This window comes from Dermochelys coriacea, chromosome 4 (assembly GCF_009764565.3).
Source record: "Dermochelys coriacea isolate rDerCor1 chromosome 4, rDerCor1.pri.v4, whole genome shotgun sequence".
NCBI lineage: Eukaryota > Metazoa > Chordata > Testudines > Dermochelyidae > Dermochelys > Dermochelys coriacea.
The window spans coordinates 125,731,355-125,975,147 of record NC_050071.1 but is presented as its reverse complement, the minus strand read 5'-3'; the positions used below and the strand labels follow the sequence as shown (position 1 = coordinate 125,975,147).

General features: G+C 41.8%; 2 protein-coding genes and 2 long non-coding RNA genes across 22 annotated transcripts; all 4 read left to right on the top strand.

The window, feature by feature from the left end:
* The first annotated feature begins 6,772 nt into the window (after nucleotides 1-6,772).
* RNF4 (ring finger protein 4) lies at nucleotides 6,773-51,729 on the top strand. Of its 15 annotated transcripts, none has more exons than XM_038399638.2 (10): nucleotides 6,835-6,903; nucleotides 7,965-8,121; nucleotides 15,365-15,433; nucleotides 16,521-16,538; nucleotides 27,205-27,373; nucleotides 27,915-28,035; nucleotides 30,836-30,915; nucleotides 32,605-32,614; nucleotides 38,642-38,801; nucleotides 49,151-51,729. In XM_038399638.2, the coding sequence occupies exons 5-10, from the start codon at nucleotides 27,314-27,316 to the stop codon at nucleotides 49,362-49,364; spliced, it is 645 nt and encodes a 214-aa protein (XP_038255566.1). In that variant the 5' UTR covers nucleotides 6,835-6,903; nucleotides 7,965-8,121; nucleotides 15,365-15,433; nucleotides 16,521-16,538; nucleotides 27,205-27,313; the 3' UTR covers nucleotides 49,365-51,729. The 15 variants fall into 15 exon arrangements, with proteins under 15 accessions (XP_043368507.1, XP_038255570.1, XP_038255575.1 ...); XM_043512580.1 differs by lacking the exon at nucleotides 6,835-6,903 and adding an exon at nucleotides 48,449-48,497 and having other exon boundaries at nucleotides 7,727-8,121; XM_043512572.1 differs by lacking the exons at nucleotides 6,835-6,903; nucleotides 7,965-8,121 and adding an exon at nucleotides 6,773-6,808.
* A 457-nt stretch (nucleotides 51,730-52,186) lies between these two features.
* Nucleotides 52,187-60,163, top strand: LOC119855096. The gene is made up of 4 exons (XR_006280585.1): nucleotides 52,187-52,678; nucleotides 53,398-53,489; nucleotides 55,518-56,082; nucleotides 59,751-60,163. It is a non-coding gene; the product is annotated as an uncharacterized LOC119855096 (long non-coding RNA).
* A 14,574-nt stretch (nucleotides 60,164-74,737) lies between these two features.
* FAM193A (family with sequence similarity 193 member A) lies at nucleotides 74,738-171,672 on the top strand. 3 transcript variants are annotated; one of them, XM_038399439.2, is made up of 22 exons: nucleotides 74,738-75,244; nucleotides 108,706-108,771; nucleotides 113,763-114,008; nucleotides 123,593-123,759; nucleotides 124,008-124,175; nucleotides 126,669-126,903; nucleotides 130,539-130,663; nucleotides 134,938-135,082; nucleotides 140,237-140,314; nucleotides 140,983-141,095; nucleotides 141,272-141,514; nucleotides 146,886-147,039; nucleotides 147,132-147,311; nucleotides 148,475-148,726; nucleotides 152,117-152,315; nucleotides 154,110-154,172; nucleotides 154,875-155,157; nucleotides 157,404-157,590; nucleotides 159,095-159,325; nucleotides 161,901-162,747; nucleotides 168,708-168,789; nucleotides 170,792-171,672. In XM_038399439.2, exons 1-22 carry the CDS (start codon nucleotides 74,963-74,965, stop codon nucleotides 170,883-170,885), a joined length of 4,440 nt encoding a protein of 1,479 aa, XP_038255367.1. In that variant the 5' UTR covers nucleotides 74,738-74,962; the 3' UTR covers nucleotides 170,886-171,672. The 3 variants fall into 3 exon arrangements, with proteins under 3 accessions (XP_038255367.1, XP_038255366.1, XP_038255369.1); XM_038399438.2 differs by having other exon boundaries at nucleotides 153,900-154,172; XM_038399441.2 differs by lacking the exon at nucleotides 113,763-114,008 and having other exon boundaries at nucleotides 153,900-154,172.
* Nucleotides 171,673-178,290: 6,618 nt separating this feature from the next.
* Nucleotides 178,291-187,212, top strand: LOC122459723. Of its 3 annotated transcripts, XR_006280583.1 has the most exons (4): nucleotides 178,291-180,102; nucleotides 181,209-181,352; nucleotides 181,813-181,911; nucleotides 185,302-187,212. It is a non-coding gene; the product is annotated as an uncharacterized LOC122459723 (long non-coding RNA). The 3 variants fall into 3 exon arrangements; XR_006280584.1 differs by lacking the exon at nucleotides 181,209-181,352; XR_006280582.1 differs by having other exon boundaries at nucleotides 181,209-181,911.
* Nucleotides 187,213-243,793: the final 56,581 nt, after the last annotated feature.

Genomic DNA, 243,793 nt, shown 5'->3' with positions numbered 1-243,793 from the left:
TCCAACACCCAACACACTGGGCCCAGTCTTGACTTGGACCGCTTAGTGCTACCATGATACAAATAGTAATGCTAACAGTCAGAACCCTGAGATGTTATGGAATTGAATAGCACCCTTTAAATATGCAGCTGTTCCTAGCATTTTGAGAGTGAAAGAAAGTTAAAGACACAGAACTGATCAGGAAGGCTATATGGATGTTGCTACAGGCCATCACACTGTGGCTCACTTCCTCTGAGATACTTTTCCTGATATTCAAAGCCCAAGAGTCAGGATTAAGCTATCTCAGTGACCATCTCTCCTTCTGTGCCCCATGCCCCTGGCAGCAGCAAGCAAGGATGACAATGTGGTAGGTGTCCTCCAGATGAAATTCAAAGAAGGCTGAAGGAAGAGTGCTCTCATTGGAGAACCCTAAGCTGTGGAATTCCCTCCCAGAAGTCGTGATCAGCCTGGTTCTTGCTACCTTAGGACACAATGCACATAACTTACTTGGATAACCCAATAAGTCAAGGGAGGAATAGAGAATTTAGGGGACGAATCAATGTGATTCTCACTTTTTTATATAGACTCATGATTTTACAGTGATGGGTGAATTATAGCAGAGCACAATGATAAAACCAAGGTTAACCACCTTGATTGTGACAATCTCAGATATCTAAGTGTCAAATTTACATTGTATGTTTAGGTCCACACACTGCATTGGCACATTGCAACATATGACTATGCATGTATCCTCATCATATTGAACTGAAGCTAAAGCTGGGTAGATAATTCATAATGAATCATTTGTTCTACAAATTTTGCTTCTTTTTTCTGTTCACATATTGTCTGTATACAAAAAGAAAAGGAGTACTTGTGGCACCTTAGAGACTAACAAATTTATTAGAGCATAAGCTTTCGTGAGCTACAGCTCACTTCATCAGATGCATTTGGTGGAAAAAACAGAGGAGAGATTTATATACACACACAGAGAACATGAAACAATGGGTTTATCATACACACTGTAAGGAGAGTGCTCACTTAAGATAAGCCATCACCAGCAGCAGGGGGGGGAAAGAAGGAAAACCTTTCATGGTGACAAGCAAGGTAGGCTAATTCCAGCGGTTAACAAGAATATCAGAGGAACAGTGCGGGGTGGGGTGGGGGGGAGAAATACCATGGGGAAATAGTTTTACTTTGTGTAATGACTCATCCATTCCCAGTCTCTATTCAAGCCTAAGTTAATTGTATCCAGTTTGCAAATTAATTCCAATTCAGCAGTCTCCCGTTGGAGTCTGTTTTTCAAGCTTTTTTGTTGAAGGATAGCCACTCTTAGGTCTGTGATTGAGTGACCAGAGAGATTGAAGTGTTCTCCAACTGGTTTTTGAATGTTATCATTCTTGACGTCTGATTTGTGCCCATTCATTCTTTTACGTAGAGACTGTCCAGTTTGGCCAATGTACATGGCAGAGGGGCATTGCTGGCACATGATGGCATATATCACATTGGTAGATGCGCAGGTGAACGAGCCTCTGATAGTGTGGCTGATGTGATTAGGCCCTATGATGGTATCCCCTGAATAGATATGTGGACAGAGTTGGCAACGGGCTTTGTTGCAAGGATAGGTTCCTGGGTTAGTGGTTCTGTTGTGTGGTGTGTGGTTGCTGGTGAGTATTTGCTTCAGATTGGGGGGCTGTCTGTAAGCAAGGACTGGCCTGTCTCCCAAGATCTGTGAGAGTAATGGGTCGTCCTTCAGGATAGGTTGTAGATCCTTGATGATGCGTTGGAGAGGTTTTAGTTGGGGGCTGAAGGTGATGGCTAGTGGCGTTGTGTTATTTTCTTTGTCACCACAGAACTGTATCATGTTCGTGGGGGTGGAGGGACAAAAGGAGAGGCCCCGAGATAGGATAGATTCTTCTGCTGGGCTAAGAGTATAGTTGGATAGATTAACAATATTGCTGGGTGGGTTACGGGAACCATTGTTGTGGCCCCTTGTGGCATATAGTAGTTTAGATAGCTTAGTGTCCTTTTTCTTTTGTAGAGAAGCAAAGTGTGTGTTGTAAATGGCTTGTCTAGTTTTTGTAAAGTCCAGCCACGAGGAAGTTTGTGTGGAAGGTTGTTTCTTTATGAGAGTATCCAGTTTTGAGAGCTCATTCTTAATCTTTCCCTGTTTGCTATAGAGGATGTTGATCAGGTGGTTCCGCAGTTTCTTTGAGAGTGTGTGGCACAAGCTGTCAGCATAGTCTGTGTGGTATGTAGATTGTAATGGATTTTTTACCTTCAGTCCTTTCGATATGATGGACTCCTCCTGAACGTCGAAACAGCAGCCTGGATTTCTACATAGAGTGCTTCCGCCGACATGCACGAGCTGAAATTGTGGAAAAGCAGCATTGCTTACCCCATAACCTCAGCCATGCAGAACACAGTGCCATCCACAGCCTCAGAAACAACTCTGACATCATAATCAAAAAGGCTGACAAAGGAGGTGCTGACGTCATCATGAATAGGTCGGAGTATGAACAAGAGGCTACCAGGCAGCTCTCCAACACCACTTTCTACAAGCCATTACCCTCTGATCCCACTGAGAGTTACCAAAAGAAACTACAGCATTTGCTCAAGAAACTCCCTGAAAAAGCACAAGAACAAATCCGCACAGACACACCCCTAGAACTCCGACCTGGGGTATTCTATCTGCTACCCAAGATCCATAAACCTGGAAATCCTGGACGCCCCATCATCTCAGGCATTGGCACCCTGACAGCAGGATTGTCTGGCTATGTAGACTCCCTCCTCAGGCCCTTCGTCACCAGCACTCCCAGCTATCTTCAAGACACCACTGACTTCCTGAGGAAACTACAGTCCATTAGTGATCTTCCTAAAAACACCATCCTAGCCACTATGGATGTAGAAGCCCTCTACACCAACATTCCACACAAAGATGGCCTACAAGCCGTCAGGAACAGTATCCCCGATACTGTCACGGCTAACCTGGTGGCTGAACTTTGTGACTTTGTCCTCACCCATAACTATTTCACATTTGGTGACAATGTATACCTTCAAATCAGCGGCACTGCGATGGGTACCCGCATGGCCCCACAGTATGCCAACATTTTTATGGCTGACTTAGAACAACGCTTCCTCAGTTCTCGTCCCCTAATGCCCCTACTCTACTTGCGCTACATTGATGACATCTTCATCATCTGGACCCATGGAAAAGAAGCTCTTGAGGAATTCCACCATGATTTCAACAATTTCCATCCCACCATCAACCTCAGCCTGGACCAGTCCACACAAGAGATCCACTTCCTGGACACTACGGTGCTAATAAGCAATGGTCACATAAACACCACCCTATATCGGAAACCTACTGACCGCTATTCCTACTTACATGCCTCTAGCTTTCATCCAGATCATACCACTCGATCCATTGTCTACAGCCAAGCTCTACGATATAATCGCATTTGCTCCAACCCCTCAGACAGAGACAAACACCTACAATATCTCTATCATGCATTCTTACAACTACAATACCCACCTGCTGAAGTGAAGAAACAGATTGACAGAGCCAGAAGAGTACCCAGAAGTCACCTACTACAGGACAGGCCCAACAAAGAAAATAACAGAACGCCACTAGCCATCACCTTCAGCCCCCAACTAAAACCTCTCCAACGCATCATCAAGGATCTACAACCTATCCTGAAGGACGACCCATTACTCTCACAGATCTTGGGAGACAGGCCAGTCCTTGCTTACAGACAGCCCCCCAATCTGAAGCAAATATGCACCAGCAACCACACACCACACAACAGAACCACTAACCCAGGAACCTATCCTTGCAACAAAGCCCGTTGCCAACTCTGTCCACATATCTATTCAGGGGATACCATCATAGGGCCTAATCACATCAGCCACACTATCAGAGGCTTGTTCACCTGCGCATCTACCAATGTGATATATGCCATCATGTGCCAGCAATGCCCCTCTGCCATGTACATTGGCCAAACTGGACAGTCTCTACGTAAAAGAATGAATGGGCACAAATCAGACGTCAAGAATTATAACATTCAAAAACCAGTTGGAGAACACTTCAATCTCTCTGGTCACTCGATTACAGACCTAAGAGTGGCTATCCTTCAACAAAAAAGCTTCAAAAACAGACTCCAACGAGAGACTGCTGAATTGGAATTAATTTGCAAACTGGATACAATTAACTTAGGCTTGAATAGAGACTGGGAATGGATGAGTCATTACACAAAGTAAAACTATTTCCTCATGGTATTTCTCCCTCCCACCCACCCCCGCCCCCCACTGTTCCTTTTGTTAACTGCTGGAATTAGCCTACCTTGCTTGTCACCATGAAAGGTTTTCCTCCTTTCCCCCCCCTGCTGCTGGTGATGGCTTATCTTAAGTGATCACTCTCCTTACAGTGTGTATGATAAACCCATTGTTTCATGTTCTCTGTGTGTGTATATAAATCTCTCCTCTGTTTTTTCCACCAAATACATCCGATGAAGTGAGCTGTAGCTCACGAAAGCTTATGCTCTAATAAATTTGTTAGTCTCTAAGGTGCCACAAGTACTCCTTTTCTTTTTGCGAATACAGACTAACACGGCTGCTACTCTGAAACCTGTCTGTATACAGATTGTGATTTTCCAAAATGTATTAATTGTTCAAAATTATTCACTATGTAATTTCTGTGAATAATTCTTGATATATGGGATGTTCACAACTAACTCATTACAAATATTTAATATTCAAAATTTGAGCTGTTTTGATTGGACAGACAAGGAACATGATATTTTCCTGGATGTCAAATAACTTCTTAAACTAGACTGCCTCCTCTCAACCCCAGAATCCAGGATCAAGGAGTTGGCAATTCTACATCCACTCCCTCTGTTCAAAAATCATGATCCAGGCCCCCCAAAAACATGAGATTGGTTTAAAAGTCATGAGATTAATAAAAAATAATAATACATTTTGGTTTCTTTATATTTACCTTCTGGTTTCCAAGCTGTGAGGGGATGCACTTGCTTTACATTTTCAAGCTTTTCTCTATAAACATGAAGGCTAGCCTAGAAATTTACTTTTTTCAAGTAAAAACTACAAGCCTCATGCAACCTCTGCCATGAGCAGTTGGGGCTTTACGAAATACACCAACTAATCACAAGAATTGGCTGTAGTGTCTCACTAACACTTCTGTGCCTTAGAGAACTCTGCCTAGGCAACTCTCCATGAGTAAGTTTTGGATTGTGGCAGAATCCAAGATATACATCATGGTGGTGGTTTCTTCTTGCCTTTCTACTGAGGGAATTCTTATTTCCATCTCAAGGAGGAAGTGGTCCACCTGAAGCTGGTCAGAAATTTTCCAATTAAATTTTTTGTCAGAAAATGCTGGTTCATCTAACCTGAATTTTCTTGCAAAAGGACGTCGAGTTCAATGCACTTGCAGCCAGGGTTCCGTTGGAAACCTGCCTAGTTCCCTGACAGCATGTCTGCTGGGGAGCCCCAGCACAGTCAACCCTGTGGCCTGGAACAACAGGCCTCCCATATCCACGGCTCCAGGCCAGATGTGTCATGCTAGGACTACCAGGCTCCTTGCTGTGGAGCCAGGAGCTTGGCAGGCCTGGAAACCCAGCTCTAACTGTGGCTGGTCTCTTGGCTCCATAGCATGGAGTCTGCAAGCCCTAAGAACTGACTCAACTCAGGGCTGTCAGAGCTTCCAGGCTCATTTCCGTGGAGCCAAGTGCCTGGAAGCCCAAGGAGACCCAGCTCTGGCCAGGTCTCTCAATCTTAGTCTCAGAATGATACCAAATTTCAAACGCTGAAACTTCTCACAAACCAGAAATTCCACATTTGGGCCAGATCGAGGTCCACGCCCAACCCAAGCATCCAGTGCAGGGTATAGTTAGCTCTGATGTGTATGTGGTGGTGGTGGGGCTCTGGAGGTTACCTGTGAGACAGCTAAGAAGGACAGTGTGTATGGGAGGCTTGGGGCTGTTGTAGCCAAGGTGGACGGTGATAGATGTCTCTGCGGGACAGCATCTCTCTCGGTAAACCTCGGGAGCCTTTGGCATCTAGATGAGTCATTACACAAAGTAAAACTATTTCCCCATGTTATTTCTCCCCCCCCCCCACCGTTCCTCAGATATTCTTATTAACTGCTGGAAATAGCCTACCTTGCTTGTCACCATGAAAGGTTTTCCTCTTCCCCCCCCCCCCCCCCCCCCCCGCTGCTGGTGATGGCTTATCTTAAGTGATCACTCTCCTTACAGTGTGTATGATAAACCCATTGTTTCATGTTCTCTGTGTGTGTATATCCATCTCCCCTCTGTATTTTCCACCAAATGCATCCGATGAAGTGAGCTGTAGCTCACGAAAGCTTATGGTCTAATAAATTTGTTAGTCTCTAAGGTGCCACAAGTCCTGCTTTTCTTTTTGGCATCTGAGAGTTTCTAGTTCAGCTGGTTGCCCGGGCTGGTCTGGGGGGCTCACATATTATATGGCCGCACTGCCGACTGCCCCAGGGCTAGCCAGGCACCCAGAGAGCCCCATTCAAACCCTCTGTCCAGCTGACACCTGTCACCAAAGTTCTTCCCTAGACCGGAACTGCGGGACTTACGCTGAGGCCTGAGCATCAGCCCCTGAGAACTACAACTCCCACCGCGCACCGGGGCCGGACGGAAGGTGAGGGCGAAGTCAAACGGCCTGCTAATTGATATTCACGCCGTCCAATCAGCGAGCCGGAAGGGCTGTGGCCTCGCCAATGATTGGGCGGCAGGGGGGGTGGCCGCGCCGGCTCAGTCTGGAGTTTCTAGATCGGCCGCTAAGGAGGGTGAGTATGGTGGGCAGGGGCTGCTGGGACCGGGACCCAGGGGCGCCCGCTCTGCGCTGAGCCCCCAGGAACGTGCCGCGGAGCCGGGGCGGCAGGTGACAAGGGACCTGAACCCTGGGAAGCCGGCTCCCTGCGGGGCGCGGGGGCCTGGGCCGGAGCTCCCCTGAGAGCCGGGCCCGGCCCCCCAACATCGCAGAGCCCACACGGGAGCCTGGCCCGCCCCCACCCACCCCTGCCACACGGGAAACAGGGTCCGGCCCCCCCAATATCCTGGGCCCCCCTTCCCTTCTCCCTCGCTTCGCCCCCCACCCCCGGGAGACGGGCCTGTGGCCCCCCCCTTCCCTTCTCCCTCGCTTCGCCCCCCACCCCCGGGAGACGGGCCTGTGGCCCCCCCCTTCCCTTCTCCCTCGCTTCGCCCCCCACCCCCGGGAGACGGGCCTGTGGCCCCCCCCTTCCCTTCGCCCTCGCTTCGCCCCCCACCCCCGGGAGACGGGCCTGTGGCCCCCCCCTTCCCTTCTCCCTCGCTTCGCCCCCCACCCCCGGGAGACGGGCCTGTGGCCCCCCCCTTCCCTTCTCCCTCGCTTCGCCCCCCCCCCCCGGGAGACGGGCCTGTGGCCCCCCCCTTCCCTTCTCCCTCGCTTCGCCCCCCACCCCCGGGAGACGGGCCTGTGGCCCCCCTTCCCTTCTCCCTCGTTTCCCCCCCCCCCGCCCAGAGACAGGCCTATGGCCTCCCTTCCCTTCTCCCTCGTCCCCCCCCCTGCCACCCCCGAGATGGGCCTGTGGCCTCCCTTCCCTTCCCACTAGCTTCCCCCCTCTGGGAGACGAGCCTCAGCCCTAGCCGCCCTCCAATCCCACTGTCCCTGCCACCCCCACCTCCCCCCCGTCCATCCCTGTCTCCAGATGTTCGTCTCCCCCGCCCCATCCCTGTCTCCAGATGTACATGCTGTTACCTCAACTCCTTTTCTGCTCATTTTAGAAGGAGGCAGGCCTTTGAGATCTGCTGTTCCCATAGTGTCCTTTCTCCAGGCAAGAACGACCTCTGAATGCTGCTCCCCTCCCCTAAAGTCTCGCTGATCATCCCACTGTCATAGAGGGAGAGGGGTCTGTCAGGCCATGGCCCCCATTAACGTTATCTTGCTTTCTCCCTCCCTGACAGCCCCGAGGGAATTGGGCCTGTAGGGATCACTGCCCCTCCCCTTCAATCCTGGTTCTGCTCCTTCACATTCCATACAGAAAGAGGGTGTGGTTATTGCTCCTTCCTGATCAACTCTGGAACTGACTGTGTATCATATCAGAGTGACAAGGAGGGTGAGGTAATATCTTTTATTGGACCAACTTCTATTGGTGAGAGAAACAAGCTTTCGAGCTTACGCAGAGCTCATTTTCAGGTTTGGGAAATGCAGCAGAGAAGGGGGAGCCAGTGGAGGGATTCAGAGAGAGGGGTGACATGGTTATAGCAATGAGCTAGGAAAATTATCTTTGCAGCAGCATTCTGAATGGGTATGAGTGGGGGAAGATTGCATTTTTCAAAGCTGGTGAGAAGAGTGTTGCAGTATCGAGATGAGACTGGATGAGAGTTTTAGCTGTGTGGATGGATAGGAAAGGCCATATTTTAGAGATGTTAGAGAAAGAAATGGCAATATTTAGATATATCTTGGATATGTGGACTTAGAGAGAGATTCAAGTCAGACTATGGGCCTGAGTGATAGGCAGGTTGGTGGTGGTCAAAGTGATCAAGAAAGGAAGTGGTGAAATCTCCAAGGCTGAGGCATTAGCATTTCATGTTTTCCTGATTGTGTCAGGTATGTTGTTTCTGTGCATTGTTTTACTAAACCCTGTACAGATTGAACATTCAACTGAACATTGAAACCCAACCAGCTAACATGTTAAAATATGCCTAGTCTACTTTGGGTTTCAATGCTTGTGTTAATACACCTTTATTCCTAGTGTAGACAAGTCCCTAGCATAGATGAGCCATAAGCATTTTAAGCAATGTCACCTAACCACTCAGAGCAAGGCTGATTGACAAGGTGCCTAAAATGATAGTAGTATGCTTCCCGTTGTTGTAAATGTTGGTGGAACTGAACTAGTGGTGTTAATAGAAGAAATAGTCTGTAAAACCTTCTCTAGTGTAAGCAAGGCCTACTGTCAGGGAAATAGCACTTGGCTAGCAGGAATTGTGCTCTGTGTCAGTCAGAATAGTGTTTTAATTGTATCCTATTCATGATGCAACTGTGGCAAAGTCCCTGCAGAAGGATTGTAAGACAACAATAGTAGCAATGTGTGGCGAACTCTTGAATTTGAGGGAGGAATGGGGTGTGGCTTTCCTTGTCCTGCCTCATCCTACAATTTAATACAGATTTTGCTATGAGATGCAATGAAAGGTTAAAGATATTCAGTAGTCTATTTAACAGCTGCTTTTCTTTCTAGGTCAAGGTTTATCAAAAACTCAGAATCATTTAAGATTCATAAATTAGAAACTGAGTGTTGTCTACATGTCACTTTTTTACTGAGACTAATAGTATGTTTCTGTGCCAAAATCGAAAGTATTCAATTATATTCATATCCCTATAGAAAGTTCTCCCAAATGGAAAAAAAAATAAAACAATCCACCACTGAAACTTCAGCTTCCCCAAGTCCTCTTTAAAGCCAATTTTAGGCACTTACAACTACTAAGGCTGTATCAGAAACAGCCAGGCATTTTATGTAACTAGACATTCCTTTCATGCACCAACTATTTGTTTAATTTGAGACAACTTTTTTGTTTTGGGTTCCAGACCAATATTCTATTATGCATCTGGTTATTAGATGACCTGAAAAAGGAATGCTTCACGTGTTCACATATAAAAAAGGTTTCATGTCTTTTTTTTAAGATTCTACCCCCCCCCCGCCCTACCCCGCCAGTTCTTTTAACCAGGGCTCCTTGTGAAACTAGAGAACTGAAGTACAAGGTGATTTTAGTATTTTATTCAACGTGGGCAGAGGTGGACTGCTCAAATGTTTAGAGCCCTGCACAGATAGAAATTTATATCAGTCAATATTAATCGGTATGAGCGGAACCACAGGGCATTTCGGGGAACTGCAGCTGTGAAAGGAGCAGAACATGGGGGCCGCCACTCCCAGGAGCCAGCGCCCCATGCTGACAGCTCCTCCAGCACAGCAGTTCTGCCCCCTGCCCCACCCACTGAGGTGGGCCCCAGGTTCACCAGAAGTTGTCCCTGGTCTTGCTCTTGTGTTCATGCGGCGTGCACGCCCCCAGAACGGAGATGCAGATAGCTGCGTGGAAGGGCTCGGGTCGGGGCTGCGGGTGGTACAGCTGCACTGGAGGAGCTGCAGGCGCAGGGCGCTGGCTCCTGGAGCAGCAGCCCTACATTTGGCTCCTTTCACTGCTGCCCTGTGGTTCCATGGATTCCGATTTATATCTGCCGATATCCGCATCTGTGGATATAACTTTGTATCTGCTCAGGGCTCTGAATTTTGTTTAAAACTTCTCTTAAGTGTTTGTCGGTCTTTGAGTTGATAGACATGTCATGGATCCACAGGATCAGTGCTATGGCCCAGCTTTTAAACGGTCTCTTGGAGGAACCAAGAGGTGTCACTCTTCCTTCAAGGTATGCCCCACAGCCTCCCTGCCTCTGAGGCTGAACCTCTGGGCTCAAGCACTCTTGCTTCATACCATGAGCTCTGCCCAGCTTCTTCATTTCAGATAGACTCCTGGCTAGAGACTGTGCTCTTCAGGCACTAATGCACCACAGCAAGTATTTTCAGTGACACCAGGCAACGTTTTCAAAACAGTAGGGTTTAATAGTCAGCTAAAACACAGCATTTTAAGTCCTTAGGTTAGCATAGAGAAGTGAAGTAAAAGATGCGTTACTCTGGCTTGGCTAGATGGACTCCACCAGCCAAGCTGTAGTAGATTCCACCTTAGAGCCTGTCTCTCTCTCTCTCACTCTTTGGAGAGTGCCAGGTGAGAACAGCCAGCCTCTCCCAGAAGCCCACTCTTCATCCCTTGCTGGTCAGCTCCCCCTTTTTTTGTCTCCAGGCGGGGCCATGCTGAGTTCGCCCCACTTGCTGGAGCTTCCTGCTTTTGTGTGTAGATCCATTCAGTCCTTGGGGCTTCCATTGTCTCAGGAGCCTCTGTTGATCTGTGTCAGTTTCAACCAGTCCTTTAATAATCTGTTTCCTGCACTGTTCCAGGCTCCGCTTTCTCCCTTTTGTACCCACTGGGTAGCAATTGAAAGCATAGAAGTCTTAAAAATATTACAGAAAATTCCTACTTATTCACAAGGAATTTCAAAAAAAAATTAAAACATTCTAAAAATCCCTTCTCCCCGCAGCTGAAATGTCTTCACTATTGACACTTATGAAATAACTACTAGACACCAGACAGCCACGTTCTCCAATTGAAAACAGGGTACAAGAGAATTGTTGCTAATGTAAAAACAAAAAGGCACCGCACTTCATAACTTCAAATAAAAATAGCCTTTGGGGGCTTTATACCTCAGAGAACTAAAGTCACAGTTTCTTTCATGTGTGTTCATTAGGTCTACAAACGTAGAGCATGGCAAACACAGCAAAATCAGTCAAGAGAAGGGACTCCTTGTTTGTAAAACAGGGGTTCTCAAACTTCACTGCACTGCAACCCCATTCTGATAACAAAAATTACTATGCAACCCTAGGAGGGGGGACCAAAGCCTGAGCCGGGGGCAGGAGGGGGAAGAGGCTAAAGCCGAAGCCCAAGGGCTTCAGCCCCAGGCAGGGGGCCTTAACCTGAGCCCCGAGACCCAGGCCTGAATCCCTCAGGCTTCTGCTGTGGGCCACGGGCTTCGACTTTGACCTCAAGCTTCGGTTTTGGCCTTGGGCCCCAGCAAGTCTAACAGCAGCCCTGTCGACCCCATTAAAACGGCATTGTGATTCACTTTGGGGTCCCAACCCACAGATTAAGAACTTATATAAAGGATATTGTCAGGTTTTTAATTCCAAGTAAAACACTTGCGTCTTACCAATACGTTAAACTGAATCACAGGTTTCAGAGTAGCAGCCGTGTTAGTCTGTATTTGCAAAAAGAAAAGGAGTACTTGTGGCACCTTAGAGACTAACAAATTTATTAGAGCATAAGCTTTCGTGAGCTACAGCTCACTTCATCGGATGCATTTGGTGGAAAAAACAGAGGGGAGATTTATATACACACACACACAGAGAACATGAAACAATGGGTTTATCATCCACACTGTAAGGAGAGTGATCACTTAAGATAAGCCATCACCAGCAGCAGGGGGGGGAAAGGAGGAAAACCTTTCATGGTGACAAGCAAGGTAGGCTAATTCCAGCAGTTAACAAGAATATCAGAGGAACAGTGGGGGGGTGGGGTGGGAGGGAGAAATACCATGGGGAAATAGTTTTACTTTGTGTAATGACTCATCCATTCCCAGTCTCTATTCAAGCCTAAGTTAATTGTATCCAGTTTGCAAATTAATTCCAGTTCAGCAGTCTCTCGTTGGAGTCTGTTTTTGAAGCTTTTTTGTTGAAGGATAGCCACTCTTAGGTCTGTGATCGAGTGACCAGAGAGATTGAAGTGTTCTCCAACTGGTTTTTGAATGTTATAATTCTTGACGTCTGATTTGTGCCCATTCATTCTTTTACGTAGAGACTGTCCAGTTTGGCTAATGTACATGGCAGAGGGGCATTGCTGGCACATGATGGCATATATCACATTGGTAGATGCGCAGGTGAACGAGCCTCTGATAGTGTGGCTGATGTGATTAGGCCCTATGATGGTATCCCCTGAATAGATATGTGGGCAGAGTTGGCAATGGGCTTTGTTGCAAGGATAGGTTCCTGGGTTAGTGGTTCTGTTGTGTGGTGTGTGGTTGCTGGTGCGTATTTGCTTCAGATTGGGGGGCTGTCTGTAAGCAAGGACTGGCCTGTCTCCCAAGATCTGTGAGAGTGATGGGTCGTCCTTCAGGATAGGTTGTAGATCCTTGATGATGCGTTGGAGAGGTTTTAGTTGGGGGCTGAAGGTGATGGCTAGTGGCGTTCTGTTGTTTTCTTTGTTGGGCCTGTCCTGTAGTAGGTGACTTCTGGGTACTCTTCTGGCTCTGTCAATCTGTTTCTTCACTTCAGCAGGTGGGTATTGTAGTTGTAGGAATGCATGATAGAGATCTTGTAGGTGTTTGTCTCTGTCTGAGGGGTTGGAGCAAATACGGTTATATCGTAGCGCTTGGCTGTAGACAATGGATCGAGTGGTATGGTCTGGATGAAAGCTAGAGGCATGTAGGTAGGAATAGCGGTCAGTAGGTTTCCGATATAGGGTGGTGTTTATGTGACCATCACTTATTAGCACCGTAGTGTCCAGGAAGTGGATGAACAGTATCCCCAATACTGTCACGGCTAACCTGGTGGCTGAACTTTGTGACTTTGTCCTGACCCATAACTATTTCACATTTGGTGACAATGTATACCTTCAAATCAGCGGCACTGCGATGGGTACCCGCATGGCCCCACAGTATGCCAACATTTTTATGGCTGACTTAGAACAACGCTTCCTCAGCTCTCGTCCCCTAATGCCCCTACTCTACTTGCGCTACATTGATGACATCTTCATCATCTGGACCCATGGAAAAGAAGCCCTTGAGGAATTCCACCAGGATTTCAACAATTTCCATCCCACCATCAACCTCAGCCTGGACCAGTCCACACAAGAGATCCACTTCCTGGACACTACGGTGCTAATAAGCGATGGTCACATAAATACCACCCTATATCGGAAACCTACTGACCGCTATTCCTACCTACATGCCTCTAGCTTTCATCCAGATCATACCACTCGATCCATTGTCTACAGCCAAGCGCTACGATATAACCGCATTTGCTCCAACCCCTCAGACAGAGACAAACACCTACAAGATCTCTATCATGCATTCCTACAACTACAATACCCACCTGCTGAAGTGAAGAAACAGATTGACAGAGCCAGAAGAGTACCCAGAAGTCACCTACTACAGGACAGGCCCAACAAAGAAAACAACAGAACGCCACTAGCCATCACCTTCAGCCCCCAACTAAAACCTCTCCAACGCATCATCAAGGATCTACAACCTATCCTGAAGGACGACCCATCACTCTCACAGATCTTGGGAGACAGGCCAGTCCTTACTTACAGACAGCCCCCCAATCTGAAGCAAATACTCACCAGCAACCACACACCACACAACAGAACCACTAACCCAGGAACCTATCCTTGCAACAAAGCCCGTTGCCAACTCTGTCCACATATCTATTCAGGGGATACCATCATAGGGCCTAATCACATCAGCCACACTATCAGAGGCTCGTTCACCTGCGCATCTACCAATGTGATATATGCCATCATGTGCCAGCAATGCCCCTCTGCCATGTACATTGGCCAAACTGGACAGTCTCTACGTAAAAGAATGAATGGACACAAATCAGACGTCAAGAATTATAACATTCAAAAACCAGTTGGAGAACACTTCAATCTCTCTGGTCACTCGATCACAGACCTAAGAGTGGCTATCCTTCAACAAAAAAGCTTCAAAAACAGACTCCAAGGAGAGACTGCTGAATTGGAATTAATTTGCAAACTGGATACAATTAACTTAGGCTTGAATAGAGACTGGGAATGGATGAGTCATTACACAAAGTAAAACTATTTCCCCATGGTATTTCTCCCTCCCACCCCACCCCCCACTGTTCCTCTGATATTCTTGTTAACTGCTGGAATTAGCCTACCTTGCTTGTCACCATGAAAGGTTTTCCTCCTCCCCCCTCCCCCCCCGCTGCTGGTGATGGCTTATCTTAAGTGAAAAGGAGTACTTGTGGCACCTTAGAGGCTAACAAATTTATTAGAGCATAAGCTTTCGTGAGCTACAGCTCGCATCCGATGAAGTGAGCTGTAGCTCACGAAAACTTATGCTCTAATAAATTTGTTAGTCTCTAAGGTGCCACAAGTATTCCTTGTCTTTTTGCGAATACAGACTAACACGGCTGCTACTCTGAAACTTATCTTAAGTGATCACTCTCCTTACAGTGTGTACGATAAACCCATTGTTTCATGTTCTCTGTGTGTGTGTCTATAAATCTCTCCTCTGTTTTTTCCACCAAATGCATCCGATGAAGTGAGCTGTAGCTCACGCAAGCTTATGCTCTAATAAATTTGTTAGTCTCTGAGGTGCCACAAGTACTCCTTTTCTTTTTGTTAAACTGAATGTTAATTATATAACTTACCTATCTCAATGCTCTTCTTCTGCATTTTGGACAGTGACAATAGATGATTCAATTCTTATTTCTAGTCTGTTCCACTATTTCCATATTGTCCAAATGCAGCACTGTTAGTATTGCAAGCTGGAAGAGGTGGGGGGGAAATGCTAAATTGAAACACACTTTGCCCAATATTTTTAAGTATTATGGAAAAAATACTTCAGGGGGTCTTGTGGGTTTTCTGCATAAGTTAATTTCTGTAACTCTGACCTGGGACAAAGCTAATATTCAGTGTCTTTTTTTTTTTCTTTTCTTTTCTTTTTTTTTTTTTTTTAGGTCTGCATTTTTATTTGAAGTGCTGTAGCTTTGTAAAGGGGGCTAGTGTCCTGAATCCTTTTGTGACAGGTATGTTGCTGGAGACTGCATGTAATCTTCCTCCTCTACCTGGGTGTGTACACACACTCATGCTTCCCCTCCAGAGTATTTTCCCCAACTGGAGGCACAGGGATCTCAATTGACTTTCACTAAAACGTTGCTTCATGAAGCTACTGTATTGTGTGAACAGTAGTCCCTGCCCTTTGTGAAACTACAAAGACATAATGCAACCTACACCCTGCCTTCCCAAATACTTCTAAGGAAAATTTATTTAGCCCCATCAGTGTATATGTAGAGTAGCTTCAACCGCAGAATAAAACATACACATTATTCAATGGACCCAATAATACAATGTAGCCACCAAGTGACCTTAAACTGCAGTTCCAACTATGTTTCAATGCAAACCATTTCACCCTAAAACTGATGCCTAACATACTTCAAAAGCATTACCTTCAGTTACAAACTAGTGTTTTTAGCTGTAGCCTGCTTTTATCTGCTTACTTTAACCTAATCCTGGCCCTGATGCAATAGCTTTTTGAGTGGACCCCAAGAAAACACTGCTGGTAGAAAAGAACGGAGAACAACTGTACAGTATTAAAATATCTAGGAAAGCAGTTCCCACAGAGTAGTAATAATGAAATCCTTAGGGCCTCCACAAGTTATAAACCAGACCACTAGAAAATTCTGGTAAAACTCTACTTGAAGATGTTCTCTTCTTAGTTATTAACCTAGGCACCAATCCTTCAAAAGTTATGCATGTGCGTAAATCTTACATACCAAGTAATCCCACACTATGAGCAGTTCCCTATTAGGGGGTGCGTATGTCTTTGCAGGGTTGGGGTCATAATTTTTCACATTTAACTTCCCCTCTACCTCTCTCTCCCTTGTTGTGAAAGGAAGAAACTGAGTTTAAAGTTGTCATTGAAAATGCTCATGAAGGCAGTACAATTGAGAATGAAGTAGTTGGCTGTTGACCAATGGTCCATCTCTTCTGCTGGACAGTTGCAGATGCTTCAGTGGGAAGCTCTTTGTTTTTAAGAGAATAACTATGCTTGGCAGAATTTTATTTTTTATATTTGTTTTTAAGCATTTTTTTATTTTTATTTTATTTTCACAGGTGCAGAAAATACTAAGGGTCAGACAATATTTAATAACTTCCATTGTTGTATGCGGTGGTGTTGTATCTGTGTTGGTCCCAGGATATGAGAGACAAGCTGGGTGAGGTAATAACTTTTATTGGACCAACTTCTGTTGGTGAGAGTTGAGCTTACACAGAGCTCTTCTTCAGGTCAGGAAAACATATTCAAAGTGTCACAACTAAGTAAAAGACACAACAGATTCGCAAAAAGAAAAGGAGTACTTGTGGCACCTTAGAGACTAACAAATTTATTAGAGCATAAGCTTTCGTGAGCTACAGCTCACTTCATCGGATGCAGTGAGCTGTAGCTCACGAAAGCTTATGCTCAAATAAATTTGTTAGTCTCTAAGGTGCCACAAGTACTCCTTTTCTTCTAGCTGCTACTCTGAAACAAAACAGATTGTTTAGCATAACTAGCTGATGCATATGTAAGGTATCATCTGAGGTGAAGTGGCCCATTAACACCTATCTAGTCATAAGGTGTGGCCTGTTAACACCTGTCTAATCATCATGGTTCACAGTTGTTATCAGGGCAATTAATGCACTGGATGAGGTACACCGCATGTGATATGCATGTGTAGGACCCATGAATCTTGAAAAAGTATGTTGTGGGAGGTGTTGATCATTGTAGCAGTAGAGATGTGTCTGCAGGTTTTGAATCTGTTCTGGCAAGATCTGATGCCGCTTGGAGTTTGTGTGTCCTGGTTTGTGAGGAGTTTGCTTCTGATGATGAGCTTGGAGAGGCTGAAGGGTTTTTGAAGGCCAGCAGAGGTGGTTCAGGAAAGATTTATTTCAGGATGGGGTCCCCATTGAGTATGGATTGTAGCTATTTGGGTTCTAGTGTGGGGTGTTAGGTGACAACCATGGGTCAGAGGAGTTTTTATTTCTGTATTAAGCAGGTTTTCTCTGTGTATTTGGGTGGTCTGTTCTATGATGCAATCTACTTCTCTAGTGGATAAAGACATTGGGTTTATGGCTTATTACAACAAGCTATAACTCACTAACAATCCAACCCAACCCAACCCTCCCCACAGCTAGTTCCCCGTCTTCCTTTCCCTCCCTATGACTGGAGGGGTGTTAATGGGCCACTTCACTTTAAATATTCCCTTGAATTGTGTGTTAACTAGTAATGCTAAACAATCTCTTCTACCTTGTATTTAGGTGAGATGCTGTGTACCTTTCCTAGATCTAAGGAAGAGAGAGATCTGTTACCTCACCTACCTTGTCTCTCTAATATTTAATAATAGTTGACGTTGAGACTCAAAGTTAAAACTTTATAATCTTTAAAACACAAATTGTCTACATATGTCAAAATATACAAAGTAAATAGCCTTAAATAAAACTTCAGTAAGTTCTCAAGCAGCATTTTTCTTACTTTGCCTATTTATAAATTTCAGTTATTCGTAGAAGTATTTTTTCCATCAGTTTGTGTGTGTACAATGAATTTAACACTTATGGATAAAAGAAATCCTTCTGGATGTAAAATAATAGAGCATAATGGTCAGTTTGGCAATAACAGACCTATGGGGAAAACTGATAGTCTGTCATGCACCGTGAGCATTAATATCCATTTTCATTCTATCTCGTATTGGATATTAGAATTAATGTCTGATCTTGCTTTTTAAGTTCTTTGCTATGACATCTCTTGACAATTAAATCTGTGGGTTACATATGCAGTCTCTTAAACTTTAGTTTTCTCAGCTTTCCCTTAGGCCAAAAGTCAGAAGTTGGGAAATGGGCAACAGGGGATAGATCACTTGATGATTACCTGTTCTGTTCATTCCCTCTGGGGCACCTGGCATTGGCCACTGTCAGAAGACAGAATACTGGGCTAGATGGACCTTTGGTGTGACCCAGTATGGCCGTTCTTATGTTCAAAACTTAATAACAGCAGCTTAAAAGTGTAGGCTTTTTTAAAAAAAATAAATAAATAAAAAAATCAATTTTTAGTCACTTGCCTGACTTTAAAAAGCGCTGAGTACCTAGCAAGTCCCATTGAAGTTATTGAAAATCCAGCTACTTTTTCAAGACCTTAACTTCAGCGACCCGCTGCTTTAAATCTTGGCCTTGGTTTTCCTACAATAGGTGCACCCAATCAATCTTCCCAGTGCCATATATTATTTTATAAAATCATGTTACTGCTTATTCTTTTCACTATCTTGATCCTTTTGAGGTTGTTTGCTTTAAGGAATAGAGTGAGTTCATGCAACCATCTAATGCTTAGAGATAGATGGCTTTCTGCATATCTGGATAAACTGGGCAGCTAAGAATCTTATACATGATTCAGAGACTGTTTGCAGAAGATAGATATTTTTAAACAAGAAGTTAGAATTTGCTGAATGGAGCAAAGATTTCCAAGATCATAAAATCTCCAGTCTGAACTTGTTTATACCCACAATTTTACCTTGTTCTGATGCTGAAGATGACCCACAAAAGAGAATATGGGGTTGTACGCTTGTTTCTTTCTGATATATAAATAGACAAAAAGTGGGGTTTTAAAGGTATTTTTCTGCTTATTTAACCTTAGAGAGAGCAGTTGTCTGGTCTTGCTGGAATTTTGACATGGAGGACTCTATGCATATGGACTATTACTTTCTTGGCCCTTAGTTGAAGGCATGCTGTTCAGTTTTTCTTTCAACTGCTTGTTTTAGGTGTTTGTGTAAAAATATTTTTTAAATAAAACAGACTTAAATAGAATTTTAAAAACTGCCACTCTCTTCAGTTAATTAGGTTTAATTTTCATGGATTTTCTGGTGTCATGAATTTATTCTCTGGTAATCCATTAGTCTTCCAGGGCAGACAAGGCCTGAATTTCTAATATTCAGCATCAAGGGGCAAAACTGTACAAACCAGCTCTTGTTTTTGGGGTAAAAACCAAGCAAGAAAAGTTATAGCCCCCAAAGAACAATTTTCTTTACAACATTATGAGAGAAAATGGGCTTGTAGTCACATGAGATTCCATATGTAACCTTAACTGTAGGGTTTGCTTCTGTAAATGGAAAAGCTGTATACTGTTAATCTGTGTTCAGAGAACTTTATAAAATAAGACACTTGCCAAAAAATTAACCTTTGGCTGTTGTAGCAATGCTTCTCCACTTCGTAGTTATGAAAACTTGCGTAGCACTGGTGAAGTACTAAAGATGAATCATAATGCTGCATTTTTACTCTTGGTTTGTAAGGCTCTGGTACTTTGCTGTTTGAGTGAAGGTTGTATAGAGGGAGGGGAAAAAGATCTTACCCAATGTGAAGAAGCTACCATTAAACGTAACGGGAAACTATAACCTTATGCAACTGAATTTTTATTTATCATTCTGTTAACCACAAATTTGCAGAGGGAAACATATTACTACTAAGAGTGCTATTGTATGAGTTAGTAGGTAGATATTTTTTTCTAGTTTTCCTGAAGAATGTTTCAAAATAAATTGTATTTAAATTGCTTTTGAGTGCATATTTGGAAGTCTTTTTTCTAATGTCAGTGTATCTACTCAAGTAGTTATTTTCAAACAATTAGTCCTAAATTGAAAGACACTTAAGTCCAAATAATTGCAAAGAGTAGACTTCAGAAGACAGTGAGCAACTGGACTTCAATCTGAACTTTGCAGATGTAACAGAAACAAAAGAAGGTTCTTTAAATTATGTTTGAGCTTCATCTTTAAATGTCTCCTAATTAAGCTTGCCTACAGTTTTACAGATGCAAGCTTTACAATTCTGCTGGCATGAATAGGTATCTTGTGCATGTCAGTTTAAAAGTTGGTGTAATGTGAACTTTAAAAATATAGGCAGGATAGAGTTTTGCAACTTGTTTCCTTTTGAGTTCAACTATCTTGAACTGGCTTGTGTTGGTGCTGACCCACTGTGATATGGTGACAGTTTCTCAATAGTTGTCCAAATATAGCCATCTCCATAGATACAGATTGTCAACTCTGCTTCCATTGAGAGATCTGGCAGGAATTCCCAAAGGTAATCAGATTTGATTCTATGGCAACTGCAGACGTGCCTCAGGTACACCACTCTCCAATACTTATTCTTCTTTGTGTGCTTGCTCATGTCCATTCTGTATTAGGTGTGTGTGCTCACCCAATGCACCACTGCCGGAAATTTTTCCCTTCGCAGTTTCCATAGGGGATCGGCTCTGGTGCCCTCTGGAGTGGCACCCACATGGTACAGTATAAGGGGCACCACCGGCTCCCCCACTCTCAGTTCCTTCTTCCCACCAGTCAGAGTGCTGGAATGTCCTCTGCTTTGTCTAACGTTAATTGTTCTCCATTCTTGTGAACTTTGCAGAACTTGTAATTTAGCTGTATATCATTAGTAGTTGAATTAGTTACCCTTAGTAGTAGTAGTTAAAGCCTTTGTTAATCCCGAATGGCACTCAGCCTGGGGATGAGGCATGCTTTAAGCCCTGCGATTGCTGCAAACAGCCCATGCCTGTCAGCAATCCCCATAATAGCTGTCTTAGGTACTTGGGCAAAGGGCATATAAGCGACAAGTGTCATATTTGCAAGTCCTTCAAACCCAGGACTAAAAAGGAGTATGACAACCACCTTAGAGCGCTTCTCATGGAGTTGGCACTCACTCGGCACCGCATCACAAGGGATGTCCCGCCACCGCCCGCCCGCCCAAAGTCGTCATGCCTCAGTGCCAGAGAGCAGGCTCAGCAGAACCCTTTTCGGTCCCCGGGCCTTGGGCACTGACAGCGGGATTCAAGGCGTACCTCGCTGGTAGCCTGGCACAGGCCCACCAATGCACCAGCCCCTCTGGCAGGAACACCTAGACCAACCCTTCACGTCGCCAAGAGCTCAGTACAGATCCTGGGAATGATCGGGGGACTGAAGCCACCAGTCACCAGTCTTCCATCATCGGACTCCAAGATGGGGATTGCCATATTCGGGACGATCCTCCCGGCAACCAGCCTGTGATAGCTCCCAGTCCCTCTTGATTGAAATCAGGGTGTTTTTTTTGTTTGGTTGGTTGGTTGATTTGTTTTTTCCACCTTGATCTGCTTTTGGTTTGGTGCTCAGCTACTATAGTTATGGGAGCCAATAAAGACTCTAGATAGCTTTTGCTGTTCACCTCTCTGATGTCATCCCAGTTGCTTTGCTTATCCCTTATCTTTAAGGAGTGTAGAAGATGCTTTTTCAGTACATAAGTTGCACTCATCTCAACTAGATGTAGAAGTATGGCCATGACACGCTGGGTTCCTCGGAACTACTCTTAGGAATTTTGCATTGAAATTGCATCTTGTCTAATGAACATTCTGGTCTGGAGAGGTTGTGTGAGTCTTTCTTGATGGATCATTGATGCTGCAAGCATGTGTTTGTTTTTGTTGGTTTGTTTTTTTCCCTTTTCTCCTCCCCTGCCACTTTTTTTTGGTCATTTGCAGGTCTGATGAAAGATAAGCTAGTGGCCTGAAGAAGTAGTCAGTCTGTAGCTGGATGATACCCTATAATTATATATAGTTGAATTACATAGGATGTGCCATCTGGTCCAGATGCAACTCATCATCATGTCCTGCAGCATGCCTAAAAGCACTCCTGAGCTCCTCTATGCTCATTATATAGCCTTCAAGGCAGTCTGACTCAATTAGGGCCTTGAAGGACCAGAATCAAGGTCGCTGGGCTTAATCTGGTGCAGATTAGTGTCAGTTTAGTTCATTTCATTTGACGGTAATGCAGTAGATTCACTTATTACTACAAGAACAATAGCTAAACTGCTGCCAAGCTATAAGGACGTTTTGGGGCAGAACAACTTTGGCGGCTAAATTCAGACCCCTTAATGCCGGAGACAGGCAGAGCAGCCATGTCGTTATCTTTATGGACAAACCGTTGCTTTTCTCTGACATCAAGACACACATCTAAATTCAGATAATTTTAAGGGAATAGATTCTGTTATGGAATCTATCTAGGGTTGCCCAAATGTCTTAGCCAGCAGTCTATTAAACATCTCTGTCCACTTTTTTTTTTTTTTAACCAGGAGGTTTAGCCATTCTGCTTACTACTTGGGTGGTATTTTTAAAACATGGGAAGAAGTATCTTATCCTTCCCACTAAAAAAGAAATGCTACTGTTTTCATGTTTGAGGGAAGGCTATTCGTTCTCTTTCCTTCTGTAAGCTGCAACTTCTGGGTTCCATTTGTTTTATTTTGGAGACACCCACATGTAGCTATTCAGTTACCCATCTCCAGATTCAAATAGATGGAATCTCCTGGAGAAAAGAAAATTACTTGTCTGTAATTCTTGCTTGCTGAAGATGGTCTGTTTTGGATTAACAGTCCCCCAATCCTGATTCCTCCCTCAAGTTTGGTGGTTCTGTAATTTGTATGCACACATAATTGGCTCCTTCTAAGGGTACGTCTACAGTACAAAATTATTTCGAAATAAATTATTCTATTTGAATTTTCAGAAGCAATTTTATACATTTGGTCTTCTCTGTTCCCACTAAAGCACGTGAATTCAGCGGCGTGCATCCACAGTACCAAGGCTAGCATTGAATGTCGGAGTGGTGCACGGGTAGCTATCGCACCGTTCCTGCAGTCCCTGCTGCCCATTGGGATTCTTGGTTAAGCTCCCAGTGTATGATGGGGCAAAAACATTCTCACGGGTGTTTCTGGGTATGTGTGTCAGCAGTCGCTCCTCCCTTCATGAAAGCTATGGCAGACAATCCTTTCGTGTCTTTTTGGCGTGCAGATGCCATACTGCTTTCAGCAGATGGTGCACTGCTGCTCTCCTGCTACTATGAATCTTTCTAGCATTTCCTCTCATCTTCCTATGTAATCTCTAGTATCTGCTTTCTCTTCCTTATTGAACGCTTCCGCTGCCAACTCTGCTTTCCCACTCTTCCTACGCTACCGAGCTTCTCCATGTTGTCTGTCCTGGGCTCCCGCCTCCGTGAAAGCTACAGAAGACAACCATTTCTTGCCTTTTTTCGGCTATCATGAACCGAACAACACCTCTTCCGCTGCCACTCTGCTCTCCTACGTTTCACGCCCTTTTTCCAGGATTACCCATGCAGGCACCATAGCCATGGAGCCAGCTCAGATCTCCGCTGCAGTTTTGACCATTGTAAATACCTCGTGCATTATCCGGCAGCATGTGCAGTACCTGCAAAACTGGGCGAGGAAGCGACGACAGCGCAATTACGATAGTGATGAGGACATGGACACGCACGTTCCTAGAGCCCGATATGTGGCGATTAGGAGATCATGGTGGTATTGGGCCAGGCTCATGCTGTGCAACGCTGATTCTGGGCTCGGGAAACAAGCACAGATTGGTGGGACTGCATAGTGTTGCAGGTCTGGGATGATTCCCAGTGGCTGAGAAACTTTCATATGCGTAGGGCCACTTTCATGGAACTTTGACTTGCTGTCCCCTGCCTGGAAGTGCAAAGACACTAAAATGAGAGCAGCCCTCAGTTGAGAAGTGAGTGGCTATAGCTCTGTGGAAGTTGGCAACGCCCAACAGCTACCGGTCAGTCGGGAATCGGTTTGGAGTGGGGAAATCGACTGTCGGGGCTGCTGTGCTGCAAGTAGCCAACTCAGTCATTGACCGGCTGCTATGAAGGGTAGTGACTTTGGGAAATATGCAGACCGTTGTGGATTACTTTAATGCGCTGGGGTTCCCTAACTGCGGTGGGGCGATAGATGGAACGCATATTCCTACCTTTGCCCCGGAACACCAGGGCTGCCAGTACATAAACTGCAAGGGGTACTTTTCCATGGTGCTGCAAGCACTGGTGGATCTCAAGGCACGTTTCACCGACATCAACGTGAGATGGCTGGGAAAGGTGCATGACATTCACATCTTCAGGAACTCTGGTCTGTTTGAACAGTTGCAGGAAGGGACTTACTTCCCAGACCAGAAAATTACTGTTGGGGATGTTGAAATGCCTATAGTTATCCTTGGGGACCCAGCCTACCCCTTAATGCCATGGCTCATGAAGCCGTACACAGGCACCCTGGACAGTAGTAAGGAGCAGTTCAACCCTAGGCTGAGCAAGTGCAGAATGGTGGTAGAATGTGCTTTTGGACATTTGAAAGTGCGCTGGCGCAGTTTACTGACTCGGTTAGATCTCAGCACGACGAGTATTCCAGTTGTATTTGCTGCTTATTGTGTGCTTCACAATATCTGTGAGAGTAAGGGGGAGACATTTATGGCGGGGTGGGAGGTTGAAGCAACTCGCCTGGCAGCCAGTTTCGCACAGCCAGACAACAGGGCGATTAGAAGAGCGCAGCAGGGCTTTCAGAAGCTTTGAAAACCAGTTTCATGACTGGCCAGGGTATGGTGTGACAGTTGTGTGTTTTTCTTAAAATTACCCACTCCCTATATATATGAAAGGAAATAAAGTCACAGTTGTTTAAAAAACTTTTTTATTATTTGTTGCACAAAACATTGAGAGAAATCAGAAGCTAGATGGGGGGAGCGGGTATTGGGTTGGGAGGTGGAGGAGGAGGAGGAGGGAAGGACGAGTCCAGAAACCAAATAAAAATTTAGGATATTCCAGCTTTCTGCTGTTTGTGCAATCATCTGGGGTTGACTGTGTGGGTCCCCGTAGCCCTTCCCCCTCCTCCACCATGTTCTTGGGCATCTGGGTGAGGAGGCTATGGAACTTGGGAGGAGAGAGGGCAGTTATATAGGGGCTGCAGCGCCAGTCTGCGGTCTTGCTGCCTTTCCCACATTAGATCCACCATACAGTGGAGCATGTCAGTTTGCTTCCCCCATGAGCTTGACCATAGCATCCTGTGTGCTCTCATCACGCACGTCCCTCCTCTCTTTGTATTCATGTAACACTTTACGTAACTCCGCAATTGTATGCCTCCATGCATCCAGCTGGGCCCTATCAGTGCGGGAGGACTGCATGAGCTCGGCAAATATGTCGTCCCGAGTTCATTTTTTCCGCCTTCTAATCTAGGCCAGCCTCTGGGACGGAGTAGATAGGGACCACGTTGAAACATTTGCACCTGCTGCGGGAGGAGAAAAAGGGAGGGTAGTATTTTAAATGATACATTTGTAGAGAACAAAGGGAACACTGTTTCTCAGTGAAACAGGTAATTCATAGTACACAGCACATGTTCTTTCTGTACAAGGTCACATTTTGCCTCTTCTACTGAAGTGCCTGCCACTTTGGTGTGAGTAAGCCATCACATGTGGCCGGGCAACAGAATTCAGCTTGCAGGCAGCCATGGTAACCCTAGGGGCATGTGGGATTCTGCTTCTTTCACATTGATTTAAATACTTTCAAACGGCCGGGCCCCTTTCCCATAGCAAGCAATGCCTGGTGGATTTGCCATATAAAAGGTGGGCCTGTGGGCTCTCTAGGATAGCTTCACACAACACTCCCCCCCGCCCCCACTGTGTGGCTCTGATGAGGCTCTGAGCAGGGATGAGCCCTTTAAACTAAACACGAATAACCCAGTGCAGCTGGGTTTCCCCCCCACTACGTGGCTCTGATCAAGCTCTCACTCACCAGAAGTGCCTTCTCCAGGGTCATGGTCCGGGAGCCCGCCTTGGGAGTGGGGGGAAGTTATTGGCTCCAGCGTTAAGAATAGTTCCTGGCTAGGGGGAAAACTGATTCCCCACTTGCCGCTTGTGCACTGTCGTCCTCTTCATCCTCCTCACTCTGTGCTACTCTTCCCCCCCCCCCCCCCCCCTTGCAGGTGTCCGTGGACAGCGGTGGGGTAGTGGTGGCGTCATCCCTCATAATTGCATGCAGCTCACGGTAGAAGCGGCATTTATGGGGCTGTGACCCAGAGCGCCTGTTCGCCTCCTTGGCTTTTTTGTACGCTTGCCTGAGCTCCTTGATTTTTGTATGACACTGCTCTGTGTCCCTGGAGTAGCCTCTTTCTGTCATGGCCCTGGAGACTTTAGCGTACGTATTTGCGTTCCTTTTTTTGGAATATAGTTCTGCCATAACAGATTCGTCTCCCCAACATGCGATGAGATTCAGTACCTTTCGTTCGGACCATGCTGGAGCTTGTCTGCAAATCCTGGACTGCATGATCTCTTGAGATGGGGGACTCTGCATGGTCACCTGTGATGGTGAACTGTGCTGATAGTGACCAAACAGGAAATTCAAAAATCCCTGGGGCTTTTACTGCCTACTTGGCTAGTGTTTCGGAATTGAGTGTTGTTCAGAGCGGTCACAAGGGAGCATTCTGGGATAGTCCCGGAGGCCAATAACGTCAAATTGCATCCACAGTACCTGTAACCCGGAACTGCAATCTCAATTTTAACGCTACTCCACTTGCTGAGCTGGAGTACAGAAATCGGATTAAAGAGCCCATTAAATTGAAAAAACTGGTTTGGTCGTGTGGACGGAATCAGTTTTATTTCAAAGTAACTTGGCTAATTCCGAAATAATCGCGTACTGTAGACCAGGCCTTAGAGTTACCACTTCTTGTTTCAAAGGAAACCTCTTTTGGGCTTTTAGGTACTTTCCCAATACAATAATAAACTGACATTGGCTTGTAGGTGTTGGGAATAGGCGAGCATAGCAAGTATTTGAGACATACCTTTGGATGCCTCAGAGGCTCAAATCTTAAACTATGGGAGTTCCTGACTGGTCTCGTGCAGGAAGCGTTGACTCAAAAATGGGAATCAGTAGAGATGGCTGTATTTAGGAGAGCAAGAATTACAGGTAGGTAATCTTCTCTTTCCTTTTCTTTATAGGTTTGGAAGAGCTACATTCTAAGATACTGAAAAATCTGGACTTTTAATTATATACTTCCTAAAGAAATATTAAAGCGTTGAAAATTGTAGCCTCCTTGCAGTTTATTTTATGGTATCTGTACCTCTTACTTTTTTCTGTATTTTGTATTCAAGAAACAGCATGAGCACAGTAAGTATTTTCTTAACGAAGTAAATGCATAACTGATTATCTAGTTCTTTATCATTTTTAGACTTGTAGCCACTTGTGCCATTTCAAAACATAATGTGTGGTCTGAACAACCTGAAGAAAACAGATTGTAATAAAAGTAAATTAAGATGCCATGTAATCCCATATTCTGTTCTGATTTAAATTTAATATCTCTAGCTATTGTTAGTATTACTCAAATAAATAAACACCCTTAATGTTGGGAAATAGTCCTGTTTTTGTCCAAACTAACTGAGGTGGTCAGTTTGAATCTAACAGTAGATGTAATCATGAAATAGCCCTCTTGATCACCAGTGATCTCAGAAAGCACCTTTCATGCCTGGCCCAACTGGTAAGAAGCATTGTGGTGATGCCTTTACTTTGGCATTTCCAATTCAAATATTGGAATGAATCTGTACAAAAACATGTATGCAGTTAGCAGCAATTAAAAACATTCTATCTATAAAGATCAGGTGTGCATTAATACTAGCTTTAAAAAACAAACAAATATTCTTTTCTGTCTTAGACTCAAAGAAAACGTCGTGGAGGAGCCATCAATTCTAGGCAAACTCGAAAACGAAACAGATTGGTAACTTCAGCGACAGAAATGGCTTCAGAAGCAGAGCCAATAGAACTTGAAGAAAGCGGTAAGCCTTATTTTTTCCATTTAAAAAAAAAAAAAAATTTTTTTTTTTTGCTTCTGGAGTGTTGGGAGCCCAATTCACATGCAGAGGCAGATTATGGGTTTGGGGGTGGTCCCTCCCCACCTCTTCTGCCTGCAGTCCCCCGTGTCTCACCACCGCCTCCCCCCCCCCCCCCCGGCTCCTGCCTCCCACTGTTCAGATTACTATTATCAAAGTAAAGCTTCAGAATCCAATTCTTAAAGAGGGGCAGGGAGGGAAATGCTCATTGAAGGATAGCCAGTACAGAACATTGGTGTCCATCTAATTTCCTAATCCTAAACAGTTTAGAGGATGGGTAGAAATTTGGTGTACTATTATTCAGGCTCGGACTCTTCAAGATACAGGCCTTCAGACAACTTGTTTCTCAAAAAAGTAGCACAACAGGGTTAAAAATGTAAAGGCTTTTTCTTAGCCTTCTGAATGTATCCACGACATAGGGAAGGATAGCAGAGAGAGGTCCTGGTGGCCAAATTTAGGCTGCTAGGTAGGAGATTGAAGTTTAGGGTCTCCTTGGTAACGTGCTCTAAGATGCTTCAAGTTCCATGCACAGGGCCAGTTAGACAGGCAGAATTGCAGGCACTCAATGCGTAGGTGAGACAATAGTATAGGGAGGAGGGGTTTAGACTTATTAGGAACTGGGGACACTTTTGGGAAAGGGGGAGCCTATACAGGAAAGATGAGCTCCACCTAAACCAAAATGGAACCAGATCACTGGTACTTAAAATTCTAAAAGTCATAGAGCAGTTTTTAAACTAAGGGTTGGCGGAAAGCCAACATGTGCGGAGGAGCACATGGTTCAGACAGAGACATCCCTAAGGGGAGGATCTATTAATGGAGATTCTCTATGTCCTAGTAAGGAGGAGAGGATGGAAAATGATAAAATACAGGTAGATCAATGAGAAACAGTCCAAATAAAATAAAGTCCTATTCAATTACATCATGTTATGGCAGACAGCTAAAAGGTGACAAGTTTTTAAAGTGCTTATATAGCAATGCTAGAAGTCCAAATAATAAGATGGGTGAACTAGAGTGCCTCATATTAAATGAGGATATTGATATAATAGGCATCACAGAAAAAAAAAAAAAAGAAACTTGGTAAAAAGAAACTTGGTAGTATGAGGATAATCACTGGAACACAGTAATACCAGGGTACAAAATATATCGGAAGGACGGAACAAGTCGTGCTGATGGGGGAGTGGCACTAGATGTGAAAGAAAGGGTAGAATCAAATGAACCGCAAATCTTAAATGAACCAAACTGTACCATAGAATCTCTATGGATAGTAATTCTATGCTCTAATAATAAGAATATAGCAGTAGGGACATATTACTGGCCAATTGACCAGGATGGTGATATGGAGATTAGAGAGGTTATTAAAATAAAAAACTCAGTAATAATGGGGGATTTCAACTATCCCCGCATTGATTGATTGAGTACATGTCACCACAAGACAGGATGCAGAGATAAAGTTTCTTGACACCTTAAATAACTGCTTTTTGGAGCAGCTGGTCCTGGAACCCACAAGAAGAGAGGCAATTCTTGATTTAGTCCTAAGTGGAGCACAGGATCTGGTCAAAGAGGTGAATACTGCTGGACCGCTTGATATTATTGACCATAATATAATTAAATTTAACATCCCTGTGGCAGGAAAAACACCACAGCACCCCAACACTGTAGCATTTCATTTAAAAAAAGAGAACTACACAAAAATGAGGAGGTTAGTTAAACAGAAATTAAAAGGTATAGTGCCAGAAGTGAAATCTCTGCAAGCTGTGTGGAAACTTTTTAGACACCATAATAGAGGCTCAACTTAAACTTAGTCTCTAAGGTGCCACAAGTACTCCTTTTCTCTTTCAACTTAAATATATACCCACAAATAAAAAAGCATAATAAGAGAACCAAAAAAGAGCCACTACAGCTAAACAAGAAAGTAAGAGAAGCAGTGAGAGGCAAAAAGGCATCCTTTAAAAAGTGGAAGTTAAAATCTAGTGAGGAAAATAGAAAGGAGCATAAACTCTGGCAAATGAAGTGTAAAAATATAATTAAGAAGGCCAAAAAAGAATCTGAGGAACAGCTAGCCAAAGACTCAAAAAGTAATAGCAAAAAAATGTTTAAGTACATCAAAGCAGGAATCCTGCTAACCAATCAATAGGGCCACTGGAGGACAATCGAGATGTTGGGGGAAGAGATTATTGTTAGATTTTTTGAGATAGAGTAAGCAGCAGTGTCTAGAAAGTGATAGACTTGTATCTTTTCTCTTATTTGACAGTGCATTTGAAGGTTCATCCAGGCCTTCGTAAAAGGGAATACCTGAAGTCAGAACATTTAAAGCATGATGATGGGGAAATTCCTGGGTATTACCAAATTCTGTAGAAACAGTGTTCCTCTCTTCACAGTATTAAAGTAATATATCCAGTTTTATTGATACTTGCCTCACACAAGTTATCACACACAAAAAGTTTAAGAAAATGAAGTATGTGCATGGCATGGGAGGCGGGGGAGAACAACCACTGCAGTTTCACTGTTGCTGCAAATCAAGACAAGCAAAAATAGTATTAACTCTCCTAGTGTTTTAATGAGGTCGAGAGCCTGAGAGAAGTGTTCAATGTCTGCCTTAAAGGAGAAGGGTGGGGAGGGAACACAAACTATCAGCATTTAGTAAATGGTAGCATTCTATAGGTTCATGCCTGAATCTTGTTTTGGAGTGGCAGGTGCTACACAGCTCTACATGCATGATCTTGACTCTTACCATTGTATTTTTAAGCTGGTGAAGAAGTAGTAGATCTAACATGTGAATCTTCTGAACCTGTAGTAGTTGATCTAACTCACAGTGATTCTGTTGTGGTAAGTAACTATCGGTGCACTTACTGAAATACTCTGGTCAAATTAGATTAATGCTGTGCTTCTTAGAGGTTAGAACTTGGAAGGCAACTAAAGCCACAATTAGATATCCCAAACTATGTTATCAAAATGGTCTGATAAAGGCAATGCTTTGATGGTGTAGGTAAACCCAGCAGCCATTATTTGTATAATGCATCTCCCACAACCTTGGACCCTAGAACATCTTACAGGGATTATACCAGTGCACTCTTTGAAAAGTATCTTGGTGAAATGTCATATAAAAATGCAAATTAGAGTCAGTAATGTCACTATTTAAGCACAAATTTCATCTGTGTTTAAATGATAGCATATCAGGCTTTTTATTAAAAAATAAAAGTTCTAAGTAACTGAAAACTGCCCATTTCTTGTTCTTGAACACATAGTTCTGAATAGTGTACATGATGACAACCCTCAGTGTATGTTCCTAAACGATAATGGAGTACTGTCAGTGTTACTTTAAATCTAACACTTAGAGGAAACTTGCTTCACTACTGTGTCAGGCACTTGTGGAGGATAGTCAGGACTTTCTGAAAAGGCCATATTGATAACCTGCTTGAAGTAAAGAAATGTGGAAGATCATGGGTTTAAGATGTTGAATAATATTTTATTGAAATGGATTTTCTATCATCATTGTTTTAAGCTATGTGCATCAAACAAAATGGATATATTGAATGTCAGTCTGACAAGAATTGGGGACATAATGAAAAGAGATGGTAGACCTCTTTAAAATGGACTCCTAAAGTTCATTGGTCATTGGTCCTTAGTTTGACATCTTCCTAAGTGTCCTGACTTGTGAACATGCATTAACTAGGTGCTCATCACTTTTGAAAATATGCGATTTTTGAGTGTCAGAATATGGACTAATGAGCTGAACTTTCGGGGGTTTTTTGGTTTTGTTTTGTTTTTTAAATTGACCATATTTTTTGTAGTATGATGCAACAGACAAAAGCTCACCTATATAGATATGGAAAAAGAGTTTACTACAACAAAAGTCTTAGCCCAAAATTCAGTATCAATTGCACAGAAACCATGTTGCATGATAAAGCGCTCAGGTTTAATTGAATACTGAGAAACTTGTTATAGTACACTGTAGATGCAGCCAAACTGCACAGAAAAAAATGCTATCAGATGAACGAGGTACAAGGGTGGGATTTTCAAAAGTACTCAGGCCTATTTCTGCTCCTGTTGATGAAAGTGGTAAAGTTAGGTCAATGAAGTAGTTCTGAAAATCCCACACAAGTTGTCAGAGGAAAATTAATCCCTTTTTGAAGGGGTTCTAAATTTGTTAACCTTTTTATCCTGATATTGACTGAGAATTGCAATTTAAAACAAACTACAGTACTGATTGCTTGCATCTGTTACTGTAGTACCGTGATGAACTGTTAAGTCACAACAAGATTTTACATCATCTTCCATGAGGGTGCATGGCCAACGCCATTAGCTTGACTTCCAGAGTTGGTGACATGTTTCCAGCAATACACATTATTATTGCTCTGCCTCATGCCTCCTGGCTCTGCTTGTACAGCTACAAACAAATAAGAATGAACATAGCTATGGTCTTCTGAGATGTTTGTCTATAATGTATATATGTGCACAACAAAGTCTAATTGTGTGGTTTTTTTTATTCTCTTCTCTCCCTCTTGTTAATACAAGATTGTTGAAGGTGAGTAGTCTTGTTTCATGTATTCCTAACTGATAACACAATTGTGACCATTTTGTAATGCTGTATGGTATATGCACTCCTTGCTACCAAGAATATGCTTTCCACCAGCCTCCCTTTAAAATTGTCTCACTTGTTTTTCTTCAGGCATATATTGCTTATATTGTCAAACTAAACTAGTCAGTGAAACCAAATCAAATGTATTGTTTTTAATTACTAATAATCAACATACTCATGCTAAGGAAACACTCCCGGGGTTTATATTACTAGTTTAATACAACGCCTGAAGATTTAATGTGCTGTATCAGCACTTATCTCATGAAATAATCCCAATGTTGTTGTTGTCCCTTGATACAATTCTCAACACTTTTCCCGCACATGGTAGTGGATATAGTTTGGGAAAGTAGAATAAACTTGAAGATATAAAGTCTAATTTGTTGGTTTGCAATAACTTGGCCAAAATCTCAAATGCTCCCTCCAATTGGACTTCACAGTCCCCTGGCGTATGTACATGTGGTGGGACACTACTACGGCTTTCTACTAAAGTCTTTATAGAGAAATGCTCATTCCAAGACTCCATATATTACACACACAAAACTTAAAAGAACATTAAGTTTGCGAAGTCAGGAAATGCCAAAATTACAGTTGTCCATGCAATCTTACTTCACTCCCCTTGTTCATAGGTATGATAGTTTTCGGTTACCTGATCAGATTATATATTTTCCACAGAACCTCTGTCTCATTCAGTGCACTGAATGATGGTGCACAGGAATGAATCAAGGTTGCGCGGTAAATTATGCTGTTGTCTGTTGGACCTTTGCCTCTTGCCTTTCAGAAATTGAAAGGTATGTAGTGAATGAGGCAGAAGACTTCAGGGAGAGAGGATAATCTCGTGATCTATGGCACTGAATGCTGCCCTGGAGAATTTGATTCTATTCTATCTTTACCTGATCGTGTGGAATTTACTTAAGCCAAATTTTACAAAGATGGCCATTAATAGTGTGCTCATTTTCTAAGTGCCCAACCTGTGATAGTTGAGGCCTGACTCCTGGATGTGCTGAACACTCTCAGCTGCAACTGAAGTCAGTGGAACCTCTATTCTGAATACACCCAGTGCTATAAAATGCTGAATAGTGTGAAAAATCAGGTTATTGTGTCTCAAGTTGGGCATTCAACCAATGAGATTAGTGAAACAGAAATTAAAAGGTACAGCACCAAAAGTAATGTCCCTGCAAGCTGCATGGAAACTTTTTAAAGACACCATAATAGAGGCTCCACTTAAATGTATGCCCCAAATTTAAAAATATAGTAAGAGAACCAAAAAAGAGCCACCATTGCTAAACAACAAAGTAAGAGAAGCCGTGAGAGGCAAAAAGACATCCTTTTAAAAAGTGGAAGTTAAAATCTAGTTAGGAAAATAGTGCAAACTCTGGCAAATGAAGTGTAAAAATATAATTAGGAAGGCTAAAAAACAGAAGAATAGATAGCCAAAGACTCAAAAAGTAATAGCAAAAAAAAATTAAGTACATAAGAACAGGAAGCCTGCTAAACAGCCAGTGAGGCCACTGGACTATCCACATACTAAAGGATCACTCAAGGATGATAGGGCCATTGTGGAGAAACTAAATGAATTCTTTGCATTGGTCTTCACAGCTGAGGAGGTGAGGGAGATTTCCAAACCAGAGCCATTCTTTTTAGGTGACAAATCTGAGGAACTGTCCCAGATTGAGGGGTCATTAGAGAAGGTTTTAGAACAAATTGATAAATTAAACAGTAATAAGTCACTGGGACCAGATGGTATTTACCATAGGGTTCTGAAGGAACTCAAATGTGAAATTGCAGGACTCCTAACTATAGTCTGTAGCATGTCATTTAAATCAGCTTCTGTACCAAATGACTGGAGGATAGCTAATTTAAAAAAAAAAATAAATAAATTTTTAAAAAGGGCTCCAGAGGTGATCCCAGCAATTACAGGATGGTAAACCTGACTTCAGTACCAGGTAAACTGGTTGAAACTATAGTAAAGAACAATATTGTTAGATGAACATAATTTGTTGGGGAAGAGTCAACATGGTTTTTGTAAAGGGAAATCATGCCTCACCAATTTACTAGAATTCTTTGAGGGGGTCAACAAGATGGACAAGGGGGATCCAGTGGATATAATGTAGTTGGATTTTCAGAAAGCCTGGGACAAGATCCCTTTCCAAGGGTCTGAAGCAAAGTAAGCTGTCATGGGATAAGAGGGAAAGTCCTTTCATGGATTGGTAACTTGTTAAAAGATAAGAAACAAAGGGTAGGAATAAATGGTCAGTTTTCAGACTGGAGAGAGGTAAATAGTGGTGTCCCCCAGGGGTTTGTACTGGGTCCAGTCCTATTCAACATATTCCTAAATGATCTGGAAAAAGGGGTAAACAGTGAGGTGGAAAAATTTGCAGATGATACAAAACTACTCAAGATAGTTAAGTTCCAGGCAGACTGCGAAGAGCTTCAAAGGAATCTCTCAAAACTGGGCGACTGGGCAACCAAATGACAGATGAAATTCAGCTGACTGGTTTGAACATTGGCCTGCTAAACCCAGGGTTGTGAGTTCAATCCTTGAGGGTGCCATTTAGGGATCTGTGGCAAAAATTGCGGACTGGCCCTGCTTTGGACAGGGGGTTGGACTAGATGATCTCCTGAGGTCCCTTCAACCCTTATATTCTATGAAAGTAATGCACATTGGAAAACATAATCCCAACTATACATATAAAATAATAGGATCTAAATTAGCTGTGACCACTCAAGAAAGAGATCTTGTCATTGTGTATAGTTCTCTGAAAACATCCACTCAAAGTGCATTGGCAGTCAAAAAACTGAACAGAATGTTGGGAATCATTAAGAAAGAGATAGATAATAAGACAGAAAGTATCATATTCTCTCTCTATAAATCCATGGTACACCCACATCTTGAATACTCCGTGCCAGTGTGATCGCCGCATCTCAAAAAAGATAAATTGGAAAAGGTTCAGAGACGGGCAACAAAAATGATTAGGGGTATGGAACTGCTGCCATATGAGGGAGAGATTAATAAGACTGGGATTTTTCAGCTTGGAAAAGAGACGACTAAGGGGGGATATGATAGAGATCTATAAAATCATGACTGGTGTAGAGAAAGTAAATAAGGAAGTGTTATTTACTCCTTCTCCTAACACAAGAACTGGGGGTCACCACATGAAATTAATAGGCAGCAGGTTAAAACAAACAAAAGGAAGTATTTTTTCACACAGTGCACAGTCAACCTGTGGATCTCCTTGCCAGAGGACATTGTTAAAGCCAAGACTAGAACAGGGTTCAAAAAAGAACTAGATACATTCATGGAGGATAGATCCATCAATAGCTATTAGCCAGGGTGGACAGGGATAATTTCCCTAGCCTTGTTTGCCAGAAGCTGAGAATGGGCAACAGGGGATGGATCACTTGATTACCTGTTCTGTTCATTCTTTCTGGGGCACTTGGCATTGGCCACTGTTGGAAGACAGGGTACTGGGCTAGATGGACCTTTTGTCTGACACACTGTGGCTGTTCTTATCCAAAATTAGTGGATGCTCTTGACGTTAATTTCTGTTTGCCTTGGTTCCTGGTAAATAGGGCCAATAATACCATCTTATCTCAAAAGGGTTTGGTGAAGACAAATTCATTAACATTTGTGACATACACCAATACTACCATGATGAGCATCATGGAAAAAGACCATGATAAAACTTAGCATTTTGTATGTAGGGCAAGATATAAAGGGGGTGTCATAAATAAGATGTTATGATGCATGTAAAAATAAATATTGAATAGCTGCTTATTTAGTGAGCACAGTCTTTCCTATGCACTGATTGAGGCAGACATCCTATGGAAAAAGCATACAATCATAATAAAGACTGTATCCTAATGTGTGTACAGAAGGGGACAGAATTAAGGTTATACCTTTATTCTGGCATTTCCGAACTATTGAGCACTTGACTTTGTAACATTGTCATTCCTTTGACATGTTTTTATGTCATTTTCTACATTTTAAAAAAAGGCAAACGAGAAAATTCCATTTTTTGGAACTATTATGGTCCCTAACTGCATCATTAACAGGATAGGACCCTTTAGATCCACAATACAGAATTCTGCAACTTGAGATAACTGCCAATGGCTTATGGGAAGTTCAGTCAGCACATTGGAGCTGTGTGGTCATGAAGAAGGCTATGTTTTAGTAAAAGTCATGGAGAGGTCATGGGCAGTGAACAAAAATTCACGGCCCGTGACCTGTCCATGACTTGTACTATATACCCCTGACTAAATATTGGGGGAAGAGGGGCAGTCTAGGGTGTTGCATGAGTGCTCGGGGTGGGGAGACCCAGGGAGTGCTGCGGGTGTTTATTGGGGAGTGGGCAGGGCCCCCTGTTTGGGGTTTGTGGGGGTTGATGGGGCTGGCAGACTCCCTACATGGCTCTTCACGGCTCCCCAGCAACAGGTCCCTCCCTCAGCTCCGCGCACTGCCCCTTCCCCAAGTGCCGGCTCTGCAGCTCCCATTGGCCGGGAACCACGGGGGCAGTGCCTGTGGGTTGAGGCAGCATGCGGAGCTAGGAGCTGAGGGAGCGACATGTCACTGCTTCCGGGGAGCCGTCCAAGGTAAGTGCTGCCCAGAGCCCTCACCCTTCCCATGCCCCAACACCCACTCCTGAGCCCCCTCACACATCCAAACTCCTGCTGCTGCTGCGGGTGGAGGGTGTGGTAGCCTGAGACTGCCCCAGTAGCAGCTGGTGTAGCTGGCTCAGGGGCTGCCTGAGCTGCTCAGGTGGCCCCTGGGCGAACTGCTCAGATGGCCCCTGGGCCAGCTACACCTGCCGCTGCAGAAGTCACAGAGGTCATGGAATTCGTGACAAACTCATAGCCTTAGTCATGAAGTATGGTCAGTTTAAATGGAATCTTCTGAGAGTTCCGGTACCAACTCTTAACAAGCAGACTTTTTTTTTTTTTTCAGAAGTCTATAAATTGGACAAACTTGGGTGTATTTTTCATTGAGCTGGCAAAAGCCAAACTGGTGATACCAGTGATCGCTACCCCCCGCCCCCCCCCCAGTGAAATGTCAATACTCTACTCCAAAGCATGAAGGCAATAGAGTTTTTCAATGAAGCTGTGTACAGTTGTGGTTTTTTTTAATCTTCAAGGTTGTGTTCCGTAACCTGTTCAGAAATATTCACACTGTTTTGCTGAAATTTTCTAAAATATTCATCCAGAATCAGACGCATGGAAAGGGAAAATTCAGCCCAAATGGTTAGTTTGGCAATATAAACAACTGAAAATAAGATCTATAAAGCAAAGCATTAGGTAGCAGTACTACCAGCAAAATCTGTAATGTATCTTAAAAACTCTGTAACGTGAATAAGGCTCTGTGGTGCATATGGATAATCCTTAAGAGCTGCAATTTAATACTGGAGCCAATAGCCTAGATTTAGGCAGTTTATATAATCCGCAAGGTTATCATCCACTCCTAATTTGTTATGCTGCATGCTGCTATCGAAGCTCTTTTATTGCTTATCCCTTACTTTGCTGTGCTAGTTGTAAAGTTAGCCCCTGCCTCTTCCCCAAGAAGACTTTAATTTATTTACAATAACTGATTAATGGAGCCTCCTCACATGTGTGACAGGATGCCAAATCTAAGGACTTGTCTATATGGGGAAATTTAGCTGCATAATACATTGATATAACTACAGTGGTACTGGCATAATTGTAAAGGTAAAGCTACCCATGTAGAAAAGGCCTAAAATCCACATCTGTTCTTCTGGGAATTAGAGCAAATTAGCAGGCTAAATTCTGTTTTAATATACAATTCTGTATTTTTTTGGGATAACTGGAAGTATTAAGTTTCACAAGTAAACTTGTTTTTAAATAGTTAAACTAAATACAGATTTGTCCATTTAAATAGTCCTATAACAGTGCACATTTAATGCATTGCAGAAATAACGATATAAATCCTGGAAATGCACCTAATTTAACAAAATTAAATTGTAGAGAATCAACGGAGAAATCTAGGGTTAAGAAGCCAACGGCAATCTGACAGCTGTGTATTAAGTAGTGATGATGAAGATGAATCAAGAGATAATGATGTATACGTAACAAACAAGGTGTCTGAAGATTTAGAAACACTGGAGGATGAAACTGCAAGTTCAAGGTATGTACCCATGCAACTTCCTGTCGACATATAAAATGTAATATGTAAAAAAATCAAAAACCTTGTCATACTGAAAAAGAGTAGTGTGGTGGCATCCTGTATGTGGCTTAGTCTCCTTTTTGATACTGTTAACCTATTCTAAAGTTTCATATCTTCTCATTTATGAGAGAACAGGAATATTAAAGCTGCTATTGAAATAAGGAAAAAATGGAACAATATATTTAAATATTGAGACAATGATACCTGGCTTATTTTTTTTGGATTACAAGTCAAATGAAGACACAATTTAGAGAAGTGGCAAGAGGAAATGCTAATCAAAAGCCACAAATTTTAACTTACAGCATTGTTCTTTTATGCAAAGCTCAAGGACCACAGTGAGGTAGGTAACTATTTTCACTGGTGTCCTACAGGAAGTAAGAATACCCACCAAGATTTTTCTTCTAAACCTTTTATTCCTTTTACAACTCTCCTCTGAACTCTCTCCAATTTCTGTTCATCTTTGTCAAGTGTAGCAGCCAAAACTAGATACAGTACTCCCATTTTAGGCCTCAGCTGTGCTGAGTAGAGTGGAACAGTTGCCTCCCATGCCTTACATAAAACAGTTCTGTTAATACAACCCAGAATATTAGCCTTTTTTCAACTGCATCACATTGTTGGCTCATTCAATTAGTAATCCACTGTAATCCCCAGATCTCTTCTGCAGTACTGCTGTGTAGCCAGTTATTCTCCATTTTGTAGCTGTGCATTTGATTTCTCCTTCTTAATTGTAGTATTTGGTACTTATCTTTATTGAATTTCATTATGTTGATTTCAGACTAATTGTCCAATTTGTCATGGTCACTTTTCCTGCTAATCCTATTCTCCAAGTGTTTGCAACCCCTCCCAGCTTGGCATCATCCACAAATGTTATAAGTATACTCTGCACTCCATTATCCAAGTCATTAATGAAAATATTGAATAGTACTGGACTCGGGACTGACCCTTCCAGAACCCCAGTAGAACACTCCTAGTCTGACAGCAAACCATTGATAACTACTCTGAGTATGGTCTTTCAACCAGTTATGGTACCCGCCATAATTTCATCTAGGTCACATTTCTCTAGTTTGATTATGAGTGTCATGTGGGACTGTATCAAAAGCCTTACTAAACTCCAGATGTATCACTTAAACTGCTTCTTCATATCCACTAGACCTGTCAAAGAAGGAAAATAGGTTGGTTTGGCATGATTTGTTCTTAACAAATCCATGCTGGCTATTCCTTATAACCCTGTTATCTGCCAGGTGTTTATAAATTGATTGATTGTTTAATTTGTTCCAGTATCTTTCCAGATATCGAGGTTAGGGTGACTGGGCTATAACTCTGCAGGTCCTCTTATAGTATCTATCTTTAAATAAATAAATAATGTATTTCTTTCTGTCTTTTTCTTCCCTCCCTACCCCACCCCACCTTCTGGGACCTCACCCATCCTCCATGAGATTGCTTCAGCTAGTTCTTTAAGTACCCAGGTACAAGCATAATTCATACGATTAGCTATACATTTACCTTGGGGTAAAACAAGGAATATGTGCCCAAAGGGTACACACAGAGTTTATCACTAGAATCATTTAATGTCATTAAGCCATGAGACTGAATCTAGTCATCTGTCTACCATCAGAATCCCAATTTGAATTGCTGAATTAAGCTAATGTGCAATAATTAATAAAATACAATTAGCTGTTCTCATTTTCCTCCTTTCTTTGATTAGAATATGCCAAGATTATAATAAAAACTTCAGTGTATCATAGAAATATAATTACAGTATCACAGGCTTTCCATATTATTTGAAAATAAATCTTTCTTTCAGTGTCCACAAATGCAAAAAGGATCCTTCATCCTGCAGAGCTTTTTAATTTGTGGGCCCTTCAAGAACTAATGCCCACTGATACCCAAAAGAAGGGGATGAGAGGAGAATGAGGGTGCCGATGACTTCAAGATTAAGCAGCCCTCTCTTGTCTTCCCCTGATAGTTCTAAATTTAAAACCTACAGAGACACATTTAATATTTGGTTTGTTTTTGTTTTTTTTAATAAGTGAGCCAGCTAGCTATCTCCATGTGACCTCTCTTTTTAGGGATCCCTTATTAGTGCTCTGACTTTGAAAACTACTTTTTTGGGAAAACATTTCAACTTTTTTTCTCTGAGAGCACCCTTCACTAAACCTGCCAGGTAGGATGGTGCAGTCTTTTAATTCTGTATTACACATTTCTTTCTTTCCCCTCACCTATATAAATCTGCATATTACTGCTTTTAACATTTCTACTCTGGCACAGAGATCGGCAGGTGGAAGCTGGAGGTCAAGGGCTGAAAAGCGGCATAAAATATCTTGAAGTCTAAAAACTCTTAGTTTGAAGGCAACAGATCAGGCAACACATAATGGGTCTGAGCTCCTGAAGTGGTACAGTTTTTAGGCAGGAAGCTGATTGGGCAGCCCCCTCAAATTAATGCTGAAGGAATGATAGTGTTAGATATGTCTGAACACTGCCAATGAAGTGATTCAGACTTTGAGGATCAGCATGTAGCTTTGCGTGTGATGTGAATTCAGTGCTCACTAAATTATGGGGGAAACTACACTGGCTGCAAGTAACCATTGTGCAAACTTATAAAAAAATGCCAAAATATCACTTCTGACCTACAAATCTGGCTCTCCCAACTACTGGAATCCGTTGGTCACCAGACAACTGCACGAGTTTACCTTATTTGGGATAGTAGATAGCTTGAGCATTGCTTAATGGAATAAGATCATGAAACTACCTTTGTCTTGAGTCAGAGTTTAAATGCTAATGTACAAATCCGCTATTCTACCTACCTCTCAAGTAGTTTATAGCTATATTCACTTTGGTGGCTGAGGACTTCCATATATAAAGCGAGATGAATTGTGATGAGAATAACTCACAAAAGGTGCAGCATACTTCTTTTGCCCTGGGAACTCCATCACCCCATCCCGGCCATTCCTCCTCCTGCCCCTGCCATAGCTCCTTTTCTAGGACTTGCTGGGAGGCTGAATAGGGCTGCCTGTGGTGGTTGTAGGTAGTGCCTGTGCCTGGACAATTCCCTCCCATCCCAAGACAGTTATGGCACTTTTAAACCCCTATGCACTGCTGTAGCAATGTACAGGGGTCAGTAGCATAGTGGGGAATCCTTTCCTAGGACAGAATGTTAGTGTTAATCAGAAATTGTCCATCTTTTATTTTAACTTATTTTCCCAGTTTATTTTGGATCACTTTTTAAAAATCTCCTATGCAAGACAATAATATGGCTTACTTGAGAACTGACCATCTTGTGTCTAAGGGTATGTCTACACTACGAAATTAGGTCAATATTATAGAAGTCGATTTTTAGAAATCGACTTTATACACTCAATTGCATATGTCTACACTAAGCGCATTAAGTTGGTGGAGTGCATCCTCACTACAGTGGCTAGCATCGACTTATGGAGCAGTGCACTGTGGGTAGCTATCCCACAGTTCCCGCAGTCTCCGCCGCCCATTGGAATTCTGGATTAAGCTCCCAATGCCTGATGGGGCAAAAACATTGTCACGGATGGTTTTGGGTACATATCGTCAGTCGCCCCTCCCTCCATGAAAGCAACAGCAGACAATCATTTTGCGCCTTTTTTCCATGCAGACTGCTTTCAGCAGACGGTAGGATTGCTAACCGTCATCATCCACCACTTCTGCTGCAACTGTGCTCTGCTGCTATTGTCTCAGTAGCGAATTTCTCCATGTTGTCTGTTATGGGCTCCCGGGTATGTGTGTTCTTCCTCAGGAAATGTGCGCGGTGCTACCGTCCGTCATCCACTGCTTCCACTGCAACTCTGCTCTCATGAATCCACCTCTGAGGTACTCTCGTCGTTCTCTATAAATATCTATTCTCGTGGCATGTGTCGTCAGCCACCCCTTCCGCTGCAACTCTGCTCTCCTGCAGATGCCATACTATGGCAGGCTTAGAGCCCGCTCGGATCACCGCAGCAGTTAGGAGCACTGTAAACACCTCATGCATTATCCTGCAGTATGTGCAGAACCTGCAAAAGCAGTTGAGGAGGCGACAGCAGCGTGGTGACGAGAGTAATGAGGACATGGACACAGACATCTCTCAAAGTATGGGCCCCGGCAATTTGGACATCCTGGTGGCAATGGGGCAGGTTCATGCCATGGAACGCTGATTCTGAGCCCGGGAAACAAGGACAGTCTGGTGGGATCACATAGTGTTGCAGGTCTGGGATGATTCCCAGTGGCTGCGAAACTTTCGCATGCATAAGGGCACTTCCATGGAACTTTGTGACTTGCTTTCCCCTGCCCTGAAGCACAAGAATACCAAGATGAGAGCAACCCTCACAGCTCACAAGTGAGTGGCGATAGCCCTCTGGAAGCTTGCAACGCCAGACAGCTACCGGTTAATTGGGAATCAGTTTGGAGTGGGCAAATCTACTGTGGGGGCTGTTGTGATCCAAGTAGCCAACACAGTCACTGAGCTGCTGCTATCAAGGGTAGTGACTCTGGGAAATGTGCAGGTCATAGTGGATGGCTTTGCTGCGATGAGATTCCCTAACTGTGGTGGAGTGATAGACGGAATGTATATTCGTATCTTGGGACCGGACCACCTTGGCAGCCAGTACGTAAACTGCAAGGGGTACTTTTCAATGGTGCTACAAGCACAGTGGATCACAAGGGACGTTTCACCGACATCAACATGGAATGGCCAGGAAAGGGACATGGTGCTCGCATCTTCAGGAACTCTGGTCTGTTTGAACAGCTGCAGGAAGGGACTTTCTTCCCAGACCAGAAAATAACCGTTGGGGATGTTGAAATGCCTATAGTTATCCTTGGGGACCCAGCCTACCCCTTAATGCCATGGCTCATGAAGCCATACACAGGCACCCTGGAGAGTAGTAAGGAGCTGTTCAACTCTAGGCTGAACAAGTGCAGAACGGAGGTAGATATGCATTTGGACATTTAAAAGCACGCTGGCGCAGTTTACTGACTCAGACCTCAGCGAAACCAATATTCCCATTGTTATTGCTGCTTGCTGTGTGCTTAACAATATCTGTGAGAGTAAGGGGGAGATGTTTATGGCAGGGTGGGAGGTTGAGACAAATCGCCTGGCTGCTGGTTACGCATAGCCAGACACCAGGGCGGTTAGAAGAGCACAGGAGGGTGCGGTGCGCATCAGAGAAGCTTTGAAAACCGGTTTCATGACTGGCCAGGCTACGGTGTGACAGTTCTGTTTTGTTTCTCCTTGATGAAAACCCGCGCCCTTGATTCACTCTACTTCCCTGTAAGCCAATCACCCTCTCCCCTTCGATCACCGCTTGCAGAGGCAATAAAGACATTGTTGCTTCACATTCATGCATTCTCTATTAATTCATCACACAAATAGGGGGATAACTGCCAAGGTAACCTGGGAGGGGTAGGGGAAGAGGGAAGCACCGGGTGGGGTGGTGAATGAGGGGAGGAGGAAAGGACAAGGCCGCACTGCACTTCAAAACTTATTGAATGCCAGCCTTCTGTTGCTTGGGCAGTCCTTTGGGATGGAGTGATTGGGTGCTCGGAGACGCGCACACACCCCAGTGCGTTCGTGGGCGTCTGGGTGAGGAGGTTATGGAATTTGGGGAGGAGGACAGGCAGTTACACTGGGGCTGCAGCAGTGGTCTGTGCTCCTGCTGCCTTTCCTGCAGCTCCACCAGATGCCGGAGCATATCAGTTTGATCCCCCAGTAGTCTCAGCATTGCACCCTGCCTCTTCTCGTCACGCTGCCGCCACCTCTACTCTTGCTCCCGCAACCTCTCATCTTGCTTGTCCCTCCTGTCCTCGTGTTCATTTTCTGCTTTCCTGGACTCTGCCATTGTTTGCCTCCACGCATTCTGCTGAGCTCTTTCAGTGCAGGAGGACAGCATGAGTTCAGAGAACATTTCATCGTTAGTGCGTTTTTTTTTTTTCACCTTCTGATCTGCGCTAGCCTCTGGGACAGAGATAATAGGGGGAGAGTTGAAACATTTGCAGCTGCAGGAGGGAAAAAAAGAGAATTTTAGAGAACAATGGATAGACTCTTCCACGGTGAACCAAGCTGTTAACATTATACATCACGTGCTTTCAGTACAAGGTCGCATCTTTCCTCTTATATTGAGGGCCTGCCGGTTTGGTGTGAGAGATCACATATGCAGGGCCAGGCAACAGAATTTGGCTTACAGGCAGCCATGGTAAGCCACAGTCTTTCGGCTTTTTCAGCCTTCATAACATGTGGGAATGGTTTCAAACAGCAGCGCCCTCCTTTCCCATACCAAGCACTCAGTGGGTTAGCCATTTAAAAGGAGAGGCTGCGGTTTTTGGGTTAACGTGCAGCACAAACCCAACTAATCCGTCCCCCCAATTCTCTGAGATGATCCGTTCACCTCTCCTCCCACCGCGTGACTAGTATCAGAGAAGATCCCTGCCAGCCAAACGCAAACAGCTTAGCGTGAACGGGCCCCGCCCCAACCACGTGGCTAAAAGTGTGGATGATTTCTTTTCAGACACAGGCAAACAGCCCAGCAGGAACAGCCACCTCTGTCCCCTTAGTAATGTCCTTGGAGGATTTCCACTCCATCCCCAGACACATTAACAGACTTTTCCAGTAGCTGTACTGTACTGGCCACGAATGCATCCCAAGTCTTCAGGGCAAATTAATAATTAAACACGCTTGCTTTTAAACAATTATATTTACAAAGGTACACTCACCAGAGGTGCCTTCTCCAGCTTCATGGTCCGGGAGCCCGCCATGGGAGTATATTGGCTCCAAGGTGATAAACAGTTCCTGGCGGTTGGGGAGAACGGTTTCTTTTCTTGCTTGTGGTGCGCTCTCCTCATCTTCCTCATCCCCAAATCCTCATCCCTGTTGTGTGAGACTTCCCCTCTGTAGGTGTCCATGGACAGGGGTGGGGTAGTGGTAGGGGCACTCCCTAGAACTGCATGCAGCTCATCATAGAAGTGGCATGTCTGGGGCTCTGACCCGGAGCGGCCGTTTGCCTCTTTTGTGTTTTGGTAGGCTTGCCTGAGCTTCTTAATTTTCATGCAGCATTGCTGCGGGTCCCTCTTATAGTTTCTATCCATCATGCCCTTGGAGACTTTTTTCAAATATTTTGGCATTTCATCTTTTGGAACGGAGTTCTGATAGCAAGGATTCTTCTCTCCATACAGCGATCAGATCCAGTACCTCCCATTCGGTCTATGCTGGAGCTCTCGTGATTCTGGGACTGCATGGTCACCTGTGCTGATGAGCTCGCCATGCTGGCCAAACAGGAAATGAAATTCAAAAGTTCCCAGGGCTTTTCCTGTGTACCTGGCCAGTGCATCTGAGTTGAAAGCACTGTCCAGAGCGGCCACAATGGTGCACTCTGGGATAGTTCCCGGAGATCAATACCGCCGAATTGCCTCCACACTACCCCAAATTCGACCCGGCGATGTCGATTTCAGTGCAAATCCCCTCGTAGGGGAGGAGTACAGAAATCAATTTTAAGAACCCTTTAAGTCGACAGAAATGGCTTTGTCGTATGGTCGGGTACAGGGTTAAATCAATCTAACAGTACTAAATTCAACCTTAATTTTCATAGTGTAGACCAGGGCTAAGTGTAGAGCTGAAATTGCTAAATATAATGGACAAGAAGAGCACACATGTAAATGCTTCTGTGTTCTGCCATCCCTAGAGCTATCAACCTTCTATGAAGCTGGGTACTAATGACATAACTAGTCCTGGTCAGGATGAATTGATATAAATCACTGATTTTAATCATGATTCATATCGGCAAGTAGGAAGATTTGAATTTAAATCTATTGTAATTGTGTTTTGCACTTATACTTTATGCTTGTTGTTCTCATTAGTTAGTAACCATTAAATAGCCTTGACACTAAATTTGGTGTTTCCTTTTGCTTACCCAGAGGAAATACTCTATGCATGTTTATTTAAGTAATTTATAGCTTAACTCTACTTTTATACAGATTCTCTATTTTTATATTTTTTTTATTGTTAGAAAATGGTGAATGATGTCTTATTTACTAGGTGTTTGGTTTTTTTTAAAACTTGTGATTTGTGTCCATTTCTGGATGGAAATTCAAACTCAATTCAGACTGCATAAAAACAGCATTTTAAATGTTTATTAAATTACCTTACATAAGAGAAAAGCTTATCCAGCATATTTATCAACTTGTTTTGCATTTAAAATTTAACTGATATATTAAAGGGGAAGTATGTGTCTGTAGTTGATGAAGTGAACTGATTGATTGTTTCTGGTCACCATTTCCTGGAAGATTTTTTTAGAACTAGTAGATGCCTCCTCTCATACCTACTTTTTATTCGAAGATTGGAAGAAGAAAACAAGATTTCCTGCTTTTACCACTCCTGATTGGTTTCTTAACTTTGAAAGAACTAGTCACTAAAGTGAGCTAGTTGAATAAACTGAAATGACAAAAACAACCTCTTCTGCAAGTGCAGAGAGACTAAGTGCTGTCAAGAGCTGGCTTACCACTTCAACAAACATTAATTTCAGATGTTTTGCCAGTGGCTTCTACTAGTTGAGTGGTTAATTTCCTTTAAAATTTGGCAGGAAACGTACTGCTTAATATTAATTTTGCATTTAATATAAATGATTCTAAGAAGTTTAGGTCTTAACATAGGTTGTATTAATTTCAAATTGATTTTAAATAAGTTTGTTTTTAAAAATACACCAGTGTTTAAATTTAAAAAAATATCTATTTTTATCCACCCTGATTGGTGTTACACTCCAATATGTGCATACTCTAACATGTTATCACTAGTCATAATAAAGTCTAACCTGCCATCAATTTCAGCAGTCCAGCCACTGATGAAAATATCTACAGTGGAGAATGTTAAAGGGAAACTCAACAGATATTAAAATAAACAATAAATAAAAATGTCAAGCAGGCTTCATTGTGCTCTCCATGATAACTCAATTCATACTCAGTAAGTTCATGAGCACCCTCCCTCCCCCTTCTCTTTTTTTGCTTGTTTACTTCTTCTTTAATAATAGTTTGTGGTTTTGTTGCTTGGTATATGAGATGATGTGGTGAGCCTCAGCCAGCAGAGGGATTTGGAGTTGAAATGTTTGCATGCTGTTCTACAGTGAAAGAACTTGGAGTAATTCAGTTAACCTGTTACAATGTGCTCCTGGAAGGAACTTAGAGTTCTTAGAATGTGAACTCTGTTCCGAAAAGCTTCTGGAGACTGCCGTACCCTTCTATATGCTAGATGTATCCTGTACAGTGCTGTAAGTTACCACTATTTTCAAAAGTTGCTTTTGTTGTTAGGACTATTACAGTGGGGATGAGGGAGAAGAAATGGTAAACATGAAGAGGATGAATGAAAATAAGGGCCTTCTCCTGTGAGGTGTAAGAGAGCCTAATCTCATTAATGTAACAAATTGAGAGCCTAACATGAGCACACCCCATGTGAGCCTTCGATTTGGTATAATAGAAGTTGGCCTAAAGCCTAGTTTCTTGAGTGTGAGGAAAAGAAGAGGTTCTTGCCTGAGGCAAACACTAGGACACAAAATAACCAGATATTATTGTCTGAAGTTTCCAGTGCATAATGGAACTAACATATTGTTTTGGGGGTTTTTTAGGCCTTCAGGTACCGTTAGTTGTCCAATTTGCATGGATGGATACTCAGAGGTAAGAATCTACACCTTGTCTACAATATTTTTTGTTCCACTGAAAGAAGAATTAAAATGAGAGGTACAGAATCACTACACTTGTTAGCTAGTTGTATTTGGAGAGTCAAACTATTGTACACATTAGAGAAAATCTTAGTTTTTAAGTCAGTGCATAAGGGTGATAACCTCTCCAGGAGCTTCTGTAGGATATTCAGTTTCCTTAATAGAAGACTAATGTAATTATGATGATGTAGCGTATTTCAATTTCTAATATTCCTTTACTACCTGCGTTAGGAGACCCTTCCATTCTCAAGTTGCGACAAACATGCTACTAAACAACAGTATCTCACTGACTGACTGCTCCTAGTGACTAAGACTCTGAATTACTAAATTTTGCAAGTATTTAAATGGTAATTGAAATCTGATATGTTGAGCCATATGTCATAAAAACATATCTGGCAGTATATTTGTTAAGGTTAGCTTGCTCTTGAGAGTCAGCTGATAATACATGTTTCCATGTTAAGTCTTCAATAAATAGCGCTAAAGTCACTGAAATTTTATCAATTGCAAAGATTTGCGCTTACACAGTTGTGTTATGTAATCAATATTGCTCTTGTGCAAAGCTGAGTTTCTTTCCCATAGACTTCAGCTTTATAGTTTCTTCTCTTTCAGATTGTACAAAGTGGACGACTTATCGTGTCAACCAAATGTGGCCATGTCTTCTGTAGTCAGTGCCTCCGTGACTCCCTTAGAAATGCTAACTCTTGCCCAACTTGTAGGAAAAAACTCAATCACAAACAGTACCATCCAATTTATATATAAGCACTTTGAATTCTTCTCAGGACAGCCTCAACTGGATCTTGGTGAAAATGTAATGCATTTGTGATGCCTTGAAGATTAAAGGAGCAACAGATTGTATGCCCACCCAATTGTAGTAAAACGGATTTTTTGAGAATTGTGCACATCTAAAACAGCTTTCATATGGTCCAGTCATTCTGTCAAAAATAGCTTCTTGTCTTGTCATTTGTTCGTGTTAAAAGTTCTTGAAGGTCTGAAAACACAGGTCGGTATGTGTCACCAATGAAGCAACTGATGATCTGTTTCCCTCTACTTTTTTTGAAGTGCTTGAAATTGAGTTCTGGATATATATTTTTTTTTCTATTTCTTAAATGCTTTTAATTACTCCCCCTCACCTGCCCCCTTCCTCCCAGATAAAGAAGTTACATTGCCCACAGTATGAATAAATGCTTTCATTTGAATCTTATCATGATGCAGGTGGCAGGCAGCAAGCACCCTGGAGAGCACCCTGTGCTAAAGCATATAGTCTTACCTGAACTGCAGTTTGTTCAAATAGAATGAGTTCTGTGACAGGCAAAAACTTAATAAAATATTAAATTGTATACCAGAGTAATGCATTGAACTAATATGCCATTAGCCAGCAACTAACCTTTCTGTAACTAGAAGTCTTGAATATGCAGACCTATATTTATGGGCTCCATGATGTTTAGAGTACATAGCCAAATTATAACTTTCATAATATGAATGTGAAAATATTTCATTTCTGGTGTATCTTAATTGCCCAAGAATTACTTGATTTGAATCGCAGTATTGAAATGTTTCCTAGTCTGTGGTGAGATGATTTCTTGCTATAATACTGTTCAGTAAATGCTATAAAATAGAATTTTTATTTCAGCACAAAATTACAAGGAGATATGGTGCCTCAGTGAGTTGATGCATTTAACTGTAATAGTTCTATATGTAGGCAAGACGTTAACATCAGTTTTCTATGATCTCTGTACATACCTGACACTGGGGCCAATGTTTTGTTCCACAATATAATATTATAACAATATCTACCAAGGCATCTTTAAAACTGGAGGTTAGTCTGTATGAAACATGAACAAAAATAAACTGCCAGCTACTTTGAAGACTGTTAGAATACATTTTTCAGACTTGCTTTTTACCCCTTCTTCCACCACCCCCGACTTTCGAAAACAGATTTTCAAGAGGCATGTAATTAACACAGATAATTAGTATTCTTCTTAATCCATCATTGGGATAATGGATTGTTTTAAATGAAAGAAGCTGCTCTAATTAGCCAATTAAACTTCAAAGAGGTGTCTAGCCAAGACTACACAATGTTTTGTAGAATCTTCAATGTGCAGAATATGGCCTATATGTAGCAGTATGGTTACTGACCCTGGAGAAATGTAATACTTGCGCTCCTCTGATCCTTATATAATTCAGAGTTTTTTACATGGAAAAGCCTGCTGTACTGTAACCTATGCACCCTGGCAATACTCTCTACATATTAAAAGGATATAATCGCCAGTAATTGCTTTCACTTGCACTGAATTATTTAAACATAATGCTGAATGAAGACTTTCCTAAAACATTTTCAGGACAGTGCAATTAATTTCTTTATCTTTTGTTTATAGAAAAACCTGTGGGATTTTTTTTTCTTCCATGTCTTGGAAGACAAACTGAGCAAGAGCTTTATTCTCTTCAAATTGTTCAGAAGCATCTGTCACATGCAGAAAAGCAGTCCCCCATGACGCTATCTAGTAATTTAGGGCCACATACACTCTACTATTAAAACCTCCCAATAGTTTTCTAAATAAATTAAGGTAAATGGCTCTCAGATATTAGCCATCATACCTAAACTACTGTGTACAGGGAAGGCAATAAGAGCATATAAATGTAAGGGATTAACTCTGGGGTCGTGGTTGAGTAGCATGTTCCTAGATCTTTAATTTGAGTACTAGCCCTAGCTTGAATTGTGTGTTTGCACAGTTTCCGCCATGTAAATATCTCTTTACAGCTTGCATATCGATATATAAACCTACTTGGACTTTAGATACCACAAACTGTAGAATATTCAACAACAAAAGTTTTTAACTTTTGTGATCCCTATTAAGTGCCACGTTTTGTGTACTTGAAAACAAATTTTAAACTTTCAATATCAAAATGGCAAATGTTAAAGTTGCATTATAATTTTAAAAAACTTGAAATAGATATATTTTAATTTCCAGTAAAGGCAGTGGCTCAGTATAGCTCATGACATTTGCAAGAACTGATAGATAATATAAAGATTTTTTTGATTATGTAAACATATGTTTTTCACTTGTCATTGTATATAATTCAAAATTTCCTGTATTTAATTGTATTCATGTCTGTATGTCAGATCTACTTTGGACTCTACTGGTAGACAAATAATTCTTTAACGGATGGAAATAAAACTATTAATTTGACCAATCAGAAGTAGTCCATTTATTTTAGTCATCTTGTATTCCAATTCAGTTTGGGTGGGGAAAAAAACAAATTGATTGCATATACCTAAATCCCAAAGATTTAAATTTTTTACTTTTTGGTCAACATTTGTCGCTAGATATGGGGACAGAGAAGGCAACATACTCCATTTAGGAAATTCAGAGAAGAGGAACAAAAATGATTAAAGGTCTAGTAAACATGACTTATGAGTGAAGATTGAAAAATTTGGGTTTGTTTAGTCTAGAGAAGAGAAGATTGAGGTGGGACATAAGTTTTCAAGAGCATAAAAGGCTGTTACAAGGAGGAGGGAAAAAACTGTTCTCCTTAACCTCTGAGGATAGGACAAGAAGCAATGGGTTTAAATTGCAGCAAGGGAGATTTAGGTTGGACATTAGGGAAAACATCCTAACTGTCAGAGTGGTTAAACACTGTAACAAATTGTCCAGGGTGGTTGTGGAATCTCCATCATTGGAGATTTTAAAGAACAGGTTAGACAAACACCTGTCAAGGATGGTCTAGACAATATTTAGTCCTGCCTTCAGTGCAGGGGACTGGACTACGTGACCTCTTGAGGCTCCTTCCAGTCTTACGATTCTATGATTCCTGGGGCAGGGCTGTAGATAGGTGAGATATGCAGAGGTGAATGATTTAAGGGCAAGGTCAAGAGGGAGGAGTAGAGAATGGAGGTAAGAAAAAACAAAAATGTTAATGACAATCATTACCCCATTGCTCTCATTGATCTGTTTCTGTATCTTGTTCTGCTCCCTGTAGATCTTGCCTGAAGTTGACTGAGATATTGTCCCTTCTGTGGCAATAGTAATATCACAGTGTGGTCAATAGCCATTGCTCCAATGCACAGTGTACATAAATATTCAGGGAAGGAACTGATAACAGTATCTCTTGCATCTTCACTGAAACAAATGTACTCCAGTGAGTAACATTTCTTACTCTGACTCTTAAATCCTTTCCTACCCCACCAGCATGTCTTGTAACAAATTTGCAGCAATCTAAAAATTTCAGGGTTACCATTATTATGGGACAGATTTTCAAGTGCTCAATACCCATAATAGGGGCCAGTTTTTAAGTAGAATTCAGCACTCCCAACATGCACCTAATGAGCTGTGGTGAAAATTTGTCCCTGAATGTGGGTGATAACATCTTTGGAAAATTCTGAGCTGTCTGGTATATCTTGGAAGCCTAGGAACTACTCCTCAGACAGTGAAGGAGAACTTTGATCCCCCAGCTCCAAAAATTCATGCCTCTCCCATTCAAACTATTAATTTGACACATAATGGCCAGCTTTAATTCCATCCAGTTGAGGGCAGTGGTTCCCATGCAATGAGCCAGTTGGTAACAATACATCGTTAGACGTTACCATAAATGAAAATGGAATATTGTCCCATATTCATGTCCCATAGTGGTGGTTGCTGCTGTGCCTTGTTTTTAGCCAGTTTTACTTTCTCCTTTTAACAGACCCACCACTGCTCAAACAGCATCCCAATACTCAGAGTTTTTTAAATCACCTACTGCCTTACTAATCTTCTTGCCAAACTCTTTCACCAAAAGTAACAAACATTCCCTTTTTAATATGTATGATTTGTCTCCAAATGTTCTGACATCTTAGAATTAATTCATCAATATTTCTCTAGCCTTCCAAACTGATTACCACCTAATTTCCTGGCATGAAGAGTTCGTAGCATAACCACCACAAGAACAACACAGAGAGAGATTGCTCCATGAGGTAAAATTAATTAATGTGGTCAGATAGGATTAGGCTTCACAGAAATCAATTTTTTGGTTCTAATTTTGGCAGATATCAATGTTAAGCTTTTTTTTAGATTATTTGTTTTAAATTTTCTTGGTTGTGTGTGTCGTTTTTTCTGTTTATTTAAATTTCCGTTTGCAGGAAATGTTTGGGGAGGGGAGAGGGCGTCAGACAATTAATGACAGCAGACATTGAGATTCAAAAAGCTAAAGCTTTATAAACCATAAACACAAACTGTCAACATCACATGTCAAAATATACAAAGTAAATATCCTTAACCATCTCCTCTAATGCAGGCATTGTACCACGTTTTATATAAATTAAGGTGGAATACTAATATGTTCTCAAGCAGCATTTTTTTTTCTTTGCCTATGTGTAAATTTTGATTACTAGTGATGGAAATATGTTTGTTTGTGTGTACGGTGAAATTTACTGATTAAAAATCTAATCCTTCCAAGCCTAAATATGAGAGCCATTGTGTGTGAGACGTACCCTTTCACCAGTATGTATGTATAACTCAGCTTGACACTGAGGCAAGTTAGGGTTGTACCAGAAGGAGAAGAGATTTAGTAATAACAATGGAAAAAAACTTTGATCTTACAGACCTACAGGGACTCTACAGATTTGTCTCCCTTTCCTTTCCCTACCCCAGAACTCTCAAGGGCATTCTCCCTAACAACACCACGTATATTTTTAACTGCATGCCAACTAATTGCTTACACTTGTGTTTAATTGTTCTACAATAAAAACACAAGTGAAGTACACAGAGTTCAACAGGAGAAAATAATTTGCCATCCCAGGAGAGCAGTGCAGTGACAAAGCCTATAATGTGGAGCCTATATGCCCAACAGCAGCAGCAGCAGCAGCAACAAACTAAAATATCAGTATGTTGAGAGAATTGGATGGATCAAGGGATTGATTGGGAGGTCACTGGTTCAAATCCAGCCTGGGCTGGCCATGGCCAAAAGTCATTACAGTCTGACAGCTGTTTGGAGTCTAAATCTGGTTCCTAGTGGAATGGTGTCCACATCACAAAACTCACTATAAAAACTGGTAGCCTCAGCAGAAGCACCACTAACTGAATGGGTGTAGAGACATAACTTCCCTTTCACTCTTAGAAAGTCTCTATGTAGCAGCTGGGAGGGTGCTTTCCAGTGCAGGTGGACAGATGTTTCCTAGCTTTGCCCAAGCAGTGTGGCTGCGGTGGCTCAGGCTAGCTGCCCAAATGCATGCTAGGAGGGTGAAGCAGGTTTGTATTCAGTGGCTAGCCTGAGTTGCCACTATGGCCACATTGCTATTTTCAGGGAGCTAGCTCAAGCAGAGATAGCATGTGTCTGTATACCCAGCTTGGAAACATGCTCCCGCCTGCAGCGCAGACGTGCCCTAAGCTGGTATCTTCAGGCAAGGACTGTAGCCTTGTGGTGTGCCCTCTGACTGGCTGTGCTGTACCTTTCCTGTGGATAAACCCTGGACTTCAATTGCTTTCACCATTATCCACCTGATACTTTTCATTAGCTCTGAATTACCTTAGAAAAATTATAAACAAATACATATGAATGTGTGGTATGAGTTCAGTCTGCGAGGGGCATATTAAAAGATTTCAAGAGCAGATATAAGCATCCAAAGAGATTTATTGCAAAAGAGTTTCTGTTTTGAGCTCTCTGCAATACTTGAACTAATGAATAAGAAAAAATAATATAGTCTGGTGATTATTCCGTAAGCAACATGTTGCAGAAATAACTGGTACCATTATTGAGATATTTATGATGTGCTCTGGACTGAATAGTACTCTTTGGAGCCATCTATGTCAAACCAATAAACGCAGCATCTTCATATGGCCAGATAACTAAAATGCTCACTTATTACTACGGCTGCTGGAAATGTATACTGTGTAAATTCCATGCTTTAATGTACATTTAGAGTCTTCAAATGGGTTTCATTGTTTTCCACAGAATGTACATTTTCATTAAATATTACTTTTATTCCTAACCTCTCTGGTTGCAGATAACTTGCTGAATGTGACCTAAGGTAGTGCTGTCTTGCTGAGTCTGCAGACAGAAAGCTCACAATCATGTTATTAACATTTGTCCCTAGTGCCATAATATCTTGTGTGTTCTGCAAATCCAAGGTGGTGAAATTATGCCCTGGAATCCACTCCTTGCTGCAGAACTGTGCTTCAGAATCTTACATGGAAAAACATCAAATCTCTGTGGCCCTTTTGGTAGCAAAGACAACTCTACAAATAAGAGCTGAGTGTAAATGTTTGCAGTGCTGTCTTCTAATCCTGAGGCTACGTTCTAAACTAGTGGTGCTCAGACATGTGAGCTACCCCATTCAGCCAACGGTGACAATGTAAATGTCATCTCAACAATTGTACTTTAATAGTCAAAATAAATAGCAGGAGCTACAACATGGCAAAGAGCTGTGGAAGCTGAGCTGAAAAATCTGGGGCACAGCTGGGGACCCATTGAAAGATTGCCAGAAACAGACAGGAGTGGAGGAACTTTACCACTGCCCTAAATGCCAGAGGTATAATAGGAACATGACAACGATGACGACTGTGGAAAATGTAATATTCGTTTTCATATTCAAATAACTAAACCCTACCATTTTTAATTATATAAATTAGCCACAGAAGGTTGACTACTAAATCAGAGTGCCACAGAATCCCAGGAATCTTTCAGTCAAACTTACACTCGGCTTGCCATGAATCATACAGGGCCTTGGAGTACATCTGAGAGGCTTTTCATTCATTTCAATAGGATGTGAACTCTGAAGCCTAATGACAACTCAAATGTCAATATTAACTCACCACTTTTTATGTTTCAAGGCTTAAACCAAATTCTAACTATATGGCCCATGAGGGAACTTCCCTGGTAGCAGGTTATCTCCTAACTGCCTAGTGAAGATGTAACTCTTGCATCTTCCTCAGAAGCATCTGGTATTGGGCTCTATCAGAGAAGGACTACTGGACTAGAAGCACCACTGGTTTGATCTCATCTGACAATTCCTAAGGTCCTATTATTTTAGTAGTAACACCCACCTAATGTGCTTTACTCAGTGGAGTTAGTCATTCTAAATGAAATTCCACAGGGATGGATCTTAACATTTTAAAGAGAGAACAACATTTTAAGTATGTGTAATAGAGGACTCTAAAAGGGAAAGGTAGAGAGATGCTCATGCTAGAATGATTGGAAGATCTCAGGGGGAAGAAAAGCCTTGGAGAAATAGGGAGGAATTTTTTTGAGAGATGACATTTAGTGAAATGTATTTTTTTTTAAATCCAAACTGACACAATTTATGGAACAATATATTAATATTGAAGATCAAATCCAAAGCCCATGGAAGTCAATGGAAAGACTCCCCAAGACTCCAAGGGGCTTGGAATCAGGCTGTAAATAAACCTGCTTAAAAATCTGCAGAATCTGAGAGGATGAAATCCCACAAAATGTTAAAAGTTTGGTAACATTTCTTACAGATTTCTAGTGGCTCTAATTGCACCCTAAAGCCCCAGTTCTAGGCCAATGTGAGGTCCCATTGGGGCCTATGTATATATATTGTCAAACTAATTCAGAAAATAAAATATTGAGTGTGATTTGTGGAGTGAAATACCTTTAAGCCCCCATTCTCTACATGTAACCAAAATGCACCTAAGCATGACAAACGCTTGTAAATTATAAACAACAATTTAATCATTGAATGCTCATGTAACACTTTCTTCCTAGGTATTCGTTACAGCACTTACCTCCAGCAGCCATATCTTTACCTGCATTCATTCTCTCATGAAATAAATACACTAATTTATCTTATTCTCACCAGTCTTTTAATCTCTTTTTTAAAACAAATTGATCTTGCTCACTCCCTTTGCCATTTCCTTTGCAACAGAACCAGATGACGAGCCAAGGGCATCTCACAACTATATTTGCTTCTAGGCACAACAGAAAGTTTAAACTACAAATATCACTGTAGAAATGGCATAGCTGCTTTTATTAAGTTATTTATATAGCACCCCAGGGTGTGCTACATGCTTTGCTGACAAATGAAAAAAATCCAATCCCTCCCCCAAACAGGTCAGTCTAACACCCAGATCCTGCAAACAGCTCTATGCAGGCAGACCATCAGGGTTCTGTGCAGCAGGGTTTCCTTTCACACACAACTAGCTGCAGGAGCAGGGCCTAATTTTAATCATGACTCAACTGACAGCAATAAACCAATAGGAAAGGAGGAAGGACTAAGGAAAGGGATTCAAAAAATTACTAAGGTAATGGGGCTTCTTAGGTTTGTTAAATGCTTGTCTTGATAGTTCCATGATGTCTACAGTAAACATATACATATGGGTGTGGACAGTGTCTGTGTGTGTTCAACCTTGATTGTATAGTTGCAGGCCTGTCAGTTTAAGGCAGATTGGTAGGAATGTGAGAAGCTTTATTTGTACACACTATCACAGCATCTGGGGTAATTTCTCAGCATACTGCTTGGATGAGCTGGTTCAAAGCTCCTGTTAACAACAGTGAATGATGTCTGTGTAATACCCTGTGTACAATACATAATCCTTTAGTGAGCCTTTTTTATTAAGAGGAAGAGGCTCAGTAATGATGTTATGCATCATGTAAAGTGTCCTTCACTGTTGTAATGCCACTCATACTTGTAAGGCAGGCAGAATTTCATCAAGGTAAAGTAAACTATGTCATACTGTCACTGGTGGAAATGCAAATGGAATTGTTTCTTTGCCTGAAAATCTAAATCTATTAGGGTATGTTTACATTGCAATGAAACATCTGTTGGGCTTGTGGGGCTCGGGCTACGGGGCTGTTGAATTGTAGTGTAGACATTCAGGCTTGGACTGGAGCCTGGCCTCTGGGATCATGTGAGGGAGACTGATCTCTGAGAATGGGCTCCAGCCTAAGCCCAAATGTCTACACTGCAATTAAACAGCCCTGGTGCCAGAGCTCTGTGAGCCTGAGTCAGCTGACATGGGCCAGCTGCAGGCGTTTAATTGCAATGGTAGACATAGTCTTAATGAACAAGTCAGCAATGCATAATCTCAGCTTTTTATGCAATAGATTTACTTGTCAATTGCTAAGGCAGGGAGAAAGCATTAGTCTCTGGAGATTTACAGAATGGTGGAATAAAATTAGGATGATCTTCTTTCCATCTTTTCATTTTAATTACATGTTTCTCCAAGCAGGCCCCGTCTTACTGTCCATCCCCTTCTCATGTGCAACACCCTATCTGCCTGTTTTGGTAACTCTGCAGCTTTATGGCCATCCATGGGTCATTTAAGATGGCAGTCGAGGGAAAATGGGGATGGGAAAGCAATGGAGGTTGTAGTTGTACTTGTATGTACATCTTGCTACAAAACCAAGGGATCATGGTTATTTTACCTGGTCCCTAGGATGTTCTACAGGAGCTGTCCTACTACTTTGACAAGAGTGTAAAATTGAAGGTACAACTGAGGGGACAAGTTGCTGTACTGAAAGCGGTTGGGAAGTGCTGATGCATATATCAGCATGACAGCTGAGTGTGCCTCTTACTATGACAGTCCTGGAGGTCTGAGGTGTGCAGCATTTCTGGGTGAAACTTCAACGTGTTGCTGATACTGTGTCCCTTTTTTTTTAGGCTGTTTTGACCTCACTCATGCTGGTGTTAGACCATTTAATTCCACTGACTTCAAAGGTGTTGTTTTTTATCTCCCTCAGGGATAGGTGATGGTTGACTTCAGCTGAAGCAGTTTTGCTGGCATACCTATCTAGCTTCATTTCTGTAGTGTCTGAGTGACTCGTAATCTGTAATATATTTATTCTGACAACACCCTTGTGAGTTAGGGAAGTGGCATTATCACAGTTACAGGGGAAACCGAGGCACAGAGAGGCAAAGGGCATGACTACACTTGCGAGTTAAAGCGCATTAAAGCAGCCCAGTGTGCTCTAACTCTCAACGCATCCACACTGGCAAGGCATGTAGAGTGCACTGATTCCGTGGCTAGAGCGCTCCTGGTACTCCACCTGTTGAGTGGAATTACATTTGATGCACACCTGCTGGAGTGCCGCGATGCCAGCGTGGACGCCCTGGTCTGTTAGTGCGCTCTGATTGGCCTCCAGAAGTATCCCACAATGCCTGTTCTAGCCACTCTGGTCATCACTTTGAACTCTATTGCCCTACCCTCAGGTGACCAACCATCAGACCCACCTTTTAAATTCTTTGGGAATTTTGAAAATCCCCTTCCTGTTTGCTCAGCCAGGGGTGGAGTACTCTCAGCGAATCCTTCCAGGTGACCATTCCTTCACGCGCCAGGCGAGCCCCAGTATGGAGCAATGGCAAGGTGCTGGACCTCATCAGTGTTTGTGGGGAGGAAGCTGTCCAGTCCCAACTGCACTCCAGCTTCAGGAATTACGATACCTTCGAGCAGATATCAAGGGCCATGTTGGAAAGGGGCCATGACCGGGATGCTCTGCAGTGCAGAGTTAAAGTGAAGGCGCTGCAGAATGCCTACTGCAAAGCCTGCAAGGCAAACTGCCACTCCGGTGCTGGCCCCGCGACCTGCTGTTTCTACAAAGAGCTGGACGCGATACTTGGGGGGCGACCCCACCTCCACTCTGGGGACCACCATGGACACCACAGAGCCCAGTCCAACAAGGCAGGAGGAGGAGCAAAGCAGGAGCGAGGGTGCTGAGGCGGAGAAAGACACCCCGGCATCCCTAGATGCATGCAGCCAGGAGCTGTTCTCAAGCCAGGAGGAAAGTAGCCAGTTGCGGCGGCCAGTGCTTGGGGAAGGAGAAACGCCAGAGGAGGTTCCCAGTAAGCGACTTCTATTTTGGGAAGGAAGTTATTCAGTGTGGGCTCTTGGGGCGAGGAGGGTTAGGGCTGCATGCATGCCTAGATGTGGAATAGGGCGTTGATGTGCTCTCTCACATCATGGTAATCAGCCTCAGTGATCCCTTCAAAGGTCTCAGCCAGAATTTGGGCAATGTGCTTGCGCAGGTTTCTCAGGAGAGCCACTGTGCTCCTTGTCCCAGTCAGGCTACCATGTCCGCACCATTGTGCTGTGAGGGGCCGGGGGGACCATTGCTGCACACAGGCAAGCTGCATATGGGCCAGGGCAGAAGCCACATTGCAGTAGAAGATCCTCCCTTGCTTCCCAGGTCACACTCAGCAGCGAGATATCTTCCAGGACGAACTCCTGTGGAATATGTGGGGACAGTGTTCAATATAGGGGCCCCCTGCAGCTGTTGGCTCTCTCCAGGTCACAGAAACCCAGAGGACAGTACAGCCATGAAAGAATCAGTCACGCTTGACCCAGTGCTTCCTCACCATTTTGGGGCTCCCATGGTATATATGCGCTCGCTTTGGGACGGGCAAATTATGCTGTTGTGTAGACTCTGCTTGTCCTTAAGTACAGGGGAATCATTGCTCTCTTTGGTGTGAACAATGCTGCCTCGGTTAAGTATTGCATTTTGCCTTTACAGATGCAGCCTTGAGATCTCAGACATCCGTGTTCTCACCGGCGGAGAGGCTGTAAAGAATCAGGAAGAGGCCACAAAGAAGCAAAGAGGATATGCTGTATGAAGTCATGCAGCACTCCCTTAATGAAAATCAAAAAGTGCAGGAGTGGTGGAAGAGTGAAAGGAGGGTCTGCCAGCAGAATGCCGATTGCCAGCACCAAAGTACAGAGCAGCTGATAAGCATCATGGAGTGCCAAGCGGACTTGATCCAGGTGCTCGTAGCCGTGCAAGTGGAGCACTATCGCGCCCGCCCGCCCCTGCAGCCCTTGTCCCAAAACTTTCCCTTGTGCTCCCATGTCACCTCCAACTCACTTTCCCCAACATCTGGCTTCTTATCACCACCAGCTGTCTCCAACACCTGTAGTTTCACCACCCAGCCCTGAAAACTACGACCTTTACCCACTGCACTCAGCCCCCATCACCATGCAGTATAGCCATCCTGAAGTGCAGCACTCATTGCACAGCAGTCCAAACTGGAAGGCTAAGTATGGTAACAGGACATACGCAAACCTGTGATTGTACCATACCATTCCCCACCCCACCCCCTTGCCCTTTGTGTTTCCCCAGCAGTTGTTTCTTTTCAATAAATGCATTTTCTTTTCATTAAATGGATATTTTTTGCTTTGAAAACGTTCTTTATTATTGCATAACGTAAAAGATACCTTAGCCTAGGAAAGCAACAGGCACTGCAAGTCAGTGTATCATACGTAGCAAACACAGATTCCTACTAACATTAGAACCACTGCACTTCACTCCCATGCAGGGCACCAGACATTACTGGTGGCTTTCAGCCTCAAATTGCTCCCTCAAGGCATCCCTAATCTTTGCAGCCCCGCGCTGGGCTCCTCTAATAGCCCTGCTCTCTGGCTGTTCAAATTTAGCCTCCAGCTGTTGAACCTCCAAGTTCCATGCCTGAGTGAATTTTTCAACCTTCCCTTCACAAATATTATGGAGGGTACAGTATGTGGATATGACCGCGGGGATGCTGTTATCGGCCAGGTCCAGCTTCCCATACAGAGAATGCCAGCGGCCCTTTAAATGGCCCAAAGCACACTCCACAGTCATTCTGCACCGGCTCAGTCTGTTGTTGAACCGCTCCTTGTTGCTGTCAAGGCTCCCTGTGTAGGGTTTCATGAGCCACCGCATTAAAGGGTAAGCGGGATCCCCAAGGATCACAATGGGCATTACGGTGATTTTGGGGTTTGGGAAAAAAGTCCCGGCTTGCAGCTTCCTGAACAGGCCAGTGTTCCAAAAGATGCATGCGTCATGCACCTTTCCGGGCCAGCCTGCGTTAATGTCAATGAAACGCCTACGGTGATCCACAAGCTCCTGCAGAACCATAGAGAATACCCCTTCCAATTAACGTACTCGGAGGCTAGGTGGGCTGGTGCCAGAGTTGGAATATGCATTCCATCTATCACCTTTCCGCAGTTAAGGAACCCATTTGTGCAAAGCCAGCCACAGTGTCATACACGTTACCCAGAGTCACGGTTCTTCTGAGCAGGATGCAATTAATGGCCCTGCAAACTTGCATCAACACAATTCCAACGGTCAACTTCCCCCCTCCAAACTGGTTAGCGACCAATCGGTAGCTGTTTGGAGTTGCCAGCTTCCAGATTGCAATAGCTACCCACTTCTCCACCCTCAGGGCAGCTCTTAATCTCTTACACCGCAGGGTGGGGGTGAGCTCCTCACACAGTCCCATGAAAGTGGCTTTTCTCATCCGAAAGTTCTGCAGCCACTGCTCGTCATCCCAGACTTGCATGACGATGTGATCCCACCACTCAGTACTTGTTTCCCAAGCTCAGAAGCACCGTTCCACGGTGGTGAGCAGGTCTGTGAATACCACAAGCAATCTTGTGTTGTATGTGTTACTCGCGTCGATATCGTGAGAGTCCTCACTGTCACTTTGGATCTTAAGGAGTAACTCGACTGCCAAACGTGATGTGCTGATGAGACTCGTCAGCATATTCTTCAGCAGTTCGAGCTCCATTCCCGCAGACCCAAAGGAAAGACAGAGTGCGCAGTACAAAAAACATTGAAAGATGGCACCAATTGTGGATGGAAGCAGAGGGATTGCTGGGATGTGAACCGATGTGTCACGGGGCATTGGAACAGGACCCAGAATGTCCCATTCCCCCACACCCTCCCCACAAGCCACAGCACCAGAATGGGAAGAGGTGCTCTGTGGAATAGCTGCCCACAATGCACCGCTCCCAATGCCGCTGCAAGTGCTGCAAATGTGGACATGCCAGTGCGCTTGCAGCTGTCTGTGTGGACAGACTGCAGTGCTTTCCCTACTGCGCTCTACGAAGGCTGGTTTAACTCAAAGCGCTCTACATTCGCAAGTGGAGCCATGCCCTAAGCAAGTGACTTGTCCAAAATCACACAGGAAGACTGTGGCAAAGCAGGGACTTCAAACCAGGTCTAACAAATCCTTGGCTAGCATGCCAACAACTGGAGCATCCTTCCTCTCTATTCTAGGTTTCCTCTGTTAGGGAATGGAATTCTCAGTGGAGGAACAGAATGAGTTTCCTGCATAAGATCAGCCACCAGGCTTAATAGCTTTCCTAGCACAGTGTGCATTAACTGACGTCCATCTAGCATCCACTTCTTGATTTCTGAGTTGTACACTATTGTTTTTATCAGTGGTGCACCCAACTGACCAAGCGATAATGTAGATTATTAAAAGTGCCCCTCTTTTCTAAATGAGATTGGTTGGTTTGTGCACTTGGAGCCATTGATTCCCACTTTGAAAAGAAAAGTGTGGCATTTTCATGTAAATGTTCAATGTACTGTATTTCTCATAGTAGCAAGTTACATTATTGAAGCGCATTTTATGGTATACATTGCAAACTGTATGTACACCTGCAGTGATTTAATGACATGCCATTTTTTAAAAATGAGGTGGGAACAATTCTTTGCCGTAGAATAAACGAATGTTGGAAATAACACATTTTCTTTTCTGGTAAATCTGCACTGCAGACTTAAGTTTTGAAGGAGAACACAAAAATCACTTCAATAGATACAAAGGTAACATGGTTATAATTCAGTGTGAAGAACTGTAATGTGATACAGTATTATTCTTAGAAAGAGAAATGAAAAGAGTCCATTAACTTACTGGGCCAAATCCATCCAGCCTTTGGTTCTGTTGACTTCAGCAGGGCTGCATTTGCCACAACAGTGTCATTGCTGTTTTTTGTTGTTGTTTTTTTGCAGGGGATGGGAGGTGGTGATGTTTATTGTTAGGGGCTTATTCCTTCACCCACTTATTTCCCTGGTCCTTCTGGCATGAACAGAGAGCAACAATACCCGAAGTCCAAAGGTGCAAACAATTCAATGTTTTTATTGGGGTGAACTTCCAGCAAGCATGATTCCAGTTTCCTTCCTTAGTGTACCTCTTCCCAGCTCTGACACCACAGAGCCTTACACCTGTGTCCCTGTTCCCATTCCTGCCCTTAGCCAAACATGATTCCATGTTCCCCAACCCCATTCCCTGTTCCCATTTCTCCCACCCACTTCCTGATTGACTGCAGACTATATATAGTAAAACTTGAGTTCTGCTTAGCTATACCTTAACCCATCATTTTACTGAAATTTAACTAACCAATCCTAACATATTGTAACACGATTATGTAACCAATTATATCCCACCACCTTAATTAGTTTACACCCAGCAACATTAATTATACAGCAGACAGAAACAATCACAGACCCAGACAGAGATTATACAGACAAACAATGGCAAAGTGGGAACTATAATGACTTAACAAAACAATACAGAAGTGAGGATTTTGCATCCCAGCTATGGATAAGTGAGTTCTTGCCAGACAGGATGCTATCAAACTAAGTTTCCTTTTACATCTTCTAGGCACTTCCCTTTCTCTGGAGGCGATAGGCATTATCAGGACAGGACTGTATTCCTAACGGCCCAATAGCACCTGCTTTCAATGTGACTAGTTTGGAATGTGAGGAGGTGACCAGTCGCTTCCCAGCTTATGGCTGCCTCTGCTGTTTAGTCAAAGGCTTAGCCTAAGAACAGGGTCTCAGACTGTCACAGTAAGAGAAGAAGAAGTTCTTACGCTGGCAGACAGTGATTTTGATTCTCTCTTTTATACCTCTATAACTAGCCAAGTGATAAGAATACACCTAAATTCTTAGCGTGTAGGCCTTTACAGACAGGCCTGAATATCTATATCCTAACATTTATTTCAGAGAATTATTAGAACAGCTTTTTAAAATCAAGTAAATGATCTTCCCTTTTTTTCAATTAGCCTTGACAAACTGCTGGGCTTCAAGTCATGCTGTGAAATCTCTTCATTGAAGTAGGAAACACAATTTGGGATTATTTCTTAAATTTCCACAGTGCCTGACTGCTGTCCAAAGGTGCTCAGATACCATGATGGTATGTACAGTGTGAAGTCTAAGATATGAGAACAGAGAAAGTCAGGTGTCCTTGTCCTAAGGAGCTTACAATCTGACGGCCAGATCCTTCAAACGCTTAAACAGGTGAGCAGTTACTCGATGGGTAGACCACTCAAATCAATGGAGCTATTTACATAAGTAGAGTGACTCGTAAGTACGTACAGGATCATGTCCTAGGTGCTCAAATATTATTTTTGTTAACATATTGTACAAATTTTGCCACGTGTTGCATTTTTCTCTCTCTCTCTCACACACACACACACCCACCATCCTTGCCAATCAAAGAGCTACTCAGCTGGATGGGTATGTTGGCTCTATGATATTCTGATTTTTAAAAACAAACTATACCCCACAACGGTGCCCTGTTTTCTCTGTGGGGTTTTGCCAATGGTATATTTAACTGTGGTATATATGACCAGACGGATTAAGTTCCTTTTTATCTATACAAGCAAACAGTGCAGTGCACACGGTGTTTTGCTACTTTAAAAAAAATATAATCAAAAGCAGCCCTCTACACAGGAACTGCCTGGATTAATTAGCCTGCCTCGGCCAATGCTCTTGATACAGCTGTTGCAAACAAAGATTCAGACACTGAAGCTGCTCAGGAAATGTCTCTGCCTGCTTCATTAATGCACAAACTACCTTCTTGCCATTCTATAACTGCCTCTTAAAAGCACACAGTGTGCAAGCATGTCGGTGTTTGTTCAGCCTGCACCTGAGGTGCTAAGCAACCTCAACTCATGTGTAAGCCAGTGAGGTTGATGCTCAGCACCATGCAGGGTCAAGCCTCTTACTTGTAAATAATGCTACATTTTCCTCCTTCATAAGACAAATCACACATAAAAAAGGGAGTCTCACATTCTTGGATTTGTGCCAGTCTCTGCCAAATGTGACCTGGCCTAAGGGGGATTCCCTTGAATGTTTTCTACCATGGGAATGAGAGAAGCCCTAAGCTATGCTCCCCTGTATCAATACACTGAAACTCAGAGTTGGCTATAATGTAACTTTTAACTGACTATAAATATGACAAAAAAGTCCCACTTCACAACTGACATTAAGCAAGCAGGACTCTGAGCGTCTTTTAAAGTATTTTGGGCATGATCAGGAGAGTTCTTAAGTCCTACCACCCCTATTATGAAATTTGGGATGCACCATGTCTTCCGGAGTGTATCATTACAAACTAAACCACCGCAAAGTTCTCTGAGAATTATCCAAATAAAGTTAAAATATGCTCTGGATTTTAGGAGACGTTATCAAAATGGTTCTACACTCTAGTCCATTCAATATCAATAATCTCATCAAATAAGATAAATATTTAACTAGATGCAAAAAGACTTATCTAGTGGGGAGTTTCAATCTGGGTCTGAAATTCACAGCTGTCTCATTGTTCTGGCTTGGGCCTGGACCAAAATCCAGCTCCAAACAACCTAAAATGTTGGGAAAGTTCACATCATAGTCCAGTTTTGGCCCATCTCTACAAAGCAAAGTCAATATCATTGGTTTATAGGAATAAGCTTCTCTCACTCCAACTGGCAGTTTCTTTGTAATGCAGTATGAGGTCCTAATCCAAGGTGTGTCCAAGAACTTCAGTCCACTTGTTGGGACCTGCATCTGGCCTGGTTATATTTATAAACAATTTAGAAGGTGAATTGAAAGGGGCTACTTCCCAACCTCTGCTTTTCTCCCTCTTTATCTTCCCCCTGCCCAGAAGATTCCAGAAAAATCAGAGAAGAGGAAGAATATTAAAATACCCAGGGTTAAATCCTGGCTCTGTTAATGTCCAGAACAAAATTCTCATTGACTTTAATGGAGCCAGGATGTCCCCAAAGTAAAGGATTGTTACTGCCATGTCATTCAGAACTTCCTTGCAGAACATATGACTCCAGAGGAAGTCACCAACTCACAGGTCTCTAGTTGCATCTCATCCAGCTAGGGAGCTAGTTGTTGAAATTTGAAATGCAGGAAGAACACATACTGGCCAGATGTGAAATGGGCACTGAGGCCCAGATCCTCAGAGGTATTTTAGACACCTAACTCCCACAAACCAAGAATGTTAGGTATTCAGCTGCCCAAGTGGCATGCTGGGACCCAGGCCGTAGATGGTCTTTGAACACATCTACTGCATCCGGCCCCTCAGGCAAGTTCGCACAAAACAGCCAGTGGTGAGGAGCATATCCTCCCTCATAATATTTATCCTAGTCGTTAGGGAACTCACTTGGGATGTGAAAGAACCCTCAAGTCCCTTCTCCTCCTGATATTAACATTAGTGAGACCTCACAGTGAAAACATGAGACTAAGGCTATGTTTAAACTAGAGTTAAGTTGACTTTAGTTACACCGCCGTTCATCTGCTGCTGTAATTAAACCACATTTGCATGTCCACACAACATGCCTTGTGATGGCAGAGTGCATCCACATTTGGTGCTCATGCATTGACAGAGAGAGCAGTGCACTATGGATAGCTATCCCCCCTGCGCAACTCTCCCCCCATCTGCCAGTGGTGTTGTGGGAAGGGATCGCAGTCCCTCACTGGGGTGGGCTCAGTGTCCCAGTTTTCTCCATCGGATCATTCCATGGGCTTCCAACTACATTTCATGCCGCTTTTCAACAGCCCCTATAACCTGTTCACCCGCCATCTCTGTCTGAAAGCATGGATCCTGCACCGCTCTCCAGTCTTGTGATAAGCATTATGAACACAACGAGGCTGATCTTGTAGTATTTCATGAGCTGACACTCTGATAATGACATCATGGTGTCTGCCCTGCTGTATGCGGACAGAAACAATTCAAGATTGCTGTTGACATTAACGGACCAGCTGCACATGCTGGACTGTCGCTCTTGGGCTCGGGAAACAAGCTCTGTGTGGTGGGATCATGATGCAGGTATAGGATGATGAGCAGTGGCTGCAGAACTTTTCTGGGACTGTGTGAGGAGCTTGCCCTTGCACTCCAGCTCAAGAACACCAAAATGAGAGCTGCCATAACAGTAGAAAAGCAAGTGGCAAATGCTGTATGGAAGCTGGCAATTCCAGACCGCTACCGATTGGTCCTGCAGTGGAGCGATAGATGGCATGCATATCCCCATTTTGGCCCCAGGCCACCTTGCGTTGGACTACATCAACAGAAAGGACTACTTTTCTATGGTATTGCAAGCTCTGGTGGAGCACCAGGGTTGTTTCACTGACATCAACACACGGTGGTCTGGGAAGGTACATGATGCATGCATCTTCAGGAACACTGCCCTATACAGAAAGTTGCAAGCAGGGACTTTCTCTCCAGACCAGAAGATTCCAATTGGGGAAGTGGAAATGCCATAGGGATCCTTGGAAACCCAGCCTACCCCTTGCTCCCAAGGCTCATGAAGCCTTACACAGGCAACTTTGACCGCAGCAAGGAGCACTTCAACAACAGGCTGAGCTGGTGCAGAACGACTTTTAAATGTGCCTTTGGATGCTTAAAGGGTTGCTGGCACTGCCTTTTTGCCAGGTTAGATCTCAATGAGGAAAATATTCCCATGGTCATAGCAGCCTGCTGTGCTCTGCATAACATTTGTGAAGCTGAGGGGGGAGAAGTTTCCACAGGGGTGAACAATTGAGGTGGATCAGCTGGCTGCTGCCTTTGAGCAGCCAGATACCAGGGCTGTTAGAGGGGCTCAGCGGGTTGTTATTCAAATCAGGGAGACTTTAAAGGAGTATTTTGACAATGAGCCCCAGTAATATGGGTTTATGTAATTAATTGAGCCCGGCATTGTTTTCTTGCACTGTAGTATAAATCTTGTAATGATTGCTGTGCGTGCTTTAATTTTACAATGTAAATGTCCCCTTTGCCATTGTGTATGTATTTCAGCAGCAACCACTGTATATAGGGGACAAATAAAGATTCCTTCTCTTTCTATAAGTACATTTTTATTCAATATTGCTGCAAACATTTCTGTGTTCTGCAAGAAACATTTAAACTATGAGCAGATTTTCAAATGAGGCTCTCACAGCTGGGTGTATGTCCAGCTGTCGTGAAATATATCCCTCAGGGTGGAGTGCATGGGCTACTATTACACAAGGCTCCCACCACCTGCTGCTCCCTGCATCCCTCCTCTCCAAATCCCCCATTGCTCACCCTCTCAGCATCCCTTCTCTCTTCTATCCCCCTCCATGCGGGGGCATAGAGGTGAGGAGTGATGCAGCAAGTAATGGGTGAGGGGTCTCACAGGATTGGGGGGAGTGAAGAGGGATGCAGCGAATGGAGGGTGGCCTTGCAGGGGGGAAGGGACACGGCGGGCAGGCAGGGTCTTGTGGGGATGGGGGTGGAGGAGAAGAGGGACGCAGCAAGTGGTGGGGACCTCCACAGGCGGGGGCTGGAGTGGAGGAGAGGAGGGACTCACCTGGCAGCAGCGGGCTATGCGGGCCTTGGGAAGGGGCAGAGCAGGGAGGGGAAGAGGCAGAGCGCAGATGGGGCCACTACAGCCCAAGTAGTGCGGTGGCAGTGGCTGCGCCAGGGCAGGCTTAGCCTTCCCTGCCCTATTATAGTTGCCACCCATGGGAAAAGACCCCATATTTTTAATGAGACCCTTAAACCTATCTGGTACTCAAGGGGAAAAGAAAAACAGAGCCCAGAAATAATTTGGGAAATATAAATAAAGCCATTACATAATGTACAAAACAGTGGAGAAAAAATTACAGCTTTAAAATCCCATCAAGATGCCTCTATTGCTCTAAACAGCAGTGAACTCTGGGACATCTGAGTAGTCCCATTGACTTCAATAGAAATACTTCTGCCTGTGTTTGCGGGACTGGGCTGAAGGGCCTGATCCAAAGCCCACTGCATTGAAAGGAGCCCTTCCGTTGTAATCTCACTGGGGCAGACACTGTACTGTAACAGACTAACACAGCTGCTACTCTGAAATCTGTAACTTCTATATATCTGTACAGCACCTAGCACACTTTGGGTTGCTATGAACCAATTATTTATTATTAATTATGTAGATAGTAAGATCTTTGGGGGCAGAAATTGTCTTTTTGTTCAGTATTTGATTGATGCCTAGCCCAACTGGATCTTGATCTATGGCTAGGGCACCTAAGAGCTACAATAATACATGATAACAAATGATTAATAACAATAAGCAGTAGGAGACCTCTCTTTACGTTTTGTGATGGAATCATTGAGTGGTACAATTCTATAGATCGTTGTCAGGTGCATGATAGGACACTGCCACAAACCTTCCAATTAAACTGTAAAAGCTACATCGTGCTTTCCTATGCTCATGTGAATTTTGAAGACGGAATCTGACCCTAATAGAGCCCTGTGGAACTCTGCACACAGCTGTTCAGGTGGCAAAACATTGGAATGCACGACAATAGTCTTACAATCATTCGGTCCATCAGTCCTACTGTTTGTGATGTTTTGGGTGCCAGTCTGAGCAATTTTGAAATTATTAGCAGTCTAAATAATATAATTTTGCACACGAATTCAAAGTGTGAGGCTCTGGCGAAAGAGTGAGGCAAATTAAGTTAATTCTCTCAAATGTTTTAGCGGAATGGTTTTATTTTCTTAGTGATGACGAGGAGCACTACAATTGAGCTGATTCAAGTAAGGGCAAGAAACGAAGGTGTAGGTCTTTTGAACAGTCACAGCCACGTGAGTTTGGTCACATCATCTCCCCATCCCCTTCCATGCTATACGTATTTCAAATTCGCCATTAAACTGGCAAAGTGATTTCTAAAGCAACCCAGGCCTGCAGCAGCTAAGATTGGACTGCAAGTTAAAAATGAGGTATAGCCTCAGAGCTGTGTAGGAAACCACCCAAGTCTCTCATTTTCATGGGCAGTAAATTCACTCACAGATTTAAAAAAAAACCCAAACCACAGCTCTGCTGTTCACGGTTTAATAATAGTCACAACCCCACTCAGGCATGGGAACTGTTTTTAATTTTGAAAACTGAATTAAAAAAAACATGACTTGCTGGCCCTTTATGGTCTGAAGAGTAAAAACAACATGGTGATGCTTCTGTAACAAGGGAATTAAACATGATGAGAACAGAGTATTATTACTCTTACTGCTGCAGTGTTGACTGCTTTTTATTATAATAGTTCCCAGATTAACTGCAACACATGGGGAATATACAAACTGGCAGAGCTGTAATAATTTCTTTTGGAAGCCCAGGGTTGGATGAATGGGCACAAGTGTAAATAAAATAACTCGGAAAAGATAAAGCTGGCTCTGGATCAGACTTAAATAAGAGCATGCCAAAACATCAAATGAAAGATAGGAGCTCTCTACATTAAAAATAATACCCTACGTAAAAATGATGCTTTATGAAGTAAAATCAGAATTTCTGCTACTATGCATATTTTTTGCTTGAAATAAAAAGCTGTTTGTGAAGGTAGGACAAGGTGGGCGAGGTAATATCTATTATTGGACCAACTTCTGTTGGTGAGAGAGACATGCTTTCAAACTTACACAGAGCTCTTCCTCAGGTTTGTGAGGGTGTGCATTTTGTATAACACTTATTTGTTTGTATAACACTAACATTCCACTAGGACAGGGTGGGCAAAGTATGGGCCACGGGCTAGATACGGCTTGCCAGCCATTTTAAGATGGCCCTTGAGCTCCTGCTGCGGAGCAGGGTCTGGGGCTTGCCCCCCTGCAGCACTCCAGCCGGGAAGCAGGGTCAGGTGCCGCTCCACGCGGCTCCCGGGAGCCGCGGCATGGTCCCCCTCTGGCTCCTATGTGTTCCAATGGCCCCGCTTCAATGGCCCCCTCCGGCTCTCCAATGGGAGCTGTAGGGGCGGTGCATGTGGACAGGGCAGCGTGGAGAGCCACCCAGCCGTGCCTCCACGTAGGAGCCAGAGAAGGGACATGCTGCTGCTTCCGGGAGCCGGAGAAGGGACATGCTGCTGCTTGACGTAAGCGCCGCCCGGAGCCTGCACCCTTGAGCCTCCCCCTGCACCCCAACCTCCTGCCCCAGCCATGATCCCTCTCCCACCCTCTGAACCCTTCGATCCCAGCCCGGAGCACCTTCCTACACCCCAAACCCCTCAGCCCCAGCCCAGAGCCCACACGCTCAGCTGGATCCCTCACCCCCCCTGCACCCCTCTCCCCCGCCCCAGCCCAGAGACCCCTCCCACACCCTGAACTCCTCATTTCTGGCCCCACTCCAGAGCCCACACCCCCAACCAGACCCCTCACTCCCTCCTGCACACCAACCCCAATTTTGTGAGCATTCATGGCCCACCATACAATTTCTATTCCCAGACGTGGTCCTCGAGCCAAAAAGTTTGCCCACCCCTGCACTAGGAGCATAACCAGCAGATATGAAGACAAAGATCCAAAGAACTCACAGTCTAACCTGCCATCGTACAGAACAAGGTGGGAAGGGGATATGATCAGCAGTGAGATTCAAGGGTGAAGTAAAGCGCACGTCTTCCTACTTCCATAATTGCATGTGTGTACATAGAAATATCTTTTTCAGTTGACTGAGAAAGGCTAGTCATAGAACAATTTCACTGTAGGCAGAAGGTTTGCTAGAAAGGAAACACCACTTTGCTCATTACAAGACAATGAAACAACTGTGCACTTTCAATCCACAGGACTGTAACCTAGAGTAGCCCTTTTTGTGAGTAGGAGAGGCCAAGTGTAGTCATTGTGCCAGTGGGGTCAAAAATATTAGTAAACTATGTTGTAAGATCGCTTTGAGTGAAAAACAATCTGCTTCCAACACTCATCTTCATACTATCATATATCGTCATCTTGAATTGCATCAAAATATAACGCTACGGTAATGTATCACTGGCTACAATAAAATATGATAAAGCATCAATATATCATCTGGTCCTATTGATCCATTTGCATGCTGCAATGCTATTTCATCATATTGTGTCAACATATAGTGATGCCGTGTCACATGATTCATGGGCCTTTGTCATGCCAAAAACATAGATAATCCCAGAAAATTATGCCAATTTACTAAGTGGTTGCTGAGTTAGAAATCCACTGATAGAGTATTAGATAGAGGGATGGGTTTTGGCATGTGTATCACTATCCTCTACTGGATGGAATTAGAACTTCTCAACTGTGTGTAATAAACCTGTTACTACAAAGAATTAATGGAGATTTTCCATTAGCCCAAGTGATATGGGCCTGTACTTTTGGATCAGGAACCAGCTGGAATTTACCCTTGTGTTAGAAAAAGTGTAGAAAGTCAGTGTTGGAAGCACAGTGATAAGTAGGGAGACCCAGATCTGCAAAGATACTTAGACACCTGAGTCCAAATTTTAGACTTAGACTTTGCCCACCTTATAACTGTGAAGATGCTGTAATAAAAAGTAACTATTGAAATGGTTTGCTATTGTGTACTTAACAGTTTAAAATACTTAATTTAAAAAAATTGTTTGCTTTGTATTATACAATGTATTTGCAGAAGGCTCCTAGCAGTGCATTTTCACTGGAAGACTCTACATGTGTAAGCTCCAAAGGGTCAGACCTCAAGTTAATAAATATATATTTCCGGAAAACAAGCCCTATATTTAAAGGTGTAACAAATCCACGACAGCTCTGATGAGGTTAAAAGCTGTCATCATCCAATGGATGGTTGATGGGCCATATTTGTGATGAGTGTGGTTGGTTTTAGCTCCTCTATTCCAAACTCATCACTGTGCTTTGCACTAATTGGAAGACTCAGTAGAGGTCAAAACCTGCCGGCACCATGGAGACTGAACTACATTGAACCAAGATGCATTCCAATCATGTTCCCTGCATGGGGGTTCCACTCCGGTGAAAAACACTGCTGCAGCTCAGCTACCTCAGACTTCACATCTGGAGATTGCAGTGGCATTAGAACCACCTGTATCAGGTGCACAGCTGGGAAACGACATTGCACCTAATAAAGTAGCTACACTGTATTATACACAGGACTGTCCTGACATACCCTCTTTCTGTGCAATGGACTCTTGGACGGCTGCCTAAGGACTCTACGCCTTTAAAAGCTCTTGTAGCCAACAATCACGTGGTGCTGTTAGACTCCTCCACCCCTGCTCCTTCTTTGCGGCTCTGTAGTCCCCTGACAAGGGTGGCAACGTTGGTCAACTAGGCTAACGGCTGCGAAGAAAACTACAAATCCCATCGAAAGCTGCGAAACGAGATGACATAACCGACCGCTCCCGGCTGGGCCGCGCAATGCACGCCGGGCGTTGTAGTCCCATCCCCTCCTGCCGATAGGATGCGGTGCCGAAGTGGCCGCGGATTACGACTGCATTTCCCGGTGTGCTGCGCGGCGCGGGTTCTCGTCAGCGCAAGGGGGAGCCCCCCGACGTAAAGGGGGATCACTTTCCCCTTGTGTCCGCCATATTGGACGGTAACTCTGGTCAGCGGCGCTGGGGCCAAGGGAGTCCCCGTTACAGTGACAGTTCGTGCACCCCTGCTCCGCGGTGCCCGGGGCGGCCTGTGCCCCGGCCTTTCCCGCTCCCCCTGCCGGGCGCTGACGGCGGCTCCGACCTCCTCGCTGCCCCCTCGCTGCCCGGGTGTCAGACACGATGAGTCCGGCCGACGCCAAGCGAGGAGCCAAGCGCCGAAAGAACAAGCGGGGCGGCGGCCTCGGCAGTACCGGCGGCCCCGGACCCAGCGGCGGCGGCGGCGGGGCGGGAGGCCTGAGCAAGAGCGGGGCCGCCTCGGCATCGGCCGCCCTGCGGGCTCCAGCCCAGGCGGTGGCTGCCACGCCGAGCGTGGTGGGCGGCCTGCTGACAGCGCCGGCAACGGCCCCCGGCAACGGAGCCCTGAGCGGCGGCGCTGGAGGGGCTGGGGCGGGACATGGCGAGGTGAGGGGGGGGGGGCGCGCGCTGCGTGGGGAGGCCTGGCCGCACCCACCCCCTCTCCGGGTGCAGGGGCCGCCGCCCCGGGGGAGGGCGGGAGCCTATAGCGGGGTGCGCTCTGCGGCCGCGGTGGCAGGCGTCCCGCTGCAGCGGAGCCCGCCCGCCCGCGGGAGGAAGCCTGGGGGAGCTGGGCAGTCATCCGCGGTGACGGGGAGAGCCCCCTTTGGCCCGTTCGCAGCCCCCCCAGCAGCAGGGAGGCCCGGGGTGTTGCCTGCCCTCCCCCGCAGCCTTGCAGCGGGGATGCAGGGCTGGGCACTGTCCTTTTCCCCCCACCCCAGCGGGGCAGGGCGCTGCAGTCGGATCCGGGCAGCGTGGTGATGGGGAGTCTCGGGGAGCATCCCCTGCCAGGCATCCCATCTTTCTGCGCCCCCAGGCCTTGTGCTGAAGCTTGTGGGAGGAGGAGCAGAGAAGAGGTTTGAGGCGTTGCTACCTAGGGCACATGCTGTCTCCTTAAAGTGAAGTTCCCTTTTCTCCGAAAATATTTTCATTGAAAAGTTGCATGTTCGTTACTAGTGGGTTTGCAGGCTTGCCTGTTGAGCTGTTGAAACCATTTGGGCATGTTTGCTCAGTTTTACTCGTTGCACTTTAGTGAGGTTTATGGCAAGCATCTCATATTGTGCAGTGGCACCTGTCTTGGGTGACTGACCCACGGTCAAGCAAAAATCAGTTACGGTATTGATTTTTTTTGGAGAGATACTCTGTTGTCATAACTAATGAGACAGCAACTAAGGTTGATCCTTTTTTCCCCACTTTTTCTTTAAACGTTGAACAGATTTTTGTTGAAAAGTGCAGTAAGGTTAGATTTAGGTGCCCCACTTGCAGGGGGGTTGCCTGTTGGTAGTGTCCTTACTTGCAAGTTTCAGCGTATACCTCATTTGGCACCTTCATTTTCCTTCTCCATAATGAAATTGTCAGATACATGGGGGAAGAAAGAAGAAATGGTTTTTGTGGTGTGAGAGGGATCCAGAGTACTTGATGATGTAACCAGCTGGATTTTAGTTCTGTGTGTGGTCTTATCTCCTGTTTGTTTTGCTAGGGCAATGAGAATTCATCAATGATAAATATAAACTTGTTTTATTTATAAATACAGTAACCTGGCCCTCCCTCCTCAAAACCCCCCACCCAGCAACAGCTGCAATTTAGTTATGACAACTATGAAGCTATCATGCTAATACAGTATTTATGTCAAACATAATTTCCATTTGGGACAATAGGCGCTAACATAACTTGTTGGTCTCTAAGGTGCCACAGGTACTCCTTTTCTTTTAACATAACTTGTGAATATCTAGAAGAGGTATGGATTTTACTGCTACATTGAGAGGAGGCTGTCAAACTCTACTGTTATCCCAGAAAATATCTAGTGAGAGGCTGAAGTTCAAGTTAAAAATCTGTATAACACTTTATTAGAAAGCAGATGCTTCAGGGGCAGGGTCAGCCTATTACAATGTCTAGCGCAGTGGCTCCCCAATGTTGGTTGATCCCTAAGCACTGTGGTAATACATGTGATTGACATGCCAGGGAAAAATGGAGCGAGCATACTACACAATATGGTAGGTTGAAGTGATTCAACCAGTGAAGGGGCTTACTGTCCCTGATAACTTGGGTTGTCTATAGATTGTGTGTCTGCGATAAGCAGAGTCCAGAAAAATATTCTGCGAGTGGCTTTCTTAAGATCTCTTGCAAAAGCTCATCCAGGAGGACAGAATGGGCTGGTTATCCTTCCACTTAAGCGCTGCTTTTAGATTTAGTAGTTGTCATTTATGTGTCTCACTTCTAAGATAGACCACCATCTCTTTGAAATTTATACAGTATTTAAACTTTAAGTAATTGTGAAAACGCTTTCAGATGTTACTGTATGCCCTTGTTCATAGTAGAGAACTTAAAATAATTTTTCTGCCCTTAAATGGGAGAGAGTACTGTATTATACAAGTCACTATTTTGTCAGTCAGTTCCACATATAACAAATTTATTTTACTTCTTTTGCTTATACTTTTAAATATACTCACAGGTTATCAACTGTTTCCATGTTTTCACAACATTTGATGAACAGTATGTTACTAATTATTCTGCAAGCTGGTTGGCAAATATCAATTGGACCAGCTAGTTAAGTTGGAAGTAAATTAATGAGACTGGATTTATATATACAAGGTAGCAAACATTACAATTGGTTTTATAATGGGAACAAACAGATAATCCACTATGCCATGTTACTGAAAACCACATATACTTAATATTACATTTGAACACTGATAGATGTGGATTGGCTCACTTGCCTCATGTCATATACACTGATATTTTTCTTGACACGCTAAATATTTTTTGATTGTGGTAATGCAACAAAATTGCCAATACTTTGTCATTTAATGCCACAGTTGTTTCAAGCATATAAGCTAAAATAACTTGTCATTTTCTAAATGTTGCTTGTGCTCCAGAATGTAATACTCTAAATAGTTAACCACTCTGAAACTGAAGAGTACAGGATCAAGACAAGATTTGTGATCTTCATTCACTGGGGTGATGGCTTACCATGTGTTGCTTTCCTTCTCCACACAACCCAGAAGCTCTATTACCTTTCACGAATGACCTGTACAAATCAGTTGCATTATTTATGTTGGCTGCATGAAATGAAAATGGCATGCTAGTATCTCTACAGTAGTAACCAGATTTGCATTACTTTCATCTTGTACAAAATGTTGCTGAGTGTCTGTGAGGTGGTATGAAAAATCAAAAGCCATTGTTCTAAATCATAAACTTTAATGGCTTCTGATCGCTCATAATATATATTATAAAATCCTGTTACTGTTGACAGCTTAGCTGAGCTGCACCCCAGAATATAATGTAGTCAAGTTGCTAGCCCACTAATACTGCTCTAACAAATTTATTTGAGCATAAGCTTTTGTGAGCTACAGCTCACTTCATCGGATGCATTCAGTGGAAAATACAGTGGGGAGATTTACATACACAGAGAACACGAAACAATGGGTGATACCATACAAACTGTAAGGAGAGCGATCACTTAAGATGAGCTATTACCAGAAGGAGAGCGGGGCCACAGTTGGGAACGGGCTTTGTTGCAAGGATAGGTTCCTGGGTTAGTGGCTTTGTTGTGTGGTGTGTGTGTGTGTGTGTGTGGTTGCTGGTGAGTATTTGCTTCAGGTTGGGAGGCTGTCTGTAAGCAAGGACTGGCCTGTCTCCCAAGATCTGTGAGAGGGATGGGTCGTCCTTCAGGATAGGTTGTAGATCCTTGATGATGCACTGGAGAGATTTTAGTTGGGGGCTGAAGGTGATGCCTATCCTTGCAACAAAGCCCGTTGCCAACTGTGTTCACATCTCTATTCAGGGGACACCATCATAGGGCCTAATCACATCAGCCACACTATCAGAGGCTCGTTCACCTGCGCATCTACCAATGTGATATATGCCATCATGTGCTAGCAATGTCCCTCTGCCATGTACATTGGCCAAACTGGACAGTCTCTACGTAAAAGAATAAATGGACACAAATCAGAGGGCAAGAATTATAACATTCAAAAACCAGTCAGAGAACACTTCAGTCTCTCCGGTCACTCGATTACAGACCTAAGAGTGGCAACTCTTAAACAAAAAAAACTTCAGAAACAGACTCCAGCGAGAGACTGCTGAATTGGAATTAATTTACAAACTGGATACAATTAACTTAGGCTTGAATAGAGACTGGGAGTGGATGGGTCATTACACAAAGTAAAACTATTTCCCCATGTTTATTTCCCCCCTCCCCCCACCGTTCCTCAGACGTTCTTGTCAACTGCTGGAAATGGCCCACCTTGATTATCACTACAAAAGGTTTTCTTCCCCCCCCCCCCCCCCCGCCCCGCTCTCCTGCTGGTAATAGCTCATCTTAAGTGATCACTCTCCTTACAGTGTGTATGATAACACCCATTGTTTCATGTTCTCTGTGTATATAAATCTCCCCCCTGTATTTTCCACAGCATGCATCCGATGAGGTGAGCTGTAGCTCACAAAAGCTTATGCTCAAATAAATTTTTTAGTTTCTAAGGTGCCACAAGTACTCCTTTTCTTTTTGTGAATACAGACTAACACGGCTGCTACTCTGAAACCTGTAATACTGCTCTGTGTCAGTTGTGTCCCCCTCGTATTGGAAAGACCATTTTTATGTTGCTGAACTATGGTGCCGCCTCCCTTTAGAATTCTATTAGCGTAAACTCCCTTTAGAACACATCATTAGTTTTAACCTACACTTGAGAAATTTTTTTTTAAGGAATGACATCTTGTATCCTACATATTTGTTATGTGCAAATCAGTTGCTAATTATCTGGTGATATATTGATTAAGAAGTTTTATAAGCAAAGTTGGATTGAGTTTTAAAATGCATAAAATTGTATACTTCCAATTAAAAAGCGCTTTTCTTAATTTTCAAATGCTAGCGAGGATTTTCACAGCTAATGAACATCATAATTAAATTGAGATTTTTATGGTTCTTAGCCTAAGATTCTCATTTCCCTGAGTTTCTGCATTAAATATGCTAAATCTTGTCCTGTGATGCAATCAAGCAATCCTTTAAAAAAAAAAAAAAAAATCAAATCATATTGGAGGTTACTCTTTTGGCTCTATGTACACACTTGAAAACCTCAGAATTCCTGTCTTCCAAATAATATTCTGCAAGTGTTCTACAGAAACTAAAGATGCTTTGCTTGGTGTACCTCGAGTAAGGAAACTTGTTGGTGACACTAGTTTAACTGGAATTGGAAGCTACACAATTTAGGCTTGTGGGGTGGGATCATAAGATTTTACATATATCTTTGTAATGATAAAATATGGCTACTGGGGATAGTGTTGTGGGATGGAGAATCAAGTGTCACATTAAAAATAGAATAATTTATTATCTGAAGTTTGAGCATATAGACCAGACATTTTTAAATTAAATATCTCATTTATCAGTGAAAAGAAAAGTGAGCGTTTTTTAAAAAAAATGTGATTATACTGTGTTCTGTGATGATGAAATATTAAGATTTGGATTAATGGTTGGAATTTTGATTGAATCTGTGGGATATATTTGGAGTTGCTTTTTATTGGTCACTGCACAGTACTGGATTTTGTGGTGCAGAAACAAGTTGTAAAGTTGGCTTTGTGTGAAAACTTGCCAAGGTAGTTGGGTGTGAAGAACTGCTTGTCTATGACTGATCTATTCCAGTAGACCTTACTACAGGTCTGAGTGAATTTGTGTGCTTTAACTAGAATGAATAATTTAGTAAGCCAAAGAGGGGAGAAATTGCTATCTATCTTAGAAATATTGTCTGTAGATAATGTGTACTAATATGATCAATCTTTGTACAATTAAAAACCTTCTGACACAGACTAAATTAAAATATTTTTACCAAAACTCTGATAGATGTACTCCATTTACCTTTCTCTCACTATCAAAGGTATTGATGGATCCCTCTCTAGAATCCCTCCTCTGATTTGATTCATTCAGCAACGGCAATCCAGTGGCCATGACATAGTTACTTTCATGGTAGCGATATTGCATGCATTGGATTGTGGCATTACTGAATGATTCAAACAGGCAGAGGAAACTGATTACAGAAGAGGCAGTTCCTATTCTTATTGAAATCTAAATTTTAGCTAATGCTTTTCCTTTTGTTCTGTCACTTTTTTTTCTTTTTTGTGTAAGGGTATATGTTATTTTTGACCAACTTTATCTAGTGTAAAGTAGACACTTTCCTATTAAAACATAAATATATTGGGTATTGAGACACTTCTGTAGCAGTTCACTTGTGCACTTAACTGCAGGCACTACATTTTTATTTTGTTATTTAAATGCAGACTGTCCCTGCCCTAAAGATCTTAGTCTGATAATAGTAGATACATTAAACAGAATGGAATCATTAGGGTGGGTTTTTATAGCTTACATAGTTAAATAGACTTGTGAAGTTAGAAACAAAATCCACTGTAGTTTAAATTATTTTTAACTCTCTGATCACTTAAAATTTCAAAACAAGCTTAATGTCCCCTTTATACTGACATAAGAATGGCCATACTGGGTCAGACCAAAGGTCCTTCTAGCCCAGTATCTTGTCTTCCAACAGTGGTCAATGCCAGGTGCCACAGAGGGAATGAACAGAACAGGTAATCATCAAGTGATCCATTCCCTGTCGGTCATTCCCAGCTTCTGGCAAAAAGTAGCTTTTGCTTTATTTGTTCCTTGGGCTAATTGAGATACCCTTTTATCAGATAAATCTGAGACGTGGGAAGAGTATGTATGTATGAATGATGTTGATGGATATCAAATCCAGGTCTGTTATACATGTGTTAATGTGAGCAGATATCAAAAGTAATCAGACTTGAACTGCTACATTAAACATCCAAACAGCTTGTCTAGAACAAATATTAATATGGTTGAAGTTTCACGTGCGTCAGATTCTGTCTTAGCTATACCATCAAATATTTCATATAACTAAGGTATCCTATGGCTTGAAACATAGTCAGAAGGTACATTTGTCTTGCCTTGTTGGACATCAACATTTTGAGAGAGAACTTAAAAATCTAATTTTAGCTACCTTCAGATACAATGCAGCTGCCCCCAAAACTCCATTGTTTGCAAAAACTTAAATCCTGTTGTAGTCACTACATAATGATTAGATTCAAATTCACATGAAAAAATAGTTTCTGAAATTGAATGGGTGCAGATAGAGAGCAAGGTAAGGTATTATCCAACTCTCAGTCTAATCACAGTATAAACTAATAAGGTTGAATTTTGAACTTTTATTTTTGTGTTTTTTTGGGGGTTTTTTTGGTTTTTTTTTTTTTTTTTTGTTAATGCACACTTTTACCTTTCCTTTGGTAACTTGGAGGAGGAATTGGGCCCCCTTATCTTTTCAATCTACAAGTAGAAGCAACCCATAGCAGTTTACGAGGAAAATGTTGGGTCCCTAAGGTAGGGGTTCTCAAACTTCATTGCACCGCAACACCCTTCTGACAACAAAAGTTACTACACGACCCCAGGAGTAGGGACCGAAGCCTGAGCTAATTTGATTAATTCTGAAGATAATTTTTAGAGAAATGGCTAAAAAGTTTGTTTCGACCTCATTAGAAAGACTGAAATGTAACAAAATGGGCATTTTCAACACTATCGTGAGGCCCAGTTCAAAACAGAACACTAGTGCTATTTTTTTTTAAAAAAAATTGGTCCCTAAATTAGTGGTCAGTCTAAAGTAATATTTGTATCAGTAATGACTGATACATAAAATTCAAAACATTATATCTTGTTTGCTCTAAATATTTAACCGATTTGGACTCAGAATTAGTATATTGGTCAAATATATATGTAACAGGACTGTTGGTCCTGTACTGAAACTTAGTGTGTTCTTTTTTGGTTGAAGAGAAATCAGGATCCTGAGATCCACAGTGCCCAGGGCAAATGGGAAGAGGCCAATGCTCCAAGTCAGCAAGATTGACAGGCAGGCAGGCCAATGGGGGAGTCGAGCCCGGGACCCATCCCCCATGTGAGCTGGGACTACCAGTGGCAAAGTAGAGCAGAGCTAAGGAGAGTTAAGCAGCCAGAGTTGAGCTGGGGGTAAAGCAGCAACAGTAGCACTGAGCCAGAGAGGCGGAGCTGGAGCAGCACAGATCAGTTGCTCCGATGGTGAGCCAGGGTTGAGCTACAGCAGGGAGATGCAGGGCCAGAGCAGGGGAGCAGATGCCAGCTATGCCACAAGTAACACTGGAGTCGAGCACGGTGAGGGGCAGGAGAAAGCGTGGCGGGGCCTTTGTCAGAGAGGGCTGAGCAGAGGGAGACTTGTCAGACATGAGGGCCTTACAGACTGGACTGGGGGAGGGGACATGAAACTGACAGGAGGGCTAATACTGGGGAGAAGGGTCCTGCCACCTGGAGCCTGAGGGCATGCGGCCACCACCAGAGCCAGTGCCAGGTTTACAATGGCACTGGGACCACACTCAAAAGGGGTCCCAGTGGGTCAACAGTGTGTCATGTGAGCCAACAGTGTGCTCTTATTGCAAAGAAGGCAAACGGCATTTTGGGGTGTAAAAGTAGGAGCATTGCCAGCAGATTGAGAGACCTCTATTTGGCATTGGTGAGGCCTCATCTAGAGTACTGTGTCCAGTTTTGGGCCCCACACTACAAGAAGGATGTAGAAAAATTGGAAAGCATCCAGCGGAGGACAACAAAAATGATTAGGGGGCTGGAGCATGTGATTTATGAGGAGAGGCTGAGGGAACTGGGATTATTTAGCCTGCAGAAGAGAAAAATGAGGGGGGATTTGATAGCTGCTTTCAGTTACCTGAAAGGGGGTTCCAAAGAGGATGGGTCTAGACTGTTTTCAGTGGTAGCAGATGACAGAAAAAGGAGTAATGGTCTCAAGCTGCAGTGGGGGAGGTTTAGGTTGGATATTAGGAAAAACGTTTTCACTAGGAGGGTGGTGAAGCACTGGAATGGGTTACCTAGGCAGTGGTGGAATCTCCTTCCTTAGAGGTTTTTAAGGTCAGGCTTGACAAAGCCCTGGTTGGGATGATTTAGTTGGGGATTGGTCTTTCATCCACTTATCCAAAAAGTGTATTCATAGCATCTTTGTAAGACATGTAGCATGCATTTGTTTTTGTTTTAAAGTGGAGAATGATAATTCTGGGTCCACTTTAAAACTAAAATTCCATTGATGCTATCTTTTTTAAAATTTTGAAATAAAAGAAGTTTGCTAACTTAGTTCACTCCTTGTAAAAGCCTACAATTTTACTCTATTTTTCTGAAGTAAAGTTATGATAGTACAGTCATGGGCACTTCCATGAAATCTCATTGTTGCTAAAAATCTTTTTCCTGAAGCCAGTGAAATAAGATGGGGAGGGAGTATAGATGAAGAAGTAACATGGAGTATGATTGAACTTAAAGAAATGTCTTCAAGTGCAATATTCTGCACAATAGAGGTCCTTTAATATATAATGATCCATTGAACTGAACTGTGATATTTGTAAAACAGTTACTTTTAAAGTACTTCAGAATAGTAAATAACAAAACAAACATTTGTTAGATAATTCTATTCATTCACAAAGTACGAAATTCATAGTATTTCAGAACTGAGATCTTTGTTCTTCATTACATTTCAGATCCCTTAGGAGGGAAGGAAGGGGCATTACTCGTCTAAATTATTGAAATGTTAAATAAATAACTTGTTGCTTGCGTCACAGGGTGTCAGTTTTGTTCACTTTCATTTTTAGAATTAATAACCATTATTTTTCACTGGAGGTTAGTACTGAAATTCATATTCTTCTAAGAAGTGTACCTGATTTAGAAGGATGAAGTAAACTGTTCATTACAAATACTTTAAGCTGACTTATCTGAACAGCCCTTGTCTACAGAAAGTGGAAATTTTGTCTCTTTCCGCTAGATTAACGAGATCTAATGGCCAGAACAGCAGAAGCTAGAGAAAGTCACAGTAAAAATAAGTTTCAGGTTTTTTTAAAAGTGAGGATAATAACCATTAGTATAAAGTTTTCCTGGGTCATCACTTCTGCAGAATCAGTGTTTTTTTTTTTTTGTATGTGTACACACACACACGCGCACACTCACATATAGCAGCATGGGATGTTAAAACTAAATCTATTATATATACATATTAAATACACATACCCTTAATACTGTATGATTGCTAGATGTGACTAGAATGTAAATGGATCCAATCCTGGTCTGCCAGAGTTTGCAGACAGATGGCTCTAGTGCTGCGGTAGCTGGCGGTAGCTTTCCAAGCTATAACAGACTGAGAACTGACACGATGGTTTTCACTGCTTCTCTTGAAAACCCTGGTGGCTGCCTTTAAATTAGTTTAAGTCAGCTCACATTTTTGGGAAATCTGTAAGCAACAGCAGATGCAAGCACACTGAAACTGTTCACTGGAAAGCATAACTCATGAACAGGTTGGGGAAAGGATTGAATGTTGGGTACATCACTCCATGGCATTCATAAGTGGGTTGTGGAGCGGGGGTATTGTAGCAGAAACCCCACTCACAGTTGCAATACATGCGAGACTTCACAGAGGGGGGAACATAGAATGCTCTTGTGTTCTGGCAACCTGGGGTAGTGGGAGGGGCTTCAAAGGCAAGATGGAGCCACTGATCAGGCTCCAGGGACAGCACCCTGGCAGGAATTGAATTGTAACAGAGTCTCTTTTCCCAGCAGCTGATTGCTTTCCTCTGGATAAATGGGGCAGGGGCAGAGGTTACATCTTCTGTATATTATGTTTGATTTAGTCCCGAAGCTGTTAGGAGTCCGGTAAAATTTCCACGCCCCATCTGAGGGGCTGTGTAGGTGATTCAGTATGGGGATGGAATGGGCAGGTGAGGAAGGAGTGATGGACTAAATTGAAGAGACTCTGGGGGCAGACTAAATCGGCTTTGTACCTTGATGTAGCGAAAGAGATAATAGGAGAGGGGGATGAGAATGAAAAGAGGAAACACTAACAAACCAGGAAAAGATGGATAATAATCAGAGATGATAAAGAGAGTTGATGAAACCAGGAAGGGAAAGAATCTAAACAAAAGTAAAGTTGTTGTGTTTTTTTAAATCTATATTGAAATGTGACTGACAGTATTATACAGTTAAATACTTGATTCCTTTATTACTGGGGATATGGTCTGAGGGACAAGGTGCATGTGTCATGGCATTACAGGTATTTTTTTTTTTTACCTTGGCTAGTAAGATTAACCTTTGGGTTCATAGGTGTTAAATGTTTTAAACCCTGTTATTATCTACCTCTCAGTGCCTCTGTATTATAACTAATCATAGCCGTTTACTTGGTAAAACTAATACAGATCCAAAATGGGTGGAGGGAGTCTATTATATCATAGTCTCTGAAGAATTTTCTTTTAGTGTGAATTATCAGTTTTCATAATCTGTGCATTTCATTATTGGGATTTAGCATTCCATTACAAATAACTATTTTTTTTATTTATTTGAAAATATTCAGTGTTAATGTGACATTCTGCAAAGTGTTCTGAGTCTACATTGACTTATGTTCCATGTAAAACCTCATCCTGTCAGAATGCATCTATGGCAGCACAGTGCAAATGAGAAGAGGTGGCATTGCCAGCTTTGGAATGCATACTGTCCTCAACCACTTGTTATCTTTGATGCTTTTTTGAGGCGAGAAAACTGGTGTCAAGTAGCTTTATGCTGAGGTGGTTTCTGAGCCAATAAATAAACGATAGTTGTGAACTTTCACTTCTCTTGCACATCAAGAACTAAGTGTTATTGCACTTAAATGGGGCACTAGTTTTTAGTTGAAAATTAGATCTGCTTCATTTCCTACTTTAACCAGAATGCGGAAGTGGTAATTTTAACTCCCAAAGGTAAGCACATAAAAAGCTCTTAGGATGGTGCTAGAATCATACGTTGTGTGAAAACATATACAAACTATAATTTTTCTCCAGTTTTTAATTATCTTGATCCAGAAAATTAAGTGTGGATAGCCCCCCATGATTGATGATCCCTCTTTAGCATTTTTTGTGCCTTTTATGGCTGTTTAAGGCAAAATATGGAAACACAATTTTGGCACAGTAGTGTAGGTATTTAAATATTAAATTGAACAATTTACATGACTCAAACGTTTTATAGCTGGGGTTAGAAAGATGTATGAAGTTTTGTGATTTTAATTAGAATGCTACCGTTGAGTGTGAATTTCTGGACTTCTGTCACTGATAGAAAATCGTTATACTGAATTTTCTTTAAGAATGTATTAACATCATGGCATGTGTACATGTATGGTACATACTGTTCTGTATGTATTCATGTAAATTTTTATTTTTGGGGTAGGAAATCACTTAAATAAAATACATCATTTGAGTTCTTATTAAGCAAAGGTTATGAAATGGCTACCTAAATCTACTGTAGTTCCTTGCTAGTCTTGCTCATTTGGTTTCATTTGTAGTATTTAGCAGCCTTTGGAAACGGAATACTTGCTTTATACAACATCCATCTTGCCACCAGCTTTTTAACCATGTCTGGACTACCATACTGCTTTATCAGCCTTTAGTGTTTATAACTTGTATGAAGTTCTCAACCAAGTGATTGCTTAGCTTTTCTGAATTGAACTACTCCAGGCTGTTGATCCTCAATAAGCTGCTGCCACAGCAGGTGATAAGTTAATGGTTTTGTTTGGGGTTCGTTATAAGTGCTCCATGACCTTGTTGTGAGATAGCAGTGACTTATGTAGATATAGGTAAATTGCTGCAGAAGAAAGATGTCTTATGGTGGAAGCACAAGTCGTCTTCAGTTTGACTTACTGTTATATAAATCAATTTTGAAGTTTTATTATGTGGATGTGTGGAGATAAAGGACTTCTTCGCTCCTGAATGGGTGATGGGATGGGTCACTTGATTACCTGTTCTGTTCATTCCCTAGGGGGCATCTGGCATTGGCCACTGTCGGAAGACAGGATACTGGGCTAGATGGACCTTTGGTCTGACCTAGTATGGTCGTTCTTATGTTCTTAGAAGCATAGGTGCTGACTCCTGGGGTGTTCTGGGGCTGGAGCACCTGTGGGGAAAATTTAGTGAACGCTCTGCACCCACTGGCAGCTAATCTCCCCTTCGCTGCCACCATCTCCTCCCCTGAGTGCGCTCTGTCCCCTCTCCTTCGCTTACCTCCTAGTGCTTCTTGCTCGGCTGCCACCAGACAGCTGTTTGGCAGCTCTGGGATGGGACGGCGGGGGGAGAAGAAGGAAACATGGTGCGCTCAGGGGAGGAGGCGGGGCCAGGTTGGGGATTTGGGGAAGGAGTTGGAATAGGGGCAGGGAGGGGGCAGAGTTGGAGCAAGGACTTTGGGGAAGGGATTGGAATGGGGGCGGGGCAGGGCTTTATGGAAGGGGTGGAGTCCGGGCGGGGCTGGGGGCAGATGGGGTTGAGCACCAACTGGCGGGAGCAGAAGGTGGCATCTATGCTTAGAAGATGCATTCTCTCTTGTTGCTGTGGTTGTATGTATGGTTGTCTTTATTCTGTGTTCTCCTCTCTCCTGGGCTGTTATGCAGGTTTATCTCCATTACCCTATCCCTTTCCCTAATTTCAGTTTGAGGAGTCCTCTTAGTGAAATAGCATTAGTGTCTTCCTTTGCTTCTGCTCATAACTATTCCAAGCAATAGTAGAGGAAAACAGACTGATTTTTGTCAGTTTCATTGTTATCCACAGGGTTTTGAATAGCTGTAGTGAAAATGAACCTACTGATTATTACCGTACTGATACTCGGAACTTTCCCAAGTTATATTAGAGGCACTGCAGACTTAGGAAGACAAAAATACATCAAATATACTTAGCTTTCCAAATGTGAACCATCAGCACAATCACAAGAGTTGGAAATTTTTAAAAAATAAAAACTTAGATTCTGCAGAAGTTGATGATGCTCTCAAGGAGACCGTATCACTTTCTTTGGGGTAGAGAGGGTTTTTTCAAACCATGAATTTTGATTCTGTGTTGAGAACTGGCTACCATACTTCTTTCAAGTTCATGACTACAGAATATTGTAAACATTCTGTGGTGCAACTGTTATACTTCTTTCTTCCCCCACCCCCAGGTAACTTAGTCCCAAAAGAATAGGTAACATAAACAAAGATGAGTTATCTATTGTATTACATATTTATATTTTGGGGGACACTGTTTCATTGGTGGCATAGTTTAGAGTTTTGTGATCCACTGAGATGATAAACAGCAATATTCAAGCATTTCAAAATTCTAACCTTTTACTTTAGTGACAACTATGGAATAGGTATTTGGGTCTCTTCCTAAAAATCTCTTCCATCTTATCACGACTTTTTAACACGCTGAAATTGCCTCATAGCAGTAGTGTATAGGAACATTCTTTTTATGCTTCCAGACCTATTTCTTTTTAATCAGAGGAAAATATTAGATCACCTGTTCTTCAGCAGCTTGTTGAAACACAACTGGTAACCACCCAGTGAAGATTTGTTCCTGAAATACCTATGGGTGCAGTTTCCCAAGAGAAAGGGAACCCCCTCCCCTCTCCCCCCCCCCCGCATTTTTTAAAAAAGCAGTTGTCACAATTACAAGAAATCTACTCCTACCCCACCCAAAAGACTCACAACTCAGAGTGATTGGTTTGGCAATGTTCATGCTTCATCACATGAAGCAGCCATATTTACATTCATGTAACTTCTGATTCAGTGAAAATCCACTGCCTTAGATGGCAGAGTCACATGTTAGAGACTTCAACTTCAGTAGTACAAAGCCTTAAAATTGGGAGCTAAAATTATTTTGCAGCTAGACTGAGTGAGTAGATCTGAATAGATACAATAGGAAAAGGAGAGGGAAGTAGAGCTGCCCAGTGAGATGTCTTGCTGCTGATCCCTGTCTCCCAATCCAATGTCTAGCCTGCTTGCCTCATTCCTTTTCCTGTGTTCACTAACAATTAAGCCTTTGTTTGGGAACAAGGGACGGGGCTATATAATTGGCGTGGGAACAACAACGTAGTGGGGGGGCCATGGAGACAGCAGCGATTCTACTGCCCAGACCTGTTTCCTCCTTTGCCCTTCCTGACATAGATTAGAATGAACCATGGCCCCCAGCTCCCTGCCCATTTCTCTCTGTCTCTCATATTGATAATGTCAGTGTGGTTAAATATCTACTTTGACACCTACTTAGTAAAAACCTAGAAAATTCCCCTGCAAGATGTCACTAATTTGTACTATAGTATATTTACCTGACAGTAAATTTGACTTGTAACTGCACATTGTTTAGTGCAGTCACCAAAACTGCCAGTTCTGTCAACGTGCACAACTACACTAATCTCAATTTGCATACCTTGCTATTTGAACCACATAATAGCCAAGCAGCCAAACTCAATTTTAGTCTAAAATAACCACGCACAAGCAGAATTCGCCGCAGTTGCATTTAAATGCCCAACCTTAACTCTGGCCTTGGATAGAGTAAGAGAGAGATGTTGTGGTAAAAACGGTTAATATTCTCTGTACATAAACGTCTATTCTGAGGTTTCATAGATTCATAGCTTAAGGTCAAAAGGGACAGTCATGTCTGACCTGTGTATCATAGGCCATTAATTTTCACTCTTTTTTTTCCTGGTATTATAGCATCATAGAAATGTAGGGCTGGAAGGGACCTCATCTAGTCTCATTCTCCCCTGCCTCCTAATGCTGAGGCAGGATCAAGTATACCTAGACCATTCCTGATGGGTTTTTGTCTAACCCAGGGCTCCCCATCTGCCCTGGCCCTGCACCACACCTCTCCTGGAAGTGGCTGCAACATGTCCCTGCGGCCCCTGGGGGAGGGAGGCAGAGGGCTCCATGTGCTGCCCTCTTCTGTGGGTACCTCCCCTGAACCTCCCATTGGCCGCAGTTCCCTGTTCCCAGCCAATTGGGATGGTGGGGTGGGATGGGGCAAAGCCTGCAGGCAAGGGTAGCACACGGAGCCCTCTGTCCCACCTCTCCCCCAGAGGCCGCAGGGATGTGGTACTGGCCACTTCTTGGAGTGGTGTGGGGCCCATGGCGCCATTGGGGTGGCAATCCCATGGGCCAGATCCAAAGCCCTGATGGGCTGGATCCGGCCCGTGGGTCATAATTTGCCCACCCTTGGTCTAACCTGGTCTTAACTTTCAGTGATGGGGATTCCACAGCCTTTTTTGCAAGTTTATTCCAGTACTATAGCTAGATTTTAGGGGAAAAAAATTAATCTAAAACTCGCTTGCTGCAGATTAAGCGCATTACTACTTTTCCTACCTTCAGTAGACATGGAGAGCAGTTGATCACTGTCCTCTTTATAAGAGCCCTTAACATATCTGAAGACTTATCAGATCTCCCCTTCAGTTGTCTTTTTCAAGACTAAACATGCCCAGTTTTTTAAGCTTTCCTCATACCTCTGGGTTTCTTAACCTTTTGTCATATTGGTTGCTCTTATCTGGACTCTCTCCAATTTGTCCACATCTTTTTAAGTGTTATGCCCAGAACTGGACACAGTACTCCAGCTGAGGCCTCACCAGTGCATAGCAGAGAGAGACAGTTCTCTCCCATGTCTTATATATGACGCGCCTGTTAAAACACCCTAGAATATTTACCATTTTTGCAGCTGCTTCACCTTGTAGACATAATCAATTTATGATTCACTATAACCCCCGATCCTTTTCTGCAGTACTACCACCTAGCCAGTTATTCCCCATTTTGTAGTTGTGCATTTGATTTTTTTTCCCCCTTCCTAATTGTAGTACATTGCACTTTATTGAATTTCATTTTGTTGATTTCAGACCAATTATCCAATTTGTCACAGTCATTTTGAATGGCAATCCTGTCTTCCAGAGTGCTTGCAACCCTTTAACTTGATATAATCGCAGATTTTATAAGCACACTCTTCACTCCATTATCCAAGTGATTAATTAAAACACTGAATGGTACTGGTCCCAGGACAGACCCCTGTGTGATCTGATTAGATAAATCATCCAAATTTGACAGCAAACGATTGATACCTACTCTTTTTGAATGTGGTCTTTTATCTGGCTGTGCATCCACTTTGGAGTAATTTCATCTAGTCCGTATTTCCATAGTTTGCTTTTGAGAATGTTATGTGGGACTGGGTCAAAAGGCTCTCTAAAATCAAGATCACATCTCCTGCTTTCCCCAGCCACTAGGCCAGTAACTCTGTCAAAGAAAGAAATTGGGTTGGTCTGACATAATTTGTTTTTGACAAATCCATGTTGGCTATGCCTTATAACCCTATTATCCTCTAGACTGCGGTAAATTGTTTATAATTTGTTCCAGTATCTTTACAGATATCAAAGTAAAACAGACTGGTCTGTAATTCCCCAGGTCCTCTTTGTTCCCATTGTTAAAGATAGATACTATGTTCTTCATGTGTTCTTGAAAATAATCTCAGATGGTTCAGAGATCACTTCTGCTAGTTTAAGTATCCTAGGGTGAATTTATCAGGCCCGTCTTGCTTGATTGCATCTAACTTGTATAAAAATTCTTTAACCGGTTCTTTTCCTATTCTGGCTTGTGTTCTTCCCCCTTGTCATTAATAGTAATTAGTGAAGACTGAAACAAAGTAGGCATTGAACATCTCAGCCTTATTGATGTCATTTGCTGTTAGCTCACATTACCCAATAAGTAGTGAATCTACACTTTTCTTTGTCTTTTGCTGATAACGTATTTATGGAACCTCTTCTGTACATAGGGGATTCCCTAGGTACATAACCAAAGTGCTCTCCATACCGCCCTCCATCCCCACCTAACCCATGAATGAATGAAAAGCAGATGCCAGCTCTACCTCTGTTTGTAGCTGTAATTCTTCTTATACCAGCAAAACAATAAACTAGATACCTTTTGTCTTGTTAAATTGGGGGTGGGTCAGGTGCCATCTCTAAACGTTGTAAAGGAAAATGCATGCAGAAACGTAATTAAGTTCCCTTCCCCTTCCCCTTCATCAGACTCATCTGCACTCGTTTGGCAGGACTGGCTAGACAGTGGTGGAGTCTCAATTACGTCCTGGCTCATAGCCTAGCTAGAGTCCCCTGTTGCACTTCCTGCACACTCCTTCTCCCCCCCCCCATTTTCTTGTCACTGTTCATGGCAAGGGTCTCTGTCTTGGGCTCCTCCAAGATATCCACATTGGTCTGTGAGTTGCTGGTGGGATTTTCGTCAACTATGGCATGCAGGGCAGCACCAGATCTATTATTGACCTCCCTGGCACAGCCCCTTCACTTTCATGCAGTACTGATTCCCATCATATCTCTTTGCCTGCATGCCTCCTGTGCAATCTTCTTGTAGATGTTGATGTTTCTACAGCTGGTCTGTAACTGTGGTTGCACAGCCTGTCCTGGGCCTGTGGGGAAAGAGATCCAGTATATCCTGTGTCCTTCAGGCAGGAGTATGTCTAGTGCATGAAGCCAGCATGGTCAGTTGCTCACTACGTGGGTGAGCTGCTAGATATAGTTGCCAAGATGGACAATCAGGAAAAGGCATTTCAAAAACCTGTGCAGGGCTTTAAAAGGGGTGGTGGCTTCCAGTCTCTGTAACCCCTAGGTGGTGAAGTTTAAAACTGACCAGAGCAGTCACTATCGCAGGGAGTGTGGGGCATTGTGGGACTGCTGCTGGAGGACTGTTGATACACAAGTCCACATGCAGTCCAAGTGTCTATACTTGAACTGCATAAACCTCAGTAGGTCGACCATGATTCTGTGCCATTTGGAGAGGCGCTTTTACTGCATAGCTATAATGGGGAGTCTTATGTCAGCTGGAGACAAACTTAGGTGTGGATACACACGCACAAATAAGTCAATGCAAGGTGATTTATGGGACCTAACTTTGTAGGGTAGACCACACCTTTAAATTGTCATTGGGCATCTGAGTTGACATCTTAGAGCTATTTTTAGGCTTGCTGCAGACTTACATAGACAACTCTACATCAGTTACTCTGTGCTCACATTTTTTTAGGTTTTCTTCACAACTGCTAGAGACTTCCTTTCTTTGTGGATGGTTTTTTATTGTTTATTTTTTTTATTTAAATGAAAGCATGCTGGCTTTTCCAAGGTAACAAATCAGTTTAACCAGCCAATAGATTAAACAGAAAAGCACGTTCATTCTCAAGGAATATATCTCAATCCTCCCTGAAAACTCTTATCAAATAAATAACTTTGATTACTTGCTGATCTGTCTACTTTTGTAAGTAAAATAACTCCTTTGTTTTTATGGCTTCATAATTTTAACTCCTGGCTCCCCTTTGGGAGACCGCAGACACGTAGCTTCTTATTTCATATGTCTCACCATAACTTCTGGCAAAATCTTCTTTTCTTGGAAGAGAGATTTAGGGATCTGCCTTAGTCTGAGATCCCTTAGTCAGAGAGTTTTCAATTGCCTCATTCTCCAGTAACCGTAGCCTACATTTTCTCCTGCCTCAGCATCTGAAAATTAGGCAGAATGGAATACTTTCCTTTTGTCTTGCCTTATACTCTCTGTGTTACACAAGTCCTTTACGCGCTCTTCAAGTCTTGGTGGGAACTTTGTGATTTGGATGGGTTTTTTTTAAATTCAGGCAACTCAGGTTACAATCCAATGCACTTATCTCCCTAGTGATAAAATTGTCTTGGCGGGCAGGGTCTCTTCTGCAGCTTATTATAATTAATATTTGGAGTTCTGTCTCAGTAGTTTAAAAAGTCTTTTTTGAGCTGTCTTACTTGTCTTTGTCTAAGGTGGGTAAGTGGGTCAATATATTTAGTTGGGGTAGGCCTTTTTTTTTTTTTTTTTTTTTTAAACTTGTGGATTTCTCTTATTACAGGGATGTTATGTACGTCTACAAGCTATTAAATTGAGAATAGTACGGTTCCATAGTTAAGTATTTGAGTCAGAAAGTGATAGTTTAAAGTTGTATACATAATCTTTCTTTCTTCCTCTTATGCTGCATATGCATTGTTAATTCATATAATTTTTTCTTGTAGTGCAGATACCTAGTATCTTGTAACTTTTCATTTTTGCTCACTTACATTATTTTCATTGTAAGTACAGTAGAACCTCAAAGATATGAACACCAGAGTTATAGACTAACTGATCAACTGGACACCCGGTAAAAACTGGAAGTAACCAATCAGCCACAGCAGAGCCAAAATTAAATAAAAGCAAATACTGTACTGTGCCTACATTGCATCTTAAAAGTAGGCACGTCTGGGCTGCTTGTCCCCACCCACTGAGTAGGGAGCGTAGATGCTACTGAAGCCTGGCCTGGAGTGTCAGCTGCTGGAGCCTGAACTGCACTTTGTTTAGAGTTACGAACATTTCAGAGTTATGGACAACTTCCATTCCCGAGGTGTCCGTAACTCTGAGGCTCTACTGTACATCTGACAGACTTTGTATAGAAGTCACCTTCTTTAATGTGTGTATTGTTATAATTTTCGTCCCTTGGTCCCTAAAACACTTAGGCATGTGCTTTAAATATTTTCCTGAGTAGGGACACATACCTGAACTGGATGTCTGTTAGGGAATATTGAATTGCTTAACTAGACCAAAGCATGTTCACAAGAGGCATAATTAAGGTTGTTTAGCTAACTTTCTAACTCTGTTAGTTCTTGGCTTTTGAATTCTTTGTTAAGCTTGCCTCACTCTCTTAATGTAGTTTAATATGATTTCCTAGACTTAAAAAATACCCTTAGAAGCTGTCCACCTGTGCTGTTTATAATATTTTACATAATCTATTCTGAGAATGATTTTTAGTTTTGCTAAACTATACTGGTACAATTTTTCATATTTATTTAAAACTCACCATGAACTGAAAACATTAACAAAAAGCATCTTCATCTAATGTGCTCAGGCACTAACAAGGCTCCCCTTCCCAACCCACAAAGCATTAATTTCACAGGTTAGTGAAGTTTTCAAATGGCATCACTGCAGCAATGGTAGTGAGAGAATGAAATGTTGCAGGATGAAGTGTTTCAATCATTACAAAAATTAAACAGTACATTTGGAATCAAAATGTCATTTAAAATTCATGAAGTCTGTTAATTTATACAGGATTAAAAAACTTTCAGTAACTTTGTAACTATGATTAGACTACTGGTGTAGCTGCTCTGAAGCAGTTTTGTTAGAGAACTAACAAGGTTGGTAGCACACTAATGAGATGGGTTTGGGTCTTTTTGTAACAGATGCTTGTTTTTAAGTATCTCTGGGGAAATACCAGTGTTTTGTTTTTGTTTTTTTTTTAACTACATGTAAAATCTGCTCCAGTGAAGGTAAAAATGTGATCTCTAAATGTATTAGTGGCTACATACTGCTAATAGGCTGCTGCTAGGTGACATCTGACTACTTCCCAAGGGCTTAAGTGAGTTACCTCCTCAGCACTCCCAGGCCCCACCACCTCATATCTGTGTAACAGAGCTACGTTTAGGCTCTCTCTCCCTGGCACTTTCCTTCTTTTACTTTCAGGTTAGGTAATCCTTCATTGCCTGGTGCCAGAGTTTACGTTTTCTTGAGTCAACATTTCCTTTGTGTCACCAATGAACATGTATTTCCTGCAGGCTAAACAGGCAGGAAGGTATGGCCATGTATACTGTTTACACTACAATAGATGGAGTGTGCACTGGCATGACAGTCCTGATCCTGGTATATTCAAATACATCACACAAGATATACATTTATATAGGCAACATCTTGCCACAGTTACCAGAGTTTCACTGGATGGTCCAGTGGTAAGAACACTAGCCTGGGCCCTGTGGGATCTGGATTCAATTCCTGGTCTGCCACAAACATCCTGTGAGACCTGGGCAAGTCACACTGGATGTTTGAGGCGGAGCAGGACTTGCATGTGCCTCCATTCCCCATCTGTAAAATAGAGATAATGGAACTTCCTGACCTCACAGGGTTGGTACGAGGATAAGTACATTAAAGATTGTAGAGCACTCTGATACTGTTGTGATGGGGTGGCCATTAAAGGACCATCGATAGCTATCCTAAATGTAGAAAATAACGGCTGTACGTTGGTGGTTATTGTGATAACCAAAAGCGAATTTTTAGTGGCAATTGATGTAGCCATGTTTAACGCTTTTTTCTGACATCCAGAAGTGTGATTAAATTCTTCACTAATTTTTATTTTTCCCTTTCACCCAGGGAACTCTGCTTTTCCCTACTGAACTTCCTTTTGTTATCTCAAACAAGAAAGTCAGATTGGCTGCTTTTGAGAGTAATGTAGTTGTGGATGATGATGATGATTTGGTTGGTAGGTGGTTAAAATAGACTTTCCACTGGTCTTCTCTAGATACAAGGGCATAATTTCCCAACAAGAGCCCTCATCTTTCCTGAACTGTGCTGCGGTTTGGTTGGGGTTTTTTTTTTTGTTTTTTTTTAAGCAAAGCATTAGAGACCTGTTGGTTCAGATCACTCTCTCCATAGGATAGGTCGTCTCTTTTTCTTCAAGCTTTATATTTTCATTTCATTTTCTCTGTTCAGAAGATTAACAGAAGCTTAGAGTGTCGTGTATGTGATTGTTTTTGTTTTTTTAATTGTTGGAACTTTCTCTTTCCACACACCATATGGAGTGGTTGGGTCATTACAAAACCTAAACTTAATTTTCCCAATACTAATTTCTCCCTACCGTTGCTCTCACTTTCTTGTCAACTGTCTGTAATGGGCCACTCTTATCACTTCAAAAATTATTTTTCCTCCCTTGGTATCCTGCTGTTAATTGATTTAGCTCATTAGACTGACCTAACACTTGGTAAAGCAACACACATCTTTTCATGTATTTAAACTTGCTCCTGTATATTTTACTCCATACATCTGATGAAGTGGTTTCTAGCCCATGAAAGCTTATGCCCAAGTAAATTTGTTACTCTCTAAGGTGCCACAAGGACTCCTCGTTGTTTTGCTGATACCGACTAAGCTACCACTGAAACCTTTATCAATTTTTGCTGCTCAGGCTATTGAGCTAATGACCTAAATTATTTCCTTGAATCATAGTTGTGGGAACTTGGGAGGCAGTGACCATGAGATGGTTGAGTTCAGGATCCTGACACAAGGAAGAAAGGAGAGCAGCAGAATACGGACCCTGGACTTCAGAAAAGCAGACTTTGACTCCCTCAGGGAACTGATAGGCAGGATCCTGTGGGAGAATAACATGAGGGGGAAGGGAGTCCAGGAGAGCTGGCTGTATTTTAAAGAATCCTTATTGTGGTTACAGGGACAAACCATCCCGATGTGCAGAAAGAGTAGTAAATATGGCAGGTGACCAGCTTGGCTTAACAGTGAAATCCTTGCTGATCTTAAACACAAAAAAGAAGCTTACAAGAAGTGGAAGATTGGACAAATGACCAGGGAAGAGTATAAAAATATTGCTCGGGGATGCAGGAGTGAAATCAGGAAGGCCAAATCACACCTGGAGTTGCAGCTAGCAAGAGATGTTAAGAGAAACAAGAAGGGTTTCTTCAGGTATGTTAGCAACAAGAAGAAAGTCAAGGAAAGTGTGTGCCCCTTACTGAATGAGGGAGGCAACCTAGTGACAGAGGATGTGGAAAAAGCTAATGTACTCAGTGCTTTTTTTTTTTTTTTGGCCTCTGTCTTCACGAACAAGGTCATATCCCAGACTGCTGCACTGGGCAGCACAGCATGGGGAGGAGGCGACCAGCCCTCTGTGGAGTAAGAAGTGGTTCGGGACTATTTAGAAAAGCTGGACGAGCACAAATCCATGGGGCCAGACGCGCTGCATCCGAGAGTGCTAAAGGAGTTGGCGAATGTGATTGCAGAGCCATTGGCCATTTTCTTTGAAAAATCATGGCGATCAGGGGAGTTCCCGGAGGACTAGAAAAAGGCTAATGTAGTGCCCATCTTTAAAAAAGGGAGGGAGGAGGATCTGGGGAACTACAGGCCAGTCAGCCTCACCTCAGTCCCTGGAAAAATCACGGAGCAGATCCTCAAGGAATCAATTCTGAAGCATTTAGAGGAGAGGAAAGTGATCAGGAACAGTTAGCATGGATTCACCAAGGGCAAGTCATGCCTGACTAATCTAATTGCCTTCTATGATGAGATAACTGGCTCCGTGGATGAGGGGAAAGCAATGGACGTGTTATTCCTTGACTTTAGCAAAGCTTTTGACACGGTCTCCCACAGTATTCTTGCCAGAAAATTAAAGTAGTATGGGCTGGATGAATGGACTATAAGGTGGATAGAAAATTGGCTAGATTGTCGGGCTCAATGGCTTCATGTCTAGTTGGCAGCCGGTATCAAGTGGAGTGCCCCAAGGGTCGGTCCTCTGGCCGGTTTTGTTCAATATCTTCATTAATGATCTGGAGAATGGTGTGGATTTCACCGTCGGCAAGTTTGTGGATGACACTAAACTGGGAGGAGAGGGAGATACGCTGGAGAGTAGGGATAGGATACAGAGGGACCTAGACAAATTAGAGGATTGTGCCAAAAGAAATCTGATGAGGTTCAACAAGGACAAGTGCAGAGTCCTGCACTTAGGATGGAAGAATCCTATGCACCACTACAGACTAGGGACCGAATGGCTAGGCAGCAATTCTGCAGAAAAGGACCTAGGGGTTACAGAGGACGAGAAGCTGGATATGAGTCAACAGTGTGCCGTTGTTGCCAAGAAGGCCAATTGCATTTTGGGATGTATAAGATGGGGCATTGCCAGCAGATCGAGGGACGTGATCATTCCCCTCTATTCGACATTGGTGGGGCCTCATCTGGAGTACTGTGTCCAGTGTTGGGACCCACGCTACAAGAAGGATGTGGAAAAATTGGAAAACGTCCAGCGGAGGGCAACAAAAATGATTTAGGGGACTGGAACACATGATTTATGAGGAGAGTCTGAGGGAACTGGAATTGTTTAGTTTGTGGAAGAGAAAAATGAGGGGGGATTTGATAGCTGCTTTCAACTACTTGAACGGGGGTTCCAAAGAGGATGGATCTAGACTTTTCTCAGTGGTAGCAGATGACAGAACGAGGAGTAATGGTCTCAAGTTGCAGTGGGGGAGGTTTAGGTTGGATATTAGGAAAAACTTTTTCACTAGGAGAGTGGTGAAGCACTGGAATGCGTTACTTAGGGAGGTGGTGAAATCTCCTTCCTTAGAAGTTTTTAAGGTCAGGCTTGACAAAGCCCTGGCTGGGATCATTTAGTTGGGGATTGGTCCTGCTTTGAGCAGGGGGTTGGACTAGATGACTTCCTGAGGTCCCTTCTAACCCTGATATTCTATGATGGTCTAGATAATACTTAGTCCTGCCTTGAATGCAGGGGACTGAACTAGAAGATCTCTGGAGGTCCATTCCAGTTCTGTGATTCTAAGATGTAAGGAATTGTTGACTTCTCTGAAAAGCATGGTTTCTTCACAACAGGTGGTCCTTAAACAGATTGGTCTCCTTCACAGCTTAATTCTTGTGGATAGGTTTCATTCCAAGCATTAATGTTAAAAATCAGTCACTCTGGCACACTTCAAAATAATTAATAAATAAATTGACATTTCTTGCAATCTGTATTTTAAGTGCCTGCTGAAATCTTAGTTTTTTTTGTTTTGTAGCAGATTTCACTGACTCTTAGGAACTTTGAAATCCCTTATATAGATCAAGGAACTTTTTCATTTTGAGATGCCTTTAGAACTATGTTTCAGAGTAGCAGCTGTGTTAGTCTGTATTCGCAAAAAAGAAAGGGAGAACTTGTGGCACCTTAGAGACTAACAAATTTATTTGAGCATAAGCTTTCGTGAGCTACAGCTCACTTCACGAAAGCTTATGCTCAAATAAATTTGTTAGTCTCTAAGGTGCCACAAGTTCTCCCTTTCTTTTTTGCGAATACAGACTGTCTTTTGGTTGGCTGTAGTCATACTTGTGACATTAGCAACCAGTAAATATTCTTTCTGGTTTTTTTGTTTTGTTTTGCTAGTTTCTACGCTATAGTAGTGAGACACTCTGACGAGTATGTGTTAGCAGAAATAACTGTGCCTTCTGTTCATCGCCATCTGAGGTGAGCAGTTATCACCCAGAAATGCACACCTGTAGTGTCACCTTTCTTAATTAAAACTTCACTAGTTCTCAGTCTGTTTTTGTGGACACTTTTTTTTTTTTACCAATAACCTACTAACAGTTTTTCAGAGCTCTTTATTTAAATATGAAGGACAAAGACCATTATTGCAACAACCAAGTATTATTACACTACTTTGTCAACAAACTATGATGATTCATTGGAGAGCTGCAGCTCTAGTTTTGATTGCCACTGCTGAAAAATTTATTTTGGGATGTTGGTCCTTCAAGGGATGCCGTCTTAAATTGACCCCAAATTTAAATGTTCTAGAGACTTTTATATTATGGAAGAGCAAAAGAAATGTACTCACTAAAATCAAAATAAAAGACTAATTAAAATGTTTTTAAAACTGTGGTTTTTAAATGACTAGAAACTATGAACCTGGTAATGAAACTAGCTTCACTGATTTTTTTTCATTGTGCAAGCTGAGAGAACTATAAAAAAAACAAACAAAACAAAAAACAGTGTGTGTTGTGACAAACTGAATTTCTTAGGCCTTGCACCCTTCATAATGTAGGGTGTAATTGTAAAGAGATCTTTGTGTTTTTAACATGATTTTTTTTAATATGCATCTTTACAATTGGGCAGTTTTGTGGCAGCAGTACCTCTATAAGACTTAAAAGCTTTCAGGAGCATTGAATATAAAATAATGCAGTATTAACAAGCAGAAGTGTTAACTATATCCTTACTTTTGGAGAAGGAGATAAGGTGGTGATAAAGCCTTGGTATTGTTAACCACCAGTCCCTGGCAGGGGCAGACAGTAGCTCTAACTTCTTCTCTGAGACTATTCGGGAGGGTAGTCTTGGGTAACTGCTTATCTAACCTGAGGGCTTTAATCTGTCAACCCTCTTTTAACTTGTATGTGATGTCATTAGGAGTAATAGGTGACATGAGGAGTTACCCCTCCAGAACACAGATTAATCAACTCCTTTTTTTTTATGTAACCTGGTTTATGCATATAGCTCAATGTCTTGTTGGGATTGTGGCATTTTCGTGGGTGATTTTTAAAACATGTATGATGCTGAATTCTTGAAAAAACTGACTTGCCCAATGAGCAGGAAGTTTTCCCAGACTACTGTTTTCTGTAGAGTCTAAACATTCATTTAAAACCTTCATATTTGTTATGGAATTTGGAACATTATTTTTAGAATGCCCAGCATGTGAGGCAGTGCTAAGTCTTCCAAGTCGTAGATTTCAAGGCAAGAAGGGACCAATATGATCATGTAGTCCAGTGGTGGGCAACCTGTGGCTGGTGGGCCATGAGACAGTTTGTTTACATTGACTGTCTGCAGACACGGCCACCCACAGCTCCCAGTGGCCGCAATTCACCGCTCCCAGCTAATGGGAACTTTGGGACGCAGCGGCCAGCACGTCCCTGCAGCCTTCACCACTTCCACAGCTCCCATTGGCTGGGAATGGCAAACCAGGGCCACTGTATAGTTTCAGCCCAGAGTTTGTTTGCATGGATACTATTGGGAACCCTGAAAGCAGAAGTGAAATCTATTCAGTTCCATTCTATTTGTGCTTCAGAATACTGAGTTGCAGCAGAGTTAGGCACTATAGCTAGTAGCTGGGGAGAAACACTCAAAAAATAAAGCCTAGAGAAAGGGTAGAATATTGGTGCTGATCTCCTGTAAGCATTGTAACATTCAAGGCCGTCGTTACCCATATGCAAAGCACGCAGCTGCATAGGGCACCAGGGAATTTGGGGCACCACAGCCCCTGCTACGGCTCTTCCCCAAGGCCCCTGCCCTGCCCTGCGCAGCTGTGTGTTGCTCCAGCCCCTGCTACGGCTCTTCCCCAAGGCCCCTGCACTCACCGCCCCGCCCAGTCATGCCACTGGCGAGTGCTGGGGGGTGGTTGCCCCCTCCCCCCAAGCCTGGGGCCCCAGGCCTCTGTGGTCATGGGCGGGGAGCTGGCCTCTGTGGTGGGGCTGTGTGTGGCCCCATGCCTCTGTGGGTGGAGCAGGGAGGGGCTGGCCCCAGGCATCAGTGGGGGAAGTGAAGTGACCCAGCCCCAGCCTGCTCCGCTCCTCTGGCTCCCAGGCTTCGGGGGAGGGGAGAACTGCCCCCCAGCACTCTCCAGCGGTGTAGCTGGGAGCCAGGGGAGCTAGGGACGGTCCTGGTAACATCTGTGATGCCTTAAGCTGCATCTGTGGAAGATCAGATGTACAGCAGAGTACCTGTGGTATATTATTGGTACCAGTGTCCACAGTGTGACTTGGCTACTGAAGGTGGTTGTAAGTAGATGAAGATTGGGGACAGGGTGGATCCTTGTTACTTGCTAGGTGGGGACCCTTACTGAAGAGTAGTAGTTCAGACTAGTGCTGCCTTATGGATTCTGTTGGAAAAAGATGATTGAAGTAATATACTGTTATCGTATTTAATTAGTAACACAGCACTCATGGTGGAACAATATGAACACTGAGAGCAGGCCTCTGGTTGTCAAGACTTCCTTTTTGTGCCTTTTCAGGGATATTTACTAGGCTTGCTACTCTGAAAGGAGACATTAACTTGTTATGGTAGTGGACACAGTTGTTCAGTGTTGTCTCATCTATCCAAGAGGATGCATGGGTCTGTTGTAGGTGTTGTCTTAAATGTTCCTGAGAGGTTTTCAGGACCTCTAAAACCATGTGTGTCTTGTGCTAAGCTTTAGTCAGGCTGGTAAATGTCAACAGGACCAGTTTTAGATAGTGAAGTCCCTGTAGATGATAAACCAATAAATTTCTTATTTCTAATCCAAAAACTTAAATTTCTGTTTGTACCATTCTGCAAAGTATTAGTTAGAACTGAAGATGATTTAGTTCTGAAAAAAGGTTAGAGTGGAGAGAGCTCAGCCTCAAAGTAGAACCCTAGCATGGTTGGTTTAAAAAGCATAGGTGGTGTAGCAAGTGGCATAAATAAAACATTCTGATTAATGGGTTCATCCGACATCTCATTTAAATCCTGTCTTTATCACAGAAAGAAGGAAAGACTCCTCTATTGTCTTAACATTTTTTTTAAATGCTTGCTGGATAGTGGTTTTACTAAATTTATCTTTACTCAGAGGGAAAACAATGTTGAAATCTATTAATCCTGTGTGATATTTAGAATATCAAAATATAAGGCCACATATGTGATAGTCTTACATTATTTTCACCAGCCTGAATTTACACTTGATAGCATATCATTTCCTCAGGGTGTGCTACCTGTCCTAATGCTATTTGATGGGAAAATACTGAACTCTAACTTTTATAACTTTCTTATATCAGAGCATTCACTGATTGAATAGCACACATTTTCCTCTTTTCCCAATATAGTACTCGTCTTAGCACAATGTTTGTTCATAAAGAATATATGCACTCGTAGCTACTTAAGAGTGAAGTAGTCTGTTCTGATACGACTAACAGATAAGGGGCCACTGGACTCCTCGTAGTTTTTGTGGATACAGACTAACACAGCTACCCCTCAGATATGACTAACACTGCTTTTTGGCTACTGTCACCTTCAACACTCTCTCCATAAATAGTTTTACATTTTTTGTAATAATGTAGTACTGTTAATATTTGTAAAAACGCTTTGCTCCAACTTTCTTAAATGTTTGTCTTCCATTGAAAAGATTTTGGAAATTGAAAGATTAATTTACAATTTTCTGACAGCAGTAGACAAATGTGTAAGTAACAATCAAACTCTTCTATAGAACTGTTCTGGAGCTTAGTAACGAGTGTCAGATTAAGAAAGCCTGTCTGCAAGTTTTCTATTCTCCTGTACTTCCACCAAACATGAATAAGTCACTCACTTTTTTTCATTTTCTGGCACATCTATTTGATTCAGCATTGTTTTATCATTTTAAAATGAGCTAAGATAGAATTTCAGAATCACTGAAGCTCTGATAAAATCACCCCTTCATTATCGTTGATAGCAGTCAGCAAATTATGACCCATGTCTAACCTTGTATGTGCAGAATTTGTCCCCCACAGATTTCTTTGCTTCCCCGCAGAAAAATGACTTCGATGGGAAAGCAAAGAGAAGCCACAAGAGCAGTCATTTGACCCTCTTCAGCAGTATGTTTTGGGGGCCCATGGTAGTCAGCAGAGAGGCAAATCACTGTGGGGCAGGAGGCGGAACTAGAGAAGACCCAGCTGATGGTTCCTACCCTGCACTGGGTTCAGCTGCTAGTCCTGGCTGACCAAAGACCCACCCCCCAATTTCTACCCCAGCTGAACGAAGCTTTGCAAACTTCCCTCTCCTCCCCCCTTCCCCTGCTTCTTACACCCGTCGCTCCTCAGCTGCAGGGGGAGGGATCCCTATAGTGGAGCTGCTCCCCCATCTGCCCAACCCCTCTGCATCCAGATCCCCTCATACCCAGACCCTCCCACTGAGCCTCACCTCCCACACTCAAACACGCCCTCTTTCCGATAAGTGCCACTCCCCATGTACCTGGACCACCCCGATGAGCCCCACTGGGCCCCAACCAGCTGCATCTGGACTCTCCACTGACACCCCACACCCATACCCCCCTGCCAAGTTCTCTCTCCCACATCCAACCCCTGCCACTGAGCTCCAACCACTTTCACCTGGACCCCCCTGAGAGTCCCATTACTGATGCATCCAGAACTCCCCAACAAGCACCTGTGCACCCAGATCCCCCCACTGAGCCCTCGCAACCAGATTGCCCCACAGAGAAGCCTCTTAAGCCACGCCTGGACCCCACACTAAGCCCCTCCACACTTGGATCCTGCTTGCTGAGCCTGCCTGCCCACACATGGTGCACCTGTCATGGAGGGGCTAGGCCCTGGTGTGTTTCTGGGGCAGACTCTGTCCTTGCGCTGTGTCAGGGTTGGTTGCAGCCTCACCACTGAGCCCATGTCTCGGGAGGAGCTACACAGTGATCTCCCGCCTTTGTGCAGTCAGTGGCTTGTGCTCCCCACTGCCATGCTGGAACCTCCACATTTATTTGTCAAATAAAATTCGCAGAATTTTAAAATAGTGTGCAGAATTTTTTTTTTTTTTTTTGGGGGACAGAATGCTCTCAGGAGTACTGTATGTATAAATGCCAATTAGTGTTCTCCAAATTCTGAAAACTAGATTGTTGCAAGCACGTTGGTTGTAATAGGGACTATCATTCTTTTATGTTCTATGTATATTGAGATTATACTATTGAATAATTTATCCCATAACTGTGCTCTAGAAGCTAAGTTTTAACAAGAAAAAAGTTAAAGGAATGCCCACTTAATCATGCTACTAAACATTTTGTTACAAATAACATTAATATAACTAATGGAAAGAGGGAAATGGTCTTTATTCCTGTTTTGTACTTTTGATAGCACTTCCTGTGCACTCAGTTTCACTGTTTCCTCTCTTGTTGGGGAGTGCCTCTGTGGCCAGGGCTGGCAGTACTGCCAAGTGACAGATGTCCAGGACCGCTTTGCCTAGCTGCTACGGTTCGTGGGAGTGTGTCCCAGCAGTCAGAGTCAAGGGCCACTCTGCCTAGCGGCTACAGTCCCCAGAATGGGGCTAGGAAACCCAGGTCTACCCTACTCCACTGGGTTCTGACCCAGGGCCCTTCAAAGCAGTAGGACATATACATGGCCTAAGATCTATTACCCTTACTCACAGTCCGTGGATCACTTCTTACCTGTTTCCTGTACCTCCGTTGATGTCACAGTTCGGTCTTCCTACCTTTCTCCCAGGTTGATCTCTAGAGCTCCTTCCCCTGGTGACAGCAAATTGTTGCCCTCTGCTCCCACAGTTCATGGGTTTCCAGAAGCTTGGCTAGATAGATTCAGTCCCAGCAGCTTCTTGGCAGGAGGCTGCTGCACCCAACTGCTCTTCTCCTCACTCAGCCCAGACTGAGCTGAACTGCTCCCTTTTGAATGCTCCTGCCACTGGGAGCATGCCAAGCAGAGATGAGGGAGTGTCTAGAGCAGTTCCTTAACCTTCGCCTCACCAGTGCGGGATTGTGACAGATTGTGCATTATCTCCTCGTGTGAATCTTTCTCACAACACAGAAGAATTTTCAAATAGGTAAATCTGATTGTAAAACTAGAAAAACTAGTGAAAAACTAGGGACTCCTCCTTCACAAATGTAAAACCCTGCTGGGCTTTTGATACTTCAGAGGGGATGCAGAGCTTTCTTCCCCCTCCTTTTTTGGCCAAGCAACCACCTGAATGCCAAAAACTTAACCTAGCTATCACACTTTCATGGGTGTCAAGCTTCACTTGCTCCGATTCAGCTGTTAGAGCCTCCAGATTTCCTGAGACAACTAATGCAATTCTTCATTGTAAATACAAAAATCAGCAATACACTGAAAAAAATAAAATTTGTGACCTTGTCCAATTAAACTTCATGTCAAAATAGAGATCGCCTGCACCCCACTACTGTTTGAATTGGACTAGGCGACGGACAATGCTGAATAATTTAAGTCTGTTAAGCCATATGGTCATTGGGCCTTGTCAGTGTCACTAATAGCCTGTAACAGTAGAGTTTAACATTATCAAGGGGCTGTGCAATCACTAATCTTTGCAGCATCTCTTGTGACTAAGGCATTGAGCCACTTTTTTTTACTGGTAGGAGGGAGAAGAGTTAGTAGAAATCTTATTCAAGGCCATCCAGTGAGTAGGCATCATTGGTCAGAAATTCCTAGTTCTGTTGATGTGCAGGAATAATAGGCTCTACCTCATACTGGAAGTTCGTGGCCTCTGTGGCTAGCAGGAGTAAAAGCATATTCTGTTCACTTAAGTGAGCAGATCTGACACAAATACATGCTTCTCTAAGGTAAGAGGTGTCCTATTTAGTTAGCTCCTTATCATACTAATCTCATTTAATGTTGCGTAGTGGAGTGGGGGAAACAAAAAGGGATAAACAGAAATGGGAAAAGGGGACACAGGGCTGATGAAAATAAAGTGAAGACCTGTCTGAAATCTTGGAGGGTGGGCAATGCCCAAACAAAGAGAAGGGAATGGGGATAAATCTCCTTCCTATCCCCCACTAAAAACTCACTGAAAAGAATTGACATTTGAAATTTCCCTTCTCGCCTTCCCCGCAGTGCACTGTGTTTCTCTCACAAATGAATTGAAATCTTGTTCTTGGATAATTTCATAACCAGGTCATCCTCTTTCTTGAGTGTTGTCGTTGACTTATGGTTGTGTCCTATTTTTTCACTCTATTTGGGTTTAGTGACATACAGTGTCATTTGTGGCTTATCAGGCAATGCTTAGTTCAGTGTGTATGGAGAGGAGGGTGGAAAACTAGTCTTTCTAAAAGGTAACTTTTGGTTAAACTTGAGCTATTTAACTTTAACTTCTGGTTAAACATGCAGCTATTACTGGATGAAATTCTATGGTCTGTGTTATGCAGATCTGCCTAGATGATTCAAGTGGTTCCTTCTGGCCTTAAAATATATTATCTAATTTCAAAATGTTTTTCTGAGGGGAAGAATTTTTCTTAGCTAATATGTGAACCTATTTTTCTAAGCTATATTATGCAGAACGTCCAAAAAGGTGAAACTTTTGTAAATTGAGATAATAAAAATACAAAAACGAGAACAGATAATGAAAGGCCTATATGAACCCGGAAACTTGAGAAAACAGGCAATCATATTTTTGGTTCTTGTATCCATTTCACTGGTTGACTTTGCTCTATATTTGGTGTTTGAATTGCATTTATAATAGAGCCATTCAATTCCTACTCATACTGCTGTACTTTGAAATGTCCACATTATTAACTCCTGTATCTGGAGAATTTTAACACAAGGGGAAAAAATGTCTCTGTCAAGTCCTCAGGAAAAAGGCTTGTAATGTTATAGATATAGGCTCAATTGTGGTGGTAGCAAGTGTCATTCTCTCTAAGATGCAGTAGAAAAGAAAAAATACTTAACTATTATAATCAGTGTACTCTTGTTGTTTTCTAGGTTTCATTAAATGGTACCCAGTTTACAGACGGTTCAGTTGGATCAGAGTTCACAGGTGTTTCTCAGGTAGGTACAATCAAGTTTGTTTTGTCAATTGTCATTGAACGATTTATTTATGGAAGAAGTACTGAAGTGCAAAAATGAGGCAGACCCCTCATTACAGCGTTTAAGCCAAAAATATAGGTTTTAGGGCTTGACTCTGTTCACTGAAGTCCCTGGTAGCCCTGGTCTACCCTAAAAAGTTATACTGACCAAGCTCCCATTGTAGACAGTGCTATGTCGAGGGGAGGGTTCTCCTTCAACATAGCTATCCCCTCTTGGGGAGATGGAGTACCTATGTCAACAGGAGAACCTTTCCTGTTAGCATAGGTAGCGTCTTCACCAAGCACTACAGCAGTGCAGCTGCACTAGTGCAGCACTGTAAGAATAGAGTACCTTGATACTTTAGTATTTGATTCAGCATTACAAACCCTAACAGAGTTTTTCTTTTCATGAAACAATGTTTAAAAATTCCTGGAAGATTTATATCCCAAATAGCAATGTGCCTATGAAACTCACTAAATGGTTTTGTTGTGCAAGCTAACAAAGTGCAAAAATGACAGCATGAATGGTGAAAAGTAAACTAGATTTTAAAACAATTATTGAGCTAATAATCTTTGAGGTGGAAATGTGGATAGGGAAAACTTTAAATTATTATCTCTATGTTAGCATCATGTTAATTTTGTTCTGAAGACAAAAAGAAAAAATTCTGCTTGGAAACAAATTTAAATAGATTAATAAATATTCCATTTAAGTAATGCTGACATTTCTGTTCTTCCAAATTTGTTAACGAATAAAATTATAAGCAAACTTCTGCGGACATCGGATACTCTTCCTAATTGAAAGCTACGGCAGGTTTTGAAATTTGATTAGCAAAGTGCAAACTTCTTCCCCCAAGTGTACACTTTTTACCGAGAAAATGTGAAACGTACATATGTATGGATCTAGATTAAAGTTCATGTAATTGAAAAAGAGCTCAACTGTTATTGTGGATGCTTTCACATACAAGTATGCATGCACTCTCCACCTTTGGGCTGCGAGAAAGCATGAGAGATTTCATCCTCATGTTTCTGAGAAAGTTGCAAAGATATGAAAGTAGGGGTTTAGAATTGATTGATTTGCTTCAAGGTATGTTTGAGACTAGTTGCAATTTTACTGTGGCAGAGGTAACAGGAAGTTGGCATCTCGGATTGCCCATAGTCAAGATGGTAAATGTTAATTTTGTTAGAATACAAAATAGTTTAGAAACTATCACTGTGTATAAGTCGCCCCACCTCTCTTTCTGAATATCAAGTGATGTTTTTCATTTTATGAACCAAACATTTGTAGTTCAACCTTTAAAACTGTGCTGTAAATATAAAAAACAAAGGGAATCTTCTAGATGGCCAGCCTTTGAAATTATTCCTGCTGTTTGTTGTGGTGGTTCTCCTTTAAATAATACTGACTAGTTTTTATTTTTCCTTGTACTACAATGCAACAATCTAGACTGAATCTACAAATCCTTGTATAGGAAGACTGGAGGTCAGCTTCCCTGACCTTAACCTGTTTAAAAGGTTGAAGATCAGGATGTGTTGATACATATCTCTTCATTATTGTTTGAGATCTTTACACTTCTGTCTTCCTTTTTGGGAACAAGAAGCCCTGCTGATGCTGTCCATAAGGATCTACTGGTAAATAGCTCTACACAGATCCTCATGGCAGCAGCAGGGAGACAGCCTGACTTCTGAAAAAAAATAATCTTTAACAAGGAGAACTGCAGGGCCAAGGAAATGAGCAGCCAGGCCATCTGCTGCAAGCTTTTCAGACTGGTTTCAAGTATCCGCAAAACCCAACTGTTGCATGAAGGGGTGGGTCCAGGAACAGCCCTCCTAGAAAGAGTGACTGACTGACTTTGCTGCTTTTGAAATCTGTTGTTTGATTGGGAAGAGCCAATGAAGGGACAAGCCAAGCCAAGCCTCGCCCATAAGGATACACAAAGGGGGCCTCTTCACTCTCAAAAGTCCCTCCAATGGGAGTTTGCATGAGACAATGCTTTTCTCCTTTTTCCCCTAATGCAAATTACTATGGCAGGAAATGGTGAGGTGTCTGCAGCTTGCAGGTAGGATCAGGAGGAGGCAGGTGACCTTGTAGACAGTTTCACAGGTAATGAAAAAAGCTGGCTAAACACCTTAGGATAGTGGTGGGCAACCTGTGGGCCACATGTGGCCAATCAGGGTAATCTGATGGCAGGCCACGGGACATTTTGCTGACATTGACTGTCTGCAGGCATGGCCCCCTGCAGCTCCCAGTGGCCTCAGTTTGCTGTTCCTGCAATCAGATTACCCTGATGGGCCACATGCAGGCCGCAGGTTGCCCACCACTGCCTTAGGACCTTCCACTTCCTGGAGAAAGTTTGTGGGTAGGTGGAGAGGATTGATGGAACAAGATGACTATCTGAAATCACTGTGTTCTTTTGAAGGTTTGGGCTTGTTAATTCTTCCCTCACACCCACCTTCCAGAATGGCTATAGGAAGCTTTTGATGCTAGTCTCAGCTCTGTGAATCTTCTGTTCCTGGCATTTGGACTGCCTGATGCTGCAGTGAGGAAAATACAGGCAGATTCTCTTCAGATGGCAGCATTAGGGGGGTGGAGGTTGTTGCTGCAGTGAGGAAGAGAGTAGGGTTAGTGGGACACAAATAAGATTGGTCTACATCTTGATATGATCCTCCTTGTTGTGCCAAAGTGAATGTCAGAGATCGAGCTGTACTCTAGTGTTGCGAACTTTCAATGTTTCCAAAACAGTACTGGCTATTTGTTAATGCTGAAGTATTGTATTTGTGGATTTTTTTTTTAAATACAAACACCTGAGGGCATTGAGAATCCCTAGTGCTTCCATGCTTTGAAATTTGGTAGGGGATGGCTTTTATGTCAGAGATGTGCCCCTTGATCTTCTCTGGAAACACCACCCAAATCTCATTCAGTTATAAGCTTTTGAAAAATCTGAAATTGCACAAGCTCAGTAGTGACTTGTTATAGTTTGGCAGCTAAATTCTTTGAAGGTTTTATCTGCACCAAACCAGGGCTGCAGGGGATGAGCAATTGTTACTCTCAGTGCTGCAGGCCGCTGTGGTGCCAGGAACTAGAACTGAAAGAAGGGAATGTCTCTCTCCAGTACTATGGGTGCCAGAGAGAGTAGGTTTAGCCAAGCAGTTTTGGGGGAGATGGAGACTGGAAGCAGTGTGCCTGGGACTGATTATGAAGACTGGGAGGCAGACAGAAACCCGCTGCTAGGGAGAGACTAAGATCGGACAGATAGCCAGGGAGGGGAGACTGGGTCTGGCTGGGCAAAAAGTGGGGGAAGAGGAAGATAGACTGGGAGCTTAGGATGGGGGTGGTGCAGGGAAATGGGAGCAAGTGGGAAAATGGCAGTTGGATGAGGAGACTGGGACTGGGTGCTGGGGAGAATGGATGACTGAGAGTCAGTGGGGTAGGAAAGGAAGACGAGCACTGACTTGATGGGCAGAAGGAGTCAGGCTTGTGAGGAAACGAGCCTGAAGGGGGTGTAACCCCTAGAGAACAGTCCCTTCCGTAATCTTGACTGGAACCCAAGATTCCTGAGTGTCCCTATTCCTCCACTGTCATGAGTTCTCATTGCAAGGCTGTGGCCAAAAGGGCTAATGTGATCCTTGGATGCATAAACTGGAATGTTGAGTGGGAGTAGAGACTTTTTACCTCTGTATTTGGCATTGGTGTGCCTGCTGCTAAAATAGTGTGTCCAGTTCTGGTGTCCACAATCCAAAAAAGGATGTTGACTAATTGGAGAGGATTCAGAGAAGAACCATGAGAATGATTAAAGGTTTAGAAAACATGCCTTATAGTGACAGACTCTAGGAATTCAATCTATTTAGTTTTATAGAGAGCAAGTTAAGGAATGACTTGATCACAGTCTGAGTATCTAGATGGGGAACAAATACTAAGCTCTTTAATCTAGCAGAGACAGGTATAATAAGGTCTAATGGCTGGAAGTTTAAGCTCAACAAATTCAAAATTGAAATAAGGCACACATTTTGAACAGTGAGGGTAACTAATCATAGAACGATTTTTGCCAGGGGTCCTAGTGGATTCTCCATCACTTTTTTTTTTTAAGATCAAGATTGGATGTTTTTCTAGGAATTTATTTTAGGAAGGTTCTATGGCCTGTGTTGTGTAGGAGGTCAGATTAGATTATCACAATGGCCCCTTCTGATCTTGGAATCTATGACCAGATAGGTAAGAGAATTGATGCTTGACTCTATAGTCTGCAGCTGTGAACAATCTGTGCTCAATTTATTGGGCCTTTCTGATACTGACCCATTATATACACCATTTTTGGATAGTGCACAGTAGGCATTTTATTGCTGGAAACTTGTTCCTTTTTACACCCACTGTCCAGAGGAGGGTCTGGAGGAAAGGAGTAGCTTTAAAATGCTAAGCTGACTTCATTCCAAAGCAGTTTGGGGCCCTCTTGGAAGCCACTTCAGATTTGCAAAAGCTAAATCCAGTCTTTATAGCCAAGTTACATAAGTGTTTTTGGGCCACAACTGATGCTAAAAGAGCAGCTGGGCCTGTAGCAGACAGAAGGGAAGGAAGTCTAAGGAGCCAATATATTTTCCTAATTTCTTTCCCTTTAATACAAAAAACAACAATAAACATTGAAAATAGTGAAAGGAGTTCAATTTTTCCCTACTATTTTAACTTCTACTTTGAATCATTTAATAGTAGAAAGCTATAGTGCATTCCTCCAAAAGTAAATTTTTATTTAAATGAAATGTGTAATTATGGAACCTTATTCATAATAGCAATAAGACCTTCCAGGATCTATGTTAACAGGATATTCAGCATTGGGGTTTCAATGCACCCAAAACATGCATCAAGTATTAACACAGACTTTGTTGCTCCTACTGAATACTTTGTAGAATAAGAAATGTAAAGATGACTTTTTTTTGTCTGTTAAGCATGGAAATAACCAGTTATGTGTCTATTCAAATGTTTGTTTGTAGACTCCATTTACTTTTGGCTTGGGTCAAAGGGCACCATATACAACAGGCGAGCATTGTCTTCTTTGTAGAAGTGAACGGAAAGACACCTTGCTTTCAGAGAGCGGGATTAAAAATTCTAGCAAAACAGCACTTTCTACATCTCCAAAAGCAAATAGTATGCTGCATCTTCCACTGTGGGTGTGTCCAGATTGTCGACGAACAGTCGAGAAGGAGGAGAGGCATGCCACTCTAGAGCAATCTCTTGTGGTAAGTTTCAGTGTATGAGTTGACTAAATTGAGATGATACCATGATGGGCGAGACGCTTGCTTTTTTTTTAACCCATGTAATGTATTCATTTGCCTGGAAGTTTTGTTCTAGAAGTGAAACTGAATGTGTCACCTGGTTCCCTAGCTTTGAAAATGAGTCTCTTAAGAATGCTTTGCGCCATAAGATAGAATTCAGTCTTGGATCCTTTTACTTGATTTTTGTTAAGCCCTTTCAACTTTTCTTCTCCTACTCTTTGCCTTTTCCCTCAATTTTATTCTTTTTACCTTCTTCCATTCCTTTTTGTATGATCCTTTCCCCCACCTCTGACCTTGTTTTGTCCACTAATGCATGATCTTTGATTCTGTTTTGCCACCCATCTGTTCTTCAGGCTTCTCCTTTCTTTCTTCCTCTCGGGTTACTATTCTTTCCTTGCTACTTTTCTTCAGGTCTCTGTTTTTATCCATTCTGCTCACTTTAGAGAGGTTATTAAATATATGCCTCTTTGCATGGAATGCAGCCAACGAACACTTGTCTCAAATTAGTATACTAAATTTGTGGGTCTGCAGATGGCACAAGTTTGAATTCTTAAATTTTAACAACTTTTAGATTGAATTTTCGTTTTTTAAATGGTAGCTCATGTACACCAAGTAACACAGAAACAATGCATATATACCATGGAGAAAATTATATTAGGACAGACGTTTTCAATCTGTGGTCCCTGGATCCCCGACAGTCCACAGACTATCTAAGATTTCCAAAATGGGTCTGCACCTCCATTTGGCATATTTTTTAAGGGTCTGTAAATGAAAAGAGGCTGAAAAAGCATTCTGAGCAAAATTCTGCTAGATCATAGAATAGAGTTTTTATTAAAGTCCCATATTTTAGATTAGAATGGAATTCTGTAACACTTCCAACTAGCTTGATATTGAAGGACCAAGGGGCATCTATTGATAAATCAACAAGCCGGTTTTAGAACGGTGATCTGTTTTATACAAAAGGAATCTAATTCAGCTATAAAGTGAGTTTTAAGTTAATAAGCTAGACCTAAGCATATTTTATCCATATTAACCATAAACAATGTTTGATGTACTTCTCATCTCATTAGCCAACATTTAATGATGATTACCATAGACAGGCCATCTTCAGAGAGGAGGTAGCTTAATTCTAGGCCTCTCCTAAAAGTTGCAGAAAACAGTGGGTTCAAAGGACAGTCTTGGCCAAGTCACAAGGGCTAGGCATTTCTTCTAAATTCAGCTTGGAAAAAAATGAGGGAGAACAAACAGTGAACCGGACACCAGGAATACCAAATTTTGAAGAATGATAACAAAGAAGTTGAAAGCAATTGTATCACACTGCAGGTAAGTAAGGTGAAGTAAAAATATATAAGCCCCTAGATTTAGCAACCATTACACTTGTCATGCTGTCTGCAGTGGCTCATAACTGTCAGTGCCACCTTCAGGGTAAAAAGTCAAAAAGCTGGGGAGAAACCTCAAACTGGTTGAATTTTCTATAATTAGATGTTGTTACTGACTTGGTGACAAGTGTGTGAACTCCTAAAGCACTGCAACAGTTTTACCATGGAGTCATAGAGAATCCCCTTGGGCATTCCAGTCCATCTTGTAAGCTGGACTATGTGATAAATGGTCATGTTACACCCAAAATCCCAACAATATTCAGGTTACTTCCAGTCCCTAAGGACCAGTCACTTACTCCAAGTCAATTGTACTCAGACCTCAAACCAAAGACAATGCCAGTAGCCAATACTATAATAAACCAGCTAAAGATTTATTACAAAGAAAAGAAATGAGTTATTTGCAAGGTTAGAACAGGAAACACACATACAAATGAACAATGAGGAGTCCGATGGCACTTTAAAGATTAACAGATTTATTTGGGCATAAGCTTTCATGGGTAAAAAACCCACTTCTTCAGATGAGTGGAGTGAAAATTACAGATGCAGGCATAAATATACTGACACATGAAGAGAAGGGAGTTACCTTACAAGTGGAGAACCAGTGTTGACAAGGCTAATTCAGTCAGGATGGATGTGGTCCCCATTGATGAGGAGGTCTCAATACCAAGAGAGGGAAAATTGCTTTTGTAGTGAGCCAGCCACTCCCCAGTCCCTATTCGAGCCCAAATTAATGGTGTTAAATTTGCAAATGAATTTTAGCTCTGCAGTTTCTCTTTTGAAGTTGTTTCTGAAGTTTTTGTTGTTGAAGTATGGCTACTTTTAAATCGGTTACTAACTGTCCAGGTAGACCGAAGTGTTCTCCTACTGGCTTTTGTATGTTACCATTTCTGATGTCTGATTTGTGTCCATTCATTCTTCTACATAGAGACGTCTGGTTTGGCCAATGGACATGGCAGAGGGGCATTACTGGCACATGAAGGCATGTATCACATTTGTAGATGTGCAAGTGAATGAGCCCCGGATGGTGTGGCTGATTGGGTTGGGTCCTGTGATGGTGTCGCTAGAGTAGATATGGGGACAGAGTAGGCAATGGGGTTTGTTCCAGGAATTGGTTTCTGGGTTTGTGAGGTGTGTAATTGCTGGTGAGTATTTGCTTCAGGTTGGGGGACGGTCTGTAAGCGAGGATTGGCCTGCCTCCAAGGTCTGCGAGAGTGAGGGATTGTTTTCCAGGATGTGCTGGAGAGGTTTTAACTGGGGGCCGTAGGTGATGATCAGTGGTGTTCTGTTACTTTCTTTGTTGAGCCTGTCCTGTAGTAGGTGACTTCTGGGTACCCGTCTTGCTTTGTCAATCTGTTTGCTCACTTCCCTGGGTGGGTATTGTAGTTTTAAGAATGCTTGATAAAGATTTTGTAGGTGTTTGTCTCTGAGGGATTGGAGCAAATGTGGTTGTATCTTAGGGCTTGCCTGTAGACAATGGATCGTGTGATGTGTCCTGGATGGAAGCTGGAGACATGTAGGTAAGTATAGTGGTCAGTAGGTTTCTGGTAGAGTGTGGTGTTTGTGACCATCGCTTATTAGCACTGTAGTGTCGAGGAAGTGGATCTTTTGTGTGCACTGGTCCAGGCTGAGGTTGATGGTGGGATGGAAATTGTTGAAATCATGGTGGAATTCCTCAAGGGCTTCTTTTCCATGGGTCCAGATGATGAAGATGTCCTCAATGTAGCGCAAGTAGAAGATGGGTGCTAGGGGACGAGAGCTGTGGATACAGACTAACACGGCTACCCCTCTGGATACTTGAAACACAAATGAGTTAGTCTTAGATATAAAAGGTAATATAAGCTTCCATAATAAACAGCTCTATGCTTCCATTAGGGCTGACCCATGCCAAGCAGCATGGGGATCTCTTGTTTATGTTTAGGAATCTTTGCTCCTCAGAGTCTAGGCAGCATGAAGAGACCAGTTTCTCCTTGTCAGGATTTTTATGCCCCCCTCACCACAGAATCCAATCTGATGGGATGAGTTCATGTGTCGGTCCCTCTTTCCTGGAGGGAATCAGGAATACAATGACCAAGTCTCTGTCCACTGATTTTGCCTTCAGTGGGCCATTTTGTGTGCAGGGTGAATACTTTACCTTAATTAATTCTGCTTTTCCTGTTTGGTGAGTTACACAATTACAGAGATTTACAATGCAAACACTCAATATAACTTTGTACCATGGGATACAGATATTATAAATGGGATTAATATATGTAGCATTCTACAAGCATTCCATAAAGCATAAATACAAACACATTCTTATAATACTAATATCTATTTTAACTATACTCACCCCACACATAAGCCAGACTGGTTTCCAACTGCATTTATCAGTGTTCAGTGAGGCTCTGGGCCTTTGTGCCTGCCAGCATCACAGCATTGTTAAAAATGCATTTTAAAGGTAAGTGATTAAAGGAGCATCTCAGAGTTGTCTGAATTTAACTTGAATTGATTACTCTCTTTAATTGAGTTTTTCATCAAACAAACTGTAGAACGTGGCTAACAACTCCAGACTTAGGGTACATCTACAGTACAAAATTATTTCAAAATTATTCTATTCGAATTTTCGGAAGCTATTTTATACATTCGGTCTTCTGTGTCCCCATTAGAACACGTGAATTTGGTGGATTGCGTCCACAGTACCAAGGCTAGCATCGAATGCCTGAGCAGTGCACTGTGGGTGGCTATCGCACAGTTCCCGCTGTCCCTGCCACCCATTGGAATTCTGGGTTATGCTTCCAGTGCATGATGGGGCAAAAACATTCTCGTGGATGTTTCTGGGTGTGTGTCGTCAGAAAGCTACGGCAGACAATCATTTCGCACCTCTTTGGCGTGCAGACGCCATACTGCTTTCAGCAGACGGTGCACCGCTGCTCTCCTGCTATTATGAATCCACCTCTCATCTTCCTATGTAATCTCTATCTACTCTTTCTCTTCCCCATCCAACGCTTCCGCTGCCAACTCTGCTCAGCCATCGTGAACTGAGCAGCACAGCTTCCGCCACCAACTCTGCTCTCCCGCTATTGCCACACTTCCAAGCTTCTCCATGTTGTCTGTCCTGGGCTCCCACCTCTATGAAAGCCACAGAAGACAACCATTTTCATCCTTTGTTTGGCTACTGTGAACCAAACGGCACAGCTTCTGCTGCCACTGTGCTCTCCTACATTTTGCGCCCTTTTCCCAGGAATACCCATGCAGGCACCATAGCCATGGAGCCTGATCAGATCTTCACTGCAGTTTTGACAATTGGAAATACCTTGCGCGTTATCCAGCAGTATGTGCAGTACCTGCAAAACCGGGCGAGGAAGTGACGACAGCGCAATTACGGTAATGATGAGGACATGGACACAGACGGCACGGCATATGGCGATTGGGAGATCATGGTGGTGTTGGGCCAGGTTCGTGCCATGGAACGCTGATTCTGGGCCCAGGAAACAAGCACAAACTGGTGGGACTGCATAGTGTTGCAGGTTTGGGATGATTCCCAGTGGCTGAGAAACTTTCGTATGCGTAGGGCTATTTTCATGCAACTTTGACTTACTGTCCCCTGCCCTGAAGCACAAAGACACCAAAATGAGAGCAGCCCTCACAGTTGAGAAGCGAGTGGCGATAGCCGTGTGGAAGCTTGCAACACCCGACAGCTACTGGTCAGTCGGGAATCAGTTTGGAGTGGGGAAATCGACTGTTGGGGCTGCTGTGCTGCAAGTAGCCAACTCAGTCATTGGCCAGCTGCTATCAAGGGTAGTGACTTTGGGAAATATGCAGACCATTGTGGATGGCTTTAATGCACTGGGGTTCCATAACTGCGGCGGGGCGATAGATGGAACACACAGCTCTATCTTGACCCGGAACACCAGGGCTGCCAGTACATAAACCGCAGGGGTACTTTTCCATGGTGCTGCAAGCACTGGTGGATAGCAAGGGACATTTCACTGATATCAATGTGGGATGACCGGGAAAGGTGCATGACACTCGCATCTTCAGGAACTCTGGTCTGTTTGAACAGCTTCAGGAAGGGACTTAATTCCCAGACCAGAAAATTACTGTTCGGGATGTTGAAATGCCTATAGGTATCCTTGGAACCCAGCCTACCCCTTAATGCCATGGCTCATGAAGCCATACACAGGCACCCTGGACAGTAGTAAGGAACAGTTCAACTCTAGGCTGAGCAAGTGCAGAATGGTGGTAGAATGTGGCTTTGGGCGTTTGAAAACATGCTCGTGCAGTTTACTGACTCAGTTAGATCTCAGCACAACCAATATTGCAATTGTAATTGCTGCTTGTTGTGTGCTCCACAATATCTGTGAGAGTAAGGGGGAGACATTTATGGCGGGGTGGGAGGTTGAGGCAACTCTCCTGATGGCCAGCACAGCCAGACAACAGGGCTATTAGAGTGCAGCAGGGCCCGCTGCCCATCAGAGAAGCTTTGAAAGTTGTGTTTGTTTCTCTTAAAGTTACCCGCCCATATAAAAATACGGAAATAAAGTCACAATTGTTTAAAAAACGTTCTTTATTATTTGTTGCACAAAACATTGAGAGAAATAAGAAGCTAGACGGGGTGGGGGGTGGAGGAGGAGGGAAGGAGAAATCCAGAAACCAAATCAAAATTTACGATATGCCAGTTTTCTGCTACTTGTGCAATCCTCTGGGGTTGACAGTGTGGGTCCCCGTGGCCTCTCTTCCCCTCTCTCCCCGCACGTGTTCTTGGGTGTCTGGGAGAGGAGGCTATGGAACTTGGGGAGGAGGGAGGGCAGTTATTCAGGGGCTGCAGCAGCAGTCAGTGGTCTTGCTGCCTTTCCTGCATTAGATCCACCATACAGCAGAGCATGTCAGTTTGCTCCCCCATGAGCTTGACCATAGCATCCTGCCTGCTCTCATTGCGCACGTCCCTCATGTAACGCTTTACACGACTCCACAATTGTTTCCCTCCATGCATTCAACTGGGTCCTATCAGTGTGGGAGGACTGCATGAGCTTGGCAAACATGTCGTCCCGAGTTCATTTTTTCCGCCTTCTAATCTGGACCAGCCTCTGAGACAGAGTAGATAGGGGCTGCGCTGAAACATTTGCACCTGCTGCGGGAGGAGAAAAAGGGAAGGTAGTATTTTCAGATACATTTGTAGAGAACAAAGGGGACACTGTTTCTCAGTGAAACAGGCAATTCATAGTACACAGCACATGTTCTTTCTGTACAAGGTCACGTTTTGCCTCTTGCACTGAAGTGCCTGCCACTTTGGTGTGAGTAAGCCATCATATGTGGCCAGGCAACAGAATTCAGCTTGCAGGCAGCCTGAGGGCTCTCTGGGATGATCACTTCACACAACACCCTCCCCTCCCCCCCCACACGCACCCACCCACTGCGGGGCTCCGATGAGGCTCTGAGCAGGGATGAGCCCTTTTAAACTAAACGTGAACAGGACAGCGCGGCTGGGTTTCCCTCACACCGCGTGGCTTCAATCAAGCTCTCTCACTGGAAGTGCCTTCTCCAGGGTCATGGTCCAGGAGCCCGCATTGGGAGTGGGAGAGGTTATTGTTCTCCAGTGTTAAGAATAGTGTCTGTCTGGGGGGAAAACTGATTCCCCCACTTGCTGCCTGTGCACTGTCCTCTTTGTCCTCCAAAAACTCATCCTCCTCGCTCCGTGCTACTTCCCCCTTGCAGGTGTCCACGGACATTGGTGGGCTAGTGGTGTCGTCACCCCACATATTGCATGCAGCTCACAGTAGAAGCAGCATGTATGGGGCTGTGACCCAGAGTGCCCGTTCGCCTCCCTGGCTTTTTGGTACGCTTGCCTGAGCTCCTTGATTTTTGTACAATGCTGTTCTGTGTCCCTGGAGTAGCCTCTTTCCGTCATGGCACTGGAGACTTTAGTGTACGGATTTGTGTTCCTTTTTTTGGAACGTAGTTCTGCCATTCGTCTCCCCAACATGCAATGAGATCCAGTACCTTTCATTCGGACCGTGCTGGAGCTCGTCTGCAAATCCGGGACTGCATGATCTCTTGAGATGGGGGACTCTGCATGGTTGCCTGTGATGGTGGACTATGCTGATGGTGACCAAACAGGAAATTCAAAAGTTCCCGGGGCTTTTACTGCCTACCTGGCTAGTGCATCGGAGTTGAGAGTGTTGTCCAGAGCAATCACAAGGGAGCATTCTGGGATAGCTCCCGGAGGCAAATATTGTCGAATTGCATCCACAGTACCTGTAACCCAGAACTGCGATCTCAATTTCAGCGCTACTCCACTTGCTGAGGTGGAGTACAGAAATTGGAGTAAAGAGCCCTTTAAATCAGAAAAAGTGGTTTGGCCATTTGGACGGAACCAGTTTTATTTTGAAGTAACTCGGCTAATTCCAAAATAACCACGTACTGTAGACCAGGCCTTAGATATATCAGTCAGCGTGGGCTGGAATGACCTCTTACAGCAGCTCTATGGTCACAAGGCTACTAACTGTTATTACCAAGCACCTGAAAACAGCATCTTTCCAGCAGCACTGTCTGTAGAGTAACATCTAGTTATTGGAAATGGCAAGATTTTATGCATTTAGCTAGGATAGGTTATCAAACTATAGAAAATGAGCCACAAGCTGTCAAATCCAAACCATAGATTAAATAGGTTACATGATTAATTCCAAAACACATTCTAATTAAATTTCTATCTAGCACTTTACATAAAAACATAAGAGCGGCCATACTGGGTCAGACCAAAGGTCCATCTAGCCCAGTATCCTATCTTCCAATAGTGGCCAGATGCTCCAGAGGGAATGAACAGTACAGGTAATTGTCAAGTGATCCATGCCCTGTCGCCCATTCCCAGCTTGTGGCAAACAGTCTAGGGACATTATCCCTGCCCATCCTGTCTAATAGCCATTGATAGACCTATCCTCCATGAATTTATCTAGTTGTTTTTTGAACCCTGTTCTAGTCTTGGCCTTCACAACATTCTCTGGCAAGGAGTTCCACAGTTTGACTGTGCATTGTGTGGAAAAAATATTTCCTTTTGTTTAAAACCTGATGCCTATTAATTTCATTTAGTGGCCCCTAGTCCTTGTGTAATGAGAGAGTAAATAACACTTATTTAACCAGTCATGATTTTATAGACGTCTGTCATATCCCCCCTTAGTCATCTCTTTTCCCAGCTGAAAAGTTAGTTTTATTAAGCTCTCCTCATATGACAGCCGTTCCATACCCCTAATAATTTGTTACCCTTTTCTGAACCTTTTCCAATTCCAATATATCTTTTTTGAGGTGGGGCAACCACATCTGCACACAGTATTCAAGATGTGCGCATATCATGGATTTATACAGAGGCAATATGATATTTTCTGTCTTATCTGTCCCTTAATGATTCCCAACATTATCTATCCCTATCTTAATGATTCCCAACATTCCGTTCTCTTTTTCGACTGCTGCTGCACAATGAGTGGATGTTTTCAGAGAACTATCCACAATGATTCCTAGATCTTTCTTGAGTGGTCACAGCTAATTTAGACCCCATCATTTTATATGTATAGTTGGGATTATGTTTTCCAATGTGCATTACTTTGCATTTACAGCTTATTGTAAAATATTATTTATATTCGTGAGGATGTTAATAATCAACATATTTTAGGGTTAGTAGAAAAGAAATTCTGTTATTCCCACCTCTGGATTTCCTTGTGTGTCAATTCTTATGCTTGTTTCTTAGACTATAGGCTCTTGAAGAAAGGGAGTGCCTTTAGTTTTGTGTTGTATAGTGTCAGCACTAAGGGCTTGTCTACATTTGTTGCGCTGCTGTAGCGCTTAGTGAAGATGCTACCTATGCTGATATGAGAGCTTCTCCCATTAGCATAGGTACTCCAATTGCCCGAGAGATGGTAGCTGTGTCGATGGGAGAAACTCTTCTGTCGACATAGTACTGTCTACACTGTGAGTTCAGTTCGCATATCTGTGTTGCTCGGGGGGCTGCATATCCACACCCAAGAGCAACGTAGTTATACCAACATAAGTTTGTAGTGTAGAACAGAGCTGTATAAATAAGCTTTGAAATAAAGTTCATTCTAGTTATTAAAGCTTTGCCTGCTTATCTAAGTTTCATGTTTGTCTGTTTTGTAAGGTACGTTTTTGTTTTTTTGTTTTTTTTGTTTTTTTTTTAAACAGAGCCAAGATTTCCTTTTGCACATGCCTCTTGGAAACAGTGGATCACAGCAGGAATCTGTAGGAGGAGGGAGAATAACTGTTGGAGCACAGACAGTACCCTCTGCAGATCTCAGTAATTCCTCTCCTTCTGACGTAGCGTGTAACTGTGAGGCTTGTAATGAGCGCAGGTGAGACTTGCCGCAAACTTGAGGCTGCAATCAGTAAACTTGGTAACATTGCAACTTATTCTGCTTGCATTTTGCTTATTTAAATAAAAATTTTTGTAATTCACTGGTAATTCTACTTAATTGGTTTTCTAATCTAATTTAGTTGGTGGATAGGCACTCTGTTTTTACTGAAGTGCATCTTTGAAATAATGTGGTGGTATAATAACCTTAGTTTGTATGCTATGTTAACCTTTCTCGCATTGTTGCAGAGAAATTTCAGCAGAGACTGAACGTGAATCTCAGCAGCTTCAAAATTACTGGTCAGAAGTAAGATACATGGTCCGATGTGTATATCGCCAAGCTGGGACCCCATTGGCAGATGATCAAGACCAATCCCTGGTACCAGATAAAGAGGGAATGAAGGAGTTGGTAGATAGGTATAAAAAAACTTTATAGAATTTTTTTATGTAGATTAGAACTGTTCCTCCAGTTTAAAGGGTCTTTATTATGAAGCTGCAAATAATTCAGAATCACCAACTTCTTTAGAAGAAGTGTATTTACCACTGCTTAATCTGTGGCCATACTTGTTAAAATCATCAATCTCTTACGTGTCCAAATATTCAGAATTTGTCATTAGAATGAGGAATAGGAGCAATTTTAACTAAAACTCCTGCATAAATATATTGAACATTGGCTTGAATGTATCATGAAATTATTAAACTCTGACATACTAGTCTGCAAGAGGACTATTGATGCATAAATTATGCATATGTCCTAAAAATTCATCTCTTCAAAAGAATGAGAAGATTAATATTAAGAGCTGACATACTACTCTCGACTGACAATTCCATACATTAGACTTTGTCCTTATTTAGTGCATTGGTTTAGAACAAACAGTGATGGATTCTTATAACCATGCTGACAGCTAAAATATTACATCATTCAAAAAAAGAAATTAGTACATACCAGTGGATTATTACGCTAGGAAAATTGAGATTTGTAGACACTTAAAAATTAGTTGCCTATTTGGAATGGGAATCCTTTCTTAGTATGATGTAGAGAAGATTACCTTAATGTGATCACTGAATATTCATGCTATTGAAGATAATATAGCAATCTGAATGTCTTTTAAACTTATCTTAATTTCTTGGTCTCACTGGAAATGCGAATCCAAGAATAGCCTACTGGTGTACTGAACATTTAAAATATTAGTGGGTCAGCTTTCTTGGTACCTGGATGACAGTAGCACTATGAATAAGAGCTTCTGGCTGAAACTAAGGGCTTGTCTTCATTACTGCTGCAATCAATGCAGCAGGGGTCGATTTAGCAGGCCTAGTGAAGACCCGCTAAATCAACAGCAGAGCACTTTCTGATCAACCCCAGTACTCCGGCTCTCTGAGAAGAGTAAGCGAAGTCGATCGGCAAGCATCTCCTGTTGACAAAGCGCAGTGAAGACACTGCGGTAGGTCGACCTAAGCTATGTCGACTCCAGCTATGTTGTTCACGTAGCTGGAGTAGCGTAATTTAGGTTGACTTACCCTGGTAGTGAAGACAAGGCCTAAATTCTGGCAAGATAAGTGTGATGGTGAGTAGAGAGAAATGTTTTGAAGGACTTCAATCATCGATACCATCCTGGGAGTGTTCAAATATCATGCAGTCTGTGTCATTCTGGAATCATAATTGCTCTCGGATGCCCAAATGATCTTTGACTATAATTGGCTGGTCAAGAGACTTCGGCTTTTTCTGTTAGTTACAGCTTGCCATTATGATCCACTTGCTCATCATTCTTAATCTGTCAGTGTTTTGTTTTGTATCAGACTTGCTGTCAAACAGTGGATTGCTGTTTCAATATCTGCTTCTGCTTCTATTCTGTGAGACTGTCCACTGGGTTTGAACACATTTGTTCAATTATATTGCAAGAAAATACCAGTATTAGTCATGACTTGTTTGTCAAATACTTAATAAAAACATACATTTCAGATTTTAAACTAGAGAAAGTGAAAGGTGGTATAGTTGTGACTCACTATTTTTTTCTCTGATTAAATGTGCATTATATATGTGTTTATATAAATTAGGAATTTCAGGATGTACTATGTGACATTTCTAATGTAACTGCAAATGTTACTTCCATAAGTTTATTTTACATTTGAGGCATAGGGGTGGGGAACTAGTATTTAAAGTGGAATTATGGTTCTCAATCTGAAAGAGTTTGAAACCACTGTTCAAAACTATGATAATGCCCTAGAACTACATTATCTATATTCCCCTCTTTTTGGGACTGTTGTTAATCTTTGGCAGTGTGAGACACGGGAGATGAGACTCAAATCGCAGGTTTTCCATAAGCCAAGTATATTGTAGTGTGAGCCCAGTAATGTTTTTATAGCACTGTACGAACACTAAGTATTCAACATGTTTTACAACATATTAGATGTAGGTATGATAGGTAAGCATATTACCCCAATTTGTAAACCCAGGGGAGGGTACCTAAATTGCCAGAGTCCATGCAATGAGCTGAGCAGAGCCAGATTTAGGATTCAGGAATTCCTGGCTCATTGCTGCATGCTCAATATGCGAGACCAGGATGCTGCTTAGCTAGATCTGCCTATCTTGAATACATGTATAGCCCCAGTTACCATAGTTTCAGAGTACCTCATAATGTAGTTATCCTCACAAGTTCGAGAAGTACTGTTATCTTTTATCCATTTGAGAAACTGAGGCACAGAGAGAATAAGTGACGTGCCCAAGGTTACACAAGAAATCTGTTGCAGAGCAGGGAATTGGACCCAGGTCTCAAAGTCCTAGGTTAGTTCCCTAACCCCTAGACCATCCTTCCTCTAGAATAATGCTCACTGTCTCCTAAATATTCCTGGGAGAGTAAACACTCTTTTGATTGTCAATTTTTGGTCGCAATTATTATTCCAAAAATGCAGGCTTTGTGAAAGAGATCCTTACCAACTTTATCAACGGTTGGAACAGCAAGCTAGAGAATATGTGCTTGAAATGAAGGTTCGTCTACTCAGGCACTTGTCGCTGGGATCTAAAGTTGCATCAACATTATCAATACCAGGACCACCGCAGGCACATCAGTTCATCTCACTCCTTCTTGAGGAATACAGTGCACTCTGTCAGGCAGCATGCACAATCAGCACCTTTCTTGTCACTCTGGTAAGATACAAAAAAAATTCCTGTGCTATTGATCTGTAGAGATAATACAAATTTGTTAAAAATACGTGCTGTGAGTTCTTTCACAATCCTTTTGCAGATTGCAGAGTATACGCTTTTGTGTGTTTGGACGGGAGAGTGGGGAATACCACTTCTGTGTCCTCATTTTGAAATCTAGCCTGGGACATCTTTAACAAAACAGTTAAGTCACAAATGGGTGAAATTGCCAAAACTGTCCATTTGCGAGGGGCAGGGTGAGCTGCTACATCATCTGAATGATCAAGAGGAAGCTATTAAACAAGTACTGCAAATGGTTAATGAGATTGACTAGTTTCAAAACAAAACTTTTGAGTCGTTTGTTCAATATTTAAATATTTGGTGTTGCCATATTTTGAATTATTTTATTTTAGACAGCCCCATATCTAGGATGGGTAGAATATTACACTAGTCAGCTTCAGTGATGTCTTAAGAAAAGTATTATGAAAGCTTTAATGCCCTTTCAGCTATGTTAATTCAGATATTCTGATTCTACATATTTTCTTTTCTCTTCCCTGATCATCAAAGATGCTTGCTTGAGAAGACTATCTCTTGCATAGGAATTAATCTGCTCCTGTTGCTTATTACAACCAAAGTCATCCTTCTCTTCGATATAATCCTTTGCTGCCAACCAATTCTGTTGTCACACTTCAGGTTATGTTGGCAGGTAGAGAACAAGCAGCAGACAAAGGTCTACCAGAAGAGAAGAGAAATACAGAAAATATAAGTAGTAGAAACAGTTATTTCTAACTTTTTTTTCACTTTTCTTTGAGGACTTAGGTCTTTACAGCCTTTTTGTTATGCTGTACTCCCTTATTTCTTTTCAGACGATGTACATGCTGAAGACTGCAAAGGGAATTTTGACAGAGTAAAGTTTGGTTTTGCTGTAGATGGGAGAGGTGTGGGACAGAGTTATAGAAAGGAATGAAATGGGCTGTAAGTAGTCGTAAACAAAAGGGAAGAAATATAGAAGGGGATGGTGTTCAGACCTCTTGGGTGATTTAAAAAAAAATGGTGGTGAAGCAAAGTTTCTCAAAGAGAAGGAGATGCATAGAATTAAATATTCATAGAAAAAACACAATTGGTGTTCAGATACACAAGTATATGATAGTTGACTGTTTCCTATCCTCCTTGATCTGTGCTCGCTATTTTCTCATCTTCTTTCCCTGCCCTTAGACATGATGCACTTCTATTAGAAATAATTCATTACCTCCCATTCATTGGCATATTCCTGTAGTAAAGTCTCTTAAAATTTCTCTCTTGAGAGGATGGTTCTTAAAGTTACTGAGTTGCTTTACTTTTAAAAACATACTTGACTGCAGAACAGATTTATTGCAGTATGAAAATTAAATTAATGCAACTGAAACTAGACAGTTTTTATTTTCCTCTCTGAGAATCCACTAATTTTGTACACTTTGTTGTCAAGAAGATATAGCTAATCAGGAATTTGTTTTCATGTTTAGCCACTCTCCTTTCCTCCTTTTTTCTGGTCTCTACTGTGGACCAGTAGAAGTAAAGTCGACCTGTGTAAGAGATTAAATTGACAGGAAATGCTTAGAATAGACTTGAACTCTCCAACATACCAGTTTTTGCCCTACTTAAGTGGAAAGGGTACCCCCATTCTCCAAAGAGTTTGAGTGGATATGGTATTTCTACACTAATCCCTTCCTTATGTGTGATTGATTCAGCATTCAGTCAGTATTGAGAACAGTCATTGTTCCTCTAATAGGCTTCAGCATTCAGAAATTGAACTAAAGCTGTAGTAGGAACACAGGATATTGTTCCTGTGGTGGCTTTTTATATAGATTTCTTGGATTGCTACACGGCCTTTTCCTTAAGCACGTTAATATTTAGAGCTTGGAAATTAAGATTTAACTGCAGAGAAAAAGCGTAAGGAAGTAGTCTCATTTAGCTTTTTCAGTGCACGTGAATGCATTTTGTTAAGACTCTACTGCACTGTTTGAGATCAAGAGAAATCCTTTTAGCCTCAAACACACATGAGTGGCTAGATCATCATCATTGTGAACTTTGTAATTCAGTCTTCCACTTGGCTAAGGTCCAACCTTTGTGTGTAGCCTGCAGTATGATGGCAGGAAGAGCCTTGAACCTCCATCCATGTGGATTTAATTTCTTAGTGAAATTATGACTGATTTTCCTTCCTTTCAAAGGAGTCCAGCTCTTTGGAGAGGTTCAAGAACAAGCATTAAAGCCTTTTTGCCCCACCAGGGGATGAGACACCATACCAAGATCAAGATGGAGAGACTGTGGTCAGTACAGAAAAGTCCCTCAATCCCCAATTTAGCGGTCTAAAAGAAAAACTTGCCTGATACTTTTTGTAGGCAGTACAGAACCTGATCAACTGAACTAGGGAAGTAAGCCTTCTAAAGAAGTTTTCAGTTTTGTTCTCCTCAGACCTATGGAACCTACCAGAAGGCTCACTTGTTTTCAGGATAATTGGGCTAAAATTTAAGTTTTATTAGTAATGTGTAGGAACTAAAATCTTTTAAATCATTTATCATCCAAAGCAAAGGAGTACATTGCTTCATAGCCTCTCCACTCCTGAGGTGTGCAATCATTATGTACAGATGAGTGTTTTCCATTATTTTCTTTGAGCAGTGCTAGCTGGACTAGGAGTGCTTGATACTGAGGTCTGACTTGGAATACCTAACTCATATCAAAGTTTGAGATCTATAAAATAAGATGACTCTATCCCATGTGATGCTTGTATTACTGATTACTCAAAGTCATAGTGCAGGGGATTCACTTGCTGGTGTGACAGCCAGAATGCCTTTGTTTAATTTTGCTGACTGTGGAGTCTGATAACAGAAAACAGACACTCGTGTTTGTTCCATAAATGAAACACTTGCTGAATTGATAGTTAGGGGATCTCTCATAGATGGTCTGTTGTTCAGCTGTCAAAACTGAATTACTATAACCATAGATGTTAACTCTTCTGTTTAGAAGTACCTCAAGGTTGGAAATGGGTACATGGTTGATAATCCAGAAACCAAGATGCACATTTAGTATGCTAGCCAGATGAGTAATTAGATTATTGCTTGTTTCAAGAAGAACATTTCTGAGTAACCATACTTAGAAAGGACAACTTTTTCAGTTTTTTAGTTAAACCTTGTGGGAAAAGCAGAACGTACTAGGCGAGAGATAATGCCTACTAGACATGGTAAAGAAGAATCCAACATTGATTAGGGATGATAGCACATCAAAACCCCTGGAAAGTTTCTGGCTAAGATGATACACTCTGTCTATTGAGAGAGAAATTTAAACTGTGAATTTGTGGAAGGCCTTTCAACAAGATAGTACCTTCTTCTGATTCTCCCTCTCTCCCCACCTCTGACTATTCAGAAAGATGAGAAAAGAAGCTAGAGTGACTTTCAGAAGTCAGTGAAGGTCCTGATTCATAGATCAGTGGCAAAATAATATTTTATGATTGTTAATGTTAAAACTGGCTAAGGTCTAAGCTGAATAACCCATCGTCTGGGCTGGTGGGTTTAAAAGGTTACTAGCTAAAGAAATTTTCTTTCTGGCATCTGAAGAGTTGTTTAGAAATATGTTAGATTTATAGAAAATTTAAATATTTTTAATAGGAAAATGAACACTTGAAGAAATTTCAGGTGACTTGGGAATTGCACAATAAGCATCTATTTGAAAATCTGGTATTTTCTGAGCCACTTCTGCAGAACAGCTTGCCAACACTGGTGTCACAGCTAAGGTAAAGTGTCTTTCAATATATCTGTATACACACACACACACACACACACACACACACACACACACACACACACACAATAAAGAGAATAATAGATAACATAGTATCTGTAACAAAATAGTTAAATACTTTTGATAAGACTAATGGTAAAACTATGCCTTTTTTAAAAAAAAAAAATAAAGGATTAGATTCTGATTTTTTCACTAAGCAAACCACTGAAATACCTCTTGACAGTCCTCACAAACTACTTTAAGATGAGGTGTGATGAAAACATCTGTTCAGTTGGTGCACTTGTATGTAAATTGGGTTTTTCTTTTAATTCTGCATGTTTATTTAGAATCTTTAGCTGGTCTACTACTGTAGGTACACTGAAAAACACAAACCTTACAAATGTAGAGCTCAATACTGCAAAGGTTCACCCCTGAGGATGGTACATATTACCATGATTGGATCCATAAGTGACTTCACAGTATATCCCTGGTGGTAAGTGTTAGCAGCATTAGGCTCTTATAAGCAACCCTCAGATGATGATATCTTTAGCAGTGGCCTACATGCCACTATCCTAAACAGACATATAAAACAAATTAATGGTCCTAATATATTATTTAAAAAAAAGCAATTAAATGGCCAAAACCCTATTAAACACAGGTTTTTAAAACATTGCTGCTGCTCCTCTGAGTTTTGCTTTCATAGAGACCTTTAAAAATGAGTTACTTTCTTAGTCTGTGCACCTGTTTGTATGTGAAATTGCTGGTACACTATAGGAAATGCAGTAGTGCGTTTGAATAATAGTTCTGATAGATTTGTAAACGGATCGTGTGTTTTGACACAAAACTAGGAATATTTGCGATCTGTCTTGGATCCCTTACAACTGAAAGATTAAACTCTCTCTTTTTAGTAACTGTTGCCCTACATTTGTCTTAAACAAATAAATTTGTTGTAAATGTGTAAATGTCAAGTATTTTATTTCAGAGTAGCAGCCGTGTTAGTCTGTATCCGCAAGAAGAAAAGGAGGACTTGTGGCACCTTAGAGACTAACAAATTTATTAGAGCATAAGCTTTCGTGAGCTACAGCTCACTTCATTGGTTGTAGCTCGTGAAAGCTTATGCTCAGATAAATTTTAGTCTCTAAGGTGCCACAAGTCCTCCTTTTCTTTTTAAGTATTTTATTATAACTCCTGATTTTATACAGGTATAAATACTGCAGTATTGCCAATGGAAAATGTTAGATCATGAGTTGGCCTTCAGAAATGGAAATTTTGAAAAAATAAGTTTTAAGAGTTTTATTTGCCTTTTGGTTTTTGAATCAGTGTAGCGTTCATTGGGGTTAAATTATCATGTTCTTCTCTACAGTCATAAAGGCTAGAAACTTGCTATTTTGTAGAAGAAGGGTAACATTGTCCAGAATTACCATTACTTCAGGAGCCAGGGCATTAAGAAAAAAATAAATTTCGTGTGACTCATGATAAAATCATGAGAATTGGCAATACTGATTACTGGTAAAATTTTAAGCACCATTGAACATTCCATGTAGTTAACTTGTATTCTTGATGCATTTTTATGTTTTCATGATTTTTGGTATGTAGAAGGTGTTGTCCTAAAAAGACTGTAGCTGAGGTTTCCATAAAAAATAAACAACTTGAGATCTTGGGTGAAATTAAATTAGTGGCTTTCGTTTAATAGTGGACAATAGTTGTCTGCATTCACTTTGTTCTTAGTTATTTTAGATTCTCCATGTTGGGACTGAGAAATTACTTACCATTGCTGCCAGATGGTGGTAGGCAATATTACATAGCAGTTAGAATAGAGAACTAGGTATGAAGTCCTGGCCCCATTAAAGTCAATGGCAAAACTCTGTGAACCGAATTGTGACCAGGATTTCATCTTAGGAGATGAGATGCCTGGTTCTGACACTAACTTTTTGAGAAGCTCTGGGCCAGTCACTTAACCTCTTTGCCTTAGTTCGCCAATTGGGTAAAATGGGGATAATACTTGACTGAGTGGCATGGCTTGGTTTATATTTGGAGGAACTCAAAGACCTTTGTAATGAAATGCACATTAGAAGTGTGTAACATACTATAATCTCTACCTTACTTGGTTCTGAGACCAAGGTTCAGGATGCTGACTTAGTAGTTTGCGGATGCTTGCACTGATGTTGTATGGCAGACCTCAAAGAAATAAGCAGTATAAAACTGCTGATTCCACAGTAGTAGGGGATCAGAAAAGCCTCTGTCTTCCATTCCTGAAAATTCCTCTTTGAGGGAGAAGTGTCTTTTAATCTACCAATCTCAGAACAAAGGCTGCCTCTAATGGGTAGGAAGTGAGCTTACTCATGAGGGAATTCTGTGCCAAAAAAACAAAAATGCTGCACACACTATTTTAAAATTCTCCAAAATTCTGCAAATTTTATTTGTCAATAAATAAATGCAGAGGCTCCAGCATGGCAGTGGGGAGCACAGGCCACTGACTGCACAGAGGTGGGAGATCACCCTGCAGGCCTCCCCCCTTTCTCCCTGGACATGGACTCAGCAGTGAAGCTACACCTGACCTTGACACAGTGCAAGGGCCAGGCCAACCCCAGAAAAACCCGGGGCCTTGCCTCTCTATGCCAAGCACGTTAGATGTAGGCAGACAGGTTCAGCCCAGCAGGATCCAAATGTGGAGCAACTTAATGTGAAGAGATCCACACAGAATCCAGTCTGGGTGCGGGCGGCTTTGTGGGGGGATCTGGATGAACAGGGGCTCATGGGTGGTGTGGGGGAGAGGTTCTGAATGCAGAGACAATGGGACTATGCGGGGAGCGGAGGGGGTCCCGGTGAAGATAGTTGGAGTTCTGCAGGGGGGTCTGTGTATAGAGGGCTTAACTGGCGGGCGGGGGTCCAGGTGCTGGCTTTGTGTGTTGCAGATCTGGGTGCTTGCTTGGTGGGCCCAAGTGGAATGGGGATCTGGGTTTGTGGGGGATTGTCAGTGTGGTCCAGGTCGGGGAGGGGTGAGTGGGGGAGGGTAGTCTGGGTGCAGGGGTGGGATCCGGATGCAGAGGGTGAGGCTTGTTAGGGTGTGGGTTCAGGTCAGGGGCTTGGTGGTGGGGTTCTGGGTTTAGGGGGTGAGGCTTGGTGGGGTGATCTGGGTATGAGGCAGGTCTGGATGCACAAGGGTTGGGGTGGATGAGGGAAGCAGCTACTTGTAGAGTTAACCCTCCCATATGGTTGAGGAGCAATGGGGGCAAGAAGGGGGCAGTGGTGCAGAGTTTCTGTAGCTGGAAAGGTTTCTGGGGGTGGGTCTGACACAGCCCTGGCCGCTCCTTGTACAGGAAAAGCAAGTCCCATCCTCCCCAGCCCAGCTGGGACAAGCAAGGTAGGAGCCACTGGCTGAGGCGTCCCCATCCCTGCCGCACTTTCCCCAGTAATTTACCACTCCGCTAGCTGCTCCGGGCACCTGAAACAAAGCATGTGTGGCGCTGGGGAGTGGCAGCATGACGGTTCTTGTGGCTTCCCTTTGCTTCCGAGTCAGAAAATCATTTTGCTGTGGAGAAGCAAAAAAGTCTGCGGGAGACATGAATTCTGCTCATGTGCAGTGGCACAAAATTCCCCCAGGGGTACGAGTTATTGTGTGTAACCTAGTTATGCAATAGCTTGATTTCATGTCAGTTTCCCCAAGTGGAGGCCCAACAGCCCTAGCTATTAAATAATTAGTGTCATCCTTAATCATTATGCTGATTAACGCTTCACCAGACCTGGGTTTGTCTTTGCTATCCAGCTCTTTGGTAGATGGTCATCTCTACTTAACGCATATGTAGTTTAGGAAGATAGGTATATCAAGCAATAAAGCTGGGTGAATAAGTATGGCTCAGTTGCGATGACCCCAGGTTGCTATGGAGATGTTACGCTTCTTTCTTACTCACGATTATTGCTTACATTGGTTACAGAACATCAAGTGTGAGCTGTTGTCAGACCTTTATGCTTAAAAATACAAATAAACCTGTTTTGGGGAACTAGAGGCCAAATAGCTTCTGTGTCAGTTTACTGTAGTTGCATTAATCGCCAAAGCCATTTTTTTGGATCCTAAAACTATTTTAAGATTTAGTTGGGGTTGGTCCTGATTTGAGCCGGGGGTTGGACTAGATGAGCTCCTGAGGTGTCTTCCAACCATAACCTTCTATGATTCTAAGTGATGGTGTATATCAGAAAGGTTAGTGGACATCAGTGAATTATTTTGATTATTAGGTGAATGGCTCTGCTTCTATTTCATACCCTAATAATTGCTATTTAAACTTTTAGGCTTGGAACAACACATGATTCCTGTAGTGAAGATATGTATAGTACCTTGCTACAAAGGTATCATCAATTGGAACAGGAGATGTGTCAAGTGGCTGAAGCCTGGCTTGAATGCCAGAAAAAAATAGATGATTATGTAGATGAACAGGTAAGAACCATGTAAGCTATTGCCTGCCTTGCAGTAAATGTAAAACATACAAAGTTATATACTGCATACATATTAATTCTTAGATGTATTCCAAAAATTCTGACCTTTAGTCAAGGTGGTATAATAACAGGTGCTGATAAAAATGAATTATTACTTAGTCTGAATTCCTATAGCATGCACCGATGTATCCTGTATTTTAATTACTACTTTTGTATAAGAAACAATAGTCTTTAAGATGAGTTTTGTTAATTAAAAACTTAATCCCCATGTTTTATGTACATTGTCAGTAAAGTTACTCATTTCTGCTTAGTTAACAACTACTACAATCCACTTTGGGATGTTGCAAGTAAGTCTGTTAGCAGTGTCTTTGTTAATGTCTTGCATAAAATCTTGAGGATAGTTTCAAAGCATCTGAAGAAAATTCTTGTTGCCAAACTCTGCCACCTGTGTAGCCTGCATGCTCTAATCCTAGGTGTACCAAAAGTGAAAAATCAACATTTTGTTAAAGAAAAGTAGGCACAGCAAATAATGAACATTTGCTGTTGTTTATAAGAATCAGACAGAAGTAACGGCTGCTACTCTGAAACCTGTCTTCATGGTAATTGTCTATCTGATTTTACCTTATTTGAATTCCCTTGTAATATTCATGTACTAACAATGAATACGAATGGTTAAAGGCTGTGTTGCATTCTTGCTTTACAAAGTATAATTATAGGCATCACAAGAGATGCTCTTGAGGGGGAACAGTGAAACCCATTTTTGCATATGTAAATGACAGTGTCTCTTCTAAAATTTACAGTCTTTCTGGGGCTTGAGAGGTGTAGGTCTTTGCAGGCTCAATTTTTAAGCAGGAAATAAGCACATGTTATAGTAGCCATCATCTGATATAAAGTGTTGAGCATGTGTCTGAGTGCAGACTTTGACCAGTCTCTTGCAATTAGACACATGAGAGAAGTCTACAGAGATACAGTGCAGTTTTGGGAACAATCCAATAGATTGTGTAATGGAAACAGGAAGCATTCTGGACTCCATATTTTTTCGGGGAGGAGGACCACCAATAGATGAGCCTCTTAGGAAAGAGTGGATTTTTTTCTTCTTTAAAAGAGCAATTTATAAACAAGCCATTGCCTGCTTCAAATGGTCCTGCCATTGGGAACATGAGTGAATGGTGAAAAGATCATTGCCATCACAGTCAGAGAACTTTGCTAACAGAAGAGGCCGAGACAACGAAACTGTTGAATTGCCACTAATTATTTAGCTGTATAAAAGTGCAAGAACCAAAAGAGAACTCCAGTAAGTGAAAACAAGCACTTTCTTAGGGTAAAATTAGCTCTTTTTAAAATGAAATAAATAAAAAGCTCTGATTGGGCAGAAGCTATTCTATGCTTTTATAGTTTCTGAATATATGGAGTGTTCTGAGTCCATATGTGTAAGGAATATCTGAGGGGAGAGGCATCACTGAGATGGTCTCTGGGAGTCAAGGCAGAAGAAATTTTGTCAATAAGGACAATGCTCCTGTTGAAGATGCACAGAGCACAAAAAAAAAATTTTAAATCAAGCAATCTTAGAAAAATAAATTTTTCTATGCTACAACTAGACTTTGCACCTTGCCATCTTGGATACGTTGGCAAGAATAGTCAGAAGTAGAGTTACAGGTTTGAAACAGTCGCCCTGTAGCATGTGTACAACTTTTTAAAATAGCACTAGGAAAAATAAGAAATGTCCGTTGCCGTTGAGAAATCAAACTGAACCAGCGTATCTAAAATCCACATTGGAGAGACAAGTGCTACCTACTATAAAGGCCTCATAGAATTTGTAGGCATGAGAAGAGCTCGGCAAACTCTTTTTATATAACATCTTCCAATATCTTTGTGAATAAAAACCTCTTGACAGATGTACTCAGGGTATTATACAAGCAAAGTACAATACAGGTAAAGAGTCACTAGTTTAAATTATTTTGATTTTATATTATTTAAAAAACCAAACAGATGTCATGTAAATAAAACAATGTAGGGGAAAGAGTGATTAAAGTAGGAGACACTTTAATTTAAAAAAAAAAAAAGTCGGGTGGGCAGATGCCCAAGAGAACAAGTTCCTGACACCCTAGGCATTACTACAGCAAAAGTATCCATCACCTTCTGACTTAAAGTGCAGCATTAGAAAAGTGGGCCTGTCAGAGCAGTTATTCCTCAGGAAAATACTAACATAGACCATCTCAAATGTGCCCAGGTTTCTTCCCACAAATGGATTTTAAGATCCTGTTGACTTCTAAATTTAATCTGTTATGCTATCAGCAGCTAGTATAAAGAATATTTAAAAGTCCTACAAAGGAATTACAGCCTATGATCCGCATTTATTTAATAAAGTAACATTATTCTGGAAGCAGAGCTTCTTTTTCTTTAATGATTAAATTCTCACAGAAACACTAAAAATCAGGCTATTATGGTATGAATAGTTTGCATAATGAAGCCACTGAAGTATTCAAAGGCTAATGACTCTGAAGTAGCCTTTATGCCATTGCTTCAATAACATGAATATGAGGATGTCTGGTAGTACTAGTGCTAATGTGCATTTGTCATACTTTGCAATCTTTATCCATTTGAAAGATCATATTAGTTTGTGGGAGTCCCTGTACTTAAAGGCCTACATTTTGTCTTTAAGACCACAACCTTGTGTAGAGAGGAGTACGAAATCTATCCATGCCAGGAAGAACACTGGAGAAATTATGCCTGCCTTAGGCACAATGACACTGGGCTGCTGCTTGCATATGAGGTCGTGGTGGTCTGCTCAATCTTGTATGCCAGCCCTGCTCCACAGGCTAGTGCAAAGTGAAGGGGACAGAAGAATGACCCCACTCCCTTCCCATCCCTCTTCACTAGCTTGCTCCCATGGAGAGGAAAAATGTAACAATTGTTGAGAGATGCACAGGTGTGTAGAGGAGGCTTCTTGCTTGTCCCTCCACTCCTGTGTGCCTAAGTGAGGGCATCTCAGTTTTTCCCAAAACAGTGAATACAGTATAAGTGAAATTACCTCTCAAACTAGTAGAGATTAAATGCATCCACTATAGTGTTGTGGTTGCTGTGTACCATTCACATTTGTACAGTGCTTTGCACCCACGTAAGGTAGGTGAATAAATATGTTTTTAGGTGCCTAGATTTAGCAGTGATAGGTGCTACTTGAAGGGATGGATAAGTAGGTAGAATAACTGATACAGAAATTAAGTGACTGCCCATGTCCTCAAAACAGTCAGTAGCAGAGCCAGTAATAGACCTTGAGCATTCTGTATTGCCATAAATCAGGAACGTTTTAATCCCTCTGAGAAGTGGTACAAAGGATGGTCCATAAGTGTTCATGCTTACTATTTCTTTTAACCATTTAAAAGCATTATGTGACTTACAGTATTGCTTTTAGTGTAAATTAACATAATTCCCTTGCTGTGAAGGGAATTTAAAATTGAATAGTAGTAATCCAAATTACATTTGATTTTTCTGATTCAGCATTAGAGAGCAAAATCATGCCAAGTAATGTTCAAATTCAAGTGCTGAGGTATAGTGGGTATAGTTCAACATGGTATTTCCTGAGTGAAACAATATTCCTATTTCAGAGTAGCAGCCGTGTTAGTCTGTATTTGCAAAAAGAAAAGGAGTACTTGTGGCACCTTAGAGACTAACAAATTTATTAGAGCATAAGCTTTCGTGAGCTACAGCTCATGCATTCGAGGAAGTGAGCTGTAGCTCACGAAAGCTTATGCTCTAATAAATTTGTTAGTCTCTAAGGTGCCACAAGTATTCCTTTTCTTTTTGCGAATATTCCTATTGTAAGTGGTAATCTTTTAAACTCATGTTCATGTTTGTTTGAATTCTATGTTCATTCCTTGAAATTTGAATTTAAGGTAGTACTACAAACTGAGGGTTACAACATGAGCTAATTCTAGTAAGTTCTGGTTCATTTGCTGCAAATTTTGTTCCATACATAATAACCTCTGAAAGGTTTTGAATTTCTAGTACTTATATGCTAAATAACAAAGTAAGTGTTGAAAGAAACCTGGATAAGTGCTTTCCCTTACCTACTGAACCAGTTCTTTCAAATTGATTTGGGAAACAGATGGAGAAACTCCATTTTTGTACTTCAGTGTTTTTTTTAAAAAAAAAAAAAAAAAATTACTGTATGTAGTATTGTTGTATGTGCGCTGGTCTCCAGATACTAGAGACAAGGTGTGTGAAGTATTAGTCAAATAAAAGATAACTTCTGTAGCTGAGAGACAAGCTTTCAAGTGTACAGAGAGCTTTTCTTCAGGTCTGGGCACTCTCTCACCAACAGAAGGTTTTTTTTACGGATTTTTCTTTTTTTGTTTTATGTTTGTAGCATTGTTTAACTCTAAAAAGTGTACTCTTTGAAGACAAAATGTAATCTGATTTTAATAGTGCTTTTCCAGTAACGTGCCCCACGATGCTCTGTAATTTAAAAAAAAGTATCTTGCTGAGTTAGCTAAACCATAGGCAAGAAATACATTTTAACCTCAACCTTAAACACTGACAATCTAGATCATTACATTTGAATGGTTATAATTTTAAACTTGATCTTTTCTTTTTATATAATCTTACACAAAAGAACAGTCCAGCTTCAGTAACAAATATTATTCTATGATTGAACGATGAGCTCTATGTCTGTGGAACACCACAAGACTTGCTCTTGACCTTGAGCGTATATCTGAGACTTGCCAGAAGTCCTGCATTGCTAGATCTTCACATTGATCAGGATATGAGATATTGGGTATCTGATGCAGAACACTTTAAATGTTATCAAAACTTTGTATATAGTATAAAATGGAACTTAATGTCAGTGTAAAGACTTAACTGGGGTGTGGAGGGTGCAAGGGGGGGGAAGATTGCCAAAATGATTTTACATTTGCTTTAGAGTTAAAATGCAGTGGCCTTACTAATGAACTAAGAAGAGCACTTGGATAAGATAAATTCTGTCTTTTTTTAATATAACTTGTATAACTTAACTTTCTTTTTAATTACACAAAATTCTTGTGAGTTTTCTGAAATAAACATGGACAGGATAAATTAAAATAAAATGTGATGGTGACATAACAAATACAGTATAGTATTTTCATGTTAAACTAATGAATCTCCCTGTATCCTATTTTAGATGGCAATGAAAACAAAACAGCGCATGCTAAAAGAAGACTGGGAATTTTTTAAACAGAGGCGTTTTATTGAAGAGCAGGTAGGATTATGGTGTTTTAGCAATTTATATTAGGTAGTTTGAATATTTTCTGTATACTATGAGAAACAGACACTTGCAACTGAAAGAGTAATCTGTATATTGCACTAACCACATGTGCTCTAATTCTTCAACCCTATGCTTAGAGCACAGTTGGATAAATGGGAATTAAGCACAGATCAGCTACAGAATTGGGCCCCCATGTTTTTTCTAAACTTTAAGGGTAATTGAGTTTGTTCCTACATGTTAGTCCCTTTGTGTATATCCATAAAAGGCATGTAGCTGCTGAAGTGAGAGAACTGTGTTGTGATCTAGGAAAAAGTAATACACAAAACTCCAGTTATAACTAGATCAGAGAGGTTGACTTAGTCTTGTGATTTCTTTAATATGGAAATACATTGTCTTTGAGCTAACATATTTTGAATGCCAGGTGTTTACTGCTTCTAACTTTTTTTAAACTTTTGTAGGTATAAATGTTTTTGACTTTGGGTATTGTGATAGATGATCAAAAGGATCCTTTTATCAAGTTATTACTTGCATTATAATTTTCTTTTTAAGTTGAGCATTATAAAAGGAAAGGATTTTTTGCCATTAGTTATGCTATAAACTGGTTAAAATTTTAGTGAACATATACTTGCAATACTAAAACACTGCCTTACAATTTACTTTAGTTAAATAACAAGAAAGCACTAGCTGGTGAGAACAACTTCACAGACACAATGAGGCATATGTTGTCGTCACGTTTGAGCATGCCTGACTGTCCCAACTGTAATTATAGAAGAAGGTGAGCTGATTTTTTTTAATGAGTTCATAATAAAACATTAATCTCTTGGGTTAGAGAAAAGAGGATATCAAATATTGTAACTGGCACAGTGCATTTAATAAAATTGAATGCAACTTCAAACGATTCCTTTTAAAAATCTGACACTAAGTTTTATTACTATCTTAATTCTTGAGCAGATGTACTTGTGATGACTGCAGCCTTTCACACATTTTAACATGTGGCATCATGGATTCACCAATAACAGATGACATCCATATTAACCAGTTACCACTACAAATTGATTCTGCTCCGGATTATCTGTCTGAGATCCGCCCACCTAGTATGTCTTCAGCAAGCTCAGAATCGGGTTCCAGCTCTCCTATCACAATTCAGCAGCACCCAAGACTCATCCTTACAGATAATGGCTCTGCACCAACTTTGTGAGTGCTGTTTTTATTGCAGATTTTGGAATCATAATGAAATTGAGAGAACTATGGAAGAAAAGTTGCAGAAAGTTTGATGGTCATTTAAAGTGAAACTGTCATTGTTTAAAGATTTAACACTTATTTGCAGTAGTACTTAGCTGCATAGGGGAACTTACTCGGAGAGGTATCAACTGCCTGAATTCATTACAATGAAGTGGTAATTCTTGAACATATATCTTAGTTTTATGCCTCCAAATGGCTGTATATTCAGGAGCTCAGGGAGACATCCACCACAGAACCCTGCATACACATGTAGCCACTGGCAGTGGCAAGGATAAACTTTCTGGATGGTGACCTGCTAGCTAGATGACTTCCTGTTGTTCCACACATTTTTGTCACATCATCTGAAATCTTGCTTTAGACATCTACCCTAAGTGAAATCAGGGTGGATTGATTTAAGTCACTGATTTTGATCATCATTTAAATCAGCAAGCAGGAAATCTTGATTTAAATCATTGTTTTAAATCTTGTTTTGCATTTGTACTTTAGGTATTTTTCCAAAGAAAATTTGAATGAGTGGCTGGTAATCATTAAAACGCGTTGGTTTGCCTTTATGCTTTATCTTGCTGCTTTTGCATACCAAAAGGATATGCTGAGTCTATACACATTACGTTCATTGACATTCTTAATTTTATATGAGGATGTGAAGGAGGTTCCCAAACCTGAGCCGGTCTTTTTAGGTGACAAATCTGAGGAACTGTCCCAGATTGAGATGTCATTAGAGGTGGTTTTGGAACAAATGGATGAACTAAACTGTAATAAGTCACCAATGTGATGCCAATTTTTAAAAAGGGCTCCAGAGGTGACCCCGACAATTGCAGGCCGGTAAACCTGACTTCAGTGCTGGGTAAACTGGTTGAAACTATAGTAAAGAACAAAATTGTCAGACACATAGATGAACATAATTTGTTGGAGGAAGAGTCAACATGGTTTTTGTAAAGGGAAAATGTGCTTCACCAATCTACTAGAATTCTTTGAGGGGGTCAACAAGCATGTGGACAAGAGGGATCCAGTGGATAGAGTGTATTTAAATTTTCAGAAAGCCTTTGACAAGGTCCTTCACCAAAGACTCTGAAGCAAAGTAAGCAGTCATGGGATAAGAGGGAAGGTTCTCTCATGGATTGGTAACTGGTTAAAAGATAGGAAACAAAGGGTAGGAAAAAATACAGTTTTCAGACTGGAGAGAGGTAATTAGTGGTGTCCCCCAGGGGTCTGTACTGGGTCCAGTCCTATTCAACATATTCATAAATGATCTGGAAAAAGGGGTAAACCGTGAGGTGGCAAATTTTGCTGCTGATACAAAACTACTCAAGATAGTTAAGTCCCAGGCAGACTGCGAAGAGCTACAAAAGGATCTCTCAAAACTGGGTGACTGGGCAACAAAATGGCAGATGAAATTTCATGTTGATAAATGCAAAGTAATGCACATTGGAAAACATAGTCCCAACTATACATGTAAAATGATGGGGTCTAAATTAGCTGTGACCACTCAAAAAAGAGATCTTGGAGTCACTGTGGATAGTTCTCTAAAAACATCCACTCAATGTGCAGCGGCAGACAAAAAAGCAAACAGAATGTTGGGCATCATTAGGAAAGGGATAGCTAATAAGAAAATATCATCATATTGCTTCTATATAAATCCATGGTACGCCACATCTTGAATACTGCGTGCAGATGTGGTCTTCCCATCTCAAAAAAGATATATTGGTATTGGAAAAGGTTCAGAAAAGGGCAACAGAAATTATTAGGGGTATGGAATGGCTGCCATATGAGTACAGATTAATAAGACTGGGACTTTTCATCTTAGAAAAGAGATGACTGGGGGGGATATGATTGAGGTCTATAAAATCATGACAAAAGGAAGTATTTTTTCACAGAGCACAGTCAACCTGTGGAACTCCTTGCCAGAGGATGTTGTGAAGGCCAAGACTATAACAGGCTTGAAAAAAGAACTAGATAAATTAATGGAGGCTAGTTCCATCAATGGCTATTAGCCAGGTTGGGCAAGGATGGTGTTTACCAGAAGCTGGGAATGGGCAACGGGATGGATCACTTGATGATTTCCTGTTCTGTTCATTCCCTCTGGGGCACCTGGCATTGGCCACCTGTTGGAAGACAGGATACTAGGCTAGATGGACCTTTGGTCTGACCCAGTATGGCCATTCTTATGTTCTATATGTTATGTTAAAAATGGGGAATAATGTATTTACGAGATAAAATATTTATTTGTGATTTGTGCCAAGGTTGAGTGGGAATTCAGATGTAATAAAAAATGTACAAAAACAGCATTTAAAGGTTGGTTTTTAATTAATCTACCTTAAATCTGTGTGATATATAAGAAAACTTATAAAAACAGGTTTTGAATTTTAAAACTAACTGATTTATTAAACTAAGGGAGTATTATCTGTAGTTAGTGAATTAAACTGATTGTTTCTGGTCACCATGTCCTTCAGGATTTTAGAAGTAGCAAACCTCGTCCTCCTCAATCTATTTTTTTTTCCCTAGGTTGGAAGAGGAAAACAAGCTTTCCTGCTTTTTTTCATCTCAGTTGACTTGTTAACTTTGATCTAGTTATTGAACTGAACTAGTTAAATAAACTGAAATGAAGAAAATATTCTCTTTGCACCTGCAGAAGAAGCTAGTGCTCTCAAAAGGTGGCTTAGCATTTCAACAATGTCTGATTCCAGGTGCTTCACCAGTTCAGGGATTTGACTTCCTTTAAAACATTGGCAGGAAACATGTATTGCATGGTGTTTGGGGTGTGGGGTGGGTTTTTTTTGGTTTTTTTTTTTTTTTTTACTTAATCTAAATCATTTTAATAGATTAGAATAAGGCCTTAATATAAATGATCATAAATTCAAATTTAACTTTTAAACTCGAAAAATCTGATTTTTAAAATACTTTTAAAATTGGTTTTAATCCTCTGTGAATGAAATAGTTACACATGCACCACATGTCTAAGGAATACAACCTTACCTGTCATGTACTAACCAGAGATGATTCAGACAATCATAACTCGTATTTTTGTGGTTTGCCTTACAAAGAGGAATGATAAACCTGAATATAAGAACTGCTTAATGATTTTTTTTTTTTTGGCTATCTAGTGTGAGAATAGGAGACTTTTTGAAAGGTTAGTCACCTGATTACAAGTAACTGAGTTGTGAAATCTTCTATCAAGACTGTTGAGCTGACATTATTTAAGACTTCTAGCAAAGATTCTTGTGCAGTGAAAAAAGTTCTCCTCTCATCTCCTTCTAATAATCAGAGTGATTTTAGGAATTGAGGGATTTGATATTGCTTCCTGACCCTTCCCCAAACCAGAAAGGGGTAGAAATTATTTTAAAATTGTGGGAGTGGATTGAATTTTTTATTCCCGGCCCATCAAGCCTTGTTAGCAGCTGTCTAACTACTACACCCTGTTACAGTATGTGACACATCAACAACAGTGAAGAACATTAAGTTGATTCTGCTATGGTGATCAATAATGAAATAGCTAACATAGGTATTTTAGGGAGTTGTCATTAAGATTCAACGTTAACATTTTATTGAAGTGAATGGGAATAGCACAGATATGTCAGTTGTTTCAGGCTAATATCACTTCATTGATTTCTACCTGGATCTCATTTCAAAATTTATCTTTGCATTTATTATGGCTAGACTTACTGCTTTATAATGAAAGCATAGATTCTTGAACATAATCTTGTGCAAAGTTTATTGAAAAGGGCATTTATGTGGCAATTTATGCAGTGGCACAATTGCATTATACTCAGTTTTCAGAGTAGCAGCCGTGTTAGTCTGTATTCGCAAAAAGAAAAGGAGTACTTGTGGCACCTTAGAGACTAACAAATTTATTAGAGCATAAGCTTTCGTGAGCTACAGCTCACTTCATCGGATGCATTGTTTCTTATCACTGTAATTATTTTTCTGTTTGAAGCAGTTAAAGTGTCTTTCAGCTTTTTTGTTTATTTTGACACGCATTAAATCGGCATGTTTCCAAAACAACTAGCATTGTGCAAGTATTTCAATTTTCCTATCTATTTAAATATTAGCATCTATATTTATCTCTGTTTGCTGTGTTGATACTAGCCTAATGCCTAAATGAGACCAAGACAGTTGTTTGGGTAGTTCTGTGATGTTGCATTGTGGTGTTATGAAAAATGTCAGGTTTTCTTCTCCTGTATTTAAATTATCTATGTCTTCTAGTTCTTCATCTTTGTAAAATTTTCAAAGATGAGGGCAGGCTTTTGTAATATTACGGATCTACTTTTGCCAATATTTTACTATATTATCTCAGTTCTTAAGCTAACTTCAGTTCTCCAGGAATGAAGATCAATAATATTGACTGTCTTCTGAGATACTAATTTAAACCGCACTTACTGAAGGCAGCGTTATCTAAAGACCAGACACTAGTTCACTCTTCCTTCAGGGGAGGATCATTCTGTTTCTCAAATTAGGACCTAAATAATCTCTTGGGTATTTCTATCCCTGTGGCACATGTGGTGTATGCCTAATGGTACTGTACTGTAATTAAATCTCAGCAAAAAGTCTTACTGGAATGCAAAAGGACATAATAATACACTTAAAGAGCTCTTTATATATTTGAGTGCTGTACAAATATTACTGCAACACCCTCGTGAGGTAGGTAATTAAGCCTGCATACTTTGTTTAGTTGTGGCAGGAAAAATTTCTAGTCCCCTATTCAGGAATTGTATGAATAGGCACTATGAAAAGGCCGGAAGGATTAATGCATTTTTTTTGTTTGTTTTGTTTTTTTTAACATAGCTAAGCTAAAATAGTGTGGTATCCAGGAATGCGTTATTAGGGGAAAATTTTAAAATGAATGATCATTAATCAAAAAATGATTGTTATGCTTAGTAATTCATGTAGGGAATTCTTGCTTAACATTGTCAGTGCTTGAAATATTTTCAACTTTTACACTTCACACATTTTCTACCAATAAACTCATTGAAATAAGGCTTGTCTCATCAGAGGAAAGCTGGATTTACCCTTCGTTGTGTTTTGGCATGGTGGAGTTACTGGATTTCTTGGTGGCACAGTATTAGAGAAAAATTACACATAAAAATACTAGAAAATCTTTTTAGCCCAGGCTTTCTGTTGAGGCTAGTACCTTAAACAGGCTAGATGGTAGGTAGTTAGCAAGTCTGTTTTAGAAAACAGCTATCTTAACTATTTTGAAGCAGATCAATTTTAAATTGAAATACAAATTATGTATCTAAATTTTATTTCATTCCAATGTTTTGTAACTGGTTTCACAGTGGCTTAGATTACTGATCATCATCATTTATGTAAGCCTCTCTTTCCCCAGTGGTAGTGATGATGAAGATGTTGCACCGTTATCAGCAAAATTTGCTGATATCTATCCATTGAATAACTATGATGATGCAGAGGTCGTAGCCAACATGAATGGAATCCATAGCGAATTAAATGGTGGAGGGGAAAACATGGCATTGAAAGATGAGGTATAGTACTTTACATAAATTTTGTCTTTAATCTGTCAAATGAAATAATCATTGGAGACTGGTTTATCTTTTTTTAAACTACTGATTTTCAGTCTCCTCAGGTGAGCAGTACTAGCAGCAGTTCTTCAGAAGCAGATGATGAAGAAGCAGATGGGGAAAGCAGTGGTGAACCCCCAGGGACTCAGAAGGAGGAAATAAGTCTAGGAAAAAGAACATTAAGAAAAGATGAGGCCAAAATGGATAGTCCACCCCCATCTTACCCGAGTCAGCAGGTATAGCTCACTGAAGTCTTGTATCCATTGTAAGTTACCTTTAAAATCTTGACTATTTGAGAATGAGTGAAAATAGTTTAATTAGAAGGTAAGTTGCAGATATAGGAAATCTTTTTATCTGTTAAGCTGTCATTATGAAACTTAAATTATTTTCACAACCGAATATATAACCATTAGAAATGTAGTGTTGGCTGGCCTTCTTGAAACCGAAATCTGAGACCTTTTGTAAGGAGTTGTATTCTTTGCTGCTGCTGTCTTAAAAAGACTGCTTCCTGGTTGACATAGTACTTCAGTCAGCATGAACTTAAACTGTTGAACATATAACAGAAATCCAGGATGAATTTACTGTTCTGAGCTTGAATGGTGAAAAACTTTTAGTTAAGTGATGGACAGTGATTTTTTTTCCCACTGTTGAAGTAATTAATGAATATTTCAATAATCTATCTAAAACTGATTTGCAAATGTAGGGAGTCTAGGATAGTTCATTGCTTCATACTTTCTTTATATGGATGTCTTGCATGTAGATCTGTTGTGACTCAATATTTTATTGGATTGCTAATCTGTTTACTAAAAATTCCCAAACATCATACTTGGCTCTCTGCTCAGTGTGTAATGGTTTCTTTTTTAATGAGTAAATAAAAAAAATTAAAGTCAGTTATGTGTGAGCTAATTTTTTTAAAAGACAATTGCTGCAAATCCAAAGGAACCTGTATGTACTATTGATAAAAACAACCATAATACTCTATTATAAATCTGCTTGCTTGCATTCATAATGCCATATTCTGACTGGATCATTTCCAGACTGGTAATCAAGCTTTTCAATAGTTTGTTTGTGGAACAAAATCAGTTGCTTTTGTTAATTCCTTCCAAGCAAGAACCAAACCACGCTCATGCTTTTGTAGTCCTGACCACAGGAACCACCATAAAAATGCTTTGAATAGCTTTACGTTGCCTTTGTTACAACTCTGGACCTATGAACCCTGATGAATATTAACTTTGGTTTTAAACCTGTATAAATGTGTAAATTGCTCCTTACCCATTCTCCTTTATTGTACAAGACTAAATAATATTTAGACTTGCTGTTTTGTGACATTTAAAAGAAATAAAACTATCTGAATTCCTTGTCTGACAAAATGAGGAGAGCAACTTTTCATTCCTTACAGGCTGACCAAGGTCCAAATACTTGTGAATGCCATGTTTGCAAACAGGAAGCTTCAGGTGTGACTGCTTCAGCGCTCGCAGCTGGACGCCTTCCTGCTGGCCATCAGTTTGTGAACCCAGAAAAACCTGCACATCCTGCACTTCACCTTTACCCCCATATACATGGACATGTACCATTGCATACTATTCCTCATCTTCCTCGTCCACTTATCCACCCTACCTTATATACAGCTTCCCCCTTTACACACAATAAGGTACGTGTGACTAAAAAAATGCTTTCTAGTTTCAGGAAAACAATTGTAAATTTGTGTGCATTACAGTAATTTAACTTATTAAGGCCCTATTGGCACATTACACTTACCTTTATAAATTAGGAAAAAAAGTAATCTACTCATACATTCTGTAAAAGGGAAACCCGAAGTTGAGAATACCCCAGTTCTGATGGAATTTGGCCATCTCTGGATTAGCAGTTGCTATCATAAGGCTAATCTTGGTAAAGATTTTGTCAGTTTCTTATCAATTGGAATAGATGTAGGAACAAGAAAAAATCTTTAAAAGATCAGTGTAGTTACATTTAATGTAATATGGCTGTGCTCAATTTTAAATTTGTATATATTTGAGGTCAAAAGTTAATAGAAGAAAGGCAGCTGTTGTTCCTTTTCAACATTGCTGTCCTGTATTTGGGTCAAAATGGTAATACTGTGAATAAGGTCAAGTGTAGAGGACTACTTGTTCAATGTTTTTGTGCTTTTAGGAGAGAGTAAATTCAGCAAAGCACTTCTGCAAAAGAGCATGGTTAACTAGCAAGATAAGGCTATTATAATGCATGTTCATCTGGAGATGTTCAGGCACTCTGACGCTTCAGTGAGTGGGGCCAGATAATTGCCTGGTTAGTTTTTCGGAAATTGCTCTGATTTAAATTTTTGAGGGTTTTTTTGCACTTAAGGAAGACTGTCAGATAAGACTGAAACAAAAATGTGATTCACATTTGCAGTACAAATTTGCTCTGAAAAGGGATTCTAAAAATTAGCTCTGTGGAGTTTCACATCGTTTTATTCAAAATCAATTAGTTAATTTTTCATGTATAAAGTATTCTAATCAGCCCCATAAACTCAGTCTGAGCTCTGAGAGATGCCAAAGGGAGCTGGGTGGGGCAGGGAGGGAAGATTCCTTGTGACTCTCATGCATAATTACCTCTAAAATGAAAGGCTAATGGGATTGTGTAAGTAGTGTGGAAGGCTGAACTTAGCCTGTGTCATGCTGTCTGGAGTGGCTCACAATTGTGACTGTCTATCTCAGGGCACACTGTCAGAAAACAGGGCAGACACCCCATGCTGGTGGTGTTGTGTTCTATAATTAGATTTCACAAAGACAATAACAAAGGTGAACTCCTGAATCACTATACTAGTTTTACCATATTAGATCACAGCTGGTCCCCTTAGGCCCTCCAGTCTACCTTGCCACCTAGACAAACTGGACTTTGTGACTTAAACCAAAAATCACAATACACTCACGTTGCTCCCAGTCAATTGGTATTCTAGATCTGACACCAGAGACCACTCTGGTAGCCAATTGTATAGTAAACTAACTAAAGGCTTATTAACTAAGAGAAGGAAGTGAGAGTTATTGAGAGATTAAAGCACGAGTCAGTTTGTAATTCCAAATGGTGGTAGTGATATTATAAATTGCCAGTTTCCCCAAAGTCTTTTCAGTGTTCTCAGATTGTCTCTGGGGAGCTCCGCTTTGCATCTGATACACTTCCCTGTAAGAGTCGAAACAGTCCAAACATGCAGGATCTTTGCCTGAATCCATACTTATAGCTTCTTTCACAGAAAACAAGCTGACAGTGTTACTACCCACATAGGCTTTTCATTTGATGACCAATAGTGAGGAATGCATTTTGAGTCTTTGACCGCCAGTCATCTCACACAATAACCACTTGCTTTGGAATTAGCACTTCTCTGTTAAAATTCATCATTAGCATACCACAAGGCTTCTTTCTCGTTTGATGGATTATTTAGTTACAGGAGCATACACCATGTAAATGTTGGGTACTATATTATAACAAATACAGATACAAATAAGTGAAAACAATGCATGTAACATCCCATTAGTTTTCATGAAGTTTAAACACCAAATACACTCTGGTACATCTAAGAATCACTTTGATCTATACTAATATACAAGTGAATTGGCCTGGGTCTCTGGCATGAGCTGGCATCTGGTCTGCAGCGTCACAAGCTGAATCGCTTTTACTGTCAGTTGTATGTGAGAAGGGGAAAAACACAGCTTCACTTTCAATTTCAAGTTGTATATGCAGAGCTGGCAATTGGAAAACTACAAATCTTTATTTGAAAATGGAGCAGACTTTAAATGAAGTCAGTGACTCAGAAAATGTGGGACTCTGCAGTGCTACTTTTAGAGTGCAGCTCTCCAGAATAGAGGAAACTTGCACTCACAGATCTTAGTCTGATTCAGATGGAGGCTTTAATGTCTGGTGCAAAGTGAATGAAATATGTATTTCTGTGATGAAAACAAAGGTAGTTGGAATGCAAAAATCTTAGTGTATCGTACAAAAAGATCACAGAACACATCAACTGGTATATATTCAGGTGAAAGCAAACTATACTGGTAACATCTGTAAAAGAGGTGTGAAGTAAGTCTATTATAGCTTCAGGGATAAGAAGTAATGAAAAATTAAGTCAAAGAGTAAGGTTTAATTGGTTTTGGACTTTTTGACAATAGGTCAGGCAGAAAGGGGGCCCTAAAATAGGGTGTTAGTATTAAGAAGGAGCTGAATGTGCATCACCACTATCTGCAATAGCTTTTCCTCTGTGCCTAAAGGAGGTTGTATTAGTCACTGGAGAGACAGCAGGAAGAGAGGGAGTAGGATGGGAAATAAGTCAGTGAAACAGGAAGTCTGAGCTGCTCATCGTTATGGGGAGATCGACGCTGCTGCAATCGATGCAATCTAATAATTCTAGGAACAAAATAGTTTACACGTTTCATAGATTCCAATTTTTTAAAAATTACTATGTTAAAACTCCTGTTGAGATGACGAGTAGAAGATTTAGAGTACTAGAAAGAATCTATTTAGAAACGCATCTGTTTAGACTAGAATATATACTGTATTTCTCTTTCTCCTGTGCTTATTTGCAACTGATATTTTCATAATCCCCTGATCACAATTGGTTGCTGTGGTAATGATTATATTGTCACAGAGGACTGTTTTCTAGTGGATAATAGGTAGTTAAAAATAATGAGTCCTTAAAGGTTCAGCTTTTATGCAAATATAATTTTTAATAAAAAGTTAAGACCAATAGAAACACAGTATGCACACACCTTTTTATAAATGGAAATTTTTTTCAAATTTTTCTGTCAGCTGGTTGCTCTTTAAGAGCTCTGTGTGTGTGTGGATGGATAGATAGATAGATAGCAGTTAAGGTATGACCCACACATATTCATATATAAATATAAACAAACCTGCCATAATTGTTACTTCGGGAGTCAAACTTTTATTAGTTTTTAGTTTACATAATTTCTTACAGGATCATAGCACTTTATTATAATGACTTGAATATTGCTGTTGGAATAACTGTGTAGGCAGACAGACTATTAATTAGAAAATATTGTTATTTTTGTAGGCATTACCGCCAGCACCGGTTCAGAATCATACAAACAAGCATCAGGTATTCAATGCATCGCTCCAAGATCATATTTATCCAAGCTGTTTTGGGAGCACTCCCGACTGGAATAGCTCTAAATTTATAAGTCTTTGGGAATCAGAAATGATGAATGACAAGAACTGGAATCCAGCTACTTTTTTGCCTGACACACTTCCTGGTGAGGATGTGTTATAATTTCACACTGGATAACATTATGAAACTGAATGTGGCACTTTGTCTGGCAGTGATACATTTCATTGTCATTTTTGAGAGAGCAGTTCTGGTAAAGATTTTGTATAGACAGGGAGTCTTGGTAGCTATCGTCTGAAAACGTGAAAGTAGAAACTCTTTAATCTCATTGCAGGGGCAAAAGCAAAAAGAAACTGCCTCTCTTGACCTCTGGTATAGAGAGATTTATAGAGATGCTTGTATCTTCAGATTCGTGCAGCTACAGAAGGATGTGGGTTTAGAGAGATGCTTATAAGGAAGGGATAAGAAGTAAAAATCCTGAGTCTCTTGTCACAAGACCTTGATCTTGTTTCATAAAATTATAGGAGCACTGCTAGACTAACACCACCACAACTGCCACAGATTTCTTCCTCTTGTCACTGTGATGGGAGAAAAGCTAGAAGAACCCAGAATGGATGACTTAGATGTAAAACAAGCTTCAGAATATTTTCATATTACATTATGTTGTAGAATCACTTCCTTAGACCTTTGAATTTGACTTATCATACAAAGGAACAATTTATATATCAGCTGCCACTATAGGATCAGGTAATTTAGGGGCTTGTCCAAATTTGAATGTGTATAGGTATGTTTCATGTGAATTCAGTATGTCTTGCTTCATTAAACTAGTAAATCTGAGGGAATTCTAATTGGCAGTTGGATACAGAAAAGTCTGTGCTGCTTTGCAGCAACTTTCTTGAAATCTAAAATACTGTTAAGGTGAGAGAGAACAGCGGAAACTCAACCAGTAAAATAGTACCTTATAATATACAAAATAGTACTGTATACATGTACCTTACTTCTCTTGTTTTCATTACAAATATTGCATTTTTTGCAAGGCTTCTTTCTGTCGTAAAACATGACTCACTGAGAAACTGTCTTGTTCGGAGACTTTATTTTGCTTTTAGTTTTGATTGTCTCTTGTCTGGCCTGTTTCTAATTTGTACCCAGCTACTATAGTAGCATTAAAAAACTAACAAAATACTCCATCCAGGTCCTAGTGGAAAACAAGTGAGAGTAATCTCCGTTATGGAAAGTCACACCCCAAAAAACACCAGCACAAACTGGCACTTGGAGTCGCCAATAATTAAGTAAGCATTAAGGCTACATTTTCTTCTCACTCTGATTGAGGTGGTGTGCTGTCAGTGCCTGTTGTGTTATATGGCTAAACTGGGCATTAGACTCCAGAGTTATCAATCTTACACATTTCACAAGTGTAAATGCACTTAAAAAAATTAAAAGGTTGAACAGATATGTTCAGTAATACAGTATGCTGCTTATTACCAAAACTGATCTTTAACACTTTTCAAATTTTAGTTTTATATGACAAATTGGCCTGAGAATTTAAATTTAGTTACACTTACATAGACTAACATTCAGCGAGAACATATTTAACTTCAGTAGTCCTACCAGGCCCGTAATAACATGCATAGCTAGATCAGCAAATTAGAACGTGCTTAAATCTGGCTAAGTGCCATAAACACAATTCTTGTAATTCTAGAAGTCTTAATTTCTGTATGTTTTTCACTTGAAGGGAGTGATCTATTAGCACCAGCACTCTCAGAAATAAGACCTGAAGCACTTCCTACTACATCTAGCAATGAAGCAACAGCAGTTATAGATAGCAAAGAGAAAAAAAATGCTGCAAAGAAGAAATGTCTGTACAATTTCCAGGATGCCTTTATGGAAACTAATAAAGTTGTCATGGCAACCTCTTCTGCCACTTCTTCTGTCTCTTGCACAGCTACTACAGTACAGTCAAGCAGCAACCAGTTTAAAGTATCATCTAAGAGACCTTCATCAATAGGTAAGAACTATAATGCATGTGAAGTTACTTGAAGTCAGTTGCTAAATTAATGAGCCAGAAAGGTTTTAAGGTATTATTATTCATATTATGTATTTAAATGGTTTAAACAGCTTCTTTTAATCAAAACTGAGCTATTACTCTGGAACTTTATTTTTTTTTTCTTTACTCTCTTAAGTTCAGGACTCCATGATTAAGTCCTTTTGGGTTAAGGTTGGTTTGGCCAAAATGTTGGTGTGTAAAAAGGGAAAATACATTTTAAAAATATATTCTTTAAATATGCTTGAATATCTTAATTGCTTAGTTTTGACCAAAAAGATTACTTAACTGATTTTTAAAGGTTTCGGAGTAGCAGCCACGTTAGTCTGTATCCACAAAAAGAAAAGGAGTACTTGTGGCACCTTAGAGACTAACAAATTTATTTGAGCATAAGCTTTCGTGAGCTACAGCTCACTTCATCGGATGCATGCAGTGGAGGTGTATTTTCTACTGCATGCATCCGATGAAGTGAGCTGTAGCTCACGAAAGCTTATGCTCAAATAAATGTGTTTAGTCTCTAAGGTGCCACAAGTACTCCTAGCTCTTTAAAAATCAGCAAAAAGAAAAGAAGTCCGGAATGATTGGTTTGAGCTAGTGGAGATTTCTGTTACTTCATTTTTTGAAGGAAATTAACTTTTTTTTTTTTCCCCCCTTCTCCAAATTTAGGAGAAGTCTTCCACAATATCAATAAAGAGGACCATAGACATTCTGCACCAGTTGCACCACGAAATAGCCCTACTAGTTTAGCATCCCTTCCTTCACTCTCTCCTGCAGCGCTGTCTCCAGCCGCTACACCCCATATCCCAAATCTTGCTGCTCCATCTTTCCCCAAAACTGCTGCAATAGCCCCTGGATTTGTGGATCCACATTCAGGTCTTTGTCCCTCCACAGTTGCACCCCCTACTTCAACCACAAACAGCTCTGTAAGTGCGCCACCAAGTGTCTGCAGGTGAGTTTACTTTGTTCATACTTTAAATTGGCATTAAAAATAGTAACAAATATGCAAAATAAATGATCACTCTTGCAGCACCACTTTGTATACCATTATAACATGAGAGGGAGTCTTGTCCATTTAATAGATGAGCAGGACACCTGGGTTCTGTTCCCTGGTTTGCCACTCACCAGCCGTGTGACTTTGCACAAGTCACATCAAGTGTGGTGTTACTCTCAGGAAAGTGTGGCCATGGTGTTTCTGAGGTTGCATTTTTTTTGTTATGTGCAGAATCACACTTGTTCAGCTTGTAAGTAAAAAAAACACGTTTTATCATTGTGTATGCTGAAATGGGATGGAAGAGTCAAACTGCTTTCTGGTTCATTCATCATTCAAGTGACAATGTACTTTTTGTTAGTTTAGTCAGCCGACTTCATGGATTCATAGATATTAAGGTCAGAAGGGACCATTGTGATCATCTAGTCTGACCTCCTGCACAATGTAGGCCACCGAATCTCACCACCCACTCCTGCAATAAACCTCTCACCTATGTCTGAGCTATTGAAGTCCTCAGATCATGATTTAAAGACTTGACTCAGAAACCATACAAGGAGCATACTTCATGAGAAAGCTACCATATTTTAACAGTGTTTTGACCATAACTGTGCTTGCAACTTCTCTGAGTATCAGTTCCCCATTTGTAAAATGAATGTAATAACTAACCTTTTTTTGTGATACTTAAAATTTTAAAGATCTTTGAAAGCATTGGGTGAATTGTGTACAGGACATTATGGCAGAGTGATTTCATAGTGACACTGATCCTCTAGTGTCTGAAGAGCAGGAATGTCCTAAAGGCAAAGCAGCTAAGTCATTCTTCTGAGTACTCTGACTTGTGGTACTGTGGTGATGGTTGCTGTGGAGGAGATGGGAGGCCACAGCAGTAGTTATGATGGGGCAGCTTGAGAACCAAGCAGAGTGATAGCTATCCACTTGAATTACTTTTTAAAAAGTTAGCTTTGTAACATCTGGCTAGCTTTGTATTACTGCTATTTGAACTAGAGAAATTATTGAAATATAAAAATGATTCTTTGCAATAAAAAGAGAAATGTTTCTTTGATCATAGGTTACCTAGTCTAGTGCAATAGAACCCAAATTTCTGTTTGCACAGGGGTGCAGCTATAATGCAAATAATATTAGGATGTGTAGGAAATGGGATGGAGAAAAAGACAGAAAATATGCTGTTATATGAATCAATTGTACATCCTCACTGGGAAAACTGTTCAGTTCTGTTATCCTATCTAAAAAGGATATAGTTCAAGTAGAGCGGGTTCAGAGACAGGTGAAGAGAATGGGAAGAGACATAGAAAAAAATTCAGTATGAAGAGATAGTGAAAAGATTGGCACTGTTCACCTTGTGAAGAGAGAAATGAAAAACATAGAACATGTAGAACATGCACTACATTTTACAGTTTCTCATAATGAGACATTAATTATAAGTACTTTTTTCACACTATGCATAGTTACCTTATGGGACTCACTTTTGCTATCTTTGTGGACAAGAGTTTAGCAGAAATCAAAAAGGATTGGGCACTTACAGGGATTACATGCATGTGCAAAGTTATAAGCATGAAGGTTATTTTAAATATGTAAGGATATAAATCAAACTGTGTTTCTTGGTGAATAAACTTTCCCTGGGCTAAACTATTTTATAACTGCCTCCTGCAGAACTTTATACCTTCCTCTGAGGAACCTGATACTGGACTAGTTGGATCACTGTCTGTTCCTTTTCAGATGACCTTGAGAGTCTTGTTTGTAGTAAAGAGTTTGGACACCTGTAGAAGCAAGGGGGGAAACAAGGAGAGCAAATACTGTGTGACCAACCAGCTCTACTGGCCACCAGTGATCCATAGACCACAGTTTGTGAATCACTTTGGTTTAACAAATGAAAATAACTGGTTTCCAGATTATGAATACAAGTATACCTTTTAGACCAGGATGGATTTCTCTAAACAGTGATTCTCCCATTTACTCATTCAGTGGACCACTTCATGAGCTTTTCATGGAGCCATCTTCCCTTTAAAACACCCTAGTCTCATTGCTTGGTTTTGAACATACAGGTCTGCAGACTGCTAGAATAGGTTTTGAGGTGATGCACATCCCACAGTTTGAGAACTGCTGCTTCTGATTCACGTACATCTCTCTCTCTCTCGTGTGTGTTTCTTTTTTATTATATTGTAATAAATCCTCTGTTTTCTTTAATACAGTGATCCTGACTGTGAGGGCCATCGCTGTGAGAACAGTAATACGTATGATCATCAACAGTATGATGGAGAGGAGAGCCAAGATGAAGACAGCTGTTCGGAGCATAGCTCTAGTACCTCAACATCCACAAATCAGAAAGAAGGAAAATACTGTGACTGTTGCTACTGTGAGTTCTTCGGTCATGGAGGTGTAAGTTTTGTTTAATTATTTTAATAAGAGTAACTGTTTTCAAGTGTGCTGTCATCTGTTGCTTGTTATATTATCTAATTTGCTGTAACTGTTTAGTGGCAGAAATAGAAAAATAAATGACTGTAAATTCCTTTTTTCATTTTTAACTGTAAATTTTAACCAAGTATCTTATAATAATCATACTGCAAAGATAGGAGTTTTGTAGCTAGAAAATGCATTCTAAAGCATTTTCTAAGAAGCACTAAAAATAAACTAGTGACAATAAAATTATTTCACAGCTAGATTTCCAGCACTCTGTGAATTTAGGCAAATTATTTAACCTCTGTTAAATCTGTGAAATAGGGTGATTGTACTCTAGCCACCTTTGTGATACACTAAGAACAGAGAAATAATAGAAAGGGATGGAGCTAGAGAGGTCAAATATAAGAGTAGAAAATAAAATGTAAACTGGGAAATTTGTGCATCTAGTATGAGCAAAGCTTAAAAAGTTTCTTTAAATTAAATTTAAAAAAAGTTTCCTAATTCTTAGTATTACAAATATACTTACAATTCTGAAAAATAATTCACTAATAAGAAAAGTACAACAGTGACTTGACCAACCTAAAAGGCGTTTTGTAGTAATAACAAAGCTTTAATACTTATTAATTGGTTATGGGATCTCTTTCCTTTTGTCTGCTTTTCTTCAGTGCTGAGGATTTGACTCAAGCCTGTTTAAGTCAATGGGAATCTGAAGACTTAAGTGCATACTCCTTGCATAAGCAGCAAATATGAACATTTTAAAAGTTCTGTTTAATTGCAGTTTTTATAAATTGAAATAGATACTTTTAATGTGGGAATCTATTTTAGGGTTTTACACAGCCATCCATTACCATAGTAGCTAATTATCTTCCATGTAAAATCTGTAATAATAAAGTACCTAGTAGACTTCATGGAGTCTCTGGCGCTTTTCCCATTTTGGGGTAAAAACTATGCTTACCGGGATTAAAATAAAATCAGCCAATACTACCTACATTGTTTAGCAGTAAAGACAATTCAAAGTGACAACCAACCCAGCTGACTGGATTGGGCTATAGTTTTAGCCCAAAGTCAAACAAACAACTGCATGAAAGTGGTGGTGGCTTATTTCTTTTTTTCCCCTGCCACTAAATATTTACGTGGAAAATGTTGGCAGCAAAGACTTACTCCTTTTTCAAATTACATTTGATAAACTGTCAACCACCATAACTAAGTCCTGACCTACCACTGGAAACTCCTCTGTGGCATTTGGTCTCCCTCTACCTCCCCACCCACCTGCAAGATGAAAATAAACAGCTCTGGCTAATGAGACAGCCAAAAATCTGTTGTGATACTGTTGTCTGTTGCATACGTATTGCATGTGCACACAACTGGCATTGGGAGTCGGTATTTTTTATGCACTATCTGAAACTTCATATTGCAATATTTTAAGCAGCACTGTGAAACTTTCAAGCCAGGTTACTATACTTTTTTCTCTTATGGCCATTAGCCACCGGCTGCACCAACCAGTAGAAATTATGCAGAAATGAGGGAAAAACTTCGCTTACGTTTGACAAAGAGGAAAGAGGAGCAGCCGAAGAAACCAGACCAGATTTCTGAAAGAGAGAGTGTAGTTGACCATCGAAAAGTGGAAGACTTGCTACAATTCATAAACAGCTCTGAGACCAAACCAGTAAGCAGCTCTCGGGCAGCCAAGCGAGCGAGACATAAGCAAAGAAAGGTAAGAAACAGACCCATATTTGTCACAAATTATCTAACTTGAATTTATAAAGGCATTGGTATATTTGTGAAATTTTCCATAGGTATCATTTTAAATGGCACAATACTGATTGAATGTGCATTATTGATTTTAAACTGGCATTGATGTACCCTGTAGCATACAGGTATATAACACAGCTGGTTTAGTCTGGTGGGTATAGTAATGGTGCTGTTTTGAAAGCTATCTGAGATTTTTTTGCTCTGAGGATTTACCAGTATATCATAGCCTTTTTTTTTTTTATTGCAAGTAAATAACATATTAGAACTGCACATCATCAAAGGGGGTATTTTAGTGTCAAAAATTTCAGGATCTTTAATGCACTCCAGGGTGGTTACCCAACGTGACACAGTAATAATGGGTGGATGTCAAAATCTAGCATTCTTTACTAGGACATCAGTCAGCTCCATTAAAATGTTCCTTCAACCATGTAGCATAGGAGCAGTATGTCTGTGCTGATGTGGAGGAGACTCAAGGTTTGTAAATAATTTGATCTCTACTGTTGTCTAAGTGGAATTAAAGACAGGTTGAGTGAAGAGCCATGGTCTCCCTGGTTGGCTGGAGGGTAAATATTCATAGAATCGTAGAAGATTAGGGTCGGAAGAGACCTCAGGAGATCTAGTCTAACCCTTTGCTCAAAGCAGGACCAACCCCAACTAATTCATCAACTAAATAAATATTGGGTCAGGGAGAAGTGGCAGTTGCAGTATGACGTCTGAATTTAACTAGCTTTCAAATGTCAGTTGGCAAAAAGAGGAAATATATGGAATTATGTCCTTCAAAAATTGTGACGATTTGGTTGTGAGGGAATACAGGAAAATGGTTAAATTTTTGTCTTATCTTAATAAACAGAAAATCTGGGTTTCTTGTTGAGTTGATATCTTCACGTACCAACTTCAGGATGTACAGGAAAACGTTCAAAATAAGGCTTAAACTACTGTGTGTGTTTGAAATCTGGAAAATAAATTTTATAAGCTCCCTAAATATTCCACATTTTAGGTGATGCTTTACTTTGCACATTTGGATTTTTGTAGTTTGGAGTATTTCATAGGGGGGCCAAAGTTGTGTTTAACATAGGCCATAACAGACTATTTTTTTCACAAAAAGAAAAGGAGTACTTGTGGCACCTTAGAGACTAACAAATTTATTTGAGTATAAGCTTTCGTGAGCTACAGCTCACTTCATCAGATGTTCACGAAAGCTTATGCTCAAATAAATTTGTTAGTCTCTAAGGTGCCACAAGTACTCCTTTTCCTTTTACGGATACAGACTAACATGGCTGCTACTCTGAAAACTATTTTTTTTCATAAGTCCCAAAGTTAAGAAGTAGTTTTTCTTTAAACTGCTTGTTTTTAACATTGTCCATTAATTCATTTTAAAAACACAAATTATGCAAATACAGTGCTGTGTACTCCAGAAGAAAAGAAGCAGAAGATTTTGTAGGATTTTTTTTAAGAACCTCCCTCCCTCCCTTTCTCCTTCCTCCCCCCCCACTCCCCCACAAAAAAAACGCTTGCTAATCTCTTAAAACGAACGGGTCACATATAAGCGCTTCCAAAAATTCACAAAATTTTTGCGAGGTCTGGCTGTCAACTAGCAAATGGCACTGCGCAAGAAGCTTCTGCTCGTAATTTAATTAAGAGGGGTAAGCAAACTTAGCACAATAACATCTTGATTATTTTCAGTTATAACTGGAAAGACCCATTGTGAATTAGTAATCAAGTAAACCATTTTTAAAAATTAATAATGAATGACTGTCCTTTTATTTTTTTACAACTTTAGTATTCATTTGCTTCATAATGTACAATTTAAAAGGACTGTGATTCTCTTATAGCATTACTGGATAACATTATTTTTACTGGTGGTTTGTTAAAATTTAAACTACTGTGGAATTTTCCAATGAAGAGCATATTTTCATATCAATTTGTCAAATGTTCAGTAGAATACTAGACTTAATATTATAAAAACAATACTGAAAAAGGGGTGTGATCAACTTTAGTTATATGCCTAATACCTTTATCTGGGTGCATTCACTGGATTTTCAGGATAAGGGCCTGTTTGTGATCAGGAATAACACTGTCATGTATCATATTTACACCTATTAGTACTATATATGAACACCCAGCCTTTATCTACCCCAGCGACCTATTCTTTCTCGTGATAATATTATGAAGGATATATAGTTGTGCACTCAGTTAAATATTGCCTCTTTAGTGTTACAAAAATGAGCTGAAAAATGCTTTTTTTCCTGCTTTCTATTGAGCACAATACAAGTTACTGTAAATGAAAAATGTGCTATAGTTTCATGGACAATATCTGTAGGTAGCTGCTAAGTGTGTTAGTTTTAAATTGTTTGCCCCTTCTAATACTATTCTTGAGGGGTACATTTGTGTTTCATACTGTGACTTCTAAAATTCCTTAACACATCCTTGTAACATGGTATGTTTAGGAATTAGCTATTGAGATGAAGATCTTTTCCCAAATGTCTAGTTCTTAGAATCTTTGTCATCCTTTATTTAATAAACTGCTGCTTTTGTAGCTAGAAGAAAAGGCTCGTCTTGAAGCAGAAGCCAAAGAGAGGGAGCATCATCAGTTGATTCAAGAGCAGAGACGGCGGGAAGAGGAGGAGGAAGAAAGACTAAAACAGGAGTTGCAACGACTTCAAGAACTTCAGCAGTTACAGGCTGTAAAGAAAAAGAAAAAAGACAGAACAAGTAAAGACTGTCAGAAGATGGAAATGCTTACTCGAGACTGCCAGGCAGTGAAGGAATCAATCCCAAACATACCAGAAGACATTCAGAATGGCATACTTGAGCAATCAGAAAAGGTAGAAACCTCATCTAGTTCACTGTCTAGGCATGTAAATCATATGGAACAGAGGCCAATTCCTGAGATGGTCTGTGAACTATCTGATCCCACAAACACTAGAGACTCAAAGTTGCTTTTCCAGAAAGAGATGAATGTGAAACAGCATGAGCCCCTGTCTTTTCTCTTTGATATAATGCATCATCATAAAGAAGGTAATAGTAAACAAAAACTAAAGCAAGTAAACAAACCCTGTGCTGAACAAGTGAAAAAGCCTGCTGAATCCCCCAAAGCAACAGAGATTCAATCTAAGACCAGAAACCAAATAGAATCCAAAGTGAAAGAAGCAGAGCTCCCACAGCTTGCAGAGCCGAAAAAAGAGGAGAAAAAAACAAGCAGTAATAATAACAAAAAGCAGCTGAATCACGTAAAGGAAGAGAAAACACCTGTAGTGAGTGAATCCCCTTCTCCAAGTGAGCAGCAACAAAACAATAAACTGATACTCGCAGAATCTCCTCAGCCAAAAGGCAAGAACAAGAAAAACAAGAAGAAGAAGGGAGACAAAGTTAACAATTCCATAGGTAAGTGCATAACTAAGAATTTTTCAAAAATTTGGGCCAGCTCTCCAATCACTCATATCAGTGTAAATTGGGAGTAACTCACTGATGTTAAACAGGTGTGAGAGGAGAATCAGATCTCCTTCATCTGTTGAGTCAGTCACTATAATGACATTTTTAGTTAATTCTGCTATTTTTCTGTACTCTTAGCATTGATGTTTAATCTGATGTTCAGTATTAATACTAGAGATGCAAATAGCTAACCAGTATGGAATATTAATAAGTATGGAAAAACATGTAAGAATATTACAACTAGTAGTGTTTTCTATCCTTTCCATACACTTTGAGTCAGCTAATCAATAAGATACAAGTAGCATCTCTTTCATAAGGCCTATATGAAGTGACAGACTTGAAATATAATTACTCGATATTTTGATGACAAAACCCATTTTGGAGAAACTCTTTAACTAGTTTTCAAAGCATGTTGTTTTTAAAATTAATCTCTATTGTGATAGTAGGATTGAATCAGTAGGAATATAGAGTCTAAAATTAGTCACTGTCATATCACATGGTAAATTGAAGAGCACAGGATTTTGCAGACAGGGAAGAGTTATACATTGTTTTTAACTGAAATCATTCTCCATAGAGCATCTTTTCTGTACAGGAAAGGTGATTACAAAGCAAATTCAGTATTTAATTTTATTCCACTACAAACAATTTCACTATGCATTCACAATGAATAAATATATCGTGAAGTAAAATAATTGAATGTGAAAGTTGGCCATCCAAATAACACACACTAGATAAGAATTGCTTCATACATTTATTTTATGCATTTTTCCATGCTAAGAAGTTAATAATAAGGCATGTCTCTATATTACTCACACAAGATGGAAAGCTGTAGAATTCTTTTCATAAAGTAATTTTAGCACTTCTGAAAATGTACAGATAACCAGGTTACTTTAATTTCCCTTTCTCACCTCAGAACAGGCATATCATGAGCAGGTGCAGTCCAGGCTTCCCCACAGTGCCCTGCCAACATGCTATCCTGAATACCACCTCCACGTGCTAGCATAGTTCAGAATCTGTGTCTATTCAGCCTTTGATGAGACTACTAATTTAGTGATATGGACACTTGTCTACTTGGAGTTGGACTGAGAATATCAACTAATTTTCCATAAATCACCAAATAGCTGTGTGATAGCAGTGCTTGAACGAAGCCTCTGTGGCATAATGGCACTTAATTTTAGTATTTGTGTATTTCATCCCTGCAGCTCCCTTTAGAATTCTGCAGATTAAGAATTGAGAACCTTGGAGGGTGGTGTGGGGTATGTTCCAGCACTTCATAAAACTGAATTATTGTAAGTTTCATTACCAGAGCACAGAACAAATGCATGGTGGTCATGAGGGCTGGATGGGGAGCCCAGGTTTGTTTTCAGTCGTCTTATGCTGGGATTGAATGAAACTACCTCAGATCTCTCTCAAATTCTTCCCATTCCTTGACCCTTTTGTTTCCCTTCCCTGCACATCTAGTTGTAGTTTGTTGGGTTTTGTTTTTTCTTCACATTGGCCTCACTACCCTAACTCCTTTATTTCCCTCCCTCCTGTGCAATTCTATCCTTCTCAATATGCAGAGGAGAATCATAGACCATGCCACCTCTCTTCCTCCTCCTAGTTCCAGATATATTTGGTGGGAATTAATGATCACTACTGGTGAGGAATTGAAAGGTGTGGAAGGTTCTATAATAGAGCTGGGTGAATAATTGAATTTTTTTGCTTCAGCCAGCCAAGTGAAAAATCAGGAAACATTTGGTTGGTTCCAAAAATGTTTGTGCATGTCCAAGACAAATGCCCTAACCACTGGACTAAGTTGTGTGTCTGTAAGCTTTAGTCCAGTGGTTAGGGCACTTTCCTGGGACACCCAGCTTTGAATCCCCATCCTGGAGCAGGAACATCAGCTCAGATATCTTTCCTCCCAGGCAAGCATCCTAACCATTAATCTACAAGGTATTCTGGGGTGGGCTGTTCTCAATCTCTCCTCCTTGAAGCTATTCTACTTTGTGTACCTAAGTATTTATTTGGCCAAAGACACAGTGACTGTGACTCTGTAGCCTCGTGATAAAGGGTCTCCCCTTGGAGGTAGGAGACATGGATTCAAATCTTCTTGCTGCCTAATTGAGCACAGTGGGGTCCTGGTCCTGGACTAGGGCACGTAGGTGCTGTGATCATACAAATAATAAATAAGGAAAGTATCAGAGGGGTAGCCGCGTTAGTCTGTACCCACAAAAACAATGAAAAATCTGGTGGCACCTTAAAGACTAACAGATTTATTTGGACATAAACTTTCATGGGTAAAAAAACGACTTCTTCAGATGCATAGGATTCTCCAGTTAGTTTTTATACAAACACAAGCTTGTTCGAAGTAGATTTAAAACAGGGACACTTTAATTTTGCACCTTTTTGTAGCAGTTTCAAAAGTTGCTCAAAAAAGAGAGAGACTGGAGTAAGTTAACCATGAAAGTCCCTAGGTACCCAAGGATTCTCCAGAATGCCAAACCCAGTAGCATCTCTAGAGAAGAGTCCTCATGTAATTTAACATGTAACTAAATCTCTAGCCTTCAAAGTTTACCCTTCTGTGAACCAGACAGCCCTGTAAATACATAGCATCTCTCCTGTACTCTCATTCTGCGTGGTTTCATCATAATAAGGAACTATTACATTATCCTACAATAAAATGATGCTTTGTTAAATGAGAAGGGATCTCTCACTGGAAGCAGCACTAGCTTCTTCCCTCAAGTTTGTCTACTGATTTTTCATATTCACTTTCTACGACAATGGAGCTTGCCTATCCTTCTTCAAATTATCTCCATTTTAAAATCCACCTTTTAAGTTGAAATTATCTTTTCACCCTTCCTAATTTCATCTCATCTCCATTTTAAGGCCTGAATTGGGAGCATGTGGAATATTACAATTAGTGAACTCTTGCTTGTCTTGCTTAGTGACCACATGTTGTTCCAAATACAGTTTACATATTCACTATTCAGTAGCTCAGAGCACCTGCTGATTATCATAGAATCATCAAAATGTAGGGCTGGAGGGGACCTCGAGAGGTTGCGTAGTCCAGGCCCCTGCACTGAGGCAGGACCAAATATGCTTCGACTGTCCCTGACAGCTGTGTGTTTAACCTGTTATTAAAAACCTCCAATGACAGTACACCAAGATTTTGTAGGCATCACGACAGAGTTTTAAGGTGGGATTAGAAGGAGGAGGATGAGAGAGTGTTCTTCTCAGCCCTTTTGGCAGCCAGTTGTCTTGGAAAGTGCAGCACAAGGATCTGTGCTAACAAGAAGACTGTAAAGTCTGTTGCTGCTGTTAGTTTTTAGCATATTTACTTAGATTACATGGAGAGAGACTTTTTAGAAAAGCAAAATTAAATTGTAACATAAAGCTATTGTATAGGCCCAATTCCTGTAGAAACAACAGTAGTCTCCAGATATGGTTAAGATACAATTAAATCTGGCAGGGTAGACTGGATGGAATTCTTTTAATGCCCTCTAAATTATGTTCTAAGAAAGCTTATGCCATAGCATGGTTGTATAAGAAATGAAACATGTTTTTGTCCCTCTGAATCAGCCAGAGAGAAGATTGATCAGAACAATTTGAATCCATATATCCTTTCTCCCTGTTGAGTATCCTACTCATTAGGCTGTAGAGACGTGTTCTCTCTTAGGCCCAGTGAATATTTAAATATCAATACAAAGAGAAACTGCTTCAGCAGGAGAGATTGTGGGGAACCCACTCTAGAACAGCTATAGTTAGTATGCTCAGCTGGGAGACCTGAGTTGAAGACTCTGCTCCAGATTGTGTATTCAAACCTGGGTTTCCCATATGCCTTAAGCACTGGCTAAATGGCACACATGCACATTCATGATGCTAATTAGGCTAAATTCAGGAAATAGTTTTCAGTTGACCAAAACAGCAGTGGGGTTTTTTTGGGGGGTAGGGGGGTGAAGTATTCATCTGAAAAATTTTGTGCAGCTCTAGTCTGTACCCTGGGTGGGAAGGGACAGGGAGGGGAGGGCAGCCTCTGCATCATATTACCTATTTCTGTTGTTTTCTCCTTAGATCAAGTACTACTTGCTTTTTAAATGTAAAATCACTTTCAGAAAAAGTAATTGGACATGGGCCCTGTTTTACAAAGCAGTAATTTCATTCTGTAATTACTCTTTGAAGAACCTGGACTAGTGCAGAACAAATGAGGCATCCATTAATATTATTACAAGTATTCAGAAGCGATACCCTGATCTGCTCTTATTCTGGATTCAGCCATCAGTTTCAGCCCTATGAATCTCCAATTACTCGTGGGCTTTATTTAGACTGGGAGTTCTTGGTCATGTTGTTCCAAAGTTAATTGGTTGCCGATTAACTGGAGTTAACTAATATAGTTTTAGTGCTACACTACATGTTCCATAAGCACTCGTTCCAGATCGTGCTTCAGCACAGTATAAACTGAACCATGACTAGGAACAAATGATTGTGGAGTGGGATAGATAATAAGATGGTAACTAACATAATACCACTGTATAAATCCATGGTAAGCCAACATCTTGAATGCTTTGTGCTGTTCTGGTCATCCCATCTCAAAAAAAGATATATTAAAAATGGAAAAGATACAGGGAAGGGCAGCAAAAAATGATTAACGGTATAGAACAGCTTCCATATAAGGAGATATTAAAAAGATTGGGACTGTTCAGCTTGGAAAAGAAACAACTAAAGGCAACTATGATAGAGGTCTATAAAATGATGAATGGTGTAGAGAAAGTGGATAAGGAAATGTTATTTACCACTTCACATAATACAAGAACCAGGGGTCACCTGATTGAAATTAATCGGCAGCAGGTTTAAAACAAACAAAAGGAAGTACTTAATCACACAACACACAGTCAACCTGTGGAACTCATTGCCGGGGGATGATGTGAAGGCCAAAAGTATAACTGGGTTCAATAAAGGAATTAGATGCGTTCAGAGAGGATAGGTCCATCAAAGACTATTAGACAGGCTATTTAGGATGCAGTCCCATGTTCTGGGTGTTCCTAAGCCTCTGACGACCAGAAGCTGGGATCGGATGTCAGAGATGGATCACTTGATAATTGCCCTATTCTGTTCATTCCCTTTGAAGCATCTGGTATTAGGCACTGTTGGAAGACGGGATACTGAGCTAGATGGATCATTGGTCTGACCCAGTATGGCCATTCTGATGTTTAGATTAGCATTCAAATCATGTTCGTTAACTTGAGTTACAACCTGACCAAAAATTAGTCTAGACAAACCCATAATGAACTGTGGTTTTTTTAAGCATTCCATCCTGGGTCAGCACTATTCTTTATATATCCTAAAGAGGTCCTGAGGTCAGACTGTTTAAGTATGGATGTTAATCGTAGTAAAAGCACAGATGATCACAATCATAGCTATATCATTATTCTGTTTCCATTGTGGACAGGGCCAGACACTATGACCCAGGGCCAGTGTTATCAGTACTGCAAAAAACCAACTCCCAAAGTATTTTTAAATGCAAACGTGAATTAGATTATTGCAAAAATTGCCTCTCAGGTGTTTAGATTCATCAGAGGGTGATGAGACTAACAAGTTCAGGGCAGCCAATTATTGTATATTTTTCACTCCGCGTAACCCTTGCTGGCTGATCAGCTCTTCAGTTTCCCAGTCTGTTCTATAATTGAACTCTCTCTTGCATGGGCCAGTCCTGTAGAATGTTTTGTAATCAATGTGAAGAGTAAATCTGCTGCTGATTCCTTTGTCTTTACTATTAGAAATAAATTGTTTAGTTTTTTAAGCCTTCAGTCAAAAGAGGTATACAAAGGCCAAGCAGTCCTCAGAGACCTCACTTCAGTCTGTCCAAATTTTGGTTTTCTTCTAGAGTAAAACAGCCAACTGAAACTAATTTGATGTATCTTTCCATTTTTCAGATGATGTGTTTCTGCCCAAAGACATTGACCTAGACAGTGTAGAAATGGATGAGACAGAACGGGAAGTGGAGTATTTTAAAAGGTAAATAAAAGTGCTGTCAATCCTGCATGTACGCCTTTGTGTTGCTTAATATATGTGACCAAAATGAAAATAATTAACTCTTTTTGCATAAAAGCATGTGCTTTTACTAGGACTGTCTTAAATCACCAGTTACTGCTGACACAATCTGGTTACTGTAATGAGCTTCAAAGCTATAGCTTTATGGGTAGAAATTATAGTCATGTTGCCTTAGCACAGAATATGGAGAACTGGACAAGAGCCAATGATATGTATTTGCCATACTGAAACAGACATTTATCCATGTGATCTGCTCTTCTACCTCCATCACTGACACTACTTATTACTTATTTGGAGGAAGACTAAACTTTCCCACAATGCACTTAGCTATCTGTTCAGTGCTGTTTAGTTTTTTAAACTGTTGATCACCATGGTAACTGAACACTTTGTACAATTTCTTCGGAACTCTGGCAAGTTGTCTACTTACACCAAGACGACACATTTAATGGGCTTTATTTTCTATCATTTTTAAAAAAAATTGTTTCAGAGATTTCCTTTATAGATATAATGGAGAGTACTGCCTGAATCAGTCAGAATTCATAGAAAATCCAGTTACAAATATTGTTGTACAGTTTGCCAGTATTCTTTAGCAATTTCTAGCAATGAATTGTACTACAGCTATGAACTGTACAGGCTGACTAGGAGTTGTGTAACTGGTACTTTTTACTGCCTCTTTAATGTAGTGTCACTTTATCCCCATTTTGGAATTTATCTAGCAAGTTGCCTTTAAATCTCCTCCATTCCAGGTTAAATAAAAGCTTAGTCCTTGCAGGGTATCTTTTTGCCTTGCCTCTCTCACTCTGTTCCCTCTCTTCTGTGGACTTTAATTCTTAGGCCTGATCTACACCTAAAACTTCAGTCAACCTAGCTACATCACACCCTGAACCCTGTAGTTAAGTAGACCTGAGCCCTGTAGTTAAGTAGACCTAATACCCACTGTAGATTGACCAGGTCAACAGAAAGGTCTTCTGTTGACCTATCTACCACTGCTGAGAGGTGGATTACCTGCATCAACAGAAAACCCCTTTCCATCAATGCAAGAAGCTTCTGTAATATGGTGGTACAGCATCACAGCCATAGCAGTGTAGATGTACTTTTAGTGAAAGCAATTTAGCACACCACAGAGGAATTAGATACTACTTTTTGTGAGTATGTTCTCTTGAGGCTTACATGTAACTACCACGAATGCTAAGAAGTGCACAATCGCACTCTAGAGAATATAGCTTGCCTTTGATACAGGGCACAGATATACATTAACAATCGTTGGAATACATGCTTACCTGTTCTATTGAGTTGTTCTTGAAACATTGTCTTATTCATGAACAATATGTCCAATGAAACTAGGTAGATTTTTTTTTTGTTTGTTTTTTAACTTTTATCCAGACAAATGGACTATTGTCTTTTGTCCTAGTTACAGCCACTTCCTGGATACTTTCTCATGGCGTTCATTTGTGTCTGAAACATAGCTTTTAAAAGTACAGATTCACTACAGTCAGGGAAAGGACCACTGTATAGGAGTAATGGTGTCCTGAATACAGATATGTAAAGCAGAGGCACTGACCACTTAAGTTCATTAATTATTCTGTCCTAGGGTTGGGGGAGGGTGGTTCTATTTTTACCAAAAAAAAAAAAAAAAGTGTTGGCTCAGTGTCTAGGCAGATTCTGGTTTGGATAATATTTTCTTTGCCTTAGTACTTCCTATTCTTTGTTGAATGTAGTAGTCTTCGCTATGTCTCTTAAATGTTAGTGTTACTGCGGACTGTTAAAATGGTTGGTATATTCCACACCAGGGGTAGTTACATTTCAGTGGTGGGTGAAGTGTTTCCTCTGTGTGATTTTTTTTTTTACAGTGTTTTATGGTCCATTGGGATTAAAGATGCTATTTAAATGCAAACTAATATTTGTACCTTTTTGTTGGTAAACTGTGTAACGGTTTCACTTTATCGTTTGCTTGTTTTGTTTACAGATTCTGCTTGGACTCTGCCAGGCAGACAAGGCAGAGACTTTCCATCAACTGGTCCAATTTTAGCTTGAAAAAAACCACCTTTGCTGCTCATTGAAATGACACAGTTTGGGGAGGGAACCCCGCAGGAATCCAATGAAAGACAACTCCACTTATCTGTCCTGCTGTGCTGAGAGCTTATCTGGTCTTGAGCCAGTGCTGCCTTGCCTTGTCCCCAGTGCTGTGTGGATCTGCACTGAACCCCTTGGCCTGATAGTTCTTGCAGACTGAGAAATTGCCACTTTCTACCTGAATTTGTTAGCTTGTGTGCTTGTAGTCTGTGAGTGAGACTTACTTGATTGTAGCTGTATGCTGTTGGAGTTGGAATAATAGCTTTTTTTTCCAACTCCTTCTGATTGCATTGGCCTCAGAGACTTTAAACCTGCTTCCTAGGCTTGGGTGGAGGCCAAAATACTAGTTTGCATCATCTGCAGTGGCTCCTGTCACTTCTGCATCTAGCTATGTTTTGTCATTCTGACTCCTGACAAAGGAATGGACCTAGTCAGTTGTGCTTTCATCTGCTCCAGAACTCTCCTGACACGGTTTCATGGAAAAGAGGCTCTCATGGGACAAGCATTTCCTCAGTTCTTTCACAATCTACTGTTAAAGAGTGTACAAGTTACGCTATTTGTGTTTTGATTTTTTCCTGACTTGTAGCCAGCTTGTGTAAGAATACTTGCAGAATGAGAACGTTTAAAAAAGAACAATACTCACACTATCAAATCTGTTATAGAGAGTATAATTGTATTAACACTGAAGCCTAACTGGCTACTTTTTTAACATATTGTTAAGTAATATTAAAATCATGTCTTTCTTTTTGAAAGATGGAATACATTAGTATGGCAGAAGGCTTGTGTCTTGCTTTTTTCTGCTTGGGGACAGGGAGTGGAGGAACAGAAAGGGACTGGTGAGTAAGCTCTAGACTCTTAAAAATGTCTATGAACACTTGTATCGAACCCATCCAATAGCAGTATGCACACGATCTGCTGTAAGTATGGTGTACCCTTGTGAATGCTGGAATTCATACCATGGATTATACAAGCACTCTGATACCTCTCTTTCAATAGATATTATGTGAGGAGAGAAACTACATAAAGCTTTAATACCACTGTAGAAAATACGGTACATGGTATGGTTTCCATGCTACCACAATACAAATGTTAAATAACAATAGTACAGGTCAGCAATGCCTTTTCTAGCTTGAAGGAATAACTCAAGGTTCTGATTTGATTAAAGATACTGTTATGTAAATTTAGTACTTATGAAAGTGGCTGTGGCATGATAGCTCCAGAGACTGAAATCTTCTTTGTCTGTAGATGAGACACAGCACAGACAGAAACAGTACAGACTTTCCACTCTTGCTCAGCCATTATATCTCACCTTATAATCGAGGGACTGCTTTATTGAAATGAAAACGCTCCTCATGCACACCCAGTACCTGGTTTCTCTATTAACTCTACAAACAATTCTACTAATTAATGCCAATTATTTTGGATAATTGATGGGCCACGCATGGAAAGTTGAAATCAGACTCAAACAGCAGTCAAATGGGAACAGCTTTTGGTCTGTGCCAAACTGGGCTAAATTTTACCCAGTTACGTAAAAATGAAAGGATTCTTGTCCTCATCAGCCCTTTGTGCTATATAATGCACTAAAGAATACCATTACATTTCAACCCACCATTGTAAAGATTGGCTATCTCAGTGTGAAATCTAAGCTCTTCAGTACCAAGGTATAACACAGGGTGGCACTGTGGATCACAACTACTTGAAATTTAAGTTTTGAATGATTTATTCAGCTGTGAACTATTAGTGTTAAATGGAATATCTGCATCCTATCATGTGACCAGGTAATGTTCGAGATTCCAAATACTATGCAATTTTCTTCTCTTCCCCGCCAATAGGTGTGCTGTTAAGAAAGCAAATGTCGGGTTTTCTAAAATCTATTTAAAATACATGTAAGTCACTTCCTACACTTAGAATGTTTTAATAAAAATTACCTTTCCTCCCCATGTGTTTAACATGGTGCACTCAATAAGCTGTTAATATAACAGGCTTTCCTTTTCTCCGTTTTGAAAATATTCATTTTATAAGACTTAACAAAAAGACTTGCCCCACACTTGAATTGTTATATGTAACTTTCATTCTTAGAAGATGGTACCTCAATGTTCTTCAGAGCTGACCAGAATATACAGATAAAGCTTATTTAATTCCAGCCACTCCATGGAAAGCATGAAGAATAAGTCTGAATGGATCACCTATTGCTCCTGTCTGATGAGAATTTACAGGCAAGTCACTCCTCCACCCCACTCCCACTCTATAATTGTTTCAGTAAGGACAATCGGAGATTGTCTGGGATCCAGGAACCCAGTACTAATCCTTGCTGCAATAGTTACTTTTTGTATGATTTTGGGCAAATCACTTAACCTCTCACTCTGTTATCCTGTCTGTAAAATGGGTATAATAATACTTTCCAAGCATACAATAAGGCTTCATTTAGGTAATGTTTGAAAAGTTCTGTGAAGATGCAAAGTGATATCTAAACACTCAGCATTATTATTCAGGTTTGTAAAACACAATATTATTGCCTGAAACATCATTGTGTTTGCTCGGAAATACAAATTTTCTGGCTTGATATATAAATATATTTAGGTCTGTTTTCTTTATCCTGAATGTAACTAATTTAAAAGTTTTATAACATAATTGCAGTGCATGCAAAACACAGTTGCTGCTGAGGCTCTTTTTTTAACTATATTTCGTACATCATTGTCTGTCAGGCTCTGTATTAGGGGTGTTTTTCAAACAGTTTCCCCCTGTTGCTCATGCCAGTTCAGTGCTACCAGTATTAGCAGCTTTGAAAGCCATATGTAGACAGGCTTCCAGCTGCCACTGCTGTTATAAAGCACTGCCATCTAGTCTCCTGAGAATGGATCTAACCTGTAATTCTTGGCCTGTCCACATGATGGCTCTTAGCATTGCTAACAGCAGTTATGGTGAATTTATTAACAAGGTTGGGAAATTCTTGAAACATTTCGCAAGTGCAGACAGGAGTTATCAACAGGGGAGTCCAAACCTGTACAGAATTGTTCAGGCCTTCATTACTCCCTAGATCCAAATAGGGTTGAATGTGGATGTTCTAAGCCTGCATCCACACTAGCAGTGATCATTAGTGACAGTCAGGGCTGGATTAATGCAGGGGCATTAGGGACTGCAGCCTGGTCCCTTGGATTTTGAGGACACCCCAAAAATATAGATCAATTACTTCATTGTTCTTCAGCTGGCAGCCTGCAGTCCAGTTCTGACTTGTGAGGGGCTTCTGTTTGGCCCACTGCTGGGTATCTGCTCTCCTTTCATGCCTCCTGAGAAGCAGCAGCCAATCACAGCTGCTCCACAAGCAGCTGAGCTCAGTCCCCCTTCCCTCAGGAGCGTAACCTCTACTCTCACAGGAAGGGAGGTGCAGAGAAGCCGTCCCCTCTCACAGGAGAGGAGGACGAAACAAAGAGCCCTGCAGCTCCAAACCCTCTTCCCTTCTCCCCTCCAGTGAGCAGGAATGGCTTCTCTCCACTCCCTCCCTCTCTGATATGCCCAACCTGGGAAGGGAGAAGGGGGGTAAAGAACCCCTGGTGGGGGCCATGCTGCAGCCCAGTAGAAAGCAAAGCCCCTTGGTCTTAGTGATTTGCCTTTTGGCCTGCCAAGGTTTGGACATTGCCTTATCTGGCCTTCCAGAAAATGTAATTGAATATCACTGCTATAGGTTATTAGGTAATTAAAGCCATAGCATCACTGTGAATTACTACCAATTATGTGCCTAAATAAAAATTGTTTTATGCATTGTAACTAGGGCTGTCAATCACAGGTTTCAGAGTAGCAGCCGTGTTAGTCTGTATTCGCAAAAAGAAAAGGAGTACTTGTGGCACCTTAGAGACTAACAAATTAATTAGAGCATAAGCTTTCGTGAGCTACAGCTCACTTCATCAGATGCATTCAGTGGAAAATACAGTGGGGAGATTTATATACATAGACAACATAAAACAATGGGTGCTACCATACACACTGTAACCAGAGTGATCACTTAAGGTGAGCTATTACCAGCAGGAGGGGGAGGGGGAGGGAACCTTTTCTAGTGATAAACAAGGTGGGCCATTTCCAGCAGTTTGACAAGAAGGTCTGAGGAACGGTGGGGGTGGGGATAAACATGATCTGTGAGCCTCAAGAGAACATACTCACAAAAAGTAGTATCTAGTTCCTCTTTGCTTCCTCCGCTCTCGTCCCCTAATGCCCCTACTCTACTTGCGCTACATTGATGACATCTTCATCATCTGGACTCATGGAAAAGAAGTCCTTGAGGAATTCGACCATGATTTCAACAATTTCCATCCCACTATCAACCTCAGTCTGGACCAGTCCACACGAGATCCACTTCCTGGAAACCGGTGCTAATAAGCGATGGTCACATAAACACCACCCTATACTGGAAACCCACTGACCGCTATGCCTACCTACATGCCTCCAGCTTTCATCCAGACCACACCACACAATCCATTGTCTACTGCCAAGCTCTACAATACAACCGCATTTGCTTCAACCCCTCAGACAGAGACAAACACCTACAAGATCTCTATCATGCATTCTTACAACTACAATACCCACCTGCTGAAATGAAGAAACAGATTGACAGAGCCAGAAGAGTACCCAGAAGTCACCTACTACAGGACAGGCCCAACAAAGAAAACAACAGAACGCCACTAGCCATCACCTTCAGCCCCCAACTAAAACCTCTCCAACGCATCATCAAGGATCTACAACCTATCCTGAAGGACGACCCATCACTCTCACAGATCTTGGAAGACAGGCCAGTCCTTGCTTACAGACAGCCCCCCAACCTGAAGCAAATACTCACCAGCAACCACACAACAGAACCACTAACGCAGGAACCTATCCTTGCAACAAAGCCCATTGCCAACTGTGTCCACGTCTCTATTCAGGGGACACCATCATATGGCCTAATCACATCAGCCACACTATCAGAGGCTCGTTCACCTGCACATCTACCAATGTGATATGTGCCAGCAATGCCCCTCTGCCATGTACATAGGTCAAACTGGACAGTCTCTACGTAAAAGAATAAATGGACACACATGAGACGTCAAGAATTATAACATTCAAAAACCAGTCGGAGAACACTTCAATCTCTCTGGTCACTCAATTACAGACCTATAAGTGGCACTGCTTCAATTAAAGAACTTCAAAAACAGACTCCAATGAGAGACTTCTGAATTGGAATTAATTTGCAAACTGGATACAATTAACTTAGGCTTGGGAGCGGATGGGTCATTACACAAAGTAAAAGTGTTTCCCCATGTCTATCCTTATCCCCCACTGTTCCTCAGATGTTCTTGTCAACTGCTGGAAATGGCCCACCTTGATTATCACTACAAAAGGTTCTTCCCCCCCCCCCCCCGCCCCTGCTCTCCTGCTGGTCATAGCTCACCTTAAGTGATCACTCTGGTTACAGTGTGCATGGTAACATCCATTGTTTCATGTTCTCTATGTATATAAATCTCCCCACTATTTTCCACTGAATGCTTCAGATGAAGTGAGCTGTAGCTCACAAAAGCTTATGCTCAAATTTGTTAGTTTCTAAGGTGCCACAAGTACTCCTTTTTATTTTTAATTAATCACAGTTAAGTCAATTAACAAGCAATTAACTCAAAACAAATTTGATTAAAAAAATCACGATTAATTGCAGTTTTAATTGCACTGTTAAACAATAGAATACAATTGAAATTTATTATAAATTTGGTTTTTTCTATCTTTTTTTTAAATATATTGATTGCAATTACAACACAATACAAAGTGTACAGTGCTCACTTTATATTTTTATCACAAATATTTGCACTGTAAAAACATAAACAAAAGAAATAGTATTTTTTAGTTCACCTCATCCAAATGCAATCTCTTTATCATGAAAGTTCAACTTACAAATGTATATTTTTTGTTACATAACTGCACTCAAAAACAAAACAATGTAAAACTACAAGTCCACTCAGTCCTACTTCTTATTCAGTCAATTGCTAAGACAAACAAGTTTCATTTACATTTACGGGCGATAATGATGTCCACTTCTTATTTACAATGTCACCTTAAAGTGAGAACAGGCATTCGCATGGCATTTTTTTAGCCAGCGTTGCAAGTTATTTACGTGCCAGATATCCTAAACATTTGTATGCCCCTTCATGCTTTGGCCATTATTCCAGAGAACATGGTTCCATGCTGATGATGCTTGTTTATAAAAAAAGAAAAAAAAAAGCGTTAATTAAATTTGCGACTCAACTTCTTGAGGCTGAATTGTAGGTCTCCTGCTCTGTGGTTTTACCTGCATTTTGCCATATATTTTGTGTCCTGGCAGTCTCTGACGACCCAGCACACGTTGTTCAATTTAAGAATACTTTCACTGCAGACTTGACAAAATGAAAAGAAGGTACCAATGGTGAGATGTCTAAGGGCAAATCTACAGGACAGTGCTACATTGGCGCAGCATCACCGATGCAGCTGTGCTGCTGTAGCACGTTTGGTGAAGACACGCTATGCTGACAGGAGAGCACTCTACCATCACCATAATTATTCCACCTCTGCGAGAGGCGGAAGCTATGTCAGTGGGACAGCATCTCCCACCAACATAATGCCGGTGTAGACAGTGCTTAGGTCACTGTAAGTTGCATCGCTCAAGCGGGTGACTTTTTCACACTGTTGTGCAACGTATATTACATCTACTTAAGCGGTAGTGTAAACCAGCACCTAAAATAGCTACAGCACTCAACCCAAGATTTAAGAATCTGAAGTTGCTTCCAAAATCTGAGAGGGACTAGATGTGGAACATGCTGTCAGAAGTCTTAAAAGAGCAACACTCCGATGCAGAAACTACAGAACCCAAACCACCAAAAAAGAAAATCAACCTCCTGCTGGTGGCATCTGACTCAGATGATGAAAATGAAGGTGCATGAGCCTGTACTGCTTTGGATAGTTATTGAGCAGAACCTGTCAGCATGGAAACATGTTCTCCAGAATAGTGGTCAAAGCATGAAGGGGCATATGAATATTTAGCATATCTTGCAACACTGGCTACAACAGTGCCATGCGAATACCAGTTCTCGCTTTCAGGTTACATTGTAAATCAAAAGAAGGGAGCATTATCTCCCCTAAATGTAAACCAACTTGTTTGTCTTAACGTTTGGCTGAATAAGAAGTAGGACCGAGTGGGCTTGTAAATTGCACTTTCACGATAGAGATCACATTACAGTACTTGAATGAGGTGAATTGAAAATTCTATTTCTTTTCTTTTTTAGAGTGCAAACATTTGTAACAAAAAATATAAAGTGAGCACTGTACCATTTGTATTCTGTGCTGTTATTGAAAATCAGTATATTTGAAAATGTAGAAATTATCCAAAAATATTTAAATAAAAGGTATTCTGTTATTGTTCAACAGTGCAATTAAACCTGTGATTAGTAGTGATTAACTTTTTTAATCATTTGACAGACCTAATTATGACTCTTTCAGCTTTACAATTGGTATCTCACATTTAAAATCTGGAATTGAAATCAAGGTCATTTAACAATAAAATATTTGACATCAGGCAGGTGTGTTGGTAAAATAGTAAAGGGAAGGAACTGAGTATGCAAAGAGGGGGGCCCCAAAACTATAACAACTCATCAAACTTAATCCAGCCCTGCTGAACATGGCAATGGTGAAAGCAGTAGTCTAGCCTGGACGCCAAAGATTTTTTTTTTTTAATAACCTATTCAGAAGAGTGTCTTCAGTATAGTCGCCTTTGCTGATAACACCAGTGGTAAACATTTTAGATCTTAAATTTGCTGGTGCAAATGAGACCTAACACAGCGAGGACCCAAATCTCAATGTAACCCATTTTGACAACTTTCCAGTTATAACACCAATCCCTTGTTGTGGTCATTGTTGAAGTTAGCATTATTTGCTCTAATCTGGATAGCGACTTTATAAAAACGCTTCAGTACATCACTGTCTGTATTTCAGTGAAGCAAAGACAACCCTTTTTGCATTTTATTAGGTCTTTATTTATTTTAAAGTGGGCTCCTTCGTATTATAATACACAAATTAAACCCTTAAATATTACTGGTATAACTTTTATTGTGATAGTCTTTTACAATTTCAAATATCTCTTAGCACTAATTAAGTTGTGCAATTTGTAATTATAGGAACCCCGCACATACAATGAGTGTGTCACGCTGTAGTACGCACATAATTCACGTCTGAACAGGGTGAGGCAGCATGGAGAGTACAGTATAGCTTTTTTGACTGCCTTATTTTTCATTTACACCTTCAGAAAAATCTAAGTTTAAAGATTACGTCAATTGATAGGTCTCATACTTTAAAGGGAAATTTTCTATATTAAAAATTGTATTACAAGTAAGTGCTAATGATCTGAACCCCAGTTAGGATTATCTGAAATTCAGGAATGTCCATTTCCCCCCCCTCCCACCTCCTCCAAAGTCAAATTTTTCTTTTCTAAAATATCAATTTTCCAAATTTTACATGTCTCCAGAGCTGTCAGAATAGATGGCTTGTATTTGTTACCTTTTATCTTAATTCCTTATGTCTTAACACAAGACTAAAAATGTTAAGTAAATTGATGTCATTATGCTGTGTGTTACTTTGGGCATATGACTCTCTCTTTTGGGGGATGAAAATAGACTAGTCAGTTGTAACCTCTTCAGTCATTCTCACTTTGGTCTTGTCCACACTTGGCAAAGCCAGTTCACACGTCCGAGATGAGTTATCTGCAGAAATGCACAGGCTCTTAATGTGTAGACAAGGGCATGCAGGATCTTCTACCAATTGAATTAGTCCCATTTACTTCAGGAACACTGCTGAATTAGGGTTATTCCGACATGTAGACATGTCTCCATTTCCATGGACTGTCGCAGGTTCTGTTTGTAGTAGGTGGTGATGGTTACGCATTGTTCTGTGCCAATCCTTGTGGTGTCTGAATGCCATTGCGTAAACTTGAAAAAACTCCAGTTCCTTCTAGGGAAAGGAATAAAACTCCTCCTCTCCCCACAGGCTAAAGCCAGTTATTTCAGAAGTTTCGCATTTCAGTAGTTTATTTCCTAGAACATGCAGCTAGACCTATTTCACAACTTGTTTCTAGGCGAAGGCAGATGAGCCAGTCCTTGTACCACACCTTAAGGATGACATGACTCAGGCTCAGACTATCCCCATCTGTGACAAATTCCATAAGTAAGAGCCTCATAAGTGTTTCCCTGTGTGTGCTCCGGTGATGTGTAGTTTCAGAGGTGATCTGATAGGCCCTAGCACATTTAGGGTAAGTCCAGGCTTTGAACTCGGGCTCAAGCCTAACTCCAGCTTCCATCTATACACAAATCATCCTAAGGACCACATGGGGGTGGAGGATCTGAGGCTAAGTCAAGCTGGAGCCCAGGGTTCAAACCCTATTGCTTTGCACTGAGACAGCCCCACTGGACTTATGCTCTGGGAGTCCCCCAAAAATATCCCACAGCCCTATGGGCTGACTTTATTTGTCCTCCGGACTGTCAAGTTTTCCCACACTGCACCACGAACAAAGGACTAGAACGGCCACATTTTGGGGTGGCGCTAGGAAGACTGGATTATAGGTGTTTGGACTTAAGCCTACATAATGCCATGTAGATGGTGGAGCCCCAGGTTGGGACCCAGGGTTCAATAATAATAATATATTTATTAATTTAATTAATTAATTATTAATAATAATAACTTGGGGGTTACAAATGAGCGTAGATGCTCAAACCCGGAGTCAGCTAACTTGAGTTCTACTAACCCTGGGTTTACATAACATTACCTTAGGCTATGTTTACCCTGCAATTAGACCCCTGCAGCTGCTCTGTGCCAGCTGACTTGGGCTCCTGCAGCTTGGGTGAAGGGGCTGTTTAATCGCAGTGTAGCCATTCAGGCAGCCATGAGACCCTTCAACCTCGCAAGGTCCTAGAGCATTTGTGCCAATTTAAATGAACAGTGTCAACTTTCATTTTTTCTTAAACTGAATAACTTTTTTAAAATATAGTGTTCTGATAGAGCCCCTTTAATAGGATGGCCTGGATTATATTGGGGTTGTTTTTCTTTAAACCTTCTAAAAAAAAAGTTGTGGTTTGTCTGGTTTTTTGTTTTTCCCTGTTTACCCTATTGTGTGTTAAAACTTTTTTGTATGGACCTAAGAACAACATCAACCCTGTTGGGCCCACTTTTTCTCCATCTTCTACTTCCCTCTCATTTCTCTGTACACACCTGCCTATGCCTCTTATTTAATTTCAGCTTTGCTGCTGCTGTTGCCAATAAACATCATCTTGTAGAGTGTGCATGTGACCTTCCTGCAGTTCTGTGCCTGAGAGATGGCTTCCTGTTTGGGCACAAGCCAGGAAACACAGCTAGCATCAATGAAGTGGTGACACGGAATCTACCCAAATTGCTGATAAATGCACCAAGTAAACAAACTGGTAAAAAATTTAAGGCAAAATACACCTTTTCTATAATCAGATTCCATTGTAATAATTGTATAGGGTTACTAGTAGCAATAGTAGATACAACATACTTGGGGAAACATAACTTACAGGTTGGTAATCTCCCCTTTTAATCAGCGCTATTTAGAGGATGCGTATGCCTTGACTTGCTGCTCTACAGATCACTGGTTTTCCTGACTGGTTTCATTGACTTCTTTTAATTTAATAAAAATCTTCTTTGTCAGTTTTGTGGGTTTAAAAAAAAAACACAACTTTTTTGCAGTCTAATTTAGGGTCTGTGCTCCTTGGCACTGTCCCTTTCAACAAGATAGAATTTCAAAGTAGAGCTCATTGTCATACATTCATTTGGCAACGTTGTCTAACCAGTAGGCTATAAATGCAGTAAACACTTTGCAGCCTTTACCCTTCTATTTAAATCTTTATTCTGTTTTCTCAGGTACTACAGAGGCGGGTGTGAGAAACAAAATCTTCACAGATGGATGGGTCTATCAATGCAGGCTACTGGGCAATCTTTTCCTGGAGCTGCCAAAAGACTGTAGGCAACTAGTGATAAGAGTTGAAGTTTTCATCAGCTTGTGTTTTCTTAACCAGCTTCAATCTCTGTTCTGCTTCCATTAGAAGCATCCAGAGCGAAATTGTTATATATTTTAAGTCTTACTGTAAATCTAAACAACAAGCTAATTCTTTGCTTTGAATTAGTGGCAGAGACCGATAGAGGAAGGACTGGTCTTATGTACAGCAGTTTTATTTGTGGCCCTGTTTTCATCATCTTGAAAGATAATGTATTTTCCTGCTTGATTCTTTGCCTCCTTCTCCAGCCCCCATCAGTTGAAAGCTCAAGCTTGTGCCAAATCTTCTCTGAGGAAGGTCTTTAAATTCTTCTTTGGTTATGTTCCCTTTTCTTCCACCCTTGGGATCCTGCCTGCTTTAATGACTTACACCCTTTGATTTACTGGCCCATGTAATGTAATGCATGCTCAAAGAGTGGTATCAACTATCAAATCCAAAACTGCCATTTAATTCCATAGGGCCAGGATTTCACCCCTAGTTTCTGCTCACCCCATCTAATAAAGTCTAACCTTCATTTCTAGTATCATCCATACATGTGGCTTCCCACCTATGAGAAATGGGAGGTTGTAGGCATACACAATGCCATACATTTTTCCCCTCCCAGGTCAATGCATTGAACAATAAACAAAAAATCCACACTAGTGCAGCTTCTACCGTATCTACAGCTTACATCCGTAGTTACCTAAGATAAGTATGTTCTCTGAGTCAGGTAGGTCACCCAACCAGTTTACACTGGCTTGATTCTTGGAAGATGTGGGTTCCGTTCTGCACCTCAGTCATGACTTGCTAGCTCCGTTTTGATTTCTGTTAAGCAGAGGGACTGCCAGCTCAAACCAAAGGTGTAATTGTTTTTTGGTGTGTGCAAACAGTGAGGATGAGGCTGTCCAAATTCATTTTCAATTGTGACCAAACAGAATTTGAATCCAGGACTTCAGTGTTGAGGCTTGTGTGTCATAATCCACTAAAACACATAAATGGTCTGAAATCTGCTGCTGTTTTAATAGACCTTGTGTTGCAGGCCATCTTTTAGGGCTCTTCTATTGAAGCCCTCTAACATTCTGGGAATAACCTCATGAGAATGTCCTTGCTTGCCTGACTGTAATCCTGAGATCATGCCTTCAGTTCCGAGGAAAGGAGGGGTAGGATTCTAGGAGTAACAATTTCCCAGGCATGTTTCAGTGCCAGAACCTATTTGACTGGAGGCTTCTGACTGTTAATTGGAAATATGTCAGAAGTATCTTTCACCCCATGCTCGTCATTTCCAAAAGAAATAGCAAGAGCAAGGTATGTCAATGCCAGATATTTTGGTCTTCAAACAGCTCCACTTGCACTCTCGGTCCTCATGTCTTTGCAAGGTGCGCGTGTGTGTAACTAGAATGTGTAAATAGGGCTACAGCATAAGAATCAAGTTAATATCTATATCTATCATATTAGAATGCATCCCTAAGAAAATTCTCACTAATTTGATGAGAAAAAAATATATTTAGTCCCTCTTCCTCCTCCCTTCCCCAATCTAGCCATAAAGAAAAGAAGGGTGATCAGATCCCCTGAAACATGTTTGAGACTCACCCTCCCAGAACTATGATCCTTCAGATATGGTATTTGCACTATGCTCCTGGCCCTACTGTCTGCCTTACAATTTCTAAAAAGAAACACATTTTCTCTCTTCTCTAAAAAGAAAAGGAGTACTTGTGGCACCTTAGAGACTAACAAATTTATTAGAGCATAAGCTTTCGTGAGCTACAGCTCACTTCATCGGATGCTGTAGCTCACGAAAGCTTATGCTCTAATAAATTTGTTAGTCTCTAAGGTGCCACAAGTACTCCTTTTCTTTTTGCGAATACAGACTAACACGGCTGCTACTCTGAAACCTATCTCTCTTCTCTGCAGTTCTAGGAAGAGAAAGTTTGAGAAGAATTATTCTTGGAAAGCCAATTCAAAGAAGTAATTAAGCCTTTTTCAGTACTGTTGCACAATGGTGTGACTGTATTGTGTAAAATACAGATGTTACTTTGTTAGCTGCTGTGAAGTTAAAGATTCACTGTGCTCTTTTTTTCCCCCCATATCACTTAAAATGAGTATTTAGACAATTTAAGTGATTTTATATTTTACTGGAAATTGAGGAGAGGAACTGTTTGAACGCCACTTCCTGAAGCATCCTGTCATCTACGATTGCTCCTAATTAATGTGCTTCATGGGTGAGGGCAGCGATGAGCTGGAGCTGGTTCGCTAGAACTAGTTGTTAAATTTAGAAACCCTTTTAGAACCGGTTCTAAAAGAGCTTCTGAATTTAACCGGCCAAAAGTGGCGCCTTAGGCGCCGACTCCACGGGTGCTCCAGCCCTGGAACACCCAAGGGGAAAATTTGGTGGGTGCAGAGCCCCGCCCCAGCTCACCTCACCTCACCTCCGCTCCGCCTCCTCCCCTGAACACACCACCCCACTCTGCTTCTCTGCCCTCCCCGGCTTCCCGTGAATCAGCTGTTTGCGCGGGAAGCTGGGGCAGGTTGAGAAGCAAGTGGTGGCTTCCTGCTCAGGCCCAGGGAGGCGGAGGAGAGCTGGGGTGGGGGGGTGCGAGGAGGGCTGCCCACGCTGCAGCAGCTAACCCTGGAGGGCGGGGGAGGCGCAGGGAAACCGCTCCCCACCCCAGCTCACCTCCGCCACCCTCCGCCTGAGCAGGAAGCCGCCACCTGTTTCTCAGCCCTCCCCGGCTTCCCGCCGAACAGCTGATTCGCGGGAAGCCGGTGGGGGCATGGAGAAGCAGAGCGGGGTGGTGCATACGCGGTAGGAGGCGGAGGCAGAGCGGAGGTGAGCTGGGGCCGGGCATGGGGTGGGGAGCTGCCAGTGGGTGCTCTGCACCCACCAAATTTTCCCCGTGGGTGCTCCAGCCCCGAAGCACCCAGGGAGTCGGCGCCTAAAGTGCCACTTTTGATGTTATCGGTGGGGGAAGCGGCTGCTTCCTGGGAGCTGCCCCAGGTAAGCACTGCTGGGACTCGCCCCCCGGCAGATGCCTCTGGCTCTTAGGGGTGGGGTGGGCACCCACTACAGTGGCCTATGAGACCATCCTTCCCAGTTCTGGGGGCAGTCAGGGGCGGGGGGTCCTATGGCGGGGGTCAAGGAATGCAGAGTGGTTGGATGGGGTAGGAGTCCCAGGGGGTGGGGGTGGGCAACAACTCCCTCGTGGGGTGAGGAGGGAACCCGTTAAGATTTTGGCAGCTCATCACTGGGTGAGGGACTGTCTTTGTTACTTGCGTAAGGTTGAATGTATTGTCTGCCCTTAAGATATTTTCAGTTTGACCATGTGTATGGTGTTCTGGGGTTCTGTCTTTAATCAAAGCTGTCTCTCCCTTTCTCCAGGAGGTGCAAAATTAAGTCAAGGCTTTAAACTGTAATTCCATGTTGAGTGACTGTATCTAGTGTAAAATGTGGCTACTATGGTGATGGGGCTATAGAAATACCTCAATGGATGAGTGGTCTAAAGATGAGAACCATGAAGGAAAGTAAGAGGTACATGGCATAAGATGTTGCCTCATCAAAATTTCACTTTGTTACACATTCTCACTCTAGACAAGGAAAGGGGGCATTGTTTAATAGTAAGCATGCTAGTCTTTGAGCTCAGTACGGTATCCTGTTGCTGAAGGTCCCAATATACCATCCTTCAACCTCTCCGGGCTGTTTATGCATTTGTAAAATGGTGGTAATAAGGAGTGCTAAGAATAATTGGTGGTTAAGTGGTTTGAGCTCCTCTGATGTATTTGCATTGGGAATTTTTTTTATCCTTATGTGGTTCCAAATATTGTGGAATCCTGTGTGTTAAACTGCAGCTGAGGAAGTAATGCTGTACTCCATGAGTCTGAGTTGTCCTTAGCCTTTAACAGATCTGCAGGAGGAAAGATTAAAGTAAAGCAGAACTACTGACTGGCTGCTCTAAGCAAGTATACTCTTACTTCATAAGAAACGTTGTTCCTTTCCAAGTTCCTTGCTCAAGTTCAGTTCATTTGAAGAACCAGAGGTTGGAGTCGTAGTGATTGCGTTTTGGGGTTTTCTGTTTTTTTTTAAATCCATGATTACTCCAGAAAATTGTGCCATGTTAATCCATGTTAATAACTGGGCAATCCAAACTGGATGGATGAGCCATCACAAATGCAGACGTGTTAGTGTGTTGTCCTAAATGGTCTGATATCTTTCATTTTAGATTGAATTAGTCTTGCTGTGGTGATTCTGATTCATGATCAATTTTGGTATGTTTAGAGGCAAACAAGTGTATTAAAAATAAGTGTCCAAGACAATTGCACTGCATCATAGGTTTAAGGAGGTTTTCACATGGAGTGCGGAAGAATTCCGGAGTCTACAGAAATTCTCCAGTATGTCATAGGGAAACTTATACTGGACTTGTTCTGCTTGATCTAAAAATCTGTTTTTGCCATAGAGAACTAAACTGATCCACTCTGACCTGACTTTTAGCTGATAACAGTTAGGCTGTGAATGCTGAGTTGACGGGGGAGCTAGCACAGAAAGAGTGTTCTGAGTAAGGAAAACATTTTAAAGTAGAAAACGGATCAAGCTGAGAAAGAGTTAAGGGACAAAAAGAATGAGTGGTAGATTTCCTGAACAAGGGAAGAAATTCAAGTAAGACCAATCTAATTTTCCTTCGGAGCAGGAACCGGCTTCTCATTGTGTGTACAGTGCCTAGCACAAATAGCCCTGATGTCCGATATGGGCCTCTAGGCCAGTGTTTTTCAAAGTTCAGATCGCGACCCAGTACTGGATTGCAGCATATAAGGTACTGGGTCACCTTGCTTGGCACCCAGGGACCCTAGTGGCTCTGGTCAGCACCACCGACCAGGATGTTGGAAGTCCCATCAGTGGTGCTGCCCAGCTAAGGCAGGCTAGTGCCTACCTGCTCTGACACCGCGCTGCGCCCCAGAAGCAGCCAGCAGCAGGTCCGGCTTCTAGGCAGGGGGGGGTCACAGGGCTCTGCGTGCTGCTCAAGCACCAGCTCCACACTCTCATTGGTGGGTTCCCTGTTGGTGAGAGCCGCTTGCACACCTCCGTCTAGGAGACAGACCTGTTGCTGTCTCTTTCCGAGACGCAGCACTGTCTGTGGCGCCAGGACAGGCAGGAAGCCTGCCTTAGCATCCTGCTGTGACGCTGACTGGGAGCCACGGGAGGTAGGTCCACGCCCCAACCCCGTGCCCCAGCCCTAAGCCCCCTCCAAACTTGGAGCCCTCCTGCACCACAAATCCCCCATCCTTGGCCCCACCGCAGAGCCTGCACCCCCCAGCCAAGAGCCCTGACCCCCTCCAACACCCTGAAGCCCTCATTCCCAACCCCACCCTGCAGCCCACACCCCAATCCTCTGCCCCAACCTGAGCCCCTCCTACTCCAAACCCCTCATCCCCAGCTCCGTTGGGTCACAGGCATCAACAATTTTCTTCAACTGGTTCCCCGGGAAAAAAGTTTGAAAACCACTGCTAGGCACTACCACAATATATATCAATAAACTACCCACAGCATTGGAGCTCAGTGATGTGTTTAACTTATTCAATAGGTGTGTGGTGGTTTTTCCTCTTAAAGACAGCTCAGTATCTTTGAATTTCGCATCTTTCTAATTAGCTTTTGATAGTCTAAAACTACTAGAAATTTACAGGGAGAAAAGGAAAACTCTTGAATGAAGTTGTTCAGTCTTTCAGTGGAGAGAGTGATTTTCTTTCCAGCTGGACACGGGTTGCAAATCAAACTTCTGTATTTGTAGTCTGGAAATGGAGAATAGACTTCACAGGTGAAGACACCGGTTTATGCACAGTTCAGATCTGCTCGTTGCAAACACACATTGTTGCTGCTGCTGCTTAAATGAATTTCAAATGCCTTGAAAACTGGGTAGTTCCGAGGTGAAGGAAAACTGGGAGAGGCTGCAAGGTCTGGAGCAAACATCTTCAACAGCTTTGCCGTAAATGGAAGAAAATATCTTATTCTTTTCTTTTTATGCCTGCTGAATTTTTATACCATCTGAAATGCTGCCTTTGCTGTTTATCCTAGCTCTATGCGTGACTGCTGCTTTTTGACACAACGCGTCTCTTGCACAACACTGCATGTTTCTATATGCCTTGCAGTGTGTGAGTGTTAAGGATGGCTGGGCTTGAAAGAAACCTCAGATCAAGACATCCCTGCAGTCTAGACCATAATTTTCAATCTGCCAAAGCCCCCCAACCCCACCCTCCCACACACTCTTATTCATGCAGGAAACTTAAAATACAAAACTAAGTGACTCTTCAACTGAAAGAAGTGTCCACACGGGATTGCCCTAATTTAACTAAACCAGTTTAATTAAACTGCTGAATGTTTTGTGTAGTCAAGACCTGCGAATGCCCTGCTGCCTGTTCCCTCCCACTTGCACCAAAAGGATGCTTGTGATAACCACAACTGGTGAGCTACCATATGGGGAAAAGAGGCAGCCTTGCAAGCAGCTGGGACCTAAATATTTTGCTTGCATTCTGCAGACTGTTTATCTTGCTGTGATTCTACTTAGTTGCTCAATTCCTTGTAAAAAAAAGTGTGTTAAAAAATTGGGCAATCCTTATGCATACTCCAGATTTGTTTTCAAAACTAGCTCTTTCATTTCCCCCTTTCAAGCACCATAACAATATTTGGTTGTAGATGAGCTAAGAAATGCTGAATGTTACCATAACACTGAGTCACCCAAACAAAGATTAACCAAATAAGGAAACAATGCAGTGGATTGAGAAATTTTGGAAGCCATCATATTTTGACATTTTTGTTTTAAAAAAAAAAAAATCTAGAGCCATATTCAGTAGAATATGGAATGTTTTGTTTTCTGTCAATACCCACTAATCAATGCAGCATAAACAAAACTGTATAAACAAAAACATGCCCATTACCAAGTTTTAGATGGTAGAATCATATGGACATTATGCTTTAATATGTGCACAGATTTGGATGTCACTTAAAATGCCAATGATCTGAAAATGTGGTTTTTTAACCTGTAATGAAATGTGGTATAATTTCCTGTTTTTTTTCCCCCCTTTCAGTTGCAATTTTTGATGGAGGCAGTGACCAAAAAAAAAAAAAAATCAATCAGTGGAGTCAGTTCCTGTTTATACTCTTTTTTTTGTTTTGTTTTGTTTTTTAAGTTTTCATTTATATTCATTTTCATGTTCTCAGAGTGGCAGTGGCAGAGTTTCAAATACTGTGGGGGTTAAAGATAGGGAATGCTGATTTATTTCAAAGCTGCTGTCTTTGGATTTTTAATTGTGGAAACATTTTGTACTAGTCTGAAGTTCTCTAAAACATGTTTTTACCAACGTATTTTTAAACTTTGAGTCAAATGTAAGTTCACTCTGTGTTCCTTTAAATTCATCTGTGTTATGCCTGAATCAAAATCATGCTATGTTGTTCCACTTCAGAAGATGCATTCCAAAAATTAGATTGAGGGGACTAAGTCTGATGCTCAAATTGCCATTTTTTAAATTAGAATGGCATTAAAACGTTGATTTATAAAAGATTTTGCATGAGATTCTTTGGTGTAATGGAAAGGGTTCAGGTGTCTCTTATTTATACAGTATCATAATCATGCAGAACAAATATAACACTGTCCCTGTACAGAGGTACTTGCAGTCTAAATTTGGCTATTAAGTGGTGATTATACAAGCAATGATGAAAACTGGAGGAGAATTGGGGCAAATGGAAACGGTGTGGAGGCTTCTAACAGTTTGTTGTGACTAGTGTCTTCTGAGTCCAGCTTGTTAGTATCTTTAACAATTTATTTTATTGTATAAATTTGTAGTAGCTGTTAAAGAAATAAGATTTTTCTGCACTCTGAAGTTGGTCCTCAGCCTTATTGAGGAGTATGTTTTACTCCCTTAGTGAAAGGCTCTCTGACTTACCAGTTTCTTAATTTCTCACATAATGTGTTGTTTTTTGTTCTCTTGAAAATGTTTCTGGTTCATGCGTGTGGGTGTGCTCTCTCTTCCCAGTCTCAGTGAGTAACTGCTGAGCTGAGACCTAATAGCAGCACTGTCATAACGAAGCTTGTTAATTATTTATATTATGGTAGCAAGCCCCACACTGATATCAAGGTCCCATTCTAATAGACACTATCCAATTTCTGTCCCAAATTGTTTACAGTATAAATATATAAAAAAAGAAATATTATCACCCCCATTTTACGGAGGAACTTTGAGGCACAGTGATTAAGGTCCCAAGGTCACACTGGAAGTCTGAAGCAGAAGTGGGGACTTTAACTCAGATTTCCTGAATCTCAGTCCCATACCTTAAAATCAAGAGCAGCCTTCTCTAACATTAATTTATGAATTATTACTGGATGAAAACTGCCAGAGTTCACATGGTGAGTTTCGTTTTGTTTCAGTCATTTTACTCTCACTGCTTCTTTCTGTTTACTCCCACTCCAGTGTCCAAAAAAATGGAAATATTCTTTTTGTTTTGTGCCAGAGTACGTGGCAGGAATTTTCCAAAAAGCACCTGTGTAGCAGATTGGAAATGTAAATAGTAATATTCTCTGAGGCTTTACAACATCAGTAGGGCTTGGGATTTAACTGATTATATTAGAATTTCAAGTATTAAACTATTATCTCACACCTGTTTTAAACCACCACCACAGCTAGGTGACTTTGGGTCACACTTTGACAGTTTATGTGGGATAAAGCAGGTGAAATGGCCTGTTGCTTGCCACCTTCTGTTGTGAGCCCATCAAATCCTGCAAATTTGGAGCTGGATCAGAACCAAGTAAATCCCAGATGCTGCAGCAAGTAGTATTAGTTCAGTAGAAGGAGCTCTTTCCTCTGAGACCATTCTAAACTAATGCCCCAGAAGGGTAGGCTGCAGGATGCCGTGTGCTGCTACACGTGCAGTAGTTCAGATGAACCGAAAGGTCCTTACCAGGCTGGTTTCTCATGGCAACTTTTTCATAAACTTCACTGTTGTGGCCAAACTACAATCCAATACATTTAATGCTCTGCAGTTTCCTACAGATGTAGTTCACCTTCACTTCTGCTCATAAATGACTCTGTAGTGTTGCTGAGTTTGTACTGTCAAACTGCTGCTGCTTTCCATCCCACAGGTGACTCCAGTTCACTGGGGGAGTAGGAAGTGTGAACCTCTGGGGAACGCTTAGTCACCAATGTTGGGAAAGTAGTATGAGATTCTCGTCCAAAAGGTGCTGTGAGTGTGCAGTATTACTGGTAATTATTATGTGGATAGATGAAAAATTGTAATGTTACTTAAAGTTTAAGATCCGTGTTACGTACCACCTGATGGAGCATCACCGACCTCTGCAAGGAGAGATGATTTCAGTGGCCTACAGGCTTTAACTCTTTTTCAAGTATGGAAAGACACAGGATTTAATGTGGCTTAGGTTTGACATAAATGTTATCGCCACCACTGATTATCAACTGTATAGAATGACACTCATTTTCACTCACTAGATATGTGACTTCCAGGAAGGCACGTGATTTATTTTATATACCTTAGTGCCTCTGTCAGCTTAGAAACTAAGCATATCCCTCCGAGGCAGCAGTCTTGTAGAGCACCAGTCTGAATGATAAAGAGGCTTTCATTCTTAACGGGTGTGCTGCTTTGCATGAACCACATTTTTTTGCACAATTTCTTTATTTTCCAATGTCCTAACTTTTGAAAATGAGAGGAAAAAAACATCCCTGGAAGAAGTCTTTGCATTGCCTCCTCTTAATTTTTTCCTTCTGTAGATAAGTTGTCTTGTTAGTGCCTATCAAAATGTTGCTGTGGTTTCACCTATGCATTCAAATTGCATGCACTTAGAGAACTGACTATATTACAGTCATGCTGTACCAGTTTCCTGCAAGTATGTAATGCTTCTAATTTAGTAAAAATGACTGCTTAAAATTTAGTTGCCTCATTTGCACTGGAGACAAAGATGTAGTGTTTGTCTCCCTGTTTCAGCCCCAGAGTGGACTTGCCAGGATTGCAAGTTGTAACTTCTCCATTAAGGAGGCCTGAGAAGGACCAAAGGACCCTATGTAGGCACTTACACACTCGCCTTCAAGGTGTCTAGAGATCATTCACCAGTTTCATTTTGGAATGAGCCACTAAAATGCCTTTACTCTAGTTCTTGCCATTGGTGACTCTCAAGGCTAGTCTGAAAAGGAAAATGCCTCTCCAGGTTGAGTGTCATGGTCATTGTGGAAGTTCAGGAGGCTTGTGCGGAGGAGGTCCAGCATTTCTACTGGGCCCCGTTTCTACTTTTCTTATTCTCAGCTCTGCTTCTCCACGGCTTCCTATTTATTGCAACATAGCCTGTGGAAGAGACAGAACGTTGATTTGCCCATGAGCTACAGTGCTGCAGGTCCAGAGGCTCCCTCACAATCAGAAAGCAGCATATGCAACATCCCCTAATTTAAATAGTCTGAGCAGCCCTCCGAGTCATCTATGTGGCCCCTTGCCCCACCACACACCAACTGGCATCATTCCTTTGAGAAACTCTAACAGGAAACAGATGAATTTACAGATGAATTATCTGCACTAAACTGAACAGCTGCATTTTGCCAGAAGAGAAATCTCTATTATTTTCAGGCCGCCGTTAAGCTGGTATTGCAATCTAGGGCTGTTCAAACCAAACTAAAGGCAACTGACTAGTAATGGAAAAGTGAATTTAAAATCCATTGAATTCCTAAAGCCTTCCGCTACAGAGATTCAGATGGGCAGGAATGAGAGCACAGAGGGAAATGAGTACCATGTGTGATGCATACAAGATGAGGTGGAGGAAGGGTGGAGGTGGAGGAAAGATTCATCTTTAATTAAAGATTATGCCATGTGATGAAACATTTAGGAATACATCCAACCAAAATTGGCAACCCTAATTGGATCTTATTTCTCATTGGCCCTGTTTAGACAGGAAAATGAGGTGTTTAGCATACGTTAGCTAAAACATGTTAGTTAACACATATATCCCCATTCAGCACCTAGCATCTGCTAAGGGCTAGTCTACACTGGATTGTGTGGTCATGGCAGAGCACTGGGAGAGAGCTTTCCCAGCACTTTTTTTTTTTTAAACCCACCTCCACGAGGGGCATAGCACTGTCTACACTGGCACTTTACAGTGCTGAAATTTGCTGCACTTGGGTTTGTGTTTTCACACCCCGAGCGAGAAAGTTGCAGTGCTGTAAATTGCCAGTGTAGAAAAGCCCTAAGATAGGGTTAGTTTAAAAACACCACATTCTCGGACTAGACAAGATCTGATATTGCTGCACAATCCCATGAGATTGCTGCCAACTTGAAGAGGTGGGGGAACTGTTTCCTAAACGACTCTTTTTGTAAATACTCAGCATAATGTTTAGGGGAAAGCTTTTGCATACAAAGACTATCTAATCACTAGACTTGGTCATTAAGTGGCCATATCACCAAACAACATAGCTTCCCATTCAAATTTTGGACCTGACTCAATCCTGCATGATTCACTCCACTTTCGGTCCTCGGAGAGACAGTCTTGCTCCTTGTCTACACCACACATGGGAACCAGGTTGCAACACTGTTGTTCCCTAGACTGATTACAAATATGACTCCAATGTGTAGTGTGGGATTGGACCTTAATGGTGGCAGCAGTTTTTTGTAAAAATGGTCAAGGTCCTGTTCACTACAAACTGGAACCAATTTTGTAACCAAGGCCAGGAACTACAAATATATATTTCCCTACGTGCTATATTTGGACAAGCCCATGTGCACCTCTTTAAAACATACTTCCGGTACTCTCCTGTCTTCCTCTTAGGATACTGGCTGCTCTGCAACAGCCATATGAGAAGCACCAGTTGGCAAAGATGATTATGAAGCTCCTATCTCATTGAAGTGGTTTGGTGACACCATAAACTCAAAGCCCAAACTCGTGGTGATTAGTTTTGGCATTTCTAGAGCCCATGGAAGAAATTTCAGTATTGTGTGTTAGCAACTCTTTTTTTTTTTTATTTATTTTGAACATTGTGATATTTGGTGCTTTTTCTAAAATCCCCAGCTGCTGCAATCAGGAGATTGCCTCAGATTCCATCTTCCATTTAAAAAAACTAGTAAGTGTCTAGTCCTCATGGTTGCAGATAAAAGCTTGAAAACATGAAGCAAGTGCACCCTTCAGAATCCAGAAAACAAATTAAAAGAATTCCAAATTATTTAAAATCAGACTTTTGGGGCCTGCCTCCTGATTTTTAAAGCTTGGAATTACTAATAAAGCTGAGTGAAATTTTTCAAACAAAACTTATTTCACCAGAAAATGCAGATTTGGGTTAACTGAAACATTTCACACATCTGTGTCAAATTTGCCAAATTAATTTTTGGTTTAAAAAAAATTCTGGAAAAATAAAAACATTTTTGTTTTGACACTAGAGAAATGAAACTTCAATTTGAAACTTTTTTTTTTAAGTTTTACTTTTAAAAGGTTATAAAAACTCAAACAAAAAATTCAGGTTGGTTTGAACCAAATTTTATTTTTTTATTTTTTCAGTTTGGTCAGCACACCAAAGTATCAGTTATTGCGCAGCTCTAGTTGGCAATACTGCTTTAAAATTATTGTTTCAGTCATATCCTACTGACCTTCCGTTCGTCTGTGCTGCATTCCCTTCCCCCCTGGTCCCCACTACCTTTCAAACAACTCTTATTGCCTTCTCAGCTGCCTTCCCACACTGTGATAAAACTCTGGTTCCTATGTGCTTTTCGTTCCTCCTACCATGGCACAACCTATGCTGTTGTTGAGTCTTTCAGGGATCAGCTCTTTGTTGCTATTGCTGGAGTCTTTGTATAATGGGCTGGAATGTTTTTATTATAAATACTTGTATTTCTATAGCACTTTTCCCCTAAAGATCTTAAAGCATTTTACACACATGAATGAATTAATCATCACCATGTTCCTGGGAGATAGGGAAACTGAGGCACAGAGGCTGTAATGTGCCAGAACTGAGACTAGAACTCGTATCTTCTGACTGCCAGTACTCTGATCACCAGACCATACAAGCACTCACCATAGCTTAGCATTTTGTCGCCAGTTTTTAACCATGGGCTCCTCTAATAGCACATCCCAGTGCCACATATGAATGGCAATATTAGCACATAAGCAAATGCCCATTTTACGTAACAGGACCAAGTCCAGAACTGGAAGTTCTATCAAGGTTTGAAAATTAAGCACCTGTTTTATATTGCAGTTTTCACTGAGCATTCTTGTGCCAATGCTACTACTGGAGAGATGGAGTACTAATGTGAGAGGGTACAAAGAAATCTTTAAATTGCCATGATCTATTGAGAGGAGGAGTCATTTTCATTTAAAAAAATGCTCCTTATCTTCAATTACTGCCTGCTTGGTTACATGCCGTTCCCTTTCTTGCCGCACGCAAGGCAGGTTACTTTGATTGAGAAAATATTAGATAAATGGCACTGGGATTTCCCTGACTTAAATTAGCCACTAACCTTAGAGTGTCACAAACAGCATCTACCAAAAGCCCCTGTTGAGTCTTATAGTGTGCTTTAGTCTGTAGCGGTCACCAATCTGCATTTAATGTGTTAATGTTTTGGGGGAGGGCAGGAAGGGATGGTGTGATTGTTACCCCTAGTTCTGCAAAGGTTGATTGCTTGAATGAGTGGACTTCCGGATTTAGAAGTAGAGGATGAATGGTCTCCTCCTCATACTTTCAGTTTTATTATTGAGGGTACTTTAGTAGCAGAGTGTCAGCTGCAGCTCCATGCGAGTGCTGCCTAGACAATCATTTCCATTTCTTGAGGAAAAAGTCCATCTGACGCACCAATGGGAAGTGTAAACTTTCAGTTTACTAAAAGTGAGCAATCGGGCGGATGTGCGTGCGCAGCTGAAAATGTTTGTCTTTCTGAGTACAGTCAGAGAGACTGAGACTTAGACTTTAAAGAGCTTCCATTCCCCAAAGGCACACACTGTACCATCTCAGTTACCTTTTGTAGCAGCATTAGAAATGAGCTTGTAGCTGCTAGTTCATTGTTATGGCAAACTTTAAGGTTAAGAATCTATGAAAAAAAGAAAGTTACTTCCTTTGTTTGCAAAGTAGGGATGGATTTGGATTGCCTGTGAGAAACAAGCCAATTAAGGATGTTCTCAATGAAGAGGCCTCTGGGGAGATCTGATATTAAATAAATAAACCCCCTTGTGTGTTTATCCCTTTCCATGACCTTCATGTGTTTTGTGACAAGGTCAGTCTTTCTATCTTTGTGGACAGAACCGGGCCCAGACGGGGCATTATTGTAATACAAATACAGGAGGAAGGTAGCCCAATGCGCCTAGATATTTTCACTTGTTTTAAACAGCTTTTTCGGAGACTCTCTCCTACAAGGGTTGTTGCTTCTTTTGGGTTTGTCTAGTGGGATGTGCTGACATTTAAATGGCGTATTGCATGAAAATATCACATGATTACGCAGCAGGACATTCTGTGGGTCCTTGGAAAAAGTTTTTCTGACCTGGTAGCATCCCACAAACCAGATTTGCAGGATGCTGGGATGAGTCGGCAAAAATAAACAATTCCAGAAACAGGGTTGATGGCACCCTGAAACAGTGTAGGGACCTCACATACAGAAATTATTTCACTCCTATTTTAATTCTAAATTTGTTCTATTAGCTACGTAGGAATTTAACCTGTGGACTCCGTATTTTTTGATACTTGGATTTTATAGGATTAAATATCATGGGTTCTAGTCTGGCAACAAGTCTGATCCTAGGCTATCTTTAACAGAGGGGAGCAGTGTGTTAGAGGTGCAATCCTCTGGATTATGTCTATGCTACAGAAATTGGTATCTCATACCTGCTGTCACCTAAGCTAGTGTTCAGAACATTACTCTGCTAATGTCAATGACATCAAGAAAGTCCAGGGTCTAATGAATGAAAGTATTTTAACTACTGAGCCGAGGTATTGAATGTGAATTGCTACAATAGGGTGCTGTGCTTGTCATCAACTCTCAACACGGCGGTTTGTTCAGTGTAGTCACGGCTCTGGGTAAGATGATACATTGAGATTCCTTTTACTGTCTAATGGTTCCTGAGGTGGAAATTTTTAAAAGTGAACTTGGAAATAACCTTGGGGCCCTGGCCACTGTTCCCTATAAAACAGGTTCTGACAATTAGGTTCTTCCGTGAGCTCTTGCATGGAGTCTAAGAGCTGCTCCATTTGCTTTCACAGTCAGTGCACTATTATTCACTTTGCAGAGCACATTGAGGTATACTGAATTTGCATGATGCTATTTTTTTAAAAAAAGAAAAGGAGTACTTGTGGCACCTTAGAGACTAACAAATTTATTAGAGCATAAGCTTTCGTGAGCTACAGCTCACTTCATCGGATGCATTTAGTAACCCTTAACAAGGAGGCAGTGTGGAGAAAATGGGCACAGGGTTGGGAGAAGGGGAAGTCCTGAGTTCTGAGCCGGACTCTTCCACTGAAAACATCTGTGGCCTTACGCAAGTCACCACACCTCTCTGCCTCCGTTCCTAATCTTTAAAATGGACATGATGCATCCCTACCTCCATGTAGTATAGTGATCGTCCTAGCTTGTCACTGCAAAACAGCAAACACCTGATGGTGTCACTTGTCCCAAATAGTCCCTCTGGAGGACAGGATGTTGACAGGGGCCAATGCATCAGGCAGCATTCAAGTGTTTACCTAGGCTCACCCCAGTCCTGTTGGGGTCGGTCCTCAGTTTACAGTTGGTCATATTGTCACTACTCTTTGCTCAACCTCTCTCGACTCGCAGTACACCAGTGTTTTTGTTAAAGGTCAATGCCTCGGAGGAGTTGTTCTGAAGGAACCAGGTTCTCCATGATCATTGGCATTTCCTGCCATTTTGTTAGTGACATTTTGGGGTAAGGGATTTTCAGAGCCAGAGCTCTTTCTGGACTTCCATCTCTTGGGTGGTGGAATGTCTCCAGGGTGGGTCTTGGATCATGCACCTGTTTATATCTCTCCTTTTTACTGAAAGCATCCTGCCTCACTAATTATGGCTCAATCCATACAATTCAATATAGTGACAGTGTGGGAATCCATTTCAAAGTGATGATACTACAGGATTATATGGTATGGTGAAGATTCATTAACATTTGATACACAGCTTTAAGTGTGTAAATGTGCTAATTGCTAGCTGATTACTACTTTAACACTTTTCATAGCAGAATTTTTGGCCTCATCACAATTTCTGCTCAGTTTCCTTAAAAAGATTTCATATTCCCTTAAGGTCTTGTCATTTTATAGGCCTGTGCATCAAGCAGCTGATCTCAGAGCTGTTGGAGAGTAGATGGAAGCTGGTGAAAGTTCATTTTTCTGCCTGCCAATGTAGGGGAGCAGTATCTGCTGGTTTTCATTCCTCCTCCTCCTCCTCCTCCTTTTTGTCAGCTGGAGCAATAGTTCTCAACCAGTGGTCCAGGACCTCCTGGGGGGCCACAAATCGGTTTTAGGGGGTCCGCCAAGCAGGACCAGTGTTAGACTTGCTGGGGTCCAGAGCAGAAAGATGAAGTCCCACTACAAGGAGCTGAAGCCTGGGGCCCTGAGCCCCGCCACCTGGGGCTGAAGCGGAAGCCTGAGCAACTTAGCTTCATGGTGCCTCCTGTGGAATGGGGCCCTGGGCAATTGTCCTGCTTGCTATCCCTTAATGCTGGCTGTCATAAACATAAAGGGAAGGGTAACAACCTTCTTGTATACAGTTCTATAAAATCCCTCCTGGCCAGAAGCACAATATCCTTTTACCTGTAATGGGTTAAGAAGCTCAGGTACCCTGGCTGGCACGTGACCAAAAGGACCGATAAGGGGACAAGATAATTTCAAATCTAGGGGGGCAGGGAGGAAGGCTTTTGTCTGTCTGTTCTGTGTGCTTGCCGGAGAGAGATCAAGAAAGCAAGCAATCCAATTCTATTAGAATTAGTAGTACTAGCAAGGAAATGCGTTAGTTTACTTTTGATTTGGCTTGTGATTTTTCTCTGTGCTGAGAGGAAAGTGTATTCTTGGTTTTCTTTTTGTAACTTTAAAGCTTTTGCCCAGAGGGAAATCCTCTGTGTTTTAAATCTGATTGCCCTGTGAGATTAGTTTCCCTTCTAATTTTAAAGAGGTGATTCTTTTGCCTTTTAAGAGTCTGACTGATTTTTCTATGGTCCTAAGACCAAGGGGTTTGGGTCTGTGATCACTTTGTAATCAATTGGTTAGGATGTTATTCTCAAGCCTCCCCAGGAAAGGGGATGTAAGGGCTTGGGGGGATATTTTGGGGGAATAGGAACTCCAAGTAGTCCTTTCCCTGATTCTTTGTTAAATCACTTGGTGGTGGCAGCGTACTCTCCAAGGGCAAAAAGTTTGTGCCTTAGGGAAGTTTTACCATAAGCTGGTAGAAATAAGCTTAGGGGGTCTTTCATGCAGGTCCCCACATCTGTACCCTAGAGTTCAGAGTGGGGAGGGAACCCTGACACCAGCCCTGGATTTTATATTCAGAAAATCAGTTATTGTGGCACAGGTGGGCTGTGGAGATTTTATAACATGTTTGGGGAGACCTCAGAAAGAAAGTTTGAGAACCCCTGAGCTGGAAGATTGCTGTTCCCCCCTCTCCTACATCCTCATCTCTGCCCAGATACATTCAACTACTGTTATAAGAGAATTAATTTGCGGTCTCCAGAGATCTTCAGGTGAATTCCACCCAGGCTGTGGTGGCTCCTAGTGCATGATTTAGAAAGGTTCCTCTTCACAAAGATGTAAGGCAACTATTTCGAGCTCCGTGCACACTTCCTCTCAGCATTTCTGTTTAGATGTAGAAGCTTGGTTGAGTACTTGCTTTAGTAAAGCACTGTTGTAATTCTTCTTTGACTATGGACTTGGCTTTCTCTGCGGGTTGGTGCTGTCTAGTCTTTTAAGTATAGGTTTCTGTGGAAGCAATTTCAAAAAACTAGCCAGTTATTGCAATTAACCGGAAAAAGTTGGCTCCAGAGTCACTCATGTTCCTTCTTCCCTTATCTGTGTAAACAGATGGTCAGAAACTCAGGTCTCCGTGCCATGTAAAGCATTGTGAAGTTCCACATTTGTATTTGCTGCAGTCCCTGCACACATGTTCCCAATGGGACATAATCATTACCACTAGTCACATTAGACTTGCTTCAAGTGAGTCTACCCACCATGTAATTCTATGTGGTGCCCATCTCCAGCAGGGCAGTACTGGCGCGAAATGGTGGTGTAGCCAGTGGTGAGCTGGAGCCAGTTCTCATTGGTTCGAGTGAACTGGTTGTTAAATTTTGAACCAGTTTTAGAACTGGTTGTTAATCTGCTTTCCTGCAGGGGACGCTGAGGCCTTGATGGGCTCTGGCCGGGAAGTGATGTAATTCCTCCTCCGGCCACCAGGGACACTGCGCTGCGGGAGCCATGTGGGCTGCCGCCTGGCCCTGGGCACGAGCCCTGTTGCTGCTGCAGCTCCCTTGGCCCTGGGGCTCCCGATGCTGCTTGGTGGGTCCCCAGCTGCTCTGCTGGGCCTGGGCTGCATCCTGCTTCTCTCCCCGTGAGCACCCAGCACCCTGCCTGCAGCCAGCCCCCACCTCCAGCCAGCCCCTGCCGCACCTCCTGCCCTTTCTCCAGCCAACCCCTGCCACACGCACCCCCTGCCCTGCCTGCAGCCAGCCTGTCTCCAGCCACTCCCGCACTCCTGCTCTGCCTGCAGCCAGCCCCTGCCACACGACCCCCTGCCCTGTCTCCAGCCCACCCTGCACCTCCTGCCTGCAGCCAGCCCCTGCTGCACCCCCTGCCCTGTATCCAGCCAACCCCTGCCACACGCACTCCCTGCCCTGCCCGCAGCCTGCCCCTGTCTCCAGCCAGCCCCGCACCCTCCTGTTTCCAGCCAGCTCCGCACCCCCTGCCCTGCCCGCAGCCAGCCCTGCACTCCCTGCCTCCAGCTAGCCCTGCCCCTTGCCCCTGTCTGCAGCTAGCCCCACGTCCACTCGTGCCCTGCAGTTCCCAGGGCAGTAACCCTGCACACCTGCTTCAATGAGGGGGGCAGGAAGCAGCTAGGACCCACACATGTGCACACCCTAGGGTGACCAGACAGCAAGTGTGAAAAATCAGGACGGGGTTGGGGGGTAATAGGAGCATATATAAGAAAAAGACCCAAAATCGGGACTGTCCCTATAAAATCGGGACATCTGGTTACCCTAGCACACCCTCAGGGAGTGGCGGGGACCCTCATATGTGAAACAGAGCTCATCTCTAGTTCAGACCCATCTTTTTAAAAAAGAACTTTAGGCAGGGTTAACATACATCTGTATTTTCCCGGACAGGTCAGGCTTTTTGGTTCTTAAATTGCCGTCTGGGAAGAATTTTTAAATTTTAAAAATTCCTCCTGGGAAAATATGGACATATGGTAACCCTGTTGGTATAAAAAATACATACTGGGGCACATCCCTTAAATCAGAACTTTTTATAGGGAACCGGTTGTTAAGATTTTGGCAGCTCATCACTGGGTGTAGCTACAACAGTGCAGATAGCCCCTCTCCTACAATCCCACAGTACGTAAATAGCGTGTCTGGTTTATCTTCTGCACAGAGGTCAAGTTGGACAGAAGTCACTTATTTCTCCAAATAGACCTGCACATACCACCTGAGCTATTTTCACAGTGACCAACATAATTGTCTGCTTCTGTGATCCAACAGATTGTAATGCCATCAGGTCAAGGAGGAGACCACCCTAGGAATTTGCTGTTAGGGGTCTCAGGTCAATGTGCTAGGCATCCAGCAGAGAAAGTTAGGAGACCCAGGGGCAGCTGAACTTGGTCATCTAAATAGTTTGATGCATGACTGTGTGTCCAAGGAGCTGTCTGCAGTGAACATCATCAGGAGCAGCAAATAGCACCACAAGAAGATGAGACTAAGGGTCTGCTATAACCAGGCCTAGGACAGCAATAATCACTCCTGCTCCAAGTGGGAAATGTGTTCATTTTATAATGACTTGGATCAAATTTGTGGGATTTGCTCCTACTAGATAGAATGGAAGCACTTTGTGGAATATCATGAAAGTTGCAGAAGAGCTGGAAAAAAAAATCCTATATGTAATTGAAGACTTTATCATAATGTGATATGCACATGGAGGCCGAATTAAGGTTGTGCAAGGGCCTTTTGTCATTTCCAGACTTCCAAGTGCTAGACTTTGCAACCTTAATAAAGTTCTTTTAACATAGTTTATTTTGTGTAATATATTAATATTTTACACTTGCTGTGTACCTTTCATAAAACACCTCATTCTGGGGGTAGGCCAGTATTTCACTAGTTTTACAGATGGTAACTAAAGTTAAATGAATTGCCAAATATTACCCAGTGACTCAGTAATGGAGCAGAAGGCCTCCTGTCACAATCCCATGCTCTAAACAAGTGGTTTTCAACCTTTTTTCATTTGTGGACCTCTTAAAAAATTTCATATGGAAGTGCAGAAATCTTTGGAAATCTTAGACATAGTTTTGCGGACACGCAGGTATCCATGGACCACAGGTTGGAAACCACTACTGTAAACTAAGCTCCCTTCCTTCCTAAAGCAGAATCCATATTAGTCCCTGGCTAAAACAAGTAGCTATACAACTACATGATGGAAATGTTCACAAAATGGTTACATATGTCTAATAACTAGCAGCTTCAGTTTTCATTTGCAAGTTTTGGCTACAGGACTCATTCATTCAGAAGTATTTTTTGCATATGCAAAAACATCTTTTTCCATTTCTTCCATATTTATTACTCTGCATGAGATGGGTAGATTTTTTAGGGTATACTTTACAAGGTCACTACAAATACAATTGCTTAAAAAAAGTATTTGTTTCTTGCCATTTGAATGCAAGACATCAATGAGTTGGAATACAAATAAGCCCTACAGAGTGAGTTGCTTGGGTCAAAACATAGAATGATTGCAACAGACCTCTTAGGAAAAAGTTCTGAATTTATTTTTCCTCTTGCAGCTTTCTCCTCACCAATACTTTCAAACTATTTTTCCCCCTCAGGTTGAAGTTATTGTAGGGAACAATATTGCATTGGCCACTAGGTGTACTTTGACCCAACAGATTTTCATCTCTAGTGTCTGATTCTGCTCCACGTAGAGCAAAAAAAGTAGTAAACTGAACACTCTCTGGGCCATCTTTAATTGTCAGCAACAAAACTGTGCAATTTAAAGTTGGAGTTCAGCCCAATGAAAGTGTAGTCCAATGTTGTTTTTCTCCACTGGAAAACACAGTCAGGCAGTGCCTTCTCATGGAGGCAAAATCATTAGTTTGAGGGACCAGTCTGGTATAAATCCTTTTCCTCTTCAAATTAATCAGCCTTACACATAGCCCAATGTTAAGGGTCAAAACCAGTGACTTAGATTAACTGTTTTGCATTGTTTTTGTAAACTACACATTTCTCCATCACTCCAAATATTTTAGCTGGTACAGTCATGTAGAGGTTACCTGGAAATCCTGGACACCCCATCATCTCAGGCATTGGCACCTTGACAGCAGGATTGTCTGGCTATGTAGACTCCTCAGGCCCTACACTACCAGCACTCCCAGCTATCTTCGAGACACCACTGACTTCCTGAGGAAACTACAATCCATTGGTGATCTTCCTGAAAACACCATCCTAGCCACTATGGATGTAGAAGCCCTATACAACAACATTCCACACAAAGATGGACTACAAGCCGTCAGGAAGAGTATCCCCGATAATGTCACGGCAAACCTGGTGGTTGAACTTTATGACTTTGTCCTCACCCATAACTATTTCACCTTCAAATCAGTGGCACTGCTATGGGTACCCACATGGCCCCACAGTATGCCAACACTTTTATGGCTGACTTAGAACACCGCTTCCTCAGCTCTCGTCCCCTAATGCCCCTACTCTACTTTCGCTACATTGATCACATCTTCGTCATCTGGACCCATGGAAAAGAAGCCCTTGAGGATTTCCACCATCAACCTCAGCCTGGACCAGTCCACACAAGAGATCCACTTCCTGGACACTACAGTGCTAATAAGCGATGGTCACATAAACACCACCCTATACCAGAAACCTACTGACCGCTATACTTACCTACATGCCTCCAGCTTTCATCCAGCCCACACCACACGATCCATTGTCTACAGCCAAGCTGTACGATACAACCGCATTTGCTCCAACCCCTCAGACAGAGACAAACACCTACAAGATCTCTATCATGCATTCTTACAACTACAATACCCACCTGCTGAAGTGAAGAAACAGATTGACAGAGCCAGAAGAGTACCCAGAAGTTACCTACCACAGGACAGGCCCAACAAAGAAAATAACAGAACGCTACTAGCCATCACCTTCAGCCCCCAATTAAAACCTCTCCAGCGCATCAAGGATCTACAACCTATCCTGAAGGACAACCCATCACTCTCACAGATCTTGGGAGACGAGCCAGTCCTTGCTTACAGACAGCCCCCAAACCAGAAGCAAATACTCACCAGCAACCACACACCACACAACAAAAACACCAACCCAGGAACAACAAAGCCTGTTGCCAACTCTGTCCACATGTCTATTCAGGGGACACCATCATAGGGCCTAATCACATCAGCCACACTGTCCGAGGCTCGTTCACCTGCACATCTACCAATGTGATATATGCCAGCAATGCCCCTCTGCCATGTAAATTGGCCAAACTGGACAGTCTCTACGCAAAAGAATAAATGGACACAAATCAGACGTAAAGAATTATACATTTCAAAAACCAGTCGGAAAACACTTCAATCTCTTTTTGGTCACTCAGTTACACACCTAAAAGTCACAATATTACAACCAAAAAACTTCAGAAACTGGGAGTGGATGTGTCATTACACAAAGTATTTTCTCCATGTTTATTCTATTTCTCCATGTTTATTCCCCCCTCCCCCCACACTGTTCCTCAGACGTTCTTGTCAACTGCTGGAAATGGCCCACCTTGATTATCACTACAAAAGGTTTGTTTTTTTTTAAATTTTTCCTCTCCCGCTGGTAATAGCTCACCTTACCTGATCACTCGTTACAGTGTGTATGGTAACACCCATTCTTTCATGTTCTCTGTGTATATAAAATCTCCCTACTGTATTTTCTACTGCATGCATCCAATGAAGTGAGCTGTAGCTCTCGAAAACTTATGCTCAAATAAATCTGTTAGTCTCTAAGGTGCAACAAGTACTCCTTTTCTTTTAGCCTATATTCAGACGCCTTTCTTGAACATGAACCTTTCAGGCCCAAGTTCTGCAGTTCCAAATACAGGATAGACAGTGCTGGCTTTAGCAACTCCCTACACCGCCTGGAACCCCAATACAATAGAAATATGATAGCCCCTAGAATAAAGGCATTATTGACATAGGACTCCCTGATGACATGTTGCTTGGGTGACTTGCTCTTGAGATAACCCAGCTATCTCTAGGTAATTCCAATGCCCCCATTGCTATATCGGATCTACTCTCAGATAAGGGGATTCCCAGTCAGAACATATCCATATTCCCAACTAATCTGTCTTTGTTCCTGTCTGAGAGAGTTTTAAATTCTTTGGGTGAAATCCTGGCTCCATTATGGTTAATGGCAAAACCTCCATTTGGCTTCAGTGGAGCCAGGATTTCTACCTTTATCTCCACTCCTCGCCTCCACTGCAGCACATGCTCAGCTCGGGTTTCATGCTGCGCTGTGCTTTAAGCCTCTTGGCTTCTCTCTTCTCTCCTGACGAATATACGATAGATGCACAAAAAATGTGGATTCTGCTGTTCGAGGGTAGCTTTTTTGTGTTTTTGGTTTCCTGTGGAGTCTGAGCTTGGGTTTTGCTTTAATGTCTTTTTTTTTTTTTTTCCGTTGTGAAACTCGTATATGCTGAAGCCCCAGCCTTGCAGGAAACCATCTTCAGCAGCACAGCGGTGACCTGCATCCCCCACCCCAAAAGAGCCTGAAAGATCATACAAGTGTAATTCTTAGAACTGTGACTTTTGAGGAATGTACATACTGAATATTAACCCCCTAGTATTTCCAGTGTGTCTGTGCAGCTCAGGCCAGCAATTCATTTGCTCTTGTACGGTGGTGCCCTTAAAAAAGAAAAATGGGGAAAAAATTGTTTAGGCTATACTTCTACCCCTACTGCCCTTCACCTTGAAATCAGTAGGATTACTTGTGCTTAAAGTTAAATGCATGTTTTAAGTAAATTGGTGAGATGAATGGTTGTATGTAGGTATTTTGTTTTTACAGGTCTATAAATTTCGGAGGCTAGTTGGGACCATTTTGAGGCTGCCGTTAATTTTAAGAACGGAACATTATAAAACAACCAAATTGGTCTCGCCATGTCTTTTGGGAATTCCAAAGAAATAATCTCAGGCAGGACTGTCTTCTCTGAGCTTTATATTAAAACACCACCACCACAATCCAATTAAGCAAACCTACAGACCCAGGTTATTTTCAATGTCTCCTTAGAGAATTAAGCCTAACACCAGCAAGAACACTAACAAATAAAGATAATCATATTTTTCTTACACTGTAGGCCCTTATTTTTCCCCAGGATTGTATATGTTGATAACTCCATTAGAACACGAACAGGTTTATCCAATATATAGATTCATTAAAAATATAACACCAAATTGCATATTTCCAAACATATCAACTAAAAATAATTCACTCATAAAATATATCCATCATATCCTTACGTAGGAATATGCAAAGTATCCAATTTTCTATTCAATTCCACTTTGTCACCAATAAGTGGTACTACCCCCCAGCTATGTCCGGTGGTCAGCTCTATTTTGTCCACCAGTAGATAATGCTGTCAATTTCTGTAGTCTTTATGGTTGCGTATTATCCCCAAGAAAAGATTCTCTGCCTTGAGTAGTAAAATAACGAACACCGCAGATACTCCAAAAAGCCAAATTCTAACAAAGCAAATTGAATTTTTTTGGTAGTGGTTAATATAATATTCGTGTTTGTACAGTGCTTCACTGGTTTAAAAATTCTAACTAATCCTCACAGCATCACTCTGACAAGAGTAATGGTAGTCTGAGCATGGGATTAGGAGCTCAGGAGTTTGGAGTTCTAATCCTGACTCTGTTCCTAATACAGTATTGTCCCCATTTAATTATATGGAAAATTAATTAATATTTAGCTTGTGACCTTGTCCATATTGAGGACAAGGAGACCCAGACCTTGTCCAGTCCTGTGCCAAGTCCACTAGAATTGACCATCTTTCTGAAGCTTTGTTCTCTCTCACCCAGGTATAGGAACACAGAAATGATACCAGTCCAATACAACAATCTATATAATTCTACTGGTTTCAGAGTAGCAGCCGTGTTAGTCTGTATTCGCAAAAAGAAAAGGAGTACTTGTGGCACCTTAGAGACTAACAAATTTATTAGAGCATAAGCTTTCGTGAGCTACAGCTCACTTCATCGGATGCATTTGGTGGAAAAGTTTTTTTTCCACCAAATGCATCTGATGAAGTGAGCTGTAGCTCACGAAAGCTTATGCTCTAATAAATTTGTTAGTCTCTAAGGTGCCACAAGTACTCCTTTTCTTTTTATAATTCTACTGTTAACCAAAATACTGATCAAAACTCTGTATATTGTGACATATGAGAAACATGGCACAACACCAACGCAAGAGTCATCTCCTTTGCTGTCTGGATCAGCTTCCACGTATCTCTTTGCTTCATGGTCTCTTCAGGCCAAGCTCTGCCGTTTCATTATATGGGTATAAATCTAGTCTCTCTGATGCGCAGTTCTCCAGACTTCCACTGTTACGGAGGGCCAAATTCAGCCCTTAATCTCTTTTCAAATCACACCAGAAATATTCTTTTCCCCTTTTTTTGCATTCTATCTCCTTCTCATATTTAATTCCATTGACTAGATTTAACTCTAAGGCTTTGAGGGAATATATTGACTTTATAATTATTTGATTGACTTAAATGATCATAGGATCAGGCCTATAGTTTCTATTAAAGGTTCTGTGTAAATTGAAGTTGTGTTGTAGTGGAGTCTCAAATTAATGGTCTTTTGTTTTCACTCCAATTGTTTTTCTGCAGGTTGGGCCTTTGTTCACATTCTTTCTGAAATGGGACTTTTCCCAGTCTATGTACTGGGACAGAAGAGATCAGGGGGTTTCTTGCCCCTTAACTCTTGGATTTTTTTTTTTTTGTATTTCGCAATCTCTCTGCACTGTAGCAGTTGCAGTGGGGCACCTCACTTCTTGCCTGAAGGTTCCTTTGCCTAGCTACTGTTACAGGATCTTGGAATGTCTGTCTTTGCAATGCCAATGCAAAGGGAAAATGGAGACGAGTAAGGCTAATATGGTTTAAAGACTAGCTGATTAGGTGAACTGGGGATTTTTCACTTCTGAATTAGTAGTTCAAACCCAGCCAGCCAGAAGGGTAGCAAAGCTAATGCATTGCAATGAGTGGAAGTTGTCGCATGAGAGGCTGTTGAATGTCCATTGTGAAATGTGTTGGGGGATCACCCTCCAGTTCTCCATAGGCACTTTATAGTTACCACTGAAACTGGCACTTCTGGCAGCCTTAGCAGAGGAAACATGGACTTGACTAGGCACAGAGACTAAATTATTCTCTCGCACCTACAAGTCAAGTGGCTTTCCCACATCAAGGTTTTGGGGTGTGTTGGCAGGTCAGTGGGTGGAGGCCTCCTGAACTGTTGCCCATATGACATCTGCTCTCTGGATAAACAAAGAGCTTCATTTCCCCGGGCTGTCAGGCCTGCATCTTCCACAAACTACATTCAAACACACTTCTCTCCCGGCCCCAAACAAGGCAAAGGAGCTAGAAAATGAGTGGGGGATTTACTGTCAGCAGCCCAAGTTACAGGGCCTGAAGCTGAGTGCAGACATAAAGACAGAACCAGAAGTCAGAAAAGCTCAACACCCCCACAAAATAGATGCTATTAATTAATGGGCCAGATTCTACTCTTGTTTTGCTGGTGTAAATCTGGAGTTACTCCGTTTTAAACTGGGGGGTTGGGGCACAGGGGAAGAGGGAAGCAGGTACTTAGAGGAAACATGGGGCAGCGTGGGGTGGAAGGCTTGTTTGGAAAAGGGACAGGTGGTAAGGTAAACTTGGAGGTTTGTTGCAGGATCTTGGAACAGTGTCCCCCCAATCCCCATTATTCCTTCCTCTTTCTGCCCTGTCCCATTTCAGCTTCTGTCCTACATGTTCTCCTAGGTTTTCAGCCTCTGACCCCTTCACCTCTCTTGCTGCTGGGCACTTGGGCTGTCACTACTCCCACCATTCCCTTAGATCCAGCACGGAGAGCAGTGAGAGAGGCAGGTTGGCTGCCTGCAGTTCCTTTGCCATAACATCTCCCAGGAAGAGAAACTGCAGGAAGAATCCCTGCAAGATGCATGACATACTAGCAGAACTGTGTGGAGGTGTGGCAGAGCTATTAGACACATGAGCAAGAGACAATATGCCTGACAGTTGGTAGCTCGGACCACTGATTCAGACTGCTGTAGCTGGTAGGGGAAGAGGAAAATCCTTAAAGAATTTGTCAAAACTGGCCACAGATTGTTGGCTGTCTGGTCACTAGGGCCAGCTCTACAATTTTTGCTTCCCAAGCAGTTAAAAATACTGCCGCTGTGGACGGCAAAAGGAAGAAGCTGCCACCAAATTGCCACCGCGGCTGGAGGAACTGCTGCCCCTTTCTAACTGCTGCCCCAAGCACCTGCTTGGAACTCTGGTGCCTGGAGCCGGCCCTGCTGGTCACACAGGAAACTAGAAACAATTTATCTATGACAGTTGAAGTAATAAGTCACCAAAGCGGCTGCATTGTGCAGTGAGAGATAACCTACTATACAAGTTACAAAAACTACAGTAGCTACAACAGATGAGTTAAGGATGGACTTTCCACATTGACTGTGAATTGCCTTGGTTGTCCAGGCTTATGTCAGTCCCTTGCTGTTACTTTAACCTATTTTTTGTATCTATATTAAAGGAAAAAAAACTAGTGGCTATCTGTCTGTAATCTGCTAACATGACATCAGTGGTTTTATCGACGGAATGATTTTGGTCAGAAACATTTCCTCATTTCTATCCAGAAAATGTGAGAAATCATCTTCTGTTTTTGACAATCCAGCCAAAGGAGGTCAACATGTGATTATTCTTATATAATTAATTAATAAAATTAATTATAATTTGAATTACTTAATTCTAATTATTATTGCTAGTAGGATGTCAATGCTAGGGAGCATATTTGATTTAATAATCCACCCTGGAGGCATTTTCAGGTCTGGACCTGATCCCATAAAGTTCTGAGTACCTCCTGAAAAGTTCTAAGTATCCTCAACCCCCTACTGATGTTGACATTACTTCTGCGGCTCTGAGCACTACATAAACACAAGGGAATAGAATTGTGGTGTTAAAGTGCATCTTGAGGATATTGACACCTGAAATTATTTGCTCAAGGATAACAGGAGTGGCAGTTTAGATTTGTGGTTAGACCACAGGTCCCCAGTCTGCCTCTGATGCACTGGGTGAATTTGGCCAATCACTATGGCTTAGATTTTTAATGGCATTTAGATGTTGCTGTGCTCAACTTTGTATTGCCCAACAGATTTAGGAGTCCAAGTCTCATTTTCAGAAGGGATTTAGGCACTTGGAAGCTAAAATCCTATTGACAGTTGATGGATTTAGATACCTAGGTGCCTAAATCATTTTCAGAAATGAGATTTAGGCTCCTAAATCAGTTAAGTGTTGCAATGCTGAGAGTAGAAGCACTTAAATATCTGTGAAAATCTGGGCCAAAACCTCTGTGCCTCAGTTTTCTCATCTTTAGTGGTTAGAGAAATGGGTAAATTTCATTAAGTACTTGGAGACTTTGGATGAATATCATGATACAAAAGCTAAAGTTTTATATTATAGTTTCCTAGGTCGCTTAAGACAAAATTAACTTCTTTGCAGAGGGTGAGCTCTATTTAAGGCCCATTCAAGACCTACTTTGAAGATGTACATAGTGCATGGGCATTGTGCTGACCCTCTGCATGGGGTGAATTTTACCCTAATACTCTTGTTGAATTTCTGTGCTCCGAGTGAACCACAGAGAGGTCTGCAAACCTCTGGATCAAGTCATCATTAAACTGAACATAAAACAGTGAGGGTTTTTCCGGAAGGGGGAGGGGGTTCCTACTGCAGAAAAGTTTGTGACCTGAAAGGTTTAAATATTTGTTGCACTATGAATGGCTAAGTGTTTGACTACTTGAAGTGCTACAGATGCACTGCTGTAGTTCTTCAGGGCAGACACTATCTACAGGTGGGGTTCTCCTGTCGGTGGAGTTAATCCACCTCCCCCAAGAGGCGGTAGCTAGGCTGATGGAAGAATACTTCTGTCAGGCTAATACTATCTACATTTGGAATTAGGTTGTCTTAACTGTGGCTCTCAGGGGGTGTGTATTTTTCACACCCCCTGAGAGACATAGTTAAGCCAACTTCATTTTCTAGTATAGACCAGGCTTTAGTGCTGTAGTGAGGAACAGCAAAGCTCTCCTCTTAGTTTTTGTCATAAATTAGTCTAATAATAAAAAAAAAATATTTACTGTGACTGGGATCCCAGGGAGCCATGCTGAGATTACTCAATTAGGGTGCACTGCAAAGAATGGGGTAGACAATCCCCAAAGTTGGTGGATAGTCCAATACTTAGATTCACCAAGCCAGCACAAAACAGCTTCTGTAATATCTTATGGGTTGTCCAGAAACCAACAACACAGTTTTCTTAAAGCAACCCGGCCTTAGGCCTCCACCCAGACACCCAAGTCAAATGCGATGAGGATTACTGAAAATCTTATTCATCATATAAAAAAGTTCTATCAATCCCAAAGGATCGGACACATTACCTCCCAGATTAATGAATATTTCAGATCTTACCCAAATACATGCTTACAGCCAATTCTTATTAACTAAACTAAAATGTATTTTAAAAAATGTGTATTGGTTAAAAGATCAATATTCATACAGACATGAGTACAATTCTGAGATCAGATTCATAGTAAAGATGGTGAGCTTTGTAGTTGCAAAGAGTTCTTTTACAATTAGTCCATAGGTTATAGTCCAATGTCCATATTCAGGGTGATCCAGGTGGGACTTGAGATGTCAGCCTTACGACTTAGGCGTCCCCTGCATGAAACATGAAGCAGATCTGAGATAAAAAGGATCAGGACCCAAGAGGTTTTTATGCAGTTCTAAGCCTTCTCTTGACAGCTTGGAGTCCCTAGGCGAACAATAGGCAATCATGGAGACTTTGAAGTAGACCTATTTCCTAAGCATCACTGGTAATTAACTGTAGACATTAACATAATAAGGCCATTGCCTGTTTTCCACCATTCGCAGGTGATTTGCTATACATTTCAAAGAGGGATGAATACAGTAATATCACTGTGTTTACAGTTCATTTAAATGTTAAGATTTCCTTTTAATCTCTGAATTAACAGAATACAGCATAGACAGGGACTGTTTAATTACTTTGTTAACCTCTAACAATATATATGTAAACACAAAAACACAGACATTATCTACCAATATGTCCCCAAAGGTTGAATCTGGGTCAATTAGCCTGCAAGCTGCTTAACCCTTTCTGGCCTTGCGTCACATTACTGGGCTAGGGCTACTTGCAAAACTTTTCCAAGTAGGTTTAATTGAGACACGTATTGAACATCACCATTAGGGAAAGTATTTCCTTTAGGATGGCCTTTTACTGTCATTAAGGAGCGTAACACTGAGCTTTCTGTTTAATGTCGTTAAGTCTTTGTAATACACTGCATATGATGAAATCAGGGAATTTCAGAAAATCCTAGAAAGGAAGTGAATATATTGTCTTCTGGCATGGCATGTCCAGAGGGCAAAAGACAAAAGTACCTTGGCAAAATGGGGGGAAATTCAGGTTCAAGTCACTGTGGGGAAGCACTTTCTAGAGAACTGGGTTACGTAGTACCTGGATTTTCAAGAGCAAAAGTTTTTTGGCTGTGAAATTCTACAGAATAAGTTCCAACGTACACGTACTTTTTGGATGTGTTTTGGTGAAGGTTACATATGAAACATATGCCATGTTATATAGAGTGGTTAACCAAAGGGAATTTCACTTCGGCTCAGAGATGGGAAACCACAGTCAGTCTCTCTCTTCCTGCAGGTTAACCAGTGGGCATTAGAAAAAAAAAAAAAAACCTGCGGGGTTCTAAAAATGTAAGCCCAGAGTTCCTTTATTCCATTCATGGGTTTTGTAAAAGATCTGTCAGTGTGGGTGGCGTGGGCTGGCTCAAAAATACCAAGAATATTTTTAACTAACTTTTATCTTTTGCTAGAAACATCAGAATATGTAACTGTCAGGCTGATTTCAAGAGCATCTACTATGGATGGCTTTAAGGTAAAGGACTTTTGACCCAAAGTATCTGCTCCAAATGCATTACTCCCCAATGTACATACATTGTGGGGTATAGTATACCTTCCCTAAATATGCTTCCATTTTTAAAACAACAGGGTCAGGCTAGAGTTGTCAGCTGCCTGACCCAATGTTACTGAATGGAATTAATCCAACAATCAAGAAATCTCCTTCAGGACAGGCAGGCTGAAGGTGAACTGCAAAGGAAACAAAATGGATTTGTGACCTGTTTTGCTTGTTTATAATATATGGAAAGTCTTGGGAGGATTTCAAAGAAAGAGGAGAGCTGTTGGTTTGTTGGCTTTTTACCTTAGAAATGTCAGGCCAAGACTCCCTGGATTTTGGAGTAATCCTTTTGGAGAGAGACTGGTGAGGAGTAAGTGGATTGGGAATTCTCTCAGCCCTTAATGTAATGGTCAGGATTTTGATTCCTTAACACCTAAAGCATTTTTTCTTAATTGTTATGTGAAATATCCACAAAAACACACAAACTGAGATTGTTTCAATCTGAATAAACATGACATCGCCTCTCAGTTAATGGGATTTCACTTCTTTGGTAAAAAGAAAAGGAGTACTTGTGGCACCTTAGAGACTAACAAATTTATTTGAGCATAAGCTTTCGTGAGCTACAGCTCACTTCATTGGATGCATTCAGTGGAAAATACAGGGGGGAGATTTATATATAGAGAGAACATGAAACAATGGGTGTTGCCATACACACTGTAACAAGAAAGTGATCACTTAAGGTGAGCTATTACCAGCAGGAAAGCGGGGGGTGGGGGGGTGCAGAACCTTTTGTAGTGATAATTAAGGTGGGCCATTTCCAGCAGTTAACAAGAATGTCTGAGGAACAGTGGGGGGTGGGAGCAGGGAATAAACATGGGGAAATAGCTTTACTTTGTGTAATGACCCATCCACTCCCAGTCTTTATTCAAGCCTAAGTTAATTGTATCCAGTTTGTAAATTAATTCCAATTCAGCAGTCTCTCGTTGGAGTCTGTTTTTGAAGGGTTTTTTTTGTTGAAGAATTGCAACTTTTAGGTCTATAATTGAGTGACCAAAAAGAGACTGAAGTATTCTCTAACTGGTTTTTGAATGTTATAATTCCTGATGTCTGATTTGTGTCCATTTATTCTTTTATGTAGACACTGTCCAGTTTGACCAATGTACATGGCAGAGGGGCATTGCTGGCACATGATGGCATATATCACATTGGTAGATATGCAGGTGAACGAGCCTCTGATAGTGTGGCTGATGTGATTAGGCCCTATGATGGTGTCCCCTGAATAGATATGTGGACACAGTTGGCAATGGGCTTTGTTGCAAGGATAGGTTCCTGGTTTAGTGGTTCTGTTGTGTGGTGTGTGGTTGCTGGTGAGTATTTGCTTCAGGTTGGGGGGCTGTCTGTAAGCAAGGACTGGGCTGTCTCCTGTGAGAGTGATGGGTCGTCCTTCAGGATATGGTCCTTGATGATGCATTGGAGAGGTTTTAGTGGGGGGCTGAAGGTGACGGCTAGTGGCATTCTGTTATTTTCTTTGTTGGGCCTGTCCTGTAGTAGGTATCACAGATGTTTGGTATCACAGATGTCACAAACCTACCTGTAGTTACCCACAAAGACCAGAATTTCTAATGTATGAAAACAAGCGGAAAAAGAAATTGATTTCAGGCCTTATTTATACAGCTTGAAGAACCAAAAGATGGTGTCAACCAATTTTTTGTTCTGGGTAAACTACTTTTAAATGGCTCGGGCCATAATATTTTCTGAATGATCCATAAAAGAGGCTCCTTCCAAAAATGCCAATTCAAGTCTTTGTGGAAGAAAACACTCTGGCAATGAGTAGCTGAAAGGGCATGGATTAATTTTTACAGGTCTTGGCATGTTATTTAAGAAAGATAGTCAGGTGGCTTTTAGGGTTATTAGATGCAATATGAGAAGTAATTCATCCTTTTCCCCCCTATGACTTAATTATTTAAAAAGAGGAAAGGAAAATGAAGTTTAAAAGTCTCCACTGGAAATATTGAGTTCTTTTTTAAAACTAAAGGGAAACTCCAAAGTAATCGTACATGAGGTTCTGGCCACTAGAGTCCACCTAATTATAAAAACCAAATCACTAAAATAAATAAATAAGCTGTCTTAAATCTAAGAGGAGGAACTAAGAAGCAAACAGGAAGCTGAAATTTTGACCGTTTAATGCTGTGCAGGACTTCAAGAATCAAAGTTTTTCATAATACTCCCAAAATGCAGGTCAAGAGGTAAACTGGAATTTTGGGTGAAATGCTGGCCCTGTTGAAGTTTATGGGAGTTTTGCCATTGCCTTTTAGTGGGGCACAGGTTTTACCTACAGTGATTATCTTTTCTTCTTCTCCCCCCCCCCCCAAGAAAATAGAACACAGATGACTGGATAGAATGTGTTTACATTAGCAGTTTCAGTGATATGCATTGATGTATTTATATCATGGCCCCAATCCTGAAACATTTTTGCATTTGCCTAATTTAAGCATGAAGTCTATTGAGCTAACATGCAGAAGAGTTTGGAAGACAGGCATATAAATGTGTACATAAATAAAATTAAACATTCAGAAAAGCCTGGGGAATCAAAATTGAGGGAATTACTATGTTTGAAATTTGTAAACTTTTAAACTAACCTGTCATTTTAAAATGAAACTCTTATTTTACAACAGCTTTGAAACTCACTGATTTCCAGTGTTTTCTATTGGGAAACCTAATTAATCCACTCTTCGCTCTCATCATCAAATGAGGTCTCTTCTGCAAACAATTAGCCCCTGAGATCCAGCAGGCTGCCTTCTCTGAATGAAAATGCTGAACCAAAACCAGGCATGTCTAAAAACTGGTGTCAGAGCTTTGTCTGAGTAAGGGCTACATAATTTGAATTAATTTATTAAAGACTTCTGTCTGCCACACTTGCACTACTGCAGTGGGTCTATTTGTGAAGTAATGGGTTATTCAAGACCTGCAATGGTGTTAGAACCAGCACTAAATAGTTCTAATCTTACATCAGACAAGTAATTGTTTCTACTGTTTCAATCACTCCTGTTCCACTCTGTTCTTTCCTTTTGTGGTATATTTTATTTTGTCCACTTTTTCCTTTGTGATCTTATTCTCTCTGTTTTTGTCAGGTTTTTTTACACTTACTGTCCCTTGCCATTTTTTACTTTTCTCTTCTTTCTCTGCCTCCCTTTGGTCTCTCCCCTCTTTGCTCCCCGCTTCCCCTTTTCTTTCCTATGCAGGCCCTTTCCTCTGCCTCTCTGATGTGTCTGTCTTCATATTTCTCCTTCATTCACCCACTGTACACAAACCACAGATCTGAAGCTGCCTTTGTAGCAACTCTAACTGAATTCTAGGTAATCTGTGAGCTTTGAAGCTGACCTGGGCTTCATTGCTGCTGAACAGACAGCATTGCATGAGTACAAAGGAACTGGTATGTTCTGCCACATACTGACCTATTTTTACTAACCAAGTGGGTGTCAGAATAGCATGACTGCACAACTAAACTAAGTGGCAGTATCCTGCAGCTTGCATTCACCATCCCAGTCTGTCCCACTCTGACAGAACAGTGTGCTGACAGCATGAGTGCCCCCTTATACTATTCATGTTTTATTTAGTTTCCAGCCCTAGTGAGTTTCAAAGTAATGACCCAACCAATATACTTAATAATAGTGATACTGTGGTATTTAAGAGCTGCTTTGGAGCTGAACTCCCAGACTGACAAGGCCTCCAAAATCTAGATGTGGCACTTGGGGACTGGACCACAGGATAAGGAACCCAAATGCTCTGGACTTTAAAAGCTGGCCTGGTGATGATGGTGAAGGCCTGGTGCCCTTGTTTCCCTGCTGTTCCAGGTTGGCTAGAGTTGTATAAATAGGGCCCTACTGAATTCATGGCCATGAAAAACGCATCACGGATCATGAAATCTGGTCTTTGTGTGCTTTTACCCTATACTATACCAATTTTACAGGGAAGGAGACCAGAGTTTCTCAGATTGGGGGTCCTGACCCAAAAGGGACTTGCAGGGGGGTCCCAAGGTTATTTTAGGGATTATGGTATTGCTACTCTTACTTCTGCGCTGCAGAGGTAACATTTAAATCTAACCCAGGGGAGAGGATTTCCAGCCTTCTGGAGACAATCACTTTGTTCTCCTTTGCCGCTGAACTAGCAGTGAGAAACCAATGAAAGCTTGAGGCGGCTCTGTCCCCGTTAAGTGTTTTGTAGAGGTTGCAAAGCCAGTGAAATCTCTTGTTTTATGTCTTTCTTTCATGTAATTAAGAATTTTAACTTGGCTTGCTCACAGAAGAAAATGGATGTGGAAAAATAGAGGACTTGGGCAAGTCGCTTACTTTCTGCCTCTGTTTTCCACAGAGAGAGACTACTTTCCTCTTACCCATGTGATGGATTAATAACTCATTTGTAAAGGGCTCTGAAAGTTAAAAATGCTTAAAAGGTCAGTAGAAGTGTTGTGTCCTCTAAAATGTATCATCCGGGCCGCACACACGATTTAGGTGTGAGCTGCTTTATCCCCACTGCTCTTAAATGTCCGCCAATTGACTGCCAACAGGTTGGAACTTTTGGCTCCAGAATATAGTAAACTTCCTGATTTACAGTTTTGGCACCTTTTTCTTGTTTTTCTTTCATGAATTAGTAGAGAACCCATGATGATGAGCTAAATTTCTAAAACAAGACTCCTGCTATTTATTCTAAATTTCATGCAATTTGAGGCAAATAAGGAAGTTAAATTGCTAGAGGCCCTGAATAGTGAGATGCTGTAAATCACTGATTTCTGTGTTCTTGGAATGAAGGAACATCCAAAGCATGCAAACGTTTTACTAGTTAATGATGCAACTCTCCTACCTTTGTTTTGATAAAACAAAACATGTGCTATATCATTTCCAAATACCAGGGTTGAAGAGTACACAAAAAAGGAAGAATCATAAGCCTTTAAGGGAATTTCTGGTAGACCAGGACATTATGTACCTGTCTAGAATTAAATCATGCTTTAAATATTGTAGATCCAGTTGAGAAAGGTAAGTACTACAAAAGCAAATATGTCTCACAGATATTCGCTCAGATATTTTTTACTAACCACTGGGCTATTGGGTGAAAAAAGGGACACCGTTGCCCTCTCCATTGTGTGAATGGCATTTTCAAATTTATTTTGCAAAACTGTTAAAAATGCCTGAAGTCAGAACAAAAAAATTCATTTGACCCAAAATGATCTCTGTGTGTGTGTGTGTGTGTGTGTGTGTGTAATGTAAATAATGGGTGGTGTGTGGGTGTGTTTGAGAAAACAAAAAAATAATTTTGGATCAATTTGAAACTAACAATTTTTTTTTTTTGTTCAGCCAGCGAAAATTGATTTGGCTGATTCTGGGCAGAAAATTGCCATCCTTTGGAGCTGGCTGGCTCAGTGAGTAAATGTACTAGTTTTCTTTTCCAAAACTACTACTTGCTGTATAAATTCTGGCTTAGGTTGCAAGTGAAAATTCATTCATTGATCTCATTTTAGTTCATTTTAGTTCTCATTGAACTTGTGTTAACATCACAAACCATTGGGTCCCATGAGAATTTAATTCTGAGAGAAGGACACCACCCCATCACTTCCTGACCACTGAAAAATCACTAAAGTTGGCAGGTTTTCATAAACGTATTCCTCCTCAAGTAAAGCATTCACTTCTGAGAAAGTAACAAATAGGTGCAGTTTAGATGAACAGCTAAAACTGACTCATGGTATTTTAGCAGCAGTGCTGTCTGCCTCCCCTCACCACAATCAACGCCTCTTTAGTGCTCATCAAACACTGAACTGTGCATAGTGACAGGTTTCAGAGTGGTAGCCATGCTAGTCTGTATCAGCAAAAACGACAAGGAGTCCTTGTAAGGTGCCACAAGGACTCCTCGTTGAACTATGCATAGTATTTTAGCAGGAGCTCTACATATGCACACTTTATGGGGACCACAGTCACCACACCTTTGGTGTTGGTGATAATTATAAAGAGACTTAATTTAACGGTTCTGGTGCCAAGAAGAATGTTGACAAATTGGAGAGGGTTCAGAGAAGAGCTATGAGAATGCTAAAAGAATTAGAAAAGTCTTATTTTGATAGGCTCAAGGAGCTCAATCTGTTTAGCTTAACAAAGAGAAGGGTTTGTGTTAGAAGGTCACAGTGGTCCCGTCTGGCCTTACAGTTTAAGAACTGGGACTCAGGATTTGGCATTTTTGTAAAAAATTCATGACCTTATAGTAAACCTGCCATGCAGCAATTATTTCCACTCTTTTCTTTTCTCTCATTTCCCCACAGTTTAGTGGGGTGGTCTTTCTAGTCAGTTCTCTTTTGTAGTTTTGCCATCTCATTTTGTACTATGCACTGTTGTTTGAAGAGCATGAATCACATTGAACCACACACAACCAGTGGGCGATAGAGAAAATCCCTTTAGTTTATAGTCAATGGTGCTATGTCTCCTCCATGATCCCCCCATTCAAAATGTTTGTGTGAGTCCATTACTCACAAAAACAAAGGACTAAGAGCACTGACTAAGACCAGGCAGATGTTCTTGATGCTTTACCCACATAGCTCTGCTACCATGTCACAATTGTGACCTGTAAAATCTGCGCTTCACTAGTCTGGGATGCAAACGCCTAGAAATTCCACAGAGTAGCGGTTCCCACATGTAAACGTATTTACAGTTTTTAATATTTTTTTATTCAGGCACTAAGGAAAAAAAGAAACCCCAAATCCCCCCCCCCCCAGCTTCCCCACTCCTCCTTGCTTTTGCTCTGCCAGCCCTGTTTCGTCCTGCAGCTGGCCCTTCTCTCCCTGTGGCTGGGTTACAATCACTCCCAGGCAGCTGGCTGTCCGCTGGCTGGCTCCAGCAACTTTCTTCGTGGGTTCTGTCCAGATCCTGCTCCCCACACTGCTGCCTGCTGCCCAGAGGGAATGGGAAGCACTTCCAAGGCATGTGATGGGTGGGGACAGGTTGCTGACAGTCTGCTCACTGGCTCCAGCTGCTTCTTCCATGCTCCTCTTGCTAACCCACTCCAGCTGCCCATAGGAAGTTCTGTTCTGTTCATTCACTTTGAAGCATGGGATCCTGGGCTAGATGACTCATTGTTCTGACCTGTATGACCATTTTTATGAGAGCACAGGTAGGGGAGGGGAGAAGAGCACCTCTAGGAAATGTGCGACCTACCTAGACCCTTCCTGCAACCCAGTGGTGGGTTGGGATCCACCATTTAGTTGACAATAAACTGGGAGGAGAGGTAGATATACTGGAGGGTAGGAATAGGATACAGAGGGACCTAGACAAATTACAGGATTGGGCCAAAAGAAATCGGATGAGGTTCAAGAAGGACAAGTGCAGAGTCCTGCACTTAGGACGGAAGAATCCCATGCACCGCTACAGACTAGGGACCGAATGGCTAAGCAGCAGTTCTGCAGAAAAGGACCTAGGGGTTACAGTGGACGAGAAGCTGGATATGAGTCAACAGTATGCCCTTGTTGCCAAGAAAGCTAATGGCATTTTGGGCTGTATAAGTAGGGGCATTGCCAGCAGATCGAGGGACATGATCATTCCCCTCTATTCGACATTGGTGAGGCCTCATCTGGAGCACTATTTTGTTTTGGTTCCCACGCTACAAGAAGGATGTGGAAAAAATTGGAAAGCATCCAGCGGAGGGTAACAAAAATGATTAGGGGACTGGAACACATGACTTATGGGGAGAGGCTGAGCGAACTGGGATTGTTTAGTCTGTGGAAGAGAAGAATGAGGGGGGATTTGTTAGCTGCTTTCAACTACCTGAAGGGGGGTTCCAAAGAGGATGGATCTATACTGTTTTCAGTGGTAGCAGATGACAGAACAAGAAGTAATCGTCTCAAGTTGCAGTCAGGGAGGTTTAGGTTGGATATTAGGAAAACTTTTTCACTAGGAGGGTGGTAAAGCACTGGAATGCGTTACCTAGGGAGGTGGTGGAATCTCCTTCCTTTGAGGTTTTTAAGATCAGGCTTGACAAAGCCCTGGATGGGATGATTTAGCTGGAGATTGGCCCTGCTTTGAACAGGGGGTTGGACTAGATGACTTCCTGAGGTCCCTTCCAATCCTGATATTCTATGATTAGGGAAATACTGACAGGTTTCAGAGTAGCAGCCGTGTTAGTCTGTATTCGCAAAAAGAAAAGGAGTACCCGTGGCACCTTAGAGACTAACAAATTTATTAGAGCATAAGCTTTCGTGAGCTACAGCTCACTTCATCGGATGCATTTGGTGGAAAAAGCAGAGGACAGATTTATATACACACACACACACACACACACACACACACACACACACACACAGAGAGAGAGAACATGAAACAATGGGTTTATCATACACACTGTAAGGAGAGTGATCACTTAAGATAAGCCATCACCAGCAGCAGGGGGGGGAAAGGAGGAAAACCTTTCATGGTGACAAGCAAGGTAGGCTAATTCCAGCAGTTAACAAGAATATCTGAGGAACAGTGGGGGGTGGGGTGGGAGGGAGAAATACCATGGGGAAATAGTTTTACTTTGTGTAATGACTCATCCATTCCCAGTCTCTATTCAAGCCTAAGTTAATTGTATCCAGTTTGCAAATTAATTCCAATTCAGCAGTCTCTCGTTGGAGTCTGTTTTTGAAGCTTTTTTGTTGAAGTATAGCCACTCTTAGGTCTGTGATCGAGTGACCAGAGAGATTGAAGTGTTCTCCAACTGGTTTTTGAATGTTATAATTCTTGACGTCTGATTTGTGTCCATTCATTCTTTTACGTAGAGACTGTCCAGTTTGGCCAATGTACATGGCAGAGGGGCATTGCTGGCACATGATGGCATATATCACATTGGTAGATGCGCAGGTGAACGAGCCTCTGATAGTGTGGCTGATGTGATTAGGCCCTATGATGGTATCCCCTGAATAGATATGTGGACAGAGTTGGCAACGGGCTTTGTTGCAAGGATAGGTTCCTGGGTTAGTGGTTCTGTTGTGTGGTGTGTGTGGTTGCTGGTGAGTATTTGCTTCAGATTGGGGGGCTGTCTGTAAGCAAGGACTGGTCTGTCTCCCAAGATGTGTGAGAGTGATGGGTCGTCCTTCAGGATAGTTTGTAGATCCTTGATGATGCGTTGGAGAGGTTTTAGTTGGGGGCTGAAGGTGATGGCTAGTGGCGTTCTGTTGTTTTCTTTCTTGGGCTGTCCTGTAGTAGGTGACTTCTGGGTACTCTTCTGGCTCTGTCAATCTGTTTCTTCACTTCAGCAGGTGAGTATTGTAGTTGTAGGAATGCATGATAGAGATCTTGTAGGTGTTTGTCTCTGTCACTAACCCAGGAACCTATCCTTGCAACAAAGCCCGTTGCCAACTCTGTCCACATATCTATTCAGGGGATACCATCATAGGGCCTAATCACATCAGCCACACTATCAGAGGCTCGTTCACCTGCGCATCTACCAATGTGATATATGCCATCATGTGCCAGCAATGCCCCTCTGCCATGTACATTGGCCAAACTGGACAGTCTCTACGTAAAAGAATGAATGGACACAAATCAGACGTCAAGAATTATAACATTCAAAAACCAGTTGGAGAACACTTCAATCTCTCTGGTCACTCGATCACAGACCTAAGAGTGGCTATACTTCAACAAAAAAGCTTCAAAAACAGACTCCAACGAGAGACTGCTGAATTGGAATTAATTTGCAAACTGGATACAATTAACTTAGGCTTGAATAGAGACTGGGAATGGATGAGTCATTACACAAAGTAAAACTATTTCCCCATGGTATTTCTCCCTCCCACCCCACCCCCCACTGTTCCTCAGATATTCTTGTTAACTGCTGGAATTAGCCTACCTTGCTTGTCACCATGAAAGGTTTTCCTCCTTTCCCCCCCCCTGCTGCTGGTGATGGCTTATCTTAAGTGATCACTCTCCTTACAGTGTGTATGATAAACCCATTGTTTCATGTTCTGTGTGTGTGTGTGTGTATATAAATCTCTCCTCTGCTTTTTCCACCAAATGCATCCGATGAAGTGAGCTGTAGCTCACGAAAGCTTATGCTCTAATAAATTTGTTAGTCTCTAAGGTGTCACGGGTACTCCTTTTCTTTTTAGGGAAATACTGTCATACTGAAACCACAATCAACAGGCTAAAATACAAGATGGGATAGGCTTGGAAGTCTGTGAAGTCTAGCCCAGCTATCTAACTATTAGCAGTATCCCCTAATAACCATTCAGAAATTCTGGTAGTACGGTTCTACCACCACTTCCCAGAATCCCTACCCAAGCTGATTCAGTTCTTTTTGGAATTGCTGAAATACCTTATCTTGTGTGCCTTATGTGTCCATGCTGATGTATCTCGTGTGTTAGCTAGGGATCTCATGACCTCTGTGACAACTAATGCACAATCTCAGGTGGTTTCCTACTCCACTCATACAGATGCATATACTCTGATTGTATATGTATGTAATGGGAATGGACACAATCATTCATAAATACAGAATTTCTGAATAAGACCCTTTCTATTTCCCCTTTATATCTAACTTTATTATAGAGAGGTGGCAGAATGTCCATGCCACCATGTTGCAACCAACTTCCATTTTACAGCGTTATTTTAGCCTCCTTATAACTTTAATTTTGAAAATGGATTTGATTTGAAAATTGTTACATTTACTCTGAAGGCAATTTAATTTGAAGAAAACTCATCTGTCTATACTTATTTATGGGTTACAGGTCCCCACACACTTTCCATGATCTGAAATTTTGACTTTTTTTGTCTAACTTTTCATTTTCATCAAGTACAAAAAATCTTATGAAAACATAATCTTATCTCTTATTCAAAATATGTTTTGAGATTACTTTAAAATATTGAGACACAAATCAAATATTCACAATGATCTACATTAAACAGGCTGCCTATAATTCCCCAGATTCTTTGTTTTCCTTTTAAAATATAGGTACTATGTTTGCCCTTCTCCAGTCCTCTGGGACCACACCCATCCTTCAGGAGTTCTCAAAGATCATTTTAATCGTTCCACGATTATTTCAGCTAGTTCCTTAGGATGAATTTAATTAGGACCTGCCAATTTGAATCCATCTAAATTACCTAAATATTCTTTAACCTGTTCTTTCCCTATTTTGGCTTGTGTTCCTTTCCCCTTGTTCTTAATATTAATTGTGTTGAGAATATGGTCACCATTAACCTTTTTGTGAAGACTGGAGCAAAATTCGCATTATGCAGCCTTCTTCATGTCATCAGGTATTAGCTCTCCTTCCCCACTAAACAGAGAACCTACACTTTATCTTTCTTATGCTCCTAATGTATTTAATTAACCTCTTCTTATTTCCTCATGTCCCTTGCTCGGTATAACTAATTTTATGCCTTAGCCTTTCAGATTTTGTTCCTACTTGCTTGTGCTTATTCTCTTTATCTCCTCCTCAACAATTCGTGTTCCATTTTTTGTAGGGTTCCTTTTTGATTTTCAGGTCAGTAAAGAGCTCGTGATGGGGTCATATTGGCCTCGTCTTATCCTTCCTATCTTTCCTTCACATTGGCACAGTTTACAGTTGCATGTTTAATATTGTCTCCTTGAGAAACTGCCAGCTCTCCTCAATTCCTTTATCCCCTTGGATTTTCTTCCCATTGGACTTTGCCTTCCAGTTCTTTGAGTTTATTAAAGTCTGCCTTTTTTGAAGTCTATTGTCCTTATTCAGCTGCTTTCACTTCTTCCTTTCCTTGAAATCTATCACTTTCCACATTCAGATTCACAATCAATTCCTCCCTGTTGGTCAGAATCAAGTCTAAAATGGCTGTCTCCTTGGTCACTTCCTCCTCTTTCTGCAGCAAATAGTTGTCTCTGATACACTCCAAGAACTTACAGGAAATTTTGCGTTTTGCTGTATTACTTTTCCCACAGATGTCTGGGTAGTTAAAGTCCCCCATTACCACCAGGTCTTGTGTTTTGGATATTTCTGTTTGTTCTAGAAATGCCTCGTCCATCTCCTCTTCCTGATTTGGTGGTCTGTGGTAGACCCCTAACTTGTCATCCCATTTTATCTTACTCGGAGACTTTAAGCTGGTCTGCCTCTCATCTCCTTCTAGATCTTAGAACAAGTCTATATATTCTTCTTATATAATGCAACACCTCCCTTGTTTTCCTTGCCTATCCTTCCTGAACAAGCTATACCACTTTATGAACATGAATTTTGTAAGTGATGTGAAAGTCTTTACACGTGGGCATTGTAAGAGGTGTGATTTTTGTCGCTTAGCAACCTTAACTGGTTTTTGCAATAATTTTCTTGGTTTCAGAATACTTTCTGTTTCTACTGCTGATCTTTTTTTTTTTTTTTTTTTTTTTATTTAGGTGACATGTTACGGAATGGAGAAAACAAGGCTCAAAGAGATCAAGCGGCTTACCCTAATGTCGTCCTGCACATCAGTGTCACACTTAAGAATACAGCCTAGACAAATGTTAATCTGCAGTCCTTAATCAGAACCTCCATTGACTTCCACTGGAGTTTTCTCCGAGTAAAAACTGGCTCCATGCCTATATCATTTTTCTGAGTGGTTAAATTCCCATCAACAGGCCACAGTATTGCATCCAGTATTTTCCTTTGTTTTTATTGTGTGTTTAAAGGGCTTTTGTATTTTTTATATTCACTTTCTAAATTATCCTTCATGGTCATGATTTCAGATCAGTAATTTAGGACCTTTTGTTTCGCTTTATAATCCTCTTTATCTATTTTACACTTTGGACCTTTTATTTAGTTATCTTGGTTATCTTAGAAATCCAAAGTTACAAGCTTGCACAGAAGTATACAGCTTTAGCTCTCCTAAATCAGCCCCGTCTGGCTGTTAATCAGCTAGCTTGCTTTACAAGGATTCTGCTTGTTTTATTTTTCTTACTTTACAAGTTGACAAGGGTTTTCACCTTGCCTCCATTGGGATTTGAACCACTGACATAGCTTCACAAATTGCAGACTTCTAGTGACTTGCATTGATGCAACTTACTCTGGCTTCAGCTTGGAGTACATTGTCCTGATGTGCCTACGTAAGGGATTTGTTCTGGTGCAGCTTCAAGTCTCAGTGTAGAAGGCCTTACTTTTAGCAAAGTTCAGCCTTAATACAGGAGCAATCTCCCAGAGGAAAAGTCTTATGACCTATGATATATGTCCCCGGGAATAGCACTAACTCTCTTTGACAAAGCTTCAGTCTCTATTCTTTTGGGAATCAACATGCCCATTAATTAGGGACGGTACAAACTCCTGCAGAATGACCTGCAACCAGTGAAACACTAAAAACTCTAATGATAATGGAGAGAGGAAAATATACATTCTGAAATATAGCCTTTCATGTTAAATGACGCTTCATAGCTCTTCCCTGTTAAGATTAGAATCTTAATTTCATTCAACTGCTGAGTTAGCAATCTCTTGTTCTTTGTGAATCACTTAATTGTTGAATTTTTATTTTTTATGAAGATGCATATAAGGAAATACATGGTTGTAAGAAATATAGAAGTTTGATGTACAACAATATACTTTGAGTCAAGGCATGTATATAGGAATCAAGTATTCGAATGATGCAGGGTATATTATAGAATTGATAGCTGCCCTATAGCAAGGGTTGCTTTAAACACCTATTTTCAAAGACTTATGTCTATTTAAAAGAGAGCGCTCTGGGCAGACGAGACACACAAGAATATTTTGTAATTTTTAAAGTATGCAAAAAAAAAAATGCCACTTCTGGATAGAGCTCTAGATCGTGGGTTTTCAGCATCTCTGAAAATCACACCTTAGATGCCTCAAGATGGGCACACAAAACTAGTGGCCATTTTGAAAATGTGGCTGCATATGACTTGTCCAGGGCCATACCAGAAGCCAGTGGTGGAACTTGGTTATAGAAGCCAGATTTGCCAATTTCCAGTCTTGTGCTAATCATGCTACCTCAAATGGAGAGTTGCCCAGCAGAACAGCGGAGGAAACTAAATAGACACATTCCAAAATCTTTGGAAGTACTTACCAGAACATTCCACTCAGTTATACCAAGTTCAGCAGGCTGACAAGTGCAGTTTCTTCTTCGAGTGCTGTCCCTGTGGGTGCTTCACTCTAGGTGTTGGTGTGTCCCGGCACCATTGATTGGAGATTTTTGGTAGCAGTGCCTGGTCGGGACACAGGCGCTCAATTGGTATCTCCTGTCTTGTTGGAATCTTCCTGAGTGCCTGCGTCCCGCACCCCTCTCAACTCCTTCTCAACCATCCCCAGCTGAAGACTGGACTCGGGGCAGTGCTAATTCTCTTCCTTGGTCTCTGTAGGAAAAAAGTAGCAAAGAATATAGAAATAGTTATTAGTTACATCCCAGTTGTTTCCCTTCTTTTAGTGTGGTTACATAGTTAGTTAGTTAGTTAAAAAACAAAAAACCCCTTCACTTCAGGCTTGTCTCCTGCTGAGACGCTCTCCCCTGCCATTTCAAGTTCACAATGCCAGGGGCTTCAGGATTCAAAAACTGTGTTTCCTGTCAGGACTCCATGCCACGGTCCGCTGGGCACTCACATTGTGTGAAGTGCCTCGGGGAAACCCACATTCCCGCAAAGTGCCTCCACTGTACGAGCCTCAAGTCAAGGGCTCCGCGTGACAGGGACCTGAGGCTTAAAATGCTTCTGATGGAAAAATCTCTGCAGCCGCTTTCGGAGATGGGGAAAGTTAAACCCGCTCCTACACCCTCCTCGGCCAGATCCGAACCAGTGGGGAGCGTTGCTTCACCCTCTTTGGAGCAGAGGCAAGAAGCACAGCAGTCTCATAGGAGGGACTCTGACAAGGGTAAAGGGTCTCCTGTGAGATCCTTATCCTCTGTGCTGACAGTGCCACAGGCAGGCACCTCAGCTCTTTCTAAAATCTCAGCCACGGCTCCTGCAGAGGCAGGAACCCGACCTCCCATAGCGGGAAGGTTTCCGCGGCACCGAGTGCCTCAGCACTAAAAGTAGCTGCGGTGCCAGCTGCGCACTCTGCCCCAGTGCCAACAAGAACGTCCGCACCGACCCCCTCTGTGCTGAAAATAGCCGCGGTGCCGACTGCATGCTCTGCCCTGGTGCCAGGAAGTATGTTGGCACCGAGCCTGCCTCCTGCCCCAGCACCAGCAGCGAACCCCCTGCAGGGCACTTCCAACAGACCCGTGGCACTGCTGACACTTTCACTTTCACTTTTACTTCTTCCTAATGCAGTAGAGCAGCGGTTCTCAAACTAGGGCCGCCGCTTGTTCAGGGAAAGCCCCTGGCAGGCCAGGCCGGTTTGTTTACCTGCCGCGTCCACAGGTTCAGCCGATCGTGGCTCCAGCAAACTGGCTGCAGTTTGCTGCTCCAGGCCAATGGGGGCTGCAGGAAGGGCGGCCAGCACATCCCTCAGCCCGCGCTGCTTCCCGTAGCCCCTATTGGCCTGGAGCAGCGAACCGCGGCCAGTGGAGCCGCGATTGGCCGAACCTGTGGCCGCAGCAGGTAGGTAAACCGGCTTGGCCCGCCAGGGGCTTTCCCTGAACAAGCGACAGCCCTGGTTTGAGAACCACTGCTCTAGAGCACAGTTCAGGCTCAGCGCAGCCTAGGGAGCAGGAGCAAAAGTTCCTCACTCAGTGTGACGTCTCTGTGCCACCTGAGCCTAACTCTCCATTCCTGGATACACAGGGCTCACTCCTCAAACAGCTGCTCTCACCACCTGAACTGGCTACCTTCAGTGACAGTGAACCTGATATATAGCAGCAGGTGGAGTTCTCCCCACCTTCCTCTCTTCCTCCACCGGAACCTCTTCCACCTCAGGCTACGGTCCACAGCCACCTGCGTCAGTTTCCCTACTTCACCCCCTCCTGTGGACAGCACCTGGGTTCTCCTACCCTATGCCTTGTCCAAGGGTACCACTCATCTTCAGACCTCTTCCATGAGACCACTACCTGCTTCTGTGCCTCGATCTCCAGCTCCATTCACTTCTAGAGTACCTGAACCCCCTCCTGAGAACATGAGCTATGAACCATATCCTGACTCACTGAACCCTAATTCTCCATCTGCTCCAGACGGAGCCCTCTCTCCCTCCCATCCCCACTTCCACAGAATGTGGACAACTGTAAACATTTGCAAGAGGAAAGGAGTACTTGTGGCACCTTAGAGACTAAAAAATTTGAGCATAAGCTTTCGTGAACTACAGCTCACTTCATCGGATGCATACAGTGGGGAGATTTATATACATAGAGAACTGGATACAATTAACTTAGGCTTGAATAAAGACTGGGAGTGGAGGGGTCATTACACAAAGTAAAACTATTTTCCCCATGTTTATTCCCACCCCCACCCCCACTGTTCCTCAGACGATCTTGTCAACTGCTGGAAATGACCCACCTTGATTATCGCTGCAAAAGGTTTTCCCCCTCCCCCACCCCCATCCCCGCTCTCCTGCTGGTAATAGCTCACCTTAAGTGATCACTCTTGTTATAGTGTGTATGGTAACACCCATTGTTTCATGTCCTCTATGTATATAAATCTCCCCACTGTATTTTCCACTGAATGCATCCGACGAAGTGAGCTGTAGCTCCCGAAAGCTTATGCTCAAATAAATTTGTTAGTCTCTAAGGTGCCACAAGTACTCCTTTTCTTTTTGCGAGTACAGACTAACACAGCTGCTACTCTGAAACCTGTCATTTTCAAGAGGGTGGCACTCAGTCAAGACATCCCCCTAGAAGAGGTTCAGGAGACACAACACGCACTCCTCAGAATCCTTCAACCCTCTGCACCCTCAAAGATCGCAATCCCTATAAATGAAGCATTCCTGCAACCAGCTGACACTCTCTGGCAAACTCCAGCTTCTTTATTACCTACCTGCAGAAAGGCCGAACGTAAATATTATGTTCCTGCTAAGGATGCTGACTTCCTATTTTCTCACCCACAACTGAACTCTTGTCATGGATGCAGTCACACAAAGGACAAAACAGCCACAATATCGTCCCACCCCGCAAGACAAGGACCTTAAATGCTTTGATGTCTTGGGTCACAAGATTTACACATCCTCCACTCTACAATTCAGGATTGCAAACTACTCTGCACTCCTCGCCAGGTATGACTTTGATAACTACAATAAACTTTTTGAATGTGCTTCCTACATTCCAGAGGATAGGAGAGCAGACTTTAAATCAATTCTGAGTGAGGGCCAATTGATTTCCAGAATGGCTCTACAAGCCTCTTTAGACATGGCGGACATAGCAGCCCGTACTACTGCAACTGCTGTAGTTATGTGCAGATCTTCATGGCTTTCTGCATCTGGCATCCCTAAAGATCTGCAGACCAAAGTGGAGGACCTCCCCTTTGATAAAGACAAACTGTTTTCCAAAAAAACGATGAACTACTTCACACCATGAAAGATTCTAGAGCGACACTGCGCACCCTGGGTATTCACCCATCTCTTCCCAGGAGACAACAATACCAACCCTACCAAAGACCACGCACACAACAATATTATCGGCCTCAACCCAAACCATATGACATAAATAGGAATCGCGCTAGACCCCCTAAGCACAGACAAAATCAAGCTCAAGCAACCACCTCCCACCCATCCGGGAATAAACAACAATTTTAAAACGTTGGTCTAGTGTCTGCGCGACCACACCTTGATTCTCCAGCCTACTTGCCCATTTGGCCACCACCTCCAGAGTTTCCAACATGCCTGGCAGCGTATTACACAGGATTGCTGGGTCAGTCCGGTTACTCTATCCCATTCATATTCTATCCTCCTACCCTTCCTCATCCCTCTTCAGGGACCCCTCTCACGAGCACCTATTTCACGTAGAAGTGGCTCACCTTCTCCAGCTAGGCACAGTGGAACCTGTGCCGATGCAATATAGAGGGAAAGGGTTCTACTCCCATTACGTCCTTACCCAGAAAAAGACCGGGGGGATGGTCACACTGGGCACAAAATTCCTCCACTGGATCAAGGGGACTGGTTCACAGCCCTCGACCTACAGGACGCTTATTTTCATAATCAATTCATCAGCTCACAAACGCTTCCTACGATTCACAATTGGTCACGCCGTTTTTAATGCAGAGTTCTTCCTTTCGGCCTCTCCACAGCACCGAGAGTCTTTTCCAAAATTATAGCCGTGGTCGTGGCTCACCTCAACAAACATGGGATCACGCTTTTCCCTACCTGGACGATTGCCTTATCAAGGGCAACTCCTATGGCGAGACACTTCAAGCTACCCGTTTCACCATCTCCCTCTTTCAGAGCCTTGACCTTCAAATAAACATCCAAAAATCCACCCTGACGCTTACACAACAGATCAAGTTCATCGGAGCTCATCTCGACTCAATCCGGAGCAGAGCCTTGCTCCCATATCACAGATTCCTCGGTATCACGCAGCTCATACACAAGCTCTCTAATCATCCCAGGACACAGGCAAGAATCTGTCTGCAGCTCCTTGGTCACATGGCAGCCACCACCTTTGTGGTCCAGTATGCCAGGCTACACATGAGATGTCTTCAGGGCTGGCTCAATTCCAATTTCAAACCCAACAGACACACCTTAGGGACGCTGCAGACTCCTCCTCCCAATGTTCTAGCTTCCCTACATTGGTGGATATAACCAGAAAACCTCTGCACGGGGGTTTCCTTCAAGCAACGATCCCGAATGCTCATGCTCACCATGGGCGCTTCCCTACTCAGTTGGGGAGCACATCTAGGGGGGCACAAGGCAGGTGGTCTGCATCAGAGACTCGCCTACACATAACTCTTAGAGCTCAGAGCAATGAGGCGAGCATGCCTTCACTTTCTTCCCCTCATAAAGAACAAATCTATTTGGGTCTTAACAGACAACATAGCATGTATGTACTACATCAACAGACAAGGGGGAGGCCGATCACATTCCCTTTGCATGGAAGCCATCCGACTATGGAATTGGTGCATACAACATCAATTTCAAATCATCGCTTCCTACCTACCAGGCTGCCAAAACACTACTGCCAACGCACTCAGCAGACACTTCTCAACAGAACACAAATGGGAACTGCATCCCGCAGTACTTCAACAGCTCTTCTCCCTCTGGGGTACCCCATCAATAGACCTCTTTGCTGCAACCCAGAATCAAAAATGTCGGCTGTTTTGCTCCAAAGCGGGACTCAGGACCGCATCCCTAGGAGACGCGTTCCTCATCCCGTGGAACAACTCTCTCCTCTACGCCTTCCCACCAATCCATCTGCTACACAAGGTTCTTCGGAAGATCGTAGATGACAAGGCCTGGGTCATCCTTATGGCCCTGGCTTGGCCGAGGCAGATGTGGTATCCTTACCTACTTCACATGTCTCCCGTCATCCACGGGCTCTCCCCAACAGGCCAGATCTCCTTTCCCAGGACAACGGATGGGTTCTTCGCCCCCCAGCTCCAAAAGCTCCACCTGACAGCCTTGTTCCTTCATGGTTCCAAACCCATGAACTAGCCTGTTCCGAGCAAGTCTGATACTTCCTCCTGCACAGTAGAAAAGACTCCATTCGTAAAACTTACCTGCAGAATTGGAAGCGATTCGCCCTCTGGTGCTCACGTAATCACTTAATACCCAGTACGGTGACCCTTCCTAACATTCTAGACTACCTCCTGAAACTAAAACAGGATGGATTTTCGCTCAGCTCCATCAAAGTACACCTGGCGGCGCTTACCACCTTCCACAACCTGTTAAAGGTTATTCACTCTTTACCCACCCCACCATAAAACAATTTCTGATGGGGCTGAAAATCTCTACCCTGAAATTTACCCAACGGCAACTTCATGGAATCTTCACCTTGTTCTTCGTGCTCTCATGAAACCTCCATTTGAGCCCTTGGCTACCTCCTCTCTTCTCCATACGTAGCTTTCTTAGTTGTAAAAATATCAGCAATGAAAGTAGGTTAAATAAGTGCCCTGATGGCCCATCCTCCCTACACAATCTTCTCCAAAGACAGTCACTCTGAGACCACATCCTAAATTTCTCTCTAAAGTGGTATCCACCTTCCATCTTAACCAACTGATATACTTGCCTACTTTTTAGCCCAAACCTCACAAGACTCCACACGAGGCATCCCTGCATACTCTCGATGTCAGGCGAGCAATCGCCTTTTACTTAGACAGGACTAAGCCATTTCATAAATCTCCCATGACTCTGTCTCCATCACCGAAAGATCGAAAGGTACGGCTATCTCTAAACAATGTCTGTCCAAGTGGATCTCTGACTGCATCAGATCTTCTTGCTGTATTCAAAATATTCAAGTGCCCGAAGGCATTAGAAGTCATTCCACTCAAGCTATGTCGACATCTGTTGCCTTCCTACATAACGTACCCATTTCTGACGTCTGTAAAGCAGCTACATGGTCATCTGAACACACGTTTTCCAAACACTATGCTATCACGCAAGATACCATGGCAGACACCATAGTAGGCCATACAGTACTCTCTGCAGTACTCACTGCCGCATCTCCAAAGTCCCACCGACCATAGTGGATACTGCTACACATTCACCTAGAGTGGAGCATCCACAGGGACAGCACTCGAAGAAGAAGGGGAAGTTACTCACCTTGCAGTAACTGAAGTTCTTTGAGATGTGTGTTCCTGTGGGTGCTCCGCTCCCCATCCTCCTCCCCTCTACTTTGGAGTACTAGTATAATCGCTCCATGGTAGAGAAGGAACTGAGGGGGGTGCGGGACGCAGGTGCTCAGGAAGATTCCAATGAGACGGGAGATACCAACTGAGTGCCTGCGTCCCGACCAGGCACTGCTACCGAAAAATCTCCGATCAACAGCGCCGGGATGCACTGACACCCAGAGTGGTGCACCCACAGGGACACACACCTCGAAGAACTTCAGTTACTGTAAGGTGAGTAACTTCCCCTTCTCAGCACCCCTTAGCAATGAGTGGCTACTCAGGATGAAGTGCTCTCTCTTGTCTGAGATTAAAAATATATGAGTAAATATATAAAGAGAAACCCAAATGACATGTGACAGCTCTCAGACACTATCAAGAATCTTCAACTTGATAGGATGCTAAGAGATGAAGTTTCTGGGAGCCCTTTGTATTGTTGAATATGCAAATATTAGGGCTGTCAATCACAGTTAACACATGCGATTAACTCAAAAATTAATCGTGATTTAAAAAAATGAATCTCAATTAATCACACTTATAACAATAGAATACCAATTGAAATGTATTAAATATTTTTGGATGTTTTACCACATTTTCAATATTGATTTCAATTACAACACAGAATACAAAGTGCACAGTGCTCACTTTGTATTATTTTTTATTACAAATATAGCACTGTCAAAATGATAAACAAAAGAAATAGTATTTTTCAGTTCACCTCATACAAGTACTAAAGTACAATATCTTTTTTGTGAAAGCGTAACTTATAAATGCAGTTTTGTTTTGGTTTTTTTGGTTATATAGCTCCACTCAAAACCAAAACAATGTACAACTTTATCACCTACCAGTCCACTCAGTCCTACTTCTTATTCTGCAAATTGCTAAGACAAACAAGTTTGTTTACATTGACAGGAGATATTGCTGCCTGCTTCTTATTTACAATGTCACCTAAAAGTGAGAACAGGTATTTGCATGACACTGTTGTAGCCAGCGTTGGACGGTATTTACATGCCAGATATGCTAAACATTTGTATGCCGCTTCACACTTCGGCCACCATTCCAAAGGACATGCTTCCATGCTGATGATGCTCATTAAAAAAATAATGCGTAAATTAAATTTGTGACTGTACTCCTTAGGGGGGGAGAATTGTATGTCTTCTGGTCTGTTTTACCCACTTTCTGCCATATATTTCAAGTTATATTTCAGATGATGACTCAGCACATGTTGTTCATTTTAAGAACACTTTCACAGCAGATTTGACAAAAACGCAAAGGTAACCGATGTGAGATTTCTAAAAATAGCTACAATATTCAATCCAAGGTTTAAGAATCTGAAGTGCAGTCTAAAATCTGAGAAGGATGAGGTGTGGAGCATGCTTTTAGAAGTCTTAAAAGAGCAAAACTCTGATGTGGAAACAACAGAACCCAAACCACCAAAAAAGAAAATCAACCTGCTGCTGGTGGCATTTGACTCAGATGATGAAAATGAAATGTGTCGGTTGGCATTGCTTTGGATTGTTATCGAGCAGAACCCATCATCAACATGGATGCATATCCTCTGGAATGGTGGTTGAAGCACAGAGGGACATATGAATCTTTAGTGCATCTGGCACGTAAATATCTTGTGATGCCAGCTACAATAGTGCCATGCAAAGGCCTGTTCTCACTTTCAGGTGAGAGTGTAAACAAGAAGCGGGCAGCATTATCTCCTGCAAATTGTAACCAACCTTGATTGTCTGAGGAATTGACTAACCAAGAAGTAGGACTGAGTGGATTTGTAGGCTCTAAAGTTTTACATTGTTTTATTTTTGAATACAGGTTTTTTCGTACATAATTCTATTTGTAAATTCAACTTTCATGATAGAGAGATTGCACTACAGTACTTGTATGAGGTTAATTGAAAATACAACTTTTGTTTTTTACAGTGCAAATATTTGTAATCAAAAATAAATATAAAGTGGGCACTGTACACTTTGAATTCTGTGTTGTAATTGAAATTAATATATTTGAAAATGTAGTAAACATCCACAAATATTTCAAATAAATGGTATTCTATTGTTTTACAGTGCGATTAATTGCGCCATTTTTTAATTCTGCGATTAATCATGATTCATTTTTTTAATCGCTTGACAGTCCTAGCAAATATCAAAAAATAGCTGCTAATGAGAACCCAGCTGGAAAGTGAGGCATTTGCTGAGCTGGGTAGCAGGAGAGGTTCTAAAAGGGATTCTCTATCATTACTGTGATCAAGTCATATGATATTTACCATGTCACATTTTTCAAAGCACTCTGCCAACTTTATTTATCTCTGTGATATCTCTGTGAGGCAGGAAAATATTTTGACAAATGGTAGAAACTGAAGCACAGAGAGAAAGTGATTTGTTCATAGCCGTGCAGTGTGTACATTCCACACAAAGATGGACTACGAGCCGTCAGGAACAGTATCCCCGATACTGTCACGGCTAACCTGGTGGCTGAACTTTGTGACTTTGTCCTGACCCATAACTATTTCACAGTTGGTGACAATGAATACCTTCAAATCAGCGGCACTGCGATGGGTACCCGCATGGCCCCACAGTATGCCAACATTTTTATGGCTGACTTAGAACAACGCTTCCTCAGCTCTCGTCCCCTAATGCCCCTACTCTACTTGCGCTACATTGATGACATCTTCATCATCTGGACCCATGGAAAAGAAGCTCTTGAGGAATTCCACCATGATTTCAACAATTTCCATCCCACCATCAACCTCAGCCTAGACCAGTCCACACAAGAGATCCACTTCCTGGACACTACGGTGCTAATAAGCGATGGTCACATAAACACCACCCTATATCGGAAACCCACTGACCGCTATTCCTACCTACATGCCTCTAGCTTTCATCCAGATCATACCACTCGATCCATTGTCTACAGCCAAGCGCTACGATATAACCGCATTTGCTCCAACCCCTCAGACAGAGACAAACACCTACAAGATCTCTATCATGCATTCCTACAACTACAATACCCACCTGCTGAAGTGAAGAAACAGATTGACAGAGCCAGAAGAGTACCCAGAAGTCACCTACTACAGGACAGGCCCAACAAAGAAAACAACAGAACGCCACTAGCCATCACCTTCAGCCCCCAACTAAAACCTCTCCAACGCATCATCAAGGATCTACAACCTATCCTGAAGGACGACCCATCACTCTCACAGATCTTGGGAGACAGGCCAGTCCTTGCTTACAGACAGCCCCCCAATCTGAAGCAAATACTCACCAGCAACCACACACCACACAACAGAACCACTAACCCAGGAACCTATCCTTGCAACAAAGCCCGTTGCCAACTCTGTCCACATATCTATTCAGGGGATACCATCATAGGGCCTAATCACATCAGCCACACTATCAGAGGCTCGTTCACCTGCGCATCTACCAATGTGATATATGCCATCATGTGCCAGCAATGCCCCTCTGCCATGTACATTGGCCAAACTGGACAGTCTCTACGTAAAAGAATGAATGGACACAAATCAGACGTCAAGAATTATAACATTCAAAAACCAGTTGGAGAACACTTCAATCTCTCTGGTCACTCGATCACAGACCTAAGAGTGGCTATACTTCAACAAAAAAGCTTCAAAAACAGACTCCAACGAGAGACTGCTGAATTGGAATTAATTTGCAAACTGGATACAATTAACTTAGGCTTGAATAGAGACTGGGAATGGATGAGTCATTACACAAAGTAAAACTATTTCCCCATGGTATTTCTCCCTCCCACCCCACCCCCCACTGTTCCTCTGATATTCTTGTTAACTGCTGGAATTAGCCTACCTGCTTGTCACCATGAAAGGTTTTCCTCCTTTCCCCCCCCTGCTGTTGGTGATGGCTTATCTTAAGTGATCACTCTCCTTACAGTGTGTATGATAAACCCATTGTTTCATGTTCTCTGTGCATGTATATAAATCTCTCCTCTGTTTTTTCCACCAAATGCATCCGATGAAGTGAGCTGTAGCTCACGAAAGCTTATGCTCTAATAAATTTGTTAGTCTCTAAGGTGCCACAAGTACTCCTTTTCTTATTGCGAATACAGACTAACACGGCTGCTACTCTGAAACCAGAGGTAACCTAGGATTACAATTAATGAGTAGCCCAGCCCTATGGTAAGTCCACAAGGTCATATTAACTTCTCAGTTTAGCTATTATGATAAAAACCATTACAAAATTGCACTAAATGGTCTAGTGGTAGGTAGAGGGGTAAGAGAAGTCAGTTACTGATGTTAACGTGGTAAACAGAAAAGTGCAGACATACCCAAATGCTTCTGCCAGTGCAAGTAGTCTCAACACTTAACATATGAGCCCATGGAGTTGGAGGCTGTGGAGTGCAGAAGAGCATACACACCTACTTTAAAAGCCAAGCCAAAGCCCAAACCACCTATTTGGTAGACAGTTGTATAACAACTTAGAATCCCAAACAGGAAATCCTCAAAATACCCAGAAAAAGCGAAAAAGGAGCTTATCCTCCTCCCCCCACTTATTTACAAACATCAAGGTCCCTTTGTCCAGATGCTGTGAGAGCCACATGCATTGTTCTACAGCCATGTTTTTTGCTTCTCTTTACTGGATGTTACTAGCTACCTGCACTCCTAGTTATTTTTATCCCTAAAGCCCCTTCCTCCCCCCGACCGATCTGCAAGCTTCCCACATGCATGCCTTCAAAATCAAAATCCCCCTGTGACCCAAACAGTAGAGTCCCCAGATTTAAAATCTGAAGGCTGCAACCTCTAATGTAGCTGTTTACTGCAGCTGAAATTACAAGAACCCTCAGCACAGCCAGGGGCACAAATGCAGCAACAGAAATTAATGCAAAGGCTGGGATAACTACCCCACCTCACCTTCCTAAATTGCAAAAGCCACTTTTACGGTTTAAATATTTCCCAGTCAGTTACCACATAAAACTCAATTGCCACATATGTTAATGCACATGAGAAAGTACAGCCCAGGCAGGAGAAGAGAGTTTTTACACTGTTTTGCAACACTGCAGCTTCGAACTTCCTCAGCTGTGCTAAGAGGAAGTGGTTTTACAGTTTTGTTGCCATTTCAGGGAGGATGAAGCTCCAGTAAACTTTCCCTGAGAGAGTCATCTGGGTACCATAAAGAAAAAATGACCATTTTGTTCAGTATTTGTAAAGGAGATCCAGTTGCCCTAGAAAACTGAGGCCTAGAACAAGTGTTAGGATAAACGGTGGAGTTAATAGTGAAAGTGATAGTGAGGGAAGGCCAGTAAAATGCCAGTTTACATGAGGAGTTGTGTGTTGCAGACACTGTTACAGGTTACTGGTTAGTCTCAGAGTGGTAACATTTGACATTCTGTGGGAGTTACCTCTATTGCCATTTAATAGATGTGTAGGTACCAAACAGAATGAAGTCTGAAAGTCAATCAGAGAATAAGTCACAGTCCTTTCTTGGTGTGTCTGTGATGATGTATATGTGCAAATCAACTTTTTCCACTGAAAGTTGTAGCTCACCCAAAAGCTGTCACCGTATGGCTGGTTAGGGGATTCCATGTTCAATTTTAGATGGGTGTATCTCGTGGGAGGGGGAAGCCTGCCTTCCCTCACTAGCCTTTTTTAGTCTAAGTTACAGACTTTAGCTTAATAAATGACTTGATGCAAATAATACTAGTTTTTAAACCCTTCCCTTGGCCCTCAGACAGTCCTGACTCCACCCCTCTTCCTTCAAATGCCTTTCAAAGAAGTTCCACTAACTCTCCATTGAGGCCTAGTCTGCACTCGAGAATTGTACCATTGCAACTTGCACAAGTGTAATGTGCAGATACACAGCGCTATTGCATAGGTACCCTATTTCAGGTACACACAGTGTAATGGATCGACATACAACGTTTCCTGTAAGCATTGTGGGTCCTGTATAGTGTTGCATCTCTCCCAGAATGCCCCACATATCTCTGTGGATAATGTGCAACATCTCTGGTACATGAGGAACATTTGTACCTGTTCAGCTGCCTGCTTTGAATATCCCTGCCTTGCATGAGGCTCCATAGTCCATCAAAAAGGCAGGCTTTTCCTTGCGACACCTTCACGCTTGCAGATTCATAGTGGAGGGTTGCTAAGCCATGGTTAGTGTTTTGGAGTGTATTTTGATGAGTGCTGCCACCTGTAGGATGGGGGAAATAAGAGGGTAAAGAACTTAAAATTAAACAATTGTTGAATAAATGAATGAAAATAAACTAGTTTTTTAATTGGGTTTCTCTGTTCTTGTTTTGTTGGGTGTTTGTTTGTTTTTGGGTTTTTTTTGTCTTTTCTTTTCTCTTTAGCTAAACTGACTATCCTTTTCTCTAGTGGGTCTTTTTAGATCCAAGGCTGGAAGTGGTCAGCAGAGGATATCTAACAAGGAGTGTCCATGCTGCCCGATGAGTGTCACTCCACCCCCCCCACACACACACACTTGCTGTACTAGGGCCCCTCTGGGATGGACTATCTCTCCAGTGGCCCACAGGGTAATAGGTGAATTTACTTGGACACATGTCCTTTAAGTAATGGTCCAGGCCAGTTTTCTCTTTGCAGCTCTCAGGAGGGTAGAAAATACTGCTGAGTCTGTACCTCCATTTCTGGGGCAAGCCCTGATAAAGTAATTGTGTGTGTCAGTGTGTCCTTCTAACTAAGCACTGGTTTTTGTCTTGTGTTTTGCAGTGAATCCCCAAGGAGCAACTAAAAACTCTTCCAATGTTTTTAAACCAGGCCGATGCTCTGAGCTGTCAAAGCTGTCACTGAAGCATAGACCGGAACATTGTGAGCCGGCCCCCCCCCCCCCAAATAAATGTACCGTTGCAGCTGTCACGCCTGCATTTTCTGCCCACACAGGCACTGTGTGGGATACAATAGCCACTGGGTTTTCTTAGAACAAATGCACTCACACTGCATTGGGAACACCTGTGCACTGTTAAGACATTGTGTGGTTTTAAAGCTGTAATGCAGGGAGTTGCCAACATTTTGAATTGTAGACAAGCCTTTGGAGACAAAAGTGCCTCAGAACTGGTGGCGCAAGGGAGTAGTGAGGTAATAGTCTGTATAACTCTATTACATTACCCTTCGTACACTGCACCGCACCTTAACTTTTTGGTGAAATATAGGCTAAAGTTCTGTCTTTTCGGAAAGCATTAGCCAGTTAAACCTCCAGGGCTTTTGTATGTAATACCCTGACCAAATACAGATTAATAGTTCCCAGTCAACTTCCAAGGGAGAGTAAAACAAAGACACAATGCTCACATAAAACATTATAACTAATATAAAAGGTTATAAATATTTGTAATTCTATGAACAACTTTTAAACAAAAGCTGTTAGGCTGTAACTCTATTGGTGCTCCTTATACAGACTTCATCCCTTTGCTGCTGTTACATATATTCAACTATAAGTTCCAACATAAACTCTACACGCCTATACTTTTGCACACGCATAAACCCGTTGCGCTCTGATGTTCTTTTAGAGATGATTTCTTGGTTTTTTTATAGAGTGACCATGCTATGTAGCATGTAGCATCTCGCCTGGATTCTTCAGAGTTTCAGAAATGATAGCATCTCAGTCTTTTCAAAATACTGCCAACCTTAGTCCTGCATTCGCTGCTGAGTCCACAGGGCTGTCTTTAATTCCTGTGTTTACAACCTTCTTCCCCCTTCACCTCCGACAGGCTAAATGGTAACTGGGTATGACCCACCAGGAAGATTGCCCACAGTGAAAACTTACTACACAGTTTCAGAAGCAGCTACTAGAAACTGTTACACTCGCACCCTATTTCTGATGTTTCTGGGCCCTTTTAGCTGAATTGTTTTGCCCTGCCCTCCACATGTGTGCAGAGAGATGATATTCCAGCTATTACATAACCATCCATGTCCCCTTCACACTGCTGCTTTACCTTTCTTTTTGGCCAAATGCTGAAATATAAAGCATGTGGGTTACATTGGCATCTGAGAATTGTCTGTGTCACTAGCTCTTTGTTCAAGGCTGAAATTGGTTGGAGAGTGTGTGTGTGTGTGTGTGTGTGTGTGTGTGTGTGAGTGAGATAAAAGCTTACATTCTCGCACACACAGACAACCACTAACTCCAGTAAGCAGGTACTGATTTTTGATCATGACTGATAAAAACCCAGTAATTTAACATATAGTCAATAATGAAGCAAGGGAAAATTAAATGTCTGCCTACCGGACATGGTTGGTTATGTAAATAATTACATAGTGATACATTGCTATGTGCATATGGAGTGCATATAGTGCACAAATACACATACACTCAGCCATCACGTGTCAAGCTGAGTGACTATTTTGTGTCCAGGCTCTGCCTATTGTTTTTTATTCCATGAACTGGGAATAGCAGTGTATAAATGTATTGTGCTAGGTCATCCACACTGACTTAAATGATGGCTCCTGAATTCACTTAAAATAAAGGAGTCATTTGTTTAGCTAGAGGAATGTCTAAACTGTAGGGGAAAGGCTGTACCCATATGGACTGGAACACATTAGCCAAAACACTGTGTGTAGAGTCCTGCTCACAAAACATTCTTCTTTCCTCAAAGAGCTGTGATGGATTTTTTTATTATTATTATTACTATTATTGTTAAATCACAGAGTTCAGCACAATAGTGGGACTGTGTAATCAGGCTTGATGAGGGCTCTTCTCAAAGCTGACTCCTGCAAAGAAGTTTACTAACCTATGGTCATTTATACAGCTAAATTTTAAATAACCCCCCTGCAAACTTATGTAGCCCCCAACACACATCCACTGCTCTCCAAACCAACCACATGATCCTGTTATCTTCACCCTCATTGCCCACCTCTTCTCCATGTGCAGTCATCTCTTCCTGCTTGTTCTCTTCTCGACTTAGACCTGACCCTGTAACTGACTGTGCAATATTCTCTGTTTCAAAATTAAGAACCGTTTTCAGGACATTAGTCCATAATGGGAACTAGTCTTCTAGATTAGTATTTTTTGCTAATTGAATTCTCAAGTTAACGTTAAAGTGGCTATACTGGTCATTCAAAGTAAACTTTTTCATAGCCTATTTTAATGTACTTTCCGCATCAGCAAGCTATTAACATGATTTCATAGATTCCTTGTGTACGGGCCTTGTACTTGATTCCATTATCGTAGAGTAACAGCCCTCACCCCCCGATCCCCTCCTATGACTAAGAATATCCCTAACCAGCTTAATACTGGAAATTGTGTAAGTTTCTTTTTAAATATAAGAATGGTTCATTAGAGTAGTTTACCACAGTGGGGAATCAGTCATGATTTCATATATTTACAGTAAAAGATATATTTTTAAAACTTACCTTCCCCACCACCACAGATCAATACTTCTTTCAACTGCATGTTAAAAAAGTATGGAAAATATAAAACAAGACAGTTTGCTGTAGCATTTGATGTAAAACCTCCACGTATATCCACAAAAATGCAAGGCATCAGACAAACTACAGACATCTGTTTCAGTGCTTCTATAAAAAGAAAAGGAGTACTTGTGGCACCTTAGAGACTAACAAATTTATTTGAGCATAAGCTTTCGTGAGCTACAGCTCACTTCATCGGATGCATTCAGTTGAATGCATCCGACGAAGTGAGCTGTAGCTCACGAAAGCTTATGCTCAAATAAATTTGTTAGTCTCTAAGGTGCCACAAGAACTCCTTTTCTTTTTGCGAATACAGACTAACATGGCTGCTACTCTGAAACCAGTGCTTCTGTAGTATCTCTCACACACAGTGTTCATCACACTAAGATTGGTACAATGCACATTCAGTACATGTACTTCTCCCTCTTAATTACAGGCTTG

Coding starts and splice junctions, on each gene's coding strand:
- RNF4 (XM_043512572.1), top strand. CDS start 27,314: ATGGTATCTGTACCTCTTACTTTTTTCTGTATTTTGTATTCAAGAAAC. Junction 28,036..30,835: donor AATAGAACTTGAAGAAAGCG/GTAAGCCTTATT, acceptor TGTATTTTTAAG/CTGGTGAAGAAGTAGTAGAT. Junction 38,802..49,150: donor GATGAAACTGCAAGTTCAAG/GTATGTACCCAT, acceptor CTTCTCTTTCAG/ATTGTACAAAGTGGACGACT.
- FAM193A (XM_038399438.2), top strand. CDS start 74,963: ATGAGTCCGGCCGACGCCAAGCGAGGAGCCAAGCGCCGAAAGAACAAG. Junction 124,176..126,668: donor ATGAAGGAGTTGGTAGATAG/GTATAAAAAAAC, acceptor CCAAAAATGCAG/GCTTTGTGAAAGAGATCCTT. Junction 154,173..154,874: donor TAAGAGACCTTCATCAATAG/GTAAGAACTATA, acceptor CTCCAAATTTAG/GAGAAGTCTTCCACAATATC.